The 270504-nt window shown below is 35.6% G+C and overlaps 3 protein-coding genes across 3 annotated transcripts; 2 read left to right on the forward strand and 1 right to left on the reverse strand.

The window, feature by feature from the left end:
• The first annotated feature begins 9648 nt into the window (after positions 1-9648).
• On the forward strand, positions 9649-29006 carry LOC149785831 (forkhead box protein F1-like). The gene is made up of 2 exons (XM_089931245.1): positions 9649-11152; positions 27422-29006. Exons 1-2 carry the CDS (start codon positions 10075-10077, stop codon positions 27550-27552), a joined length of 1209 nt encoding a protein of 402 aa, XP_089787371.1. The 5' UTR covers positions 9649-10074; the 3' UTR covers positions 27553-29006.
• Positions 29007-72629: 43623 nt separating this feature from the next.
• LOC149785832 (gamma-soluble NSF attachment protein-like) lies at positions 72630-122261 on the reverse strand. The gene is made up of 10 exons (XM_089979785.1): positions 122151-122261; positions 113530-113597; positions 107409-107493; positions 105721-105738; positions 104732-104872; positions 103293-103359; positions 97314-97384; positions 93332-93490; positions 88561-88690; positions 72630-83869 (listed from the first exon to the last, which is right to left on the reverse strand). Exons 1-10 carry the CDS (start codon positions 122207-122209, stop codon positions 83729-83731), a joined length of 939 nt encoding a protein of 312 aa, XP_089835911.1. The 5' UTR covers positions 122210-122261; the 3' UTR covers positions 72630-83728.
• A 303-nt stretch (positions 122262-122564) lies between these two features.
• On the forward strand, positions 122565-231490 carry LOC149785833 (importin-4-like). The gene is made up of 29 exons (XM_089979786.1): positions 122565-122643; positions 138306-138392; positions 141627-141712; positions 143793-143834; positions 145484-145616; positions 146409-146545; positions 151677-151719; positions 155951-156016; positions 158861-158962; positions 161151-161234; positions 162884-163021; positions 166182-166235; positions 169923-170032; positions 174204-174312; positions 175363-175501; positions 177692-177805; positions 178818-178934; positions 181813-181936; positions 183869-183980; positions 186670-186782; positions 187524-187601; positions 194474-194637; positions 199755-199948; positions 202055-202225; positions 208597-208805; positions 214614-214746; positions 216710-216814; positions 219514-219583; positions 222922-231490. Exons 1-29 carry the CDS (start codon positions 122578-122580, stop codon positions 223065-223067), a joined length of 3246 nt encoding a protein of 1081 aa, XP_089835912.1. The 5' UTR covers positions 122565-122577; the 3' UTR covers positions 223068-231490.
• Positions 231491-270504: the final 39014 nt, after the last annotated feature.

Below are 270504 nucleotides of genomic sequence, written 5' to 3' on the forward strand. Positions count from 1 at the left end.
ACGCATTAATCATTTTGCCACCGTCAGTATTCGTTACAATAATCTTGAATATTGGAGTCGTCTGACAGATTGAGCATCGACCATTTTATCTTCAGAGGATGAAAGAGAAATAAGTGGTACCCTATTGGTCAGTGAGAATCATTCCACCATATAGCTCAGTTTTAAAGCTAAACATATTCAAGTCCTAGTCGTGCATGTTTAAGGCATGTTTGTCTTAATCAAAACGGAAAACCTCAATGAGGTGTTAGAGGATCAAAGTCAATGTACATAATCAAGAGATCAGACCTCATTCGCCTTTGAAGTTGAGAAAGATCTTATATAGGCGTAGTCTTGTATCTTAAATCAAAATAATGTACCAGCTGTATGTACCTTGTTTCTTATCTACGATAAGAATATGTATCGTTTCTTAAATACTCTGACAAATTGCATCACGTCATTTATAACATCAACCTACAGCACATTTATGTCATGAAACACATAAACTCTTCGAATATCGCAAGAAATTAAGAAACATATTTTTTACCATTCTTTTAAATCATTAGTTCAAAGCATTTGCAATGGATCTTTTATCTATTGGGACTATCTTGTTTTGCATGATAATAATTCAGAGACGGAGGAGGAAAAGGCCCCTGGTAAATTATGCAGCTTTTTTCTTTCTCAGTAGTGTTCAGTGACATAGTATTTATAACTTCGTTTAAATCTAAAGATTTTCGAATTATAAACTCACACATGCATCTTCTGCCACATCATTCCTTCCCTCTTATTTTCTTTGTCGCCAGATTTTGTTATTTCTTCTGCTGCTTGCTTATGTGATCTAATTTTGATAATAAAGATAAGTCATACAATCATATGCTTCCTATATTATCAAATTTTAAAATCCACTTTCAACTTTTCAAAGAAAGATTCCCAAAGATTCTTTTCTCAACTTTTCATAAATAATGCATTGTAAGTGACACTTTTTAAAAAAAAATATTGTTTATTTTATTTAATGTTAACATACAAAGAATAGCTTGTTTCAGTATTATTCAAAATCATTTTGTACATTCTGTTAATTGTCTTTACAACATATCTCACCACGAGTGTGTTCAAGGGTATAAACATGTATTAAGATCAAATACATGATGTTATTCAAAATCAAATTTAAAAATTACGTTTTTGTTTTCGTCCTTTCTTTCTTCCACACATTCCACATATTATGGGCGTCTTTGTCATCTCTGTGATAATTGACAAACTTATTATGGGTATATATATATATATATATATATATATATATATATATATATATATATATATATATATATATATATATATATATATATATATATATATATATATATATATATATATATATATATATATATATATAGATAGATAGATAGATAGATAGATATAGATATAGATATATGTATATATACATATATGTATATATGTATATATATATCTATGTATATATATGTATGTATATATATGTGTATATATATATGTGTGTGTGTGTATATATATATATATATATATATATATATATATATATATATATATATATATATATATATATATATATATATATATATATATATATATATATATATATATATATATATATAAATGATTACACTGAACCCACTCAAGCTGTGGGAAGCAAAGATGTAATGAAATGCTTCAGAACCAGAGGAGGTTTTGAGAGAATTTGATGTATAGCGATTCTGGAATAATGTAACTTGGAATAAATCACTCCTTGTATGATACCAGATATCGCTTCTCCCTTCATAAACTTGATTCTATGGATACGTGATATCCAATTTCTCAAGTATCTCTGCCTGGAATTAAAATCTAGTAAATCGCCCAAAATGTCACCCGCTCCGATGGAACTAGCCAAATGCAAAGACTCAAAGAGAGCTGCAGAGACATGATGAAAGATGGCGTCTCGATTTTCAAACGAGACTTTGAAAGAACGGAAAGAGCTGAGAGACTCATTGCCCTGAGCATGTGCAAAATGTCACTTGGGAATCCAGAAGAAAATTGAAATCACGATTTCAAGAATTCTGCCAGCGAAATGTAAACATGGGAAAAGTGAAACCCTCCCTTTTCTTGAATGGACATTTCATCTCTCATAACCGGTTTAAAGAAGTCAAGTAATATAAGTCTTAAGCTATTGAAGTCTTTGGTTGGTGACCGACCGTTACATTGGGGGGGGGGGGGTGACCGGACATCGAGTTTTATTTGCGACAAATTTCCAGTCCTCAAGTAGCTTGAACAATATATTCATTCTCTGAGTTATAGAAAGAAAGGAACTAACTTATATCCATTATGCTGATTGAAAAAATACATTGTCTTAAGACTGGTTCGAAAGGAAATTTCAGCGCTTCCACCACCACCCCAACAGAAATGACATGGTTAAGATGGTAGATACTTTATTCAGAATAAAAAGGAATACTTCATAAGCGAAAGTGATGTCTCAATGCTCATTTTGGCACACAAAAAACGAGTGATTGCTCTCTTTGGCATAGACTTGTATTTCACGTTTAAGGAATACGACAAGTTGTTATACTAACAATGTACACGTTTATGCTGAATAATATTATCTATGTGACCAACTCTGCATGAAAAATGCTATGATCTCTAATGAATTGCAAAAGTAGATACAGCTTTTTGTTTTCTTTATGTACATTTGTTAATGTTCTTAAGCTTCATATATTTATTCAAAGGTGTGTATGTTTGATTACAATTTACACCAAAAAATTAAAAATAACAGACAAAAATGGAGGTAGTTTGTCCCGTCTTTTCTTTCATTTTACCGTTCAAATGTGTGTCTAATGAGTTGGTTTCAATATAACATGAAGACAATTCCTAGTTTTAAAAAAATGAAACGTGTAATACAGATTTTTAATATTTCCAGCAAAACAAAACAAATAAGAAGCTGCTGTTATTAAAGACTGAAACATGGCAAATTTTAAACATGGATAGCCGGAATTGTAGTTGAAAGCAATTTTCGATTAATGGGGCGGGGGGGGGGGGGCTGAAAAATTCATATTCAGTTATTTTCTAATACAAGCCCAAGGCATGTTAAGTTTTTTTTCTGCCAAAATTTTAAAATTCTATGCTTGTACAAAGTTGAGATCAATTTTTAGCTTACTGTACATGTAGCAACCGCCATTACTTTTAATGCAAAATGCAAGCTTAAGTTCTTGCAAACTTTAAATGGATCCTTCTCGCTGAATCAGCCACATCGCCCTCTCGTGGTGTTTTAATTCGCTCTGACAAGTTAGATGTAATTTCCACTGGGAAACAAATTGGATTAGAATTCCAGACTGACTAAACATCACACGTTGCGCAATCTCCTGGGGTTTATCGGACAAGTGCTCATGTATCGCGATAATCCGTGTTAATGAGCCTGCGTTATGTCCGATAAATCTTTAAGTGTATTCAGTACCTATTTTCCAGATTTAACTGTCCCTGTGAAGATAGATACTTTTGTGAAATCCGTTAAATGCATGTGGAAGGAGATATTTTTAAAGCAAAACCAACTTTCAGGGCATAATCGGCTTGAAAATCAACATCGCCATCATCACCATGAAATGACTGTCAGCTAGAGTAATCTCATTTCTGGAATGCAAACCCTTTATCTTGAAAGGATGAAAATTATAGAATAAGCGCAAACATAGTATGCTCTATAAATAAAATATACAAGACATAAATTCAAGTTGCTGTTCGTGTTATTATAAACTTAGTATTCTGACTGAATTATTAAGTTCAGTGCATTGTTGCTATTATTATTATTATTATTATTATTATTATTATTATCATTGCTGTTGTTATTGTTGTTGCTCATGTTGATGTTGCCGTCGTCGTCTTCGTCGTTGTGGTATGCACTGTTGTTGTTGTCATATGACTTTATTCTGAACAGGTACAATTTCTGTGTTGGGTGAGGCATTTCGCAATGCCTGGTTCTCAAACTTGTCATCTTACCGGTGGAAGCTGTTCATCGGAACACTAAGCATAACACAGGCCGATAACCCTTACCCTTGCTAAATTGTAATTTGATTGGCTGAAAAGTGTACTGTTTAACACATGCTTCGCGGAACCTCCAGCGCTAGTGTAATTGCTTCCTGCATCTTGCCAATATAAATGGGGAGATAGATGCTTGAAGATGAAAGGAATAAAAAGATAAGACTTCCACAACGGCTTAATCATTCAATGGCTCGCAATGATATCACGAATCTAATGAAACTGCAAATGGCAAATGAAAACTCAACAATACATCTCTCTCTCTCTCTCTCTCTCTCTCTCTCTCTCTCTCTCTCTCTCCTTTTTTCAGCTCAATAACCTTATCTGTTCTCATGTGATGCACGTACTTGTTCACAAAAAGGTGACAATATGTCTAACAATTGCATCTCAGTAAAAGCATTCATTTGGCTTTTTTTTGGAAAACTAGTTCAGTTTTTAATTTTGTAAAGAAGTATATATCCAGACATAAGTATCATTCCATAAGTACACAACATCAAGGGTAAATGTAAACAAAATGGCAAGACAAGACAAAAATTCTTTATTACACTCAGGTTACAATACGCAACATATGAGGAAAATATTAGTATCTCATTTTGATTGAGTGATAATCACCATGGACAAAATATGTTTTTCGTAAGTAAATGCAGTTTAACATAGATTGACAGCATTATTACATTTTAATAGTCATTCCGTCATTGAAATAAGAACATGTTGAAACTTAATCAGATAAATATTGGTATATTTATTTATTTATTTTTTTTTGGGGGGGGGGAGACAGGTTGTAAACTACTACATATGGAACACAAACTAATCTCGAACAAATATTGTCCAGTAATGAATCTACTGTAAACAATGCATATACATGAACTCATATCGAATTAACCTATAACAAAACATAAAATAGGGGGAAAAGAAAAACATGTAACGTTATTATTTTAAGTCTATAACTTTATTACCTCATTTACCTTGAATTCTTTTAGAAAATTAATAGAGACATGGCTCTGCATTGTGTACTTTTCAGTCCTCTAATATGAAATAAATCGGTAATGCGTCTAGTTGCTTGCAAGAAACGAGAAGCAATAAGTATTTTAAAGCGAATCCTACCGCTCCTTACAGTTCTTAGTGACACTCTGCTCTCCATGAGCAGTCCGTCAATAAACATCGCCATCCTGCTGTGATGCATGATGGGTGATTTGACAGTGACATGTTATTTTAGGCTTGAGTAATGCTAGGTTTGATTTCAGGCTATATATAATATATATAATTATCTTCCTGGAGTGCCAAAAGAAGTTTTACAAAATGTTTTATCAACACCACGTTAGCTTCTTTTGCGGCTGCCATCGCCTCGATGTTAGTACGATGGAAGAGTTAAAACCTAGCAGCGAGCGAAGGATGCTTGATATCATATGTGTGTACTGTCACGGACATGTAACCAATTGTGTCTTGTGTGCATTCTAAGTGTAAAGTAATATGTATGTATGTATGTATGTATGTATGTATGTATGTATGTATGCATGCATGCATGCATGCATGCATGCATGTATGTATGTATGTATGTATGTATGTATGTATGTATGTATGTATGTATGTATGTATGTATGTATGTATGTAATTATTTATTCCTTATTTCTTGCTTCCTCTTTACGACAAAACGGTCGACTTCAAGATTGCAGACAAAAGAAAACAAAAACATCGTCAATATCAAACAAAAATTATTTGGTGGAAAATTTGAAGGTTTCCTGTATATTGAGAATTATGTGATACGAACACACGAAGAAGATATCCGAAATATCATATTTTTGGGGTCTTCTAAGATCCCTTTATGTTCCGTTAAAAAAAAAAACATTCATGACAATCGGAATATTACGTAGTTGGAAACTACCTCAGCAATAATTGTAGGAAAATTCGTAAACATAAAAAGTGAGGGTGTTAGAAGTATCATTTTTCACATTCAGCTGCCAAATTGTACTAAGTGAGCCGAATTTGTTCTCAATGAAGTTCTCAATGGCGTCAAAAAGTACATGTAATTTTATTATTTATTTATTTTTAAATTAAAAAAAGACCGAAGATTTGCCGATTTACTTCTCAAGTGCACACGACTTTCTTATTGAATCTGACGATACTAATTTTTAAACTAATTGGGAACGAACTCGCTATTCGAGATGCGGGAGGTCTCGGGATCGAACCACGACCGAGTCATAACAAAGACTTATAAAGGTAGTACTAACAGCTGCCTCGCTAGGCGCTCAGCATTAAGATGTTAGTGTTCGGACTGGTCGGCCTAGTGTCAGGATAATGTAACTGGGTGGGACATCATGCTACATGTCTGCGGCATGATGCCCCAGTGCTAGACATCACTATAAACTGTAACATTGCAGATGTCGTTGCGATATGACTGAAAAATTGTTACAGCTACGTTAAAAATCCAAATCACACACACACACACACACACACACACACACATGGACCCTTTGAGACTGTTATTCAGCTGACATCTAGACTATTATAGACTGCTATTTAACTTAGTTTAGACTATTTCATATTGTGCTATTTAACTCAGAAAAGTAGCATAACCGTATTTCAGTTCTTATTTCTTTGTTTACGCGCAAACAAGTTTAAAATGGGAATCTGAGTTAGATGATAACCTAGAAAAAAATACAATTGTTTATAAAAAATATAGATTTCTGTACACACAGCCAATAATAAAAATAATAATAACAATAATAATAATAATAATAATAATAATAATCATGATGATGATGATGATAATTATTATTAATATTATTGTTACTATTATTATTATTATTATTATTTCGAGACTAATTTATTTAGCTCACCACCTCTCGACCACCTGATGACACTTTTCTGTAGTTATGTCGAAGAAAAGGCACAAAATTCCAACGTTGATGGGGTAGGGTAAAATTTGAGACCTGTACTATGAAAATTTCTTCACAAATAATAATAATAATAATAATAATAATAATAATAATAATAATAATAGTATTAGTATTATTATTATTATTATTATTATTATTATTATTATTATTATTATTATTGGCTGTGTGTACAGAAATCTATATTTTTTTAGTTGTTTGTGACCAGCACCTTAGAGCTATATCTTTATCCTATATATCATCATATATTTGATAAAACGAAATCACTTAAGAAAAAAGAAAAGAAAAAAAATGCTTCAAGGACCGAATCTTTATTTATCTCGCACATTTTGTATGTACATGTTTCATTTTATTTTGTAAATTCAGAACGAAGAGTAGTTCTGTCAAAATCTTCTTAAATTTGTCTTCCGCCACTCATATTCACACATACACTGATGTTCTAATATCTGTGTCACGTCTATCCACGCACTTAACATACTTACGCAGTCACTTTGAATTCTATGTTTTCCTGGGGTACGACTTTCATTCGTGGGGTGCAAGTTTGATTATTTTTATATCAATTTGGCTCGTCGAATCCGATTTTAATTTGTAGGGTTCCACTTTTATCTATTGACTTCGTACCTGCTCCTAACCATTAAAGATTCAAACGAAGAAAACTACATCCTCGAAATCCCTGGATCGCCCTCAGAATTAGCGGCATCTCCACGAAATTCTTTAGCTATTAAAAATGGCTATTTGGGGTAAGAATTAACGAAACTGGATACTCATGATAATAAATGAATGCGTAATACCTATAGAACTATAGAGGACACAGAAAATAAATTAATTTCCCAGTGCAGATAATAAGGTATATATGATACAAGAAATACAGTACCTACAATCAAATATTGACGCGTATAGTAGATTTATATATTTATCTCGTTTAGCATGCCATTAAATGGAAGGGCAACTTCATCACACCATATATGCTATGCAGCAAAGGTGAAATGTTTAAACTTAATGTATGAAAATGTATAATAGACGAATTAAACGTTTTACTATTTATTCATCCAATTTGAGGGTACAAATTGCTATTATTATTATTATTATTATTATTATTATCATTATTATTATTATTATTATTATTATTATTATTATTATTATCGTTGTTGTTGTTATTATTATTATTATTATCATTATTATTATTATTATTATTATTATTATTATTATTATTATTATTATTATTATCGTTGTTGTTGTTATTATTATTATTATTATTATTATTTATATTATTATTATTATTATTATTATTATTATTATTATTATTATTATTATTATTATTATTATTGTCACTCAACGAAGCACGACATGCTGCATAATACATACTGTTATCTATCTTGAAATGATACAAAAGAAAGGAAATAACAATAGTATTATATACTTTTTTGCTACATGTAGGAATTCTATCTTTCTCTAGATTAACATGTTCCCAGTGATTCAGGGCATGTGAGAATCTTATCTTAGTGTAAGTTTGTATGGAAGTATGTATGTATATTCATATATACGATACATACATTCAACAGTCCTAGTTTTCGGTACATTTGTACCAGAAACCACAACGACATGAATTATTTCACCATGTAAGTAAGACTGAGTAGTTGTTGTTCTTTTAAATATAAAAATGGCACAAAAATGGTGCATGCAGTGTTTGTTCCGTAATGTTCAAGCCATTTGAGTCAGTAATTTTCAATCCCTTTGAGTCAGTAATCCTCAAGCTTTTTGACTCATAAATCAAAACATCAAGGGACATAATGTTGATCGTAATGAAAATTCGTATCCCTGTTAATAGCTGTTAACGTCTTGGCTCTATCGAAATAACATGTTTTAAGAAAAGGTTTCTTCACGTATAGAACTTAACTGGTTATCATTGATGTGCATGAATACAGGTAAAATGTATGACATTAAAGATTAATACTTAATTGATGTCTCTCGCCAATAAGTAATTTTTTTAGAAAACGGTCTAATTACATCTTTTCTTAAAAGCAATTGTCATAAATAACGTTTCCATAATACAGCAAATTGTCTAATATATAATTGTATGTCTGGATACTTGAGATTTATAAAGAAAAACAAGAGACAAATCTTACGAAATAAATTGATCAAAAAGCTACTCCCCTGGATTTGTTCATACCCTTTATATTTTGCTAGAAATAGTTCCTTGACCAATGTCGTGATTTACAAGTAGGTTTGCTCATATAAAATGTATTTGAATTTTCGTTTCCTTTAAAGCAATAAAAAAAAACATTAATCTATAAATTTTGTACAAATGTATGAAGTTCCTTTACTTTGTACAGAAAACATAAATAATAATAATAATAATAATAATAATAATAATAATAATAATAATAATAATAATAATTATTATTATTATTATTATTATTATTATTATTATTATTATTATTATTATTAATATTTATGTGATTTTTATTATTGTTATTATTAGTAGTAGTAGTTGTATTATTATTATTATTATTATTATTATCATCATCATCACCATCATGTATTCTATCCTTATTCACTCGTATTGCAATATAAATCGAAGCAATCATACGCCACGGTTAGTATTGATAACGCGAACAAGTTCACCTCCCGCTGAGAACAGCCCTCTGATTGGATCAACACCAGCTTCCCACTGACATCTAAGCAACCAATCACTAAAGATCTGGTTTCAGCACAAGGAGTCAAGACCAAGTGATAAATTCTCATCAAATTATGCATGAAATGAGCTCTCAGCTGGATTGTATAACAGTGCCCCCGTCCCTCTCTCATTGAGAGCGCACAGTGTCCACTCTGGCTTAATTTCGTCTGCTTCTACATGTGCTCTGACACTACTGAGTTTACGTGCTAACAGTGAAGGAACGCTCTTGGAAGTGTGGCTGCTGGAGATTACTTTATGTTGAGATTTCATTCGTGGAAAACATTTTTGGATCAGAAATGTGGACGAACCTGCGGGAAATTGCACTTTAAACATAGCGAAGAGGGCATTTTCTATTTATTTTGTTGCAGAATCGTCAACTCATTTCAGCTTTATTTCCAACAGCTGAATAACATAACATAATATAAATTGTGGCATAATTTTATTTTCTAAACAATCTTTACTGTATGTGCTGATACGGAAGGACATTCACATCTTGTTATGGATCAAGCAAACATAGGCGATACGGACGTCAAGCCGTTGACAGAGATAGATAATTTGGATGAACTGCAAGATAATTCTTTGTCCAAGCTTGAAAACTGTCAGGATGACGATCAAGAAGAGGCGACATCCACAACGAACGTCATGCCCGATTCACCGTCTCAAAAATCACCCAAGAAAGCAACGGTTGGCGTTCGTCGGCAGGAAAAGCCGCCATATTCTTATATAGCTCTTATTGTCATGGCCATACAAGCGTCTCCAAATAAACGTTGCACGTTGAGCGAGATATATCAATTTCTTCAGCAACGTTTTCCCTTCTTCAGAGGAGCGTACCAAGGCTGGAAAAACTCTGTCCGACATAATCTGTCATTAAATGAATGTTTTATTAAACTCCCAAAAGGACTCGGTCGGCCCGGAAAGGGTCATTACTGGACCATCGATCCCTCAGCCGAATTTATGTTTGAGGAAGGGTCCTTCCGAAGACGTCCTAGGGGTTTCAGACGGAAGTGTCAAGGGCTAAAACCATTCGGAATGTTTAATGTCAATCCCACTATGGGCAACCCTTCCTCCATGTTAGGATCTCCTTACGATTTGTTTCACCAGAATGTCAACAATAGTATGGGAGCAATGGGCATGACTTATCCAATGAACTCTCCCCAAAGCTATGACACAAGCGGGATGATCCCTGTGTCAAATCCATCACTACCTCAGTCCAATTATCATACTATGCAACAGCATGGAAATAATTTTGGCAGCTGTAGTTTTAACGTCAACGTCAACGTAAATGGACGTTTTGGGCCAAGTTGTGCCATGAGCGCGATGAGCTCAATGCCACCAGACTATGCGCATCTCACTAACGTCGGAACTGGGCCAAACGGTAATTTACCAATGTATGACAGAGATGGAATGTCAAGCATGACATCAGCATGGTCAGCTCAACGTTATATCAAACAGCAGCCCATGAGTCCTACTGGAAGTACAGGATCGGTCCCAAGTTTGTCTCCCAACAGCAATGATAACTCCCCATATCACAACAATACCTCCACGTCAACAGAACCCATGGATTTAGCACTAGCCGGTAATTTGCTCATTCTATTTCGTTATTAGTATGTGATTCTTTTTCTTTTTTCTTTCTTTCGTTCTATTTTGTTACTACTATAAATACTACTGTTGTTGTTATTATTATTATTATTATTATTATTATTATTATTATTATTATTATTATTTTCGTTTTGTTATTATTATTATTATTATTATTGGTAGCAGCAGCAACAACAACAATATAATCTTTGGCAAACGATTGGTTAATTTGTCGTATTTGTATTTTAGGCAAAAATAAAGAATTCCTATTGTTTCATCAATTAAATATGAATAAATGATAATCGCTTTATTGACGAGCACTGTCCAGGAAAAGTTGAACATATATAAATAAAACAATCCCTAAACACAGCAGGAATTAATCGAGTCTTTTGTCGTTACGAGGAGGCTGAGACCTATGACTGTGAAAATTCATCTCTGTCACCACTTAGATATTCACAGTTGACTCGTCCCCCCATGTGGAGGTCTGAAGTCCGAACTTATAATTATTTTCTCACGTATATTTATTTGTAAATGCGAGTTAAAATTACACACAAAGAGAATTTTATTAAGTTGAAAATATAATATTACCCAACAATATACAGAGAGAAGAAAAAGTGGCATGTTCCCAATTACACAAGTTTTTTGAATGGGGCATAGGCAAACACAATAAGCATTTTTAAACGGTTTTAAAGATTTTAAAAAAAGAAATAGCTTTCCTCAGGACAGAAAGTTTTTTCATCCATTCTATATTCTTATGCAAAGAAAGATACAATAAATATTTGTTGAAAGATTTGGTGATAAAAATGTAATTTATACCACAGAAATGCGATGGTATATTCCACATTTATAATTTTTTAAATGTATCATTTACGTTTCATCAGATCTTTCTAGCGATACGAGTTAAAGTTCAAAAAAATAATGAATTATTTGTTTTACTCATGACACGGGGCTTTCATGAGTAAGTGTGTGGTTTTATTAAAAGTAAAAGAACATACAAAACAAATATTTTAACTTTGAACTAGCGGGTTATGTACGTGTATGTGTGTGTTTGTTTGTGTGTGTGTGTAGATGGAAAGTATCTCAGCGTGTGCATATTTAGGCTTGATTCCATAGTTCCATATTCACTGTATAATAAAAAAAACATTGTATGTCAGCGTTCAACACGCCTATTTACAACTTAAGAATATTATAGTAATTATAATGTTAACAAATCACAAGATTCTTTTTCCAATGTATGCAAGCTTTTATTTTATCTTTTTTTTTCTCACTAGTATGCGTGTTTTATTTACTTCATTTCAACTGATACAAAATTACATGGGCCACAAAAGAACATCGAATTAAAAATTGTAAGAAATATATTTTACCTTAAATAGAATTCCACCAGAACATAGAGAATATCTGCGGAGTTTTGTATAACAGTTTTCCTTGTTAAAGAATATTCGTTCATTTTTCAACAATGGTTTAAAGACGACGTTTGTTGCTCTTCATCCAAAGTATCTTATCTGCTCTCTCTCTCTCTCTCTCTCTCTCTCTCTCTCTCTCTCTCTCTCTCTCTAAATTCCCAATCACTGACATTCATGTTTTCAATCCAATATTTGCGTCATTACTTTTTATTTGTGGCAAAATTGACAACGCTAAATGCCTTCGCGCTGCTTACTGCAAAATATTCGCATTTCAGAAGAGCATAGTAATCACGAACGCAAAAACGCAAAAAACGCAAAAAAACAATTAGTGTAAAAAGAATTGAGAAGGCGTAGAGAAAACTTTTGGATTCATCCGCGAAAATAAATCGCTACTATAAGCGACAACGCTAGCGCAGAAGTTCCTGGTTTGACAATTTTGCTTTTTGCACTCAAAATTCTCCCAAGACATTCCTTTCGAACATTTTGAAGATAACTTTGCATTTAGGTGCGACTTTAATGACCTCACGTAAAAATGCCAATGCAGATATGAACCTTACTCGCGTAATGGGAATTAATGATTTTTACAGGGATGTCACAGTAAATGTTCTATGCCAATGAACACCATAAGAAAAAGAGCGAAGTGAAAAAGAAAAGGTTTATTGTACAATTTTAATTATCAGCCGTTACCAAGACGTAATTAGCATGAACTCGATAGCAATGGAATGTGACAACTTCACAAGGTCGGGAACATATTACATTAATAAGAATTTATGTATACGAATCACTGAAGTAAAGCATGTTTTTGGGGGTGGGTGGTGTTTTTTGTTGTTGTTTATTTATGGGCAATATACAGTCGTATTACAGAAGTAAAAGGATTTGACCTATACATTTATGGGTATGGTGCAGTTGTTATTGTATTGTCGCACCTTATAAAAAGGTACAAAACAGTCCAATCTATCAGACTTTTGCTTATGGATAAAGAGAATTTTTGTTGAAGAAAGTTTAGCAGTTAAATTCAAAGAGAATTTTTGTTGAAGAAAGTTTAGCAGTTAAATTCAAAGAGTTTATACGTTCTTTTTGTTCAACCTTTTCTGGGAACAACCCAATACTTTATTATCATATCAACAGCAAAGTGATTTCTACCATGGGATGAAAATTCTAAACTATAACAGCCATGTGTGTTTTACGATGAAAAAGTGGACGAATTATATGGAGATGCAAGTTATGAGATGTATCTATTTATATATGCATGCATGTATATGTATGTATGTATGTATGTATGCATGTATGCATGTATGTATGTATGTATGTATGTATGTATGCATGCATGGATATATGGATGTATGTATAGATGTAGGTATAGATGGATGGATGGTTGAATGGTTGGTTGGTAAGTATGTAGGTGTGTACGGTACTTTTCAGAAACATTTCCAGAACGATAAAGATAAAATACGTAGCCATCAAGTAAAGAAAAATCCAACAAGCTTTTTTTGAAGCCTAACAACAATTAAGAAACAACCAGAAAACGACTCAAAATATTTTGCCTTATGAATTTATGAATTATTGCAACAGTTGTCATAGATGCTTAATCGAAAAAATATATAGGAATAGATTTGAAGACAGCCGTAACAATAAAAAAGAATACATTTGGAGCTTTATTTTTATATCTAGCATGTGCCTAAGCATGTATATATATGCAAGAACGTATCATTTCACTCTTTACCTTGCTGTGATGAATTGATCTCATGAACACTCCCAAATTTCTTTTTTGTAATGTTTCAGATTAACGAAAAAAGGAAAAATAATTGTGAGAAGGTGGTGGGGAAAGTTTTGCTTGTTTCGGTACTACCATTTTGCACTTAAGCGCGCGCGCGCACACACACACACACACACACACACGCACACACACACAGACATACACACATATATATATGTGTGTGTATTAGAAATTATTGTTCTGCACAAAGCCGAGAGAGAAAAGAAAAAATAGTCCACCTTTTTCAGGGGGATAGTTTAATAAATTAAATGCAACCGATTTTCTTAAACTCCCTTACAGTACAAAATATTCTAATTGAATAGGGAAAAGGAGCACGTGATAGGGAGTATGGAGTACTCAGCTATAATAGTTATGTTTCTTGATGTTTTTTTTAATACGATGCCGGGTTTCATACACAACTTTCGGAGGAGGGGCTCAAAGAAGTGAAAAGTTACTTCAGCTCTATTTTAATTAGGTTCATTAATCAAATCGTGCAACGGAATTAAATTTTCATCAGTTAATTCCATATGTCAGCACTCCAGGTGACCAAAGGTCTACAAGTGCAGCCATTGTCATTGTTGAGCAACCGGTGTATAAGATACGATCTCAAATTTAACCTGCTGTCAATGGAAACGGCAGGGGTCACCAGTGTTTCAGACCCTATTCAATACAGTGATGAAAACAAGGCATTCGTTCTACGACACTGTCTGAATTGTTTCAGTGTTATACTGGCCCGTGTAATATGTTGCCTAATACTCTAATTATTTTCTATTGTATCGAAAACCATTAGAATTAATGTTTGACTACGTTATCGAATCATCATTTTCCCCCTTTCCAACATTGTCACAAAAAAGTCAGATTTGTGGGTAATACTCTTGTTTATATAAAATGGAGAATAAAACTTCTTGTAGAAGTACAGGAATGTTATATTTCATAAAACAAACAAGATAATGTACCCAAAAGTAGTTTAAGTGGACGGGTTTCTAAACAATATTTAATGCTACGTAATGTAATGGGACTAACACAAGACCCCGGCATACCTCATCTCTGATGCACGTGAATAGTGTTTCAGCTCCTCTGTTCAACAGAAAAGAAGAGTAAAGTTGAGACAATTGAAATCAAGTGTGGCGGATTAGGATATGATCGTGAAATTGCACACGTACATTTCTAAATACATTATGGCAAACCCAACTTTGGATATTTTTAAATTCCACGAAGACAGGAGCTGGGTACACATTTTACGTTATCTGTTCAAAGGTAAAATTTTACACTCACATGAAAAATTATTGTGTATTTTTTTATAACCTAAGAAATTTCAGTTTTTGGCATTCATATATTATGACACAAAATTCAACCTACAAATTGCAAAAACGTTCAGATTCATATACGCAGGGTTCGATGCAAATTCAAGACTGATAAAAGTCCAAGCAATAAATACGTGTTCAACATAACGATTTTTGGTTACGATTTAAAGCCGCATTCTGATTTCTTTTCCTTTTGTCTGGGCACAAACTATCACATCTACAAAACTATATACGTGTTTGTTTGATGCGTAGAGATACGTCAAGGCCATCGGGCCAAGACGTATTCATACGCCGTATCAAATGAGTTCTTTATGCCAAGTCGGACACACACACACACACACACACACACACACACACACACACACACACACTTTTACGCTTCTGAAATATGTGTAGCTTTACAGTCTGAATGCAATACAATTGGGATTTATCAAAGTTCCAGTCACTGCATCCAGAAATATGGATGCGCGGACATCAAAGAAGACACTTTGATAGTTGTCAAGTTAAATGGATAGGTAATAAAAGCTGTTTATTACATGCCCATATAATCTCTTATGTGGATGTGGTTATTTGATGCCGATGTTCAGTCCGTATTTCACACACCCAAACTGGAACTATTTATGTGTTTCCTCTAAAGTCTAAATTTTGTGGTCAGATGGCTAGAATATTATTTAAAAAAGCTTTTAAATGGAGGAAACTATCTAAGCAATTATGACCAGCCAGATGAATGCTTCCAAGTTAACAGCTACAGACATTTCTTATACAGTTATCACATTATGTAGTGTAATTGCCCAATTAAAGGAAGTGTAAAATCCGTGGTTTTACAAGCAATTTGAGACGGGATGCTATCGAGATTATGATCGCGATAAAATGACCCTTGACCAGATTGCACTGACCAGTGGAATCCAGCTTATAACTACATCAACATCTCGCGTTCACATCTCGTCTGCCTCGAGAAATCGTTAGTTATGTAATCCTAATTAGCACTCAAGGGACCATTATGGCGTCGGAATCTGTGGAGAAACAGGGCTGGAAGTGGCCTTAATTAATAGAAATGGTCTTGTGGCGAGAGTAGTACATGTACAAGCACATGCAATGCACAGATGTACCATTGTGAAACAGTAACCTGACTCCTGACACGTAGAAACTCGCGAGCAAGTGAAATTTGTAAATATTTGGTTTAGAATTTGTTCCGATCGGCGGGGATAGGTAGCGCAATAAGTCGCCCGTTGTCTTGTTAGCAATGTTGTTTCTGCTGTTAATACGTTCCATAGATGCTGCGCAAACTAAGTAAAACGATTGAGTGATATTTTGAAATCGAAACCGACTTCTGAGAACGTAATTACAAAACTCCGCAGGGATGCGTTCGAGAGGAAAGACGACCCTCGATCACTGTTTAAACAGAAATGCCGAATCTTTAGTTTCCTTTAAACTGTCCAAAATCGCTTAGGATTTAAGTACCTTGTAAAAATGGGCTGGTGTTTACTTGCGTTTTATCTGTTATGATTATGATTATAACATAAGATATTTTTTAAATTCCAAGTTCATTAATATGTTATGTTATTTAAAATGAGCTTAATAGCATTGTAGTTTGAATTACCTGAAACATGAGTTTAATAGCATTGTAGTTTGAATTGCGTAGATCTTGAAGAGTAAGCCAATGGCGTATTTGTTCTTTTTCCAAATAAATAGCAAAATATGTGAAGTAAAATTGACGATAATCAACACAGTTTGAGTTGACAGGGTACATTTTGAAATATAAAGAGAATAAATGAATTTCATTGTGATTCCATTACAGTTAAAATAGTTCGCTCTGTTGATTCTTCGTTCTTGCGCTATTTTAAGATCTTTAACTGTCTTTAATAACTGGATTCTTAGTATTACATTATTTAAAGTTCTTAATCTATTGGAGAGGGGGATTTCTCCAGACATCCATTTTTGCCTTTTTCTTGTAGTTATGTCCTAAAAATTACGTTTTCAATTCATGATTGCTTTTCGTGAACCTTAGAAAAGCAAAGCAAAGTTAAATATATTTACACTATACACTGTATGTCTGCAACACAAGAAAAATATATTCTACACAAGCCACCAAAAACGGGTAGGTTCACTTTAGGTTTGTTGTCCTTTCAAAAATAAAGTTTTCCAGTGTCTTATATAATTTTATTCCATTCTTTATTTTATCTTAGAAAAACATGTTTATCGAGCATCTTTTTCAACAAACATTTAATATAAAAGTTATGTTAACGCCACCATCGATATTACTCAGACTAAATTTAAAATAAAAAAGTAGAAGCAAATTTCAGTCAATATTATGGATATACGAGGTGTCATCTTCTCTAGTATCAGTAATAGGAAAATAGTTCACTTAAAGAAAGCCTCCGTCTGACTTCAAGTGCAATTTAAACAATTTAAACAATTTTCCCCTAAATTACAAACAGTGGATTCAAAGATTCAACAAGTGACGACATGAGATGGAAGGCATCTATGAAAGCGCTCCTCAACTGTTCTCGATGCAATACTGCACAGTAATTGCCCATCCCTAGTCGTTTGTTTTCGGAGGGTATTCCGCTGTCTTGGGGGCCCAGAGTGGCCGAGTGGTCTAAAACGCTCTCCGTTACGGATCACTGCCTTCTCACCTCGGTCTGCGTGGGTTCGAGTCTAGGATTCGGCCAATGTGGGTATGTGAGAAAGCTTGCCAGTAGCTTCTCGTGGGTCGGTGGTTCTTCCCGGGGTTTTCCCGGGTTCTTCCTCCACCATTAATACTGGCCGCCATACACAGCCTATCGTGTGCTGAAAAATGTTGTTAAACCCCACAACAACAACAACAACAATTCCGCTGTCTTGTAACTCAGTGATCATGACTCACCTTGACTTGTGCTGTACAAAATACTGAAAATATGCAGTTAGAAACTGTTTTGGAATTACTTAGAGTAAGGAGGACTCAAGATTCGTTCAGCTTGTCCATATAGTCAATAAACAACAGCTGAAGACCAGAGCGGATTTCTTTTAGGACTAACATCTCTAGTCTTCATATTACTCCCACACCTAATGAAGATTTCACTCTGACATCGTGCATGTCATGAGTAGCGGAACTTTGAAAAGTAAGATACTTGCATTTATTAACGCAATGTTGGAGTAAATTACATCTTGACAATAATTTAATGATTTCTGTGGTCATCCGTAAAACTTGCGATATAACAATACTCGATTTAATTTCTTATCACTTCTATTTCCATTGTTTCTAGCTTGTAAATTAATCTTTTAATTTCTGGGATCATATTTTGTAAGAACTAACTTATTCTGAGTAAGGTCACATGTTTCAGGACTAAAAAGACTGCCAATTTTATAAACTTTTATCATTCATAAAATATGAAAACACAGCATTGGGACTGGCACAAAAATATATCGATCATGCATTAGCGCTAGAATAAATAAATAAATAAATAAATAGATAAATAAATAAATAAATAAATAAATAAAATAAAACTTCTTCCTGAAGTCGCAAGTCCTTGATACGTCTTAGTAATGACCGTATGTGGATGATTTAATTCAATTTTCGGACCCCCAAATAGCCCGAAAATACATTATTGCTCTGATTTGCGAATAAAGGCCTAATTATGTCCATGATAGTAGTTGAAAAAGTACTCTTATATATATATATATATATATATATATATATATATATATATATATATATATATATATATATATATATATATATATATATATATATATATATATATATGAATACATTTTTTGGACAGAGTATTCACCTATCGCACCTCAGCTTCGTTAGGTTGAATTGACAGGTAGCAGCTTAGTATTACCTATCTAAAGATTCCATGGTAGCAGAGATGTTACATAAATTCATTTGCATCCTACTGATATATGATGTCAGATGATGTTCTCATATCAGCCACCGAACCACGTAATCATCAACACATCGCCACGGGAGATCACTAACAAGGTCTCACGCTACGTAATCATATCATTGAAATCATGCTTCCCATTGACATTGATCTACGAAAATATGAAGTGATGCTGTATGTAGACCAAATTTATTTATTTTACTTGCATCAAACATTAAATATGAAACGTAGTTGGTTTAAGATTATGTTCTTATTGCTACCATTTTCTTTATCTCAGCAGACTTTCAACCAAATCTGAATGTTGCATGACATTACTTCAGTATGAAAACTCCCGCACGCACAGTCTCATAGTTATCATTGTTTTTTTTATATTCTTCAACATTCAAGGGATGACAACTTACGTTTTATTAGTAGAACAAAGTGTTATAAAAATGAAAGGAGTTTTTAATCCAGCAAACAAATTATATTTAATGTCACTGTTCTATGTTCACTCTTTGTGTGGTTCACGTTTTTTGTTGGTTGTTTCGCTGTTTTACAGACGTTCGTTGTTTGGTTCGTAATTCTAAAGACCTTTATTGGATGTCTCACTGTTCTACAGATGTTCATTGTGTGGTTCGCAGTTCTAAAGACGTTCATAGTTCGCAGTTCCAGCGAGATTTGTAATGATGTTCATTGTGTGGTTTGCAGTTCTAAAGACGTTCATAGTTCGCAGTTCCAACGAGATTTGTAATGATGTTCTTTGTGTGGTTCGCAGTTCTAAAGACGTTCATAGTTTGCAGTTCCAGCGAGATTTGTGATGATGCTCATTGTGTGGTTCGCAGTTCTAAAGACGTTCATAATTCGCAGTTCCAACGAGATTTGTAATGATGTTCATTGTGTAGTTTTGAGTCCTAAAGACGTTTTTTTGAGTGTTTTACTGCTCTACAGATGTTCATTGTGTGGTTCGCAGTTTTAAAGACACCTATTAGATGTTTCACTGTTCTACAAACGTTCTTGGTGTATATCATAATTTAAAAGAAGCTGCTAAAAAATCACAAAAGTTGGCATGACGAATATTTATTTCGTCAAGAAGAATGCCTCATTCAAAGTCGAGATTTTAGATAAACAAGTATTAAATTATTAGTAATATTTTATCCTAATATTTAAAAGTAATTTACGTCTGGTATTGGTAGTGTTAATAGAAGCATCTTTTGACAACAAATCCATAATTTGGGTAATTTGCTTAAAATATAAAATCTCTCTGGTATATGTGTACGTGTGCGTGTGCGTATTTTGAATGCGTATTTATTTTACAAATATTTCGAAATGTGCAAGAATATAGTGATCGTGGTCATGAAGTCTACATCAGTGCCTAATATCACGCCAGTTTTATGTATCACCTTCTGTACTAGACAAGACAGCTAGTGATCGCATCTAGTGAACCCAAAACACAAGCACTTTTTAAAAAAAAAAACAATATTTACTTAAAATGTAGAAATACATAAAGCCTCGAATAGGCTAGTTTTCTTTATTATAAATACACTATTTGCATACATTTATTCTCTTTGCATCTTAATTTGTTTACAATATTTGTTTTACGGTGCATATAATGATGAAAATCTGTTTAGGCTAACGAAATTCACTCCTTTTAACATCCGAAAATTTCATCGAGTGGGGTCTATTTTATCATTACTTTTGACATAAACATGAAACTAATACGTACAAAATAATGAAAATATTTTAAAGGTCCCATAAACGTCTTTCATTGTGCACTAACAGAATAAACTCCCATGAAAAATTACTCTCTTTTCCTGAGACAGGGACACTCCATAGAAGAAGGGTCCAATCTCGTCTCGTATCACCCTTCCCACCATAAAGGATCTTTAAATGCCCTTTTTACAGATCTGTTTACATTAGCCTCCGTTTATCTGATAATTGGATCGTTTTGTTTTAAGAAAGACATTCCAGAAAAGAAAACGTGTAGCAATGGATAAAAGGAAAATCTATCCACTTTTCTTGGTCTGAATAATTTTATGACACCGGTATTTTAAATGGTCTGTCGACAGGCCCCGCTTTGTGACCTCCATTGGATTATGGTTGGTGTGAAAAGACGCCCACTAAGCTTTGTAATGAGGCGTACAATCTTTCCGTCCGCAGTCCCTCAGACAAGTAAAGGCAATTCCACCATTTTCTTTGAAAACTAACATTACTGTTTATGAATTTAGTAGAGGTCCGATCAAAAGAATGTTTCAGATAGTGAAATGACACTAAGTGCAATGTTTTGTTGTCCTATTGCAGTGTGTGTGTGCTCATATATATATATATATATATATATATATATATATATATATATATATATATATATATATATATATATATATATATATATATATATATATATATATATATATATATATATATATATATATATATATATATATATATATATATATATATATGTATGTATGTATGTGTGTGTGTGTGTGTGTGTTGTTGTTGTTGTTGTTGTGTGTGTGTGTAGGGAGCCGGGGATGTAGGTCCCAGAAGATCAAACACTTCAAACGCTTACAGAGCGTAATAGTAAGCATCTAATTGTAAAGAAAGTCCATAGATACTTCTGTTTTTTTAAGTGTTTCCAGGACTTAATTATGACCATCTAAGCTTAAAGAAAACTTGCTCTAGGAAACGTGCCTGTTGTTTCGCGCTCGTTTCGTTGGGAGGGCGGAGGGACGCTACTCCGTCTATCCCTCACTCCTCCTCAAAATAACTTAAAATCTCTGGATACAGTTGTGATATTTAAGAAAATATGTTGCTTTAAAACAAATTCCACTTTTCTTATTGAGGAAATACATGACATTTGATTTTAGCCCATTAACAAGCGGACTTATATGCATACTGAACTTCAAATAATAACTGTAACCCAAATTTGTCTACAATTATTATGTAAAATTTAAAATTTTAACAAAACTCTGCCCTTAAAAGAAGAATAAGGATATATTAAATGATCTTATCCGAGTATCATTTTAAATGAAATGTATGAAGTTCGTCGAATAATTTAACTCTTCCTAACCAAAAGATTTAAATTATTTTAGTTTTGTCAATTTCATCGGAAGTAAGCACAGCTGTAACATTTTGTATATCGCATAACAAAAGAAAATGTTTTATTTTGACCAAATCATAGATGTGTGTGGCGAAATGACTTTGAACTATGTTCGGTCGTCACGCTGTTAATTTGCATGACGTTATAATGTCATTTGTTTGTCATGACGTGTTATTACACGTTAAATTTTTTAAATATTATAAGGGTGTATTGGTGGCACTCTATAGTTTCGTATTTAGCAAAGAAATTAGATTTTTAAAAATAATAATTTTCCAGATTTTCCTCACTAATTATACTGGTTATTTAAAAAGATCTTGCATATCTTATGCATTGTTAAAAGACCGTTTGATTCCCTTTATTTTGGTGTATGATTGATGGGTGTAGTTTGGTTCATAGATTATACAGCTTGGCTTTACCTCGGATATGAATCTGAAAAAAAGACCGCTACCTCCGCTTGGTCATTTTTACTTACTGGACTTTGGATGTAAATTGTATAAAAAAGCAAACAGCCGATAACATTTTCAATTTTTTTTTAAATATATATTTTATAATTCATTCATTGCACTTTCAGAAGCTGATATTGTCTATTCTGGCAATATTCGTTTTCATAGTTTTAATAGCTGCTAAAGATAGTGTACTTTTGTCGAATTCACGCAGATTTTTCGCGCACATGAGAGCAGTCATTTTGGTTTGCTGTATGTTTAGATCATGTACGATTTTCACATACAATATCCAAAGACATTTCAGCCACAGGACATGAACGTAACTTAGAGATTTGCCAAAATTCTCTCCATTGTACATGTTGCAAATGGAAACAACTTCATCCTACACCTGTCATTCTCTCAAAAGTACGCTTTATCTGTAGAGAGACCCCACTAACGTAACAAACACAAAAACCATTTGATAACAATGAAATCATACAAATCAAAAACCACACAATCAACGAAAAGTATGCTCCTTCCTAAAACACCATGTCAGATAGATCTTAACGTTTCAGTGAACTAATATTAATTAAAACTAAATAACCAATTCAACAAAAGAGTTCCTTTTCAAATTAATTAGTTAATTAATTAATTAAATTACTTAATTTGTAAATGAATACCAAGAGACGGGTTTTAATGAACTGACCTCATGCTTCTCTTACCCTGAAAATAACCAAATTTCCACAGTACAGTTAGCAAACATGGACAGAATAGGTTTGTAGAGATAAAATTTGACAATGAAATGTTAGAATTCTATACCAAACATACAGGTATTGGTAGTTCATTTATCAGGTTTCCATTTATTTCTTCTGTCACTCATTTGTTTCTGACTCACATTCTTTTACTACAACATTTATTAATTAGGTTTTGTTCTAAAATTACGAAGATGTTTGGATTTAGTGTATCTGTGTAGATTATTCATTTATTGATTTATTAATATGTATGTATCTTCTTGTACATATCTATTTGTTTATTCATTCATACATTTATAGTGTGAGGAAATCATAGTCTTACGAATCACTGGCGCATATATATATATATATATATATATATATATATATATATATATATATATATATATATATATATATATATATATATATATATATATATATATATATATATATATATATATATATATATATATATATATATATTCTCTTTTATTTCTCTGTTAACTTTACATCGTCAGAATCATGCAGTAGTTTTCCTTACTGTTCGGCTTCATATCGCACGACAAGTGTGTCTACAAATAGTATCGTGTATTAGGAACTACTTTGTAATCAAACAAAACACACTCATGTAGCAGACATTAAGCTTTTGGTTTACTAGATTGGTTTGTGGATGAACTAAACAGGGTCTATAAAAATGGCATAGATAAGCAAAGTGAGGTTAAGGGCTACTGAATATCTATCAGATACGTACCATTTTACAAATCAATAAAAAAAACTAAGTTCCAGACAACAAGATGCAAACGAAGGTTTCGGTAGAAAACGAAGAGCCTCAGAGTCTTATTTCTGCTTAAAGTGTTTTGATATAATGTTTGGGATGTATGTTAGCGATAGAAACCATACAGGACATGTAAATGGGTTCCCTCCAGTAAAGACCATGCAAGTGGCAGGGCATAAAGACACGTGTCTTCTTTAGCTGTTAATAAGAATGCCAATAAATATACTTACATTTTTGCATCTCGAATTTCCTCAAAATGTACTTTCTTATTTCTGAAAATCAGAATTAATTGTCATGGATTCTAAAACTTGATACATTCCGTAATAGTGTACTGTAATTTTGATACATTTCCAACAGAAACCACATTCTCCTTACTGCACCCTAAACGAAATGAATGTAATATTCCATAGTGTCTTTTGACAATTTCAGTTTTAAAAAATAAAACGTTTCACAGGTATGATGAAAATAATCAATGACAGGAGTGCAGTTTATTCAAAGCTGTTCCACCACTGCTACATTGCATGGAATTAACTCCGCTACTAAATCCAGTCCATCACAAGTAGAAAATCAAAATTGAATTGGATCAACAGAGAAACAATATCCATCCATTTCAGACAAACTGGAAAAGTTTTGTCAATGCGCATTTATTCACAATATGATCTCTAAATTTCAATTTTATGTAGACCAAAACGAGAATTTTATCTCGAGAGCGCGACGAAATTGAAAGGTCGCAGGTCGATGCTATGTGTGCACTAATATTGTTACTGTGTATTTTTTATTACTAAGCCTTAGGTAGAAAACAAAATGAGTATATTATAAAAAGGTTACTGCATTTGCATGGGAAAATATGAATTCGTTCAAATTCTTCCATACAACTGTAGTTGCAGGAGATTTAAATGCATGAAGCTATGTATTCCTTGCAAAACAAAGGTAATAGAACTGTTGTTTGTTCTTATCATAACGGTTTTTTTTTTATTGTTACAAGACATAATGGCCAAACTTGTATAGCCTTCGATTTCTTTCCGTACCAAAGATCATTTTAATATTCACCTGATTTGCTGCCTTTTATCATGAAACTGATGATGATGATGATGATGATGATGATGATGATGATGATGATGGTAAAGATGACTACTAGTACATGTGTTAATGCGAATGATGACGACTGCGATAAAATTTACTTGTGCGTACCTTTCATCATGATGTTGATGGTGACGATATGATGTCGAGAACGCACTTTATACTATATCGTTAGATATATCGGCTTATATCACTGGAAACGAACTAATAATGCAGGAATAGTTTATTCTGTCACTTCTTGCTTGTATTGGACAAATATATTTAATAAGATTACAAATGTAACGTGTTGAAGGACAATCTATACAAGTCTATTTTAAGACAATGATATATTTTGTGTTTAAATAATAGTAAAATGAAAAGAAGAGATGTTTACTAATTAGCAAACTTACATCAAAATTTAAATAAATTGATATTCATGAAAGTATTTAAAATATGGTTTGTTGTGTAACTTGTTACAGTTATGGAAATTAAATTTGTGCTAAAGGAATAATGGAATTTCACTGTTATATTAAGGCATGATAATATTGCTCCCACAAATTCTTCTTGAAGCATCGAAATTTTAAGCTCAATAAAATTGTATTTTAAAGTAAATTTACTGGCTGAAATTTAATATAAGTGTCTATAAAATTCGCGTCTGCTGTAATTGTCCTCATTTGTTTGTATAACTTGGTGACAGATGATTTGGTAACATTTAGGGATATTTGCATCCTGAATATCGATTATATTTATATCACGTTAACGAAAACTTATTCTGAGAAAATAGCCTACAAATATCCATAAAGTACAAAACAAAACATTTTATTTGTTTTCCTTTCATCTCTTGAAACTAGACAGAATCAGTTGACATTAAACAAGAATTTGTAATCGATTCCATCCGCTATCCTCACATGCTTGCACCAATCATCATTAACATACGCTTTCGAACTAAAGGAGGAAAACAACCAATAAAGCATATCTTTGGTATACAATAGATTCTTCCATTTCGGACACAGTCATCGCAGTTCTATACATACATATTTTAATTAATATACGTTAGATTCTTACTTTCCTTGCACAAAATAGTTTTCATATTTTGTTTAACCCTTTTAAATGTAATTATGTGGGCACCGTTAGGATCCTTGTCGGTGGAAAAAAAATCCAAGTAAGCGCAGACAAACAATGATTATGTATAGAAGTATATATATATATATATATATATATATATATATATATATATATATATATATATATATATATATATATATATAGAGAGAGAGAGAGAGAGAGAGAGAGAGAGAGAGAGAGAGAGAGAGAGAGAACAAACAGAACGGAAAGTGCTATCCCTGGATTCTGTTGAAGAATGCTTGATAATAATAGGCAGAATTAATATTTTAATACAAACAATACTATCATACAGGTTAGAGAATTTTTAATTCGTCTCTACGTAAATTCGAACCCAGATCCGCGGGTAAACGGCACACATCGCCTTGCCTGCACACACGAGCCCATATTCCCTCACGACTAAGCACTCATCATCAAAATAATGATGTTACTCAATCGGCGTTATATGCACTCGTGTGTAGCAGACACACTCGCATGACGACCTAGTAATTAATTCTCATGTATCTACAAGCTCATTCCGGATTCCTATGAAAGAAATCAAGGTATATAGAATTAATTATAGAGAATTATAAATATACACCAGACAGAACGGAAAATGCTGTCCCTGTATTATTTAGAAGAATGTTTGATAATAGTAGGCAGAATTGTGTGTGTGTGTGGTTTACATATTTTCAAATAGTTTGATTTTACTTATTTATTTATTTATTTATTTATTTATTTATTTATTTATTTATTTATTTTCAGGGATGCGGTTACCACCCCAATCCTTCGCACAGAGTAGTCAATGTGACCGGAAACCCTATTTTGCATACGGAGGCAATGGGATGAACACCGCTCTGCACCACACACCGTATTACGAAAAGTGTGTCATGTAAGATAGACCGAAGATAATTTGTGGTGACGGATTTCTATTGAATGGGGTCCCTACACTTCATAACATGTCTTAGTGAAAGACATGATCGCATATTCAGATGAATGACGCTTGAACATAGGACCTGGATCGAACTGTTCATTGCAAGAAGTACATTCAAGCAGATCTGAGGTGAATTTAGTGCATCAGACGAGTCTCGGAGCATTATCGAGGGCAGCCCAGCGAGTTTTCATACTTAATGAAATCAGACGTAATTTTAAAAGTATTGCGGAGATACACAAAATAACTGAGCAAAATATGCAAAAGTCTATTTCAGTGTTAAATTTATAAAGTAAACTTGCCTATGAGACTAGAAATATACTTCTTCGAAACATTTTTTCGCAATGTAGCTGAAAGTGATTTAAAATTTTGACAGGTCAGTCTCAAATTGGATCAGAATGCAATATACTGTAGTCCTTTTCATTGAATATTAATGATGCAGATTGCTTGACTTTGTTGGACTTATAAAACCATGTTTTGATATTATATCGTTTGTTTTCAATTTAATACCTTCTGTGCAGTCAAGAACAGACATTAGGAGAAACACTACCTTTAGTGAAAACCGTGTCTTTTATAATGGCTTTTGTTTTTATTGAAAAGGACATAAAAATGAATGTATGGAAAACGGTTTTGTTTTCTCTGGTCTGTATAGCTTTATGCAACTGTATCAATGCAAATGAATACTAAATACAATTACCGTGCAATCATAATAAATACCATACCGTGCAATAACAAATACAATTACCGTGCAATAACCAATACCATTACCGTGCAATAATAACAAATACAATTAATGTGCAATAATAACAAATCCAGTAACCACATGCTGGCTTCTCTTGGCAGCATCAGACACGTGCTCGAATTTGTCTGATTTACGGTACTTCAGGAAACATGCTCAAATGGACTAGTCAGGTTAAAATTTTAATTTGCAGAATTATTTAATACTGTTGTTTGTCATTTTTTCCTTTGGGCTTAATGTCTGCTTTTACATGCAATCATGTATGTGTTTCTGTGGGTGAAAGAACTGTAGACAGAGAGTTAGATAAAGAAATAATGATAATTATAACTCACGTACAAATGACTTTTTCATACTTTGTTATATAATGTATACAAATTCTTAACCGAATTGAATGTTGTCTAGTAACAAAAATGTTTGGCCATGTAAGTCTCCGCTCTAAACATCTTCCGTCTAATGAATATAGTAGTTCCATGTCCTGCCAACTTAAACAAATGCTGGAAAATTGCCGTGTTCGATTTTATTTTTCTGAAGAAAAAATATTTCCTTGATAAAAGCCTCATCTTTGAGGTATCTGTCAGATATACATTTGAACATGAATTTCACAACTTTTCAAGTCCATGTAAAATATGTACGTAGAGAACATGTTTCTAATAAACTTATTAATTATTCCTGTCCTTTTATATCCCTGTTATTGCATTAATTGGTTATCACACATACACTGTTTTTCTCTAATATTTATAATGAAATGAGGTTTTTCTTGTAACTTCTTTCATTTTCACTAAGATCATGAACGATATTGATTTACTTTGGAATTATCGTTATATACATAATGGTTCATGTAATATTCAGGTTATGGAGACTTTGCAAATTTGTATCGCTTAAATTCAGCAGTGTCGATCACCCAATCATGCGATGTTGTTTCGGTTCACCTTTTCACTGGAAGAATTTAATTGATCGGTGACAAACTTCTCCACATCTGGCCCTCTCGTTTCTCTCGAAAAATCTCTGCTATCACATATTATTTTCTTCCCTAATCTTTCAGAAATGTCTTTTCGGTTGTTAACTGCGTTTCCCAAAGAATCTGACAAAGGTTCTAGAAAATATTTGGAATTGAAATCATGAGTTTGATATATATATAAAAATTAACTTCAGTTTGTTCACTTTTTTCCAATTAAAAGTGAATGCAGAGGTGACCGACGACAACCTATTAAAACCTAAGTTGAATACAGGATGAAGCATTATGTGAAGGCAATAGTGTTGTTTTCCAGCGTCATATGAAGATCAGTTTTACTCATTGAGGCATCAACCAGAATTGGAAACTAGCTTGGTTTTCTGTTAAATATTTTTCAGAGAAAACCAAGGATTTCACATTAACACCATCATGAAGAAGACAAAAAGTACACGTCAATCTAACGCAAAATGATAAATATGAACGTGAAGGTGCACGAAGAAACCTATTATAAAGTTCCTAAAAAAGTAAACACTAAAGAGCTTTAAAAAAATTGTTTTGTTCTAAAATATAAAATGGCTGAAACTGTTTGTATATCGAATATATTTATTTCTTTTTAGATTCTAGGATTTTGCACTAATTATACATCCATACCTTAGAAAGAAAGTAATAAAATAAACCAATTTGCCAACCTAGGCCAATTGTTGGGCACATTTTGCATTTTCTTTGGTCCAGAAAGTTCAGTTTTTCCATTACTAAACAGGTTATTCGCTAGTGTGACTGATTATTTTATTGGAGCGAACACAGGGATCCGCAATAACATTATAGAAGGTGGGATTGCTAATTCAAGGTTAACCGGTTCGATTCCAGGGCAGCCAACCCCGATATTTTCTTCGGTAGGGAACTTAGCTCCCATTTCCTTAGCATGATATTGCCAATAACGGAGGCACCCGCACAATTAATGGGGGGAGGGGTCAAGCATGTAGTGGTCAGCTTTTAATCTTTACTGTTGTAGGCCAAAACATGTTATGGGGTGACATGAGGGGAGGCAAGCGCCCGCAACCCACCACTACCTTGTCCTATGCGCGGGCGCCCATGGTCAATAATGTGTTTAAATGCTGTTAGAAATCAGCCAAACAACCCACCTAGACAAACAAGAACGACGTGATAGAGATTCCTTTACTGATATCAATAACTGTGTAAGTTAAGCTATTAATACAACAGCTGCATAATACATGGTTTTGACATATGGATTAGAGTCCTGCTTCCTGATTAAAAAAATATCCGCTTTACTCGATTCGTATCCTTAATCTTATGTTACAAAAAAAAATTTAATTAGCATCCAGGTTATTTAGCGAGAAAAAAAACTTACAATGTTGGAAATAAATGCTGGACTGCTTTTCTGGGAACATTTCACCTAACATAAAAACCAGCCCTGTTCAATGAGTATATCTGTCATTTATGTAAAAGAGCGATATAGTTAAATGCCGAATAAATGACTCGCTGAAATGAAAGTATAAATATTTCCCATTTTCGAAAACCACGTATGACGTTAAAAGAGTGAAGTATTTTTATTCCTCACTGCATTATCGAGGACAACGACAACTCTTGAGAGTCTGTAAAGAGAATGCGTCTACTTTGTACCGAAGTTAACGAGGACTTAATAACCCTACCACAAACAGGCGTAAATAATTTTTGAAGGGATCACCCATATGGCTAACAGCCAACATATGAGAGAGAGAGAGAGAGAGAGAGAGAGAGAGAGAGAGAGAGAGAGAGAGAGAGAGAGGGGGTGGGTGGGTGAGGGTGATAATTCCCTAATCTAATCGTAAATCCCTGTTGCTTTTATGTTGCTTAAACATTCACATTTCAATATCTTAGTTCCAGACATGTGATTAACGTTGAAACTGATCTCAAGAAACTTAGAAAAAAATTATGTTCTATACCAAAATAGAACCTGCATTCCCACAAATCTTTAGTCGATCCTAAAACTCCACAAGTGAGCAAATCAAGACACAAAGCAAATTCGAAAATTTAAAATTATAAATATAGAATCAGTGTCAAGATAAGCACGATGATCGAAATAATTATGAAGAGAGAAATCATTTAAAGATGAACACGATGATCGATATAAAAATTGATATAGATACATCGATCAACCCACACAAGAGTATCACCAAAATTAAAAGATAAGCATAGTTGTTTCACGCGGTCAACCTGTTATTAGGCATACATTATTTTTAAAAGTACAGTGTAAAGAGCTGTCTTTGTTGGGTAATTCAAACATCAGATGTAGCATGCTAAATTTACGTCAGCGTTTTTATATATTTTTTACTAATCCCTCCTGTCAAGAAGCGTCATACCGCATGCTGCTCTTTCCAATGTTTTCCGATCTACATTGTGATCACATCTGTTGTTCTTGTCTCAAGCAAAGCAAGAAAACCCAGTTTCATGACCAAAATAAACTGGTACTCTGAAATCGGAGCAAAAACCAAATGAACTCTTTGAAACCGCTGAATAAAAAAGATTTGACATGAGAATACAAAAAGCTTTGAGATAAGCGATACGGGAAAACGAGGAAATAGTTTTTTCTTCTGTGCGTGTGGGCCGTGACGTCATCGGCAATTACTGCAGAACTACTCTATGTTGAGATAGTTGTCTCGCAGAAGAGGCAACCAATAAAAGGGCTATTTGTATTACATGTGCACATTATCAGGTATATGTCAAAATCCGGCTTGTCGGAGGGTAATTCAATAGCTCAGCATCCATTAACTGCCAATTTACCGGCTAAGAGATTAGATATATCGCGTACATTGTTATCGTAAAGCAGAACTGATGAATGCGCTCGAGGCAAAGAGACATTTTGAGATACTTTCTGGTACTGATTTATATAATTCTTTTTCTTTCAAAGGTGTGATTGGCCCATAGGCTGCTATGTATTAGGCTCTATTCTGGACATAGACCAGAAGATGGTCTGTTGTCCATAGTCCGTCGTATATCGTACGTGGTCAGTGGTCAGTCTGTCCGTTAGCGTAAGTTTGTTACCTTTGCTCTTCATATACCACTTGCAAGATTGTCTTGAAACTTTACACACACACACACACACACACACACACACACATGGTATTGTAGTTGGTCCTAAATAAAAATGGTACTACCAAGACATTCAATATAATCGTCAAAAGAGGCAATCTTGAAAATCTTGTTCTTGCTACAGCTCGTGAATGGATGGTAATATCAATCAACATGGGGTTTTCACTAAAACACTTCATATGATGTCTAGTTGCTCCAAAATGAAAATGGTGCTGATTTAAGATCCAATATAGCTGCCAAAGTGTCCATCTTAAAAATCTTGTTATTCCTACTCCGTCTGAATGGATAATCATATCAACATTGGGTTTCACGAAAATAATTCTCATGATATCTAGTTTGTTCTAAATGAAGATGGTGCCATCATGATTTCCAATATGCCGCCGCGGCAGCCATCTTTACCATTTTTTATCTCAACTCCTTGTGAATGGATGGTGTTATGAGCATAGAGTTTTAACTAAAAGACTTCTTACGAAATGAAAATTATGTCAATTTAACACCATGTATGTCCTCCATGGCAGCCATCTTACAAATGTTGCTATCATAACTCTCCTTGGACAGAAAGTCATACTGACGTGGGATTTTCACCAGATGACTCATTATGATGCTAGTCGGTCTAAATTAAAATGGTGTAGATCTGACGTCCAGCATGGCCGTCACAGCAGCCATTTTGAAAATATTGTTATAGCAACTCCTGAATGGAAAGTCAGATCTTGAAAATATTGTTATTTCTACTAGCCTCCATATGGATGGTATATCAACGTGGAGTTTTCAGTAATAGATTTCTCATGATACCTACTTGGTCCTAAATGAAAATGAGACCAGTCCTACATACAATATGATTTCCGTGACAACTGTCTTAAAAATCTTTTTTTCACAACTCCCCTTGAATGGATGATCATTATGCCATGTAGTTTTGTCCCAAAAATAAGTATTCTAATTAGGACCAGTTTGTCCTAAATTAAAATGGTGCCAAGCGACATTCAGTATGTGTACGACAGCAGCTAATTTGAAAATCTTGATATTGCTGTAGAATATCAGATATGGTTTCAATACTCGACAGTTAATAGGAATTCTTGGAAATTCTTTTTGCACATTATGAGCGTCAGTCCCTTCTAGATACTTGTTGTTGTTTTTTTAATAATCTGCTCTTTCACTTGTTTTCAATCCATTAATCACTTTTGCAAAGAATTATCAGCCAAAACTCTTTTTCTTTTTCTAGTTCTTCAATAGAAGAATTATAAAAGTCTAGTTATCAAATTCACAACTTATGTGTTTGTCTTCCATCTATCGTTGCAAGCCATATGCCAAAAGAAGCTACGCTCCATTTTCACCCTTCGCTGGCAGCGACATATTATCCTGAATATGCAATAAGAAAAATACGTCATCAACAAGTCAGTAAAATAGCTCTTATGCATGAAACGAAGTTATCGATCGATAAGTGACTGCGTTTGAAAGAGAAAATTGGGTCAATTACCTGAGAAAATGTTACGGGTATCGCAGTAGATTGTTAAGCAGGTTTGTGTATATTCACGACTCACGAGAAACGTGGAAATCTTATCGCTGACAACAATGGGTGCAAAGAGCACGATGCAGATTTGCGTCACTTGCTTGTCACTACGCCTTCAGTCTACCTACTAGCCCAGCTAGCTAGCCATATCAAACCAAGTAACCTTCCAGCATACCTATTCACTCACCTGCCCACTGACTTACCGACCTACATACCAACCTGCCTCCTGTTTGCCAGCGAACCCACATATCTTACCTAACTACTATTTTACCTACATAAAACATACATACATGCATGCATATGGAATATGAGGAAAAAAAATGCAGTGAATAACGTAATTCAAGGTTTCAACAGCTGTTACACAATTAAATAATAATAATAATAATAATAATAATAATAATAATAATAATCATAATAATAATAATAATAAATTAAATAATAATAATAATACATTAATAATAATAATAATAATAATAATAATAATAAAACTACAATATAAACAATAATAATAAGTATAGTAATAATAATAATAATAATAATAATAATAATAATAAATTAAATAATAATAATACATTAATAATAATAATAATAATAATAATAATAATAATAATAATAATAATAAAAATAAAACTACAATAAAAACAATAATAATAAGTATAGTAATAATAATAATAATAATAATGTTTGCCTAACTTAAGTATAATTCACAAGTTGCCTTGAAGCTATTGAACATAATTACGAGTACTGTCTCCACTTATCAAACAAAAGTTGAGTGTGGTCTGACACTCTCACTTTATAATGAATTAATAAATGCGCATGCAGAGGACTAACGATGCTGCAGACTGTATCCCAGTCTAGCCTATATGGTTTATGGGATATAAAAATGTGAATAGACATAAACCATGATCCTAGATAAGAACAACCAAAGCCCAACTCCAAGGGGGTCCCATCTTGCTAATGTTTTATATCGCACTTAATTTGTCAACAAAAACTGTAAACTAGATTGAAATATGGATACTTCGGGAGTCAGGAGTTATAATTGTCATTGCTCTTCTCATGATAAGTACTGACTTTACATTTAATTGTATTCCACTGTTTTTACTACCATTGTTATTGTTGTTGTTGTTGTTGTTGTTATTATTATTATTATTTGTTCTGTTTGTTGTATTGCTGTTGCAGCTGTTTTATTGCTGATATTGTCGTTATAATCCATGATCACATCACCGTAGTTGTTGCTTGTGTTTTTAGGGGTTGCTCTGTTATTGTTCTGGCTGTCTGATTTCTGTAAAAGTCTAGGTCCTTTTTTCTGCCTTCTACTTCTTTTTCCTGACCACCTATAAAATCGCTGTGCTCATTTTGTCATCATCATCATTATAACCATCACCACCACCACAATCACCAGCACCACAATTCCACCATCGTCATCATTTTCCTCGTCCTGCTGCAATCTGTTACATATAGACATTATGCCAGTGACTGCACGCTTTCCTTCTCCAGAGGAAAGGTGCTACCTATTCTTTGTAATGGAAGCAGCGGCCTGGACCATAATCCAACGAGATTATCTTGTATTATCGTGCAAGGATTGTATTTCTCTTCCACTTCCTTGGTGGTAATGTGTAATAACTCTTGACACAATCTGCCAGCCTAGCTTATTTGAGGGTGTACTGGAAGGCTTTTAATATACAAATCGGATACTAGTTACGTCTAACTGGCTGCTCGAGAAAATGAAGCCCTTCGTTTTAATTCTCCATACTGCATTGATGTGAGCTAGAAACATACACACTCTTCACAGCATACAGGGCCTTGCCATATTTAAAAAAAAAAAATAGAAATACAAGGCTGACTGTATGTGCTACCTGAACTCACAATACTAGTATAAAATGTGCTCTCTGTACCGTGTCAACGTCTTTGTCTAGTGGTATAGAGCGTTGACAGTCTAATAAAAGTATTTCTGATTCCAGCATTACGGAGCATAAGCTCACATAGGGTTTTCTGCTACTTTTGTTGCTGTCAAAGCTCCAATGCAAAATAGAAATCCAAATTCACAGCAATAATATTTTGATCCGCTAAGATCTATTCATTCCAAAGATCAGTGCTCAAGTAAATAAAACATGGAGTGGTATAGAAGGAAGGATGGTCAGATTTTCTTCTTGTGTAAGTAATGCTCAAGTCTCGATGCCTATTCCCGTACAGACATGTAACCCATATAGCATATTCCCGTGCGGACTAGTACACCAATTTTACATTATGATTTCAGTCGCCTGTTGGTTGATAAACACATTCGCCCATATTTGAAAACAGTTCATTATAAGATCCGATCACATGACTTGCTGTTGTTAAGACTCTATGGTCATAAAATAAGTAACAGAAAGAAGCAAAGTCAACATGTTTTGTAAAATTTAAGAAACAATTTAATTATCAACATTATCAAATTAAAATTTAAAATGAACATACAGTATTATAAATTAAATCCAAAATAATCATAAAAAGTTCTACTCAAGTCCAAAAGAATATGTTTTATATCCTGGAATGTACTGGTCTGTCAACAGACCTGATACATCAAAATGGCATTGTCCGGGGCTCCTTAGAATAAAGTTAATATAGTTTCAGAATGATATTTAGTCCATTGAGCACTTTGTCATTCCAACGAACAATCTAAACAAATGTTTCCTATCAAATAATATCCAAACACAACACTAAATCGTCCGCAGACTGATGTTACAACAAGAATCCGAAAAAGAATGTATCAAAAATATGAATTAATTAATTACTCAGTTCTCCTTATAGACACCTCCAAGAGTCTAGTACGACCATATGTCGCAATACACCACATGTAGCAGACCCTAATACTCAATCTAATATTTCACTATACCTATTCACGTCACCTACGTCGCAGTACTTAACCACCTGACATTAACTAGCCAACCATAAATAACTCCAGGCTCGAAAACAAGTTTATTATTAGAAACACGACAACACCCTATTTAAAGATTTTATGCACACTACATGCACTCTTAATATCTAAATATATAATATATTCCCGTGTGCAAAAATTAGCTATGTAATATCTTCTTCATAGATAGTCATTACAATTTACAGTCATTAACAAATATTTAGAAAAACATGCATATAACTAACACTATATATGTAACCTTAACACATCCTAATTCACTGTCATTTGCGCTTGCATTTTTACATTTATTTCGGTTGGTTAGCAACGAGTTTCATCAATGGATTGTTATAAACACAGAGTGAAGAAGATATCCTTGCCAATAAACGTTCATGTTTGAAAATTTGGCCTCAGATCACAATTATTTTTTCTGTATAGTCACTACATTTGTTTGTAATTTCTGAATTTTTCAGTGTGCCCAAACTCCTAATACATTATGTATTAATTTAAAATATCTTCAATGGGAAAATCACAGTGAACACGTTCTAAAGAGGCAGTACTGTAAACAAAGCAACCTGCAGTGAGTCACAGATTTAACTTCCGAACGAATAAACAATACCTCATTACTCACTGTGCGCTGTCGCCAAAAACACAGATAACCAGTCCATTATGCTCCTATTATGAAGAACAAACAATTTCCCTTACATTAATACCAGGCATGAGAGAGGAAAAAATGCTCTAAAAATAGATTAGAACTACATTCGTGGGTACTGAACCTGAAGTCATAATTGTGATTCGTGCCCATTTCGAGAACACAGAGTTAACGACATTATCTGCCAATTTAGAGAAACAAAGGCTAAACAACCATCTCGGTGAATTTGGAGAAATACAGGGTAAACAACCATCTGAGTGAATTTAGAAAATACAGAGGGAACAACTCTGTCTGGATTTAGAGACTACAGAGTATGTATAAAACGCAGTTATTAAAGAAACATTCAGATATTAAAAATATATATAACACAACCGCTTCTCTAAAATATATCCCGTCTTATTCTTCGTCGTACATTTTCATGACACAAAATTAATTTCCAGTTATTTAAGACACACCATGCCTGTAGTAACTGACATCAAGTCTAGCATTCAATGTGCCGTGGTATATCAGTGTATGGACATTTACTTGCAGATTTCATCCACCACCCATGTTTCCACGGTTATCGAGCTGAAAACCAATCATTTGATAATTTTGTTGTTTTCAAGGTAAAGTTATTTTATAAAATATTCTCAAAAATTATCTAAACAAATGACGGCCTTCCTGGTGAAGAAAACGGATGAAATGAAAGAAAACAACCGACCATAAATAATCCGGCCATTAAATCTCGTACGTGCCATCACTGGGAATCGACCCGTGAGCGCAGAGATGCGAAGTGAACGCGTGATCATCAGAATATTCAGATCTCTGAAAAATGAATTTTCATAGCATTACAATTCTGTATTTAGCTCTTCTTTGGTGGCACTCTACAGTTTCGTATTTTTCACAGAATTAGATTTTAAAGATAAAGAATTTCCCAGGTTTCGTCACTGGCTATGCTAGCTGTTTATAAAAGACCATGTATATCTTATGTATTGTTAAGGAACATTTGGTTTGACCGCTTCGGTGGCCTAGTGGTTAGAGTGTCCGCCTCGGATGATGGAAGTCGCAGGTTCGAACCCCGACAGAGTCATACCAAAGACTTATACAAATGGTACTAACAGCTGCCTCGCTTGGCTTTCAACATAAGAGTCTGCGGCATGATGCCCCAGTGCTAGACTGTCACACTGCAGACGTCGTTGCAATATGACTGAAAAATTGTTAAACATACGTTAAAAATCCAAATCACTAGCTTTGATTGGTCTTTTTTTCGCTTACTGGACTTCAGAGGTAAATTATTTTAATTAAATTTTTTAAAATAAATCTTTTAATTCATTCATTGCACTTTAAAAAGCTGGGTTTTTTTAGTCAGGAAAGCTTCGTTTTCCCTTTTGTAATAGCTGCTAAAGATAGTGCACTTTAGACTGATTCGGTCTGCTTTTCGAGCATATAGGAGCAGTCATTTTGATTAACTGTGTTTAGATCATGTACAATGTCCACAAGACACCCAATATCCAAATAAATTTCAGCCACAGTACATGCACGTTACACAGAGGTATCTGTGTACATTCTCTGTATTGTGCGTGTTACAAATGCAGACAATTTTGCCTTACATCTGTCACTCTCTTAAAAGTACATAAAATCCGTATACCATCCCCTTTATGACAAATGTTCTGTCACGTATTAACAATTGTGTATCAGAGGGTCACCGAATTATCAACCGGAAAGTACGTGCTTTATTCAGGGAGAACCCTACATGGCATTTCCGGTTCTATTTTTAAGTCTATTTTAAAATAATGCATGGGATTCCCATTTGCAAGAAAACAGATCATAATGCACAACCAGGTTGACTTTTGGAGGTAAGATTCTTATGAATGGAAGTAAAAAAAAACTGCGTGCAGTACGACCAGTTTAATATTTATTATCAGATTGAATATAGCGTCAACCTACTTGTTGAGGTCTGAACTCGTTGTCAAAATAGTTCGTTCTCAAATTCATTGGCTCGCAAGTAAATACAGGAATTCCCGGTCACGCCAATTGGGTGGGTAACCTTTTCTTTCATACCGTAAAGATTATCCCATAAGAAATCTTTATGGCAGGTTGTAAGTTTTGTGTTGCATGAATGAACGTAATTTGACCGATTAATGGTGAGAAACTAGGCCATTTATTGCCTCAAATTTATTAGAGGACATAAACGTGCGAAATGATACCTCTGTTTTTGTTTATGGCAAGACAGATGAATCGATGGTTGAGACTCTAAAATGTTACTGAGAGATAATAACCTGCGTAGTAAAGGACTAATATGTATGTATGTATGTATGTATGTATGTATGTATGTATGTATGTATGTATGGATGGATGGATGGATGGATGTATGTATGTATGTATGTATGTAAGTATGTATGTATGTATGTATGTATGTATGTATGTATGAAAATAAGTTTGACATAATTAGGTAGACAGGTTTGTAAGCAAGAAGGTAGTACGTTTGCGATGGGATACGACTCGGCAGTATATCACTGCTAACATAAACGTATTGAAACAAAGCTGCTGATAGATGAATGAAATTCTCCCACCAAATTATTTTGGAATGGTTAGTTATCCCACGAATTCATTGGATTAGTGCATAATCTTTCTTTATAAAGCAAATATTGTCAATTGATTGCATGACAGAACTGGCATTGTTCACAATTAGACAACTGCAACGATTTTACCAATGACCTATATTGTTTAATTAGCGAAATAAGACAGAATATTATAAAATGGCGACGCTGGGGCTAGCAGGTTCGTCTGTTTATCCGTTTATCTGCCTGTCCACGCACGTACAAACTCAAATATTTGTATTTACATTCAAACAGTGTTGTGTTTGAATTTTTAATTATGTGCATTTTCCCAGAGGGATGTTGCCCACTCCCTCCAAAAGATTGAAAAGGCATTTTTTTTGTATACTACAAAGTAAAAAAAAAATATTAACATTCGCCTACCAAACTATAGTGATATATAATGAGGTCTGCGCATAATTCGCCTACCAAACTATGGTGATATATAATGAGGTCTGCGCATAATTTTCCTACCAAACTATAGTGATATATAATGAGGTCTGCGCATAATTTGCCTACCAAACTATAGTGATATATAATGAAGTATTAAACGTATATGAATGCTTAGTTTCAGATTTGTGATCGCAAAATACATAATGCGAGATTTCTGTTTCTTTCCCAAACCTGTCTTAAATTACAGAAACATCACTGTCTACAAATACAAAACAACAAAAGAATAGCTGTCAATAAAAGACATGATTTATTTCTTTCTTATTGTAAAAGGTTGTACTTATGACACGCAGAGAAGTCATGATTTTCCAAACATGGTTGTACTAACAACACCAATAAAACCTTCAGTTTTGTTCTTTCTTATTGCAAATGATTCTATTTATGATGCAACCAATTTAACATCATAACCAAACGAATTTGTTTTCTGCTCATCTAATTCTTTATCAAGGGATGAAACATATATTTGTTTGGTCCGTATTTTTTAAAAAATTTCTGTATCCATCCTGTTTATGGTGTAAATGACGAACTCCTGCATCAAAATGCAAGGACCAAACTCCTAAGCAAACACGGACATTAAATCAGACAAACACTGAGAGACACAAGTACAATTCGAATTTGATATAGGCCGTCTAGTAAAATTTGAATTTGATATAGGCCGTCTAGTAAAATTCGAATTTGATATAGGCCGTCTAGTAAAATTCGAATTTGAGACAGGCCGTCTAGTAAAATTCGAATTTGATATAGGCCGTCTAGTAAAATTCGAATTTGAGATAGGTCGTCTAATAAAATTCGAATTTGATATAGGCCGTCTAATAAAATTCGTATTTGATAATGGTCTTCTAATAAAATTCGAATTTGATATTGGCCGTCTAGATATCAGATCTGTGTTGAATTTGTTTTAAATCAAGTTAGTCCTTCAGAAGTTACTGGGCGGAAACCAAATTTGTGACATAACAAGTTGATGGACGTACAGACTGATGGACATGGCTGGTCCATATGCCATATGACGAGCGGGACAGGACTAAACCAAGCCATCATATATTGGCGCAAAAAAGAAACCAAAATAACGTTTTTTTAATCTCTCTCTCTCTCTCTCTCTTCTGTCAAATATTTTCCCACAAATAGGCAATTCTTTGCTAATTTTACGATATAAAATATCAACATATACTTACAGGAAATTTCCCACGAAAAGTGGATTTTTTAAATTCATGCAAATGCCCGCTATCACGTAAATAATGTTACCCTGTCCCCGGGGCGGGAGTTTGGAGCCTTCTCTTTCGACAGATTCTGTAGATAACGACACCAGACGCTGTTGACAAATTAGACTTTATAAAAAAAATACCGTTGAAGATAAGTCCTGTGAAAAGAGAGAAGATTATCTGATAGGGATCCAGCCAACTTTGAGTATCGCTATTTCTTAATACCTATAGTCCATTGCCTTTGCAAAGACTGATAGCCTGAAATAAATAAATAAGAAAGGAGAAATAAAAAAGGAATTAAGTAATATGGAAGAATTTGAGAATAAAGAGATGAAAAAGAAAATAGTATTCCCTCAAAAGTAAATTAAGAATCAGTTAAATAGACCCCTCTAATAGCAACGTATTATTACCACATACGATGTATGTAAATAATGATAAGGAACAGAAGACGAGGATGTTGTTTTCGAAAAAGTGAAACTTGTTTACTAAATATGAATTCCTTTGTGATGCTCGACTATTATCATTTGACAGAAAGAAAAACTCACCAATGCAACCAGCATCCAAATTACTCATGACTAATACTCCTATTGTTACTGCTGTTGCTCCTTCTGCGGCTGCTACTACAACTACTAGTAGCGATAATACTATTACTGCTACTACTGCTACTACTTCTACTAGTACTGCTACTGCTACTCCTACTTATACAACAACAACTACTACTACTATTACTGCTACTACTTTACTAGTACTGCTACTGCTACTACTAATTATACAAGAACAACTACTACTACTATTACCACTGCTACTACTACTATTACTACTGATACTACTTCTACTAGTATTGCTACTGCTACTACTACTGCAAATATTTAAACTACTACTACTACTAGTGCTCCTACTACTTCTACTAGCACTGCTACTACTACTACTACTTCCGGTGCTAATGCTGCTACTACTACCACTATTGCTACCAGCATCCAAAGTGGTAAGAGCAGCCGCGGCAGCACATCTTGTATTCTGTATAAACTAAACGTAACCATTTCTGTCAGTAGCGCACAATTCCGTAAGTATCGACGAATGAATATACAAACTTATAAGCCTCCTAAATCGTATAGTAATGATTTTCGTGAGGGTCAGGTAAACAGAAGATTTCCCAGTCGCTAGTGGGTGGGCGGTGTCTGGGGAGCCCATAAGGGTCTGTCGGGGCCTAGCACAAACGCGATTTTACTGGGGATGGGGTGGGGGTTGGACAGGCCGCAAGTCAAACCCTGACGTTCATGAAAATGATGTATTGGTGCGTTAGAGTAGAAATATTGCCTCAGGTGTAGAGTTAAAAACAGAAAGTCGAATTATCCTGATTCTGCACGTGACTCCATGGTAACTGGTAACTGTCTGCTATCATTTAACACAATGATAGGCTATCGCAGCTTCGCGCAAATGAAAATCAAATTATCTCGTTAAATAGGGAGCTATCGCCTTTCTGTACCAAAATGATGTATTTATTTTTCCAAACAGGAATCATAACAAAATCACTCGACCACCCTCTTGCACATAAGGAGATAATCATTTTATTAATTACTAAATTTTAACGCCTTAATCGTGTAAATACCTGCCCTCTGTTATTCCATTTGTATTTGTTTGTCCATTTCTCATCAGTTAGGAATTTAATATTTTTTTCTAAAAATGTGATAATAAACAGTTATACTTTAATCGATTTGACAATGCCATAAAATTTGCAAAATATTCAACAGACTAGGCATGGTCAGGTTCTTTTTCAAGTGTATTTGCTGACGAGAGAAACTCTAGACGGAGAAGGACGGTAACCATGACATAAAACATCATGGACCACCACGACGGTGCTCTTTAAATACGTTTTTATGCACATTTTTACAATAATATCTTTACTTTTGTTTAAACAAATTACATGCTGATGAGTTGTCGGAGAATTTCCAATATACTAATTTCAAGTCGTTAAGAAATGTAAATTGAAATTAACCTATGGTCTTTTTAAGGATTATGTCTGCCTCATAATATAAAAAAAAATCAGTGGACTATATATGAGAAAATATTGTATGTCAGATGCGTTGAGTTCGCCTGGGGAGTCTATCCGTGAAGTTAAATAGCTTCTAATTTCTTTTCTGGATAAACTTTACAAACCGTTATTAAGAATCAATGATCTTAAACTAAGTAACAGAAAAGAGCGAAAACCAACAAGTTTGGTACAATTCAACAAATAATTTATTTCCCTCGCATACAAAGTGAAAATTTAAAAGGAAATTACATCATTGTGAATTAAATCCCAAATTGTCCTAAAAGTTCTATCACAAGTCCAAATGTATGTTCCAACTGAATCGCAAGTGGTTTTCCAAATACGTTCCATTACTGAATGAATTGATGTGCCTGTACTCTCGAAAATGCTAATGTGTCAATGGCCTGGAGTGTGATGATGTGCTATCATTTTTTGATATATCAAAATAATATTGCCTAAAAATGTCATTGTCTGAAATCACTATAGTTCTAAATTAACATTTTTTTCCCAAAAATATTATTGAGCACTTTGTAATTGCAATGGATAATAATTTCAATAAATAAATCCACCCCAATTAAAAACTGAACAGAACAATAAAACTCATTCTGCTTCATGATGTTAACGGAAGAATTACCGGTAGTAATTTTTCAAGTAAATAACATCATATAAAAAACTAAGACACAGTAATAGAGCCCGGATGTAGGTCAGTGTCCTTCATAAAACATTCAAAGTTTTCAACAAGTTTAGAAATTTTCAAGTGAAAATCTATGTCCTGGAGTCTGATTATCAAAAAAACAAAAACATGTTTACGTCCAAATATAGTGATTGGAATATTTAACCTAGACTCGTAGGGAAATATTAGGAGTGTATTATGTTGTTTACAAAAGAAATGTCACTGGGCAGGAACACAATAAACATGATTTTGGACATGGTCATGTACAAACTACAGCTATACATAACATAAATCATTAAGAAAGGCCAGCAAATAATACAAATTAAATATACGTACCACCGTGAAGTAGTTTGCTGTTGAGAAACAGCGAAATTTAGAACCCACAAAAAAGTAGGTTTACACTGTTAACCTAATGTGACTTAGCAATAACTTAGTCCATAAATACATTGCTGACAGGTGCAGTCACTTCAGCACTCGTACCAGGCGACCCCGACAATCAATAAAGGGAACAGTAAGTGTCAGCTTCGTTTCGTAGAATCATGATAAACTATGGGCTGTATTTGATATTCGATTAGAGTAAGTGCAGGTGGAGTAATTTTTATGAGCATGCTCTAATCAAATTGTCTGAAACTTCAGCGTCCTATGTTTATGACAAAAGTATATTGTTTTCTTGGCATTAGCTATTGTGTGAGTACATTATACCATGTTGCGTTTTACAGGAAGGAACAAAATACTGAAAAATAAAATTTGTAGCAAATTCGTAGATGACAACATTTTATCGTGCATGTGCGTGCATGTGTGTGCGTGTGTGTGTGTGGGTGGGTGGGTGGGTGGGTGGGTGTGATAAAGGGGAAATGTATTTATTGTTTGTTTGTTTTTAAATTAATTATATAACGATTAAGATATGGCATAGGAAGACTGTCATTGTGCGATATGTTATCCTTGCTTACAAATTTTAATTTTTCGGATTTCAAATAAAACTTTGGAAAAAAATAAATGTAACCATTTCTTTTGTGAGTTGCTAAAAATATTTTGTTTCAAATAATGCAAATTGGACAACGTATTTTGGTTTTTGCTATCTAAGAATAACGGATGGATGGATGTAGATATGTATGAATTGATTCAAAATAAAATCAACCCCGAAAACGGCAATGGTATAATGGACAATCATTCAGCCTCGTACATGTCTGTGTACAGGTGACATGTTTCAGGACAAATTGACATGTGAAACATTCAGCCTCATACCTGTCTATGTACAGGTGACATGTTTGTAGACAAACTGACATGTGAATCATACAGCCTCATACCTGTCTATGTACAGGTGACATGTTTGTTGACAAACTGACATGTGAATCATTCAGCCTCATACCTGTCTATGTACAGGTGACATGTTTGTAGACAAACTGACATGTGAATCATACAGCCTCATACCTGTCTATGTGCAGGTGACATGTTTGTTGACAAACTGACATGTGAATCATACAGCCTCATACCTGTCTATGTACAGGTGACATGTTTGTTGACAAACTGACATGTGAATCATACAGCCTCATACCTGTCTATGTACAGGTGACATGTTTGTTGACAAACTGACATGTGAATCATACAGCCTCATACCTGTCTATGTACAGGTGACATGTTTGTTGACAAACTGACATGTGAATCATACAGCCTCATACCTGTCTATGTACAGGTGACATGTTTGTTGACAAACTGACATGTGAATCATACAGCCTCATACCTGTCTATGTGCAGGTTTATGACATTGTTTCAAACTGCTGTTGGTTTCTACTTAAAGTTGCCTTTTTTCTAAATTACAAGTTAATATATGTACCTATTCCATATTTGTCATTATCACTGTGATTTTGTTGTGCCATTTGAACTTTTGAAGGTAATGAAGCTGACGATTTAAATGGAGAGTCGATTATTATTATTATTATTATTATTATTATTATTATTATTATTATTATATTGCTGAGTACCCACTAATATTTTAATGTTTGTATGTATTCTTCTTTTGTAAACTATTTTCCATAATTTCTGAAACTAAAATGGCCCACTCCAAATTTGACATATACTGTATTATATGATGTTAAAAACTGCAGTCTGTTAATAATCACCTTCCCAGGATCTCATCTACTTTTTTACGGCAGTCAGTGCCGAGATATGAACAATCTTGCCAGAGCAGCCCTGGTTTCCTTACCAGTGGGCGGTGCATAGTCGATAGTTCAAATGAATCTAACCCAACACCACTCCCCACCCCCAATGTTTTGTTTTTATTGTCACTATTGCATACAATATTCACTACCTAATATTTTACAAGTATTAACATGGAAAAAATACTTACGTGGATTTGAGACCAAACTTTTACTTTTACTGAAAAGAAAGTGATCCAGTCGTTTTAAGCTTCCTTTCAGATAGAAATATCTATTTTCTTATTTTAATGTTTCTTTAGATTCTGTCTATTTCTTCTGTCTCACTTCTATGCATGTGATATTTCATCCCAAAGCACTATGCGAAAGTTGACAAGCATCGCGATTTTCACGAAGAAATTCAATGGCACAAAACAATTTAAATGTATAAGTTCTTACAGGAAATACAATCACACGACAAAAAATACAACGAGATGACAGGAGCTACAATGAATGACAACTAATACAACGAAATGAAAAGAAATATAACACAATTACAGGAAATACAACGAAATGAAAAAGAAATATAACAAAATTACAGAAAATACAACGAAATGTAGAAATACAATTAAATGAGAAGAAATACAATGAATTACAAGAAATAAAGTTAAATGACAGAAAATAAAAAATGAAATAACAAGAAATAAAGTTAAATGACAGAAAATAAAAAATGAAATGACAAGAAATAAAGTGAAATTACAGAAAATACAATGAAATGACAAGAAATAAAGTGAGATGACAAGAAATATAAAATGAAATTATAAGAAATACAATGAAATGACAGAAAATACAATGAGATGACAGGATATACAATGAAACGAAAATATATACAATGAAATGACAGGAAATACAATGAAATGACAAGAAATAAAAAACGAAATGACATGAAATAAAGTGAAATCACAGAAAATACAATGAAATTACAAAAAATACGATGAAATGACAAGAAATAAAAGTGAGATGACAAGAAATAAAAAATGAAATTATAAGAAATACAATGAAATGACAGGAAATATAATCAAATGACAAGAAACACAATGAAATGACAGAAAATACAAAGAGATGACAGGAAATACAATGAAATGAAAAAAAATACAATGAAATGACAAGAAATGCAATCAAATGACAAGAAATAAAGTGAAATGACAAGAAATAAAATATGAAATGACAAGAATTACAATGAAATGACAGGAAATACAATGAAATGACAAGAAATACAATGAAATGACAGGAAGTACAATGAAAGGACAGGAAATAAATTGTAATGACAAGAAATACAAAATGAAATGACAGAAAATACAATGAAATGACAGGAAATACAATGAAATGACAGGAAATAAAAATATGAAACGACTAAAACAAATAATTATTACCCGATCAATAGTGCAAGTTGAATTGTAACTGATACAGGAACATTTTCATTGTTCGTTACAATTTGGAGAATCCTTGTTAATTCATAGATAATTATTCGGGTGGGATGCCACTTAAAAGGATAACAGGGATTCCCCCCTCCCCTTGATCAAAATTAAATAATTAAAAGTTAGTGTCTTTGTTGACGTTAAATCAGCAATAGCCATAATCTCCTCACTTGAATAATTCAGTCCGATAACTTCACAGCTGTAGGACTCTTGAGTTATGTAAACTGTTAACAAGATAATCTTACACCAGTTTATTTGAGTTAGATTTTGTTTACAAAACTGATCAAATATTTGCTGCATTATACCAGTACACAACTGCAATAATCGTTGAAGAATATATTGAAAAGCGGAAAGTTAAACCATGTTAGCGTCTAGTATCAAGAATCTACCCACATTGTATAAACAAAAATCAATTGTAGGGCTTTAATTCTTTGGGTTTTTTGCATTAAATTTGGCATCATCGACTTGTGCAGTTCAGAAGATATAAGTGCTTGTCACCAGTTATCAGAAAATTCAAAGTGTTTCTTATCCCTTTAAAATCAACAGCATCTCTATTTCAATGACGGGGGGTGGGGACTAAATATTTAAAAAAAACTGGCCATAATTCATTTTATCAACTGCTCCCATGATTCAGTTACTCATTTGATCAGTCAGCAACCTAATCAATTATTCAATCAATCTGTAACAATTTTTAAAATAACAGAAATAAACTAAAATAAGTTGAATTAGTAATTAACCAGTCAATTGTTGTTTCCCACATATTCACTCCAGAAAAGAAGAGATAGATAGATAATAATAATAATAATAATAATAATAATAATAATCGAATATGATGCAGAAAGTGCACAGGATAAATATAAGCAGAAATACTCTCAAAACAGGTTATTGTTTTCTTTGACATATTAATTTGACATATTAATATTAAGACGATATAATGAAAAATCATAATTCATTGTAATGCCTCGCAATTACTTTCTCAACGGAAGTCAGATAATTAACATAAGAAGGTATGAAAGCCATTTCTATAACGTGCCTTTGTGCTGACATATTTCTAGCTTTATATAAAATTATGGATATTTATTATGAACTCCTAATTTCACAAATGGCTACACAAAAGTGTACGAAATATTACTATAAATGTATCGTGTTCCTAACTATCTTCATCCCCAAAGTAGGTTTGAATGAACAATAAGTAAATAGATAGATAGATAGGTAGATATATATGTAGATAGGTAGAAAGATCTATGGAAAGAGGAAATACAAATGTGAAGGAATAGAATTTAAATATGATTATATTTTTAGAATCACTCTAGGGTGTTTATTTAGAGGAAAATAAAGGAAACACTCTATTATCCTTCAAACACTGATGTGTTATTTTAATATTATTTCCTGAACGGTCTAGCATACCTCACACGATGAAATCACGCGTTGTGAGATATCACATATTCCCAGGTCCCTAATCCCGACTGGGATGGTCCTATAACCGTTCTCACCATCAACACAGCGACAATGAGATATATGGCTGGTAAGTAAGGATTATACCCCAAAACATCAAACAATATAACGCTGTAGAGATCCAGTCGAGTTAAAAGTAATTTCCAAACCACGAGAGTTAGCTAATAAAAATGCACTTGATAAATGTTGTATTTGAAATGCTCTATGTATGTATGTATGTATGTATGTATGTATGTATGTATGTAGGTAGGTAGGTAGGTAGGTAGGTAGGTAGGTAGGTAGTACGATAAGTAGGGAGGAATCGAAGAATGAATGGACGAATAAATGGATGAATAAATCGATTGATGTGTTTGTGTGCACATGAATGGATGGATGTAATTAAGGAAATTTTATTACCAGTTTTTTCAAGTCTAGATTAGTTGAATATTTACATCTAAACATTTAAAAGATTAAATTTCAATAATCTCCTTCCTTAATGATATATGTCGCTCATGACAATGGTTATTATATATGCAATACATTTGTTATCGTGCTAATACCGCCTTTTTGCGCCCGTGGATGCTGATTGTATCACTTTCGTTTAATTTCATACTATCACCCTCCGCTTCCCCTTCCTTCACATTCGCTAAGTTTTCATTTGTATTGCATTGCGAAGAAGACGGAAGCAAGTCGGATGAATAGCACTGATCCAGGAACGCGAGGTTTAACCTACGATTTCCCTGGAATGCTTGATCAATAAATATTTTTTTCCCCACATCATATCTGGATGAGTATTACCATTGGTGTGAAAGAATAATTTTGCCCAACATTTATTATGCATATTTTGGAGACATACAGTAAGGGTCAAGGTCATAATGCGTCCAACAGTGGTCAAACTGGTATATTATGCGTAACCTGAACTCTTTCTTGGACATGATTAACTAAGTCATTGCCGGGAAGAGGTGAGTAGAAGTCTCCCTGACCAAAAGATAAATATTGTGGAAATTTATGAAGGCTATCGTCTCAATAACATCACTTGTCATATGTTTTTATTTAATCCTAAGTTTGCTTTTTACGTCATCAATGTTATTTAACGAGTCAGAAGCCTATATTTGAATCACCCTATTCATTTGAAGAGGTGAATTTTTAAAATCATTTATAACCTTTGACTTCGAAACTGAATCAGATTTCTCTATACAAGAACAAAAATTGATAGTAAATAGTGTGCTAAGATTTATTTCTTCATATGTTCAAATATAAATATTTATAAATTCTACTATTATAACATTTTAGAATATAAGCAAGGATTAACGATAATACCAAAGTAAAAACCGAATGCTTTTACCAGCTGGAAACAGGATGCAAGCCTGTATGTGAATAACATGGGTGTAAAATAAAAGGTTCTATGCTCAGACATGGTTCAGACAAAAAAAACTTCACTGACCAACTGACAAAAATAAACCAAAGAGTATTTTTTATCTCTAAAAAATCTAAATAAGAACATGATCGTTCTAATGATAGCAGCTTTATTAATATAATTAAAATAACTGAATGTTGTTATTTCGAACATTTAGCCAGAAGTCGAGTTTCGTGCTCAGGATGTTTGGTGAATACTTTAATATGTGGCTTTGACGGTATCAAAACTAATTTCTAGCATTGCATTTTCTCGAAAGCTTGCATAAATGTCTGATTCCATATATTTCATCACAAATGGTCGGCGGAAACTGTGATTTTAAATGAGATATTACAGAGAAAAAATAGAACAAAATTGGCACAAATCATCCTAGTCAAACACAAGTAAATATAACACCGGAGCACTTGAGCGAAAAATTGGAGTAAGTGATTGCAGATTTTTTTCAAACAAAGACATGTGCTACCAAGACCTGGAAACAGACAACGATATTTGGGTATTTTCTAATATACGTATGCACCAATCCCGTCGATCAATCAACTCCTTGCTGACCATATGGACTACTTTATGATGACTTCGCGCGTGTTGGTATTTATTTTCAGTAAGACCGGAAGCTCGTACGTTCCTAATCCTTTGCCTGTCAAAGGTCCGTTGATTACCTCGAGGTGGCCTCAATTTGACATCTGACCTATGACGTCACGCGATGTCAAAAGCCTTCAAGAACTTTTTGATTACTTTCCTCTGTTCCTCATGCCGATGTTGGCCTATAGGTTTCTGGAGCTATACGTTCCTTTGTGATAAAAGATGCGTCCAAGACTCAAGTTACAATGATGATTGTGTACATGAAACAGAAAGACGGAAAGCAAAAGATTTTATTTTAAAATTCTGAACAAAAAAGACTTGAAAGATTAATATGAACAAAGTTTAAATACAACAGTGCTGCGAAATTATCCCACGATTCCTATATAAGAATGCTTGATTGCTGTAGGCAGAATTAATATTTGAATACAAATAATACTATCATACAGGTTAGAGAATTCTCTAACCTGTATGATAGTATTTTATATATATATATATATATATATATATATATATATATATATATATATATATATATATATATATATATATATATATATATATATATATGTGTGTGTGTGTGTGTGTGTGTTCGAAAAGGCAGTGAAACTAAAGTACATTCGTTTACTTTCCATTTATATTTAAGTTTATCAATTTACATTGAGAAAGAGGGAACATGCAAATAAGACAAAATAGAAACATAAAGATATAACGATGAAATCATGACTCAAAACAACAAATGAAAACACTAACAATTTCACCGTAATGATGAAAAAATAAAACTTTAGGGTACCTTTCGAATGGAATTAATAATTTTTCTTATTTTAGACAAGCTTTACATATTGCTCACGAATCTGTTAAAGTGAAGATATTTTTGTTTGGAAATTCTTTAGTTCATCCTTGAAATTAATTGATGGAATAATAAAATTGAAAATAAATTTTACTAAATCAGGACATCAAAAAACTATAATTTATACATCAAGTATTGATGGATCGTTTTTGTAATATAATTTATACGTCACGTAGTGATGAGTCGTTTTGATGATATAATTTATACATGAAGTACCAATGAATCATTTTGATAATAGAATTTATACATGAAGTACTAATCAATCATTTTGATATATGATGGCAATCTGATTAATTCTAGAAGCAAAGTTGAATCCAAAGTTTTTATATCTTTTCCTTGTTTATTACGTGACTTTTCAGACAAAGATATTTAGATTGATATAAAATGTTTTAAAATCGTCAATTTAATATGTGAAATTAGCCATTTCAAAATTTGAGAGAGACTTCTGTAATCGAGCTAAGAGTATTCGTGTGATTTAATGTTGCCGACACCTTCTGCTCTAAAAATAAGAAATTGTGTGAAAACATCTTATCAAAAGTCTTGCGAAAGGACGTGTCAACTGCCAAAATAACATTGGACAATCTGGGGCATCCTGGGGCAACTGCCAGCCATATCTCTTCAGATCTGAAATTACAAATGTAAACACGATATGTCCTCAACACATTCGGAACATTTTCCTCTCTTTTCGACGAGAGCCCTGAACATTGATGCATTGCCTATCTTTCAACGTTCACAAAACGAGGGTAAAGAAGAAAAATTGGAATACTTTATATACTCGCTTACACGTCGAGCCCAACTGCAAACAACATAGACCCTGAGCTGGGACTGCACAGCCTGCAGTTGGACATGAGGTTTAAGCAAGTATATGCGGTAGATAACCATAGTTTCTATCATATTTAGCCATATTTGTCTTTAAGTGTTCTCAATCTACAAATACAACATGATGCAGTTTTTAACAAAATTTTGATCAATATTTCAACTGAGACGTTCATGGTCCTTATCTGCATTATCTTCTCGTTTTTATTGACGTTCGTTACCGCCCCCCCCCCCCCTTACCAACTGATCTACTTCTTTGTTTTATCTAACCACATCATTTAGGAAACAAACTCTCTCTCTCTCTCTCTCTCTCTCTCTCTCTTATTTTTTAATGCTTCTTATCCTAATTTATACATTACACACAAGTAAAGAAACTATGTATGCACACACGTTTTCAATCTCCAGTTTCTATCTCTGAGCGCTAAGTGATTTTGAAACAATAAAAGTGCTGACTTTATTTTCAAAATATATTCAACACTGGATTGTATTTCATGAAATATATGATAGCTAGCTAGCTAGCTAACTAGATAGATAGATAGATAGATAGATAGATAGATAGATAGACAGACAGACAGATAGATAAATAGATAGATAGATAGATAGATAGGCCACTAAGTTTTCGCTTTACCCACAAGACTGCATATTATACTTAAGGTATTGAAGCTGTTTTCTTCTTTTTTCTCAGGATTTTTCAAAATATCAGTATATTTCATGGACAGTTGATGATATTCGCTCCAACATTCAGGACAAAGTTTAATATTTAAATCGATTGGAGCCAGGAGAATTCAACTTGCAGTGGATATTGATAAGGCGGTCAACTAACAATTCGTGGTGGCTGTTGATAAGACACACTGGAGGATGACAAGACAATAAACCCACAGTGGAGAAAAACAAGACAATAAGGTCAGTGGAGGATGACAAGACAATAAGATCACAGTGGAAGATGACAAAGGCAATGAAATCACATTGGAAGATGACAAAGGCAATGAACTCACAATGGAAGATGAAAAAGGCAATGAACTCACAGTGGAAGATAACAAAGCAAGTAAGAAGTTAACTTGATAATTTTGGTTTTATTCCTTCTCTGAATTTTACACAGAGGTTTACAATGAAGTTTTTTTAATCCCTAAAGCTCGGTTGAAATAAAATAATGTCATAAAATGAAATATCAATGCTCATAAAGAGTTCCTTGAATATCAATGTCCATAAAGAGTTCATTGAACATCAATGTCCATAAAGAGTTCATTGAATATCAATACCCATAAAGAGTTCATTGAATATCAATGCCCATAAAGAGTTCATTGAATATCAATGCCCATAAAAAGTTAATTGAATATCAATGCCCATAAAGAGTTAATTGAATATCAATGCCCATAAAGAGTTCATTGAATATCAATGCCCATAAAGAGTTCCTTGAATATCAATGTCCATAAAGAGTTCATTGAATATCAATGCCCATAAAAAGTTAATTGAATATCACTGCCAATTTGGGTTTCATTCAAATGGGAAAAATAGTCATGAACCTAAAGAATATACTGCATACAATTATTTATTACAAAGCAGAACCAAACAAATGAATATGCATATATGCAGAAAGTAAATTAATTAATTTATTTCTTAATTAAGCACGATTGAAGATGTCTATTTGCGTATATAAGGTCGGTAAAGCATATTTTATCTGTCCATTGATGACCACATTAGAGTAAATTCCGTCTTACTTGCAGTGCATAATTTCAAAATAAATTATCTTAAATCTATTCCCCATATAAAATGAAACAGAAAAGGGAATTTCTCAAGTTGGAAGATGTTGTCTGTAATGACATTAATGTGCTAGGAAACATAGTCTTGCATTTTTTATTAAATGGTTTAATTGATTGACGTAATACTTATAAATATCTATAATAAAAATTTATCTAGGTTTCAAAACCACATGGTACGAATATATCATATATTTTTTCTTCTTCTTCTTTTCCTGTTCTCTAATCCAGACACCAGTGACAATTTTGATAAACAATTCATCGGCAACGATAGAAACGATTCCAGACCTCACTTTCAGAATCAAACCCACCGACATTTTGGGAGAGTTCTGGCAGTTCTTCCCGGTGTAATAACTTCTAACGTACCGGGATGAATTCAAAAGTAATTAGCCGAGGATCGGGCCTCTTTTTTATACGATCAAACTTCAATAATTGTGATTCTACGCGAGAGAATCTGGATTTTCTCTCGAAGGGCAACGGAACACGCGTAGATCTCTGCCAGGCTAATCTTTGAGTACTTTATAATACTAATGGAAAATGCCAGCTAGCCATTTGTTCTACATTTGTCAGAATGATAATGATTCCTTTTGTGAATACGCATCTTTAGCACAACTTTGGTTCGGAAAGGAACAAATTGCTGGAGGAATAATGAGCAGTAAATTTTACAAATTGTGGAATTACCGGTTTGTCAAATTTTTCATGCGTGAAAGACGTATTTAAGTGTATTAGTAAATCCGACTCAATAGTATATTTTGGGGCGAGTTAAGTTACCTTTGTTTATTTAATATTTTTTGTTAATTTTGCAGGCTTAGAACATGGTGATTTTCGGATATTGCGGATCTTTCATGGCTTCATCGTTTAAACATAAGATTACTTCTTTTTTTAAAAAACATCGTTTGTCACCACATATACTCTGAATGTTGGATACTCTTTATAAAGTAATATTAAAATAATACCAGATCAAGAAGAAGGAATATTCAACATAAACGTTATATAAACGGAATTTAGAGCACAACAAATGTACATAAAAGTGAAGATGAAGAAACGATGCAGATTTTATATTTTATTCTTTTTCTTGTGTGTATATTTTTGTTCTTTTTCAAATTCCAAACTGAAGAAGCCGTTCAGATATTCTTGAGTGGAATGTTCAGTAATACTTATTTAGAATTTTCAGACAAATTTATGATTGTTTTTGCAAATGTCTATCGTGCCCCTTATATGCATACGAAACAGCAAGTTTTTATTTTTCAAAGTTATGTCAGTAATTTTTTTTTCTCATTTAAAGTCTGTATTCAATATTATAGGGAGACTTTGTTTATTAAGGTTTGCGATTAGACCTCTGTAGGCCATGTCGAATCTTAACTACTTCCGTTACTCCTAAACATAAGGCGATTTATTTCTGTTCTACAGGCTCTGAAAGAATCTTTGAACAGTGCACTGACATACATATTTCACGGTCTTGCTATACGTATTTCAGTCTTGCTATACGTATTTAAGTCTTGCTATACGTATTTCAGTCTTGTCATACGTATTTCACAGTCTTGCTATACGTATTTCACGGTCTTAATATACGTATTTCAATCTTGTATTACGTATTTCACAGTCTTGCTATATGTATTTCACAGTCTTGCATTGTGTATTTCATTCTTGCCATATGTATTTTACAGTCTTGCTATAAGCATTTCACAGTCTTGCTATACGTCTTGCTATACGTATTTCACAGTCTTGCTATACGTATTTCACAGTCTTGCAATACGTATTTCAGTCTTGCCATACGTATTTCATAGTCTTGTTCTTTCAGTTTTGAATGAATAGAAGCGTGTTATCATTACACACAAAAAAAGAGAATTCAGGAAGAATAGACGACCAAAAAACAAAAACGAAATAAAAAAATATACGAATGTTGTGCGAATAGAAGTTTTGGGGAATTTGTCGTCATGTAGGTACGACTAGATGGAAAATAGGGTTACATTTGTGCGGCTCAAAACGAATCTGCCAAATATTAGCTTAATGTGTTTGAATTATTTGAAAAGAATTTTAAACAATATTTCTTTCACTTCTTAATAATTTTTCATTTTATCGTTTAAGAATAGTTTGGACGCCAAATGTCAAAAATGTATTAAAACATGTATTATGTAAATAATTTTTCCTCACAATTTGTATAATTGTCAAGAATTTAAAGAGGCTATCAAAATGGCGAAAATACTGTTCATGTGAAAAGCACCGTAATTATACTAAATGTGAATCATCAGTAGAAAAAAATCTAAAAATCTGGTCACGAATCTGGTGAATTTACCTAATTCCTGGAAGGTTCCTAATTTATTTTTCTCATTTGTGTTTCTAAAAACATGAGAGAATTTTGGATGATTGGTACGCATACATTCGAGATTTGGAACGTTAGCAAGTAATATACAATCATTTTTCTTTTAATCTAAAAGTTTTAGTCCTTTTTATTTTGGAAGTTTAATAATGTCTCAGAAACTTGCTATATAATGGTCTTGATTCAGGGACAAGAAAAAAAATCCAATTTGTTTACCTATTTAGATACTTAATGTAGATGGAGATGATGCCCTTTCCCGAAATGCACCTAAAACAAGAAAAGAGAAAATATTGTTTTCTCGAATCTATCAGGTGTAAAAATGTACATGTATGTGAATGTATAATGCAGTCCGGTTAGATATATATGTAGGTAGATTGGTAGGTGTACATGTGGGCGTGAAGTTGTTAATGTTTTACCCATCCAAACGGATAAGGAGGCGTGCCGCTCCCATGAGAACGACGACATTGTAAGTCAGGGTGTGGTAATGTTACATCAATACTCATAAGTTATAGTAAACACACATTTCCATACGTCTGCACAACCGAGATTAGTTGCTGGAAATAGGTGAATTATTGAAAACAAGACTTTACATTTTTCTACAAAGAAGAACATTTACGATCACTGAATTGATTACGTAAATTATTTATTCTTAAATTTCAAGACCAGCATTAAAAATGCATTCACCAAGACGAATTTCTAATTTATGGAGGAGATGATATATTAAAGTATCTTGGGTTTAATATGTCCCCAAATATTGAGCAGTCTGACTTGTGGTGGGTAAATAATTTTAAAACTCGTGTAATTAGCGGGTAAATAAAATAGTGAATAAAAGTCAGCAAAGCAGGCTATGCTGTCAGCATGCTGAGAAAGACTTTCAAATGTGTTGATACTTGTGTATGTATGATTAAGAATATATATATATATATATATATATATATATATATATATATATATATATATATATATATATATATATAATTTCCACGGAAAGTTGTCTCGCCTGTTAGCACGAGATACACAGTTCGCATAAAAGAAGACACGAATTGGTTATTGTGACCTACTTTTATATCGGTGAACGTTATGCCTATCCTATTCACTGAAAGTTAATATGATTCACGCGTACAATCAGCTCATTTTAGTTCAGTTAATCAATGAACCAATCAGTCAACCAATTAGCCAATCAATCGGTCAAATTTTACATACATTTCCAGCATAAAGAAATATTTTATTACATAAATGAATATCGAACAGACTGATGCCTGATTCATAGTAAGAAGATTTCGTATAGTATTCGTGCAATGTACATTGGCTGTTATTCATTCAAGGATTTCGTATAGTTTTCGTGCAAGGTATAATAGCTGCTATCCATTCAAGGATTTCGTATATTATTCGTGCAATGTACACTAGCTCCATTCAAGGTAAAACACTTGAGAAATACCATCTATCATACTAATACTACACTTGCATTTTTGTAAATGTGAGATATTCGTGTGAACGTGTAAAACATTTGAGAAATACCATCTATCATACTAATATTATAGTTGCATTTGTGTAAATGTGAGATATTTGTGTGAACGTACAAGGGTGTGTATAAATGACGTTTAATTAACATAACCGGTTACAAAAATTGAGGACTACATGGCCGATGGGCAATTCATTATCAAACCTGTCATCCTTGTTAAATAAAGCTTATTATTATTATTATTATTATTATTATTATTATTATTATCAGTAGTAGTAGTAGTAGTAGTAGTAGTAGTAATATTTTTTACTGCTAAGAGCATGTCATGTCAGTCAGTTTTCGTCTTTCCTATTTGTACTGCATTTGAATGGATTTTTAAATTGCGTTATCAATGTCAAGCTTACCTCTGGTTTACAGGAAGTAGGTAATAAATAAGTTAAGACCATCTTGAACATGTCATACACACCATGCTGGTGTGGCTTATGAACGTGGGCTGCCTACAACTTCATAGATCTGGATGTGTGCCTTTTAACAGCGAAACAGTTTTAATCTAAGATAAACACTCTCTTCTTCAATTTTTAAAAGTGCAAGTGCTGGCAGTGCATAACCCAGATATATTTTAAAACTTTGTATATAAGACAAATACATATGTTTTCAAGTGAATTTACTACTACTACTACTACAACAACTACTACTACTACTACAACTACTACTACTACTACTACTACTACTACTACTACTACTACTACTATGATTACTATGCTAATAAATTCCTCATCAACGTAACCATCCGATTCAAAATTCCACCAGATGTGCAATAAACCTGTGTATCGAAATATAGTTAATTTTGAAACAGGAAACAAATTCACATGCAAATTAAAGACAAATTCTATAAGGAATGGGAAATTAATAATTTACTCTGACATTATCACAGGCATTCAACCAATCAAGAATCACTGTCTAACTCACGTGACTGATATTAAACAAAATCCTTCTATACTGTCATTTTTGTTTAAACACTAAACGTTGAAATTGCCGATAACATGCTGAAAATTATTCCCTACACTTTTCAAGACTAATTTTGAGAACTTCTATAATAACAGATTTTAAGAATTTTAAGCCAAGATGAAGGGTAAAATGTAAAATATAGCGTCAGACTAAATCAAGTGTTTTCACCTACCAGAACAGGGGTCTAGTCGGTTCTTAAACTTATGTATATGCCACTGTTACCATCTTGACATACTGTCCTTATTAAGTTGAACTGCAGTGAGAGGAGAAAAATCCATTAAATTGCATGTGAAAATTCCCTTTTGCCAGTACAGTTTTACTGCAGAAAAGATGTAAAACAAAAACCCCAAACAAAACAAAACGGCAAACAACAACAACAACAACACCAACACACACAAACAACAAATATGTTGATTTCAAGATTTTAGAGGTTGAGAAAACTTGTCTACATGAAGTCGTGATGTTTCGTTTCATGTAGTTTACCCACCTCATAAGTTAAAATACGTTACTGTAGCGTATTTTTCCTATGTTTTGTCAGAGATATGTGAATGGTCAAACGTTTGAAACAAAGGATGGTATAATGAAGATAGATCAGTGCAGGTAAATAAAATAAATTAAAAAAAAATAAATAAATAAATTCAGGACAAAGTTAAACAAGAGTCACTTCAATGGACTGACGTTCTACTTGTCGAAAAGAATTTCCAGAAATCCAGTTTTAGCAATTGAATATTGAAACCATCTCTGATATTCGTGAGCAATAACAAGTTTGTCAAGATGGCATCCATGGAGGACGTAAGATCTGCCAAATTTTCGATTAGGAACAAAAATACATCATAAGAAGTCTTTTGATAAAAACCCTATATCAATAACAAGGTTTTGAAGATGGCTGAAATGGTGGCCATAATTATGGTCATTTCGGCACTATTTCCTTAGAAACAACTGCTAACTTCATAAGAAGACCTCTGGTGAAAATCTAATGTCAAGATCACTTTCCTGTTTAGGAGAAATAGAGATATCAATATTTTCAAGATGACTCCTCTGGCGGCAATAGTGCTTATTAGACAAGCACCATATTCAATAGGAACAAAGAATACATTATGAAACGTCTCTTGCTGAAAACAGTGTCGATATCACCATCCATCCATGACGAGTAGCGATAACAAGATTTTCAAGATGCAAGGAAGTAAGATCGGAAACATTTTCATTTAGCTAGTTACCATCATAAGTCGTTCTGGCGAACACCCGATGTTTAAAAACTCTTCCTTATACAGAGAGTAGCGATAGCAAGATTTTAAAGCTGGATAATATTGAGTGTCAGATTAGCGCCATTGTGATTTAGGACCGAAGAGCCAAGGAAGGAATGGTGGGCAGATGTCAGACAATAGGCTGTCTCATAAGATCTTATACTCAAGATGTCTGGGCAGCACCTATTTAGGACCATCTTGACACTGGAATGAATGTCTGCGTAAAGTTTCATGGCAATACTCCAAGTAGTTTAGGAGGAATAGCGAAAATAAACTTGTGCAAACGGACCGACGAAGGACTACATACAACAGGACTTCTCGTAAGCTCTTCTGCCTTATGATCAATGAAGCTAAAAATGGCAACCACACGTCTAAAATACTTGTAACTGGCAATTAAATATTGTACGTTATGATCCTAATCTGCTGATTGTAAGAAGTGGCTTACAACGTGTACAAGATACTCTATGGGAAGGACGGAAAAATTATATCCTTTAAAATTATTTGAACTTTTAATTGTAAAGAATTCGCCATAACTCAGCCTACGTATTTCTGAACACAATAACCAGACTTGTAGAAAACAAAATCCACACATACGTCTCGTCTTTTCAAATCCAACTGATAAATGCTAGTTTCTTTCTGCCATCCACCTGTCACCCTATACATTACATTCAGAACAATCGGTATAACCAAACACTGGCGAAGAAATATCTGGAACACGATATGACGAGTTGTCTGAACAATGATGACCCGATAGCGCAGGCAACACAAAAGGCTAAGGACACAAAACAACAACAACAACAATACCGCATTAATATAGTAAAATATATCGAAAAGGAAAACGTTGATCGGATACTATTTACGCTGACTTATCATCCAGATAAGCCCAAAAAGTAAGTCAAATCATCGTGGAATCTAAAGTTTGACATTCCGAACAAACCAGTAATACTCCAAACCAAAATACTTCCCAGAAATCCTAGTCAGAGCTGGTTAACGAAAATCACAAGCCAATATCATGCGACTCATGGGCGTCCTAGTTAGTGATACGGTGGACTCTAAAGGCAGATAAATACACACCAACTGTTAGGCAATTATTGCATTTATAAATACCAAAAGATTACCGATGATCATCACCATGCTCATATACAGAATTAACCAGATATATCTGGTGTTTAAAGGTGAAAAATTTAAAAGCCTATGTGATATAAAACCTGGTCCATAATAAAGTTAGCTGTCTTAAATTCCATTATCATTCTACGATGCTCTCTTATTTCTTGTTCGGATGGTATAATTGTGTGTTTTGATCTGTTATCGCTTGCTCACATATATCTGAAGTTAGGCAAGTGAAAACATATTTTCTGTTGTTCAGAATTAGAAAGAGCAAAGGAAATACATGGGATGAAATTATCAATGTCTAAGCAATCACCATCAACAACGTAGGCCTTGTACACAACCATCTACGATGGTCTCCGCAGATGAAAAACCTAGCAATTTGGAACGTTGTGTCAGCCTGGGAATGCCATTTGATGCGCTGTCATTTGACTTCTTTTGTTTTGAAATGTTATTTAATTTTATTCATTGTGGCATTTAAAAATTTTGTATGGTGTATAATGTTAATTATCAAGTGTCCTCACGCTAATTTTGAGGTATTTATTATTCTTTTCACGCCAGTTTGCAAGATCATTTATATCGTTATCATCATTTTGTCTCCTCCAGTTATACCGACTTCTGCGAGGTTTACATTAGCTACTGGATACGTAAAATTATGTCACATTTTTCTGCGTTTAACAATTTGAGCATCTCATTGTATTTGCTATTATTTAAACTATTACATTTCAGTATGTTTGTGCTCCTGCTGTTAGCATCATCATGCATGATAACGTTCATTAATTTTCAACTAGACTTACAGCCACAGTTGTTTTTACTTGCAATTCTTACACAAATGTAACGCAACGTAGCCAAGACAAAATTCCAGTTAGTATCGAGTCTACTTGCAAGATGATGTTCATTAACTTTCACGAAGATTTCACATTACTTAAAATTCATCTGTAATTATTTTGCAACCAAATAGACGGCGAATAAGACAAAATCAAAGATGAAAGAAGGTAAACTCGCCAACGAAGAAAGATGTACGCAAATTTGAGCTTGGGAGACAACTCGAGCAACGTTCGGAAGAACACAAGAGAGATAAATCAGAGAAATTGGAGATAAAATAAGCTAATCCTAGAACATTTGAAGCGGAAGAGAGGCCTTCTAAATTAAACATTTATTACTAGCTAGATGTTGGAGCAAATGTAGTTGCAGTTGTAGCATATATTCAGTTTAGATATGTTAAGCAACCCACCCTCCTCCAAAACCTGGGGAAAATGAGGATATTCCATATACAGAGACGTTGCATAAGTCACCAGATAAACGAGACTATTAACGTAATTAATGCAGTCTATTATGCAAGTGTTAACTTAGGACATGTAGTGGGTCAGTGTATGCTCCACAAGAAGCTGCTAAAATTTAGTGTTGGTCGACAATCTGTAACGAGTTTTGAAGATGTTTTAAACTTAATTGTGACTGTATCTCTGTGTGAGCTTACATCTGTCTAAATTGTGAGATCTGGTATTGACCTGGCAAAATTGGTAAACCTTAAATGAGCCCTAGTGAACCAAAGGATTACGTTTTTGGTTTGAATAGCAAACCAAAACCAAAGATAATAGTTAGATTTCACATACAAAAAGTGCCAGATAAACCCTTAGCTAAACCATTTACAAAACCCAAGCCTAATCTAACTCTTTCTTATCAATAATATTAAAAGTAAAGATACCAATGATACATTCTGTTTGCCTTATATATCCTTATTTACCAACACAAGAAAATAATATGACATTCAGAGTATAAACAATCAATGAAATTAGAATGATTTCTTAAGGAAACTGTATTTTAGAGGTGTGAGGAAAAAGTAGATGGTTATACATAAAATTAACACTGGGTAGAATTCAGCATGCCGTCCATATTTGGTGGAATGGATATAACAGCTGGGTAGAGTTAAGTATACCATCCATATTTGGTGGAATGGGTATAACAGCTGGGTAGAGTTAAGTATACCATCCATATTTGGTGGAATAGGTATAAAAGCTGGCTAGAGTTAAGCATGTCATCCATATTTGGTGGAATGGATATAATAGCTGCAAGATTATGAGTACCATGCATCATTACAATAAGCAATCTCGTCCTCTTTTTTATTCATAAAAGGGTAGGATTTAGATCTCAATCAACCGAATGACTGGATTCGCATGCTAATTAATTCGACTTTTAATAATCCAAGCATTTTCTTGTTTACGAGTGGCCTACCGTATAAGTTGTATTTTAGGAAATCTCTGGTAACATAATAATATATGATATGTTCTAAATCTTTGTACAGATTATCAGTTTCAAAAGTTAGGCATAATCTATATAACTGAGTGTGACATTTGCTTCATATATACTTTTCAACTAAGTGTAGTAGAATTTATACATGAATGCTCTATTTTAAATAAATTTGAACACACCATAGATAGGTTTTCAGATTGTCTTAATTTTCATTCTGACCAACACTAAGTCCTCATGAAGCGTTGCCCTTCTCGCAAATGAAACGCCGTTCTGGTATTTAGAGAACTTTTTTCTCATATGCACATATCATGTCCTTGGTACGTTTGCGGAGATCTTTTCTATGTGTTTCCCAAAATGAGCATTATTCATCAATTTGACAAAAGTTCTTTTTCAAATTATTTGTAACCTTGTCCTTAATTTAGTATTAAGTTCCATACATGTCTTTAAGCTTGTTTCTTGTTCAATAGAATGGCTCTGTGTATCATGGTCTATCCCGTCCCTAGGTGGGCAGAGTTTAAGTTTATGATGATGAATGCCATAGCTCTCCTTGGTAATGTAGTTTGCATAATAGCTTCAGTACTGATGGTTTCACCTTTCGCGATAGTTTATCATCGTGAGGTATTATTTGTCAGGGGCTAAAGAGGAATCTTTGAAATAGTTATATAAATGTACGAGTACTTCCACATGAACTTCAAATATTCTACCTAAAGCACCTTTATCATCCAACGACGTCACATGGTCTTGCGTTATTATGACTTATTTTGTAGTTTCTGATTTAAAGGAGCGTCATTGAATTACCGTAATGGGTATTATAACATAGAGACTTTAAGACTAATTTTGACTTTCGTATGCGGCCATCAGCAAAAAAGTATAGATAGTGCATATATATGTGGTGCCATGATAATCCTTCCACGAATGAATGACTATCGCGGGAAATAGATCATAATAAACTAAAAATTACAACTCTGCTGAAATTTAACGATGCATTCAGAGCTCAACCTGGCGCACTATAAAAGTGTCCAGGGTCTTACTTACAGTTCTGCATGCATACATCTCTCAACTCGTCGAAAATATATCGCACAATAACAATGCATCCTTTTTGGTACTTTAACCATTCAAGTCCCTTAGGGTTTTACATTGACATGGCGCACATCTTTAACATATTCAGTCTTCTTGTGAAATGTTTGCGTGTCTGAGTGATGTGTAAAATGCACTTAAGTTTGGTAAGGTGATTTTATCAAATCTCTTTCTCAAATATTAGTAGGAATATATTTCCTTCCTCAGATACTTTGGTTCCATATTAAAATGTTCCATGCTTTCTCCGAATTTGTCGTCACTTACCTTTTTTGGCCAACATTTGCAATTATTATCCCATTATTCGTTACTACCCATCTCTTTTGATTTCAACTTCTTTACCTTCATTAACAAATTTGCCAACTTTGAAATGCTATTCATAGTTGGTATTCTTTAGGGTCATTATTTTCAATACATTTTTGACAAAAAAGCGATTACGTCCTGATTTATATATATATATATATATATATATATATATATATATATATATATATATATATATATATATATATATATATATATATATATATATATTCTTATGTTACGTGTTTAGGCTCGAATAACAAATCTATTTCTCTGGAAAAATACTTAAAAAATAAAAAAATAAGAACTTACGGTTTTAATAAACAAATCCAAAAATAATCTTAAGAATAATCCACGAATACAATTTTAGAAGTCCTAATAATGAAATGTTTTAATGATTTCAAGTTCGAGTCCCGATGAAGAATCCAAGATGGAAGGCGATGACGTATGATGTATCCTGTTCAATGTTGTTGTCTACAGTTCCTTGAAGAAACACGAGAAATAATCCTCCGGTTTTGGAAATCCAAATAAATGTTTTAAGAAATGTCTTTGTTCAAGAATTCTTTATGAGCAATCAAAATTATTTCCAGAGAAGAGAAACGAATTAATCCTTTTGAATCCAAATAATCAGAATAAACATTAAAATGTAATTCCCAAAATGACACAACGAATGAAACACCTTCATGTCTCAGTGTTTAGAAGCCCGACTGAGATTATTTCTCTAAAACGATAGTTTAAAACTTGAATTTTACGCAAAACAGATGCCCGGATAAAGGTCACGTGGTCATATTTACATATACAAAAATTACGTAAGCACTGTATGTCCTTGATAAGAGCCAATCATTTTACTCCGAGAACAAAAGTTGTTTACTTCACTAAAAACTATTTACAAGTCGAGGGTCACATATCCAACACAGCCTCGATCTCAACCTTATTATTCCTACAATAAAAAAAAAACAATTAAAAATAACTTGTTCATGTGGGTGTTACTAATTTTGAATTAAGGTCGGGAACCAGGTCAGCCTTATGTTTACAAAAATGAACAGACAAGTTCAAACTATTTTCTGGAAAAGTATGAGTTCCTAGTAAACAGAACTATATTATTTTAACATAGAATGAAATTAAAAAATAGAAAGATTTTAAAACTTACAAACAATTAAATCAGATATAAATTAAATCAAATATACATAACAGTATATATATATATATATATATATATATATATATATATATATATATATATATATATATATATATATATATATATATATATATGTATGTATGTATGTATAGTGGACTTGTTGCAGCTTGATGATCTCCATATAGACCTGTTAGGTGACAGTGATCTCTAACCTTTATTTCGTCTATTTGCTTTTCACAAACGATGTTTTGAAACTAAGTAGCACTATTACTATTCTATCGGCTGAAATTGAAGAAAAACACAAATCAAGTTATACTTTCACAAGCCCAAAATCCCCAATCTTTCCAGAAATGATCCTCACTATGTAGGGTTCAATCTCACCAAAGAATTCATGTAAATCCTTATCATTTCCACTATGAAATAGATCCAGTAGCAGCCTAATTAAATGCATCTTGTATTCTACGGATTATGACCTTAAAAGGTTTTCTATATTCATTCTTTTTTCCTTTGCAGACAGAAGACGGATTGGTCATGCTTTGCAGAATTGTCACTTTTTGGTATTGGTGAATCAATGATTATCATTTATTTTATAAAGATATATTTAACTACATATAATATTTTCAGCTGGTCTTCGTATTAAAAGAACTGATATAACCTGTCCACTTCACGGGTACATACATTTTACTATTATTTCGTTAGATTTTCAATTTTATACAATTCATCATGTTGGTCCTATAGTGATTGTTCTTTTTTGTAGAAAATCCTTGGAAGGTTCTAACTTCCAATCTTTTAATTTGTGCACTAGTGTGTCACCTAAAATTTCCTGTTATTTTGAACATTTCTTTGTGGAAATTTGGTCAAGAACCTTTATGAAATATAGAACTATATTGAGAAATTGTACCATTTTAAGGCAACTTAAATCCAGGTCTCTCAAAATGGCCAATTGTTAGATAGCTAGTTAGTATTTGCTTTTCTCTTTTTTTTCTTCTAGGGAATCCCATAGAATGCATACTAAGCGTTCTTGTAACCTTTTACTCATTTATGCAATAAACCATCCCATTTTCTACTTGAAATGTGTGAAATATTTTTACATTCAAGACATCAGTGTTTTCTAAAGTCTATGAACCACAGATGCCTTTGCCTGAGTGAGATGAGAAATACTCAGTATGTTTTTACAGAATAATTATTTTACCCACTTGTAAATTTCTTTACTTCTCAGATTTTTGCTCAGGAAAGGTGGATTTAATTGTCTCGGATATATCATACCCTGATTTACGGGTTTTAGTCAATTCATATTGAGAAACTACTCGGCAGTCCAAATATATTTGCATCTGTTCTTGTTCTTTTTGAAAGCCTGCATATCAACACAATCTGCTTGCATGCAAGGCATGTAAGTTGATTGTTGGGTTAACCTTATCTTTACCTTGTATGTTTCATATTTCTTTAAAACTTGCTTCCAAATAATGTTCAAGTTCATAAAGACTGCATCAGATTCATAATATTGTGTAACAGTATCAACCTTGCAGATGTCATTATAACAAATGACTGGGTGATATTTGGATATGTCATTGTAACACATAGCAATTTCAAATTCATGTATGTGATTTTGCACAGAATTAAGTCCATGGCATGATGAGGATGCCTGTAATTTAATACATCGGTTTGGGACTAGATTAATTCTCAATGAGGTTTCATCTGATAACTATGTCTGGCAAAAGTGGACAAGGGGGTAAAAAATGTATTCTGTTTATCGAAATGCCAAGGGTTAAAATGCTGCAGAAACAGTGTTTGTACTTGCTGAAATACTTGTCTTCCAAATGCTCACTTGATTTTGTGATGAAAATTTGCCACATCTATGTAAAATGGAACTGTTAGAACTCTTTTAATCTTTTTCTCAGGTAGATGTATATCCTACAATCGGTCTTGTACATTTTTATGTTCTGTTTATCAAATGAACTAAACCGTCATAGTAAGAAAACAGGGGGCTCATGTTCTACTCTGTATCTCTGATCAAAGCACGGTTTATTCCATCCATTAATTTCAAATTTCAAATTTTAATATTCGCTCGATCTGGGCTATGACACCATGGTCTCACATCCTCTAGACAATGATAACCACCAAAAGAAATAGCCCACAACATATTATTAAATATTCTTGTCTGTCATTGTAAAGGTTTATAGCAAAATGGCTGGTGTCCTGAGAATGTCATCTTGCTATATCAAGCAATAGTGTGACAGAGCTAACTAAAAAAAATTGTGCATGCACGTCCTAGGCTAAACATGTTAGTGGGTGGGGTGGGGTGATGTAAGCAAAGGCATCAAGCTAAAGCTTCAGTGGCATAGTTACCATCTTAAATCAATGCATATTAAATGAGAAATACTGAAAATACAATGAACCTCGACTAGAAAATGTATGATGCCACATATCGCTAATATGTCAGTCACAGAGTGGTAAACATATCATCTTTGTGTTCACTATACTTGCTGTATATCTTTGTTTGTGGTTAACTCAATTCACAATTATAAAATTTTTAACAAGTCCAAAGACTTCAGTCTATTTTTGTTTTGAAACGATATGAGTGATCAAGAAATGTATGTGAGATACAAGATGGCAATACAGGAAATAAGAGACCCTAAAAGGAACTGAGGCTCTGCTGTCTGAAATGAACTTCCAGGAAGTCAAGATAAGACAATTTCTTTTTTTGATTACTGAGTGTTGAAACCATTTCTGATATTGCTGTGTTATAAAATTTTCAAAATAGTCATGGTGGTGGCCATAATGGTTTTAGGATTGGCACCTTTCTCAATTAGTGACAATATTTTCAATTGTTCACTGTACCAGCCATATTGGTTGTCTGCAGGGCATCCTCTTCATTTAGGACAATGCAGATTCCATACAAAGTTTTTTGTGAAAACCCTATGCTGATATAACCATCAATTCTGGAGGAGTAGCGATATAATTTTCACTATGTTGGCTATGCCGGATGTCAGATTAACATTAATTTCATTCAGGTTCAATGGGATACCATAAAATGTTTTGTGGTGAAAGTCATACCTCACACTGATATGACTATTCATTCAGGTTCAATGGGACACCATAAAATGTTTTGTGGTGAAAGTCAAACCTCATGCTGATATGACCATTCATTCAGGCTGAATGAGACACCATAAAATGTTCTTTGTGGTGCAAGTCAAACCTCATACTGATATGACCATTCATTCAGGCTGAATGGGACACCATAAAATGTTTTGTGGTGGAAGTCAAACCTCATGCTGATATGACCATTCATTCAGCAGGAGCATCAATAACACGGTTTTTATGAGGATTACTGGATGTCTAACTGACACCATTAGAACCAACTAGACCAACATCAATAGAAGTCTTTTAGTGAAAATCCAATGTTGATATGACCATTCAATTAAGTGGAATAGCAGTAACAAAAGTTTCAAGATTTTCAGACTGGATGTCTAAGCACCACCATTTTCAATTAGGACCAACTAAATCATAGGTTGAATGTGTGTGTAAAGCTTCATGGCATGAGTAGTTTTAGGATTACTATCAATAACAAACTTGGGCAAAAAGACGAATGGACAACACATGATAGATGACAGACATCAGGCTATCCCATAGCTCTTCAGGTTTATTCCAGATTAATCCAGTTTCATTTGGTTGAGTGGTCCTGGGACTCGAGTATTTTAGTTTTATAAAAAGTGTCCATGTCCAAAAGGATTTTACAGGAATCTAAGATAAGACCTTTCCTGCCTTTTTACTGTTGAGTGTTAAAACCATCTTTGATATTCTTGAGTAATAACAAGGTTTTCAAACTGACTATTGTGGCGATCATATTGGATATCAGATACGCATTTTTATTTGGAACCAACTAAACATCACTAGAAATCTTTTGGTGTAAACCTGTGTCAAATATGACCATCTCTTCAGGAGCAGTGGTACCAAGATTTTCATTCAGGACCAGCTAGATATCTTAACAAGTTTTCGGGTGAAAGGGTCATGACAATATGCCTTTCCAATTAGAAGTAGCAATAAGAAGTTGTTGTTGTTGTGGGGTTTAACACCATTTTTCAGCACACGATAGGCTATACATGGTGGCTAGTATTAATGGTGGAGGAAGAACCCGGGAAAACCCCCGGAAAGAACCACCGACCCACAAAAAGCTACTGACAGGCTTTCTCAGATAACCACATTGGCCGAATCTGAGACTCGAACCCACGCAGACTGAGGTAAGATGGCAGCGATTCGTAACAGAGAGCGCTTTAGACCACTCGGCCACTCGGGGCCCCAGCAATAAGAAGACTTTCAAGATGGCTGCAATGGTAGTCATACTGGGTGTCAGGTCAACACTATTTTCATTTAGGTTCTGTTTTATAACACAAGCTGGCTACTGAGTATTAAGCCAACTGGAGTAAAATGCCTTGCCCAAAGACACACCGTGCTAGCAGACCTGGACTGATCTGATAGTAGGATTCAAACCCACCACCTTTGTCACTAGCCTGGCATGCTAACAACTAAGGCACTGCTACCTTTAGGATGTCAGATAGTGACGGTTTTAAGACCAACCAGACATCATAAAATGTCCATTGGTGAAAACTGATTGTTGATATGACCATCTATCATGCATAGTGATAGCAAAATTTGCAAGATGGATACCATGGTGGCCATATATATTTTGAAGTCAGATTGAAAACTGCATGTCAAAATAGCTTTTTGTTTACATGAAGCAATATAATTACTTTCAAAGTGGCCAATATGGCAGCCATATGGAATGTCAAATTGACAAGTTTCTATTAGGACCAAGAAGACAAGATAAGAAGCCATTCAGCAAAAGAACCTTGTTCATATGACTATCCATTCTGAAGAAGTAACAATAACAAGACTTTCAAGATGGTTGGTATAATGGCTAATTTTTATTTAGGACCTACTTGGGTGAAAAATTTCACAGTAATCCTCAAAGTAGTTTAGGATGATAGTAACTTATGCTAACGGACGGAGAGACAAAGGAAAGCAGACCAGCTATTGAACTCTTCTAGTCTTTGACTAGTAGAGCTAAAAATGGGTGGTACAGAATCCCGGTACAAAATTTGAAAAATAGAATTGAAGCGATCTGTAGTAGTCAAATGATTAAATACAGTACTGTTTAGAAATATCATTATGTTCAAGGACATTTGGGCCTTTTTTTGTTTGAAAAAACCCCAGGAGTGATCTAGAAATGTTTTCGTACAGTGATACAAGATTTTTATTGTACAAGATGATTGGTCAAGCACTGAACTATCACCATGGTCAAACTCCAAAATATCATTAAAGTCCTGGGAGCTCGGGGCATTTTACACAAATGTAGGAGTGGACCAGAAATGTTGTCATCTGTGGATAGCACGTGTACTTTGTTTGCAAAAGATAGAAGTGATCAAGAAATATTCCCATATAGGGATATGCGATTTAAACTTTGACTTTACTAATTTTTAAGATCGTTCAAGACTCTCAATATAACAACCACTAACAATCCAGAGTGGAAAAAAATAGTAATACTGCTCAATCTCCGACCGGTCTGGTGGCCTAGTGGTTAGAGCATCCACCTCAGAAGTGGGAGGTCGTGGGTTTATACCCCAGGTGAGTCACACCAAGGACTTACAAAAATGGTACTAACAGCTGCCTCGCTTGGAAGTCAGCATTAAGAGATTAGTATCAGGACTGGTTGTCCTGATGTCAGGATAATGTGACTGGGTGGGACATCATGCTACATGTCTGCGGCATGATGCCCCCCTGCCAGACATCTAGTATAAACTGCCACAATGCAGACATCGTAGCAAAATGACTGAATTTTTTTTGAAGCTACGTTAAAAATCCTAATCACACACAAACACATTGCTCAATCTAAATCAACAAATACCAATATCAACACAAAACTGAATAGCTAAATGTATATTTCAATTTTTTTTTACAAGGAAATAGGAATGTACAAATCATTAATAAATAATATTGCACAAAAACTACATTAATATACAGTGTAAAAAGCTTGAGATTTGTAAAGTTTACTTCCTGTTTGCTTATATTTTCTATCATCAACCTCAACACTCAAAATGTTTGCGGTAAGAAATCGTAAATGTTAGATAAGAATGTAAGCTTCCAAGTTATCCACTTCACAAAATTTATGTAATTTTTGGTAACAATCATGATACAATTAGATTGGAAAACAGTAACTGGGACAAGTGAAATTTATGAAAACTATTTCTAGGCAACATTAAAATGAAGGTCAGAGACAATGAAATTAAGTTTTACATGGAGAAAACTGGTAAATGATCATTAAGGTAAATACCTAGCATACATTGTTGCAATACTATCTGTCAATGTTGGCGTCATTTATCTTCTTTCCTGGACCTTTCATGATCACTTTCTCTTAACGGAACAGACATTATTTATACATCTAGCATTGTCTCTTGGGTCTGTCCTGGCCCTTGGGATTAGGACCTGATTCATAACTTAGATTGTGTTCATAGCCCCACCCTATCAGTGTATACACTTACATGTGCTTGGTACTACAAAGGAAGGAAATCTGTACAGTAATGATGGATTCATGGGTCAGTTTTACCTTCTGGGGACCTCCCACTTGAGTAAAACCTTAGATACCTGGGGTTCTCACCCAAAGAAGCTGCAGTGGCTCAGTGGTGAAGACACTGGACTTATGACCAGAAGGCTCTGGGCTCAATTCCCAACATCTGATCAACCATGACAGACTATAGAGTTTGTCAAGGTTATTTGAAAGGTCATTTATTTATTTGCTTTTAGTAATTAAATTTGGAAATATTTATGGAGGAAAGCATAGATTTTGTGTTAAAACAATGAGTCCGCTGAAGACTGATGTTCTACAGGCTGAAAAGTATTTCCAGGAATTCAAGATATGACCATTTTTTTACTTTTATCTGTGAGTGTTCAAATCATCTCTGATATTCTTCAACTATAACAAGATTTTAAAATTATATGCTGTGGTGGACATAGTCCATATCAATTTGGTGCCATTTTAATTTAGTACCAATACGATATCATAAAATGTCTCCTGGTTAATGCATAATGTTGATAAGACTTTCTGTTTTGGAAGAGCAATGATAAAAAGATTTTCAAGATAGATGCCATGGTAACCATAATGGATAACAGATTGGTACCATTTTATTTAGTACCAAACAGACATTACAATAAGTCTTTTGGTTAAAGCGTAATGTTGATATAATAAGACTTTTAGAAGAAATAGTGATAATAAGATTTTGGAGATGGCCATTGTTGCAGACATATCAGAAGTTGGATTGGCACATTTTTATTTAGGACCTGCTAGACATCATAAGAAGTCTTTCAGTGAAAACCTCATGTTGGTGTGACTTTCCATTCAGGAGAAACAGTGATAGCAAGATTTTCAAGATGGATGATGTAGCAGGTATACTGAATGCTTGAATAAAACCATTTTAATTTTGGACCAATTAGACACCATAATATTTGCTTAGTGAAAATCCAATGTTGACCTGACCATCTATTCAGGAGGAGAACTTGTAACAATATTTTCAGTAAGGCCCGTGTGGTGGTCATATAAGTCATTAGGCTTGTAAATTTTTCACCTGGGACCAACTTAACAGCATAAGAAGATTTATGGTGAAAATCCCATGGCAATATTACTTTTCACTAGGAGGAGTAGTGATAACAAGATTTTTTAAAGATATTTTTGGAATATTTGGATTTTTAAAAAATTTGGAGAACATAAAAGCACCAGTTTCATTGAGGACCATATATCACAAGAAGTCTTCAGCTCAAAATCCCACGACACTATTCCTTTGCATTCAGGAGTAGCAATAACACAAGTTTAAGATGGTCATTGTGGTGGCCATATTGGACATCAAATTGGCACCATTTTCATTTAGGACCAACAAGACATCATAAATGTCTTCTGGTGAAAACCAAATGGTAATATGACTTTTCATTCAGAAGGAGAAATGATAACAAGATTTTCAAGATGATCACTCTGGTGTCCATATTGGACAATGGATCTGCACCTTTTTCATTTAAGACCAACTAGAGAGTATAAGTGTTTCATTGAAAACTCCATTTTGATATGACAATCCATTCATCAGGAGTAGTGATAGATTTTCAAGATGGCCATTGTGGTGACTATATTAGATGTCCGAGTGACATAAAACACATTCATTTAGGATCAACTAGACCATGGGATGTACGTGTGTGTGTAAAGTTTCATGGCAATCCTCCAAGTAGTTGAGAAGGATTAGTAATAACAAACTTGTACTATTGGATGAATGTACCATGGACAACAGACAATAAACCATCCCACATGTTTCTGGTCTATGACCTGTAGAGCCAAAAACCTAAATATATAAAATATTGAAGATAATTGTGAATAATGGCAGTAAAAATATGAAATGTCTCAAAATAATGCACTTCATAACATATACACAACAAATGTTACAGGCACATTAATATGGCAATCGTTTGACTCTTTTTAACCAAACTTATACAAACTTACTTCAAATATTCCCGAATTTTAAATGCAGTCATATTTTAGGAATCATTTTTTGCAAATATATTTATAAACTTGGATATGATTTTTTGAAGGAAATTGTTCTTCATAAAGTAAAATCTTTTTTTGCACTTCATTAAATATATATAACAAAATTCATATACTAAGATTCTTTTATAGACGTGCATCAAGAACACCTTTAGCTGTTCCGCACTGATGCTATTTGTCTGCATCAAGGAGATTTTTTAGTTGTTCAGCACTGAGGCTACTGGTGTGCATCAAGGAGATTTTTTAGTTGTTCAGCACTGAGGCTACTGGTGTGCATCAAGGAGATGTTTTAGTTGTTCAGCACTGAGGCTACTGGTGTGCATCAAGGAGATTTTTTAGTTGTTCAGCACTGAGGCTACTGGTGTGCATCAAGGAGATTTTTAGTTGTTCAGCATTGAGGCTACTGGTGTGCATCAAGGACACCTTTAGCTGTTCAGCACTGATGCTATTTGTCTGAATCAAGGAGATTTTTTAGTTGTTCAGCACTGAGGCTACTGGTGTGCATCAAGGAGATTTTTTAGTTGTTCAGCACTGAGGCTACTGGTTGCATCAAGGACACCTTTAGCTGTTCAGCACTGATGCTATTTGTCTGCATTAAGGAGATTTTTTAGTTGTTCAGCACTGAGGCTACTGGTGTGCATCAAGGAGATTTTTTAGTTGTTCAGCACTGAGGCTACTGGTGTGCATCAAGGAGATTTTTTAGTTGTTCAGCATTGAGGCTACTGGTGTGCATCAAGGAGATTTTTTAGTTGTTCAGCACTGAGGCTACTGGTGTGCATCAAGGAGATTTTTAGTTGTTCAGCATTGAGGCTACTGGTGTGCATCAAGGACACCTTTAGCTGTTCAGCACTGATGCTATTTGTCTGAATCAAGGAGATTTTTTAGTTGTTCAGCACTGAGGCTACTGGTGTGCATCAAGGAGATTTTTTAGTTGTTCAGCACTGAGGCTACTGGTGTACATCAAGGACACCTTTAGCTGTTCAGCACTGATGCTATTTGTCTGCATCAAGGAGATTTTTTAGTTGTTCAGCACTGAGGCTACTGGTGTGCATCAAGGAGATTTTTTATTTGTTCAGCACTGAGGCTACTGGTGTGCATCAAGGAGATTTTTAGTTGTTCAGCACTGAGGCTACTGGTGTGCACCAAGAAGACTTTTTGCTGTAGAGGATTAAGGCAATTGGTCTGCCTAAAAAATGACCAAACAGTACTGGCTGAGATGTGCCTCCTTTACAGTATTGTGTCTCAAAGACAGCACAGCATATTCATTCACAACATTGTACAGGGGCTACACTACATTAATAGTAAACTGCCACACCAATTGTTTTCCTTGGATGTTTTTATTGTGAGTTTAACACAAGTTTTCTGTACAAGATAGGCTATACATGGTGGCCAGTAATCTGGTGGAGGCAGCTATTGGCAAGATTTCTCACATACCCATGTACTATATACTATTTTTGAATTTTTTTCAGTTAAATTATAAAATAATTATTATAATCCTAAATGTTTGTTATCTTGTAATTTTTAAAGACTTCTTTTTATGTATATTGTATTTTACAATTAAAATTATTTAGACATTTCAAAAAAATTTCCTTAGAGGAAGAACTCTATAACCACAAACCAAACTGTAATTAGTTATCATGGATTATTCTCTTACATGTAACACAAACTGGCAATTATATGCATGCAGTCTACAATGTGTCCACATGGTTTAAATATGAAATTACTAGAAATGAATCTTTTCACAATCAACAAGTGCTATGAACAATAATCTAAAAACCTTACCTGATAACTGAACTCATCTGAATCTTAAAAATATAAGCTTACAAGCCAGAACTGATGAAAATCTGATCAGAAATATGGCCCCTACAGATTCATAAGCTCAGGTAATCAGACACCAAATCACCACATTGATATGCATGGAAGTTGCTCACAACTGAACTCATCTGAGATCATATTGACATAAACATACGAATTCCAAACTGGATGAAAAATATGACCTCTTAAGTGTTTAACCAATCAGATGCTAGATCACCTCATAATCATGCAAAATCACCTCATAATCATGCCAGATCACCTCATAATCATGCTAGATCACATCATAATCATGCTAGCTCACCTCATAATCACACTCATTCAGGATTTTGATGATATAAATCCAGTGCCTACCACTGCAGCTATGCTACTTAGACAAAATTTAATACAGCCAATCATATAACTTAAATAGCCATTTCTCATGTTCATCCAGTGTCTTATTTTCTAAAATATCATTCTCTTTTTTAAATTATAGATCCCTTGAAGTTTAAATAACCTAATTTCCAAAAACACCTATCATCAGATGTCACTTAATGTTTGTTTATAAGATATTACAATGAACCAATAGTCAACCTTTATCCCTGACAATGTGTGAACAATTATTTGGTCAAAAGAATTTTCAATGTAAATGAGACTATAAAGCATTCAAACACATTTATAACCTGTTCAAGCAAATTTACAAATTCATGCAGCAAAGTTATATGCTCATTTAATAGACTTTTAAACTCATCCAAAACAAGTTCTTAATTCATTCAAATTACTTGACGGTACAGTTGGAAAGATCCAGATAAATATCAGAAATGCGTCATAAAAAGTTGCATGTGCTTTGTCAGGACTATTTGGCAAGTCCGATAAGTGATCAAGATGCTTGAGTTTGTCCGTCAGGCAATGGAGCAAGCTTAGAATCGATAAAGATTACCTCATGTTATGATACCTTTGAATGAGTGAATCATAAAGAATTAAAGAATATCTTACTCTTTCAAGTTGAAATTTTAAGTCAAAAAAGACGATTAGTCTGACAGAAATGGAACTCCTCTGTATTTAGAGACCACAAGAAATAACTACAGAAAATAACGATGACCGTGGGTGTCATTTTGTCTGTAGCATCTGACATCTGGGTCAGGAGTACTACAGATCATGCATAATGAATCCACAAGGGAGATAAGCAAAATGTTTACATTCCAATTAAAAAGGCAGGCCTCTGAATGACCGAAGTGGAAAATAGGATATCACCTTACAACTGTACAGCAATTAAAAAGAAAACACCATAAAAGAGCTATGTGTCAGCACTTTTATCTCAGTTCAAGTGAAATTTCTTTTAAAGTAAAGAACATTTATGATTGAGACTGAAAAGTAATTTAATATAAACAAGGAAAAGTCAAACAAAATAATGAAATAATAGGCAGGGCCCCCTGAAAGTGAGATGGGCCCTATTAAACCGACTAAGGGTGCCCTTGGTTCCCAATTCCTTGGAAAGCTGGGCAGGATATATATATATATATATATATATGATAACTAAAAGAATAGGAGTATTTAATAAAGTATTTAATAATATTTTAAATCTAATAGGTGCTTTTTCTTTTTACTGTACATGTTCTGTAAGAATTAACAAATGCTGATGGAATATATCAAAAACAGTCTATTTGTGTAGTTAATTCATATTGCATATACAACTATCTAGTGTAACCTGTGAAGTGTATACGTTTTGTGTAGTTAATGCATACTGTGACCACGTGTTTGTGTAGTTAATGCATAGTGTATACATTTGCACAGTTGATGCATACTGTATATATATCTATTTGTGTAGTTAGTGTATGCTGTTTATATATGTTGTTAATGCATAGTGTATGCATTTGTGTGGTTAATGCATAATGTGTACACTGAATAAAAAAATACAATAACTATGTTTTGAATCAGGTATGCATCATACTAATTAAACGTTCTCCAGCTTAATAATCCACAGTATACTGGTAAATGAATACTCATGTACATTTTAAATACAGTTGTTCCCTCAATTTGCTGCCCCATTCGGTAAAAGTATGAAAATGGATGGTGATCATGCTGGTGGACGATTATGGTAAGCAGACAGATATACATTCAACCAGTAAATTAGAAAATGATCAATAAAATAAATTTTAACTGAATTAGGTTTTTGCATATTTACAGAAAATGACGAGACAACCATTTTACTCAAGTTTACATCAGCTTGATTTTAGTTAATTAAAATTGCATTTGTGTGGGTCTCTGTTGTTTGTTAGCGTTAAGTTACACCTGCTATTATTATCAAAAACTGAATTCACTAAATGAATTGCTCAAAGTAAAGCTCATGGCAGTTGTTCAAGGTTTGTGACCATTATTTATATATTATTTCTACAATAATTAGGTTTGGTGAATGACTGATAGTGAGACTAAAAATGAAAAGAGCAATCAAAGAGCAAATCAAAAGGTACATGCAAACTTTCTGGTGGTAAGTGAGAGTGGCAAGAGACTGGAGACATGGTTCAAACAGGATTCTGAATGATAAATTCAAAGACTTTTCCCAAAGTTACAGAGACCACAAACACAGATTTCCAATACCTATTTTCTCTAGCATTTTGTAAAAAGTTATGCTACATGAGAAAACAATAAATGCAAAATACTACTATATTGTTTAATGATGAAATTAAACTGAATGGGTCATCAGTAGAAAGAAACCAGGAAAACTCTACTACATCCAAATCTAACAACCTTGGACAATTTTATTTGAGATCATGGAAAGAAATTAAAATGTTTGGGATTATTTCAATTTTCAAAGACTTTTAAAGACCTCAGAGTAATCTGCTCAATTTTCCCCCACTTTCAAGGCCTTGAGAATGCTACCTCATTTTTTCCCAAACTGTCTAAGACCTTCAAAGACCGTATGAACCCTGTGGAGGGCATGAAATCAGGTGAACACTGTACATATATATTATATTAAGTTACAGTACACTGATTTGCTAAACCTTTTACATCATTGTACTTTCTGAATTATGTAAAGTATTAAAAGTATAAGAACTTAAAAATGACTGTGGACAATATTTACAGACAATAAATACTGAATATATATTAAGTGAATTGTATTTATAGTTAATATGAATTGTGTCCGTCTCATGATTGTTTAAAGGAAGTAACTCTTTTGTAACATACTTGTATTATGGGTTTCCAAGTGTTCCGAGAGTTATTGTCATAAATCCAAATTTTATTTATGCTGACTTACAGAGGTCAGATATAATATTTTCTACAGACAATGACCCAAACTTTACCCCATGTCTTATCACTAATTTATCTGAAATTCATAAATGACCAGCGTAAAATCTTTGTTTTCTTTACATGCAAGTTTATTTTCTTCAGTTTTTATGTGCAAACATAATTGTTTGTGTAAATATAATTACTTTTTTCCCTAATGATGGGAAATCTTGTGCCAATTGGACACAGTGGGGTACAACATTAAGTGGTGAGTGGCTGGATCATGAGAGTATTTGATTTAGTGTATATAAAATATTCTACTTGTTTTCAAAGCAAATATTCTTAAATTATAAGCACATGGTTAAATGTGTGTGTGGATGAAAGTTTTCTCCATAAAATTTTTGTTTGTTCTGAGAATCTTTCAGAATAGACCGAGTTATATGTCTATGATAAATAATAGTTTTTCCATTATCTTTGAACTGTAGCGGCCTAAAATATTTATCAAAGAAAAAGATGTCTGTATATTCAATATACTGTTTGCAGGTCACATATACTAGAATCAGATAAAAACATAATCAGGTCTCAATGATGTATTTAGGAGTCCTGGCAAGAATGATAAAAGAGAGAGTTTACCTTCTTTTAAATAATAATTCTGATGCATGATTTATACAAAAAGCATAATTACAAAATATTTTAAGTATATTTGTATATTTCACCTTTTTAAAATACCTTTTATAGAAATGTAAACATCTTGACCTTTTATCTTTAATCTTGTAGTAACAAATAATTTGGAAGGTTTAATCTTTTAAAAGTAAATTCTGCAATTGTTCATCGTTACATCTTTGGAACTTACATATAAAACCAAACACAAAAAGCATGATCAAGAGGGAAATTTGATTGCTCCTGAAATCAATACTGACAAGAAAATTCTCATTATTACACATTTATGGTCCAACAAGGTATTAATTTCTATTTCACCCAAAGGGAACAAACCCTGGGAGTACTTGATAAATTGGAGACTCAATTCCTTCTTAAGTTAATAAATATTATCTGCATGTGTAACACACAGAGAGTAAAAAGTGTACTACAAAATTTAATTTGTTAAAACCAAAAAGGCTTTCTTTCTGGCAGATTAATGGGAGTGAATACCAAATTAAATGACTTGATAGTCCAATTTATGAAATAAATATTTCTGCTGTAATCGTGTTGATAGATTTTAAGAAAGCACTGGATTCTATCATCAAAATTTATAGATAAAACTGAAACTATGTGAATTCAGGAATAGATGTAAAAAATGGGTCAATGTACTAAAATACAGATGCACAATTACATAAGACTGGATGTGGTTGCAGAGAAGGCGACCCGTTATCCCATAACCTTTTTCTTTTCTGTACTGGAAATATAATCTTTTATTTAGAAAAGAAAAAAGAATTATTCATATCTTCCAATTGTATTGAAGCTAAAAATATACAATATATTCATTATGAAATCATGTTGGAAAAAAAGCTGACGAGTTTGAGATTGGCATTCCAAATAGAAAAGGACAGTGGATAGATGCATGTGCCTCCTGATCACAGAGAATTAATTATTTTATAGGCTAATGAATCTGCCAATGTGCGATAGTTTATTAAATACTGTAGTTAAAATGATGTCATAATACTTCCGAGAACCCTATATAGTAAAGTATTCAACTATACGCTTGAACCTAAAACCATTTTCATCTTATCGCAAAGCACAGTTACTACTATATGTAAACTGAAATATCACTTGGCCACAATTTTAGAGTGGACACATAAGAGGGAGTTCATTTCTATTTTTTTTTAAATTAAGGTGCATATATTATTCATCATTTTACAAATTTTCTCTTGAACGGATCACTCTGAGGGTGTTAGTGTAATTTGCTAGTCTTACCATAAAAGTACAGTAATTTGGCCAAACATTGTTATCTATGGGAACTGAATTGTCTGTGAGCCATTACTTGTAACTAGACCATAACTATCAAGCTCAGATGGTTCTAATTCCATCAATCACTTAATATAACTATCACCAACACATTTTTATACATCAAGTTAGAAAAAAGAGAGCCCCAACATTGTACTTTTAGTCTCAAACAGTCACATAATATAATAATTTTTGTCCCTTCGGACTGTAAAGTTGCTCACAACATCTTAAAAAGTACTGTCACTGATTGGATTAAAAGCAAAACCACCAACTGAACACAACTTTATAAATTAGAAATGAAGTGGATAAAACATATGAGATGGAATATAGATGTTATTAACTTTAAAGTATCCTAGAGAGTGATGCAGTAGCTTGGCCCCAGGGTAAAAGTGGTAAGCAGTAAAGGGTAAATGTGTTACATTCTCGATATAAAGTAAACTGGTTAAAAGAGTTCTTAACATACAGGAAAAAAAATTAATTTTATTTTTAAATTGAAAACTTTAACAAAGTGAGCTGGACATGTTCTTCTTGACCCTGCTCTGAGACAAAACCAAAGGACACATGTAGTAATAACCAAGATGTGTGTGTTGATGTTATAGTCCAACATGAAATGTCTTACTTACGGAAGTGAAGACAACACCTTCAATCAAAATGTGTCCCCAGTATCCAATTATTAAAGTTGGGATTTCATCTATTTTCATGCACATTTACCCAATTAATTTTTTTTTAATGTGATCTACCATATGGGCAGAACCCAGGGGCAAAAGTGGTGCTCAGGAAAGATGAGCAAATATGATGATATTTACATTTTTAAAATATGAAGATCTTATGTTAAGAAAAGTAAATGATGAAAAAATCTTAATCAAAAATGTGTTCTCTATGTAATTACTGACTCACTGCCCCAACCAGGGGCAGAACCTAAGAAAATAAGTATTAAAAGATGGGGATTATGTGATGATATTAGATCACAAAACATGAAGTGACCTGGTATTTGGGTTATGACAACATAAGTGATGGAAAAAAAAACTAAGAAAAAAATCTTTAACCAAAATGGGTCTCCATTATAATTATTGACACCAGAGGCAGAATCTAGGTGAAAGAGTGGTACTGAGATATATATATTTTTATACATTTGTACATCACAACTATTATAAAAACTCCTTTGTTTTTGTTGGAGGATGTCAGAGCATTCTCTTTTTGTCTTTTACATATTGATAGTTTGGAATTTATGAATTTCATGTGATGCTAACAGAAAAAAGGACTGGTTCGGTTAAAGATAACCATATAAATAAGACACTTTTAAATAATTAATTATTGGTTCATCATCATACAGTATAAAAGAACATACATAAAGATATCACATAAACATCATACAAACAATTAGCTTCATGTACTAAATAACACAGTACATAACAAATTAACAAAAAGAACAAAGATCATCTAAACAGATTAAGTTCGTTCATAATGTGTACATATATGGTAACATCTAACACAATCCTCCTTCAAGTTCCTCATCATCTAAAACTCCACCCAATGCTCCATTTCCTGCATCAGTGGTTCCCTCTTGTTGTGCCTTGCTCTTTTTTACTCCACCTGGAATCACTAGATCTCTTGCCAACTTTGCAAACTGTAAAAATGAAAACTTTGTTCAAGTCTGTAACGATTGTTCAAAAAGTGCTATTTTGTCCATCTCAACCAGTGCTCTAACAGTGAGAAAACTTGCACCAGTCTGTAAAAAGTAATGAATGGAAACAACTTCATTATGCTTCACGTGTTCCGACTATTTAAAAAAGTGTACCAGTCTGCAAATGGTTCTGAATGGTTGTGAGAAAATTTGTATTTTTCAGTAATAATGTAGTGGAAACAATCTTCATTAGTTAATGTTTTCATGTGTTCCAGCTTAAAACAACACTTTTCTATGAAATAAAGAATGTAATAGCTTGCTTGCATTTTCAACCTCAAAAAAAAAGAGTACTGTGAATGGATCATTTATACATCCACCTCATGTTTAACAGTCTTCAATATAGAAACCATTTTTTCTTCTTTTTGTAACAGTCATCTTGACCTTTGGAAACCAAAATCAGTTGACTTCTTCCTTGTCCCAAGTGCAAGCCATTCACAAAGTCTAGTGCAGTTATGTGATGTACAGCTGACAAAATTATGCAGAAACTATTTTTCTTCTTTCAATCACAGTGACTGTGACCTTTAACCTTTTGATCACAAAATCAACAGATTGTTTACCTACAAGTGCAAGCAATCAATAAGCTTGATAACTGTACATGGGAGACAACTCAAGTTATCGTGCAGAAACAAAATCGGTATTAGACAGATGGATGGACAAAGCCAGAACATAATACTCTAGGTTATAGTGGCATATAAAAATTGGGTTTCTCCTGTATTCTGAGTAGGATTTCTAAAACCATTTAATAGGATCTTTCTTTTTAAACAACATGTTTATCTTTAGGTACTTGTAAGGTTCAAAGGCACCAAATTCTTTATACTTCTCTCGTGAGTTTACAAGAAAATTTGTACAATATCTAAAAAATTTAAATTAATCACAAAGAAGAAGAGGTCCATATGTGTTTGATATCAATTACCTGGCTTACATAACTTAAAAAGTTTACCATGCAGTAACCAGATTTATGTAATACTGAAAGAACATGACACTATATAAACTATCTCTCAGCCTTCATATAATGCTGATCTGAATTATTTTATTAGTCTGAAAAAAACAATATTCTAAAAGATACAAGCATAATTTTTGTGCATAGAACTGATCTTGATCATAATAAAACTCATCCGAGAACTTGAAGATATCAATTATTTATTAAGTTATATCAAAACCTTATGAGAATCTGAAGTCTGCAGAGAGGTGACAAACTCAGCCAATTAGAAGCAAGATCACCTCATTAATATGCATATATCTCACCATGATATGAGCTTACTTACCAAGTCTAAGCAAAATCATGGTGTCTAGGATGTTAACAAGTCCAGCCAATCAGTTACAAGATTACCTGATACATATGCTCAAAATCAGAATCATCCAACATCTTGATGGTATAAGACTATTTAGCAAGTTTGATCAAAATCTGATCAGAGATAGTATCAATCAATCAGATGCAAGATCAACTACTTAATGTGCATGAAGCAACTATAACTGTACTCATTCAAGATGTCGATGATCTTAACCAACTTAATAAGTCTGAACAAGTTCTTTTCAAAATACAGTCTCTGAGCTGTAGGAAGCTCAATCAGATGCAGCTGTTCAGATACAAGATCACCTCAATGATATGCACTGATCTCGCTCAAGATAACAGTCCTTAGAAATCTTGATAATAAGCCTAAATTCCAATGCTGATCAAAAGTAGTTCAGAAACACAGCCCCAGAGTTGTAACAACCTCTGCCAATCAAATGCAAGCTCATCTGTTTAACATGCATTATCAAAAGGTTATGAAATTGTTCCCATTTTAAAACCAATATTCCAACTTTTATCAAATTCATATCAGAAATATGGCTTCCAAAATGCTGATAAGCAACAGTTGATATACAGATGATGCACAACAGATGCAGTGCTGAACTATATGCTCAGTGCTAAACTATATGCTCAGTGCTGAACTATATGCTCAGTGCTGAACTATATGCTCAGTGCTGAACTATATACTCAGTGCTCAACTATATACTCAGTGCTCAGTACTGAACTATATGCTCAGTGCTGAACTATATGCTCACATAGCCTTGTGACTATAAGAACTAAAAATAAATTTTCTTCTACGGAAACCTTGAGATTTAAGTTTTAAAGGATGAAAACATCCAAAAAAGTTCCCAAAACCCAAGGAAAGTAACGAGTTAGCTACAGTCTGAACTTATAAAATTGGAATTTGCTATGCAAATTATTAATAAAGTGTGTACCAAATTTTAAGACATTTATGGAAACAACAAAGCGAAGTATGATTTCACTTGTTAAGTACAGGTTTTTGCAAAAAGAAATACTCTTATTAACAAAAGCCTGCTGTGGACACAAAGAAATACTCTGGTGCAACAAAATCCTTGCTTTGGACCCAACAGAAATACCCAGATGTTACAAAAAAGCTTTGGAACTATGGAACTAAAAGATATATGCATAAAAACGCTTCTGATTACAGATTTCCCACCACATTTCCTGAATTGAACTAAACGCAATATGTGGCCAAACGGCAAAAGATGGAGTAAAATATTAAAATATGGACAAAAGCTACACTACATGAACATTATCACTGACATGGTGGGCTACGTAACTAGAAATAGACTCTGGGGGAATGAAAAACATGACCAAATACAACTTCTGATAACTACTGAATTATTGCAATGATTTAAATTTGTCATACACTCAAACTGAATTTGTAAAAATGACAATTCCTATAATAATCTGCAAATTCTTGGTACCTCAGAAAATAAAAAAAATGTTATTATCAACAATTATTTGTACACCTTTCAAAATAATTATTCAACATGTACAAAATAATTACAACCTAGTAGTCAGAGTTACATATAAATCTCATCTTGGTGTCATACATATACACCTTTCCCTTGACAACTCACGCACAATGGGGTCCAAAAAGATAGACCACACAATAAGCAAGGGTGTGAGTTACCAAGGGACATCAAAAAAATTCCTCAAGATATCCAGAAAATTGGGGGGGGGGTGCTGCAGGGAGGAAACTGGGCTATTCAATGACTTAATCCTCAATTTATAATTGTGTTGGGAATAATTTTCAATGAAGCACTTTTTCTGATGAAGTATTTTCAAAATGTCCAAAATCTGAAAGATCGTTAACATTATTCCAATGGGTTTCAATAACCAATGTGTACGCGAAAACATTAGTGTATTATATCAGTTTTTGTTTTGTCAATCAATCTGATTCTTGGATTGGTATATAACAGTATTGTGCGAAACAGGGAGTCTACATTGCAGGGAACCAGAGTAACTGTTAATACACCACCAAACAAGATTTCCTTTTTTGGAAACATGCGACATTTTTTACATGACACAACTGTCTATGTCAAAACTCGTATTGTTCAATTAGTAAAATTAAGTGCCATGATTTCATTCCACATAATAGTGTAACTTTTTATCATCCTTGAGGATATCTTAAAGTGCCAGTTGTGGAATTATCTGAAACTTGTTCTCCCCACAATGGTCTGTATCTGTGAAACAAAACTAAATTTTACAAAGTATTAATTTGGCTTGGTTGCTTTGCTATCTTTGATCACAATGACTGAGTAGGTTAATTTAAGGTAGTTCAATTAGATCATGTACACAATAACATTTATAACAGTATTTGATTGATCAGCTGAATGAATTCACCCGACATACAATCAGGGTCACCAGATCTTAAGCATTAAGGATTTGCATGACTTTATTTTTGTTCCACCTCCATTATTTTATTCAAAAGACTAATTATTGTGATAATACAAATCAGGCCAGCTTTTAATTCAGTGCAACAATACAACAAATTCTTAAGCTAGTCATTTATCACAAAACAGTCGGCACTTAATTAGGTTCTCAGAGAAATGATTGCAGACGTAGCTATTATGGTAGATTGACAAATTTTACGTTTAATTACAAGAGGATACATTGCATTTATGATGATTACACTTAAAAGGAATAAAAGATAGAGTTAGAACACAAACTTTACTTGATAAATTTTTTATTTAATTGGTATTTATTTAAGTACTGCCTTCACTAGGTGTAAGTGACATTTTCACTGATTGAAATTTCCTTGAATATTGTTAATTACGGTGTACTAAGAATGTAGTTTGGAAAGAAAATGTAACATTAAATGACTTCTTATTAAAAGATGATATTTTATAATGTTGATAAAAAATTCCAGGTCCTACAGTTTTTGACAATAAAACAAACGATATATAAAATCTCCTGTTACCAATGTTGATCTTGATTCTCTTCAAGTTCAACAAACAGGATCAGTTTTTTTTGGGGTGTATTTTCTGGTTACAAAAGTGGGATTCACACCTGACTCAGCATTATAAAAGGGTTTGAAAGTTGTCAGGGCACGACTTATCAAGGGAGTGGTTTAGTTCAGTGAAAAACCAGTGATCAGGATAAATAAAATCAAAATCTATATTTTTTATATGAAACAATTCTATAAAGATGATATGCTCATGGGGATATTAATTTCAGTTGCTTCTATTTTTGATCATTTTTAGCCTCTATATTAAGGACACCTGACTAAAAAAACTTATTCTAGCAACTGGAGTGTCCTTTATAGACAGTTTGCATAGTATATCTTTGATTATTTTTGCCCTTTATGTATACTCACAACATTGTCCATGTATTTAATCTGAGGCAATGCCAGGATACGCCGTGCCTCATCCTCATCTCCCTCATCATATGCTGAGAGCAGAGTCTCCATAGCTGCAGCTTCCTCACTCTCTGGAAAACTGGTGTATCTGATAATAGAATGGCTACAATTAATCAATTCTTTGCTTAGGTCTGGGATGAAAAAAATCAACCCAAATAGTCATAATAAATGGGCTGTAATGATGCTTTTGCAAGATAATACAAAGTTTTGTCATTGGGTACACTCTGCGAAGATTAACAGAATCCTTTATACACATTAGTGAAGCATAGGAAAATTCAACCTGCAAGTCTAATTTTGCATCACACAGTGGACTTCCCCAAATGAATGAAGCAAAACTCTGATCCTTAAGGTGAAATTTCCTGTCCAACACTGATGCATAACGGATATTTCTCACATTCTGAATGAAAAATTCAACTTAAAATTAGCAAAACTCCCACCCAAAAATTCCTCACCTTAAGATAAAGTGCAAACAGATTTATGATGAAAACTTAAATAATGCTTACCTGCCATAACACAACGTGTCAAACAAAAATCAAGATTTTTACTCCCAAATCCTCATAATTGTGTTTCAAAAACACAATTTTCAGTACTCTATGAAAAAAAATTTTTGACCACTGCTATATATGTCTGAAGCATCTAGTTTGTATAAAAGTAAACAGTCCTGCTTAGACCCCATGAAAATCTATCCTTGGGACTGTTTAACCAGCCGATTATAATGGAGTCAATTAAAGGTTATGGCAGTCATAGATGAGCATATACCCTTTCAAATATTACTTAACTGAGAATAGCTAGGATGATGCCATGTCAAGTCCTTGGAACACTAGTGTGGGAGAACCCAGTAGGCTAATTTGCATAGGTAAAGTACACTAAGTGAAATGACCCAATTCGTTTCAGTTAGGTACAACCATACAGATGTGTATTAAAAACAACAGCTATTGCACATTACTGCCTTGAATGATAATGTTTCAGTATCCTTATTACAGGCAAGTTTGTGATCAGTAGCAACATTTCACTTAAGTTTGATTTTACTCCATATATAACATGCAAAGTATGATAACTTTAGTAGTCAGAATAGTGTACAAGTGTGGTTAATTTTTTTAAATAAAATTTTGAAACGTGAAATTTATCTATGATTTAGGAAAAGATGAGCCATCTGCAAAATGAGAGAAACCCAGTAAAAACATAATTTCGGAACTCCTGGATGAAGTATGACTTTGTGAAGTGCAGCAGCATGGGGGAGCATTTAAATTTTTGCACATACTGCACAGACAATAACGACATTAATCACTCTGGAGTATATGACATCCATCAACATATCAAAACCAACAAGCAAGTGATAATGGAAATCTGGGAGTTTTTGCCAGATTGTGTGTGTACTGTCATTGCAGTGGAAGGTCATGGGATGAAATCTTGCAGTCACATGATGAAAGACTTTGACATTCCACATCCTTATTCTATACTGGAAAACAGTCATACACACAGAGAAATGCAATAAACATGTATCCAATAGGATTTCTGTTATTAGTAAACCCTAAAATATATGCAAAAGAGTTTTTATTACTTGTTATAGATTTTTCTAACACTTTAAAGGTTTTCATTTGAATCATGCTGATACCCTTTCTCATGCAAAAGTGCATCTGGATGCAGCTAATGCATCTCAATGCAAATGCCTTTATCTAAGCATACTGCATCTCAGTGCAAATGCCTTTATCTAAGCATACTGCATCTCAGTGCAGATGCCTTTCAATGCCTCTATCTCAATGAAGCATTTTACATCTCAATGCAAATGCCTTTCAATGCCTCTATCTCAATGTAAGTATTTTACATCACAAAACAAATGCCTTTCAATGCCTCTATCTCAATGAAGCATTTTACATCTCAATGCAAATGTCTTTCAATGCCTCTATCTCAATGTAAGTATTTTACATCACAAAACAAATGCCTTTCATTGCCTGTCTCAATGTAAGCATAGTACATCTCAATGCAAATGCCTTTCAATGCCTCTATCTCAATGTAAGTATTTTACATCACAAAACAAATGCCTTTCATTGCCTGTCTCAATGTAAGCATTGTGCATCTCAATGCAAAGGCCTTTTATTGCCTCTATCTCAATGTAAGTATTTTACATCACAAAGCAAATGCCTTTCATTGCCTCTGTCTCAATGTAAGCATACTGTGCATCTAAATGCAAATGCCTTTCCATGCCTCTATCTCAATGTAATCATTTTACATCTCAATGCAAATGCATTTATTGCATTGTAAACAGACTACATCTCGATGCACATGCCTTTCAATGCCTCTGTCTCAATTTAGGTATTTTACATCTCAATGCAAATGCCTTCATCTTGATTTAAGCATACTGCACCTCAATGCCATATTTCAACATAAGCATGCCGTATTTCAATGCAAATGTCTTTCTACACCATATCTCAATGTATGCATACTGCATCTAAATGCAAATGCCTTTCAATACCATATCTCAACCATATCTCAATATAAGCAAGCTGCATTTCAATGCAAATGCCTTTCAATACCATATCTCAACATAAGCATGCTGCATTTCAATGCAAATGCCTTTCAATGCTATTTCTCAATGGAAGCATGCTGCATTTCAATGCAAATGCCTTTCAATGCTATGTCTCAATGTAGGCATACTATTTCCAAAGTACTGAGAGGCTGCAACAATGACATTCAAAGTGGAAGTTATGAGCCTGAGTTGATTTATAAGTTTCATTTTGTGACTTAAGGAGCTATGACATAATGTAAGCTATTCAGCTATTTGCAACTCTTATGTCAACGTTCAAGACTGAGTGGTTAGGGCCCCAAAATGAGAAATGATAAAGGGATGCTGTTGGGTCCTCTGTCGGTGGTGGTTTAGGGGTCAATGCCCTACAACTTGGGGGGGGGGGGGGGGGGGCATTGATCTTCAGGCATTTTTAGCCCATAAAAACCACCTCTTGGTAGAATTATTTTGTCATAAATAGTAGGAATATTTTATGCAAAAATGAATGAGAACAATGAAAACTTCTTAGGAACTTAATACCTCTTTTATTATTTGTTTCAAATACTATCCTGTCAAAACCTGTATTCAAATATGCACAAGTACATCATGTCACTGAGTCTAATTCTATTTACTGTTTTTTCCAATCACAAACAGTTATCCATTTACAACTTCACAAGCAGAATCTCTAAGAATCATTATTTACAAGTGTAATTGTTTTTCTTCTTCTAAATCACTAACACTTTATCCATTTACATTTTTGGAACTTGGTTTGTAGTTCTTCTTTGTCATTTTCCCTGGATGACAAATCTAGTTTTACAGCAGAAACCATGCAAACTTTTAAGGCTTTTTTCTTGATAAATATTCATATAAAATCTTTCTTCATTTGGAGCATCTTTTCTCTTGTTTGTGTTCTTGTTATGCTTTACATAACAGTTTTGTCATATTCATTTTTCTTCATCTGGAGTATCTTTTCTCTTGCATTTTTCTTGATACACTTTAAAGAACACCTTTGCCATATTCATTTTTCTTCAACAGAGTATCTTTTAACTTGCTTGTTTTCTTTGTACACTTTATAAAACAGCTTTACTGTATTCATTTCTTTTCTCTAGCTTGTATCTTGAGATGCTCTATAGAACAGCTTCAACTTCCTTACCAAGGGGCTGAATCAAAAGGATCAAGGAGTGGTTCTTTCTTAAAGTAGTACCTAACAGCACTTTTATAAAATAAGAAATGCGGTAGCGCACTTTTGACTTTCTGGTTTTGACAACATCTTGATGTTTTGCACAAGGTCATGGCTTCATGGCTTTTCATGGTAGATGGCACAATAAACAGTATGTACATCCCTGTGCCTCCCATTACCAAAACCTCTGAAAAAACTAGCACTGAGTTCTGAACTGTTTATGTTATCCTGTTTGATGACGACACACCTCAAGGCCATCTCTGTTATTTACTCACATGAAGTGATACTGCAGGGAAATAGTTACTAAAACCAAAGAATAAATAAACAAGAAAAAAAAACACAAATATACTCAAAACAAAAATTGAATTTAAGCAGATTATCGATTTTGCATGAAAATGTGAGAATAAAACAAAACGTGGAAAATTGTGTTTCCATGGAAATTTCACAGCTTTTAATGATAAAAGCTTACTGATGATGAGATTAAAATTAACTTAGGCAGGTAACATTGCCATAGCTGATGGAATTAAAGATTTCCAACTAAGATTTTACCTTCTTTCTGACCAGTCTTGGAACTAAATGGAAAACACCAGGCATGCTTATGCAAAAAGTTTCCAAACTGATCACAAAACGATCTGTCCTGAACTATCAGATATGCTGTTATTTTCAATGCTGTGTAGGAGTTATGCCAAACTGCACATGGCCAAATAAACATTTCTATTGACAGAAAGCATTACAAGTTTCCTATGTCTTTTAAAGGTATGGGCATGGGAACAATATTTTCAATTGTATCTACAAAAAATCATTCATATATGGTACATAATCACTTCTAAGTCAAGTCTACCTTCAAACAGCAAAGACACAGATCTACCAGTGCATTTTGTGATGGCAGATGGGTCTGTGCAGTTTGTTAAGAGTAATCAGTAAAAAACAAACAACACAGATCCAGATCTGCCAGCACATTATGCAACAGCAGATCAGGGTCTATGTTGTTTGCAGTAGGACTCAACTTATGTGTGTGTATATATGGTAGTTACAGATTTACTCACGATATAGCACTGTTAAAGAACTGTTCTGCAGCCACATAGTCTCCATTATGAAGAAGCAGGAGAATCAAACCTATAACAACCTTTTTGATCTGGTCATAGTTTTCGGCCGCTTTCAGGAAGTCAATTTCTTTTTTCAATGTTGAAATGGCTTCATCATACCTGTTAAGTTGATATAGAGAAAATTTATCTGTAAATCTGTAATTCATTAGGTTAATCACAGCCCTTTTAATTCTGGTTTTCTAAATGAATAGAACTGTAAATCAGAGTCTACCATTCACCCTTGATTTATTGGCCATGTCGAAGGCTAACAATGAATCTACTATGAAGATATTAGTGTTAGCGACTGCTACAATCACCAAAGGCTAACAATGAGTCTACCATGTACAGCTTAGTGTTAGCAATTGCTATAATCATCAAAGGCTAACAATATGAATCTACCATGTAGATATTGGTGTTAGCGACTGCCATAATCATCAAAGGCTAACAATGAGTCTAGTATGTAGATATTGGTGTTCACAATTGCTATAATTATCAAAGGCTAACAATATGAGTCTACTATGTAGATATTCATGTTAGCAATTGCCATAATCCTCAAAGGCTAACCATGTAGATATTGGTGTTAGCAATTGCTATATCATCAAAAGCTAACAATATGTGTCTACCATGTAGATATTGGTGTTAGCAATTGCTATAATCATCAAGGCTAACAACGAGTCTGGTATGTAGATATTAGTGTTAGCGATACCATGTAGATATTGGCATCAATGATTGCCACAATCATCAAAAGTGATACATTTTTTTTAGAAGTGATTAAATTTGTTAAAACAGTATATCAGGCATTGGAAAATTTTGGGATTTGTCTGTAGATTTATGCTTTGAAAATGCTAATGTCTGATGTATTGCATTTCTGGGTTTAGAAATTATGCAATGATGCAAAATTTCTTAACAAAGCAACATGCATATATGCATTATTTACCGATAAATGAGACTTGTACTAGTTTAAGAATAGAAATTTCTGAAAAAAGAGAGAATAATGAAAATAATGCTGGTTAATAGTTGGTGCCAAATATGGAAGAGCTCAGATCCAAAATGGAAGATTCCATAGTGAAGCCCTTTATAACAGCCACACCCAAAATGGAAGATTCCATATTGCAGCCCTTTGTATGAGCTGGACCCAAATGGAAGATTCCATAGTGCATCCCTTTATAAGAGCAAGACCCAAAATGGAAGGTTCCATAGAGCAGATCTTATAAAGATTCAAACTTTGGAAGGACCAATGCCACAAGCAGCTAGAAATATATAATTATTATTGATTTTGATTAATATGTCATCTTCACAATATATATCAACTAAAAAAGCTTTTTTTAAAAACTCATTCTTATTTTTTTTTAAAGTTTATTGTTTATCTAACAGAAAAAAATGCTTAATTAGCAACAGGGCAATAACTACCCTTAAACCATGTACATAATACTGCCAATAAGGAATTTTTTTGTTTGTTTTAAGATTTCTTTAAATATACTAATCCATGCTGACTTTTCCAATTATTGTTTAATGAGATAAAATAGGGTATTATGGATGCTAATTGTGAAACAGATATTAACATTAGTTGTCTTAATGATACAAATATTATCATTAGTTGTCTTAATCAAAACCTAGACTGTCAAACCCGATCAACAGCAGTTTCATGAATTCTAGGACTGAAAACTACGTTTTTAAGTTGCGGAAGACAAAATTGTTCAATGTGATAACACCTGGAATAAATTTTCCTGACATCACTATGCATTCACAAATTTTATCCCCTCACTTTCAGACAGCAGCAGTGTCCCATGGCAGCCTGTACAAACTAGCAGTCATAAAAAAATGTGGTGAATCTAACATGATCAGCGACAAAAAGGATTAAATGGTATTTTAATTATGGACAAGTTCATGCAAAGTAAGCACAATTATTTTCTGAGATAATTAATTATTTATTCACAACCAGTGAACTTCTTTAATAAACATCAAATGAGCTCATAATGTTGCTGACCTATATATATTATTTATTTATATTGTTGAAAGTATATATTTATTGATAACAATGCAATTAATTGTGCCCATGTGATTACCTGCTGATACATTAAGACTTTTGTTTGAAAATGGACACCAGATTTCTCTAGATTGTGTCCAAAAACATGAACTCAGGGATAAAACAATGTAAAACATTGTCCAAAAATTTAACCTGCAGGATGGGTTAGAAAATTATTACATAATATCAGCCTCTGTCTCTCTCTTATCATATTGTTTACAGCTTAAAAAAAGAAATCTTGGCAAATCTTTTACTAGAAATGGTATACATCTTGCTCATAATAAGACTCGTTTGGGATCTTGATCAAAACCTGTTAAAAGATCAGCCTCCCCTAAACACAGTGGGTTGAATGCAGAATTGCAGTTCTCTATAATCAACATATTAATTTATCCATAATAGCATTTCTCTATAATCAACATTAATTTATCCATAATAGCAATTCTCGATAATCAACATATTAATTTATCCATAATAGCAATTCTCTATAATCAACATATTAATTTATCCATTCATGGATCTTGCTCCTTACTTGACCGAGACCTTGATGATCACAGTCCACATTCCAAGTTTGATGGTCTCCAGGTGGATGTGTGTTCTGAAGTGCTCATCTTTACCAGTCACTGATATCTTACCTCTGTATGTGTTCGAGTGTCAAGCTTGGCCAGTATGGTTAAGTGACAAAGCTTGCCAGTAGCTTCCCATGAGTAGGTGGTTCTTCCTGGGGTTTTACTGGGTTCTTCCTCCACCAGATATACTGGCTACCATGTATAAACTATTATGTGTTGAAAAATGGTGTTATGCCCACAAACTACCATCACCTCTAAGTTTGATCAAAGTCAGATCAGAAATATGGCCTGCTGAGATAAAAAGGAATTGCAAATGGGCAGATGACAGACACAAGGCTGTACCTTAAGCTCACTTGGCCTTATAGCAAAGTGAGCCAAAAATGATGGATTATATATGCCAAATAAATAAAGTGGTTCATACCAGTTTAAAAAAAACTTATCCTCTTCTGCTAAAGTAAAATATGTATCAGAGTGATATTCTAACTATGGTTAATTGAAGTAATTCATTTCAACAGAGTAATAACTCCCCAAAAATGCAACATGGAATATAAGTGACATCACAGGCATTAGCTCTCATAAAATATTGCAGGCTTCACTATGTTTAATTAACTGTTTGGATTGGAAATAAAAAAATTCAAGTAAAAAATAACATTTAAAAATAAAGTGGCAGAATTAATGGTTCTTTGAATTATACCTAAGATATACAAGGTCTTTTGTAAATAGCCAGTATAACCAGTGAGGAAAGCTGGGGAAATTCTTTTTCTTTAAAATCCTAACCCTATTCAAAATATGAAACTGCAGAGCGCCACCTATAACACCATGTGTTATAGTCATGGATCCCATTTCATTGTGTAGCAGTGAAATCATATGCATTGTGTAAGGTGGTCACACTTTAAGGTGTATACTCGATGGGTTCCATGGACAGCATTATAATTAGTACTAAATATGTTATTATGTACTTTATTATAAAGTGGTCTCATTATCTATGTCTCCCATGTAGAGCATTAAAATGAGTTCCATATATGTATCATGTATTTCATCATAAGGTGGTCTACTCTATGGCTCCCATGGAGAATGTTATAATGAGGGAATAGTGAATGTGTATCCTGTCCTTCATTATAAAGTTTCTCACTATAAGGGGGTATACTCTATGCCTCCCATGATAGCATCATAATAAACAAGTAATGTATCTTCTGAATGTGCCAACTTCAAAGATTGTATGTGACCACTACACCAAACATTTTTTGTTGCATTTAAAACCCATAACTTTTTTATAAAAGAAAGAAATAAACTTTCACAAAAACTGTGAAACAATTGGTTCCATACAATTAATTTTATCACTGAACCATACCTTTTCAACCTAATCAAAAGCCTTCCAGCTTTGCCTATAAATTCTGCACACTGCCTGGGTTTGTCTTCCAACTGAAACAGAAAGACAAATGTTCTGCAATGCACTTTATATCATTAAAAAGTGTCTTTATAGTCAATTTGACCTCTAATTCAATGTGTATGACTTTCATTAATTAAATCTTACATTGCCCTTTCTTACAGTATTACTTCAATAATAAGCCCAGGGAACTCCACCTTGTAAATATAGTGAGGCTTATTGTGGGACAAGCTTAATCTGATGCATGGTCCTCTCATCAGCGAAAACAATTTTTCTTGTACATTATGTTTTCTGACAGTACTTAGCTGATCATATGACATTATGATAAATTTCCTTGCTACCTCCAAATCCTGCCCTCTCAGTAAGACTGAAATACATCTTTCTGTCAAGAGAAAGAGGAGTTAACCCATAAGAGTTGCTTCCCTGTGTATGTGTGTGTGTGTCTATATAAAGGAAACGAGTTTTATAAGTTAACTCCCCTTTCTACTCACTAGGTTCTACCAGTATATCCAGTTTAAAAACGTTTTTCCACTTAAATGCAATTTTAACAGATGCTGCATTGTAGGGAAGAGTGGGAGGAATTATTTGCAATATTATAAGTATTATCAGAGAAATATAATTTAATTAAAAAAATTGCCGTCTCCATCATAAACATTATCTGATCACATTACATTAGAATATGTAAAAGGAGGAGCAAATGCTGAGCATCCTACCTCTACCTGTGTCACTCAAAAGGAGCACGACTGTACCATTAAAAGGGTGAACTCTCCTAATGCTAGTTTAGCACAGTGGGAGACCTTAGTTAATACACATGTGAGGAAGATCACTGTGGGATTCTGTACTCGATTATCGTCTCACCCTGAAATTTTCTGCAGGCAAATCCAGCAAAAGTGACCAATATCATCTGGTTCTGTGGTTGTGCTATCATAAATGTGGAGTGGTTTAGTTACCACTGACTCAATGAGGTCAAGTTCTCTCCTCTGAGAGACCATGTGTCACAGTTTGAAGCTGGTGAAAGTGGCTGGGCATGACATCCAACTAACTCCACTATGTTTCCAATAGACAGATTATGTTCTATGGCTCGAGGAAATTGCACTTATTTCGTGAACTGAGATTTTCATAAGGCTTACCTGTTTCTAACAGAGGTCATTGTATGCTGGTTCTATAACTCCCTTTATTGATGCAGTTAGCTCTTGTGGTGTTATGTATTGTTTTCTGGACCCGAGGCAGGAATAGCCTGGGCTGGTCGTTGCATATGTTCTAATAGGGGACAAATAGATATTTGTTGATTGCCTATTGATGGCAACCTATTTTCACAATAAAACCAGGTTGTGTCATTAGGACAACTGATTGGGACAGAACTGTATGCAGTTTTGGGGCTAATGAGAGGTCATGTAGCTCACTGACTCTGCATGCTGAGGATAGTGTCATCAGAAAGCAAGTCTTATATTATAGTTGACTGATGGATGTGGCTGACAGGGGCTTGAATAGTTGACTGATGGATGTGGTTGACAGGGGCTTGAATAGCTGACTGATGGATGTAGCTGACAGGGGCTTGAATAGTTGACTGATGGATGTGGCTGACAGGGGCTTGAATAGTTGACTGATGGATGTGGTTGACAGGGGCTTGAATAGCTGACTGATGGATGTAGCTGACAGGGGCTTGATTAGTTGACTGATGGATGTGGCTGACAGGGGCTTGAATAGCTGACTGATGGATGTGCCTGACAGGGGCTTGAATAGTTGACTGATGGATGTGCCTGACAGGGGCTTGAACAGTTGACTGATGGATGTGGCTGACAGGGGCCTGAGCTTGGATAAGTAAATCCATGTCAACACAGATGAGAGATTCCATTTTGAGAATAGGATGAATGAGCTTGGTTTGGATAAACTGAAAGGTCCTTTTTATGTCCAATATCATCTGGTCCATGATGTTGGAATATTCCAAGTTCATGAACTGGTATCCTTTTATGGTGATCGAAGCTAACTTCTCATTTTCAGAGAGAAAGAAAAGGAAGTTGGCCAGCTAAAGAACAGGGGCAGATAGTGGTGTGATATCATGGATGTGACACTAGAGCCTTGAAAACCTGTTATTTCCAGTCATATGCTTTCCAAGTGGAAGGCCTTTTAGCTGTTGTGATCGCCTCCACAAATGAAGTTCCAAACTCATTTTTGCAGAAGGCATCTCTGACAAGAGATACGCATGTAGTGGGAGTTTCTCTGGATAGGGATTGAACAGTGGTGAGCAGAGCCACTTGAGCAAGGTGGGTGTTGTTAAGACATTTCTTGGTATGTCTGTCACCAGGGCAATCAGAACCTTGATTCTGGATTTGTTACATTATCAAGAGGCAATCAAAACTATCTGGAAGTTCATGTGCCTCACTTTCTGAACTACTTTTGGTATTAGGACTGATGGAGGGAATGTGTAGACCCACATTCCATGCTGACTGACAATGAATCAATAGCTCATAATTCTAGATCTGAAAAAGGGACGATGAAGGTGGGCAATTTGTTATTCCACCTCATTATTAAAAAATTTATTATTGGGTAGCCCCATAGGGCACAAATGAATTTAGAAGGATGGAGACAGCACTCTATATGAAGAAGACATGTCAGGTGAAATGTTATGCTGTCCTGGAATATGAGGGACCTGAATATTTATCAGGTATTGGGTGTACCACCGAAGCTAATCCCATACCATTATGTAATGATCCAGTAATTTTGTCCCTTCCTGTTTGAGGATGTATGTGACCCACTACCAAATTGTTCGATAGCATCAGGACCGTATGTCCATGTATGCATTCTACCCAAGTGCTGGAGACATTAAGAAAAGTTTTCATTTCCAGGAAGCTGATATCATGAACAATATTTTAAATTGGCATCTCTACAAAATAGCTATTTCCTGCCACAGGCTTTAGAGGGGCATAACTGCTGTGATCCATTTCCTGTCTTGCAAATGGACAAAGAAGTTTCTGATGTGGGTCTAGATCATAATGGCCTGTGATTAGTTAACATTGGGCTAGTAGGGCCATCTGTAACAGGTGCATGTAAATGCAGCCAATGGGTAATAAATCTGCTGCAACACTGAATAGGAAGAGTTGAAGAAAACTCCCTCACCTAGATAAATGCACTGTTTGAAATCCTCTGTGGCACATTAATATTTTCAATGCAATCTGGAGAGAGACATCGATATTGAGGTGTGCGAAAACCTCCATACTGAGAGGGATAAAATGTTGAGAGGGGATAAGGTCAGACTTCTCCATGATTATTTTCCACCACAGACTTAGAATGAAGGCAAGAAAGTTGTTAATATCTTGAACCAAACTGAACTTACCAAAATATTTTGAAGGATGTTGTCCAGGTATGCCACTGACAGTGTCAAGGAAGTCGACTTGATCAATAGTGTAAAGGAAGTCGACTTGATCAACAGTGTCAAGGAAGTTGACTTGATCAATAGTGTCAAGGAAGTCGACCTGATCAATAGGGTAAAGTTTTTTGAAGGCCCAAAAGGCTTAGGTTGAGGCCAAATGGAAGAGCATTTTACTGATTCATTGTTCCCTGATACACGAAGCAAAGTTATTTACATGACATGACTGTCCACCTTGGATCCATGGGTATAGCATTCTATATGGCAATGTGATAGTGGTTTATTAAAATGCTGGTTTGGCTCAGACAGACACCTCTGAATAAAGCCAGTTCACTATGAAGAGGCATAGTTTATTCCAGCTGGTCAGTTTGCCATGCGGCATGTTCAGCAGAAGATAATAGTAGCTGTCAAAATGGCAGTGGTCATTATTTGCTTATCTTGGACTAGCAAGATGGCTGGCCATCAACAAATTCTGACAGCAACTGTATCTTCAGTGGCTCTTTCTGCGATTTCCCTGGTTTCTTCCTCCACCAATTATACTGGCTGCCACGTATAGCCTATCTTATGCTTTGAAAAATAATTAAACCCATAGCAACAACTTGTGGTGTAAACTCAGCACATGAAGCTGAGAGGAAATGGATGGTGTTCTTTTATTCTCATGTCTGTCTGCTTTTTAAAAAAAGTTCACAAGCATAAGAAATAAACATCCAACACAGAATTCAACCCAAGTTAGTGAAGTACAAAGTATGGACCATAATGATCAACAACTGAAATGAAGGAGATGCGAGTGCATCTCTCAAAAAGTTTGATAATTTTAATTATACTAATTTGTATAAAGCATGCAAAAAAGCCTACAATGTCATGAGCTGACCAAACAAAACATAACCTAAGCCACAAAATGTGAAATGTAGGTTACAGGGTCCTTTTCTCTTTGTGTGTGGTACTAAGAGAGATGTAAATAATCATCCAATTTAATGATTCAAGCATAAACAGTAAAAACACATTTTACCAAAATCAGTGAAGCATGCAACATAGGCCAGTGACCTATTTTTAAGATGGCAGTGCATCATCTCATCAACTTTCATGATGCCATGAACAACAGCATTACACAGGATTTTAAAAAAACCTATGTGGTTATCAGCTAATGCAAAAAAGTAATATAAGACACTGATGTGTAATGTAAGTCACACTTACTTTCTTTTGTTGTATGGGCATGGTACTTAAAGAGATTCCTACAATCATCTAATCTGATGATTCTTACATGAACTGTGCTTGAGATTGAAAAGAAATCAGTGAAGCATGAAATATTGGTTACACTGACCTAATTTGTGATGCAGAATGGGGTGGATGGGGGTTATAGAACTCGTTGTGTTGCAGCCTTGCAACAAATTTAATGATTTTAGCATCAACAGATTATGAGAAATAAACTTAAAATTTAACCAAACTCAGTGAAGCATGAAATACAGGTCAGAGTAACCTATTTAAGCAATAAGTGTATAGTGCTCATTAAGATGCATCTCCTCACCCAGTCTTACGAATCTAGAAATTAAAAGATCTATTCAGGTGCAAAAAACTCATCTGGTCATGAGCTATTGCAAAAATGTAAGCCAGACAAATGTTAAATGTATATCACCAAGACCTTCTTTTGTTGTAAATGTGTTTCACTAAAATCACATATGACCATCTAGTCTGATGATTCCAACACAAAATTTGAACTACTCAGTGAAGCATGAAATATGGGTCATAGTGACCTATTTTTGTGATTAGGGTGTAGTGGCTGAAATAAGAAAAATAGTTTCTGCACGAACATTTCCCATTCCTGACCATATCCCTTCAACAGTGTGTGAATGGCTTACAATTTGCCAAATAAAGAGGCCATAAAATTATTGCCAAAAGGTCCAAGGTCAAAGTCATTATGATAGAAAAAAAAAATGGTTTTGCATTATTACTTTACTTTCTGACTCAGCACCTTGACCAATGTTTGTTGAGAGCTTGTACTTAGGAAAAGGCCTTCTGATTTTATGTTAAAGGTCTAGATCATTGTTATTTGAACGAAAATTGAACAATAACTTTTGCTCTTAAGTATTTTCCTTTGCCAAACTTTGTGTATGGATTGTACTTAGGGTAAGAAAGAAATCATAAACTTTAGCATCTACAGGTGAAAGATCAAGATCAAGACTAATCTGAAAATAAGTTTCTTCACATTAGGTTTAATTCAAGACTGCATACCTTAATCAAAGGTCAAATACCATGATCACTAATCTCCCAAATTCACCTTGCCTACTACTGCCAACAGAGATGATTATGCATAGCGAGGCATATAATTAACATCATTCATGGCACTCTTGTTAAACCGCTTACTATATAATTTATCACAATGCTTTATTTACATAATTTTATATTAAAAGTTACAAGTGATTATTGTTCAAGGTCACTGCTTGAGGTAAAATAGCAACTTATACATTTAATTTCTAGACACATAATTGCACTCTATTTCCATTATTCATTACTATATACATGTACATGAGATGAATAAATGAACAAACAAACAAACCATAATAACTGCATTAACATACCTCTGCAATCTCACTAGCTCTTTTGTATAACTCTGCAGCCTTAGATGGGTGTGATATTTCTACCATCCTGGAAAAACAATACAACAAAGGTGATAAGGGCCCAGAATTTGAGAAGCAGTTTAAGTAGAAAGAAAATGAATGCTTGATTATAAATGATTATGGTAATATAACTTTTAGTTCATACTGTTAATTCCACACATTTCTTTAAAGTATCAGTAATATTAAGATACTCTTGATTGGTCCATCTATCAATCTGTTGTCCTACTGTCTCCGAATTGAATGGCATTTCGTTAAGATATTTACTCTACTTGCCCATATAGTATCCATGTGCAAAAGGATGTTTTATTCCCTACAATGGTCTCGTGGAGGTAGTGCTGGGGCAGTTATTCCACTAAATGTGACACAGATGTATGGAAATCAAACTCAATGTCTCATCAATAGCAACATATCAAGATTTGGTTAAAACCAATAATTCCCTTTAAGTGTTCAGTTCTACCAAATTCATTGAGCAGAGCCCTATTTAAATCTCTATAATGGGTTCTCTCTTACTATCAAACTGCAAACTGTAAGAGACTCATGGTGATGTCTGTGAGTTCAAAGTCTCCAGTCATTATTATGGAAAATCAAACGTAATGCATATTTACCACGCCAATTTTTTTGAACTTGTTACATGACAGAGGAGTAATGCCTGGCAGAATCAAATGCTATCATAATGAGGGCATTGTAAAAAATGGCCATTTTATCCAAAAGTTTAGACTGGTGGCTGGCAATTACCAAGTGTGTGTGTGTGCATGCATGATTCAGATTTTTAACGTAGCTTTAACAATTTTTCAGTCATATTGCTACAATGTCTGCAATGTGGCAGTTGATAGTTATGTTTAGCACTGGGGCATCATGCCACAGACATGCAGCATGATGTCCCACCCAGTCACATTATCCTGACACCAGGCCGACCAGCCCTAACACTAACCACTTAATGCTGAGCGCCAAGCGAGGCAGCTGTTAGTACCATTTTTTAAGTCTTTGGTATGACTTGACCAGGGATCGAACTCACAACCTCCTGCATCCAAGGCAGATGCTCTAACCACTAAGCCACCAGAGTGGTCAATTAGCAAGTGTAACAGTATGATGGGGGAATTAAGATAGTGAGGATATCCATCTAGTCTCTTGTTGGATATGTAATGTTCTACAATACAACAATAACATTACATTACATTATACTAGTTTTGAACTTGACCTAAGAATGGTCTTCAGTTGCAGTCAGAATATTTCTTGAGGCAACTGATTTGACATATTAACATCTTGTATTAATCGTTGGTACAATTAACTGTCATGCTATTTTAAAGACATACATTAGCAATCATCAATTCACTTTTGACATGTATTTGTGCTAAGTACAAAAAATGGTCCAAAAGGGCAGATTTTGAGTCTATACTTACTTGGCAGCTTTGTCCATACAAAGAGCTGCTGTGTCTGGTGTCCCATGTTCCTGGAACATCTGAGTGGCATGTTCCATGAAATTTACTGCTTTCTCAATCTCATTGTTTTCCTTGCTCAGAAAGCCAGCTTGCTCATAAGACCTGGGAAACAACATAATGCAATCAGAAATTTGGGAAAAGGAAGCACTTTTTACCAACTAATTACACCCGCTACCCACAAGTCTTATTTAAATGCACGATGTCCCCTTGAACTCCTGTGCTATTTTCTGCAAAAACCAGTCAGGGGCAAAATATCATTTGGATGCAGTTTTTACATATTTTCTGTGATTCAACAAAAATTAGCAAGTATTTTCTGAGCTTAATATCAACACTCTCATAGAACACTTCATACATTATCAACTAGCCAAGTTTCTCTGAACAGGGTGTTCCAAAAATGCAACGTTGCCATTAATAAATTAATGTTTTTTGACATCCTATTGGGGTCTCAGAGGACTAGGTTCACACTATCCTCTAAATGATCCTAAAACCAGGTAAAGAAATAAATTTCCATATATAAACTCTATCATAAAGTATTAAAATAACAATAAGAGTTCAAATTGGTATCCTATCACATTATAGTCTAGTCTGCATTTCCTCTGGCCCTTGTCACCCCATTTTTGATATTTGGACATTTATGTTGGGGTGTAGGGTCAGAGTCCATTCCCTATCGAAAAGTTGGAATTCGTCGACACCATTGTGTGTCAGCATGGGGTAGCCGCTTACTAGCTGTCCCAGCAAACTTGAATGACCCTTCATCGAGATATACCTGCATGAAATTAATAAGAATATGATTTATTTTCTCAAAAATTGTGAGCATAGCATTCATCACATCTTTAATCCACTGACAGACGAGACGAAAGTACGTTGTTGCTGAAATCTGAACTGGATCATTTTCTTGCACCTCATGCCACTAAAAAATAAAAAAAGTACAAGACATATTTCATACTTACTTAGCTGCATGGAAGGGACTGGATTTGTGTTAAGGAGAAATTCGCAGTGATAAACAAATGCAAATGTAATTTTCTTTTCTTCCTTTGACCTGAAATCTATATGTGCAATGCAAATAATGATAACTTAGACCATTTTGATGAATACAACATAGAAAATAATTTCCTAATAGTTTCTCTAATTCTGAAGTTAATAAATAAAGTACTCTGCTTAAAAAGTTCCTAATTTTAATGCATTAACCAACAACATTTTACATGTACAATTAGGACTTAAGGTTAACATTTGTAAGGATCATAACTGCATCCATTTCATACTGTGACAAAACATTTAGCAATGTATGCCAAAAGTACTGAGTGATGTAAGTGTGATAAATTTAACATTCATTAGACATGCAATTTGTCTGAAGAAAAAAAACCCAATACACTATGAGCAGTTTTGGCATATCCTTTTTTTTTGCATACTATGTAATACAACACAATTCATATACTTCACATTAAAGAATAGAACATATATACTTGAATTTTTTATTTTGTGGGGAAATTGTTCTTCTCAGATTCCATTTTAACAAGGTAGGTGTGTTTGTGTGTGTGTGTTGGTTAGAGCATATTTTTTAATATCAGGGAGATTTAATGCAGTAAATAAGGCAGGCCTGAAACATGATGCATGTGTTTGCACACAGAAATTGCTGTGAATCTTATGATGGTACAACCTAGAATAGACTCAAATACAATGTTTATAGAATGTAATTACTCCTGAAATTGCTGTGAATTATGTAATACTGCATCCTAGAACAGAGCCTAATACACTGTGTAAAGAAAGTTGGTTGTTATGGTTTAATGTCATTTTTCATCACATGATGGTCTATATATGGTGACCAGTATATCTGGTGGAGGAAGAACACAGGAAAACCCTGTGAAGCTTTCTCATGTAACCACGTTGGCTGCATCTGAGAATCAAACTGATGCAGATAGAGGTATGATGTCAGTGATCTGTACAGGCAAGTGCTTAGACCACTTGGCCACCCATGGCCCCTGTAAAGAATACTCCTAAAATCCCTGTGAATTCTGCAACAGTGCATCCTAGAACATAACCCCGATAAGCCGGGTAAAGAATGTAATTACTCATGTAATCTCTTGTGAATCCTGCAATACTGCATCCTAGAACAGACCCTTATATGCCATGTAAAGATTGTAATCACTCCTATAAATCAGTCTTAATAAGGCTGTCGTCTGCTTTTCAGTCATATCCCAATTTAGGTAAGATTGAATAAATCTGATATCAGCCAGAAGTAAAAGCTCTAACATGCACAGAATCCCATATACTGTCTATGCTCACTAATAAGTTGATTACAACTGCAAGCAACACAGATCCTTAGTTGCCATTGCATTATGTATAACAAGGTATAGGTTGTTGTTGTTCTAATGATTACTCTTAACAAACTGCATAGACCTATGATCTACCTACACATTATGAGATGGCACATCTGGGTCTCTGCAGTTCGCAGCTGGAGTTGACTTATAAGTATGTGGTTACGCTCTACACTTATAAGTATGTGGTTACACTCCACACTTATAAGTATGTGGTTACACTCCACACTTATAAGTATGTGGTTACATCTACACTTAAAATTATGTGGTTACACTCTACACTTATAAGTATGTGGCTACACTCTTTTTGCAAAAAAGGATACTCATTCATTCGCTGTTGCAGTTCTGCTGCTTTTACATAAGCATCTCGTGCTTCTGACAATGCTTTGCCATTTCTGAAGCTTGTTGCTGCAAAAAAAAAAATAATTGAACAAGTCAACAATTGCTTCCTGCATAATGTAGACTGAGCTTCCTATTGATGTTTGATAACATTCCTATTGCTGTTTGATAACATTCCTATTGCTGTTTGATAACATTACTTTTTTCTTTTTAGCAGTAAAAAAGGCCAACTTTATTCTGAATCTGAGTGAACTTCAATTAGATTTTACATTAACTCATAGTAGTGTATATGTAAAAAAGTCTTCATTAACAAGAAGTTCAAACATTTTCCCCAATTAAAGAGTTAAATTGTACACTGAATGATTACATAAAACATATCTAGTGATCCTGGGGTGGCATCTACTCTTTCTCTCTAAATATTAAGTTGACACTTTGCCTACCCATTCACCAAAAAAAAGAGACAAAGGCATGAAAGTCACATGACAAAACCTCATTAAATTTAGGAAATTCACCAGTTTTACAATTCTGAAGGTAGTTTACTAAATTTTATACATGATTCAAGATCTAATAACTCAGCTGTATCAAAATAGATTTGTTCAAAGGTGAATGATTCTTAGGCTCTGGTCTGAAATTCTGAGCTTGAAATAGATCAGTATCACAAAATCCAGGATTAAATTCATAAAATAAAGAATTTTGCATTACTGGGGTGAAATGATTAATCAGTATATCAGAATGTTTTCCATATTGATACCATACTGATACAAGCAGTGAAAAAAACAATTCTTACCCTATACAAGTTAATCTTCAACAGTCATGAAGTCATTAGTATTTATTATTTGTTTTGCCTTTCCATTCTTTAATTTGAAATACCAATTGTAGGAACATGTACTCATTTCTGTCACTAGAAAAGAAAAACTAAAAATAAATTCAAGGTGATTAACTTGCATGGTTTGAAATGTGTGCCCATGTCTCCAGCCCCATTGATTTCATGCTGATTATGTATTTTATCCCATCAGCATGTTCATCTACTGATAACACATATCAGCGAAAAGAAGATATCCTAGATTTGTTCCCCATATATAATTTAAATCATTTACTGATATTTAATAACCAAATTAAGTGAAGTTTCTCAGTTGATTCACATCTTGCCCACATGCATTTGCAGGCTGCACTTCTGGTGTGTCATGCAAAGGAATATATCATATTTAATTCTGATTGGTTGTTATTTGTTTGTTCAAGTCCAGAGCAAAACAATAACCACCAGTCAGGAACTATGGTATATTTAGTGTGACAAACCATAAGTTTTGGCAAACTAAGTCCATTAAAATACAAAGCAAAAGAGAAACTTAATGGAGAAGTGGCTATTTAATGATCTGTAAAGCGTTTAAATCATATGTGAGGAACAGGTTTGTAATGTCTCCTTTTATGCTGATATATGTAATAATCGAATGGGATTAAAAAGATGTAGCATAGAAACAGCAAGATGCCAGATTCCAAACTGCAAGAGTTTTAGTCAACTTGTTAATTTGTAGATGATAAGTGGGTGTGGTCAACAATTTTGTTTCTAGCTGGCAGAAACAAGTGTCTCTGGCCACAGCAGTTGTTTTGCATCTGTGATTAGTATAATGTGAACAATTTGGTTGTTAGTAATCTCCGCTCCCACACTCAGATTTATTCTAGATAAGATTTTCTTTGCAAGAGGGAATGGTACTAGTCCTAATTTTGAAGACAGCACCATATTATCTTCCTAATTTAAGTGAAGACATGAAATTCATATTAAGGCATTTGAAAAGCATTTATTCACTGCAACACAAAGGGCGAGGTGATCAATATCAGTCCTGCAAATGCAGCTGTCTGAAATGACCTGAAAGTTTGAATACAAATCGCTGACAATTAAAAGGTTGAATACAAATCACTGACAGCTAAAAGGTTGAATACAAATCACCAACAGCTAAAAGGCTGAATACAAATCAATGACAGCTAAAAGTTTTAATACAAATCACTGACAGCTAAAAAGGCTGAAAACAAATCACCAACAACTAAAAGGTAGTCTGTTTGGAAGTGCTTTTGATATCTTATGAAGGATGAGAATGGCATAAGAACAGAGGATAAGTCTGTCAGTACACCGCTCCCTCGATAACTCACGCCCGGATAACTCGCGATCCCGCTTATAACGTGGTGTCCGTCTTGGCTGCCAATTTTTTTCCAGAGAGAATGTATCTGTATGCTGAACATGAAAAAATTACGATAAGAATTGATAAATTAAACCTTGATACATTGCTCATTTTATCATCAAAAATGGTGATTAATGCCCTTAAAAATATAATCCATATTTTGAAATTTTCAAGTTCTAAATAAGAATTAATTTCTGAGATCTCAAAAACGCTTAATTACGCGTATTTGGATGCCAATTTTTTTATCTGGTATGCAGAAAATCACTGAGGCGGGAGTCCTCCGTATGCATGTAATAGGTGTGCGGGAAAATTCAAAGGTTTGCCGGTCCTGTTTCAGCCACCTGCTTTGTGGGAAAATGTGTTGATCAGTTAACTGTGCTGATATTTACAATGACAGAATTCAGTGACTGAAAGACTCTTTGATGTACATACATGTTGCCATTTTATAAGAGTACATAAAAAAGAACATAATGCAATAGCTAGGCAGCTAGTTCAAAGGATTTGACTGGCGGCCGGGTGAGAAAATGTACCGATATTTAGTGATTGAATTCAGAGGCAGAAAGACCCAGTTTTAAAATCCTAGTGAGACCTCTGTTTAAAGATATCATATATTATGTAAGTTTTTATGATAAATAGTTGTCATTATACTGTAAATAAACAGTCTGGTGAAATAGTGATCAATGAAAACTTCTGGTAAATGCTAACAGGTGGCAACAGAGAATGAAACAAACACCAGTTAAAAGTCTTCCTGTGTGAAAGTCACATTATAATCCTTTAATTCCGTTTCAGTGTAAACATTATAATCACAACATATTCTGTTCACTGAAGACACGAAAAGAGTCAATCGACCGTCACATCGAAACCAGTGAGTACTTCTAATTACATGCCGGCTTTGTTTTGATCAACAACTTGGGGAAGTGTTTGTTGCATTAAAAAATCGATTACAGGAGACCTGGGGTGCTGGATTAAGGGTCTTGGAGCTGCCTTTGACGTAAAGCAAAACAGTAACAGAGACAGCGACGATGATAGTGATTTCAAAGGTTTCAGTGAAACTGATGTCATTAATGCCAAGGCTGTTGGGGAGAAATTCGTACAGACTCATGGTCCTGAGACGGGCGTTTCTCCTGATGATATGGAGGAGTGGATTTGTGCTGACAATGATTGCCCCACAGCCGAATACATGTCAGATGAAACAATAATTAATTCTATAACGAACAAATTTTCAGCAGAAGACGATTCTAACTGGAGTACCACAAGTGTTGAAAGTGATGCAGACGCAGATGTTGCACCACCTCCCCCCTCTGCACAGGAAGCAATAAAATATTTTGATATTGCCATAAGGTGGCGGGAGACCCAAAATGTTGATTACGTAAAGCTCATGCAGTTGAGAAATCTGAGGGATTTTGCTTGGCAGGAGAGAAACCAAGGAGTAATGAACAAAAAAAAAAAAAAAAATTACTGATTTTTTCAAAAAGGTGAATTGATATTTGTCAAGTGTAGCACAAACGGCAAGTATTAACTTGTTCTAATTTACGTTGTTTTAAATTTGTAGACCAATTAAATATGTTAGTACTGATTAACCCTTGTTATTTTGTTTTCCATTTTACTTCTATTGCATTCAAATCTATCTATCTATCGTTCGATCGACACTGTTTCTCGAAAAGAGTCGATCTTTTGTACATAAAAAATGTCTAATTTGGATCAAACAATAAAACTAGAATGTATCCAACTCAACATAAAAATTTGTGACGTACTACACAATGTGTTAAGTGGTACACATGTTAAGCCAACGGAAACCACGTGGAATAATATTTTCGATGATCACCTCAATATACTGTAATTTATCCTGAAATTAATGTTGTTCTATGAGGAAATAATAAATATAGTACACTGTTATGAAGAGATATTTATTCACAGTTAATCTCAGCACGATTATAAAGTGAGTATTCAACACTATAATCTGCCTATCCCTACCTATTTTTCCTTTATGTCATCGATCACTTTATTGGTTTTGGGCTTATTTTATAGGTCCCTCAATAACTCGCGCCTCACTTATAGCGCGGTTGATGTTTCTGGACCCTGATGTGCGCAAGTTATCGAGGCAGTGGTGTAATATGCTTACTAGAAATATAACAGAAATATAAACAATAGGTCAACACATAAAATTTCATCATCCCACCAATGACATACCTTCTAAAGATCAAATCTGATGTATATCGATATTGTATCAGATTGTAGGCTGTGTATCGTGAATCATATCAATATTCTGCTAAGGTGTATCATTTCACCCCATTGCATTATTCTGAAATATTTTATTAAAGGACATTGGCTTGGGGCTACTTTAAAAAAATGCAGGGAAAAAAGTTGGGGAAAATATGGATACTTTATGAAGAAAACAAGTATAATATTTAGGTAAATTAATGAAAAAATAAAAAATGTACTTATATATTTAAACTTCCAAAAAAACTTATAAACCTGAGATATACTCTATCTTCTTAAACAGTCATGTTTCCTTTCGCCAAAAAATACTGACAGACAAAACAGAAGCCTCTCACCATATGGTTAAGAAAACGGGGTTTTGTATTATATGCTGATATCAAGTTTTAAAAAGGAGGGATAGTAGGGCCAAGATTGGAAAAATATTTGGAAAAAACATGGAGTCAAGCAAATAATAAAGATCTAATTTTGCATACCTAATGTATGACAAAGCAAGCAGAAACTAGTGGAATGCTGAGTAATTTACTCACATAAACGTATCCTTGCCTCACACTCCTACACAATGATGGAAATGAGTCTTATAAAATACAACTTGTCTTAATATAGTGCAAGTAAAATGACTGGTCACAATTCATATTGTCTCACGATTAGAATAATATGCACCAAGTTTCACAGCAATCTAATACACTACATTGGGCTCCAAACAAAAAGGGAACAATTCTCAACTAAAAACAATGCATGAGCAGTCATTTATTGCCACTGCTCTCTTCCACTATAATGCACATTGTTATACCACGGTTCTGGATGCAAGGAAGTACTACTATGGACCCTATGACCACAATCATATCAATGTATAATGATAATGGGTTGAAAGAAAACCAGGTGAAACTTAATCTTATATTTCATTTCCTTTTTAAAACAACATTATTCAACAAATTCTGAATAGCGTCTGCTGTACCATGTTTCCATTTATTAGGCTATTCTCAATATAGCATGGTTCTGTATATATAGCAGTACTCTGTATAATGATGTTCAATACATGACACGGTCAGGTGTAACCATGACTGCCACATGATGAGCTGCATGGTGATGATCATAAAAACATTTCCAAAGTTTATTGGAGATCCAAGGAAATCTGGAAAGCTGTCTGCATTACAGACAAATGCCAAACATTGCATTCTGCTGGAAGATAAATAAGGCAATTATGCTATTTACCAAGTTTCATGGCAATCCTCCAAATACTGCATGAATAACTGCACTAAACAGACTGTCATACACTCCATTAAGCTACAAAACAATAGAGGCAATAACTGAAACAAAAATTACAAATGTAATGTGATTTGTATCTATGCATTTGCTGGTGATGACCATGTTATTTACATATGTCATGGAAATCCATTAAAAACTGCAGGATTAGTTGCACTAGCAAGGTCATAAAATGCATTACAAGCCATAAAATGGCAATAACTAAATAAAACTGAAAGCAAAGTGGTTTGTTGATTTTCACATCTTCAGGTAATGCCCATAATGTATACTGTTACATGGCAATCCATCAAAAGCTGCAGGACCAGCTGTGCTAATTAGACTTTGCCAGATAAAATGGATGACCGTTTTGGAATGGTGATCTTTAAGAAAGGTATGTTTGTTGAGATCACATTTCTTAAGATTAAGCAAATAAACTATTTGCCATGTGCACTATAAACTGCATACTGACCAGCTTTTATATACTCTGAGATGGCTCCATCCAAGTCTGGATTCCATTTGAAGAAAGATGTCTTCATACTAATAAAAAAGAAATGGGAACAATAATCATGCTGCAATGGTATGGACTATGAATAAGACTATATACTGAAATGGTGACAGACTAAATAATATGGCCATACTGAAATGGTATGGACTATGAATAAGACTATACTGAAATGATGACAGACTGAATAATATTGCCATACTGAAATGGTATGGACTATGAATAAGACTATACTGAAATGGTGACAGACTGAATAATATTGCCATACTGAAATGGTATGGACTATGAATAAGACTATACTGAAATGGTGACAGACTAAATAATATGGCCATACTGAAATGGTATGGACTATGAATAAGACTATACTGAAATGATGACAGACTGAATAATATTGCCATACTGAAATGGTATGGACTATGAATAAGACTATACTGAAATGGTGACAGACTAAATAATATGGCCATACTGAAATGGTATGGACTATGAATAAGACTATACTGAAATGGTATGGACTATGAATAAGACTATACTGAAATGGTGACAGACTAAATAATATGGCCATACTGAAATGGTATGGACTATGAATAAGACTATACTGAAATGGTATGGACTGTGAATAAGACTATACTGAAATGGTATGGATTATGAATAATATGGCCATACTGAAATTTTGTACACTATCAATGACCATTCTGAAGTGGTACAGACTGTAAATAATATTGTGTACATCTTGCCAAGCATTAGCTCACAAACATTTTCAGTGTGAAATATATATTTATATATAATATGAATGCTTTGTTTATTAAATATACCAAAATATAATGTTAAAACAAGCTCCCAGAATCTATCATATATGCCAAATATGTTTGAGAGAACTGAGTCCCCCCCCCCAAACTATAAAGAGCCCAAATTGGATATTGCGATTTTCTGCACACAATCCCTACAATGTAAATGGTTTTGTTCCAAAGACATTTTCAAGGTACTCTAGATCTAGCCGATAATAACAGTAAAATGGTTTCTGGGCTTCTTTAAATCTGAGTGACCTGTAATCGACATCTCCACTCTGATCCATACTGTAACAAATAAATAAAGATTGTGTCCGAGTTCAAGTATATTCATAATTCCAAAGATGTAAAATGACTTAAAAACAAAAGACAACTTATAGAATATATATATATATATATATATATATATATATATATATATATATATATATATATATATATAGAGAGAGAGAGAGAGAGAGAGAGATATTCCGCTACAGCATGCTCTGTTATAACACAAATTCGGATATAACAAGGTCAAGGTGTGGCTTCCAAAATTTCATATTCATGTATTTTTCTTGTACATGAATACAAATTCTTTCTTAAAAGTATGAAAAAAAACCGTAAAAAGTTCATTATCATTTTGGGGAAGAGATCGTGTATGAATAATACAAGATGATCATGGTATGGCTCCTGAAATTTTATATGTATTTTTCTCGTACATGAAAAAGCAATTTTTTTCTTTGTAAAAGTATGAAAAATAATGTGTAAAAAGTTTATTCTGGGATCGCGTAAGGCCAATGTTGCAAACTTGAATTTTATTCTTAATTGCTGCAAAATATACCATCTGGCAATTTTTTTTATTGGCGACGTTGTTGGCTGTTTTTGGAGTGGAGAAATTCAGAGGCCCCATGAAAGGAAGCTGCAAACTTGATATAAAATGCACTGAAATTTATCTATTGTTACATAAACAAATTCTTTGTCCACATTGACAAACCATCTACACAGTGCATTGTTATATCACAATCTGCTTATGTTGACATCTAGCATGAGTACTGTACGTTGTAAAATATCCACTTTTTTTCTTGTTGACATTAATGGTAATGGAGATCAACCAGATAAGGCATTATCTCGTGATCTATCTTTCGTCAGATTTCTGGCTTCTCACTAGTAATTGACATGTTTACAAAGACTGACATCTGTATGTAGACTGTAAGCAAAATTCCTCTTCTTTTCACACAAAATTATATCGTTCAGACACACATTTTCTGTAATAATCCCTGTCATCAGACCAGAACACATGCATCTCTATTGTCCATTGACCCTTTGTTAAATTTCTGATGCATGAGTCGAAGGCATCATCACGCTGCTACCACAAATGTAAAAATAAAGAAATAAATATTTAAAAAACACATCTTACTTATTGGTTTATTCAATAGACAGGGAGGAACAGTAACTAGAATAGACCAAAAGACAGCCAAATCCTTTTTAAATAGCTTGCTGAAATTTCAAAGAAAAGATTACCTTTGAAGCACCTATGAAAACATACTCAGCTAAAGGAAAAAAAACAGTTTCAATCATGCAATACAATCATTTGATGTTGCTGCCACAATAAGAAATGGGCATTTGTTTGGTTCTCCAAAGCTGCCCTTTAGCGGTGACTTCAATAATGCATGCACCCTTCATCCAAGAAAGCCAACTACAGTCTTCAATAAAAGCAAAGAACTTTTCTTCAAAGGTTAGTACCAAACTTAAATAAAAGTAATGGAATATGATGGATTTTTTGCATCTTCCAATGTGATTGGAACACGTTAACTGTGCCGTGAAAGTTTCCTTTTGCAAGGAAAACGTTTATGCTTACGAATACTACCAATGGTGGCTTAAAATGCAAACTAACTTTTACCGACTTGGGACATACTGAAAAGTAAATGTGCTTCGTCATTTGTTACATGATTGTGCTATGTTTTTCCACTGAATTCAGACCAATATGACCTGTGACAAAATTACTGAATATTTTAAATCTGTGCATGCATATTTTCGATGGAATTACTTGTATTGTGGATTCAATGTATGTGATGAGATTCACATGGTGTTGATACCCTATTCGTGCTATACATTAGACATGTATATATAAACAGTTGTCACGTGGTTCTCTAAATAAAGTAAACTATTATATATGCCTTCCCTGTTTTCACTAGAGGTGTATTTCTCATTTAACATCCATCGATTTAAGATGGTAACTGTGCTGATGAAGCATGCATTTTACCACCCTCATTTATTACCTACCCCATTGCAAATTTTTGGGGGTACATTCATCATTTTCTTCAGTTAACTGACCTGGTTGCTTATAACACGTTTCGGTCTATAACTCGGTTGGGTTCTATGGCTTCCAACTACTGTGTTATAGTGGGGTCACTATCTATATATATATATATATATATATATATATATATATATATATATATATATATATATATATATATATATATATATATATAAAGAGAGAGTACCAAACAGAATGGAAAGTGCTAGCGCTAGATTATACGGGAGAATGCTTGATAATAGCAGGCAGAATTAATATTTAATATTCAAACACTTGTTAGCTGGTAAATGGCACCTATCACCTTGCCTGCATAGCAGATACTCTCACATGCCAACCTAGTAGATGAGAATTAATTACTAGGTTGTCATGCTAGTGTGTCTGCTTTGCACAAGTGCATATAACTCTGCCTCAGAAGCATCATTTTTTTGTGATGTGTGCATAGTCGTGATGGAATATGGGCTGGTGCATCCATGCAAGGCAATGGGTGCTGTTTACCAGCGGACCTGGGTTTGAATCTCAGTAGACTACAAATTTAATATTCTCTAACCTGTATGATAATATTATTTGTAAAGCTTTGTGGGATTTCCTACAAATGCCTATGAATTTCTCTCTCTCTCTCTCAATATATATATATATATATATATATATATATATATATAAAAGCTGTACCGATTAATCGGCCATATTCATAATCGGGCCGATTATTAGAACAATCGGTATAATTGGTAGCAGCAGAAATAATCAGTGCCGATGTAAATAAAATTCCAAAATATAAATTCAATCATAACATTCATCTTGACATAGCCTGAATTTTAAATCATAATTAAATAGTGGAAATTAAGGAATAAACATTTGTTTTGGGGGTTAATTAAAAGTAAATACCTTTTAACACACTTGCTGAAAACTACTGCTTTTTGTCTGCAGACAACAAATTATCAATACCATTCACACAGTCATCCCAATCACAGCAACCAACCAGCCAATGAGGCCTCAAGTGGCTGTTGAACTTCCAGCATACACATTAGCAGATAGCTAGGCAGATTAGATAGCTAGCGAAATTTCCAAATACAAAGAAACTATCACTCAGTACAGTTAATCGATTCTTTAGCCAGTACTGCAATGGTGTAATCAAAGAATAACAGTCGGATGCTGAAGTGGCAGAAAGCTGACATACAAATATGCAGCACTGATATTGTCATGCCAGCACCAGTGACGTTACCCCTGGATACCCCAGCTGCTAAGCTACTTCAGAGTGTGACTCGCAGCATGGTGCAAGCATCCATCCAGCCATGTGGATAACTTAGTAGTATCTTACTTGATTTAAAGCATTGTTTCAAGAGAGCAAATCGATTGGATTATTAATATTGACTAGTGATTGTACACTATTAAATATACTACCAAGATTATGCATAATTTTGAACTCGAAACACTAAAGTTTAGTCTGGAATTACTTCAGAGTAAATGCAGTTGATGAGTCCAAAGCAAATTGTACACTTTGCAAAGCATGCATTTCCAGAGGTGGAAAGGATTCTAAAAACAATATGACATCAAATCTTGTCCAGCACTTGCGTTATATGCACATCACCAAACATGGCCTGTTTCTGGCACATAAAAAAGAAAAGGATGCTGTACAGTTAACCTCAGTAGCTGCAGCAACTCCTCGTATTCTGACTACTGACGCCATGCTGCACCGGAAGCAGCCATTTGCATTTGATAACCAGAAAGCTATTAACTGGCACAACGCTATTGCAGAGATCATTCCAGTAGATGTGCAACCATGTTCCATTGTTTAAGACATTGGATTTTTACATCTGATGGCCACGGCAGAACCGCATTATAAAATTCCGTGATTTAGTTTCTGCCCAATCTTAATTTAGTTTGACCTCTGATGCATGGTCAGACCCGTCCATCGGCATAGCCTTGTTGACTCTCACTGGTTGATGAAAGACTTTCAGCAGAAACAGGAATTTTTAGCAGCAATGCCTCTCAATGAATCACACACAGGAGAATATTTGGCAAGCAAACTGGACAAATTATGTGAGGAATACAACATTCCCAAAATTCAGATATATTTTCTTCTGCATGACGGAGGTGCAAACATGGTTAAAGCAATGCATCTGGTTGAAATCGACAGCATTGGCTGTTTTGCACACACACACTGCAGCTTGTTGTCAGTGATGGCATTCTGTCGCAATGAGATGTCAAAGATGTTTTGGCGATTTTGCAATCCACAGTCAGCAAGTTCCGGCACTCCATCCTGGCACAACAGCAGCTCAAAGAGCAGCAGGAAAACATATGGGAAAGTAGTAATTAAAGAAGAAGCAGAATATGTGAAAATATGGTATATTTGACAGTATACAACCATGAGTACGAATTGACCATCACCTTAGGTACGAAACGAAATGATCATCACTTCAGGTAAGAAATGACCGTCGCCTTGCATATGAAACGACCAATTTCTACTGGGTACAAAATGACTTGGGTATGGACTGACCATAATCCATATGATGGCATCAGGAGTTAGAGATATATATAGGTGAAATGAGTGCACAGAATTTAAAGTGTTAACATTGTAATTTTCTATTTATGAATTGTGTACTACAAGCAATGGTTACTGGGAAACATTACTGCTATCAAAGCAGACATTTGCAGGGCCTGGATAATGCTGAGGTTTCAAGAAAACCACCTGACCAGGTAGAAGGGGCTGTACTGAAGAAGACTTTATTACTTACCCTGGGCCAAGCACATCTGGAATAAACCTGTGGATGTTCTACCATCAACAAACGTTTGACAGTGCTTAACATGAATCTTAATTCAATTATTGATAACATTTGCCTCTTTTGCACTTCCTTGTTATCAGCCCGGAACATCTAAAGCAAGCTAACTTTAGTACCTCCCAGGCTGATATTAATATTATATTGGAGTGAAGACATGAAAATTCAAAACTCTTCTTATACATGGCCCCTCATAGAAATGTGCAATAAAAAGGGTTTGAATAGTAAATAAAAAAATTCTTTTTCACATAAATCCCTTGAATCCTAACATCACCTAAATGTTGAGAAGTTTTCCTTTTCAATGAGCTATCAAATGTCTTTAGGAGTTAAGCTGTGTGGCAAGTTAAGTGCCAGAGAATGTCAAAATGTGATTTTTTTTTTGTCTAGTTACATTGATTCCACGTCACTGGCATTTTCAGAAGCGTGCAGCTTTATTGATTACTCCCACAATAATGCAAAGATACAGGCAGATATTCTATAGATGTGTAATTACTTTACACAATTAAAATGTTAACTTTTATTCAAAAGAAGTACTTTAGAGCCTCTCTACTGAGTCACATAAACTTTAACAAGATGAATGTGACTGTAGTCTATTTATGAAGCACATAATGTGGAGATAACAGCTGACTAGTTGCAATTTAACTGGGGTGTTTCTGTAATAACCTTCTAATTCTCTCGTCCAAACAAAAATCTTCACTTTGAAACATTCCAATAGATAGTTTGCTAGAAATGGGTGTTTTGCTAAAACAGATTAGTTCAAACAAAAATTGCAGAGATCCTAGTAATTAATTCTTTCAAATGTAAGTAAGCAATATGTTTTTTCATGTTAAAAGTAATTACATACTTAAATATCACTTAGTGACTTGGCATGAAAATGTATCAATAAAGCCACAAGATCTTGAATATACTGGTCACCTGGGTAGTCTGAGTTTCCAATGACCCTTGCCACCCCATTTGTGATATTTGGACATTTATGATGAAGTGGAGGGTCAGAGTCCACTGCCTATCAAAAAGTTGGAATTCGCCAACACCATTTGGTGTTAGCATAGGGTAGCTGCTTACTAGCCGGCATAGCAAACTTTAATGACCTTTCATAGAGTTATACCTGCATGAATGTGATTTATTTTCTTAGAATGTGCGAGTATAGCATTCATTACATTTTTAATCCACTGACAGGCTAGCCGAAACTATAGCGCCGATGAAATTTGACCTGGAACTTGCCAAATGCAGTCATAGTCACATGACTACATAAATCTTGTGACCTACAAGTCAATGACAACAGAGTTCAAGAAGTCACATGATATTAACAATAAAACTTCTACTGCTGATGTAAGAAAATATATCATACATATCAATGAAAGTCATGAAATATTTTTAGAAAATGAAAGAACATAAACTTCTAAAAATATTTATTCTGAAAACAGTGACCAGAAATCTGTAAATGTTGCAGAAACTTGGAAAAAACCAGATTCACCAAGTAGAGAGCACAGGTCAATGCGATACTAACAAAATACATGAATGACATGAGCTTAGTAGTAGTAATGGATGAATCAGGTTTTCTCCACCTTTTTACAATACCGACAAGTTTCTGGACGTTTTTCTCAGAATAAATATGTTGAAAATTACGTATGCATTTTATTTATGCACAAACATTACGTGACTTTACATAATATTTATGAATTCTATGTACAACAACTTTAGAAATGGGTAATTGTTGATATCACGCGACTATTGGACCTCTTATGTCACTGACATGTAGGTTGCGAGATTTGTGTAGTCATGTGACTATGACTGCATATGGCAAGTTCCAGTCCAAATTTCATCAAAGCTATAGTATCAGCTAGTCTGTCAGTGGATTATAGATATAACTTGGAATTTCTGAGAAAATAAATCATATTCCTATCAATTTCATGCAGGTGTTATCTCGATGATAAAGTCTGCTAGGCCGGCTAGTAAGCAGCAACCCTATGCCAATATCAAATGGTTCAGTGAATCCCAACTTCTCGATAGGCAGTAGACTCTGACCCTACACCCAACATAAATGTCCAAATATCAAAAATGGGGTGCCAAGGGTCAGAGGAAACTGACTAGTTACCTGGGGAGAACTTGACAATGTCTATGCAAAATTTTCTGACTTCTCCAAAAGATGTTTCATAGCTCTCTGAAGTAAAATTTCTCCACATTAAAATGGCTCATAAATCATCTTAAAAAATGTCACTGTGAAAACTGAAGAAATAGACGGCTTGGTGTGAAAATGCAAACCTTGACTTGTATTATACATTTATCCAAGGGTCTACATATTAGAACTGATGGGTTTCAAACTTCGTGTCTTCACTCCGAACATGATTATGATTTCGATCCACCATCCAACTCCAAGTATCATGCCTACGATACGTGTGGGTCTTCAAGAAGTGTATGGAGTAGTGGGAAATGTATATTGTGTTGAGCGAAGTAATTGTATGGACGAGTATTTATTGCAATCATCTCGTCACAAGACAAAAATGTCCCCCAGAGCTGCGGTTTATTCGTCCAAGTTAAGATTATAAATTTATATCTTCTATGTTTACTGTCAAGGGAAAAAGGTTGACTCAGAGACCTATTACGCAGTAAAGGTGTAAATATTGTAACACGTCATCTGTTTTATATTGATCCTATTTTTCCAATATGCGCCCTTGTTGCTAAACGTCTAATGTACAGATGGTATTCGTACATCAGTCGCCTTCGTACCATTTTTCTGCTTGGGCGATGTGTCCAAACGCTTCGCCTAGCCTCTTCTCACTTGTCATTTTGCTCGTCTGCTAAATCTCATACTAAATCCCGCGAGAAGTATGTGCTAAAGACGGTTTCAAAGTTTACATATAAAGATTAAATTACCATATTTTGGCTGAATTGTTGTGCCATTGATCTTCCTGAAGGATCGTGTTTAGATACAACTTATGTTCGAATATAATTGTTAAGAAAATGTTAATAAAGATAGATTATATCTTAAAACAATCAGGCAGCTGAATCTCAAAGATCAACTATAATTAGTAACTCTTCTTAATCAGAGGTACTAAAAGACCCGATTCATCTGGGTTAGTAAGACAATTTTCTTTATACCATAGAAAGTATTAGAAAGCCTTTAAGTGATTCATAAGGTGATCAAGTTGCTACAATGGCGACTACGATAGAGGAGATTTTGAGCCGACTTTTGGTTCCCGATAATTCAACAATACAACAGGTCTACACTTTCTTTATTCCTAAGTGCACAGACTCTCAATACAGTTACATTTATAAATAGTTTCATTTCCATTCTCGTATTATTGATGGTTCCTTTCAGTTTTCTTCTCCCACGTGGAAGCTAAGAGACCCCTCCCGCCATGATTAAAGCGCGGGAAATTAGGGTACATGGGGATAAGAACGGTAGAGTGTAAATGTTTAAAACGGGGGACTTTCTGACGTTCATTTGAACTAGATTATTAAATACATGGGTCTGAAATGGTGTGGTCGTAAAGGGGGACCACTGATGGAACTCTTATGGTATGCGGAGAATTCGCCCTGGTAGAACTCGCCCCAATGTATCTGGAGAAGTCGCCCCAGAGTGGTTTGAGAAGTTACCCCAAAACTGTTCACCCAGATAACCTTTTTATAACAGAATTAAATCATCTTTTACGTGATTCATGTTTAGATTTATATATATATACGCGATCACAAAAGAGATATTAACTGGTAATCATAAAATGCAATATCATAGTAATATGTTTAAGGATGAAATTAAGTCTTTATATAATCTAATGAATGACGACAGTATAGTGATTAAAAAGGATGATAAGTCAAACACTATTATTATTATGAATTAAGATCATTATGTTAAAGAAGCTGAACATCAATTAGAAATTAAATAAAAAATTACAACATGCATTAATGAGATTGCTAAAAATAATAATTCTGTATATGAGGAATTTGATACTTTCCCTCTTAACATACATCCACCTCAATTCTACATATTACCCAAAACTCATAAAAATTCTGACCATAATTTACCTTTAAATTTTCCAGAATGACCCATTATATCAGGTTATAATCCATATACTGAAAACCTGTCAAAATTTATTGATAGTGATTTACAACCTTTAATGAAATCACTTCCTTCATAATTACATACAAATATTGGGTACATCAATGGGTATTAATATGGCTCCTTAATACTCTTCCCTTTAATGGGTAAATTAGAAATGGATTTTCTTCAAAATGGAAAGTTTAAACCATCTCTTTGGTTCAGATTTTTAGATGACATATTTATGATCTGGAAGCATTCAACTGAAGAATTGAAAAAATTTATTGATCGCCTAAATCATTTTCTCTCGACGATTAAATTTACTTGATACTGCATCTAGTACGCATGTTTCATTTTTAGATATAAATGTAATAAACACTATCTCTACAAATAATCATATCAAGGAAACTAATGTCCACCAATATGTACGTGTGATCATGGTGTTTTTATATATAATAAAATAAAGTAATCATGTTTATTTTGCATCGGTAATTTAGTAGTGAAATATTTGTTAAACTTCTTGTTCAGTTTGAAATAGTTTGTTATTATTGAGAAATAATAAAATTACAAACACTGACAAAAAAGAAATAAACTAAATGATGGGCATAGTACAAGTGAGCTTTCAGAAACTGTCCGAAATCTGCATTAGCCATGATGTTGAACTCTGTAGCGACCGTATTTCCTGAGTAGGCGTCAGTGATGCTTTTTATAGAGTTCAAGTATCATTCGTCAGTGGTTAGCAAATCTCGGTGAACAATCAGATTAAATTGTTCAGTTGGAGAGATGATACTATAACCCTTTGGCTTATTGATGTTCATCGCCAGTTCAGTCAATTTTAGGTTATAGAGGTTCATGCCATAAAGTCATCTCAAGATGACTTCGGTTATTAGGTTGGAACCCTTTCATATATAAAACTGCAGACATCACATCATGCTTACACCCTTTCTATTTTTCCAAATAAAATGCATCTAATGATTTGAAGAGCAGAGCAAAAGGGACAGATAACACTTATTTTTCATTAAGTACAGAAGCAGAATTGATCAAATGGAGAAGTTGAAAAATTGCAAATGTTATAGATTTAAGAAGTTTTTAAGTTGAAGAAAAACAACAATAAATAAAGCCTTAACAACCATGTGGTAATATCTCAGAATTACTATATATGATCCTTGGGGCGACTTCTCCAACCACCATGGGGCGACATCCTCCTGACACCTGTGATGAGTTCTCCATGGGGCGAGTTCTCTGATATTCAACTCTAGTAATACCGGACAGATGAGCTGAAAACCAGACTGACCGGTATAAAATGGGACGAATGAACATCAAAGGGTTGAATCTATACAGGTGCAGGACCAAACCTGGCTATCATAACAATCAGACAGTTGGAATGTAAATGATAGATTATTAGTCCTAGTTTCCCCATACATAGTCCTACAGAGACGTCTATACCACAGATCTGTGGGAAACGCATCATTTTATTGGGACAAATGAAAATAATATAATGTATAGCACTAATAGTGTTATAAAAATAAGATAATCTTGTTTGTTTCAACAGTTATGCCACCATAACTTTGTGCTTTATGCTTTACTGTCATATTTTCTTGTGCTCAAGTCAATCCTGAAAACACCTGGTTAGCCTGAAATGAGCAGCACCATGTAATCTTCTATTCCAGATCCTGTTCTTTCATTGTACCAGCATTTATTATTATAAATACCTTTGTTTTCTGAGTTACTTATCTTTCTAAACTAACAAATCATTAATTAAATGACAATTTGTCTATTTGCATAAATTTAGTCACTTTTGTTGTCAACCTTAGTATTCTCGCTATAAGGATGACTTTAACATCGAAAGCCATTATGCTCACTGTCAACCATAGCATTGCAACTTTGCAGGCTGTCACAAACTCTAAATGTTTTAAAAAAGGTGTTCATCTTACAGTTTTACCACTGTTTACAACTTTGGACATTGCCAGCACCAACAGCTATGATGTCTATTCAGTTTTGAATGAAAATTGTTCTACTCACACTAAAAAATGGCTGTTGTGTTACCACTATTCCCGAATGGATGGTCATATTGGGATAGGGATTTCACCAAAAGTCTTCCTATGATGTATAGTTGGTCATAAATAAAAATTGTGCCCCACAGACATCCAGTATGGCTACCACAATGAACATGCTGATGCCAATATAACCATACCTGCTGGGAGAAAAAAAACTCCAGGTTTGTTGGGTCATTCCATGCCTACCTCCCGATTTCATAATATCTCCTCGATTTTCGTTCTCCTAAAACAAACCCCCAAAAATTGATGTATATTGTGCAATCCACAGAAGCCATGTTCTATTCTATTGGCCATGAAAATTGTTGACAAATAATTATCACACTTCAACAAAAAAAAATCTTCATTAAATAGAATGTTTAAATATTATTTACATCAATTTATGATCTTTTTAAAACCCTGCAACAAAAGTATAATCAGAAAATAAACCACTACAAAATGTAAACCACAGCAATACAATTTTCAGCAACTAGTTTCAGTCCCAAGAAAGATCAAAATCATCACTGTAAATGCTGTAGTGTCTCCATCTCCACCAAAGAAACTTACACGTATGAACATCTGGCATCACCGTACCGTATATAAAAACTGTTAAATACCATCATTAAATTAAAAGGAATGAAGAAACATACTACACAGCTTATGTACCCTCAAAAAGTGAATTCAGAATAAAAATGTCATTTAGTAAACAGTCTTAAATGCAGACATGATTTTTCTCCGTTTTAAACTGGAATTCGGCTTTTCTCCTGACTTAAATCAGATTTTTCTTGATATAGTCCATTTTTTCAATCATCTCCGATCTGGTTTTCTAAAAATGGTCTGTTTGGTTCCATTCCGCAATGACCCTTGTAACGTATTCATTCGATATATTGGTTAGCCCACGACTGTCATAAAGAGTATTCAAATTGGTTGAAAGTTTAAATTCATCAAATGAATCTTTGTGTAATGGAAACTGATGGCTATGGAAAGAAGAAGTGTGCTTGTAGCAAAAAATTGGCGTCCCGAGTTGTTAAAGAAACCATGACACGAGAAGTTTAGATAAAGGTTTACAAACTGTATCGAAATGGGAATGGCTGTAGCGAAAAGTAGATAGAAATTTATTGGTCAGTTTATAAGAAAACTGAATGCTAGAGGACTGGCATTTTGTGACCTCTGCTCTATGTCAGTTGCAGGTGGAAGAATTTGCAACGGTACCTACAAAAGAAGCTGCATACGAAAAAATTGAAGCTTAGAAGCATCTGGAAAAAGTGCAGTTAATTACAATAAGAAGAAAGATTACTTGCACGAGAAAACAGATGTAGCTCTTTGTCAGAATATGCGCACTGCATGTCGCCAATACAATCACCAGCATGAAAACAAAAAAGGCTGTCATTGAGAAGGAAAAAAAATGATTGCATATTGAGCCAAAAAAGTCAGTCAAAAAGAAAGGCTAAACAAATCTTTGTCAAAGTGGCAAAAAGAGCTCAACTGGAATATCAACAGGTTGTGTCCATTGGAGAAAAGGACAAGTGAATGTATGGGATTATTTGTATATAGTTGATGTACTTGGGTGTTTATTTTATAGATTTGTTATGAAAAGAGAGAAGTTTAATATATTTGCTGCAAAAATTTAGAAATTATTTTGATTTAATTACGATGTGAACACTGACATGCACATGAAATAACTTAAGTACCAATAGTATTGGAGAACAAATTCATGTGACAATAAATATTGTGAAATTATTCAAGTCAAGTTGAAATTTTTTGGTAAGTTTGTTAGTTTTTGAAATGATTATTTTGTTATATATTATGATCATAAGTTACACCAGGAGCAGTGTTTTATGATTGTACAATGCATTTTTGGTTGGGATCCTTCTGCCCCCTGAACCCATGGGAGGACCCCCAAACCCCACCTTTCAAATTTTCAGCTTTTTGGGTTGAATACCAAAATCATGTCTGTAAATGCCTTTCAAGTTAAGAATCAAGAAATAAGATGGGATATAAAACTTGGGGAAAAATATTGTGCTCTATTGTTTGTTCTTCAAAGATGACGACATCACTAACTGGTTTAGTGTCTGTATGTCAATGGCTGATCAAGCCAATTTGTGCTCTGAACTTTCTGTAGCACATTTGACAAGTGATGCCACTTGGGTTTACCTAAACACTAGAGGACATGCTGCACTTACAAGATTTCGACACTGCACTGCCTTTGCATAGCTGCCAACCCTCATGATTTTGGTGTGAATTTCACGACTTTTTAAGTGATTCACTCATTCACATCGCAAGCAAAAAATTCATGAATTCTCCAATTCTCAATTATTTTAAATCTTTAATAATATAAAAGATTTCCCGTTAAGCGCTAGTCGTGATATTGGCAGTTGCTGAAAAGGCCTTGTTCTGCTGGTCGCAATATTAGTAGAACTACAGATGATAGGTACAGTTGACCTGATAGCAAGCACTTTAGCCTATTTTAATATATATATATATATATATATATATATATATATATATATATATATATATATATATATATATATATATATAAGAGTAGTTTTACAAACACTTTTGAGAGAAACTGGGGCCTAACCAGAATTTTGCTCCACGCATGAGTCACCAACACTGACTTGAATTACCGTTTGGCATCGCATATAAGATCTTGAAAATGGCTTCACCACCAAGGAAAAAGAAATGTATTGCTCAAAAAGTGAGTTTAATTTGGAATATACCTAAAATTGTCCATGCATTTTGCCATTACACATTGATATACATCATGCTTTTGCACACAGTGTGCCACAAATTTTAGTATTGGGCGTAGTGGCAGAGACGAAGTGAGGAAGCACATAGGTTGCAAAAAACACGTAGCAGATGGGAAAATTAAGAATTTGCAGATTTCAGTTCTGGAATATTTTGAGCCATCGACGGAAGACCTGCAAGCTACCAATGCTGAAGCATTATTTGTGAGTTGTTGAATACAATCCACCTTGATCAGCTGGAGACCATGCTATACATTTGTTCCGACAATGTTCCCGGACTCAAAGATTGCTTCCAAATTTTCCTGTTGAAGAACCAAAAGTGCTGCAGCTCCTGTGCATTCCTCACAGCAACAGAGACAGGGAAAGAGTATTTTCTCTAGTGAGGAAAAATAAGACAGACTTTAAGGCCTCCTTAGGTGCAGAAAATTTGTCAGCAATTTTAGTCACCATGATCAACCAGCAGGCAAGAAGTCTGAACTGTTTTGGAAACAAATTTACGATCAAGCAGTTGAGGAAGTTCAAGTCTGCCACAGTATCATGTTTTGAAAAATACCCACAAGAATAAGTGAAGTTTTTGAATACCATAATAAATTGAAGTGCAGATATATTTCTGCATATATGTAGTGTTTTAGTTTTATATTGCGATCTTGATATAGTGTAGTATTGACGGTCAGAGTGGATGGAGTTATTGTCATGGTATTTTTCACTAATTCATGTCCAAATTCACTAGCTTTTATCCCAGTTTTCACTAATTGCGAGCCTGGAAGGTTGGCAGCTATGCCTTTGCGATTCTCCATTCAGAGTCTGTAGACAAGACTCCTCCAAGTGGAGCAGTCCTGTGTGAGATCTTCCCAGGACTCAGGGTCATGTTGAAGTATTTCGGGGATGACTTAAGGGAATCTTGAAAGTGTTTCTTATGACAATCCTGTATTTTTACAACAAAGAAGTGGAGTTAGCAACTCGAACCTGGTTGCATTCCCAGTTAATAAAATTTTACCCAGATTGGCTTAGCTAAGAAGGGAAAAATCTCAACTGTTCATCAAGAACTCGTCAATGTTGTAACAATTCTTGGGCGAAAACAAGAATGGTCATGAAAGACACAACACATGGGTACTGTTTTATCTATCCATGCGTCATGTGTCAAAAACGCAGACTTTTCTGATTTGACGCACAAAAATAGTTGCCGGTACATAAATTGATGCACTCCAATGTTACATTTTACACATTAGCAAAAAACAAAGGTTTGGTCTAAAAATCTTTGAAGGTAGGTAAATGATGCACCCCAATATTATGTTTTGCTGATTACAACAAAATTAAGGTTTGGTATAACTACTTTAATGACTAGATTACAACTCTCTCAAACGAAAATACATGAACATCAGTTACGCTAATGTTATCATAAACTGAGTGGAGCCTGGAGCTGACCTTACCTGACCTGTAACTGTCACATCATTTGTAGCAACAGGGTGTTAGAACCATATAATCACCATTCTTAAGAAGGAGGCGGAAAATAAACACATGATTTTAAGGTGATTCTCACGGAAAACTTATTTTATGCACACCTTTGGCACGCACTGAAGCAACAATTTCCATTCACTCAATTTTATGTTCCAATATACTGTCAGCATTAGATTGAAAATGGTGTCCAAGGCAAAAAAATTAAAATAGATCCAAAACAAACAAAATTATCTTTTGGACCATGTTTATGACTGACCGATGATAATAGTATTGTTATTGAACAGGTGGAGCCTTCATCATCACACGATGAGGTAACGATTACTTGTAAGATAAAACATAGTTTGTGCAGCAATTGTTGAAAACACAGATGGCTGTGTTTTCAAAAAGAAGTTAAGTCGAGTGAAGAATGTGACAGTTAAGACATCTTTATATTTTGCCATATATTTACAGAGGCTAAAAACCAACACCATGACCAAATGTGCAAAAACAATAACTTTCAGAACAGTACACTGGCAAGGCATGCAGGGTTGCCAGAACACAAACTGCTGTTTGAAGGTCCATAACACCAGGCAGATTTGAATGCAGGGTTACAGAAACACTCTTCCAAACAAGACATAGCAGTGAAAGTGCAACTTACGTGTGTGTACATTGGCTGCGTGTAGAGGACATCCCATGTTTTAAAACACAAATCTTTTCTTAATTTAATACACGACTTAGCAGCTGAAGAAATTCATGCCATTGGCATTTAGAAGAATTCTGCCAATCAGTTTGACACTGCTGCTACCTTTTCAGAGTTAGTGGAGCGCCTATCGAACGTTGTGGAGGATAGTCTTATACGTGACATGCAAAACTCGTCTTTTGTGACAGCAGTGGCAGATGAAAGCACTGACATAGCCAATAATAAACACCTTGTCATATATGCTCAGATTATTTCTGAGGACATAAAACCTTCAACACGATTTTTCACAAAAATAGATTGTTCAGATGCTTCTGGCAAGAGAATAGTCTTATTGGCTTTAGTCACGTTATATAACTTATATTTTTGTTGTGTATTTAAACAATATAATTATATTTTAAAAACTACTGAAAACTGATCAGTGGCTTGTATAAGACTCATAGGTTTGGAATTTGAGTAACTGTTGTTTGCCTTGATGAATCAAATTACTTACAGGAAGCCGTTTTTAGATAAAACACTGCATGGGTATATTTAATATGGATCTATATGTCTGTATGAATATGGCACTAGGCACGATTGCCGAAGAAAGCATGATTGCTGAAGACTTAAATATTTCCCAGGTATATATTTTTTATGATACTATGGCAGTTGTACCACTAAAAATAAAATGGTGGTTGGTTAGGAGTGCATGTGTCTGTTGGACCTGATTAAGGCCAGCCTGTTGAGCAGTTATACTTTGTGATCACATTATTAATGGAAGATTAATGATAGTCCATCAGTGTTACTGATGTGAAACAATAATTGAAGTGGAACAACAGCTTTGAGATGAAATCACCAAAAGAACCACATTATTCATGAAATATAAATGTGTATTTGGTGGAAATGCTATTTTTGGAATTGCCAGTGTGACTACTGTTGGTCTTGGTGTTGCTGGAATTGTGACCACAGCAACCATTATAGGTACACTAGTTGGAGTTGCTGTTGGGGCTATATCGATAGCTACCAGTGTGACTGGTATTGCTTCTAAAATACTTTAATTACAGCTGCATTTGCAAATGTTTATTCTGATTTTTTGGCACACAAAGCAGTCTCGGCATGATTAATAAACTCTACTCGATGGCTATTGGGGATTAAACAATCAGCTTGGGTGAGTTCGAAACAATGCAGTGGAAATGGAAAACCATTGATAAATTCGTTCAGAGATATGAAACCGAGGCAACAACAACCTAAAACATGTAACTGATTTATCGGAAGTGAAAATCTAATAACTATTTGCTAGTATATATGAATCAGTCTGTCGGCATGTTTGGCAGTACACTTATCTAGTTTAGTAACTTCACATGGGGAGACTCACTTCAGGTTCATGTAAATAAAGCTCTTGCATGTGATTTAAGGGAAAGTGATTGGATATAGAAGGCTTTGACCTATATCAGTAACCAAAATCCAAAATCCTCATAATGATACTACTACTTAATAGAAAAATCATTAAACGACTCTTTTCTAAAAAAAAATTAATAACTCCTCAGTAGAATATGACCTGATTGATGGAAATTGTTCTGACACAGATGGCCAATTTTAGAAACAGAAACCTAAAACTATAACTTTTCAAATACTGCTCAACAGAACTTGACCAATTGGATGGAATACATCCTGGGATAAAGAGCTTTCAGATTTCACCATCAAATATGACTGCCATTACTAAAAAAAATAGTTAAAACTGTTCGTGAATTTTTCTCACAAACTGCTAAGCAAAAATTTACCAAACCTAACAGCATTCTGGTAATAAGGGAATTAAAATGATAACAATTAGTCTGCAAATATTTTTAAAATGGAAAACTATGTGAAAGGATTTTTCAGAAACCAGACATATTGACTACCATTTGTACTTGATTATAAGTCTAGTGTAACTGCACAGACCAAGATCTGCCATTACATAATGCATCTGTAGATCTGAGTGTGCAGTTCATTAGAAGTAATCAGTAGAAGAAACAACTATGCTATCTGCAGGCACGTTATAATAAGACAGATTAGGATCGATGCTGTTTGCAGTTTGACTTGGCTTGCAAGCAAGTGTAGTTGGTACATTTTACAGAAAGCATTTTGGTAGTTTTAAGTTTATATGACTGATGTCAGTATGGCTTCTGTTACTAAGAATAGAGGAACTATATCAAGTTCTAAAAACACAAACAGCTTCTGAGTTACGCACTAGGGATGAGTCCAAAGGGACTGGGAGAAATTGAGGGGAAAATGCTGGTTGTAAACTCTGTTCTGATCACAATGGTTTGTGAGTTATAACTCCAGGGGAAGGACCTCGGGGAGGGAAAGGAGGAAGCGTAAGGGTAGACCCAAGAGTCCATGCTGACAATTCATTTTAACTGTCCCTGTACATAGTGCCAAAAACTGAATGGTTTAGAATGGAAATAACAGACATGGCCTGGAAAATTCTTATAAATAAAAACGTTATGAAGTGATTTCATGTGAATATTTTGTTTGAGCTATTTCTGTATTTTCTAATTTTGAAATGGTTTGAAAGAATATCACTATATTACCAGTAATATTTACTCTCGGAAATGTGCAGTCATTGACTTTTTTATAGTACCTGATAACTTGTAAACAGAATTGAAGAGAAAATGATGCATTTATCCATTTGGAATGTAAGTGGTGTATCAGCCCATTCATTTATACCCTATTGTTAATAAATACTTCAAAATTGTTTGCTAGTGAATTTTAGAAATTCATTTTCCTATGAGACTGATGGATTTTGTTTGAATTTTGCTTTTAACAGCATTATTCTTTTAGTGTAAGTATGCATTCTGCTATTTCCTGTTCTAATTTTCATTTTGCATGCAACAAATGTTACAATATTCAAATCCTGATGATTGCAATTTTAGAATTTTTTTGTCTTTCTACTGTTTATTCAAAAAATAAGGTCTAACTCTTGAATCAAATCTTGTCATAATAACTTTCTCATTTTGATATTGGGAGATATAGTAGTCACATTTTAAAAGTTTTGTACCTTTTGTGACAAACTTTTGAGCATGACTTAGCAAAGGGCATTTGAAATAGTTAAATACAATTTGATTGATATGTCTGTACTTGTATGTAATGTAAATGACAAAATTAGAATTTCAGGTCAAAGATATTTTTTATTATTTATTAGTTCTACAGGTGATATACCGGGTACTAGAAGAGTTCGTGAGATTATTAGCACAAGTTTGTTATCACTATTTATTCTGAACTACTATGAGTTCTGCCTTTAAGCTACGCAAACTTCCATCCCATTGTCTGCTTGGTCTCGAGGGATAATACTCCTGCTCAGGTATCCAATATGGCTGGCACTGCTCCTGAATAGATAGTCGTTTGAACATATGGTTTTCACTGAAAGACTTCTTATGAAGTCTGGTTGGTCCTGAGCTAATGTCCAGTTTGTTATCATTATTCCTTTTACAAGGATGGTTTCACGATAAAACTTTCTATGATGTTTTGTTGAACTTAAATGGCAACGGTGCCAGTGTGAGGTCAATATGGCTGTCATAGTGTCCATCATGGAAATCTTGTCACTACTCCTTAGTGAAAAGTCATTTTGACTTGTTTTCACCAGTAGACTTGTCATGTTTAGTTTGTCCCAAATGAAAATGGTGCTGATCTGATGTCTAATATATATGTGTGTGTGTGTGTGTGTGTGTCATTTTCACATTGGTCATCTTGAAATTCTTGTTGCTCCTTATCAGCATGGACATGTCAATAAAAGACTTCTTATATTGTTTAGTTTAATTTTAAAATGCTGCTGGTCTGATGTCCAAATGTAGCAATCTTGAAAATATTGTTTTCATTACTTTTAAACGAAAAGTCATTTTCACATGGTACTTTCATCAGAAGATGTCTTATGTTTTCTTGGTCAAGGTGGCTATCATTAATTATTTTTTCTCTACTCTGATGAAATGGATGGCGATATAAATGTGTGGGTTTTCACACCTAGTTGGTCCTGAAGTAAACTCATGACAATTGTGCATCCAGTGTGGCTGCTACAGCTGTGTTGAAAATCTCATCGTGACTTTAAAATGGATGGTTGTATCAACGTGTGATTTTCACTAAAAGACTTCTTATGATACATACTTTCTCCTGAGTGAAAATGGTGCCAAGCAGACATTCAGTATGTGTCCCAGAGTTGCTAATTTGAAAATCTTGGCACTGAAGAATATTAGAGATTGTTTCAACACGCCACAGTTAAATGGAAGAATTGGTCTTGAATTCCTGGAAATTCTTCATCAGGCCATTGAAGCAGCTCTTGGTTTTTTAAAATACATTTTTATTCACCATTTCTGTTCCCAGATTGTTGACATTTCTGTTCCCAAATTGACTTATGCACAATGCCGCAGATTCTTTACCATCCACAGTTACCTAACTTTGTGGATGATTTGCACTTTGGCCAATGAATAACCCTACTGATTTCGGAGTCAGACGTCGAGTTTACTGACATGCATTGGTTTCTGCAAAACAGCAGTCTTCAGCCATCTATAGTAGTTACTTTGTGGATGGCTTTCACATGGGATAAGAACCTAACCTTTCTGATCTTGTTAGGTATTTTAAGCTTTATTGACCTTTATATTAATCGCTTTTGTGTGTTTTGGGGACATTATCGACACCAGCATATAGACATTATGAGTGAGGCTTCATGAAGAAAAACTTACCCTTGAGCAGGGCTGTATTATCCAGTAGGCACTGTGCCTAGGCCTGTGAAACCATGATACTGGCAAGTGTATAAACAAAGAAGCAGTCATGTCAGTGTTAAATGTTTTATTAAAGAAGTGCCTACAAGGACCTTTATCCAACCCAGCCCGTAAGGATGTCTGCCTTCTCTGCTCTCATTAGTATCAGCAAGGAAAAATAATGCAATTCATGCCTTGTCAGTGGAAAAGTGATCTTTATAGTTTAAAGGATACTATTTGGCGGATTTTTTGTTTGTTTGCCAACATGGCTTACTGTCTGTGATTGGCTACTTTCATTAGCTCCAGTTTGTACTGAGATTCCCAGTCTTAGTTCTGCCTGTGATTAAGATAGGCCTCTTTGCCCCGTTAGGGCCTTAATTTTTCACTTACATATGGCTTCCTCCAAAGAGAAAAGGAAGGTTGGTATCTTTTCTTTCTCCTTCTCAAGGGTTTCTCCATCTGGGCATTGCAAAACTAATTTTTTGTTATGTAATACTTGCTACTATAATGGTTCCAGCCTGCTCTTGTGTCCTGTAGTGTTGGTCCAAGTCAAAAGACAGAGGTATTCTGTACATTAACTATGACTAATAAGTCTGTTGAGATCATGTTCTTTCCAGTTTTGTGCTTCCAGGTACTAGTTGTAGGTGTGGGTTGGACTGGAGATTTGATGTCCAAGGAAAGGAATGCATTGGTGGTGAAGTACTAAATGATTAAAAGTAGATTTACCCCACCACCACCCCTTTTTGCAGAAACCCACAACATTTTTGCACAGTAACTTGAGTACTTCACTATTTGTAGTTACCAAAGTTTGTTGATGGCTTGCACTTTGGGTAAGAAGGAAGCCTGTTGATTTTGGGTTCAAAACGTAGTGATCAGTGTCACTGACTGATCAAAGAAAAATGTTTTCTGTACAATATGATCAGTTCTACTAAACAGACTGAGAACAAACTTTGTGGCTGGTTTGCAGTTTCAGTAAGGAATGGCATATTGTTTTGTGGTCAAAAAGTTAAAGGTCAAGGTTTTTGTGGCTTAAAGAAAACGGTGTTATGGAATATTTCTTTTTGTTCTGGAGCGAGTTCATTGATGAAACTTGTTGTACTAAATAAACCTATTGATTCAGAGATTTAAAAGTTGGAGGTCAAGGTCTTGGTAACCCTGTTTAAGAAGATCATGTTTCCAGCACATTAATGATTTTTTTTACTTTAAGACTACATGCCATGACTTAAGATTGAGGTCACTGAGACCTATTGGTTGATGCTATCAGCCACACCCTTCTGTTGCTAGACCGCTCCAATGGCCTGGTGGTTAGAGCATCCACCTTGGATGCGGGAGGTCGAGGGTTTGAACCCCGACTGAGTTATACCAAAGACTTACATAAATGGTACTAACAGCTGCCTTGCTATGCACTCAGCATTAAGAGGTTAGTGTTAGGACTGGTCAGCCTGGTGTCAGGATAATGTGACTGGGTGGGAAATCATGCCACATGTCTAGCATGATGCCCAAGTGCTAGACATCACTATAAGCTGTCACACTGCAGACATCATCGTGATATGGCTGAATTTTTTTAAAGCTAGTTATAAATCCAAATGACACACATACACCTTTATGAGGCCTACACTTAAGACTGTTAAATATGAGATAGGCATGTAATGTGCTGTTCACTTTTTTGTAAAGCCTTGGGGACATTTTTATGTAAATCTTGTAAGCACAATTAAGCAAACACTACTTGAGGAAGATAGAAATTGTTAAATATGTTTGTGTGCATGTGTAGAAAATCTGACTCCATTTTCATGCACTTACAACAATTTGTTGGATAACATTCTGATTCTTTTAAAAGAATATTTTGGGTTTGCCATAGTGGCACATATTTTATAAACACAAATGCAATTCAGTATTTCATTTTATATTTTTATTACCAAATTTCCTGTTTATTATGTTCTCCGTTTGTTTCCATTTTATATGTTAACATTTTTATGGCTCTTATGTTTAGGTGCTTGGTCATGAGTAATCAAGTTAAACACCTAGAATGTTTCCATGCGATTTCATGTTGATGTGTCCAGTATTAAATAATTGAAACAAAAGTTGGGGCAAAGAGGGCTAAATCCTGTGTATAGTTTCTGAATTAATTGTTTTTCCAAGACTTTGTTTGCTTTAGTTTCCCATTTATTGAAGGTAAGTTTAAATCTTTCACTATCCATAGATTTGTTATGTATATTATTTAATTTCTGTTAGAGTCCAGATAAAGTGGCTGAATAGAAGGAAGTTGAATTTTGCAACCTAAATGTATTTAAATAATTGCTTTAATGTGCCTTCTAAAGGATTTATCTTTTCATGTCCAGTTTTTATGGAGATTTTGCCCTTTATTACCAAGTTTAAAACGTTCCCCTCGGCAGATTGATCTAACCATCTTAGCTCAGAAACTATTAAACCTTTTGATGCAGTATGGTGTGTACATTTGTCTTATTGAGTTAGATCTGCCTTTTTTTGGTTTTATCTTGCTAACGCCATTTTCAGTAGAGTTATGACTCATGACAATTACCTTTATTATCTTGGGGTGTTGCTACTTACTGACATAGCTCAAGATCCACTTAAAACATTCTGATGTGTTGACTTGAAGACTTTTATGGGTTTGCTCTTGTGTACTCCATTTTGGACAGAGTTACATCCCTTGTTAAGCAAATTCTTGTCTTCACCTGGAAACTCTCAATGTTATTAGCAATCAGTTTAGCTCAAGAACCATTTGACATATTTTTGATTGAATTTGCTAAGAATATTTTCTCGGCATTTGATGTTTTTTTTTTAAATTATTTAAACCATAATGGATAGTTATGCCCCTTATTACTCAATATTGTATCTTTACATGGGATATTGTTTGGAATCATCTTAGCTCAAGAATCAGTCAACATATTCTGTTACAGTTTGATGTTAACATTGTTTCAGAGACCTACGGTTTATACCATTTTGGACAGCAATTTGGCCTTTGCTAATCAACTTCACATTTTTACATGGGATATTTGTATTGATGAGTATATAGAGTTGGAATTCAAGCATCCCATGTCATCATTTACAGGAGTTATGGCCCCTAAGTGCCCATATTCTAACATTGGTTTCCCATAACAGGTTCCTCTGTTAAGGCCCTTTGGAACAAATTATAGTTAGTGGGGCCATTCGTGATGCACCTTTTGCTAATAGCTATATGTCTTCAATTTATTTATTTCAGGCAACACAAGAGATCAAGGCAGCATTCAAGGATGCCAGCATTGTCCCAGCATTATGTCAAACATTAGGAAGTTCCCAGAATCCATTGGTGAATAAACAAAACATTTTTCAACTTTTCCATCAGAGAAATGAATAAAGAGGAGCATGTTTATAAACTTTGCTCATTGATGGTGGTGGGGAGCCTGTTTTTTGCTCTGTAGGTCATAGACAAGAATTGCTTATGTATAGTTTCTTGTCTGTTGTCTGGCAATAATTTAGCACATATTTATACATCTCCTAAACTACTTGGAGGATTGTCATAAAATTTAACACGCACATTCATAACTGAGCCATCTTTGATATCATGTTTTCTCTACTTTTTCAGAATGGATGCTCATATAAATATGGGTTTTCTCTAAGGCTTCTTATGATGTACAGTTGGCCCAGATAAAAATGTTGATTTGATGCTCAATATGGCTACCATGGCAGCCATCTTGAAAATCTTGATATTGCTACTCCTGAACAGAAAGTCGTACTGACATGGGGGTTACAAGAAGACTTCTTATGTTGTCTAAATTATTGTAGATGAAATTGTTGCTGATCTGATGTTTAATATGGCTGCCACTGCCGCATTTTTAAAATTCATCTTGGAAGTCTTTGCTTCTTGTGAATGAAAACTCATATTAACATGGGATTTTCAACAAAAATCTTACGATGTCTAGTTGTTTGTAAGTGAAAATGGTGTTGCTCACATCCACAAGCCATCTCGAGAATCTTGTTATTGCTACTTCACCTCAGTGAGTGGTCATATCAACATTGGTTTTTACTGAAAGACTTATTATTTTTTTGTAAAGAGCTTAGAGCTTCTAAAGATTAGGTTACAAAGTCCTGATTATTATTATTATTATTATTATTATTATTATTATGTTTTGTTGGTCCTGAATGAAAATGGTGTCACTTGCACATCCTTTTTTGAAAATCTTGTTATCACTACTTCTCCTTAATGAATGCTTATATAAGCATTAGAGCCTTTCAGTGAAAGACTTCTTCCAATGTCTGTTTAGTTGTTAATGAAAATGATGCCAACATGACCTCCAATATGGCTAACACAGTGAACATCTGAAAAATCTTATTGGTGTTTCCCCTAGATCACTGGTCATATCAACATTGCACTTTGACCAGAAGGTTTATTATGATGTCTAGTAGGTCCTAAGTGGAAATGGTGTGAATCTGATATCCAATAGGGCCACCTTGGCAGCCATTTTGAAAGTCTTGTTATACTGCACTAAAACCGAATGTGTTATCATCATGGGGTTTTCACCAGATGAAAATGGTGCCAATTGTATGACCACAATGTCTTGAAAATCTTATTGTTACTACTTCCCCAGAATGGCTGGTCCTTCTGACCAGGGTTTTCTCAACAAAAATCATCTACTGTCTAGTTGTTTGTAAGTGAAAATGGTGTTGCTCACACATCCAGTATGACTGCCTCAAGCCATTTTGAGAATCTTGTTATTGCTTCTCCTGAATGGATGGTGATATTAACTTTGGGTTTTATTCTGAAAGACTTTTTGTAATGTATGGTTAGTCCTGAATGAAAACAGTGTCACTCCCTCATCCCTATTTTGAAAATCATGTTATCACTTCTTCTCCTGAATGAATAGTTATACGAGTATTTGGGTTGCCACAATGGCTGTCTTGAAATTCTTACTGTTACTACTTCCCCAGAATGCTTAGTAATTTTGACATTGAATTTTCAACAAAATGACATCTGACATGTGTAGTTTGTTAAAAATGCGCTAATCTGATTGCCAATATATCCAACACAGCAGCTAATTTTTTTAATCAAATTATCACTGTAGAATTTTATGGATGGTTTCAGCACTTGACACTCGAAGGGAAGACATGGTCTTATTTCTTAAAAATTATTTTTGGTGTTTGAGGTTTTTTGTTATAGTTGTGTGATAAGATAATACATTTCCTTGAAATTGTCCCTGAATTTGAGGATTTGCCCTTAATACATTTCCTTGAAATTGTCCCTGAATTTGAGGATTTGCCCTTAAAACTGCCTGAATCTATATATATATATATATATATATATATATATATATATATATATATATATATATATATATATATATATATATATATATATATCTGTGTGTAATGTTGAATAAAATGTTACATGATGCATTTAGTTACCAGATGGAGTATGATCCCTTTGTGGTATTAATTGATGAGTTCAAGGTTCACCATCCTTAAAGTGTTTTTTAATGTCCTCAATCTATCCCTGTAGACCAAAATATTACTTATGAAGATTGAAACTGTTGCCATAGTGTGCTTGTCATGTGGACATTTACTGAAATTTTCATGTTTGTGCTTGAAAAAAGTCTGAACACTGGTCCCTCTACCCAATTTGGCATGTGCTCCTTTTTGTAGAGAAAAGTTGGCATTTAACCCAGCGTTTATAAAACCTTGATGGAGCCCTGCATTTGAAGACCTGAATTGAAAGTGACCAGCATATATGATCAGCCGAAATTTAGAAATTGTAATTATTAGCAAAATGTTTTATTGTATTCTTTGTCATGTTTCATGCCATCTAATTTTCCCTGTAATCAATACAAATCATACTTCTTTTTTTAGCTAAGGGTTTTTTATTCTTATATATTTTAAGTACCTTAGAAAGTGATTATTCTTTTTAGACCTTCAGTTATTTGTTTAAAAGATAATTGGAAGTGTAAGGAAACTTACAAAACATTTTAGTAATACTGTATTATTACGGAGATGTTATTCTTTTGTTGTTAAAAAATGAGCATGTGCTTACAACAAAATCGCTGACTCTAACACATCCGGGATGTAAAACCAGAATACTTTTCTGATTGCCTGGAATTGAGATTTTAATCATAATGTAAAAATGTAAATATTTTACTTCAAGTGTTGAATAAGTTTATGGAAAAGTAACATTTTTCTTAACATGTTTAAGTTCTTGGCTGATGCACAAGAACTTTTCAAGCTCTTTATATTTTGTGTATCATATTGGCAGTAATTCTATACTTTTTACTCCAGGTTAGGCCGTATTTTGTTTTTCATATTGGCAGTAATTGTTTACTTTTTACTCCAGGTTAGACATTATTTTGTGTACGATATTGGCAGTAATTCTATACTTTTACTTCAGGTTAGGCAATGTTTTCTATATCTTATTGGGAGTAATAAACTTGTATCCTTTGTACTCCAGGTTAGGCAATATTTTGGGAGTAATTAACTTGTATGCTTTGTATTCCAGGTTAGGCAATATTGTGTGTATCATATTGGGAGTAATTAACTTATATCCTTTTTACTCCAGGTTAGACAGTATGCAGCTATATTGTTGAGGCGGAAGATTCTGAAAGGAAAACAGTGGCGTCAAGTGTCAGGTGATGTAACTCAAAGGTAAAAATTTTTATTTTGCAGTTATCAGTTTGAAGCTTAAGTTAACGGGATGTCAACTAAAATCCTAATCACTTTTATTAGGTGAGAGACAGGATCTTAATATGTATTAAATTTTAGCCCACCTGATCCTGGAGTCAGACGAGTTTACATATGGCCCGTCATCTGGCATGCATCAGCATCACATTTGGCAATTAGCAACTTTCAACCAGATTTGGCAAGTAGCATCCAGGCAAGTTTACATATGGCCCGTCATGTGGTATGCATCGGCTTCACATTTGAACATTAGCAACTTTCAACCAGATTTGGCAAGTAGTATCCAGGCAAGATGATCATTCATATTTGAGAAAGTGATGCCAATCCTTCTTCCAATATAGCTGTCATTTCTGAAAATATGCTTGTTTTTAAAAACAATATCTCAAAAACCCCTTGCTAGAAACATTCTGGCATGAAGGATTTTCAGGTTTGTACATATGATGCCAATCTGCCATTTAGTATGGCCACTGTCCAAAAAAGGAAAAACCTAGAATAGTTCCTTTTCAGAAACCAATAGCTTGTCCAAATTTGACAGAATGTGTCCTTAAATAATGTCCTGTAAAATTTGTCTAAATGTAAATGTAGTTGAGTATGGCCAGTGTTATTAAAATAAAATGTCTTGAAATGACTTCTACTGAAAGTCATTAAAGAATTGGGAGGAATTATTCTTACATGAAGGCCTTTAGGAATGATGTTGATCTGCTATCCAATACAGCTAATGTTATTAAAAATAGAGAAACTTTAAATGATTTCTCAAAAATTACTTACCAGAATTTGACTAAAAGCATTCTGGTTTGAAAGTCTTTGAAGTTTATACAAGCATTGCTGATCTGCAATAAAATATTATTGAAGATGCACACCAGACAGAATAAAATCCTGTCTTTTGTCGCAAAAAATCAGGAGTTGGATGCAGCAAGATGTCATGTTCTGTCAGAATTATTTTGCCATAATTTTATTCATCATAAGGGAGTCCCCCTTTCTTTATACTCTGAAATCTCACAGGAACTTGTACATCTGATGGGGATTTTGCCCCATGCAAAACCAGCTGTTTCAACAAGACTTGCATTTCATTGTAATTTCTCAATTGAAGATGTAATGGAATCAGTTGGCATGCTCTGTCCACTTTTTTCTCAGTTTGTATGTCACGGTGTCATAAAACGTTGAGTTGAATCTCATTGGGCCCATGGTTACTGCCCAGATAGTAACCAGACTATGCCCCTTTGCCCAGATAGTAACCTGACTATGCCCCTTTGCCCAGATAGTAACCAGACTATGCCCCTTTGCCCAGATAGTAACCTGACTATGCCACTTTGTCCAGATAGTAACCAGACTATGCCCCTTTGCCCAGATAGTAACCAGTCTATGCCCCTTTGCCCAGATAATAACCAGAATATGCCACGTTGCCCAGATAGTAACGACTATGCCACATTGCACACAACCACGTCATTGTGTATGACCTGTGAACTCTGTTGGATTCACATGAAAAAAAAATTAAAATCATTTATTAAATGCGGGAGCCCACAGGTAATCCTTGACATATGTGTATACACTTATATTCAGTTGTGTCAGATATCATTAGGTGAGTCTTAGAAGTAGAGGGATATTTTGACCCTATAGATTGCTTTTGGATAGAGGTTGGATGTTCAGCATTTTCTCCTCCTCCATACCAATTCTCCTGACGTTAATCTGATTAGGTAATATATTTTATGGATAATTTTTTTTATATTGTAAATTATGCTTCTCCAGAAAAACTTGTCCATTCACATTTCTATAAATTCATTCAAACCTGCCCCACATAGCAAACATCATGTCGCAGAGAATGCTCAAATTAAAACTTTAATATTGAGTGCCACTTAAGGGAGTTAGTCTGTAAGAGTTACTTTCCTCTGTCTATACAAGTCTATAGGAGGGCTTCATTCAGCAGGTAGCAGAAGCAATTCCTCGATGTTAATGGGATTGGGTTCGGTTTGTTTTGGAGAAATATAATTTACTGTAAAATTTCCTTTTCATGCATTTGTAATTTTGAAGTGGCTTTCTTTCATTTCAGCATAAGAGAGAATGTGCTTCACCTGATTCTGCAGGAATCACAGTAAGTATTATAGATGGAAATGTAACACCTCTCATGTGACAGGTCATTTGGCTGTTTGGTGTCCTTGGGTGGCAGAGTGGTCCGAGGCACATGCCTTTACAGATCACTCGCACATCTTAACCCCTTTTTGCATGAGTTCAAATCGCAGCTTAACCAGCATGGGTATGCGAGAATGCTTTCCAGTAGCTTCCTATTCGGCATTGGTTCTTTCCAGAGTCATTCCAAGTTCTTCCACCACCAAAATATACTGGCTGGGGTCAAAGGTCAAATACACAGATTGTAATTTTTAAAATAATTTGTGAAGTAAACTTGATAGCAGAGCTATAATGGTTATCTGGAACTGGTTAACTATTGCTGGTTTGAGTATTGGCAGCAACTGGTTACAAAATTTGTTAACCAGTTAACCAACTATCACCTCTTGCCCAGTGACACTAAGCATATTTACCATTTTGTAAGTTCAGCTAATGCCCCAGGGTCTGTACAATAGACATTACATCAGTCCCTTACATTTCATTCTTTTTAAGCTAGTTAGTGTGGTGTTCGTAAAATCACTTATCTGACTTTCAGAATAAAATATGTGTAACCTGGGCACTAATCAACAAGAAATAAATGATATTATTTAACTTGCCTAGACTTGTTCGAGGACCTTTTCAAATGGCCATCGTTTAAGTGTTATGCATTTTCAAGATAGCAAGTCTGCTTGTTGTCAGTTAAAAATTAATTTGTAAAAGCTGTAGAGTAGAATAAAATACTGCTGTTAGGTGAAATTTGGTTTATAGGTTGACTTAAAGAAAAATAATTTTGGTTGTCTTAAAGAAAAATGTTTGAGCCCATTCTAGTGGGAAGCAAGACCTATTCATTTTTCTAGAGGCAGCAGCGATGTCAACAGTTTATTAAGGTTTTCATTAAAGCTTTTTGTTTGCATATAATATTATGTAAACCCCTTATTGTCATACTTGCCTGTAATTATTTGGTTAAAACAAAATAGTTTACACCCATGATAGATTTTCTTATGCATGGGAGGAATCATTATGAAACCAAGACAATTCATTCTGTGACATGTCAACTCACCTCTTTTAACCAGTGGTTACAGTCATAAAACATTTGTTTATTGTTTTGGTTTGAAGTTTTATCATTTACCTGTATTTCCTTGATAGATGTTCATCATATGTGCTACTGCATGCTACCATGGCAACAAAGTCTCAGTGAAAAATATTGCACTAAAGTTTTGGTTGAAGTTGTTTCACTTGCCTATATTTTATAAACCCTTTGATAGATTCTTATCAATTCTTTATGAATTATTATGTGAATTTTAAATTACATTGAGGCAAAAGATATAAAATCTTGTGTTACAAAAACTGAATCTCCTTGTCCAAACTTTATGGATGGTTTGTACTTAAGGTAAAAAAGAAACCTACAGTATTTGTGGTCCAAAAGTCAAGAATGTGTTAAGTTCAAGAGGAAAATAATGGATTGTGCACATTGAATTTAGATAAAATGTAATGGTCATTGAGACCCATTAGTTAGTCTGTTATACCTTATTAGTGCCTACATTGGGGACTCTTGAACACTGGATGCGCGTATAATGCAGCATTCATGGTTTTCTTGTTCTTGTTTAGTAATCTGTATAAAATGTTTGGTTATTTTAGAAAAAATACCCAGAATGCCATAGCCCAGCTGGTTGCCACTGTTGCTAAGCATGACTTGCCAAACAACCATTGGCCTCAGTTGTTCCAGTTTATACAGATGCATGCTGGGAGTGAAAATGCCTCACATAAGGAGGTAAGATCTCACGTGGAGAATATAAATAGTTTGAGTCTCTGACAAGGTTAAACTTGAAAAGGAAAAAAGTTGACTCAGCATATAGAGACAAAAACAGCTACATAGTATATTAAAACATAGCTTCAGCAGCATTAGGCCCATTCACAAAATGAGTTATTTTAATATACATACATACATACATACACACACATACACATACATACATACATACATATATATATATATATATATATATATATATATATATATATATATATATATATATATATATATATACACACACATACACGTATACATACATACAGACTGGGCAAGGTAAAAAAATGTCAGGTTTTGGTTGTCTGTCTGCTGTCTGCCTGGGATGTGTGTGAATTAGATCGTATGACAGAAAACCCAGTCATGTAAAAATGAATGTGAATCATACATGGACAGCACTTAGTGTGTACATAACATTGGCCAGATGCATGCAGTTACGTAACATTGACCCGATACATAAAGTTGCATAACATTGACCCGATACATAAAGTTGCATAACACTGACCCGATACATAAAGTTGCATAACATTTACCAGATACATGCACTTTTTTAACATTTGCCCAATAAAGTTATGTAACATTGGCCAGGTACATACAGTTTCATAACTTTTGCCACGTTCATGTACAACTAGTCAACTGAAAATCTCAAAACTGATACATTTTGTCAGTCCCAAGGCTTTTTGGTTTTGAGGGGGTTCACTTGATACAGTACATATTGCAGTAAGGTCCCTAATTGTTCTCTCTCTGTCTTTTCAGATTGGAATGTTTGTACTTTATTCAGTATCTTCGGCTGCAGCTGAGCAACTTAAACCACACCTTCATGCTATTATCCAGCTGTGTATCCAGATTCTGCCTGACCAGCAAACATCGCTAGCGCCATACTATGCCATTAAGTATGCAAAGCCCTACTTTCATAAGCTTTTCTACGGCTAAGATGTTTACTAGAGGTGGAGGACATTACATTTTTTAAGAAAAGGGCAGTTAGGTGATTGTCTTTTAGTAAATAGTTCCTAGCCTTTTTGTAAAACTGCCAAAGAATGATGAATTTCACAACAAGAGGAAATGAACAAGATTTACACAGGATATTAATACAGAACAAGTTTTTCTGCTCCATCCCTCCCCACATGAGCAAAATGGACCACGTATATTGTTTTCCTTCTGTCTTTTCTGTATCAGTATGTCCCAATATCTGTAGATTTGTATGTCTACACATCCATTCCAAATTGACTTTTGAATTTTAGCAAAAAAATTATTCAGGTTATAGCCATTTCTTTTTTGTTAACACTTTATTATGGTCATAAATAGATGACTTGATTGGATTAAGGCTGTTCCATTAAAACATACATGGGACCCAGGCAAGGCATGCTTAAAGGGTACTCACCCACAGATGCAATTTAGAAAATTTCTTATCATTTTAATATGAACTATGTGATATCAGTGTACCCTGACATATATTTTTTTAAAAACTGCTTTCCCTGGCTACCATGTATGTTTAAATGGAACAGTACTTGGCAGGATGTTTGTGCAATTTTTCCATTTCTTTTCACAGTTTTGGACTTGTAAAACTAATTCTGTTATAAGTTTGCTTAAAATGGGTGTTGAAAAAAATTTTGTTTCAGAGATATTTTCATTTGGCATGATGCTTTTGATGTATAAAAGGCATTGTTTTCTATTTGGCTACTGCAGTGAGCCAGAGTTTTTTTAAATGTTTTATTGGGGTAGGGGGGCTATGACCATTTTTGTGTCCTGGCTTCTCTCTACTCCAAATCTCAGCCTTTTATTACTTGTTGATGAAGCAAAAACTTGAATTAGACCTGATGGTTTTTGTAAGGATGTCTACATGCCTATGAACATAACCTAATTAGATTTTCTTGCCATTATAGCTATTTTTCAAATGTTTTACCAACATGCATTCAGTATTATTGCTGGTTTTCATGTGGAACCATGGGGTTGATTTAAAGATCAAAGTGAATGCAATTTGGGGATGAAAGTGGAACTTCATTTTTAGTTTTGACTTGCTGATATGAAGTCTCATTTCCTAGGAATGTGCTCATCTCAGCTTTTAAATATGTGTAGTGGTCCATTGCAGTGACAGACATTTTAAAACAATCATTTAAATGTTAGCACCATAGAAATGATGGTGAAATGATTAAAGAAATTTCCCAACCATGAAAAGTCCTTGAATTTTGCAAATATTAATGAAAAGTCGGGGGAAAAAATCAGAAATTTACCTCCACAATATGACGCCCGAAACAATTCCATAATTGAGTCTCGTGGGTTAAATTTATTGAGTTATAACCAGAATATTACAAGGTTGCAGTATGGATCATTTGGGTGCTTGCCATAAATACATTTGTTGAGACAATCCAAATGCTCAGTGGATTAGATTCGTCTAGTAGACTTTTTGTTTCAGAGACAGCTCAATATCTGTATCTTTTTATGTGGAAGATATGAAAACCAGTCTATCATTACAAGAGGTCAACATGGTGGCATTAAAGCATAGTCGCTTAGCAGATGGGCTAGCAAACTTAATTGTTGTTAAATTGAGTTTTACCTGCATGAAATCAATTTATTTTCTCAGAAATTGCGAGTATTAAAATCGTTAAGTCTTTATTCTGCTGAAAGACGATAAAACTAATGCGTTGATGAAATTTGATCTGGTACTTGCGATTTCAATTGCTAGTTGCACGAGCACAGAATCTCACAACTGTCATTTTCAAATATTGTAGAAAAAATATTAAATGAAAGTCATATACTGGTTTTAATAAAATCTTAAATGAAAGTCATATACTGGTTTTAATAAAAATAAAAAAGTGAAAGAGCACAACATTCTCTATATTTATTCTGAGACCAACTTCTGGAGTTTTGTTGTATTATGTGACTATCAGCGAGCATACAAAGCAGAGAACCAAACTACTCTGCTTGATGAACCAGACTGGCCAAGTTTCTTGTAGTTTTTCTTGAAATAAATATGTTCAGAATTATATGTTCTTTATGGTTTTTGCAAAAGGTATCAGACTTTCATTTAATATAATTGAAATTTTGTACAACAACATTATAAAGGAGTTTGTTGTTGATATCACGTGACTATTGGACTTCCGGTGTCCTTGTTTGAGATTTGTGAAGTCACGTGACTATTAATGTAAATGGCAAGTACTGTGTCAGGTTTCATCTATGCAGAGTTTCATCTAGTCTTCAGTGGATTAAAGACATAAGGATTATTATACTTGCCATTTTTGAGAAAATAAATAATTTTTCCTGTCGATTTCATACAGGTGTAAGTCGATATAACATAGTTTAAATTTGCTAGGCCCACTGGTAGGCTATCTTACGGTGGCGGCAGATTCCAGATTTTTTTATATGTAATTGCACTGAACCCACACTCAGTCCTAAATTTCCAAATATGAAAAATGGGATTGGTATATTTGGAGGAAACCCGGATTAGAAAAATTTAGAATCTCTGAGATGAACTTTGGTGTGAAACTTATACAGTGACATGTAGCTTGAAGCATTGGTTTCAGATTTTAAATAGAATGCAGGAGAAATGGGAAATTGTCGCCCTTAATATATAAATACAGGTTTGGGGACTGGTTCATTGAACTACAAGAAGACAAGTTGATTTTACAGAAAACTAAGTCCTTGTTTGTACAACAGTAAATTATTTTGAAGGTCTTTTGTCAAAATTTAAATCAACCCTTTTGTAAATGTCTTTAAATGATGGAATTTTTTAACAAAATCATCTTAGGGAGTTTATGTTGCTTTAAAAATCTTGTTTGAGATTTTATTGGCACACATAAATTTAGGGTTAAACTTTTTCATTACAAGATAAGATTCGAATACTTTGCATTTATTGGGGTGGGTTTATTTTCATACTGTGATAGGAAAAGTTTACTTTGTATTACGTGCACATATATTGCTCTAGAATTCTTTAGAATTAGAGGTTTGAAAAGAAACAAAATAATTTATGCTCATTATGTTGTTTCCACATAGCAACATAATGCAGGTCAGCAAAGTCAAGTTAGAATTTGTGTTCTGTACATTGAAATGGTTTTAAATGCCAATTTATGGGAATATTGTCAGATTTGTTTTATGTGACTCATTTGTGGTTTTGTACATGATCATCTTTTCTAACATGCATGTTTTGGAGAGTCTTGAAAGAGAAACCTCTTCAGATTTGGAAAATGCATGTTTTATAATCCAAAATGTTCTTTAATTCCATTCAGTCATTGTGAACGTTGAAAAAATTAATTTCATCCTGGACAAAACCTGGAAAAGACCTGGAAATTTATATTTAGAAAAGTGTTGGAACCATGCAAACACTGACCTGTGTACTTAAATGAGATTTTCTTTGTAACTTGTTTCAGTAACCAGTGTGCTTTTAAGCTTTCTTTATATTTGTAACATTTATTGACCGTATTTTTCATTTTTGGTGCAATAAAGTTGCCTGTGTGGCAGTCATGGAAAATAAATGTTAAAGATTGTTAAAGTTGAATTTAGAATGAATCAAACACACCCCGAACTTGCATACTGAATTTGCATCAGTTGATTTATTTCATTGTCTGGCAAAACTTAGATGATTTTGATTTGATTAGGCACCAATCAAGAGCACACCTCCAATGTTCATGGATAGAAAAACTATAAACAAGAGATTATGAAATCTTTAACAAAAACACTGCAGCATTTATCTTCAAAGCAGAATACTACATGAAAGAAAAAATGTTAACTCAGTTGTTGAGATTAAAATTTTATTCACGCATGAAGAATTCTCAACATGGAATGCCCTGTGAGACTGCTAATGAAATTTGCTTGAATTATTGTCGATAAGCAAAACACAATAAGGATAATTGCATTTCATATTTTTTCTAAATGCCCCCACTTTTTTTAGCCTATGGGGGCCTTTGAGCCCATTTTTGATCCTATAGGGGACTTTGAGCACTTTTTTTTTCTAAAGTGGCCTTTGAGTCCCTTTTTGATCGTATAGATGCCTTTGAGCCCCACCATTTTATTCTGTTGGGGCCTTTTGGTATCTTTTTCATCCTAAAGGGGCCTTTGGGTCCTTTTTTTATCCTAGAGGAGCCTTTGAGCCCCACTTTTTCCATGCCAAAACGACCCCCCTTGTCAGCAGCAACATTGTTACAAGTAGTGTAATGGTAGATGCTTTAGGTAAAATCAGTGTTAGTTTCAAGTTAGATACGTGATTCTGTCTTGAGATAACATCAATGTTGTTACAAGTCAGATATGTGATGGGGCTTGAGATAACATCAATGTTGTTACAAGTCATTTATGTGATGGGGGCTTGAGATAACTCAATGTTGTTACAAGTCATTTTTGTGATGGGGGCTTGAGATAACATCAGTGTTGTTACAAGTCAGATATGTGATGGGAGCTTGAGATAACATCAGTGTTGTTACAAGTCAGATATGTGATGGGGCTTGAGATAACATCAATGTTGTTACAAGTCAGATATGTGATGGGGGCTTGAGCATCAATGTTGTTACAAGTCAGATATGTGATGGGGGCTTGAGATAACATCAATGTTGTTACAAGTCAGATATGTGATGGGGGCTTGAGATAACATCAGTGTTGTTACAAGTCAGATATGTGATGGGGCTTGAGATAACATCAATGTTTTTTCAAGTCATTTATGTGATGGGGGCTTGAGATAACATCAGTGTTGTTACAAGTCAGATATGTGATGGGGCTTGAGATAACATCAATGTTGTTACAAGTCATTTATGTGATGGGGGCTTGAGATAACATCAGTGTTGTTACAAGTCAGATATGTGATGGGGGCTTGAGATAACATCAATGTTGTTACAAGTCAGATATGTGATGGGGCTTGAGATAACATCAACGTTGTTACAAGTCAGATATGTGATGGGGCTTGAGATAACATCATTGCACAGACATAGGTCATACACCAGGTTCTGTGGAACAGTTGTCACATGGATATTTGCAAGAAACACAATTTATATATAATAATCTTATATCAGAAGGAATTTTCCATTTTCATCTTTTTTTCAGAACCTTGACTGAGATGATTTTCTTTGTTGGTGATGAGGAGTTAGTAAGTAGAATTAATGATTATGCACTCATAAAAATAGAAACTGTTAAGGACTGGCTTAACCATATATCATACAATTTAACTGGCTTAACCATATATCATACAATTAAACTGGCTTAACCATATATCATACAATTTAACTGGCTTAACCATATATCATACAATTTAACTGGCTTAACCATATATCATACAATTAAACTGGCTTAACCATATATCATACAATTTAACTGGCTTAACCATATATCATACAATTTAACTGGCTTAACCATATATCATACAATTTAAATGGCTTAACCATATATCAAACAATTTACCTGGCTTAACCATGTATCATACAATTTAACTGGCTTAACCATGTATCATACAATTTAACTGGCTTAACCATGTATCATACAATTTAACTGGCTTAACCATGTATCAAACAATTTAACTGGCTTAACCATATATCATACAATTTAACTGGCTTAACCATATATCATACAATTAAACTGGCTTAACCATATATCATACAATTTAACTGGCTTAACCATATATCATACAATTTAACTGGCTTAACCATATATCATACAATTTAACTGGCTTAACCATATATCAAACAATTTAACTGGCTTAACCATGTATCATACAATTTAACTGGCTTAACCATGTATCATACAATTTAACTGGCTTAACCATGTATCAAACAATTTAACTGGCTTAACCATATATCATACAATTTAACTGGCTTAACCATATATCATACAATTAAACTGGCTTAACCATATATCATACAATTTAACTGGCTTAACCATATATCATACAATTTAACTGGCTTAACCATATATCATACAATTTAACTGGCTTAACCATATATCAAACAATTTAACTGGCTTAACCATGTATCATACAATTTAACTGGCTTAACCATGTATCATACAATTTAACTGGCTTAACCATATATCAAACAATTTAACTGGCTTAACCATATACATAGCTGCCAACCCTCACGAGTTTGGTGTGAATTTCATGACTTTTTCAGCGATTCACGGATTCACGCCGTAAGACAAAAATTCACGAATTTTCCGATCCTCAATTATTTTAAATCTTTAATAAAATAACCGATTTCCCGTTAAGCGTTAGTCGTGATATTCGCAGTTGCCGAAACGGTCCGGTACCGCTGGTCATGATATTAGTAGATCTACAGCCGTTTAGTACAGTGGGCCCGGTCGCAAGCATTTTAGTCTATTTTAATCTATATGTATAAGAGTAGTTTTACAAGTGCTTTTGAGAGAAACTAGGGCCTAACCGGAAATTTGCTCCGTGCATGCGTCAAAACACTGATTCGAGTTACCGTTCAGCATCGCATGTAAGATTTTGAAAATGTCTTCACCACCAAGGAAAAAGAAATGTATTACTCAAAAAGTGAAGTTTAATTTGGAATATATCAAAAATTGGCCGTGCATTCTAACATTAAACATTGATATTCATTCATGCTTTTTGCACTCAGTGTGCCATCGCGGAGACGATGTGAGGAAGAATGTCGGTTGCAAAAAACACGTAGAAGTTGGGAAAATTAAGAATTCGCAGATTTCAGCTCTGGAATATTTTAAACCATTGGTGGAAGACCCACAGGCTACCAACGCTTAAGCATTATTTGTGAGTTTTGTTGTGTCGAACACAATCTACCTTTATCATTTGGAGACCATGCTAAACATTTGTTCTGACCTATGTTCCCGGACTCAAAAATCGCTTCCAAATTTTCCTGTGGAAGAACCAAAAATGCTGCAGCTCTTGTGCATTCCTCACAGCAACAGTGACAGCGAAAGAGTATTTTCTTTAGTGAGGAAAAAAAAAGACAGACTTTAGGGCCTCCTTAGCTGCAGAAAATATGTCAACAATTTTAGTCCCCAAGATCTACCAGCAGGCAAGAAGTCAGAACTGTTTAGAAAACAAATTTACGATCAAGCAATTGAGGAAGTTCAAGTCTGCCACAGTATCATGTCTTGAGAAATAAATATTTCTACATATATGTAGTGTTTTATTTTTATTTTGCGAACTTGATATAGTGTAGTATTGACGGTCTGAGTGGATGGAGTTATTGTCGTGGTATTTTTCACGAATTTGTGTCCAAATTCACGACTTTTTATCCCTATTTTCACTAATTGTGAGCCTGGAAGGTTGGCAGCTATGCATATATCATACAATTTAACTGGCTTAACCATATATCATACAATTTAACTGGCGTAACCATATATCATACAATTTAACTGGCTTAACCATATATCATACAATTTAACTGGCTTAACCATATATCATACAATTTAACTGGCTTAACCATATATCATACAGTTTAACTGGCTTAACCATATATCATACGATTTAACTGGCTTAACCATATGTCATTACAATTTAACTGGCTTAACCATATGTCATACAATTTAACTGGCTTAACCATATGTCATACAATTTAACTGGCTTAACCATATATCATACAATTTAACTGGCTTAACTATATATCATACAATTTAACTGGCTTAACCATATATCATACAATTTATAGTTTCTTTATTCAGAAAAAGATATTTTTAAGTTTGTCCACTTAACAGTTGAGGGGCCCCGAGTGGCCGAGTGGTCTAAAGCGCTCTCCATTACGGATCACTGCCATCTCACCTCTGTCTGCGTAGGTTCGAGTCTTGGATTCAGCCAGTGTGGGTATGTGAGAAAGCTTGCCAGTAGCTTCTCGAGAGTCGGTGGTTCTTTCCGGGAATTTCCTGGGTTCTTCCTCCACCATTAATACTGGCCTCCATGTATAGCCTATCTTGTGCTGAAAAATGGCGTTAAACCCTACAACAACAACAACAACAACCACTTAACAGTTGATGTACAATGTGAAAGAATGTTTTTATTAAATGGCATCAGGTTTCATACCCGGCCCTGAAGACCATTAAAGTAGTGGATTTTGGCTTTTAAATTCAAGAACTTGAAATCCTTGACAATTTAAATTTTGTTTGAAAGGATTTGAATTTTATTTTCTACCTTTAAAATTATTTTGGATAAATACTGCTGTGACTTTGTTTCAAATAAAACTAATAAAACTAAGAGCAATTGGAGAATAAAAACCAGTCAAGCAAACTTATTCAAGCTTTTCTAATTGGTTCTTCATTGTGTGTGTGTCTCCATGTGTGTGTGTTTGATTTGGATTTTTAATGTAATTTTAACAATTTTTCAGTCATTTTTCTTTAATGTCTCCAGTATGACAGTTTATAGTGATGTCTAGCTCTAGGGCATCATGCCACAGACATGTAGTATCATGTCCCACCCTGTCACATTATACTGACACCAGGCCAACCAGTGCTGACACAAACGTCTTATTGCAGAGTGCCAAGTGAGGCAGCTGTAAGTACCATTTTTATAAGTCTTTGGTATGACTCGGCTGGGGGTTCAAACCCGCATCCGAGGTGGACACTCTAACCACTAGGCCACCGGAGCTGTGCTTTTACTAAACTACTTATTACAATGTTTTGTGGGGCCCCGAGTGGTCTAAAGCGCTCTCTGTTATGGATTACTGCCATCTCACCTCAATCTGCGTGGGTTCGAGTCTCGGATTCGGCCAGTGTGGGTATGTGAGAAAGCTTGCCAGTAGCTTCTCGTGGGTCGGTGGTTCTTTCCGGGTTTTCCCGGGTTCTTCCTCCACCATTAATACTGGCCGCCATACACAGCCTATCGTATGCTGAAAAATGGCGTGAAACCCTACAACAACAACAACAACAACAACAACGTTTTGTTTATTCTATCTTAAAATGATAATGATCTGACATCCAATATATAGCCATTGTAAAAATTATGACTTGGATTTTTCACTAAAAGGCTTCTGATGCCTTCTTTTTTCTAAATAAAAATTGTCAAGTATGACGTCTAGTATGCCCATTAATGAAACTAATTTTAAAAAATTCTTATCACTGTAGAGTTCTAAAGGTGATTTCAATTGGCAGTTAAAAGTGAAGATATTGTCTTATATTTAATATCTGGAAATTGTTTTCACTGCAATGTCTTGTATATTGGGGGTGTACTGTTTGAGATTTCGCTGTGCTGCCTTGTATGTTTAGGTATCCTGTTTGAGTGGTTTTCACCATGCGGTTTTCTCTATTTCGATGTTCTGTCAGAGCAGGTTTTATGTATGCTAGAGGTGTCTTGTACTGCATCTTTATGTCATACTGCTAGATTTTGTATCACAAATAATTTTATGTAATTACAGAGTTCTGTACAGCAGCTTGTGCCACAAGTTCTGCAGGTTGTGAAGCAGCTTATCACCCAGGATGAGGTTGGTGACTTTTACATTACCTATACGTTTGCTAGGAATTGCTTTAGTTCATCATTTCTTGCACATGTTGAAATTCTCTCTTGCAACCTTTCAGGAATCAGTTTACTGACTTTTACATATTTTGCTTTAATTAGCCAATTAAACCAAGTTTCTCAAATTAAAACTTAAATAGATTTTTTTCTATGTCGTGTGTATATTTGAGGTCTCTAGTAAAGAAAATTTTTTCTCTATGACTGTGTCCTGTTATTTGAGGCAGAGTTATGCATAATAGGAAACTTAACCCTTCACCTCATTGGGGTTGTGATTGATAAATCTCAAGTCAAGGTCACTTGACAAAATTGCATTCTTGGTTTCTGCTTAATTGCTCGACATTCATTGACCCAATTTGTGCTTAATTTCTTTACATACATTGACCCAATTTTCATGACCTTGATTGGTATAGTACACTTGGAAAGTATCAACACCTACTTTGATAGGTCAAGGTTGCTGGCACTGATACTGTAAGTTTTTTTCTTCTTCCTCTCCCTCCAGCTATATAGCAGCTTTCCATTTGATGGAAATTCAAAAATTTGAAACCTCAAGGTGACTGGGGTTCAGATTTGGACTGGGTCTTTGCTTAATGACATCAGGTCGATTCATTATAGGTCAAGGCATACTTTACAACCATTTGGTATAATTATTAAAATTATATACATTGAACTACAGCAAATACTGGCCAGTGTATGTATTATGCTTTTGAGTACACTAATCACTATAAAATCAAAGAGACAAACAAAAATCTCATATCATTTTTTTTCAAACCCTTATAATCCCCAAACATTTACGTGTTAGAAAATTTTAGAAAGGAAAGTACCGGCCAGTCATGTCAGAAGATTTGGACAAAAATCTTGGGGAAGGAGGCTGTATACATGCATGCATGCCTCCATCCATCCATCCATCCATCCATCAAGAAATACATACATACATTTATACATACATACATACATTGCTCAACAGGGTAAGATAGATGGATAAATATTGATAAACTCGTAGAGAACAAATTAAGAATTAGGATAGATGGAGTGATAGATGGATGACACACACACTTAATCAGCACCTTAATGTTTTTAAATTCAAGAAATGGTAATAGAACCACACTTCAGTTGCTATTTCATCTAAGATATTCTTTTGTTTCAAATGTTTCAAGAAATGCTAAAAGCTATAAAACTATCAAATAGTAAAAACTATAAAACTGTCAGATAGTAAAAACTATAAGCTATGTCAAATAGTAAAAGCTATAAAACTGTGTCAGATAGTAAAAACTATAAAACTATGTCAAATAGTAAAAACGATAAAACTATGTCAAATAGTAAAAACTATAAAACTGTCAAATAGTAAAAACTATAAAACTGTCAGATAGTAAAAACTATAAACTATGTCAAATAGTAAAAGCTATAAAACTGTGTCAGATAGTAAAAACTATAAAACTATGTCAAATAGTAAAAGCTATAAACTATGTCAGATAGTAAAAACTATAAAACTGTCAAATAGTAAAAACTATAAAACTGTGTCAGATAGTAAAAGCTATAAACTATGTCAAATATTAAAAACTATAAAACTGTCAGATAGTAAAAACTATAAAACTATGTCAAATAGTAAAAACTATAAAACTATGTCAGATAGTAAAAAATAAAACTGTCAGATAGTAAAAACTATAAAACTGTCAGATAGTAAAAACTATAAAACTGTGTCAGATAGTAAAAACTATAAAACTTTGTCAAATAGTAAAAACTGTAAAACTACTGTCAGATAGTAAAAACTATAAAACTGTGTCAGATAGTAAAAACTATAAAACTTTGTCAAATAGTAAAAACTGTAAAACTATGTCAGATAGTAAAAACTATAAAACTGTGTCAGATAGTAAAAACTATAAAACTTTGTCAAATAGTAAAAACTATAAAACTATGTCAGATAGTAAAAACTATAAAACTTTGTCAAATAGTAAAAACTATAAAACTGTGTCAGATAGTAAAAACTTTAAAACTATGTCAGATAGTAAAAACTTTAAAACTATGTCAGATAGTAAAAACTATAAAACTATGTCAGATAGTAAAAACTATAAAACTGTGTCAGATAGTAAAATCTATAAAACTGTGTCAAAAATGGTAAAAACTATAAAACTATGTCACTATAAAACTGTCAGATAGTAAAATCTATAAAACTATGTCAGATAGTAAAAACTATGTCAGATAGTAAAAACTATAAAACTATGTCAAATAGTAAAAACTATAAAACTATGTCAAATAGTAAAAACTATAAAACTGTCAAATAGTAAAAACTATAAAACTATGTCAGATAGTAAAAACTATAAAACTATGTCAGATAGTAAAAACTATAAAACTGTCAGATAGTAAAAACTATAAAACTGTGTCAAATAGTAAAAACTACAAAACTATGTCAGATGTAAAAACTATAAAACTGTCAAATAGTAAAAACTATAAAACTATGTCAGATAGTAAAAACTATAAAACTATGTCAAATATTAAAAACTATAAAACTATGTCAGATAGTAAAACTATAAAACTATGTCAAGAATGGCATTATCAATAGTATTTCGTGCTCAATATTCACCCAGGTATGATAGTGGAACCTCAATGCAGAAGCCACCCATGTTAAGAGACCAACTTGACCTTTTCCCATAGGTGGCTGCGTAAAATGGGTGTGACTACTATTTACCACATGCTAGGCATATAATGTACCTTTTATGGTTTGCTTTTTATTTAGCAACTAACCTGTTTATATAATTTGCATGCATATGATTGAATATATTTATCTGTATTTGACCCTGATTTTTTTTATTTACAGGAAAAAGCCTGTGAGGCTTTTGAGTTGTTTCATGAGATGCTGGAATGTGAAGTTGGAATAATGATCCCCCATGTCAAGTCTACTGTAGAGTTCTGTTTGGAGGTATAACAAAAAATATTTTAGTTGAGCCCTCATTTTTAAATGAGAAATATTAGCAGATACCGTGATCCAATTTCAGTATGTGATGGCAGTACTAGTGTTAATACTGTTGAATTCGATGGTAAAAATGCTGTTAATATCCTCAGATTATTATGTCATTACACTTACCAGGAATTAGTGTACAGCCATTGATTAAAAGAACATGTCATGTTATTGCACAGAGCAGTATACAGTGGAATCAAGATTTTAATGTGGAAAAATCGAAAAACTAGTGCTTTTCCAAAATGAGGTTTTCGAAACATTTACATAGAAATTCAGATTTTCCATTGTAGTTTACAACTTGCCCATACTGTTGTTTTACATAGAGAGGCTTTTTGGCCATCAAATGTAATCATGGGTTTTTAGCCCACCTGGCTTTTAGCCTTGGTGTGTTTATAGTAAGGCCCCTTGTCCTTCATGTATCCATCACAATTGGTTTTTCAAATGTTTTCTCCAAAAATAAATGCCTTAAAAGAGCCGATTTTATAGGTGAGTGTACTGGCGTCAAGACCTTTTAGCCCTTAACCTCTTGGTACTTGTCACTATGCCAAGACCGCTGTGTGCAGTGTACTATAAATAGAACACATCTTACCTAAATGATTCATTGTGAATAGGCCTGCCTGTAAAATTTAGAGAAGTGTAGCATATGTTCTGTTCAACATAAATGTTACCTCTTTGTACATGTTTTATCGCTGTAGATAATTATTTTGCACTAACCATGTAATGTGATATTATTGTCATTCTGCCTATGGGTTCTAATAGGTAATATTCCCTGAAAGGTAGTACTGTGAAAACCAACTAAAACTGACTAATGTGTACTGTAGGCTTCAAAATGCACTTCCTATCAGATGGTGGACTCGGAGCCCCAAGTGGCCGAGTGGTCTAAAGCGCTCACTGTTATGGATAACTGCCATCTTCCCTCCATCTGCGTGGGTTCGCATCTCGGGTTCGGCCTATGTGGGTATGTGAGAAAGCTTGCCAGTAGCTTCTCATGGGTTGTGGTTCTTTCCGGGGGGTTTCCCGGGTTCTTCCTCCACCATTAATACTGGCTGCTATGTATAGCCTATCTTGTGCTGAAAAGTGGCATTAAACCCCATGACAGCAACAACAGATGGTGCGCAGACATCGAAATTCTGTTTTCATGCAAATCCAATAGAGGCATAGAAGTGTGTAATAGCAGCAACCAAAAAACACTTATGCAATTTAAAGGATTAAGTTTTTTCAGATGATACTAGTCTGCCTTCAAATGTGGTCAACATAGCAAGAAAAGGGAACCTTTAAATATAGATCTTTCGAAAAAGCTCAAGAAATGTTACTAAATTTGATTGACTCACTACTGAAATGTTGCAGGTTTAAATCCTACCATTCAATCATCCAGGCAGCTGCTGTTGTGTGCCCTTGGGCAACTCATTTTATTCCAGTTGCCATACACTATATAACCCACTTGTGTAGCTGTGTTGTAAAACAATCAGCCAATCTAAATTTAATTGAAAACTTCCTGAAACTGAGGCATTTAAGATTTGTTAAAATAATGCTGATATGTCACCAGACATAGCCATAGTTTGCTAAATTTTGAGATACAACTTAAAAATTTTAAAGAAGGAATTTTGTCTATTTTTGGTCCCAACAATGCTGAACCATCATCAAATATCACCACTATTGCAAAAAATTAAAAACATTTGAAATAAATTTCTCTTAAAAGCCATGAAACGGCTAGTGCTCTTGCTTTTGCCTTTATGTAGATGCAAGGCAGGCTTCAATAAGATTGAAAATCCACTTGGGCCACATGTGTAGGAAGTGGTTTTCTGTTGTACAATTAGATTGATCATTGTTGGTTTATAGGCATTTAAATATGTGTGCCTGTACCCATCAAAGCTAATTTTGAAGTTAAAAACCTGAATTTAATAATATATGTCGATAAACTTGATAGGTCATTTGTCATTTTGTAATAGTTGTTTTGAATCCCCATGTGGTCAATCCAGATAGTCAGATTAATAGTGCCAGTAGCTTCTCGTGGGTCGGTGGTTCTTCCCGGGTTCTTCCTCCACTATTAATACTGGCCGCCATGCATAGCCTATCGTGTGCTGAAATATGGCGTTAAACCCAACAACAACAACATCAGATTAATAGTCTTTTTGTGTTTTTCTTCCAGGTGGCTGCTAACAGAGACTTGGATGATGGTATTAGAATTAAAACTATGTCCTTCATCAGTTCCTTGACTAAACTGAAGAAAAAGGTATATAATAACCAAATTTCTATATGAGATGTCATTTTCTTAAAGTGTATTACGTACTAAAATAAATTCAGGATATTCAAAGCTTGCTTTAATAAAATGCATCTGTTTTCAGTGAACCTCTGTATTCAGTTAAATTTATCTCTACCCACCCTCACCTGCCCCCCACCCCTAATCTTTTAATAGATTGGTCATTTGCGAGCGCTATCATGGTCTCAGTAACAGCCACAAAAGGAGAGAATATTTAAATTTGGAAGTTTAATTTAATGAGAAAATTGCCAGCCCTTAATTCATCAGTTACAGTTTTAGATCATATGGCTGTTACCTTTACTGTCCATCAGTGCCTATTTAAATCAAGTTGACATCAGTGCCTATGCAAATCAAGTTGACATCAGTGCCTATTCAAATCAAGTTGACATCAGTGCCTATGCAAATCAAGTTGACATCAGTGCCTATTCAAATCAAGTTGACATCAGTGCCTATGCAAATCAAGTTGACATCAGTGCCTATTCAAATCAAGTTGACACCAGTGCCTATGCATATCAGCTGGCCACCAGAGACTATGCAAGTCAGCTTGACACCAATGCCAATGTAGATCAACTTGAAGCAAGTTTATATGGTTAAATACCCAAAAAAGAACTTAAAGAAAGTAGCATGAATGTATAATACTAAAAGCTTGGCAAAGTTCAACCATCATGCAGACCCTGAAGTGAGTAATTTCCCAGTGAAATAAAAGGGGAAGGTTGAATGCAATATTAAGGAAATGCAAAACACATTATGATGAATGATAAATAAAAATAAAATGAAACAAAACCATTCCATGAATGAATTTGAAAATCTATTTACCCATATTTCATATTGCTTCTAAATTTCCACAGTTGCCTAATGATCCTTAATCCAATTTTTCATTTTGTACAGTGAGTTCATTTTTCTGCTGCTTACAATCCACATAATTGACCCAACAACGGCCATTGATTTGATGACGTCTTCACCAGTAGTTGTGTCATACATTTTTGAGGGGAAAGAAAAAGAAATAAAATTTGCTTACAAATAATTTATAGATTATTATATTTATTGCAGTTGTGGTTGTGTTTTTTTTTTTGTAATATATTTAATGTTGTCATTTTAAATTGTATGCATTTTGTATTTTATTAAAGCACACCTATAATAAGACGAGACATACTAGTAAATAGTTCTTTCCTATTACTACCATCAAATAGTTCTTTCCTATTACTGCCATCAAATAGTTCTTTCCTATTACTACCATCAAAAAGCGAAATCCCAGATTTTGGTAAATGCATTGCAATGAATGAAAATAAAATGATGAATGGAAATGCAAAATCAAAGGCATTTCAAAGGTTGTCAACAATAAAATGACAAGTTGATAGCTGTTATGAAGACACGAATGAAATGCAGATTAGGTCAAATTATCTGTTTTGAGGTGTGTACAAGTTTGATTTCTAGCTAAATTATACTTTTAATTTGCATCCTAACTGCATTAAAAGGTTTGCTTTGTGATAAATTGTAGTCACAAGTGAATTTTGAAGTAGTAATTTGTTCCCAATTTAAGTGCAAACAACATTTTTAAGGTAATATATATGCTAATGCAGGTCCTTTGCCATAAAGGTCAAAACATGTTTTTGCATTTTAAGCAAATACTAAAGCACAAGCTGGTAGATCGGTTGTTGAGTGTGCTGTTCCCAGTGATGTGTTCAGGGTCAGATGAAGAAGAGGAGGAGGAGGAAGTAGAAGAGGCAGAGAGTCAGAAACCAGCGCAGTATGCAGCCCAGGTTAGTAAGAAATGGGCAGATTATTTAAATCAACTGGCCATATGGCCAAATTGGCTCATGTTACGGCTATCTTTAAATTTTTTAAAATAAAAAACCCCTTGAACACTTTTAGATAAACAATGTCGGAGAACATTCTGGCATCAAGATCTTTCACCTTTGTATATGTGTTTATGATCTGCAATCAAATACTGCTATTCTGTTACAGATGTTTCTGAGCTGCCTTCACGTACTGCTATTCTCTTACTAAAGAAAGAAAGGCCTTTAAACAGCCTCATTAAAACCGTAAAACATAATGTCTTAAAAAAATTAATTTTTTTTACAAATAGCAGTCGTGCATTCGGGTCTTGAACTGTCATCAGATGTTGTTACTAGCAATGGAAAACCATTTTGTGACTTTGTCTCAAAGACCTCTGAACACATTTGGGCAGAAAGCATCCATAGGATGTTGCCAGGCTTGCTACCTTGGTATTATCAGACTGGGTGCCCTTGCATTATCAGACAAACTACCTCTGCGTTAACAAGTCAGCTGCATTTGTATTACTGGACAAACTACCTTTGCATTACAAGGCCAACTGCATTTTGAATTACCTGGCCAGCTGTATTTGTATTAACAAAGTACAATTGCATTACTGGACAAACTACCTTTGCGTTACAAGGCCAACTGCATTTGCATTACCAGACAAACTACCTTTGCATTACAAGGCCAACTGCATTTTGAATTACCGGGCCAGCTGTATTTGTATTAACAGACAAAGTACAATTGCATTACCAGACAAACTACCTTTGCATTGCCAAATTGACTGCATTTGCATTACCAAACTACCTTTAACATTACCAGGCTAGCTGCCTTTGCAGTTGGCCATCAGGCCAGTGTGATCCATTCCGGTCTTTCATTCACTAAATTGCTGCCACTGGAAATGAAGTGGGCAATTACAGCAATTTTTACAATTTGTTCACAGTTGTTGACTGTTTGAATTTTTTTTAAAGAATCCTGTGAATACTATGAAGCCAAAGCCACTTGAGGTATAAAAGTTGAATTAGGTTGAGGTATAAAAGTTGAATTAGGTTGAGGTATAAAAGTTAAATTAGGTTGAGGTATAAAAGTTGAATTAGGTTGAGGTGTAAAAGTTAAATTAGGTTGAGGTATAAAAGTTAAATTAGGTTGAGGTATAAAAGTTAAATTAGGTTGAGGTATAAAAGTTAAATTAGGTTGAGGTATAAAAGTTTAAATTAGGTTGAGGTATAAAAGTTAAATTAGATTGAGGTATAAAAGTTGAATTAGGTTGAGGTATAAAAGTTAAATTAGGTTGAGGTATAAAAGTTAAATTAGGTTGAGGTATAAAAGTTGAATTAGGTTGAGGTATAAAAGTTAAATTAGGTTGAGGTATAAAAGTTAAATTAGGTTGAGGTATAAAAGTTAAATTAGGTTGGAGTATTTGTGTTGATAGATAACCTGATTAAATTTCTATTCGTTTCTTTTTTTTTCTTCACATTTTTTTACATTTTGACAACCTACTTAAGGAAACTCCACTTGAGGTGGAAAAATAAAAATAACTAGGCATATTTATATTAATGTGTAGATGATTGCTTAGCAATGTTCTCGCCCTTAAGTTTCATCATTGATGCTTGAAGGTTACCTTTGTTGAACTCATAAAAGACTCGATGGTTATGGTTGACTGAATCTTTCACACCCAAATTGTCTTGCTAAATAAAGAGCAGTTATTGCCAAAGAAACTGCAGGCAATTTGTTTCATTGACTGACATGTGTTTTGCTGATTTTGTTTAGTCCCACAAAATTGATCCCTGGTTAAGGAAAGAATATGTAAGGAAGGATAGATGAAATCTTTTACAAAAATGCTTGCATGTATTTATTAAAAAACCAACGTTTAGGGTGGAAAAATTGGATTTTCATGGTGACTATCATGATAATTGTTAAGTAAATGGATAAAGTAAGTGTTCACGAACCCTTCAGTTGTGGGTAGAAATACATCATTTACAAACAGTCCTGCTTTTATTATTGGTGATGTGATGAGATATTGATGAAGTTTCAGGCTAGACATTGACTAAAAGACGAAAATGAAATAGGACAAATGAAAGAAACTGGCCAGTTATGTAACAGAAGAATGTGGTACATGAACTTATAAATACTAAATAAAGGTGCTGCTATGTGTACTGTACAGGGTATAAACTTGCAGAATATAAAGCATTACGAACAAAATACAACCCTTTTCTCCCTCTCATTGTTTTGACTTTCCTGCACCTTCAAATCTTGGGCTTGCCCAAGCCGAATTTCAGGTTGTCCCATGAGTCAGGAAGTGGATTTGTAAATCCCTGTTTATGCTGACAAAAAGTGTGGTATTTATAGTGATTGTTCTGTTCTGTATTGTATGGGGTACCATGTTGGAGCCTGCTCAGTTGGAGTGCTCAGCCAGACACTCTCTGACCTTGGTCATGCACTCAAGGTATGTAGAAATTTTTGTATTTATGATCCACCATCTATCCCTGCACCAAGTCGGAGAGAGATGGGAGGCTGCCTTTGTCAGGTGGAGGAAACCAGAGCACCTGGAGGAAACAATCTGCAATCTGCTGGAAGGCAAACTCTGTAGATATAGCACCTATTAATCAAATATTACTTACCTTGTCTAATTAACCTGGGCCAGAGGAGACTTAATTTAATGCTAGGTTTGTAGGATTATGTTGCTGCTGCAAATTCAGGTATGCCCGAGTTTTAAATTAAACATATATTGTTTTCTTCCAAGTTTAGTAAAAAGGTTTTTATTGTGGTAAGCATCTACAAGAGGGTTTTAATTTATGGGCTTCTTCTTTGGGGTCCTTCAGAAGGGTATAAATTTATGTGCCATTTCTTTGGGGCCCTTGAAACGGATTTAAATTTATGGGTCTATTCCTTGATTCCCTTGGAAAGGATTTAAATTTTGTTTCCACCAAACATTTTATTCCTGCATTCATAGCTAGAAGACATGTTTGTAGACATATTTCGAGTTTAGACTCTTGGCTTCAGGCCTGAGAAAGGGGGTGACATAAAATATAAATGGGGAATTTGCTGTAGTGAGCCATAAAATTTGATCTGGTTTTTATTTTGATTGACTTGAGCCTATCCTGCATCTGTTTCTCAAGCAAGTACCTGTTTCCCAATTTTCAGGTTATTGATACGATGGCCATGTATTTGCCTCCAGAAAAGTTTATACCCAACCTGGTAAGTGATCTTTTGTATTTTGTTTTGGTGAGCTTGTAGAGATTCATTTACTTCTTACACTTCTGCCCCTTGAGCACAAAAATTAACTCTATTCCAGTTCAAAATTTTTAAATCAGATTGACATGATGCTTAGAATATATCTGTGCATGACAATATGTAAAATTTGGAGCACTACAGTTCTTCCTGCCACTACAGTTTGCTTGTAATTCTCAAATTACATAACTATAGGCATAAACAACTGGGATCTGCAAGGTTTGAACTACGCTTTATGGCTTCTGTATCATCAGTCTATTTTTTGGTTTGTTTAGCGCCCCGCATAACTGCAAGAGTCATATATAGTATGATGCTCAGTTTGTAGCAAATTAATCCATTCAGTTATAGCGACTGGGGGAAAAAGACCACAGCTATACAAAAGAGATGACAAGCCATCCTACAATAAAATCAGCTCTCATAAAAGCTACAAGTCATTCAAAGATCACATGACTAATTATAGAGTTGTGTCATATGCAAAAAATGTTGCAGATTGTGCGCCTATCATACTAGTGAAACAGTTTTAAAAACCCGACTGAAATGCACGCTTTGGAGGCATTCAGATTAGTGAAGCACAATTGGGGGAATAGTGAGGTTTGGCACTAGTGCTTAAAAGTTTACACACCAAAAAAACCAGGGTTTGGTTTTGGATTAGTGCGATGTGCAAACTTTTACAATTCACTGTTTCATACCTTTGCTCAGAGCTTTCTTTATCAGCCATGATTTACCTGGCTACTTTTAAAAAAAAGGACAACTTGCATCCCCTTTGAGGAAAGTCCCCCAAATCTCCCACCTACTTTGGCAAGTCACTCTCCAACTTTAATGGAAGGCCCTGTTGCTTAATTGTGTGCAGTGGTCCGTTTGAACTGCCATAGTTTGTGTTAACTTTTCATCTTGGTGTGGTGGTCCTCCTGTACCCACCCACCTGCCTAAAAGGCCTAATTTTCAAACAGATTCAAGTAATAATAGCATACTAACTAAAATAAGGCATAACTAATTTTAAATATTTTTATTTTCTTTTTAAAACACCAGCGTACACTGGAATCAGTATGATGAAAGGTTTATTAATTTTATAAAAATAATAATATGACTTATCATCATTTGCATTACCAAACCATTAGAAATACCAGGATACAAATATATGGCTGTAGCTATCACTTGATGCCATTTTCCCACTGCTGCAGAATGTATCACTGAATGTTTTTAAATATATATATATATATATATATATATATATATATATATATATATATATATATATATATTTCAGGAGTGATTAAAAGACTCCCATCTTTTGTTGTGAGGCTGTTGTCAATTTTCCATCTAAACTTCAAATGTTTGATGACATTTCCACTTTTTGCAGCAACTTATACCTTCATATGCAAATATACCACTCTTAGACTATTTTAAAGTAGAAGCCATACAGTCCTACCGGTATTCATGACCTATTGTTCTGGCAGTGGATGTGATTTTTGAGAATTAAGGTATACATACCTTTCAGTGGCGATTACTTTTTTCCCTCGTCAGGAAATTGTCCATGCAAGATCACAATACAAAAGTGACAAGATATACATACAACAAAATAATGTTGCAGTAGTTGGACATTTTGGATGATGTCAGCCATAAAGTATGTTCCTGTATAATTGTGCTGTGATTTTAAAATGACATTGCTGCATGTTTTCAAAAATAAGTACCACACTTTCTTGACCCAGTTTAGTACCAGGCCACCATTGTAAAAGTCCATAGTGATCAATAGTGTTCATCTGGAAGTTTTCCAAGATGCAGCCAGGGTTTTCCTGTATGCAATCATGCAAACATTTTATGAATTTGTACGCTTGGAAAGCATTGATGCATGAGAACATCTATAAGTTAAATCAAAAGTAATGCATCTAAAAATGCACTGTGAGCAATATAAACTTTGTTTTCAACTTTTGAGATAAATTTAATAAATAAAAATCTAGAACAGATGCTTAAAAGTAAGGACACTTATTTCATCAAAATATCTCTTTCCATTCCAAAGTATTAGGATGTAAAATAGTACAAAATGGAAAGCCTGCTTATTATTTATAACACAAAATATGTGTACTTGAGCATTCATGCCCTTTCCTGGCATTTGCACATAATGCCAACTTTGGTCCATTTCTTGAAGGTGAGATTGTTGCCAAGCATGACTGACCAGAAGTTTAATTATTCTGTTCAACATCAAGTCAATACTGCCATGAACATGCAAAGGGAAGGACAGAATGAAGAAAGTGAAAGATGAAGTGGAGTTTCTCTCTTTCCAAACAGAATAATAATTCTAACATGATGTTGGAAGCTGGGTTATAGTACTAGTCACATGGGTCACGTAGGCATTCAGCACTGATTATTTCAGTAATGGGTGTAATTTTTTAGAATTTGATTCTGCTTACCTTTAAGTGGCATGTATTCACTTCATCTGGAATCATATACAACCATTTTTCTTTGGAAAGTCATTATATAGAATTCCCCATAATTGCGTACAGTAAAATCAATATTAAATTAAATAGACATTTTTGGACAAAATGTGTAGTCCAGTACACTAACCTCGATTGTGATGATTCCACTCGACACGCTCCTAATTTTACCTAAGTTTAGTTTGGGCCAAATTTGTAAAAGTCCATAGCAATAGATAATTTTCATCTGGAAGTTTCTTCGTGACAGTTAAGGTGCAGAGCATTCAATAATCAGGAATGAGTAGGCTTTGGTTGAAGAAAACTGGTGTTAAAAGAACAATTTATATGTAATTTAAAATGAGTAAATGTGCATACATGACCCATGTGACTTGTTCTTTAGCTGAACCACCATAATAAAAGAAACCAAAATTTGATGCAAAGTTCCAGAAAACATGATTGTTACAACATACATTACAAAAAATGGTCCCAACACAAGACCAAGATGGAAGATATATTGTGTAATATTTGCAGACAGGGTTGGAAAAAGAACCCTTCTACATTGAAAATCATCATTTAAATAGAGTGGGAATGCTATGTAGAAACTTGACATTGCAATCACTTTGGTATCCATGTTCAGCTGTATATAGGTCCATGCTAAGGTAATATTTAATTTTTTTAAACTTTGTAGCTAAATAAAAAAGCAGACTTGAAGAAAATGGAGACTTGTATTTGCTAAACAAGCCAATAATGTTATTGGTTGTGGGGGGTAGTGGATGTTCTCATGATAATGCATTATGATTGGGTATGTATTATGAAGGAAACACTTTACTCTAGATTTTGTTTTATAAGAAGAAAGATAATACAGGTTTTGACAAGTTTCCTGATTACTGTAGCACTTGGATAAATGTTTGAATTCTTGGGTCTCACTTTTGGATCAAACTCCTTTGTTATTTGGCAGACATTTGAACTTTGCAAACTGTTCATGATCTATTTTTATTTTGTCATTATGTGGCAAGTATTTATCTATTTTTTATTTGGAAAAGTGAGCAGAAATAATGAAATTGATTTTAAAAATTTTGGTTTACGAAGAGTGAAATGCCAGTGAAAGCCTGTAATTGAATTTTAAATTATTTGATCAATTTTGGTTTGAACAACATAATTTTGTGCAACCTAAGATTTATAATATAAGTATTTTTATGGCAGCATTATTATATATTAAGGGACAGTTATTATTATGGTACAGATGAGGCTAGTAGAACCCGCATTGACCAGTGAGAGACCGGGACATAGGAGGGCAGCCCACATAGCTATGGCAGTGGTTGTGGAGGGCTGTGCTGATTATGTTACAGCCAAGTAAGTCTTTATTATTTTGTAAGCGGTTATGGATGTACACTTTTGTAAAATCAAATTACTGTACAGCTTGATCTGACATGGTCATTACATTATGACATCATTGATTTAACCGATGTTCCATTTTACTGTAGTAGTCAAAATATGCTATCATTTCAACCCATGGTGCTTACTGAAGCAGTCCCAATACACTATCATTTCAGCCCATGATACTTAACTGTAGCAGTCCCAATATGCTATCATTTCAGCCCATGATACTTACTATAGCAGTCCCAATACACAATCATTTCAGCCCATAATACTTGCTATAGCAGTCTCAATATGCTATCATTTCAGCCCATGGTACTTACTATAGCAGTCCCAATACACAATCATTTCAGCCCATGATACTTACTATAGCAGTCCCAATACACAATCATTTCAGCCCATGATACTTACTATAGCAGTCCCAATACACTATCATTTCAGCCCATGATACTTACTATAGCAGTCCCAATACACAATCATTTCAGCCCATGATACTTACTATAGCAGTCCCAATACACAATCATTTCAGCCCATGATACTTACTATAGCAGTCCCAATACACTATCATTTCAGCCCATGATACTTACTATAGCAGTCCCAAGACACAATCATTTCAGCCCATGATATTACTATAGCAGTCCCAATATGCTATCATTTCAGCCCATGATGCTTTAGATCATGCTGATGCACAATGAACAATTGTCATTGCCAGTGGGATTTAACGTTTTCCAATTTCCTTTAAAAATTAATCTGTTAAGTAAAGGTCCTGTAACCTAAATGATTGTGTTGTACTGTCACACAAAAGACGCATGATCTTACACCTCATATTGGGTATGTAATTTAGACAATCGTGGCAGTTACTTTTTGTGCTGTCTTGGTCCATTTACTGGTGTGCAACCTTAGATGCTGGTTTTGTCTTGGCACTGACATTGACACGTGATTGGCCAGTGATTTTAAGTGTGTTGTACATACTTCAGTCATTTCCACTACTAGCTTTTAAAGTCTGACATATTAAATAAGGAAATTCTTGATGATTCTGAGAAACGGACATATGTCCTTTGGAGAAACACAAACTTATTACATGTCACCTGGCCACCTCCTGGATGATAACAATTCATATAGGATTTCCCCCAAAGAAATCATTAGAAACAAAAGACAGGTTTCAGTGGCGGAAGGAAGATTTCATTTATGTTAGTGAATAATATGCGGCTCAGATTGTAAATCTTTCATATTGCTAAATTTTGGTTTAGATTTACTTGGTTACCAATGAGTGAGATATGTGGATGGGGGAAATAGAACTATTACAATATTTTATTTCATTGTCATGGTAGTAGTTATAGTTGTATATGTGGTTGTTGTCATTCTTGGTATTTTTGGAACATGTTTGTGTTATATGTACATAGTATATATTTTCATAGTAAACTCTCCGCAAGAACAGTAGGATTTGATCAGTAAGTGGGTGTTGTCCTAGTCATTTTTCTTTCCTGTCTATCCATGTAAGAAACAGCAATTTTTTTTTTATATTGAAAATATATAAATGAAAAGTTAAATACATGTCCAACATCAATCAGTATTTTGGAATTGGAATGTATTGTATTACATGTTAAATAGGGATATTTTTAGTCTGTATAAAGCTGCATTAATTTGTGCCATCTTTATTTTTATTAGAATTTTAGATAAAAGCATACAAATCTCAGTAAGCGAGTTGTTTCTACAATCATCATAATTGCCAGAGATGAACATAAAACCACAAATCTGTCTTTGACATTTCTAATAAATAATTTAGATATATTAATTACTTTTTATATTTTAGGGAAATAAATAACATTATGGAAAAAGTAATACTTTTCTATTTCATTGATATTAAGAAAATGTTTCAGGATGCGATCATGCTTACCCTGATCCTGTCAATTCATGTATTACATCACTTGTTACCTGTATTTATCGTGGTATTATGAACTGTGGGATAAATGTGGATGTAAAATGACATCGTCGTGATGTTTGTATCTTAATAATACCTATTACAGGTTTAATATTTACGGTTACCTTTCTATGATAAGGCAACGGGAAGAATACAAGACTTGGAATTCATTTGTGATTTATGAACTGCTGTAAAATCGGCCATCCTGGCTTTCAGTTTGGAAAGAAACTGCTGTAAAATTGGTAGTGCTGGCTTTCATTTAGGAAAAAACCTGTTTTAGAATCAGCCATGCTGGCTTTGTCAGGTAAAAACTGCTGTAAAAACGCAGACCTGCCAACCCTTACGATTTTGCCATAAGTCTAATGAAAATTACCCTTAAAATATGGACTTGTGACATACTAGCAGAAACTATGGAAAAACTATCATTGCCAAAAAAGCGGATAATTGGTTCATCCATGTTTGATTTAGATCTGGGTTTCATATTAGAATTAGTGAAATTAGTCAAGGAACCAGACTAACTTTACAGCAGAACCTCAAATGCTTTAATTATTTGTTCATGTGAAGTGTTTGCTTGATCAAACTGTTGATTATAGAATATTTATTTTAATGGTGCCCAGCAAGTGGTGCATGTTTAAGACAAAAGGGAAATTAAACCTTTTGAACAGTGCTAATAATCAACACAGAAGAATAAAAAGGAATATTCAGATTCTTGTGAATAAAAGCTGGAAAGATGTTTATTGGACATAACATGGCAATTTGAGTATGTCTTGTGGTGGGAAAGAGGACTGCTGTCATGTGAAATGGAAAAGAATTTCCAAGAATTATATCAAGTTGAGGGATAGCAACAAGCCATTGAGCTGCATAGGGTTTGGAACTAAAGTTTGTGCATCTTTACTAGTGGTAAATAAAGTCTACACGTAGCGTATTGTTTATTGGTTGAACATAATGTTTATTGTCGCTGCATGTTTCGAATACTGAACTTTTAATTGCATTTTCCAGCTTTACAATAGCAGTATATGACATTTTGTTACGCCTTACTAAAAGCTGGTCAAACTTAAGGAAAAAAATCAACTGCCTTACTGAGACAGACTCGGCAGGGTTGGCAGGTCTGTAATCAGCCTTGCTGGCTTTCAGCAGGGAAAAAAACTGCTTTACAATCAGCCATGCTGGTTTTCAGCTAAGAAAAAAACTGCTATAAAATCAGTCGTGCCTGCTTTCAGTTAGGAAAAAACAGCTGTACAATCTGCCATGCAGGCTTTCATTTAGGATAAAGTTGCTGTAACATCGGCCATGCGGGCTTTCAGTTAGGAAAAAACTGCTGTAAAATCAGCCATGCTGGCTTTCAGTTAGGAAAAAATGGCTATAAAATCAGCCATACTGGCTTTCAACTAGGAAAAAAACTGCTGTAAAATTGGCCATTCTGGTTTTCAGTTAGGATAAACTGACATGATCTCATCAATTTATCACACTGGAGACAAGTTAATCTCACAAATTCATTTTTCTTTGTTTTTATTTTCCATCATTAGGTAGAGCATATCAGGCGTCCTCACAATAAATGTGGTTCTATCATATGCCGCTACAAATCATCATTATAAATAGCTTACATATTTGGGTAATGCAGAAGCTTACACTTGTTTTGGAGTTGAAAAGTCTAAGGTCGTGATCATGGTGACTGAAGGAAGAAAAATGGCGTTAACCCAATAACAGTAGTTCTGCATCACTGACCTGTATCAAAGTTTTGTGAAAATTTGTCTGAAAGTACCATATATTTTACTTTCATGTATTATCATATTTGTCACATTAAAAAAAAATGGAGTGGTTGAAAGGTCAGTGGTCAATGTATTGGGTGTTTTCTAATCATATTACCAGGGCTGCGCCAGTGTTTTTACATGCAAGATGATAAATCTACTTATATTTATTACATCTTGGGTTTTGGTTTCGTATTTTATGGCTGAGAGACACAAATACCTTCTTGGAGTAAAGTACCTTCCTCAGATGCTCACAAAGTAGTTGACCCAGGTTGATCCAATGGTTGGATTCAAACCTGCATCCCTTCAGTTTGGCATGCTAATGACAGTGCCAACTGCGCAATGAGTTTGATTTTTAATTGCTGTATATTCTACATATTTGATGAGTTTCATTCCGATTATGACAAACTGTGCAAAATAGTTTTATACTCATGTAGACATTTTAAATTTTGTGTCTATACTTGTCACAATCTTCCAGGTACTTTGAGCCAATGTTGGAATGTGTTTGTAAGGGCCTGAATGATCCAGATTCCTCAGTCAGAAATGGGGCTCTATTTGCTCTGGGGCAGTTTTCTGAGCATCTGCAGGTAAAATAACTGGTATCCTGGTTTTAAATTTTTTTTTGTTACAAATGCTTGCAAAGACTCTAGTAGAAGGTTCCTACACATCAGTCTGATTAAAGCCAAGATCTCCAACACTTAACAGAGTACACCTTTCACAATTATGAAGGTGAAAAACTTAATTTGGAACATATTGTTCCAGTCCTTATCTCTCATGTACAAGAAATGCAATGCTTTATCTGAAAGGTTACTAAAAATATGTGGACCAGGAACTACTAGGGTTGGCTAAACAAAAATCTTAATTGTTGCATGTCAGATCCCAATTCTAAATCAACTGCACAACACACAAACACATAATTGTTTCCAATATCCATTAATAGCACATTGTTATGTCATGCACTTTCTCTACACCTACTGTTGTTGAATTTTATCTCTATTTATTGTTAGTCTGAAATTTTGAGATATTTGAGCCACAAAATTTTTATTTCACAATGTCAGATTTTAAGAAAGAAAATATCTTGTCTCAGATTGTAAGAGTCGGACAGTTATTGAAGAACAAGAAGAAAAGTAATGGAAAACATGTACCATGACAGCTGTTATAATATAAATAAATGTTGTAAATGTATATTTTTGTATTCCAGTCATGAATATGGCCAGAGGTACAGCATTAGGCTTGTCCACCTGTTCCACGTTTGTGCAGGCAATTTTTTTTGTATGCAACTGCTCTGAAACTTGGAAAAGACTATTGATGTCGAGTGAAAATGAGTATGTCATTCTGTCCTCGTGCTATAATCCAGTTGGTATTTTTTGTGATAATTCGTATATGTGCTGCTTTTGATGAAATGTCCTGAAATTTGGCTGATATTATTGATGTCAGGTGAAAATGTGCATCATTCACTTGTCATGCTCCAATGATATTTTTGCTTGGTTTTACCGCTTGTTTTTTTTGTTGTTGCAGCATGATTGTTTTTTTAAAACTTGTATATTCTGCCTGTATTATAACTCTTTTCTGCTTGCATCACTTGTTCAGGGTATCCATGTCCTATGGACACATTTCTGTATTGTTTTTTTTTCCAGCCCAAAATCAGCAAATACGCCTCACAAGTTCTTCCTCTTCTCTTCCAATACTTGGGCCGAGCCAGTCAAGAGGCAGATAAAAACCCACGAGGCCTTACCAGGAGCTACTATGCACTTGAGACATTTTGTCAAAACCTCGGTAATAATTAATTTGTTGTCCATAAATGTAGGAAAGGACAAGAATGTCAGCAAAATGGTGATATCAAAAAATGGTACAGAAAGCAGATTATGTAATTGTGTTTTATTTTATTTTTTATTACTCATTACTATGAAGGCTTTTATTAGTAGCTTTTTGGGGCATATCATGTTATGGTATCTGTTCATACATCCTTCCATTCCCTGTTTTATTTCACAAATTGTCTTGAGTTCTCCACCATTTATAATTACCAAACTTTGTAAAGAAGATTGTGTTTGGGGGCAAGGAAGAAACCCGTTGATTTTGGGCTTTAGTGCTGTAACTTGACAGTAAGAAAAATAGGTCATCTTGACCCAAAATTAACATTAGTGACTTTTTTAACAGTTCAGTTATTACTCCTACAGTATATTTCCTCCTAGTACAAATGCTCAGGAAAAATTGATATGTTAGTGTTTCTTAAGATAACCATACCAGACTAAAAGTAGGTCACATTGACTATCATGGCTTACAGACAGCTATCAACCAGGTGCTAATGTGATCCAATTCTGGGCTTACAGACAACTCTCAACCAGGTGCTAATGTGTTACAATTCTGATCATACCAGCCTGGATTGACTATCATGGCTTACAGACAACTCTCATCCAGGTGCTAATGTATTACAATTCTGGGCTTACAGACAATTTTCAACCAGGTGCTAATGTATTACAATTCTGACCACACCAGCCTGGATTGACTATCATGGCTTACAGACAGCTCTCAACCAGATGCTAATGTGTTACAATTCTGATTATACCAGCCTGGATTGACTGTCATGGCTTACTGACAACTCTCAACCAGGTGCTAATGTGATCCAATTCTGGACTTACAGACAACTCTCAACCAGGTGCTAATGTATTACAATTCTGACCACACCAGCCTGGATTGACTATCATGGCTTACAGACAGCTCTCAACCAGGTGCTAATGTATTACAATTCTGGGCTTACAGACAACTCTCAACCAGGTGCTAATGTATTACAATTCTGGGCTTACAGACAACTCTCAACCAGGTGCTAATGTGATCCAATTCTGGGCTTACAGACAACTCTCAGCCAGGTGCTAATGTGTTACAATTCTGATCATACCAGCCTGGATTGACTATCATGGCTTACAGACAACTCTCATCCAGGTGCTAATGTATTACAATTCTGGGCTTACAGACAATTCTCAACCAGGTGCTAATGTATTACAATTCTGACCACACCAGCCTGGATTGACTATCATGGCTTACAGACAGCTCTCAACCAGGTGCTAATATTTTACAATTCTGGGCTTACAGACAACTCTCAACCAGGTGCTAATGTGATCCAATTCTGGGCTTACAGACAGCTCTCAACCAGGTGCTAATTTATTACAATTCTGGGCTTACAGACAGCTCTCAACCAGGTGTTAATGTGTTACAGTTCTGACCATACCAGCCTGGATTGACTATCATGGCTTACAGACAACTCTCAACCAGGTGTTAATGTGTTACAGTTCTGATCATACCAGCCTGGATTGACTGTCATGGCTTACTGACAACTCTCAACCAGGTGCTAATGTGTTGTCAGCTATTCCTTTTGTGATTCTATTGGTGAGAGTACTCGTGTTTACAAGCAAACACCTGGCATATTAAAGTTATGTTAAATGTTTTTGCAAGTCTGTTACAGTGCAGGAATAATTAATACCATGTGTCACAAGTTAGACACTGCTCTGTGGAACCCTTGTTTATAGATAGTAGTGTGTCGGTTGCTTGTTTGTTATGGGTGTAACACCATTTTTGATAGGCTATACATGGTGACTAGTATATTTGGTAGATGAAGAACCCAAGAACCAATGACCCAGGGGAAGCTTTCTCATTACCCATGTTAGTCACGTCCGAGACTTTAACCCACACGGGCAGAGGTGAGATGTAAGTAATCTGTAAAGGCAAACGCCATATGACCTGTCTGCCACCTTGAGACCCAGATAGTAATGGGACGTATTGTACATTCTTTATTGCAAATTGGCGTGATCCCTTGTGACTTGACATGCAAGTATGCTTTCATATGCCCAGTGCGATTTGGAGGTCAAAATTGAAAAATATTTATCTTTTAATTAAGGAAAAGTCAAAGTAATCATAATTCTAATATCATAAAAGACTACAAATATTGCATATTTGTATTGTTACTTGTAGAGAAAGACATCCTCCCCTACCTCCCGAGCCTAATGGAACATATCATGACTGTATTGAAAACAGCAACCGATTTAAATTTGAAGGAACTGGTCATCAGTGCCATAGGGGCCACAGGTTAGTAACAGAGAATGTCACTGTAGAATTAAAAACTGATTTATGCTTGGTTCTGTGTACATGTATTTGTTTATAACGCAAGGCCAATTTAATATTGTGTGTTCTTATCAGACCCCAGAAAATTTCTTCAAATTTTTCAAAGGCTGTGTCAAGTATTAGAATGAAATAAAGTCAAACTCTCTGTTGCCATAATCCTGGATGAATATATTACAAGTTTGGATTAAATTTATCAACAGCCTTGTTGCGTCTTTGGGCAATGCACTTTACTCCAATTGCCTTGGTGTGTCTTTGGGCAATGCACTTTACTCCAATTGCCTTGGTGTGTCTTTGGGCAATGCACTTTACTCCATTTGCCTTGGTGTGTTTCAGATTCTTGTGAATATAAGCTGGAAGGGACACAATTATGTTTATTGGACATCATATGCCAATTAGAGCATGACTCAGGGCAGGAAATATGATCGCCGTCATCATTTGGAATGGAAAAAAGAATTTCCAAGAATTACATCAAGTTGAGAGATAGCAACAAGCCTTTGAGCTCCATAGGGTTTGGAACTAAAAATTTGTGCAGCTGTACTAGTGGGAAATAAAGTCTACGCATACTTTACAAACTTTTAAGTTGAACATAATGTTTATCATCACTGCATGTTCCAAATACCGAACTTTTAATTACGTTTTCCAGCTTTACAATAACAGTTTATGGTATTTTGTTACACCTTACTGAAAACTGGTCAGACTTAAGGAAAAAATCAACTGCCTTACTGAGACAGACTCGTCAGGGTTGGCAGGTCTGATATCCTTCTGTCCAAAGTTTTAACAAAATTGTCTTTATAAATGAATATGTAGATATATACATACACTCATTTGTATATTTAGACATACATACAAAAAAAACCATCAACATAATGTACACCTACCAACATCTTACCTACTCACCCACAATAACAATCAGTCAATCTATTTATTGGTCAATTGATTGCTGGAGAAATGAAGTCAAAGTGAACTTATGTTTCAGCCAGTGCTGCTGAAGAGCACATGCAGCCATATTTCCATGAAATCATTGAGCAGTTTCGTGTCTACCTGGGAGCTGGGGACAATGAGGAAATGATCAAACTTCAAGTACAGGCCATTGGTAAGTTAACTCAGCCAGAACCTGTCAGTGCAGTCACTTTGCAGATAGAAGGATAGCATGGAGAAAGCTTTAGTAAATCTTTCTAAATTATCTTCTTTTTTTCAACAAGTCTTTTCCGTCATACTTGAAACAGAAAATAGTGTTCTCTGCCATCACTGATTATGCTAATATCATTTGTAATTCAATCTGGCCATCTTAAAAATCATATCAACATGGGGTTTTCACCAAAATACTTTGTGTTGTCCGCAAGGGTCTAAATGAAAATGGTGGCAATTGGACTTCCAGTATGTCCACATAAGCTATTTGAAAATGTTGTTATTGCTTAACATGATCAGACATGGTTTCAACACTTGGCAGCTAAATAGAATAAATTGTCTTGTCTTGAATTCTTGGAAATTCGGTAGAGCATCATACCATTTGTTCAAGTTTTTCTCACATTTTGAACTTTCTGGACAAGCCTTTTAGACTAAACCTTTTTGCAGAATGAAGCAAACACAACTTGAGGTAGACATATGTTGGAATATTTATATTCAAACACAGATTGCCTGATTCAGTTTTCATTTTGTTAAGCAATGTTTCAGTACAGTGGTCCCCATCATGAACGGCCCCACAGACCAGTAGCCATTGTGGCCAGAATCCCTTGGCACCGACAGGTTCGTGTTCAAAAGTGCCCCTCAAGGAAGGCCACCCCTCTAACGCAACTAGCTGCCAACATTTTAGTGCACAAATGTGAAATTTTCCCCTCACAAGCGGCCACATTTTATAATTAATATGTGTCCAGAACCAATATTTAATTACAGTAAAGTAAGAATTCTGATTATTTTTCCCAATGTCGGTTTCCATTATGTCAGGTTTTCGTTACTAAAAGATGTGTTGGCTAAAGTACATGTACTACTAAGGTTATTATTATATCATTAAAGCCGATGTTTGCAGGAAATGGGGTCAGCAGTGTTTTGATAGAGCTTTGGCCCTCACACAGCGTTTTTTGTGTTGTTTTTGTTGGGGGGTTTTAATTGCCAATTATGACCAGATGTAATTGTCAAGATCATAACATGGTTAGATAGGCTAAAAATAGATTTTGTGAATTAATGCACACAGAAATAATTAACCTTGAACAACACAGGGTACCAGACAAGGCTGAAAAATCACATGACAGTATATGTATCACTTCCTTTATAACAAAGTTTTTCATTTACGAAAGTTTTGTCCGCAAAATTAAATTGCAGTACTGTACATTTAGCAGTATAGGAATAAATTACAAAAATTTAACATGTCTTCAGGTAAACGAAGAAATAATACTTTAGAAGGAAAAGTAAAAGTTATTAGACTTGACGACAATGGGGGGAGTTTACTTGCCGAAAGATTGTGTGTTGGCAAGATGCATATTCTGTAGTAGTGGCAAAATGGAGTAAATGGAAAGAGAATTTTGTTAAATACGAAACAACATATGTACAAGATTTAAATAACATTTTGTAATGTGCATGCCAACATTATCCCACTCATATTTCATGCCTAAGAATAAGAACTATTAATTTATGTTGCCTTGAAATAAGATAAGAAGAACGTTTTTAATAATTAATGATACTCTTAAATGAAGATATTAACTGCTTTAAGTTATATGTAGCTTTCCTACTATATACACATATACATACACATCTCACAAATAGTCCCCCTCTGGCCACCTGTCTTGTAAGGCCATTTTCCTGGTGCAGAAGGGATGGCTGTGTAGGAGGGGGACCACTGTGGTTGTAAAAACTTTGCAACTTTTTGTATGACAAAATGCATGTTAGCCTAATTAAAAAAGGAACACTTGAGGTAGAGATAAAATATGGTAGGCGTATTTATTTTCAGATGTACATGGCTTGATTAGACTTTGAAGCATTGCGGTGGTTTATATTTTTTTTAACCACATTTATTTTACTATTTTGGATTGGCCTGGATAGAAAAACTTTCAGCAAAATTTAGGGGAATAAAATCAGGTGCAGTGGATGAAATGAAATTTGGTATACATTTTTTATACACAAATAAAAACCTGATTAGATTCTCAAGCCATAAAAAATGTGTTGCACATTTTTCTACACTTTCAAAGTTTTTTTAACTTAGTCTCCAGTGTTTGTTTTATGGGCATATGTGTAGTTTTATATAGACAAATTTAGTTATTGGTAATGCTGATTATTCCTTATATGTAATATTGACTTCTCCTTATATGTAATATTGTTTCTTCCTTATATGTAATATTGTCACTTCCTTGTATGTAATATTGCCTCTTCCTTATATGTAATATTGTCTCTTCCTTATATGTAATATTGTCTCTTCTTTATAGGTAATCTTGTCTCTTCCTTATATGTAATATTGTCTCTTCCTTACATGTAATATTGACTACTTATATTTAATATTGTCTCTTCCTTATAGGTAATATTGTCTCTTCCTTATAGGTAGTATTGACTTTTCCTTAAAGGTAATATTAACTCTTCTTTGTAACCTAGCTTGATTTATACCCATTGAGAGAGGTTGATCATATTTTATTACATTAAAGGAGGTTCAGTAGATGACAATGAAGGTTTCAAATCCAGAGCACTGTCCAAAAAGTGGAAGGGAGATGAGCAAAAATCAACAGTTGAATATCTGTGATGGCTTCCATCTCAAGTTTTATAAATTTGACATGGATTGTAATAAAGGATAAACCTTCATCAGGTTTGTGGCCTTGCCTCAAACAGATAAAAGGATGTGCTACTGTCCTCACAGAGAACATTGTCTGGGTTTTAAATATGTGAAATGTAATAATAAAATATCCACAAGATTTGGTACCTCATGATTTTATAAGAATTCAGATTATTTGCTTGCATGTTTTAAAGTGTACACTTTATTTGAACTCTAGATACCTTGGGAGTTTTGGCTAGAACTGTGGGTGCCCAGACTTTTCAGCCACTGGCCAAAGAGTGCATCCAGTTTGGACTAAATCTTCTCAATGTGGCCAATGATCCAGACCAGAGAAGATGCATGTGAGTGATTGATATCTAACAGTATGGTGATATGTTAACAGTAGTGTGATGTGTATCTGGAATATCGGTGTTCGTATGGTGATACAATTGCCAGGATCAAGATGCTTGTGGTATAGCATTAGAAATGAATGTCTTTGTTTAATTTTGTTTAATTATTAACACTTGCAAGAAGATGAAGTTAATGGCTATGTAGGTTACTTTAATTTTCATAATGTATCTTTTTACACATCTGCCAGGAGTTATTCCCCCTAAATTTCCCATCCTCCTCACTTTGCTTTCTGCAGCACAACTTTACCAAACTTTGTTGAATTTCAAATTTGGGATGGGGCTTTATATTTATGAGGCCTTAATTGAGCTCAATTTCCAGCATTCTGTTACAGCATGTGGAGGAGTTATGGCCCCTGAATGCACATTGTCCTAAATTGGGTTTCCCACTACAAGTTCCTTTGTTTAAGCCCCCGATGAGAAAATTGTAATGAGAACGGCCCTTTGCAATTCACCTCTCACCAAAACCTCTAGTTAATTTTTACTTAATGCGGAGTTTTCTGTTACTGTTACATTTTTTTTTTTTGCATTTGTGATGTGATTTAGAAATATCTTACCTTTATAGCATCTGTATTTGTCAGTGTAACACGTGCATCCAGCTGCAAAATGTATAAGTTTGCTTGAGATCATAAAAACATACAGCTGCAGATCTGCCATTAAATAAAATGCTGACATATCCAGGTTTATATATTTGTTTGAAATCATAATTAGAATCAACAACATAAGCCCTAAAATCCCTTAGCAATGTGTAAAATATGATTTGCTTGAGTATCATGTGACAGATTTTGTGCCCTGATCTGCTTGAGCATTATGTGACAGATGATGTGCCCTGATCTGCTTGAGTATTATTTGACAGAAGATGTGCCCTGAATTGTGTGAGTATTATGTGACAGATGATGCATTTTGATCTGCTAGAGTATTATGTGACAGATGATGTGCTCTGATCTACTATAGCATTGTGGCATTATGTGACATAATCTTCCCTGGTCTACTTGAGTATTAAATGACAGAAGATGTCCCCTGAACTGCTGGAGTATTATTTGACAAATGATGCACCTTGATCTGCTAGAGTATTATATGACAGATAATGTGCCCTGATATCCTAGAGCATTATGTGACAGATATGCCTTGATCTGATAAAGCATTGTGTGAGAGATGAGCTGAGTATATGCATTTGCTGATGTGACACAAAATATTTGATCTCTCCTTAAACCAGACTCAGATGGCTGCACGAGACCTCCACTTTGCAAAGGTATTGTAGACTGCTTTATTGTTTGCTGTTATCAATAAAAAGCACTACAGCCAAATTTTGTACAAGCAAAAGTAGTGAAACATTTTTGCTATCTTGGCTCATCCAGACATACTTTGTATGATCATTCAAGCCACGTTATATTGCACGCTTAAAGATCATAGAATATCTTTTTTTTCTATGATATCAATGCAGAAGGTGTGTCTCAGTGAGCCAGAGAAATTGTAACTGCTTATGCAAAGCATGACATCTCGTCATCTCATCAGTCAGTGAAATCACTTTTCCAAATTTTGGGATAACCTGTATAGCATTACAATGAAAACTTGTATTTTACCAAACTGTCATTTGGTGTGGATCTCACTGAGCTGTGAGATGCCTGGTTGATGGAGATGACACATAATATACAAGCAAATGCAGTTCGCTTGCCGGTAGCTTCTCGTGGTTCTTTCCGGGGTTTTCCCGGGTTCTTCCTCCACCATTAATACTGGCCACCATGTATAGCCGATCTTGTGCTGAAAATGGCGTTAAACCCTACAACAACAACAACAACAAATGCAGTTCTTTATTCAGCCTCATTATATATGGGCATATACAATAAATTTGTATAATCACTGTAAAGTAATATTCTTTTTATACAGATATGGTTTATTTGCTGCCATCTCTGGTCTGCTTAAGTCGGATATGAGTGAATACCTGTCCACCATAATGCATTACATGATGCTGTCTCTCAGGACATCTGAAGGAGTCAAGGTAATAGAAATTATAGCCACCTTTAAATTGGACTGATATTGAAACTTGCACTTTAATGCAGCATCAGCTAATTTTTAAACATCCATGTTCTCATTCCATCACTTAATAATTAAGCAAATATTGGCTAATTTTAAACATCACTTAATAGACCAAATAGAAACATTCTCCCTTAGGGATAGAAAAATCCCTTGTCTCTCTCTTAGGGATAGAATAATCCCTGCTCTCTCTCTCTCTCTCTCTCTCTCTCTCTCAGGGATAGAAAAATCATGTCTCGCTCTCTTAGGGATAGAAAAATCGTGTTTCTCTCTCTCTCTCTTAGGGATAGAAAAATCCGATGTCTGGCCGACCATGAAAATTCTGGGCAAGTAAAGTCATTATTTTTGGCACATCTATATGGGGCAGGGATGTAGATTTAAGACAAGGGGCAGGGGTCTCTTCCTTATATGTAATATTGTCTCTTCTTTATATGTAATATTGACTGCTTATATGTAACATTGTCTCTTCCTTGTATGTAATATTGTCTCTTCCTTATAGGTAATATTGTCTCTTCCTTATAGCTAATATTGTCTCTTCCTTATATGTAATATTGTCTCAGGACATTAGAAGGATTCAACACAAGTAAGGAGCAGGGGTGTAGATTCAACACAAATAAGGGGCAGGGGTGTAGGTTCAACACAAATAAGGGGCAGGGGTGTAGATTCAACACAAATAAGGGGCAGGGGTGTAGATTCAAAACAAATAAGGGGCAGGGGTGTAGATTCAACACAAGTAAGGGGCAGGGGTGTAGATTCAACACAAGTAAGGGGCAGGGGTGTAGATTCAACACAAATAAGGGGCAGGGGTGTAGGTTCAACAGAAATAAGGGGCAGGGGTGTCGATTCAACACAAATAAGGGGCAGGGGTGTAGATTCAACACAAGGAAGGGGCAGGTGTGTAGATTCAACACAAGTAGGCTACTGTTGGATTGTGCAATCCCTCTCTGATGCTTAATTATGAATTGTTCTTGAAATCTGTCAATAGCACAACATTATTTCATGTGATCCAATGAAAATTTCCACTTTCTTGGTCAGGGCTGTTCATTTAAACATACATGGTACCCAGGGAAGGCAGTTTTTTAAAAATATATGCCAGGATACTTTGATTTCATAAAGTTCATATTAAAATGACAAGAAAATTTTAAATTGCATCTATGGTTGAGTACCCCCCCCCCCATGCCAAAAGTGCCTTTCCTGGGTCCATGGTATGATTTACTTGAACAGCCCTCACTAATATGGCAGAATTCTTCGTTTACTTGGTCAAAAGACTGGTTTTTCACTGTTAGAAGAAACACTAAACTGTGCAGTTAACTCATGACTTTGAAATTTGTTATATTACTTGATCCAGTTTTTTTATAATCTTCCAAATGCAGGGCCTCCCTTGGAAATATTTTTCTTTGTGCCATGAAATTTGCCAAATTAAATAATTTGGGGCCACTTTTCAGCCATGGGAGCCATTTTATGCCATGATGCAGGGAATTAAATATGTGTAATATTATATTGGCCCTATTCTTAATTGATATAAACATGACACAAAAAAAAGTTTTACATGTTTTTGTTACACATCAAAGCACAAGAATATTAATAAATATAACAATACCATTATATACACATGAAGCTCAATGTATAGATATGAAAAGCAAGAATGAATAAGAATGTTCCCTTATAAATGATAATACAAAATACTGCATAGTCTTTATGAATAATTTCATAGACACATCATTATATCTGCCTCATTTTTTCCCCAGACCATTTCGTCTCACACTCATTTTGCAATAGACATAAATTAACAACACATACCAATGACACCTAGTTTTTTGCTGACCTGTTCAGTGATAGAGTATATCCCTCGGTCATTCCTTATTTCCTACTAATCAGCTTCTCAAAACCAAATAACTGCTTGCAGTTAGCTTCAATCATGTTTGAATACTGTTTTATTCATCATCTACTGACATGATATGCCGCAGATAGTGAAAACAAGTATTATCACAAGCAACGTTTGGCAGTCAGTAAAAGATAGCACCACTTTAAAAATTCTTTCGCTTTGGCGACAAATGCGAAGCCAAGCAGAGGCCCTGCTAGTGGGTCTTGTAGAGATATTAGAATCTTCATGATATATCCAGAATTCTGGATTCATGGTTCTGGTTCACATATTACATGATCTGAAGGAAATGCTTAAAAGCGTTGTTCTAGCATTGGAGGAAAAACATTTTGTCTCAGAAAAATATTCTTTTGCACGTACATGAAAACTGGCAGGTCATTGTTTGCTTTGCAGTAGAGAACACCGGATGTGTTTAAATGAGTTTTGGATTTAGCATACATTCAATTTTTTTATATCCTGGCTGAAGATATCACATGTAATTTACAAAGGTCTGTTTGCTTTTGAAAAAACATGCAAGAACTGTTTAATATTCTTTTCTGTTCACCTATATATGCAGGATATTTGCATAATATGGTGAAATTCAGACCATTGAACAAAAGTAAAATCAGAGCTTTTACTGTAATTGGAGTGGTTTTTAAATGCTTACAGTATCGGACAGACTATTTCTTTCCGAGTCAGCCTCATGTTAAGTAAGAAATATTCTATATGTTTGTTTTGTTATTTTTACACCATTTTATGTTTTATCCTTGACTGTAATTTTTCAACATTCAAGGCACATTTGAAGGAAGATAAAGACCAGGTGACAATATTTGACGACGAGGACTTTGAAGATGAAGAAGAATTAGATGGAGAAGAGGATGAAAATGATGAGCAGCAGATAGAAGGGTACAGTTTTATTATTCCTTTGTAACATAATATAATTTTGGGGATTAGTGGGAAATATTTTATTAAAATAAAGACAGAAATGTACAGTTAGTTCTGTTCCTTAGTAACAAGACCATTCACTTCTTTAATTCAGTGAGGCCTTATTAAAAAGACTTAAAAGGAGGCCTAATTAATGACATTGTATTGACATCTCAAATTTAAGGAGACATCTTAAAATTAGATGCTGTTAATAGTCTCATCTACAAGGCCTTCTGAAGTTAAGGATGCATTATTAATGAGACTATGTTAACATCTCTAAGGAGGTCTAATTAATGAGACTGTATTGACATTTATGGCTTAAAGAGGGCCTTATTAATGAGACTTGTTAACATCTTTAATACATTTTGCTGCTTGCCAAGTTAACTGAAGCACTTTACATGCTGAAGAGAACTTACTAGAGTTAGGCTGTTTAATTTACAGTGTAACCTATCTTTATTAGAACCTTAGGGATTGGCCCAAAGGGAGGCAAAATATAATTTTTAAAACTGAAAGTAAAATTAGACATTGGCTCAGTATGAGTGGTGGTTGTTTAAGGAAGGTGACCATTAATGCAGTTTGAAATCTGTATTTCCAGTTTCACAGTGTTCCAACTTGTAAATGCTGTTGGACAAATGTGATCACAAATAACAGTTGAACAAATTTGTGTGATGTGTGAAAAGTGCGTAACGTTCTTAATTCTCTTAATTTCAAATTTGTTTTCAGAATCAGTGTGGAAAATGCCTATATTGATGAGAAAGAGGATACAAGTGTGGCACTTGGTGAAATAGCTGTCAATGTAGGGTAAGTGTAACCCTCGGATTATGAGTCCAACACTCCACAGACTTAGTTACCATAGCTTCCACATAAAAATAAAGACTTAAGAGTTGTTATCCTAGCAAAGGCATTGTAAATAAAGGAAATAGTTGTGCATCATTAGCTAAATCGAGGACTGTCAACAGTTTCCACCATTATTTTTTAATAACTAAAGCTGCTAATCATGGACCAGTTGTTAGCATTGGGACAACAAATTGTACAGGTGTCTCCGCAGGTGGTTTTTTCTAACAAATACATTATCTGAATGTATTGCATTAGGATAACTTGCTTTGCTACCTCTGAATTCACCCCTCCTGGAAAGATGGAAAAACAGTTTTCTATTTAACAGGTTAACTCACCTTTCTACCTGCCAGGTGGCTTCTGTTATGTATACATAGTTACCAAGTGTCCTTTCTTCCCACATTTCGGACCTGAGTACAGGTGTACCTTTTCTTGTTAAAAAATCTGTTTTTTAATAAAAACAAATTAATTGAAGATTTCTTTGCAGTTTTCTGTTTAGGATGGGTACTTGGTTCCTTTCTGATAGGAATGTACTGCATTTATATAGAGCTCTAAAATATGAAATCGAGGCTACCATGCCTGTCTTTAACCACCATATTGGATTGTGCAAACAGTTGAAGCTATCACTGTATCTCATCTTCGTGACTTTCAACTTATAATCATGTCAAAAAGGAAAGCAGAAGATTCAGAATTTTCTCCAGGAAAGAGAAGAAAACAGAACTGGAAGGACAATTGTACCATCTTGTTTAGATTTGTGAAACCATCTTGTAAAGGAAAAAAAATTATGTTTTGAAAATTGTGTAATGTCATTTCACTACAGGGCATGAAGGTGCTCATGACATAAAACAGCATGGAAAGCTAATAAACATCAGCTTGCTGCTTCATCTTCAACAACTCAGCCTGAACTTACGACGTATATAAATACCAGATAGAACCTTATGTAATTTGATCAAAGTTTGGTTTACTAAATTTATTTTAGAAATAAACCTTCCTCATTCAGTTACTAGTGTTGCTGGCGATTTATTTTGCACACGTTTTCCAGACAGTGACATCGCAAAGAAATATTCGTGTGTTAGAACAGAAAATCGCACAGAATTCAGATCATCAGTGAAAGGTGGTACATTGGAATCAAAAATGATTGGAAGAAAAAAAAACGTGTGGAAAAGGCTCCTATAAACAGCCTTTGTCTGAGTGTGTGTTGCACTCTTGCACCTTCTAAATGGGCACCTGAATGGAACAGGGTTCCCCATTCATAGATGCAAGAGTGCAACACATACAACTTTGACATTAAATAAGTAAGGTAGTGTCCTACTTTACTGATGGTTGCAGGTGTTTTAAATAGTTACATATGCATTAAAGTTTTAAAAATCAGTATCTGTAAAATCATTATTTTTGTCATAAGCAATCAGTATTTTTGTACTCAGGAGTTGGCAGCTATGTGTACGTTGTATTTACTTGTTGGTTTATTCTCATCCTTACAGAAATGACAACACAGTGCAACAATTGCAAGAGGACATTCATGAAATACGGCTGCACTGTACCAATTGCTCTTCATCACACTCATAATGTGTGCCCAGTGTGAACAGAGAACACATGATTTAAACTCATTAAAAAAACAAAAAAACAGATCAAGGGTCATTAAAAAGGCATCTCCGTTTATGTTGGAAATCTAAAGCATTGAAGGCAGATGTAATACAGGAGAGAAATCTTTTACTAATGACGCAGATGATGGAGATTGTACAAAAAGCGTACACACAAGGCGTCTACTTCAGACTGTTTCTTGTAATGAACTCCACTGGCGGCAAATTGATACCAGTGATCAACCTCAGCAGGCTCGAGCAATTCATATAGGCTCCAAATTTCAAAGTGGAGGATGTAAAGTCTGGACGTCTTTCAATAAGTCACCTTGGACCTGTCCAACATGTGTTATCACATTCCATTGGACGTCCAACATGTGTTATCACATTCCATTGGACGTCCAACATGTGTTATCACATTCCATTGGACGTCCAACATGTGTTATCACATTCCATTGGACGTCCAACATGTGTTATCACATTCCATTGGACATCAAGGAAATATCTTCACTTCACCTTTGAATGCAAAGTATATAAATTCTGTACATTTCCCTTCAGCCTTAACCTAAGCCCTTGGACTTTCACAACATCATGAGACTGTGTAATCTTAAGTTTCAGAATGACATCCACAGTTATGGCAGTATACTTGAATGATATCTTTCCTCGCCCTATGATAGATCTTGTTGCGATGAGGTGAAACAACCAATGTCTACCTTGGTCTCCTAATTTCTGGACAAAAAACCATGGGCCATTGATGCTCTATCAGTCACCTGGTAATGTGTGCCTATTCCCTCCCACCATCAGTCCTGATACCAATAATAGCTCAGAAAGTGAGGGACATGACCTGCCAGAATTACGATTTCCCCTTTACAATGGGACAAATCCTTAATCAATGATCTGATCACCCTAGTGACAGACATTCCCAGGAAAATCATGGCAATCTCTACCAACCTGCCCATTTTGGCAACTGTTCCATCTGTGTCCAGAGAAACTCCTTCATGTCTGGCTCTTGTCGTGGATGCCTTGCACAAAACAAGTTTGGAACTTGTGGAGAGAATCGCAACAGCGGGAAGGCCCTCAACTCTCAATTGAAGGGAAGTGGTGGATTTTTAATAATAGGTATCACATCAGTGTTGTCACACCACTTTCTGTCTCCTTTCTTCAGCTGGCCAACTTCTTTCTCTTTGAAGACAAGAAATTAATTCCCAACACTATAAAGTTGCACTGTTCTATGATCATGGATGAGAAAATATTGGACACAACAAGGATCGTTCCAACACGCTGTCCAGTTTTGATATAATCAGACCACACTCAAGTTATTCCCAAAATGGAGTCTCCCCTGGGTGTTGGCAGGACTTAATGTGCATAAATTTGAACCCCTTCAATATACATTCGTCAGTCCGCACTTGTATAAGACATGCTTTCTGACAGCATTTGCCTCAGCATACTGAGTCAATGAGCTACATGTCCTGTCCATGGAACTTGAACTACATGCAGTTCTGTCCAGACCAATCAGTTGTCCTAAAGACATAATCTGGTTTCATTGCAAAAAGAACAGGTTGCCGTCACTAAACAATCAACAAATACCTGTTTGACTCCTTCTCGATTGATATGCTAAGAGAGTTGAAGCTCTGAGATCCAGCTCTCATTATGGAATAAATCAGCGGTGTATAGAGAAAGCTTGCATTGGCCAGACAATGCCTTTCCTGCCTCTTTAATCTGGCAAGCAAGATAACACCACAAGTGCTACCTACATGGTTAAAGAAGATATAAAATTAGTGCACACTGACCTCTCGCAGGAACAGGTACACCTCATGAATATCTTTGTTCACAAAATATATACAATTTCCATGAGTCTGACCATAAAACATAATGTCTCCCTTTGAGACAATTTGATGGCATACCCCAACCACTTTCTCCAGCTTTTATTTGCATCATTTGGCTTCACAGAGGAGAGAACAGAACCTCATTCGGCCAGTGGTAGCTGCACAGACAGAAAGCACCAGCATCTCCCCCTCCCTTTTATGGCATCATAACCTCGTGAGCAGGCAGTATTGGTATTGGCCACTTTGACTGGATTCTCCTGGAAAAACTTGAAAGCTGAGACCACAACCAAGTTCAGAATCCCATAGGGATCTCCTAGCATGTGTATAACTAGGGTCTTCTCTTGTGTTAAACTAACATTAGGAGAATTTCATCCACTAGTCGAGCAGTCATGCTCCTCCTGGGTGACACAGATAGAGGTTGAATGCACATCTTTTTGTTAGCTATTCTCATGGTGTAATGTGATCAGGTAATGTATTTGCCAGATAAAGCAATATTTTTAGTAAATTATGTTTCTCCCATAATTCTTACATGATCACATCACAATTAATCCTTCCTGCCTTTCCTCTGCTGTGCAAGCATCCCTTTTTAGTTTTGTTCAGTAAAACTGATCTAAATCAGGTATAATGGTAGACAACTTAGAGAGGGGAGTCAGCTTGTTGATTACCTTGATGTGTGTGTGTGTGTGTGTGTGTGTGTGTGTGTGTGTGTGTGCGCATGCATGCATGTGCTGAAAGACATTTTTTGTCTTTCTGGGAGGGCAGGATTTGGAGGTTGCAAAGAAAGTTGTCCTTATATAATATGATCAGGTATTATAGAAGAATCATTATTAACTAAAAAAATGCTTTCTTCAAGTTCGAAAGTTAACCTCCACCTCAAACTCCACATTATGCCATGAAGAGTATTTTTTATACAAGTCAATTGAACTTACACAATCCACATTAAATAAATAAATTAAAAGAGGTGACTTAGAAATATTGGCAGAATATTATTGAACTACTATATACCTCATCTTGAAAGCAGTCAAACTATTGATATACCTCATCTTGAAAGCTGTCAAACTATTGATATACCTCATCTTGAAAGCTGTCAAACTATTGATATATCTCATCTTGAAAGCAGTCAAACTGTTGATATACCTCATCTTGAAAGCAATCAAACTATTGATATACCTCATCTTGATAGCAGTCAGCTATTGATATACCTCATCTTCATAGTTAATTATTGATGTACCTGATTTTGATAGCAGTCAGCTGTTGATATACCTCATCTTGATAGCAGTCAATTATTGATATACCTCATCTTGATAGCAGTCAATTATTGATATACCTCATCTTGATAGCAGTCAATTATTGATATACCTCATCTTGATAGCAGTCAATTATTGATATACCTCATCTTGATAGCAGTCAATTATTGATATACCTCATCTTGATAGCAGTCAATTATTGATATACCTCATCTTGATAGCAGTCAATTATTGATATACCTCATCTTGATAGCAGTCAATTATTGATATACCTCATCTTGATAGCAGTCAATTATTGATATACCTCATCTTGATAGCAGTCAATTATTGATATACTTCATCTTGATAGAAGTCAAATTATTGATATACTTCATCTTGATAGCAGTCAGCTATTTATATACCTCATCTTGATAGCAGTCAACTATTGATTTACCTGCCAAAAATTAACTTGTGATACCAGACTAAATCTTACTGATCATGACACAAATGATGACTTTACAGTACATCAGACAGCTTTTTGACCACGACTTTACAGTATATGAGACAGCTTATTCACCATGACTTTACAGTACATCAGACAGCTTATTGACCACGACTTTACAGTACATCAGACAGCTTATTCACCATGACTTTACAGTACATCAGACAGCTTATTCACCATGACTTTACAGTACACCAGACAGCTTATTCACCATGACTTTACAGTACATCAGACAGCTTATTCACCATGACTTTACAGTACATCAGACAGCTTATTCACCACGACTTTACAGTACATCAAACAGCTTTTTGACCATGACTTTACAGTACATCAGACAGCTTATTGGCCACGACTTTACAGTACATCGGACAGCTTATTCACCATGACTTTACAGTACATCTGACAGCTTATTCACCATGACTTTACAGTACATCAGACAGCTTATTCACCATGACTTTACAGTTCATCAGACAGCTTATTGACCATGACTTTACAGTACATCAGACAGCTTATTGACCATGACTTTACAGTACATCAGACAGCTTTTTGACCATGACTTTACAGTACATCAGACAGCTTATTCACCATGACTTTACAGTACATCAGACAGCTTATTGACCATGACTTTACAGTACATCAGACAGCTTTTTGACCATGACTTTACAGTACATCAGACAGCTTATTGACCACAACTTTACAGTACATCAGACAGCTTATTCACCATGACTTTACAGTACATCAGACAGCTTATTGACCACAACTTTACAGTACATCCGACAGCTTATTCACCATGACTTTACAGTACATCCGACAGCTTATTGACCATGACTTTACAGTACATCCGACAGCTTATTGACCACAACTTTACAGTACATCCGACAGCTTATTGACCACAACTTTACAGTACATCCGACAGCTTATTGACCACAACTTTACAGTACATCAGACAGCTTATTGACCATGACTTTACAGTACATCCGACAGCTTATTCACCATGACTTTACAGTACATCCGACAGCTTATTGACCATGACTTTACAGTACATCAGACAGCTTATTGACCATGACTTTACAGTACATCAGACAGCTTATTGACCATGACTTTACAGTACATCAGACAGCTTATTGACCATGACTTTACAGTACATCAGACAGCTTATTGACCATGACTTTACAGTACATCAGACAGCTTATTGACCATGACTTTACAGTACATCAGACAGCTTATTCACCATGACTTTACAGTACATCTGACAGCTTATTCACCATGACTTTACAGTACATCAGACAGCTTATTGACCATGACTAGCTCATTGTGCATTTGATTATATGACTCTGTAAGAGTGGCTTTTTTGGCTTTAGGCAAGTACTTTAATTTCCTACATGCACTGGCATCCAGAATGTTTGCTGATAGCATGTTTTGCACTGTTTGGACTGTGCTTATGGCAGGACCATTTTGCTGAAAATTCTGACTAAAAACAGTTGATTTGTTGCATAATATCCTGAATTGAGCTGATCATCACAAATTAATGAGTAGGTCTTTATTTGGCTTAGATGAGATAATGGATTGTATTTACCCCGTCACACATGGGTAAATGTATTACACTTGTCCATCAATCCCTGAGGTTGAAATTTGTATTTAGGTCACTCCAATGAGAGATTTTTATTCCATGAAACATTTTTTAATTTTGTTTACTTGTAAATTTTAGGGCTTCATTCATGCCATTCTTGGAGGAGAGTTATGAAGAAGTGCTAAAACTGGTAGATTACCCTGCAGACAGGGTCAAGAAGGGTGCTACAATGGCAATCGGCCAACTTTGCTGCTGTGTGCACAACACCTTTGAGTCTACTCAGTCACAGGAGGCTCAGACAGGTCAGAATTCGGCGTAATTTTTCTGTTTGATTAGTCACTAATGAACAGATCTGAGATAAGAATTTGGCAGCCCTGAAGAACTCTTGAATAGAAAGAATTGCTTGGAAATCTAATCAATTTTAACCATGCCCTCCAAAAGCTCAAAGATTTTTTAAAAATCAGCCAAAAAAAACCCCAAAACAAATCTGTAGAACACATCCGTAATTAATTTAGTTTTTGGTCATGTCTTGATATAATCATAATGCCTGTGTGATGATATAATTTAGAAGACAGTCAATTATCTGTACTCAACCAGTCATGTATTATATGTTTCCTTTTATTTAGAAGGTCAGTGAAAAGTAAGTCATAGTGGTCACCATCTGTCCATCTACTAAGCATTATTTTGTTTTTTTATATATATATAAAAAGGGTAATAACTCTGATTTTCATGTGTGGATCATCAGACTTGTGTGATGGAGGAAAAGGATTATCCTCACAGACTTTAGGTCAGGGAGGTCATAGTTCAGATTTACAATGTTTAATTGTTTTAACTGAGTGGTGAGTGGTTATAGTTTTTTAATATGGCTGTTAAGTATGCTTTTGCCAATCATCATAAACGAAAGTAATGTTTACAACAACAGGATAAAAAATATTGCTACTGCAAATTCTGAAGCGCTGAATAAACATCAGAACTATAGGTTGAGTTTACTTCAGAGTGAAGTGAACGAGCTTCACAAAGAAAAATGGTGATTACTATTAGTATTAGGTAATGAAGACCAGAAATTAAAACAAAGTAGTCTCCTGGAAAATAAAACTTATCTTTGTCACGTCCATGTTAATGGGAAGCAAGACATGGCATTCGCTGTTTTAATAACATTTGCAAACATGCACACCATTATGTAAGTTGTGGATGGTATATGACGAAAAATGCTTGAGAAGATGATCTTTTCAACTTCAAAAGAAGTTGGAGTTGGATAAGAAAAAAGGACAAATAAATGCAGCTTTATAAAAATTAAAGGAATATGAGAGTAATGTAATAGAGCACTCTGAGCACCTGACTCTGATTATTGTAGAATTCCAGTTCACATTCGTTCAGCAAAAGTTAAACATGTAGACTAGTTGAATTGAGTGCTGAATATAAATAATTTTTGAGTATAATTTGTGTTTGTATTCTAGTTCTAATCCATATGAATTTTGCCCTTCATGACAAGAACTTTGACCAGCTGCAGAGCCATTTTAGTATTAAAAATTTACCTATTTTCATACGTACTGTAATTCTGGCATGTAATATATAGGTTACACTTTGTATGCCCAAATTAGGCTTTATTCCCACGTACAACAGCAGTATTTCTGCTTATACCTTTGGGGCGGTTGGCATGTATCCTTGCACCTATGAGCTTGTGGGCAAGGTCACAGAACTAGAGAATTTATATTAAGGTTCTGGTTCAAGTTTTTCAGTTTTGCTTAAATTTGATACATGAAACTAAGATGATTTAATCATCCACAAATAGACTTTCCATTGGCTGTTGTTTTTCTGCCTTTTTTTTGTCAGACTTCCAGTTTAACCTACTTTTTTGTCAGACTTTCTTTTTTTTTCCTTTTTGTTTCTCAGGCTTTCTACCTCTTTCCAACTGTTTATGAAGATAAATGCAACCATGACTAAAGAGAGAGAGTTATGCTGGTCCTTTGTTTTAGTACCCCAAGATAACTTGTGAACCTGCTTGAAACATTGGGGCTAGTGTGGATTCCATTTTTTCTCATCAAAAATACCAAAATAGACCCCCATCTCCTGAATGGAAATAAACTTGCAATCAGATTTGATTTATCATTACTTTTTATCACTAAAAATGGTGGTTACTGCCCAGAAATTTAGAATCAGTTTGATAACTTGTATAGTTCATTACATTTCTTCTTTTTTTTTAAATTCTCAGTATGCTCAAAATAATAGTATATGATGAAATACTGATCAGTGAGAATGTTGGTAATGTCTACTGCCAGTAACAGTTTAAGAGATAAATAACAATTGTAGTGGGAGCTCTGAGTGGTATGAAGCACTCACCATTAAGGATCGCTGCCATCTCAACCATGTCTGCATGGGTTCGAGTCTCTGGCTTGGCCAGTGTGGGTATGTGAGAAAGCTTGCAAGTAGCTTCCAGTGGGTTGGTGGGTTTCCCTGCATTCTTTCTCCACCAGTAATGCTGACTGCCATGGATATCCTGTATTGTGCTGAAAAATGACATTAAACCCCATAACAACAACAACCAATTGAAGTGAAATTTTCCAGTGAGGTTTTGTGTTTTAGTTTCAACTTTTAATATAGTTTCATTATAATTATCGTAAATGTTATATGCCCTCTTGTATTCAAACATGAAAGTGTCATTTGACCATAAATGTTATATGCCTTCTTGTATTCAGACATGATGTGTGTCAGTTGACCATGAATGTTATATGCCCTTTTGTATTCAGACATAAGTGTCAGTGGACCGTAAATGTTATATGCCCTATTGTATTCAGACATGAAAAGTGTCACTTGACAATAAATGTTATATGCCCTCTTGTAATCAGACATGAAAAGTGTCAGGTGACCATAAATGTTATATGCCCTCTAGTAATCAGACATAAGTGTCAGTTAACCATAAATGTTATATGCCCTCTTGTAATCAGACATGATAAGTGTCAGGTGACCATAAATGTTATATGCCCTCTTGTAATCAGACATAAGTGTCAGTTAACCATAAATGTTATATTGCCGTCTTGTATTTATACATGATGTGTCACTTGACCAAATGTGTTTTATGCCCTCTTCTATTCAGACATAAGTGTCACTTGACTATAAATGTTATATTGCCCACTTGTATTCAGACATGATAAGTGTCACTTGACCATCATAAATGTTGTATGCCCTCTTTTATTCAAACATGATAAGTGTCAGTGGACCATCAGTGTGATGTCTGAGCAATTCCATGAGAATCTAATCAAGTGTTGACTGTTTTAATCTTTGCATTGTAGAAGTGATTTGTTGCATTATTACAGTGTATTAAAAGTAGACTTTTTTATTATCACTTTGCACATGTATTTCATATAAAATCAAATAAAGGGTGCAGGATAAAAATGTTAAAAAGCATGGAAATCATAAACTATATGAGCTAAGTCACGTCCGTTTGTCAGGTCAACTCATTTTCAGTTGACTAATCAAACACTATTTTAAATATTATTGTGTAAGTAACATAATTAAACTACCTTAAATTATCCTAGTCAATCTCAGATGTGATCAGTGATAGCAAGACAACCAAATAGAAAGAGTACTTGGTGAATGCAAAGCATTGTTTGTTATATACTGGTTTGTTTATATATAGTCTATTATAGAGAAGCAAGTTCCAGAGTTTGTAGTGAACTTAACATTTCTGAATTGGCACACAGATTTGCTCTCTGATGAGCAGAGGTTTTGCTATTACTTGAATTATTATCAATAGAAGTAAATATGTTGATTTGGGTCTAGATTTTGAATTTCTTTAGTGTATTTGAAATAGTCCAGGTTCAGACTATGAGCCATGATCTCAAGGGTCTATAAAAAAATAACATAGAAAGGCATATTACGGCCAAAGGGTATCCCGTCTCCCTCAGAGATGTTCCATTTTACAAGCCAGTCCAAAAACTAAATTTTAAAAAACAACAACAATGCAACTGAAGAAAGTGGGTTTTGGTAGTAAACCAAGAAGTCCCATCTCTGCTGGCGAAATGTGCTGCAATCATGGCATCAATATTTTACTCATCAAATAATTTAAAAAGTCGAGTTTAAACTTTTTTCTGCATGTAGCATGCCAACACTGGGTTGCTCAGATGAATGTTGGACCCAAATTCTTCAGGAATATTATTATTAGTTCTACTGGTGGTCACAGACTAGAAGAATTTTTCATATCTGTTATCTGTCTATCCATTAGCACAAGTTTGTTATTGCTACTTCTCCTTATCTGGTTTTTAGTTCACTAACTAAATTACATAGTTTGCATGAGAGAAGCTTGTTGTAGAAGAAAATGTAGACAGCTTGTGCACTAATTCAAGTAGCTCACTCGGGCAGCTAGGAGGAGGCTGCTAAGCAGGCTTAGTAGCCAGGGCACTCAGTAATTGAAGAAGGTAAAGAATTAAATGAAAAAATAGTTGCCATGTATGTAGAAAAGACTGAAGGATGAATTAACTCTTTTTTTTATGATGTCCGACACTGTAGTTATCCCAGTCAAAAATTTGTCAGTATTGATGCCAAGGTATTAACAGATTTTTGATATGACCATTCCACATACCCTTGAGTGAAGTTGCTTTGTCTTGTTGAAATTTTGGTACAAAATTATTGCATCCTTTTTACAGCTATTCTGGTCATGGATGAGGAGTACTCTTGGGATGGTCTTTTGTCCATTGTCTGTCCGTTAGCACAAGGTTGTTATTGAATTTCCACCAGAACTCTGTGATTTGGATTTCTAACGTAGCTATAACAATTTTTCAGTCATATACCAAACCCCGTACTATCAGCTACCTGAACTGACAGTGAAGTAAAAAAAAATCTTGATTAATCAGTGTGACAATGTAGCAATTAGGACATCTAATGATACACAAGAGAAACCACCAAAATCTTAGCCATGGAAATATCTGCAAACCACTGGCCCCAGTGGACATAAAATCACTGTACCACATAAAATTCCCAACTCACTTCATGAGAAACTAATACACGTCCAATATGGTTTGATGATGGATGCAAAGGTGCCATAAGGGAATGGATGGAGAAAGGTACTTCAGCATTACGAGTTCAACAACTGGAAATCTGCCTGAATATGGTTTATGCCAAGTTAAAGCTTGTACCATTCAAGACAGCAGGTGGAAAACCTGGAGACCCTATGTCACTAAGTTCTACTCTTACTGTTCTATTAAATCAGCTTTCAGTATAGTACAAAATATCGTTAGCAAAAATAAAAGCAGCAGTATCAAACATTTCAGGAAATCTGATGAAATAGTCACAACTGTACCAGAAACCTCGAATACATTGGCCGAAACACTCAAATACCTCATATGGGGTTGACTTCGTTTTGCATTGATTATGTGAACTGTTTGAGTCAATGAGGTTGTACGTATATCATTTATCTTTTTAGCCTTAATCAACATGCTGAAGACAGTGATACCTAAGTTTCTGACTGTGATCAAAGAGGACCTGGATCGTGTTGTGGTCATGACTACTGTGGATGTCATTCACGATATTCTTGAAAAGATTGGAGAAATGGTTCTACAGGTGACAGGTGCTTCCGAGCAGATTCTTATCTGTATGAAGGAAATTTTCACACATCAGGTAGGAGATTTTAAGTGTATGATGAAATATGTAATAAAGACATCAAGTTTAGTTAGTGTAAATGAACAGCTTTCATCGCGTACTATAATTTCTTTAGCTGTAGTGACGGTGTTTAGTCGATGCAACCAGAGATCCTTGAGGAAATAAAATATCTTGCATATGCTGGCTTTGGATCAAACCCAGGACCATGACAGAGTCAAGTGAGGGTTACACTTTGCAATCTACACTCCAACTGATGCAGAAGAGAATCATTTCTTGTTAAGAGTAATCTTGAAATTGCCCAAAAGAACAATAGCATTTTGCTTGGTATCAGATAAAGTCCAGAATTTTTTTTCCTAGTGTTAACAGGGGTTGAAAATTTACTCACCAGTTTGATATAATGAACTTTCCACCGATCGAGCAATTTTCAGAGTTTTTGCTCAATGCTGTTTCAAGGCTGACCACTGTTTCTCTTTAATGAAAAGTCTGGTTTTTTGGTAATATTATCAACTTTGTTCATTGAATGTCCATACCTTTTTTCTTTCTATATTGAAGTTTGCTTTCCATTTGTTTTGTCAGACTAATGCAACTACATTGTTCTCACTCTATAGTACTAATAAGTGTTTACCAGAGGGAGAGCTGATTGGTTTAAGATTATAATTATAACTGATGTTTGAAGGGTCACAAAATAAATTCCAGAAAAAAAACTTTCAATATCGTTGAATTTAGGTCATGAACATGGATATGTCTGTAATAACTGGTTGAGTTAGAGCTTGTTCTAGGCAAGTGCATACTTCTAGTACTTTCCAGACTGGGCAAGTAAATATTTAGAGATCTTGCAAACCTTGGTCAAGCCTGAAATAATAAACAATAGTTACAAATATTAATTTTAATTTCCTTTAGTAGTGGTTTATAAAAAAGGTTCACTTTTCCCAATCTTATAGTTTTAGCCTAATCAACCTTAAATTTAAAATGCATGACATTAACTGAAGTATTGATTTATTCCTTAGGAATTCTGCTAAAACTAAGCAATATTTATTTACTTAAGATTTCTATAAAAAAATCCAATGGATCTATAAAAAAAAATATACATTTTTCCTGCACTTCTCCCATGTCCCCTTCCAGGAAAAATTACCTCTATATTTCTGATAATATGCAGAATATAAGTAATTAAGTGTATAGTTCTAACAATGTTAGATAGGAAATTTGAAACATTATGTTCTTAGCACTGTTAGCTAGCAACAGTGGTAAGTTCTTAGCACTGTTAGTTAGCTACAGTGGTATGTTCTTAGCACTGTTAGTTAGCTATAGTGGTATGTTCTTAGCACTGTTAGTTACCTACATTGGTATGTTCTTAGCACTGTTAGCTACAATGGTATGTTCTTAGCACTATTAGTTAGCTACAGTGGTGTGTTCTTAGCACTATTAGGTAGCTACAGTGGTATGTTCTTAGCACTGTCAGTTAGCTACAGTGATATGTTCTTAGAACTATTAGCTAGCTACAGTGCTATGTTCTAAGAACTATTAGTTAGCTACAGTGGTATGTTCTTGGGCATGACACTTTATTCCAATTACCTTGTGTTGCTGTGCTTTAAAACACCAAACCAAAATTCATTAAATGGGGTGAAAGTTATCCATGAGTTGAACAGTTAGTAGGTAACTAATGACATCAACAATTGGTAGCTAACTAACTGATCATACTGACTACTGAGTTGCTAGCAAATCAACACTTTGGATGGTTATGATTTCACCTGAGATTTTGCTTGTGTCTAATGTTCTGGACACTTTGGATGACTGTGATTTCACTTGAGATTTCACTTGTGTCTAATGTTCTGGACACTTTGGATGACTGTGATTTCACTTGAGATTTTGCTTGCGTCTAATGTTATGGGAATCATTCAGACATGAAAATGCATGTCATAATCACTAAACAAACATATTCTAAACTTAAGACTCTTATTTCCAGAATGTACAGTTTTTAACATCTTGTAGCTTTATATAAAGAATTAGTAATTAATGTCTGTGTAATCTAGCTTATTGTTCAATGTATTCAGCTTTCCTATCATTCTAAGATTTGAAAAGGTGATTCCTGTTCGAGTCAATCATGTATGTCGTATCTTTCCCTAGGTGGCATGTCAGGATAAGGAGGAGGAAGAGGAAGATGGACAGGATGCAGAGTATGATGGGATGTTGATTGAGTCTGCAGGGGATGTCATTCCCATTATGGCCAAACTCATGGGCGGGCCAGCTTTTACACCCTTCTTTAGCAGTTTTCTCACAGATCTGCTGAAGAGATTGGTATGTCTTTTATCTCTTGAAGGGTTCTGCATGTGAATACAGTGCTACTTTACATTACAATTCCCTTACCCATGGGGACTATCCTTTTAGGCATAACTGGAAAACTGATAAAAGCCTAAACCTGGGGATGTTCCCTGCCATCAAAACTTGGTAGATATCCACATTATTGCATTACATTTTTGGGGAGCATGATGATGTAAGTCCATAATAACAATAATAAAAAATAGCAAAATGATAATAGTGACTTTATTTAACTCTTTAACTTCTAGTGATACTGTAGTGGCTCACTGCTATGCCTAGCTGCTGGGGTCACTACTGCAGCTGATTTGTGGGCTGACTACCAGAGCCTAATGCTGCTGCAGCCAAATCTCAACTTTTTAGCTGATGATGTGGGGATATGGGCTAATTGTGTTAGTTATTTTCTGATTTATAGACTAAAACCATGCATATATAAAAGCTATAACTACCTTATATCTGTTTGATTATTTTATCCTGCTGACATCCACATGAATGATATAAAATCCAGGAATATAACACAAAACACTGTTTGTAAAAACACTAAAATTTATCTGTGAGTCTTTTATACAAAGTTATTTATCAAATATATACATGTAATTACTAAAAATGCCTAGTCACTGTGTTCTACTATTTCTTAAGTAGTTCCTCGTGGTATCTAGAGAAACAGTTATGTTTTATACATAGACGGATATCACACTGTTTGCACATGATGGACACCTCATGCCGCCTTTTTTCTCTGGTACACATTTTGCATCGCCCTGGTTTCTCTGCTTGTATGGGCCAATGTGCATTTCCACAGTTATCAATTGCAGATACAACCTTCCTCTTTCTCGATCCTCGGAATGTCCCTATCATCTGCTGTGCAAGTGCAATTCTAAAATCAAGTTGTCTCCGTCTGATTTCTTTATTTTTTTTGGTGACAAGCTTGTGGTTGGGCGACTCCTGCATAGTTATTAATGCATTAACTAATGCAACATCAAAGCAGAACCAAAACAGATATTTCCACCATTTGGTAGCTTTGCGACAGGTAGAGTACTGCATTCTTTTCTGGTCTGCCAGGTCAACCCCAAACATGTATTTATTATAAAGTTCTGAGACAATCGGAGCTGGCACTTCCTGGTAGGTTCCATTTTTTTGTCTCCTACGCACCATCTTGCTCTCGCTTGGATTGCAACTTGTTGAAAGATAATGGACAATTTTTTTGTCCTTCCAAGCTATAGCACACAGGCTTCCTTTTGTCATCAGGACACTGTCACCTCTGTTCTTTAATTTGGCAGATTTTATTTCCTCTGGCATTCCCTTTCTATTTGCTCGCACTGTACCGAGACAATAAATTTTTTCTTTCCTGAGTGCTTCAAAGAGTGCTGGACTGGAGAAAAAATTGTCCATGTAAACTACATGTGATTTCCCACGTATTTTTGATGTAAGATCAGTTATCACACGTGCACCAAGGCCCTCTTCTTTTGTGCGTCCAGCCTGGCTTTCTTCTCTTCCAGTGTACACTTGAAACTCGTGCACATAACCATTGTGTGGGTCTGCCCGCTCCCAAACTTTTATTCCAAACTTTGTTGGCTTTGCAGGCAAATATTGCTTGAAGGATAATCTACCTTTATATGCTATCATCCCTTCATCCACACTCTGCTCTTTATGACCATTGTAATTTTCGAGACACGTTTTGGAAATTTCGTCTAAAACTGGTCTTACATGACACAATTTGTCATGCCCGGGCTGGCGTCTTGGAGGATTCTGCCTGGTGTCATTTACATGGAAATACTTCGACAACTTTTCAAAACGTACTCTGGTCATAATTGTGGGAATACTTATTATCTGGAAGGGCCATGTTGATCGCCAAGCTAGACTGTATTCTGGAAGTGCCAGGATTGACATAATCAAATGTATTCCTAGAAAGGCCAGCATTTCGTCCATTGTCGTGGGTTGCCAGAGTGAATCAGGCTTTTCTTCGATACATCTTGCCGCATATCCATTCGTTTGTGCAACAATGCTTTCGATCATTGCGAGGGAAAAAAATTTATAGAAAAAATCAATTTCTTTTTTCCCCTCATCCAAAACGAAAGTTGAACCGACACTTTCTGTAAACTCTGTGACTCTCGGAGCACGTAGATCTCTTGTCCACACTTCGTCGTCTTCATCATCGGATTCTGTCTCAATTTCTGACAGACTTGACAAAGAAGATAGATCAATGTCACTACCAATGCTTCTTACTTCAATGTGGCCAAATTCGTCCTCAGAAAAACCAGAAAATTCGGAATCTGAATCACTATCATAAGCTAACGCCATTGTTTTCACTGTCAACTACAAATGCATGTATTAACAAACACGCGGTACAAATTTGAAAAAGAAACCCGGATTTAGTCAGAACAATCATTTGTTAACTCTATTTTGATTGGTTGAATATCCTTTTACTTCCATATATTGACCAATAAGACCAATTGTAACATGAACATACAGAGCGGATCTATCCGTCACTAGGGTATAGGAAGCATAAAAGGCAAGCGGATATATCAGTCACCGGGAGTAATAGTGCTCTGTTTACAAGCGGATTTATCAGTCACTGGTGAGGCTAGGCACATTTATACAGCGGATATACACGTCAGTCGAAGTGAAAGAGTTAAAGAGGGTAACACAATTAGCTGATGAACTAATCAACCTTGAGGCCCTCGTGCTTAGGAATTTATTTATTTTAGCTGCATCTCTGAAGCCACTGGATATGTTGGTTAAAGGAAGGAAGTAGAGTGGGCATTTCTAATGTCAACTGGAATACTATTCCAGAGCAAAGTTCCAGAGTACTGGAAACTTTTTTTGAATAATTCCTTATTTGGTATGGCGGATCTAGGTGGCGGGGGCGGGGGGGGTATTACCAGGTAGCCTATACTGGAATAATGATTGTAAATATTCAGGAGCACTATTATTGGATATCCTGTACATTAATTTGGCTTTTCTCAAATGGATTCAGTCTTAAGTAGGTAATATTTGTAACTTGCCAGCTAAATTTTCCTTGCTTTCTTTCTGGACTGATATTAACCCAAATGCTCTTTTTTGAAGATGTGCCAGCTTTGCTGTTTTTATCATTTCAGTTAGCCCCATACTGTATTACAGTAATCTAAATAGGGTTGTATGTAACTGTTATAAAATAGTTTTCTGTGCCTTTCAAGGAGAAAATGTCTTATCATCCTGAGAAGCAGTGGGAATTGAATGAGAAGTGTCTGGTCTGCATAGGATTTTCGTGCGAGTCAGTGTTTAAATTTTTGTGAGAGTCATTGTTGAAATTTATGCGCCAGCCATAGCTGAGAAAAGAGAGCCAAGCAGAACACTTCTGATATATGAGCAGTTTATCAACAAATTTTGATGTACATTCAATTTTCGCAAAAGTTAATGCTGTTCTAACGTCATAAAAATCTTGCTTTTGCTATATCCTCCTGAATGGATGGTCAGATCAGTGTGGATTTTTTGCTTTGTCCTCCTGAATAGATGGTCAGTTTGGTGTGGGTTTTTTCGATGTATACTCCAGATTGGATGGTCAGTTTGTTATGGGTTTTTTGCTATATCATCCTGAATGGATGGATAGAACTATGTTTTTTTTTTTCTTGCTATACCCTTCAGAATCGATGGTCAGAGTGATGTGGGTTTTTTTTTTTTGCTATATCGGTTCAGTGGTAATTCAGTTTCTTTTCTTTGCCTGGGTTCTGGCCAAAAATCTGCATCATTTGGTACCGTCTTATCCCAATCCCAGTTGTATCTGGGCTGGGGAAGATCATGATCGACTTCATATCCCAATCTCAGTTGTATCTGTGCTGGGGATGATCAAGGTTGACTTCTTTTCCCAACCTCAGTTGTATCTGAGCTGGGGATGATCAAGGTCGACTCCTTTTCCCAATCTCAGTTGTATCTGTGCTGGGGATCAAGGTCGACTCCTTTTCTGGTTAGAGCTTTGTGTTTCTCTGAGTCAAAATTGAAAGAGAAAATAAAATTTTATAAACTTCATTTTGTCCCACTGATTTGGCATTTCAGCAGCCACTATTTTGATATGGGTTGTTTAGACTATTAAAAAGCTGATCAATTTCTTAATGAAGAGATATTTCTTGCATGAAAATCAAAGCACATGAGCTCAGAACTACTGCTGCATCTTAGGCCTTTTTGAATCATTCTTTGGGTGTTCCGCATGAAACCCAGTGGTCCTGCTTCACTTGCTTATTTTTACCATTGTGCCATGTTACACCAGAATTCTAGCATTCATGCTTTGGATACAATTCTATCAGAACAACACATCAGACGAGCCTGATTCAAGCCACCAGTAGTGGTATTGTAAGGCTTGTCACAACCTGATTCAAGCCACCAATAGTGGTATTGTAAGGCTTGTCGCAAACTGATTCAAGCCACCAATAGTGGTATTGTAAGGCTTGTCGCAACCTGATTCAAGCCACCAATAGTGGTATTGTAAGGCTTGTCGCAACCTGATTCAAGCCACCAATAGTGGTATTGTAAGGCTTGTCGCAACCTGATTCAAGCCACCAATAGTGGTATTGTAAGGCTTGTCACAACCTGATTCAAGCCACCAATAGTGGTATTGTAAGGCTTGTCGCAACCTGATTCAAGCCACCAGTAGTGGTATCGTAAGGCTTGTCGCAACCTGATTCAAGCCACCAATAGTGGTATCGTAAGGCTTGTCGCAACCTGATTCAAGCCACCAATAGTGGTATTGTAAGGCTTGTTGCAACGTGTCTCTTTTCTAATAGGCAGCTGTTTACATATCTGGGTCCTTCAGCTTAACATAAATGTTTATTATTTGATTGGAAAATTGGACCCTGTAACTAGCATTCTGCAGTAGCTTGAACCTTGCATCAACGAGTTTTACAAATGTGTGTTTAAAATATGGGGTACCAAAAAATCCAAAATGGCCGATTCCCAACTTGGTTCATCTTCAGATGACAATTTCACACAGCAAATACATGCTGATGATAGGGATGATGACAGTGATTTTAAAAGTCATGATCTATATCAGATTATTCAAGCCGAGAAAGTTTTAATGAAGTGAGTTGTTTTTAACCCAAAAATGATGTTGAAAATGAGTCTGATGTACATGCTGAATTGACCAAAATAGTGTGCAGGTCAGCCCCACTTTCAGTAGCATTTTGAAATATAGAAAAGGCAGAATACTAAATCTAGACAAAATACAATGTTTTCATTTCTTTTTTCAAACAATTTAGCCAAGCGGGATCTTGTGCTACAAAATTATATAAGCCAGGTTTAAGGTAAATCAAATACAAATCAGAAATGAAATTAAAAAAGTAAAGATATTTATTTGATCGAAGTATCTGTCTTGTAAAGGACTCTGGAATTGATGGATTTAAAACCGTAATGAAGCATTAGGGAACAGATGATAAATCTGTCATTGTAGTCGGCGAAGCACTGATTTACGAAAGTGAAACTCGTATTAGTCAAAAAACTTACATTGGAGCAGAAGTATCTTAAGGTCAATGCCTGTGAGCTGTGGAATATTGTACATAACAACCATAATGAACACTTTAACAGTGTGTTCTTGCTGGCTAAGATATGTATATGCCCCTTCAGACGGCAGATTGAAAGTTGGTTTCTCGGCACAAAACACTATTTATACACAGATACGGTCAGATTAAGCTCAGAAACAATCAAAAAATGAATGCTTATACAACATGAGGACATATCTTTAAAAGATTATAGTTTCGGTAGAGTGGAGCAGGAAAAGAGATATTAAAGAGTTGGGTAAAACTGAATTATGGCTGTTTCCTTTTTGCCCTCCTTTGTTTGTTTGTTTACCCCCCTCCCCTTTATTTATGATCAGGGTCAAGCTCCCCCATTTAGATACAATTTTGGCAGCATCTCTGACGTAATGTATTAATGATATTACAATGTAGTGAGTGGTGAGGGAAACTAATTGAATTATGTAAATACTTACCTGCTGTTCTTGCCCATTTCCCTCTTTGATGTTGTTGCAGTCTCAGTCCAAATAAAAAATGGATGGATATTTCAGTTGTCAAAGTGACCAAGGTATCAGAATGGGATCATGTTTTTGTTTTTAAAGATTCTAAACCTCCATGCTAATTGGGAATAATCTGCTTGGACTGGGGCCTATCACCAAGAAATAATCTAGCAATACAATAATCGTAGGCAAATGGTATTATTTCATCATATAGACAGAATTCATCTCATTTCGTCATACATACATAATTTTAAATTATTCTCATTTCATGATACATACATGATTTTAGCATTCTTATCAGAATACTGCTTGCTATCTGTACATTTCAGTTTTTAGTCCCTTCTGAAATAAGGTCACCCATACTTTCCTTTTGCAGAAGCAGACCAGTTCAGTTGCTGAAAAGTCTTTTGCTGTGGGCACACTGGCAGAAACAATTCAGGCTTGTGGTCCGACAATGGGGGCATATGTTGAGATACTATACCCACTCTTTATGAAGATGATTCATGAAGAAGATGATGAAGTACGCAGCAACACTGTCTTCGCTCTAGGAGTTCTGGTGGGGAATGGAGGAGAAAAACTCTATCCGTATCCTTTAAACTTAATGTTTGCAAAAGGTAGCCTATGCATTTTATTTTGTATGACCTGCATTAAGTTTTGTGAGTTTTAACAGCTGAATCAACACATTATCAATATTGTGCCAAGGAAATGGGAACTAAGTACCATTCCACTAAGGCAGCCAACCCAGGCTGGTCTGGCAAGCTGGTAGTTAAGCACCATTCCAATCAGGTGGCTAACCTGGGTTGGCCTGGCAAGCTATTTAATCAGTGGTTTCATTCTGATGTTTTACTCACCCATATTGTGTATATATTATCTTTTATTCCATTATAATCTAATGATGGGGAAAAATCTCAGTTGTTCATCACATGACAACAGTGTTTAATCACATGGTGCTTTCTTGCATCACATGACTGCTTTCTTTCATCACTTGATCATTTATTTTAATCATTGTATACACAAATGACAAAAAGGCTGATTTCCATCATCACATCTTTTGCAGTAATCAAGATAAACATTGTGACACATTCATATTCTAAAACAAGCAGCAAATGAAATTAGTGTTCCACACACAAAACATTTTACACTGATCTTGTTACAAGTACAGATTCTGTCGTCTTGATTTCAAGGCATTATTACTTTTAGCTTGACTATCTTAGAACATGGAGAACTTATGTAGTTGTCTCATTGTTTGCATCTATGTCCCATCTTTGCTAAAGTTTCGGGCATGGTATTGTTTATGTCTATATCTCCTTCGTTTGTCATTTATGATGGTTGGTTTTTGGTAATAATTAGTATTTCAGTTTTATCCAACAATATTGTGCATTTCAACTCTTGCCACTTTATCAAGGTCTTACAGACTGGGACATGAGTTTAATTTTTAGGACAAGTATTTTAATACCTATATTATTTTGACTTTCATGAAATAGACCACTCCAGTGGGCTAGTGGTTAGAGCGTCCACCTCAGATGTGGAAGGTCATGGGTTCAATCTCTGGCCGAGTCATACTAAAGACTTACAAAAATGGTACTAACAGCTGCCTCACTTGGTGGTCAGCATTAAGAGGTTAGTGTTAGGACTGATCGGCCTGGTGTCAGCATAATGTGACTGGGTGGGACATCATGCTTCATGTCTGCGACATGATGCCCCAGTGCTAGGCATCACTATATACTGCCACACTGCAGACATTGTAGCGATATGACTGAAAAATGTGTTAAAGCTACATTAAAAATCCAAATCTCACAAACACACACTTTCATAAAATCATCAACTTATGAGATGTATTCTTTCCAGGGCTGTTGATAACAATTACAGGGAATAGGTCGTAACTTGACTGAGATTAATTCAAAACTATGACATATGTTCAAATTTGGGGTAAGTTTCAACTTGGCTATGTCTTTAAGATTTTTCATCCCACAGTCATGGAATTTTATTGCTGAAAGTATTTGGAAAAATGTTACACTTCAACAAAACAATTTTTCCTAGATCTACATTTCCTACTTGAATGATATTTTTTTGCAACATCTTGGCAACAGTTTGGCATATGGTCAGCAAATTTACACTTACAGTATTTATTCTTTGTACCTGTTCTTATGAATTGTAGTAATGTTTACATGGAATCATTGGATAGTTTGCCACGTGAGTAGTGTCGATGTCAGGATCAAAAACTAGTACATGATTAATATTTTGAGGCAAACTTATGTTTAATCAGTGTGATGCAATATCTTATAGTAATTGATCTTTTGCACAGAAGCAGCTGGAACTAATTATGTATCAGATATGAAAAATTCAAGCTAATTAGGTCATTTCAACTTTTTTTGGTTTAGGAAAAGCTTATACAAATTTACGTGATTTAAAAAAAAACATTGATTTAAGAGTTTTCAGAATTTTGAATTACCCGATTCCCAGTCAGTTATGCATCTTGGCCAGTATTAGCCTTAGAGTTGCTACAGTTATGGCATTCAAGAATCTCTTGACTTTAAATTCATCTTACTGTTGTTTATGAAAGTAAAATCTATTCTAGTAGTTGAACCGGAGACCTCATCATTATTTTATCTTTCTCATTTCATCTTAGAAATAAAGGTGGCCTTTTTTATATAACAAAATTCACATTGATATTTTTTTTGTTTTAATAATTCTGCTTTCCCTCTGACCTGAATCCAATTTTCCTCAATATGGTCCCCTTTTTTTATATCATCTCCAATCCAGTTTTTAAATAATGGCCTGCTTGCAAAACATATGCATTTTGAATTGTTGAAACGGACGTGAACACAAAGTTTGGATAAGGATTTGAAAAATATGTGGAAATGGGAATGGCCTAAATGCAAAGTTTATGAGAACAGAGTTTGTCAGTTTGTAAGAAAACTGAATGCCAGAGGACTAGCATTTTGCGATCTTTGCCAGAAAGTACTCCAGTTTGTGGCTGGAAGAGTTTGGAGCAGCATCTCTTAAAGAAGCTGCTTGCTGACAGATTGAAACTTGGAAGCACAAGTTACACAGTGTTGTGTATTCATTTTTTCCTTATTTTTCACAGAGAAAACAGGGTTTTTAATGATAAAGACATGCACACACAGACACTGCATTAACATATTTCAATATTCACCCAAACCCAAACTTAAAGGCCTGGTGTTTTAAATGAAAATGGGCTTGCTTGGGTGTTTGCGGAAAGGGAAGCAAAAAACAAGTCTTTGCCAAAGCTGCAAACAAGCATGACTAGCAAATCAGTATGAACATGATATGACCATTGGGGGAATGACAAGTGAATAAATGAATGTTTTTAGATAGTTGATGTATCTAATTAAAAACATTTACCATTAAAGAAAAAAATTACATTTGCTATAAAAAAATATATAAAAAAGTGTGACATAATATGTGCTGCAAAATTAACAAATTATTGTGACTGAATTAAACACTGACATGTACCTGTAATGACATCAGATTTTTTATTTTTTTGACTGAATAGTTATGTAAACACTGACATGTACCAGTAATAACTTGAACTCTTTTATTATTGTGACTGAATTAAACACTGACATGTACCTGTAATAACTTGAACTCTTTTATTATTGTGACTAAATTAAACACTGACATGTACCTGTAATAACTTGAACTCTTTTATTATTGTGACTGAATTAAACACTGACATGTACCAGTAATAACTTGAACTCTTTTATTGTTGTGACTGAATTAAACACTGACATGTACCAGTAATAACTTGAACTCTTTTATTGTTGTGACTGAATTAAACACTGACATGTACCTGTAATAACTTGAACTCTTTTATTATTGTGACTGAATTAAACACTGACATGTACCAGTAATAACTTGAACTCTTTTATTATTGTGACTAAATTAAACACTGACATGTACCAGTAATAACTTGAACTCTTTTATTATTGTGACTGAATTAAACACTGACATGTACCAGTAATAACTTGAACTCTTTTATTGTTGTGACTGAATTAAACACTGACATGTACCAGTAATAACTTGAACTCTTTTATTGTTGTGACTGAATTAAACACTGACATGTACCTGTAATAACTTGAACTCTTTTATTATTGTGACTGAATTAAACACTGACATGTACCAGTAATAACTTGAACTCTTTTATTGTTGTGACTGAATTAAACACTGACATGTACCTGTAATAACTTGAACTCTTTTATTATTGTGACTGAATTAAACACTGACATGTACCAGTAATAACTTGAACTCTTTTATTATTGTGACTAAATTAAACACTGACATGTACCAGTAATAACTTGAACTCTTTTATTATTGTGACTGAATTAAACACTGACATGTACCAGTAATAACTTGAACTCTTTTATTATCGTGACTAAATTAAACACTGACATGTACCAGTAATAACTTGAACTCTTTTATTATCGTGACTAAATTAAACACTGACATGTACCAGTAATAACTTGAACTCTTTTATTATCGTGACTAAATTAAACACTGACATGTACCTGTAATAACTTGAACTCTTTTATTATTGTGACTAAATTAAACACTGACATGTACCTGTAATAACTTGAACTCTTTTATTATTGTGACTAAATTAAACACTGACATGTACCTATAATAACTTGAACTCTTTTATTATTGTGACTGAATTAAACACTGACATGTACCTGTAATAACATCAGATTTTTTATTATTGTGACTGAATTATTGTGTAAACACTGACATGTACCCATAATAACTTCAACTCTTTTATTTTTGTGACTGAATAGTTATGTAAACACTGATGTGCCTGTAATAACTTCAGCTTGTTTATTATTGTGACTAAATTAAACACTGACGTGTACCTGTAATAACTTCAGCTCTTTTATTATTGTGACTGAATTATTGTGTGAACACTGATGTGCCTGTAATAACTTCAGCTCTTTCATTATTGTGACTAAATTAAACACTGACATGTACCAGTAATAACTTCAGCTCTTTTATTATTGGAGAACAATTCGATGTGAAAATGAATATTGTGAAATTCTTATTTCAAGTTGGGTAAGTTTGGTATTTTTTTCAAATGATTTTTTTAGCTGTTGGAATGAAGCAACAACTTTATAAAACATTATGATAATAAGTGTCACGAGCAGTTTTGTATGCTCTCATTCTAAAATGCATTTTCAGACAGAGGCCATTGGCACCCTGAAACCCCTGATCAGGGGCACTGCTCTGTGATAAACCTGGCTAATGGAGAACCCCCCAAACCCCTCTTCACATTTTAAGTGTTTATTTAAGTAAAGAACCAAAGTCTTGTTTGATTTCAGCATTTAGATCTAAACAGATTTTTGCCTGTACACAAAACATCAGGATCTGTATGCCACAGGATTTTTCTTGGATGCTAACTTTTTATTGATTTTGCGGGGATGGAACTTTCTGGTTTTAATCGAAATTATGGGTGGGGGGTAATGCAGACAGGTTTGTCTTTTTGGTTATAATTTGCAACATACTTTTTTCCCTTATTTTAAAAAAATCTGAATATTTTTTCCAGGATATAATTTGAACTGGAAAGAAAGTAACAAAGCACCAAGACACTGTATACTAGAACTTAACCAAACATGCAGGAGTTTTTAACGGTTTCATTATTTCTTTGTGTGTTTTATTGCAGTTTCAAGTTATAACATTCATGCTGCAGATCATTTGAAATAATTTCATGGCTTTAGAATTATAATTCATTGAAGGAGGAAATTACAGGGTCATCATTTATTTTAACAACCCTCAATCTTGCATCCTTAAGGGATACACTGGATTTGCATGTTTATGGTACTTCATAAGCAGTTAGTAATGTACTTTGGCCTGGTTTACATTCAGCAGCATCCCAGTAGATTTAGGGAAAATAGTAACCACTCTTTTTGCTATCTGCATGCTTGCCCTGCTCAGCAATCATCATAGCAAAGGATTAAATTAAAGTCTGGTGTTTATATCTGGTTTTGTGGTATGGTCATTCATAATAGTTATGAAATGTATTTTGTCTAAAAATCGCAGCCACTGGTCAGGTGTTTGTTCACAATAGCGCACTGCATATATGTAGTTAAATTGTGGGGGGGGAGGCTGCAGCATTCATCATAGTGACAGGTTGTCTGAGTGACAGTACTCGGATCAAGTTTTACTGTACAGTCAGCATTTTCATATTAGATTTATAAAGGGGTTGAGTTCAGATTTAATCTCATGTAATTCTGGTTACCCATTTACCACATAAGAAGGTTGGGTCAGGAGATTCAAATGATGATACAACAGAATTACAATTGTAACTTGCATTAATACAAGTATCAGATAGAAACTGATGTACAGTCAGGGATTTAGTATTTTCCCATTAACCAAATACAGTCAGTATCCTGAAATCTTGAAAGCCCTGTTCGATGTGCTTAGCAAAGAGACAAATGGACGAGTCCAGGACAACATCTGTGCTGCCACCTGTAGACTGGTCTGGGCTCATCAGAGTGCTGTGCCCCTTGAACATGTGAGAAATATAGTTTTGACTTTCTTTTCTTTTTTTTACATGTACACCATAAGGCAGAGCATATTATGGTGTTGTCTTCCATCATTGTGTTTCTAATTAAATTGATTTTAGGGTCAGAATTAAGGTCAGGGTCAGTAACTTGAAAAATAAAAACTGTTCTACACAGGTACTGAAGTTCTTTGACATCCACAGTTATAAAACTTTCTGAATGACATGCACTTGCGGTAAAGAATAGCTATATTGATTTGGGAATCAAAAGTTAAGGTTACCGTGACTGAAACAATATCTGTGGTTCATGCACACAGTAACTTCAGCTCTTCATCATCTGTGGTTCCAAAATTTTGAGGATGGCTTGCACATGGGGTATGAAAGAAGCATATCAAATTTGGGTTCAAAAGGTCAAGGTTTCTGTGAGAAAGAATAAAAATGGCTAGGGTGAGAAAGAAGCCAACCAATTTTGGGTCAAAAGATTGAAGGCCAAAGTCATTATGATGGACAAAAAAAATGGTTTCTGTACAAAAGCATTAGTTTTACATCGAGATCTCGACCAAACTGTGTAGATGGCTTACACTTTGGGTTTGGAAATAAGGTCCACATTTTTGTGATTCACAGTATCCTTTAAATGTCACTATCTAATGACATCAGGTACAAAGTCCAAGAATTCATCCTCATTGATAATGATCTGAAATCTTCTAGTAATTGGAAATTGTTGTCTAGTCACTGGAAATATCATCTATTTCCTCGGCTTCACTGTCTTATGCAGGTGTTTATGTAAAGACTGAGCTTGGACTCTGTGACTAATACTTCAATGTTGTATGATGAGATCACAGGGAGTTCAGATAACTGAGCTCTCAAAGTTGGCATTGTGAAAGTATCATACTTGCAGCTTGATCAAAGGGTTGTCATGTGGAGAAAACAAAGAGGGTGCTGCCTATACAAGCCAAGATATTAAGGTCAAACATTCACTGGAAGATGTAAAATTCTACTTGGCACTGAACAAGTACATGTGTTAAATTTGCAGCTTGATGAAAAGGATAATCAGCTTAAAAACGAAGTGCTGCCATTAGAAGCCAAGGTCTTACTGAACCATGTGCATGACAGAAAACTTGAAAATATAACTTGGGAATCAAATCTAAATTAAGGAAAAGGAAAATACAAATTAATTCAAAGCTAATAAACATACTGGTAGTAATTTTGCTTAGTCTTGGTATTGGTAAACTTGCAATTTATTTACTTTTCTTCCAAAAATAATTGTTTCTTTGTTTTCTTTCTCATTTTAAACCACAGTATTTGATATTTCTTTATTACTAAACATTGGGCAATGTTTAATTGTCTCAGTGTGGTGTTTTTTAAGGTATAAATTAACAATGGCTAAATCTTTGATGTGTCCAACATCATTACAATATATTGTCTTAGTAATTTCTAGCTAGGACACGGAGTACATGTTAGAAATGTCAGATAATCCAAAAAAGTATAAATAATGTATTATATCACGTGTGCGTTATATGGCACAACTTTTTGAGTCGAAAATCGGTATGTGGATTATATCTCTTTGCCCATTATACACACTAGTAGTTTTTCACAATTAAATGCTAGACAGCCTTCATGTTATCAACTTGCCTCTGGTTAAATTACCAGGTGTCTAATTTTTTTCTGATTTTTAAAAAAAATGATTTTGTGGTCATAACGTGTTTCACTTCATCTGTTTTTTTTCACTTTTGGCCAAGATAAGTCTGACTCCATCCCCCATAAAAAGTGCTTAAATCTAAATTACACATGTGCTTGATCCTTGTTAGGAATCAGTGAAATTACTTTTCTGGGTAAAATAACAATAAATTTTTCATAGCACCATTACATCTATTTCTAATAATATCATCTAAGTATGGTGGAAAATAATTAACTAATTTTATAGGAATTCTTGTGATTGTTTTTTATTTTCTCAGACTTTTATTTATTTTTATAGGTGATCCCTGTGGTTGTGAAACTCCTGCCACTAAAAGAAGACTTTGAGGAAAACCCAACAGTATTTAAATGCCTTTTCCAGCTTTTTGAGGCAGGATCACAAGAGGTACAGTGTACAGGAGGTCCGAGATCAAAAGAGCACAAGTTTATTGCTACACCTCCTAAACTACTTGGAGGATTGCCATAAAACATGACATGAATTCATCCATTGGTCTGTGTTGATCTGATGTCCAATATGGCCACACACTGGTGTCTTGAAAATCGTACTTCTACTCCTAAACGGAATGTCATGTCAGCATGAAGTTATCACAAGAATTCTTATTATGATATCTATTTGGTCCTAATTAAAATGTTGCCAATCTCTTGTCCAATATGGCTGTCAAGGCAGCCATTCAAAAATCATGTTATTGCTATTCCTGAATGGAAAGTCATATTGACACGAGGTTTATACTGTTTGACTTCTTATGGTGTCTGGTTTATCCTTAATGGTGCTGATTAGATTTACAATATGGCCACCATGGCAGCCATCTTGAAAATCTTGTCACTACTCCTTCTAAATGGACATTCATATGAACATCAGGTTTTCACCTAAGACTTCTTGTGACATCTAGTTGGATCTTTATGAAAATGGTGCTACTTGGATATCCAGTGGCCATCTTGAAAATCTTGATACTGCTGCTCCACCTGAATGGATGATTACATCAGCATGAGGTTTTATCTAAAGGACTTTATATTATATTATATTAATTTGGACATGAATGAAATTAAGCTGATCTGAATTCCAGTATCACCTCCATAGTGGCTGTCTTGAAAATCTTGTTATTGCTACTCCTGAATTGAAAGTCTTAATAGAATGTGGTTTTCATCAGAAGACTTCATATGATAAATTTTTGGTCTTTAATGAAAATGTGGCTGATCTAACATCCAGTGTGGCTATCATGGCGTATAGATATGATTTATACCAGAATACTCTTTATGATATCTAGTTGGTTCTCAACGGTGTTTATCTGACCTCCAGTAAGGCCAACATGGTAATATTCTTGATAATGTTGCTCCTTATAGATGCATGAGTCTATCAACATTGGGTTTTCATCAAATGATTTCTTAAAATGTTTATTTGGTCATAAAATGGTGTCAATCCAATATGGCTGCTACAGCAGCTAATTTGAAAATCTTGTTCTGTCACAAAAAATATCAGACATGGGTTCAACACTTGGCAGTTAAAAAGACGAAATGGTTATGTCTTGAATTCTTGCAAATTCTTTTCAGCCAGTGTAATGTTAGACCTTCAAGGGACTTTTTCGTCGCATGCCCTTGTTGGAGTTTACTCATGGACCTTAAATGTGAAACTGCATTTTCCATGTATACAACAAAAAAAAATAAGATGGCTTTAAATTTTAAATTCTAAATTATTACATATTTAAGCATATGAAAAATAACTTGTACCTGAAAATACATTTAAAAAAAGTTAAACAGATCATCTGTTGTGTTGTTTTCTCATGACAAACTATGGGTCATGCATTTTGTTGACCTTACATTATTGAAAAGCAAGACACGGCAGCCACTTTTCAACTGGCAAGGTCAACATTTGTTAGATATTATTAAAGGTTTCATTTCCATATATGTCATAAAAACCAATTGATAAATTCTTATACTTTGCTTAAATCATCGTCAACCAGTGACAATTCATCCTGCAAAATGCTTGCTTTGCCCTTTTGACAAGGGGATCAAAGTAACAGTCTCAGAAATTGCATTATGGTTTTAAGAAGTTTTTATATACCTGCCAAAAGGTGGCGTGAATTATGTTGTGTCTGTCTGACCATGCGACTCTTGATAATTTTATTTCCTTTTCCATACAGTAACGAGAGTTATCCAGCATCTACACTTGTCAAACTTCCTGGACGGCTTGTACTTAGGGTTAGAAATAACCCTATCAAGTCTAGGATCAAAAGTTCAAAAGTCAGGGCTGTAGTGACTGAAAGAGGAAAATTGGTTTCTGCACAATAGCTTCAGTTCTTCACCATCTACAGTTACGAAACTTTTGTCAGTGGTAGTTACTTCGGGTAAGGATAAACCCTATTAATTATTAAGGTCAAACATGGTCAGTAACAGAAGAAAAATGGTTTTTATACATTAACTCAACTTCTCCACCATCAGCAGTTTGCGCATGGGGTAAGAAGGAAATGTATCAGTTTCAAGTTTCAGTGCCAAAGTGACAGAAACAGAAATAAGAAAATACTTTCTGCACTATATCTTGAGTTATCCAGCATCTACATTTACCAAAACTTTGTGGAAGTTTGCACTTTGGGTGAGCATGAACCCTGATGGTTTGGGGTCCATAGGTCTAAGTCATTGACTCAATGAATACAAATGGTTATCACTTGACAACCTGGACTAAACTTCGTGGATGGCTTGCATTGGTTAAGGATGAATCCTATTGATTTTGGGGTCAAAAGTTGAAGGCCAAGGTGACAGTTTGAAGAAAGGATGGTTTTTGCACAGCAACATTAATTTTTTTATCACAGCCTTGGACTCAAATTTGTTGATGGCTTGCACTTGGGTTGAGTAAGAAGCCTAATATGGTGTCAAAGGTGAAGGTCATTATGAAGTTATGACAGTTTATTCCTGATTGCCTCTATAGCTTTAGGGCATGGTTACATTTTTAGCAATGCTTTCATCTTGTACTCAATGCGCAGAATTTTTTATTGCTTCTGTATACACGTGGCTGTAGTAGCCACTTTCGGTACACTTGATTGATTGCAATGGACAGGCAAAACTACATTTTAATAAATTTTATTTTCACAGGTAGCTAAACAGTTACCCACACTGTTGACAGTTTGCTGTAAGGTGCTTGGTACAAAAGAAATAAAGACAGGTAAAATCATGTTTTAATAGAATCATGTAAAACTGCATAGATTTACTACACTAACTTTTTTGAAAGTATGCATACATCATGTCGTTCAACTGGTTCAGACCCACCCCACCCCCAGTATCACAGTATTGCAGATCATTCCCATGTTGCTTGCATTTGGAGAAGGGGACTGGGGGATGTTTTGGCCAGGTTTGTTTTTATATCTGTCCAGCTGTCTTGAGAAGTTAGTGCTAAAATGTTGCAAAATTCCAGTAATTAAATGAGTTAAATTTAACAAGCATATTGCAAAATTCCTTTCGATTAGAGGAAATAAATTTATCAAGCATATTGAAAAATCCTTTTGATTTGATGAATTAAATTTATCAAGCATGTTACAAAATCCCTTCAGTTAAAGTAATTAAATTTATCGAGCATATTGCAAAATCCCTTCAATTAGATTAATTAAATTTATCAAGTGTATTGCAAAATCCTTTTGATTTGATGAATTAAATTTATCAAGCATGTTACAAAATCCCTTCAGTTAAAGTAATTAAATTTATTGAGCATATTGCAAAATCCCTTCAATTAGATTAATTAAATTTATCAAGTGTATTGCAAAGTCCTTTTGACTTGATGAATTAAATTTATCAAGCATGTTACAAAATCACTTAAGTTAAAGGAATTAAATTTTATCAAACCTATTGCAAAATCCCTTCGATTAGATGAATTAAATTTAACAAGAATGTTGCAAAATCACTTCAATTAGAGGAAGTAAATTTAACAAGCATAGTTGCATGTATATGAAGAGCTGATGTTATTTTCAGCTGTTTTCATTTCAGAGCATTACAGCAGTTTTTCATTGTTTTACACAATTTTTATCTTTTGGGACTTGCATTATTTATTGACAATATTTGTGAACACAGTTATGAAAAATAATCAAGCTGAGAAATGAAATTTGGGAAGTTTGATTATAGTCATGTATAGATAACCTAATTGGATTTGTATACCATTGTAGCAAATGTTCTTTATTTTCTTCTTTTTTTTCTTTTTCTGGGACTCTTGGATTCTTGACTTGTGGTCTTTAGTAAGGGTATTTGTGTTTTATAAACACTAATCCAGTTCCCAATTGCATTAATAATGATCTTTGCCAAGGTACTATCCTAACTGACTACAGGGTAGAGTGGCAGCTTTATGTTAATAATAGTTTGCAAGAGTACCATCCTCATTGACTACAGGATAGAGTGGCAGCTTTACATTAATAACAGTTTACCAGAGAACTGTCCTTATTGACAATAGTATAGAGTGGCAGTTTTATGTTGATAAGAGTTTACCAGAGTACTGTCCTAATTGACGACAGTATAGAGTGGCAGCTTTACGTTAATAACAGTTTACCAGAGTACTGTCCTAATTGACAACAGTATAGAGTGGCAGCTTTACGTTAATAACAATTTAGCATAGTACTGTCCTAATTGACAAGTATAGAGTGGCAGCTTTACGTTAATAATAGTTTATCAGAGTACTGTCCTAAAAAATTGACAACAGGATAGAGTGGCAGCTTTACATTAATAATAGTTTACCAGAGTACTGTCCTAATTGACAACAGGATAGAGTGGCAGCTTTACATTAATAATAGTTTGCCAGAGTACTGTCCTAATTGACATCAGGATAGAGTGGCAGCTTTACATTAATAATAGTTTGCCAGAGTACTGTCCTAATTGACAACAGGATAGAGTGGCAGCTTTACATTAATAATAGTTTACCAGAGTGCCATACTCATTGACTGCAGGGTAGAGTGGCAGCTTTACATTAGTAACAGTTTACCAGAGTTGTTGTTGTAGGGCTTAACACCATTTTTCAGCACACAATAGGCTATACATGGCGGCCAGTATTAATTGTGGAGGAAGTACCTGGGAAAACCCTGGAAAGAACCACCGACCCACGAGAGGCTACTGGCAAGCTTTCTGACATACCCATGTTGGCTGAATCCGAGACTCGAATCCATGCAGACAGAGGTGAGATGGCAGTGATCCGTAACAGAGAGTGCTTTAGACCAATCGGCCACTTGGGGCCCATATTTACCAGAGTACTGTCCTAATTGACAGGGTAGAGTGACACCTTTACTGCTGTGATCATCTCAGATTGTCATGTTCTATGATTATCTCTGTATAGTGCCCAGAATTGGCTAAATCTAAAAAGATGCAAAATGTTTACACAGTATATTCATAACCAAAAGACCAAATAATGAAAATGTATTGCACATATGCTGAATTTAGTTAACTTGCAATCATTGAATGATGCTATATGGTTGAGATTTGTTTTTATATCTCAGACGGGTGGCCAGGATTGTGTTGCTGATATGAAATTTCTTGGTGTTAGCCAAATTGTATTCTTCTAGAAGAACTGATCTGTCAATTGACTTTTAAATGGTGGGGGGTGCACAAAGTTAATTTTTACTTAGGAATTGGTTTAGTATTTATATTTGTCCATAAAAATTCCTGAATTTAAAAAATCTAAACTGTTGGGAATTCCATAAATTTTTCTTCTGCAAGGACCTTGGTTTAAACATGTCATTACTAATTATTTTGTGTTGTTTCATAATTCGAAGACAAACAATAGGAAAGATAGCAGCAGTTTTTTTAATTGCAGAAGGAGGTCCACAAAATTATGAGTAAAAGTTAAGCTGTAGAGATTTAGGTATGCAATAGACAGCAAATATCATTTTATTGTTTTGTGTCAATTTATGATAAAGTCAAAGTATTTTAGACCAATTATATTAAAATTTGATAAATTTGCTTACATTTGAGAAATTGAGATACCTATTGTTATGACTTTGTTGCTGTTATGATTTTAGTTTTGTGTTATTATGATTATAGATATGTGTTGTTATTATGATTTCAGCTGTGTGTAAGTATTAAGATTTTAGTAGTGTTGTTGTTATGAAGTTTCGTGTTATGATTTTAATTATGTGTTGTACCGCTCCAGTGGCCTAGTGGTTAGAGCATCTGCCTTGGATGCAGGAGGTCGTGGGTTCAATCCCCAGCTGAGTCATACCAAAGACTTACAAAAATGGTACTAACAGCTGCCTCGCTTGGCGCTCACCATTAAGAGGTTAGTGTTGGGACTGGTCGGCCTGGTGTCAGGATAATGTGACTTGAGTGGGACGTCATGCTGCGTGTCTGCAGCATGATGCCCCAGTGCTAGACGTCAGTATAAACTGTCACACTGCAGACATCGTAGCGATATGACTGAAAAATTGTTAAAGCTACATTAAAAATCCAAATCACACACAATTATGTGTTGTTATTATTAGATCAGAGCTCATATTAGGATATCTACATCGTCTCTACTTTGTTTCATTTCAGACACAGAATCTATGATCATCCAGTTTGTCCGAAGTGTCCATCACAAGTTTCCCCAGGACTTTGACAGTCTCAAGTCCACGCTGCCACCTGCACAGGCTGCCAAGCTTGATACTTGCCTTGTTGTAGTCAATGGGCTTGGCTGTTAAGCTGGGCTGGTCTTAATCTTCTGTTAAAATGTAAGATTTCCACTCTGCCTTCCTTTTAATTACCATCAAGTGGAAAACCATGGGTATATTTCAGCATTGTCTACATTTGTGATAGTAACTAGATGATGTAAACCACACATTTCTATATGCCCTTTATAAGGTATTCTTTATTACACTATTATGTCCACCTGTCAACCGGTTTCTTATCTAGTTTCTGCACAATAACTCGCTTTCTCCACCATTTACCATTAACAAACTAAGTGGCATGCATTTTGGGACAAGGAAGAAACCTATCAATTTTAAAGTAAAAAATCAAGATTAGTAATTTGACTTGTATACCAGATACCTTGGCCAAACATTATAAATGGCTTTCATTTAAGACAAGAAAGCAACATTGATTTTGAGGTCAGGGTCACTGACTCCATGAAGAAAAATGTTTTCTGCATATTTTGAGTTCTTTATAATTGACTTGGACCAGATTTTGTAGCTGGCTTGCATTTAGACATTGAGGATACCTGTTCATTTTTGGGTCAAAGTTGAAGTCACAGGGACTGAGAATAATATTGCAGATGTTTTTATATTCTGTACCACACACTGTGATTAAATTTGTAATTGCTTGCATTTAAGGCGAAGAAAATCTCTATTAATTTTGGAGTTAAAAGGTCAGGTTCAGTAGGACTCCATGAAGGAGTATGGTTTCCACAAAATAACTCTTGTCTTATGGCACAAACCATGACCAGATTTTGTGGCTGTCTTGTAGAGAGAGAGAAGGAGAGAAACTGCACCTGTTAATTTGGGGGTCAGCAGATCAAAGGTCAATGTTGCCAAGACTAAAAGAAGAAAAATGGTTTCCACAAACTAACTTGACATGGTGGGCATATAATATTCTGCTTATATTACTCTATAAACATTCATGTAGGATAATGCACACTATGACAACCAGACGTGATTCACTTGATATCACTGTGACAAACTTGATTCACTTAATATCACTGTGACAAACAAATTTAATTCACTTGATATCACTGTGACAAACTTGATTCACTTGATATCATTGTGACAAACAAATTTGATTCACTTAATATCACTGTGACAGACATGATTCACTTAACATCACTGTGACAACCAGACATGATTCACTTGATATTATTAGAGTTAAGCTCTGTAAATCCTGTCACAGTTGGAACTGTTGAAAACTTGTTTTATTTTCATATTATAAATAGTTGTATAAAGAAACTGTGATATAGTCTTGCTAAGTAACATTAAATTGCATGAGCAGTAAATTTATGAAAGGATTAAATTATGTTAGTTATCTATATTGGTCAAAGGCTGGAAGAGCTTGTGAAGTGGTGATGTGTCAGTCGTACATTGTTAGCAGTCATCCCTACTCATTGGCATGCAGTTTCATTCTGAGGTCTGGTCAGTCCTAAATGAAAATAGTGCCTCTCAGACATCAAATATGATAGTCATCTTGAAAATATTGATTTTGCTTCTGAACAGTAGTAATATCTACATGTGGTTTTAACTTAAGGATTTTTTGTATTTAGATAATCCTAAATGATGCTGCTCTGACATCCGGCATGGCTGCCATTGTAGACATCTTGATAATTTTGTTATTGCACCTGTTTCTGAATGGATGGTCAATTTACATGGGTTTTCACTAAAAGAATTCTTACGACTTGTTGATGGTCTTAAAAGTAGATGGTGCTAAGGAGATTCAGCATACAAGCCATCCAAAAAAATCTTATCACTGCTTCTTTAGAACACATTGACATGAAGTTTTCAGTAAAAGATGCCGTAGGACACACAAATGGTGCGGAGTTAAAATGGTGTCTCTGTCATCCAGCATGGCCATCTTCAAAATCTTGTAATTGTTACTTGATCAACACAGATCAGTGTGGTGGTCTCACTGAAGGACTTCTTGTGGTACTCGGAAATGAAAACAATACAGATTTGGCATCTGATGTGGTTTTGAAACTCTGATATTTACATGAGGTTTTCATGAAAAGTATTTCTAATATGTAGTTTTGGCCCCGAATGAAAATAGTTCAAACCTGACCTACCACTAGAGCTGCCATAGCAATTATTATAATCTTGTTACATCTGCTCCTTCTGGATGAATGGTCATAATATCATGGGGTCTTCTTTTAAACCACTTCATGCAATAGTTAGTTTGCAGTCATAATGGCCATCGCAAACGGCAATCATAATGGCCATCTCAAACATTGTGTCAGGGGAAAAAAAGCAGAAAATTATGCAGATCTAACCAACATGTCTGCACTTATTGCTAACGAGGTTGAAAACCAGACCTGCTTAACCACTGGGGTCAAGTCAAAGGTCACTCCTTGAATTTGTATACATCATTTAGCTTATTTGTTTGATGGTTGGGTCTTATATCGATGAATTTTGACCAGATTTTGTATTCCATTGTTTTCCAACAAGCTGGTTGATAGACCATGCACTGACATTGTTTTCAAAGGGCTTATGGGTTTCTTATCCATGATGGCTTGTGAGCTTAAAAACACAGACAAGTATAAATGGATTTTTATCAAACCCAGCTGAAGAAAATCTTGACGCCAGTTCAGAACTTTTTATTTATATTTTAAGTATTAATTATTTATTTAACAAAAACTTTGTTTATGGGTATATGTTGACATTATCAGAGACTAATTTAGTCATATTCAGTTGATATTATGTTTAATGTTGATAACCAAAATATTTGCACTTATCTTGTTTACATGTTAACTCGTATAGAAAATATATCTTTGTTACATTTGAAATAATTAATCTGCTATTGCCAAGATAAAAGGGGGGAAGAAACAGACTTAATATAAATTACTGCAAATTCTTTTCAGCCAGTCGAGTATCAGTACCTTTAAGGGACTTGTCATTTTTATGATAATATTTATAATAAAAATACTTTTTTGTAGGTAAAGAGTTATTTCATTTTGACAGAATAGGAGCTTTAATTCACATAAACAGATCAAGAAAATATCCTTTGATTACAGATTTTAGAAATAGAATCTCATTGGTCATTTCCACTTAATACACACCTGCCAACCCTTATGATTTTGTTGCATGTCTTATGGAAAATGACCATTAAAATACAGACAAATGAAATAAAAGCACACATTCTGGAAATATGGTTGTTTAGTGGTAAAATCTAGATTCTATCTTGTTCATGTTTTTTCAGATTTGGATTTCATATCAGATTCAGTAGAATTGCTCAGGGTACCAGACTAACTTTATCAGAGTACCTTGGGTGCCTTAGACTGCATATTTTGTTATGCAAAACGTCTGTATGATCAAGCTGTTGCTTCTCTTTTTTTTTTAATGGCATCCAACAAGCGACATGTCAGGATGAAGGGGACATCAAACCGCTTAAAAAGTAAATAGTGCAGAAGAATAAAGACTATTCTGAGGCAACAGTTAAGTTAAGTGGTCATGATTTAAATATGTCACCTGGCGGGAAAGATGATTGCTATCAGCATGGCCCACATGAAATTTAATTTTTCTTTATATATTATATCAAGTTGAGAGATATCAAGAAGCCGTTGAGCTCCTTAGGGTTTGGAACTGCATTTTGTGAAACTATACTGGAGGTAATTCAGGTTTAAGTAAACTTTACAAACTTTTGAGTTGAACACAATGTTTACCTTTGCTGTATCTGTCTTGAATAACACTTCTGGACGTTTTAAATGCATGTTGTCCAGCTCGACAGTATCAGTACATGATAATTTGTTACATCTGGCTGAAAACTGGTCCAACCCTTGGAAAAAAATTGACTACCTTACTGAGAGATCTTGTAAGGGTTGGCAGGTCTTTTAATAATTTAGAGCTTCAAATAATTTACCTTTATTCACATACTTGTGAAAAATAACTTGCTTAGACCAAAATGTTAAGCTTAGGATAGCTTTATGACAGTCATGGTTCATGTAAATTTCTGTTTCCATTTTATGGAATAGTGTGTTGTTTGTATTTTTGTTTGGTTTTGTCTGCATATATCCATTTTTAATAAAAGCTAATGAACCATTAAAGATCAAATTTGAAGCATTTGGGTATGATGGGAAATGTGTGCATATATTTATTTGTTGATCCACCCCATGGGGAGTTAGACCAGCAAGTAAATTCACATTTTATTATTGGATATTATTGCCCACAGCTTTTGGACAGGGTAGGATGACATAAATGTGAAAGTTAAAAATTTTCTTAATAGGATCTACCCATGTGTTTAGACAAGAAAGAGTTCTCGAGCCCAGGGGCACAAGACTTGTCAAAAACAAGACTTGCCAAGTCAATGGTACAAATATTATTACACAAGCAGGACTTTAGAATCTTCAAATTGAAAAGCAAGAGACCATAAAGTGATCAGGATTTTCTACGGCTTATTTCAGAAAAGTCCCTTTTCCTTACCCACTTGTAGACTCACTAACCCTTGTATATTTACTATAAAGCTTACTGGAATGACCCATACAGTTAGAATTCCGGAACAATAGCACAAAAAGATAAATGTAGTATAAATCCAGATGTTGATTTGTCCAAATTTGATCTGGAGCTGGGTTTTAGACACTGGAGTTGGTCAGGGAAACAAACTAATGTTACAGGGAGTGTTTTGGATGCTTTGATCTACGAATTTTACTCATGCAAAATGCCCCCAGTCATGTTTATTTTTTTTTCTTTCTGAAAATGTCCATCAAATCATGTTAAAGTCAAATGGTACAGTCAGCCTCTTAAAAATCCCAAGCATTAGCACAGAAGTATTAAAACAATATTTACATACATGGCCCAAATAATAGCACAGAAGTATTTAAACAATATTCATATACATGGCCCAAATAATAGCACAGAAGTATAAAAACAATATTTATATACATGGCCCAAGTAATAGCACAGAAGTATTTAAATAATATTCATATACATGGCCCAAATAATAGCACAGAAGTATATAAACAATATTTATATACATGGCCCAAGTAATAGCACAGAAGTATTTAAACAATATTCATATACACACATGTATAAAAACAATATTTATATACATGGCCCAAATAAAACTGTTTTTTATATGAGGCTGTAGTTTAAAAGGACATCAGCAAAGGCTACAGTTGTATATATTGGACATCATGTGTCAATTTGAATAGTTTACGCTGGTAGAGATTATTGCCACTACATCAAGAAGTTTTTTTTTAATAAATGAAGATTACATTGAGTTTCCTGATAAAGCAAGAAGTCATTGACCTCCATGGAGTTTGGAACTGAACAGGTCATTAAGGTCAGAGTGTTCTTGAAGTGTTTAGTTGAATGTAATATTGCCTTCATTGTATTGCAATACTTCAAAATTTTCAAATGCATGGGTTCCAGGTTGGCATTGGTGGCAGTTTCAATAGCGACAGTGGCAATACACCTTGTTGAAAATTGGTCTAAATTAAGGAAATATTTTGACTGTCTTACCGAGAATATATTTTTATGGTTGGCAGGTCTGCACTTGCCATTAATGAGTGGATCAGATTTTTTTTTAACCCCTGCAAAAAGGATTTGTTTTTTCTAACATGGCCACATACATAGGGATGATTCTCTTTCTTGCTTATAGATTAATTGTTTTTCAACACCGGAAGTTGCAAAAAAAATCAAGACGCTGTCTGCAAGTTGTGCATTAGAAGATGTTAATACTAGACAGTGACGTCTTAGGTGACTTGTTATATTCAGTTATCCACCCTTCGGGTCACATGAATTCATCTAGTCCAAGAAACTGCCAAAATAACTCGGTCAGACGGGCAAGAAAATAGAGCTTATGGTTATGTTATTAGTGTTGTAGTTAACGAGTTGTTTCGAGAGTTAGTTGCTGTATATACTCACTTTTAAGTTAAATCTAATTGCAAACAACATTAATCCTGATCTGTCCTTGCAGGATGTACCGGCAGTTCAGGATCTTTCTTTCTTGTACTTATTATTCCTAATGAAATGCTCAGACCCAAATCTATTGGATTAATATATGTTGGCATATCTGGGTCTGTTTATCTTGAAGTTGGACTTGTAAGCAGGTGTATTTGGCATTACTTGAAATTGCTGTTTTCAGTCAGTGTGGGTATTAATGGTCACAAAATAAAAAAATATATTTTGTTTTATTAATCCATCAGTGTTTCCTAGTCACTTTCGTATACCCAGAAATATATTTTAATGAATGTGGAATATGTTGTAAGCAGTACTTTGTAATCATGTTGGATGCATATTTGCCCATTCTATAAATAAATGTACTAATAGTGAAACCTGCCTTAAAGGACACCACCCTACAAGGAACACAAATTCAAAAAAGATGTCTCATTACCTTAGTATAATACTATCCAAGGAAATTATCAAGTATGCCACCTTACATTGAATCACCCATAATGAAGTACAGGATACATATACAGTATCTCCTCCTCATAATGCTGTCTTTGAGAGCCAGAGTATACTGCCATACAGTGAGACTTCCTTATAGTGAAATATATGTATACAGTACCCCCTCATTATAATGCTGGGGCCCCGAGTGGTCTAAAGCGCTCTCCGTTACAGATCACTGCCATCTCACCTCTGTCTGCATGGGTTCGAGTCTCGTATTCAGCCAATGTGGGTATGTGAGAAAGCTTGCCAGTAGCTTCTCGTGGGTCGGTGGTTCTTTCCGGGGTTTTCCCGGGTTCTTCCTCCACCATTAATACTGGCCGCCATGTATAGCCTATCGTGTGCTGAAAAATGGCATTAAACCCTACAACAACAACAACAACATTATAATGCTGATTTTGAGAGCCATAGAGTATACTGCCTTAGTGAGACTTCCTTATAGTGAAGTAAATGTATACAGTACCCCCTCATTATAATGCTGTCTTTGAGAGCCATAGAGTATACTGCCTTAGTGAGACTGCCTTATAGTGAAATATATGTATACAGTACCCCCTCATTATAATGCTGTCTTTGAGAGCCATAGAGTATACTGCCATACAGTGAGACTTCCTTATAGTGAAATATATGTATACAGTACCCCCTCATTATAATGCTGTCTTTGAGAGCCATAGAGTATACTGCCTTATAGTGAGACTGCCTTATAATGAATAACTTGATATGACCTGACTCATTATTACACTGTCCAAGGGAGCCATAAAGTATACTGCCTTGTAGTGAAATGACCTTATAACGAGTCATTTAATGAAGTATAGTATACGAAGAATTTTACTATACCTAATGAAATCAGGTCCATGATTATACACTTATTACAAAAAGATATGTATTATAATGAAGGATCTTATGGCGACAATACTTTATCAGGAAAAATCTTGTATGATTGACACACCTAAAAAATTACTAGCATCAACAGAGGGCACTATTTTGTTTCTCCTAATCCCATTTTTATATTGTATCTGAAAGACATTGTGCCATGTTTGAAAGTGGTAGCGATCATTTTCAGTGGTAATTTTTGTCTGTTCACATTTTCCTTTCTGCTTTAACATGCTTTGTGGCTGTTAGTGATTTCAAGATGGATTAATTAACTACTTGGTACACCTAAAGCTGTTGTATGTCCTTAGTTCACTATCACAAACAATAGCCAACCAGGACATGTTTCCTATTCCACGACAAAAAGAAGCGATGGCTCATCAAGCCTGAGAGAAAGCGATGGGTGGGGAGTGATTTTTTGTATACATATATTAAGCTGAATAAAACTTGCCTAAGAAATGTATGTTCTCTGAGATGTGCATGCGATTCTATTTTACATGAAAAGACATTTGTTTTTATTTTTGTGCAATACATATATATGAATTATGTAGTATTTAACATTTCTTTCTTAGGTTTTTGTTAAAGGCTTTGATTACTGATTTATATTTCCTCTCATACTAATTTTTTGTGCTTCATGTTTTGCCTTCTATGTATTCAGGTTTCCATGGAAACAGCTGATTTTGAAACTTTACTACTTTTTTTAAATGCTTGTGAATAGTACAAAGCCACTGGTTGAGATTCAGTATCTAAGTACTAGAAAGGATCGTTTTAATGCCAATTATACAGGTTTCTATAATGAAGTAAGAAGGTCAAAAGAATAAAGAAAACAAATTAGTAATGCCTGTAGAATTTTTTTGTGAATATCCATGGATAACTTTCAGTTTTGTTTTGAAATGTTGTTTTTGCCAGGATAAATTTTTAGGCATAGTCACTTTTTGGATACAAGATTCCTCACCATTATGCATTCATGTCAGTTGATGTTTCCTGACAATAAATTGTTGTATGTGAACTTTGTGCGAATTAAATATGCTGGTTTGAAGAAGAAAAAAAATAATTTCAGTGGTTTTATAATTGAAGTGTTACCTGCGGCCAAGTCCATGTTTTTATGTTAAGACACTAGTAAAATAGATATTATAAAAGTATGCACCTTGTACAGAAATAAAATCCACATTTAAGTTGATGATAGTTTGTTTCTTTATAATATAAACAGGCTGTATATACTCGCTTATGTCGAGTCCAACTCGCTTATGTCGAGTCCAACTTTAGACAGATCTGCCATTGCATAATGTGGCGACAAATCTGGATCTATGCACTTTGTAAGAAGTAATCAGCAAAGCAGAAAACATAGAACCTGATTTATGGATGCATTATGCGACATTAGATTAGGGTCTATGCAGTTGGACCCAGCTTACAAGCAAGTATTGTAGGTATGTGAGAAAGCTTGCCAGTAGCTTCTCGTGGGTCGGTGGTTCTTTCCGGGGCTTTCCCCGTGTTCTTCCTCCACCATTTATACTGGCCGCCATGTAGAGCCTATCTTGTGCTGAAAAATGGTTTTAAACCCTACAGCAAGCGAGTATAGATGGTAATATCTTTTTGGGCACAATTTAATATGGCATGATAAACTCTGAAATGACGTGTCCTTTCTATCCCCGCCATACATATGGCGGTCCCATATACTGTTACCCATGTCTGTCCGTATTTTGACTTTTAAAGGACCTGGAGTGAAATCACGTTTGTTTCAAGGTCCTATTTCAACAGATTTATTTGAAGTTCTATTTTCACCTTTCAATCAGATTTTAGCTGAGTTATAGGCTTAAATTTTTTGTGGAAATATTAGAATTAGACGCTACATACATTGGATGCAGATGACACAGTGTTAAATTTCAATGTATGTGTAAGCCTTGCATCCCTTCTTCACTGAAAAAGCACTCTTTCAGCAAGAAAGGGGAAGAAGATGACTGTTAGGGAGGTATAAGCTCACTGGATCGGGTGTGCTGTGCGGAAAATCCAGTTGTGCACTGTTCGTTATCAGTTTGTTAGATTTATTTTAATAAATCCTAGACACGCACACAAATTCTTCCTGGATCCAGTACATTTGAAATGACTGCTATTCGGCTTATGATAATGAAAATAAAAGAAGAAAATTGGGGCATAACACCATTTGGCCAATCATGTAACCTATTTGGAAAACAAAGAAGAGATCATGCGAGAGCCAGCTTATAATCACACTCCAGGATCTAGCAGCAGGTCTAAACAACAGATAGATGTGATCCTGCTCGACTTCAGCAAAGCATTTGACAAAGTCCTTCTTAAGCACCTTGCAGCCAGGCTTCATCACTATGGTGTCAGGGGCAAGACCCATGAGTGGATAAACAGCTATTTAGTTGGGTGAAACCAACAGGTTGTGCTAGAAGGCCAGTCATCTTCATCAGCCCCGACACTTCAGGCGTACCCCAAGGAATGGTCATGGATCCTCTGCTGTTCCTGATCAACATCAATGATTTGGCATTGTTAGTTGATTCCCAAGTTAGCCTTTATGCCAACGACAGCTTGCTGTACAGATTAATTGACTCGGACCAGGATGCAGTACGGTTACAAACAGATCTAGACTAGAGCGCCTACAAAGATGGGGACATGTACAATAGGGACCTGGAACAAATTACCATCAATAATTGCAGAAGCTCCTGACTTGGTATCTCACAAGCAGGAGCTTTCCATAATCACATTCTGATGAACTAGTCAGCTACAAGTAAGACCTAGTAATTTTCAGGGCTATGCAGGTTGTGGTTCCTTATCTCATCACCGCTACAGTAGCTGGATTGGTTTGAGTATGAAGGGACGAAAAAGTACACTGACACTATTTTACTTATTTCTGCCTTTCCTATCATTACTCTTCTGACTGTCCTATCACTTCCATCTTTACTTTATCTTTGACCACTCATCATCCGTTGCTTAATAGTCAAGTGTGACTGCGTCAGCGTATTTATATAGATAGTTGACTGGCAAATGGAGTTCAATCCTGACAAATGTGAGGTCATCGTCATCAAGAGACTGATCAGTCCAACCATATATACCATCCATGGTCAAAAACGGATGATGACATCCAAGGCCAAATATTTGGGAGTCACCATTGATAGCACATAATCATGGAACAGCCACATTGACTCGCAAAGAAGTGCAAACAATACCATAGCATTCCTTCGTAGAAATATTTCTACATGCCCTGAATAAGGAAAGGCTACATGCTATAAAACCTTAGTATGCCCACAGATGGAGTATGCATCGACCATTTGGGAACCATCGACCAAAGCAAATATGGCCAAACTTGAAGCAGTACAACGAAGGGCAGCACGGCTCACTACTGGTGATTATCGACTAACCAGCAGCGTCCCACCATGCTCCAACGTTTGGGATGGGAAGAGCTTCAAGCTTGACGCCAACAAGCTAAAGCTGTTATGATGTACCGGATTTTACACCAGCCAGTTGATACCCCAGCAGCACCATACCTCCAACAGACAGGATCTAACAGTAGAGGACATTAATGCAGATTTCTCATCCCCTTCACCAAAGTCAATGCATACAAAGACCCTTTTTCCCATCAGGAATCCACCTGTGGAACTCCTTACCAGCCTCCCTAGTAAACGCCAATTCCATTGATGCTTTTAGAACAAGGGTTGATATGGGGATCGCTTAGCTCCAGACCAGTGATGTTTTTAACCTGACCTATTAGGTTTGAACCCTAATGATTGGCCCCAGTATGTATGGGAAGCTCCCGCATAAATAGATGGAACTCAATTCTTTATTTCATTTCTCTGAAGCTTCTGGAAATCCTGGAAGCTAAGTGTCTATAACAAGCCACAGAATTGGAGGCGATATATTCAATTTAATATTGAACTTCTCTGGAGACATTGCGATCACACCACATTTTTGACTATATTGGAAAACTGAACACATTTCTAACTAGCCTACCAATGCAACTATCAAACAGCACAGCAAATTTTCTAGAGATCACGTTATACGGAGAAATCCTAAAAATTGGCTTCGTCACGAAAGAAACGAACAAGATAAAAAGAAAAAGGAAAGTTTCGCAATATAAACACCGTTTTAATCCTGTCATCGATTAGGTTGTCTGAGTCAGCTGCAGGTCTGCTTGCAAATGGTGTCAACTTTTGTCTCCGGCCGAAAACGTACAGTGTTCTGCAGCTGAATGAAGACTTAACGAATTTTGCACGTAGAATAAGATTCAACGAAAAGCTAGTGATTCCAGTGGCGTTACCGATGAGTCTCAGATTCTGCCCGTAAAGCGATAAAGTTCCAGTTTTAGAGGCACTCTTGTCCGTGATGGAAAATAATAAAATCTCGTGACCGGAGCCGAACCAAAAAGGACAGTTTATCTTAACAAGAAAGACAGTCGTTGAAAAACCTGCGCCAGATGGAAGATATTGTCGTCAAGCTAGCAGACAAGGGATCATTTGTTATTGCATGAATATGTCTGACTATCGCTGAGGCGAACATGCAACTTTCGGACCAAAGATTTTAAAAGGAACTCAGTCATGACCCAACAGTTGAACACGCTGAAACAGTGTCAGACATTAAAAACCTGCACAACGCATGACACACTGATGACAAAATACTAACTTATCTCCTACCATTTGCCCGAACCAGGGAAAGTTTAGCTTCATACAGAATCGAACCTGGGAAGGCCAATCATTTCAACAAACAACCGTCCCACTGAAAAAAAAGGTCTAAATTGGTGATCATCACCGACGGCCGTTTGTGGAAAAAAATATCTTAGTATATCCATGATAAAACGGACATATCAGTTAAACACCAAAAACTAACCTTCCAAATAACACTCGCCCCGTGACCATAAACTTATGTTCATTATCAACCAACATCACACGACGAAGTTGATCACAGTCTGCAAGGCAGCATGGGATAGTCGACCTGATGCTTCCCCTGCAACGTTCTATTTTCACATCTTGTGTTCTGTCTGTGTGATTTGGATTTTTAACGTAGCTTTAACAGTTTTTCAGTCATATTGCTACGATGTCTGCAGGGTGACAGTTTATAGTGATGTCTAGCACTGGGGCATCATGCCGCAGACATGTAGCATGATGTCCCGCCCAGTCACATTATCCTGACACCAGGCCGACCAGTCCTGACACTAACCTCTTAATGCTGAGCGCCAAGCGAGGCAGCTGTTAGTACCATTTTTGTAAGTCCTTGGTATGACTCGGCCGGGGATCGAACCCACGACCGAGGCGGACGCTCTAACCACTAGGCTACCGGAGCGGTCATCTTGTGTTCTGATGTTAAGTAATTTTGTATTCAACAACCAAGACTTCCTGCAAAGAAATTGCCCTACGACGGCACCTTCACATTCCAATAGTTTCATGGAAGGATTCCAGCAAAAGCTTCTTAAACTTGTGACAATTTCACAATACTGTTTAAATTCGCCAATAACTTCCATCGTACCATTAAATTTAAGTCGTATTCATCAGCCAGGTCCAGTATCGTTTTGGATTCTCAGTCTACTCTCAAAGAGGGCAACATAACAACTAACCAGTATTCCAAACCTTCAGAATCTCACCAGTATCTACTCCAGACCAGCTGCCACCCCCAGCACGAAATGAAACGTCTTCCTTACTGTATGTGCGTTCGTACCAATTGCATATGCTAATCCTGCTACCTTTGAAAGAGACCCAGATGCTCAATGTGCGTAATAGAAGGAGAGGATACGAAAGAGCTACCTTGAGGTGGCTATAAAAAAAAATTTAAAAAATACACTCACCGATAGAAGCCCCCCCCCCAAAAAAAAATAAAAAAAATTAAAAAATATTTATATAAAATTAAGAAAACCATCCTGATGCCCCAAGCATACAACAGATCATTAGAAAACCTTCTCACGATAATGAATCGTCCGGACGTTTGAATGGTATATTTCAAGAAGCTCAAATCGTTGTGTAATATAGACCTACAAATCTCGAGACAAATCTAGTACTACGGTAGCTTCAAACAAGACCACAGATTCAGGCACATCCCGCTAAAGAAATGCGTTGCATTCATTTGCAAACATATGCCCAAGACTGAATCATTTAGATGTAAGACGACAGAAGTTTACACGATCAAGCTAGGACGTCCAGCCAAAATGCAGTTTGTCTTCTGGCATGCAAGATCTGTGCCACTCAATAAACCGTTGATTTCACAAAGCGAATGAATAATCACAAAAGCCACATTCGCAACAAAATCAGCGAGAAAGTCGACAACCACTACAACTCGACTGGACACAAAATCAACGCGAAAGTCGACAACCACTACAACTCGACTGGACACAAAATCAACGCGAAAGTCGACAACCACTACAACTCGACTGGACACAAAATCAACGCGAAAGTCGACAACCACTACAACTCGACTGGACACAAAATCAACGCGAAAGTCGACAACCATTACAACTCGACTGGACATTCAGTCGAGTCTCTCAGATGCTGTCGACTAAATCAAACCTGGGGTGGACCAACATAGTACGCACACGTAAGGAACGAATCTGAATACTACAAATTGAAACTCAATGGGAGTTCGGTCCAAATTAACAAATCTAAGCTTCCCATTGCAGTCTTCTCAAAACTACAACCAGTCATAAGTTTTCACCCGTTCGCAGTTTTTGCGATAATTATTATTAGTTTTGTCTATTATCACGTGACATCTTTCCCGTGACATCTTTCCTTTATAACCTCAGTGCACACCTCAATCGTGCTATAATTTCTTTAATAAACTTTTCAGATGACATTGATTTTTCGTCACGTTGTTTCAATCCCATGTCCACAACCTGGAATTGGGTCAAGATATGTTGGTTATCTATGTGATAGACACGGCAACCCGTTCGTTTATTATTGTTACAAAACTTTTTTATTTTCAGATCTCTTTTAAATTTCCCCTGGTGATTCTAAAATGTAATGAGTCCGTAATTTTTCTTAGATTTTGTGTTAAATATTTGCTTTGACAAAGAGCTTGTTTTTCTCGAAAACTTGGAAATCGTTTTGAATTAACGCCGTTATCAGTGTGTGTATGTATGTGTGTGTGTGTGTGTGTGTTCTCCAAAATGACAGCCAAATTAGATGAAACTTTGCAGGAATTTTCCTTGAAATATGCTTCAACAAAAGTATGTCATTTGTGACTTACCAGTCAATAGTGTAGCTTCCCGACCAATGGTGTGACTTTTGTAGAAACAACGTTCTAAACATTCATCGACTTCTCCAGAACGACTGAGCCAATTTTGATCAAAATCGGTTTAGAATACTTGAGGGACATATTCCTGCGAATTTGTTTCACTGGATTTGTTTCCTAGCAACGATACATTTTGCATGGTATTTCTGGGCTAAATGCAGTCAGTAGTTTAAGTAGCACGTTTGAATATTGTTATGATATGTACACCTGTTTAAATATATATCAGCTTTAAACTGTATGAACATATCAATGTTATTTTAAATGTATCGCATCATATCATTCGTATGGTATCTCGCATAGCGTTATGGGATGCGATCGTATGGTATGGTTCAGCATCCGTCTTTCGTTGTTTGGCATTACGTAGCATTTCCCATTTTCGACCTCTACGCCAAAGCGGCACGGCCAATTTCGTTAAATTTCGGGAATTATTCTGAAATAACAACCTTGCGAATTTTTATTTTGATGTCTGAAATGCCGGCTTTACATTTCTTTCTTTTTTTCAGAATTTTCTTTTAAATTTGCCAAATGTTCTTTTGAAGAGTTTGAAGTTTGGATCAGTATAAGTTTTAAAGGTCAGCAATTCTTAAATAATTTGTGTTATACATGACACAAGAAAAACAAATTCATCCCAAAGACATTATTATCACTTTTTGCAAATGCATGGAATTTCTTAAGGCGACGGGCATGAGAAATATACCATGTAGATAGGTAGAGAGCAACAATAATAATCGATATAAAATCGAACTTGGTGAGTTTGTCAGCCCTCTAACAAGAATACTGTATTTTTCATGCAAAAAAGAGTATGTATATTTTTAAGTGTATCCTGTTGCGTATGTTTGACGGGAAATGTGAGTTTGGCTACACTACAAATGAAATTCCTTATTGTATATTGCTTGATAAATATATTGACATAGGATCATATGTAAATGGTGTATCGTTAAGATGGTGGATATCTAAGACAGAACGAGAGAGAGAATACGTACACATTGACTTGTAGAAGACAGAAATGTAGGCCGCCCTTTTTTTTTTTTTTTTTTTTTTGCGGCATTATGGATGTCAGTGGAAAATTAGCATCATGTTACCCTTTTTACGAGTTTCTGAGGACAACGGTAACCCATCACTAATGACAACTGGACTATTGACTGTCAAAACATACCGGCACTTACGTGTTTGGTGAGTATATCTTGCCATAAATTGCATTGAAATATCCAGAATACATCAAAAAACAAATTTTAAAAAATCGCATCCATAAGAAATCCTGTCTTTTTCAAAACTCTCACATGATTGATATGCTAAGCGTAGATGTTAAGTTTTCACAAAAGTACCGATATTTTACTTCCATTCCGTTACGTTCTGCATAAAGCTGGCAGATTTTTCGTTCATCCAAATCTAGGATATGTCAGAAGATAGAATTTTGGGAACATGACTGACTCTACAGTACATTATTGACAGTGATGAAATCAAGGTTTCTGATGACTTTTTCGCAAGTGTGATGAGCCGCACAAAAGTTATAAATGTTAATTCCAGTCTCTTGAGAGCATTTAAACCCTTCAAAAAGCCCACACAGTGGTCTTGTTTGAATTTTTCTTCTTCTGGTTGTGATCCAGTACTTCATCATAGTCATTGTCATATCTTGAAACATAAAATTGATTATCCAACTGGACCAGACGGCCACGGAGATGACGCCATTTCTTTCCTACACCAGCCTGAAGCTTTTGTCATTAGTACTAACATGTTTTACACACGTTATAGTGCAGGTATATACTATTATATATATATATATATATATATATATATATATATATATATATATATATATATATATATATATTATTTTATCTCTTACTAATAATATTATATTTTGACACGTGTGAACTTTCGGCAGCACCAAGTTTATACAACCTAGAATAAGCATACGATTTCTGGCAAAACTTTAAATGGACGCCACTGTCAATAACTTGCGTTGCAAAGCAATCAATATGTTCAGGCTATTGTCGTGTTTTTACCTTTTATTTCCAAAGCTAAACGAATTTCAACGGTTATTTCTTGTTCTGGTAAATCGAGCAAACTTTGTAACACTTGTTTTGTCTTGTACTTTTATCTTTAATGAGGCCAGATTTTTTGCTGCCGCGGTAGTTGCTAAAGACAATGACGTCGTCGTTGTCGCATGAGAATTAGAAGTTCCTTTTAGAATGGGTTTCCGTTTTCTCCTCAGTCAGGTTTGGCATTCATCTTTGCAAACGGCGAAGAAGTTGCAGTGGTAGGAAAGGCCGTTTTCTGGAGTACATTAGTGTCCTTGCAACAGTAGCTCTCTTTGTGGCAGAAATTTTTAAAGACTTTTCTTATTGGGGCTTTTCTTTTTATTATATGAACTTGCTGAACACTCCTCATCTTTTTGTTATGTATCTTTTGGTTTTGGGCTTTTTTAATTTGTTTTAGGATCCCAGTTTAAAAGGGACAAATAATGACACCTGCTAAAGAACCACTTCCACCAGGTTTCAAAACGATTTTTTTTATGTTGGTTTCAGTATCGATTCTTGGATCTGCCTGTTGTGACAACACTATTTTACGTTTTTCTTAAAAGGCGTATGGTTTGAAGGGGTATATGAATGAAACCTTGCGGTAAAGTGCACCATGGTAATGCTTCGGGGAGACTGGCTTCTAACAAATGTGCAGAGACACGTGTATTTATTTCGCGACTGATGTCATTCATGGCACGAAACAATTTGGCAGGAGGTTGAGATTGATAGGATATCATGTTGAATGCTGTTTTAAAGATGAGAAGTGAACGATGTTTCTATATTATTTTTGTTTGACAGGTGCCAAAAGGGACATGTAAATGACAGGATCACAAGATGTCTAAAGTGTTTTACGACTCTGTGGTCTTAAACTTAGTAGTCGTAGTTTATTTTCCAAGGATGCGGAGTGAAAATTAAAATAAGGAGCTTACAGTAATACGAATTAAATCCCAAAATTGTCCAAAAAGTTATATCACCAGTTCTGGTGAATAAAGTTCTCATTAAATTCCAGCGGTGTTCAAAATATGATCCAATAATAATAATAATAATGATAATGAGGACTTTGTATAGCGCTTAATCTATAGAAGCTCTAAGCGCTTTACAACATTGGACAACACCTATACGATAAAAAACATATATAATGATATGATTACAAAAACAAACACCATGAAATTAGAAAACATAAAAAGCATGCTGAGAATATTTAAGGTAGGAAACATTATTAGGTCTTTAAGTTTGTTCTTGTAGTCGAAATAAGTGAGCTTGGTGAGCACTCTTGAATGGGATCACTGTGTCTTTGTGTCTAAGTTCAACAATGAATGTGTAGAGTTCTGATGAATCACAATTATATTAATCCAAGATATTCTTGTCTGAATTAACTGTAATTCTAAATTAATATTCTAGTCCAAGAATATTATTGGTGAGAATTTTGTATTTCCAGTGAATAATAATTTGAATAAATAATTCCATCAAAATTATATGCTAAACACAACAATACGACCGATTCTGTTGCAAGATGCTAAAGCAAGAATGAATAATTTCTCAAGTTAACAAGATTATAAACCCCTTTATCTGACCTAGGTCAACGTAAGTCTTTTCTGAAAATACTATGTCCATTTAGTGAAACTTTCCTTTATATAACATAATGGTTTGTTTACAAGATACAATCTGTTACTAAAATTATAATAAAAAAACATCATATAAAACTATTCTATGACGGGAATTACAATGCCCCAGACTCGGACTAAGATTTTTGATCCTAATATTTAACCCACACTGACACATAAAATATTTACTATGTATTATTTGTTAACCAAAATAAAAATACTGGTCAGGTAGACAATGAACTTGATATTGGACAAGGCCAAGTACAAATTAGAATTTTACATAACATATAATCGTGGAGAAAAAAAAAACCTAACAAAAATAAAAATTAAATATAATAACAAGTGAGACACGATCCCATCATCGTGAGGAATATCTTCTACAAACGAAATGGGTTATCCTTACCTTTCTTGGAGTAATGCATAAGTGGATTGACACTCTTGGTAACATTACACAATAAGAACACACTATATGTTATGACGGATGATCAAGTGTGATTTGTGCTCTATCAAAAGTTTGACAAATTCGGTTTTGCCTGAACCACTGGGTCCGCAAGCACCTTGTTAAAGGGATGTTAAAGATACAAGGCCTCCCCGTTTTGACGATCTAACTTTTCATCAACCACGTTGAGAACAGAGGAGGGTGCTGCTATAACCATGGTACTGAGATATCTGAGATAAGTATCAACGACACAAGCCGTTTAACATTTGATACACTATTAATGGTTCTGAAAAAGTTTGACCACAAAATACATATTTTAACTTAAAGAATTGAAATATGAAAACATATACTGCATAGGTGACTGTACATTAACGAGGCACACACTCAAAACTCTAAAGATGCATATGAACAAGTAGGTGTACAATATTCTCGATCTAGGTGTGTCCCATGAAATATATGTGCGCCCTCTGGTCTCTGTGAAATTCATGGTCTCTAAATTTTCCGGCAATGTCATTTCTTCCTCATTCTTTTCTATCTGAACAATGGTACTACTTTAGTGGACATGTAATATTTTTTAATTTTGTCCAGGTTCTTCTTCCAATGTTTCTAAATTTGTTTCCGATTTAATGTTCACTCTTTGCACTGGTTCTCAATTAACTTCTTTCTTGGTATGTTCCAGGAAAGCTGAGTCTTTATACTCCTTTAGTAGATTTTCAAACCACGACTGAAACGCCGAACTTGGTCCCCTAGTCCCGAGTAGACAAATCCAGCTGTGACGAACGTTTTGTTACTGGGTATTCCATCCACATTTTTAGGCCAGGTTTTGAACGATTTGACTTTCAGTGTCATCTGGATGAGCTTGTGGTATCAAAAGGGGTTTCTGAGTGCATAGATGAGATCTGTAGATTAGTAACATCATCGCAATCGAGTACATTATTAAATTTGCAGTCTGTATTGTGCCTCTCACTCGGTTTTAGTGTTGAATTATTCATCATCTTTCTTGATCAGCGTTTGTATTGTTGATCTTGAAACTTTCCCCTTTTTCATATTGGAACTCAGCGTGTCTGTACGCAGAAGTGTTCTGGTCTGGAAGTCCTCGTTCCTAACAGATAATTTGAAAGACTTTTTCTAAAGGTCGATTGACGATTTGGTGATTGTGTGGACCCAATGTTTTCAGGCGAAAAGTCGTGACCTTGTCCTGACTGTAAAACATCTTGCAAGGCATCAAATCTGACTATACGACTCGATCGATACTTGAGTGTTAGCTGTTTTACTTCCCACTTGGTCCATGTCTGTATTGGTAATAATAATTCTTGGGGACACGTCTAGCAAAACTTACAATAGTGTCCTCTGGGTGCTCATTCGTCCTTTCGCCAAAACGAACCTCCCCATTCGATGTCTGGGTGACGGCTCTGAAGGTGATAGAGGTACATGCAACTGTTGGTGTCAAAGTAATGGAATCAGTCTCCTGAAAGTTCTAAGACGGAATTTGCTGTCACGAAAACTTCAATGATGACATTTCCAAACGCGTCGGGAGGTTCAAATTCTATTGCTTATTCGTAATTTAACAAGATCACATATTCACGATCGATCTCCACGTATTTCTTGAATTTTCCTTTGTCTTCCACCAGTTGAAAGTAGAGACTTGGATCTGCCAAGTAGCTAGCCTTAGATAATATAGTACATTGCGCCAATTTAACAATTTAAAATGGCTTTATCAAACGGTCGTCTTTCTTTGTCCTTTTCCATGTATTCCATGTGATGCTTTCTACGAAATCGGAACCGTTATTTGAATGCATCTTTGCGAACACGGATAGCCACTAGCTTCTTATTTCTGTGTTAGAAATTTGTTGACATAGCCTTTATTTGAGACATCGTTCTTTTTGGCATTGTTCTATGGTAAGAAAATGACATATTTCGTATATTTTAAATAGTATCCACGATCCTGAGCATAAAATAATTCGCCACTCATCTACGTTGTTGTCATGGTGAGTTCTTCATCTTTTTTGCTAAAGGGATGGTCTTGTTGTTGTTGTTGAGTTTAATTATAGTGGCATGCGCACAATTGTGCATGTGCCACCTTTTTTCTGACTGCACCGCAGCCTGCTAGTTGTTCCTGGGGAAAGAAATGGTGCCACCTCCCCCAGGCTTTTATGGATTGAAGGAATCCTAATAGTTTGGCCTCAATCTGTGGGTCCATGAAGGTCTCTACAGTTGAATGGTTGGCTGTCATTAGTGGGATGGTCTTGACTACATGTTTCAGCACACGTACTGCATACAGGAAACATCAGTTTCCATGGCAATGATGTGGTAACACATGATGGTACAAATGGGTTGGAAGAAAGACTTTCCATTTAATCTGCTTTGATATTGGCGAATGTGTTCCACGTAGATGAGTTCTGTCAAAAGTTTAGGGTGACCTATAGGAAATCAAACATATTGGCACAACCAAGGACACAAGTAACAAAGTATCTGATTTATCTGTATGATTCGTCTACGTTGTACAGCAAGCGTGTCGCATTGGTTCGTCCTTCAAATTATCGCCTGGATTCGTCGGTTTGATATCTCACATTTCGTAACATTCAGGGCCGACAAAGGGGGGCAGCCGGGGATATACTCCCGGCGCCCGGGTCAGTAAGGGATCCTGGGCCGAAAAACACTTTTTAATTTTTTTTTTTATAAATTGTTTGAAGAAGAACTAGGAGAGACCCGAGTGTTTCTTACCCCAGGGCCCGTGATTGTTCTCTACGGCCATGGTATTATTCGGTAATGAGCTTTGATTCTGGATCCGTTTTGAAACATCGATCTGAATCGTGCTTCCACATTTTTATCACTTGGTATCCTTGTCTTTTTAATCTCAGGCGTCGTTGGTATGTTTGCACGTACAGCTCTTCCATGGTAAACTCTGAGAAAGGACTTTTCATTTTTAGTTGAGAAAACAAGCACAGAATCCGTGAAATACACATTACTGGAGTTCGTATATTGTCTGTTTTTTTATAAAAAAAAAAACTTCCAGACATCCACATAAAGAATTCCAATTTTCGTTTCTCCACCTTTTATAACATGCTGTATCTACTTGTTTTCAGTTTCACACGAGCTATGCACCGTCGCGAAGCTTTGGCGAATATGGTCGGCTAACTGAGAGGTGAGATTGACAGGCAAGATGCCTGTTTTTATTCATCTCATATATGAATTTCTATCGATAGACTAATCCACACGATTCTGCGATGGTGTAAGCTTTCCTCAACGGATCGATACATGCGTGTTGTAAAAATAACTGTCAACATCATCCAGAACACCGTTGTAAGATGTTCGTATCTTAAGGTAGCAGTTCAACATTTCTTTGGTACCAAGCGTGGAATGCTTCTCGTTGTTCTGTTTGCATACCATCGTCAGGCAAATGCGGGAACAGAACGTATTTTAATATTCGGTATTTGAAAAAGTGTGGAAAATACCATTTGGTTATCTCTGTCATTCCAAACAAGTTAGGCATCTTACTGTGAGGCATGACTGTAGCATTTCGATGGCAATCGAAGGCAGTCCTCGTAATGTTGGATGTCCTCTCGTCTCGTATGTTGTTGGTACGGTCTAAAAATCCAATCAAAAAAATCAGCTATGGTACGATATTATTTTCTCTTCCTCTTTCAATCTTAATGCAATTGGAACAGTAAAAAATATAGGTCATTGTATGCACTTCTGACAAACACAATGAGCTACGCAAAAATCGGGAATGTGAATGACAGCTTTTGTTTACATTCAAAGTCAAAAAATATAAAAATCCATTTGTTGCTATTTATTCTTCTGCTTGTCATCTTCGTTCATTCTCATAGTTTTGGATGTAGCATTGATACTCGAAGTCCACGGTTTGGCCACAAAACAAAACATAATGTTTTTTTCCAGGACAACGATGTGTCTTTGTGCTGTTGAGCTTATTTCATGCGATGTTGTTCCGAACAAGATAAATTGACAAATGTTCTTCTGCGACAAGAGCAATAAATTTGTTCTTTCTTTCTGGAATGTAACGTCTGGATGTTAAACACCCACAATATCTTTCACTGCAATGAATGTGTTGTCCCGACCAGTAAATCCTTGATCCCTTTTCTCGCAATTATATGTGCATCCCAGAAACCCTGCGATATCGGTAATGACATCAAAATGCTCATAATGAAGATACACATTACTGTGTTCGGGAAATTCGGTCCTCGAAACACGAAACCTCCGCGAACGACTTGAGGGTACACTTTCAACATTTAACAAGGAGCCAACAAGTCTTGAACTTTTTACATTTCATAGGACACCTTCTCCTTGAAGAAGCCTTATTGCTGAAAATGGAGTTCAGATTTTGTTCGTTGATGGGATCCGTCTGATTGTATAAATCTCTCTCATGCTCTTTTACACTCCACTTTATCATTTTTATTTTCACCCTTAGTCGAAGGTCCCGTGCACATATGCTCTTGTGAGTTGCTAATTTGGGCGATACTGCGCTTGGTACTGCGACTTTCATCCACCAATAACAATTTACAACTCGACGCGTCTAATATTGTTCAAATATTGTGGCTTAACTCTCAAGAGTTTTCGATTCGCTTAATGCTGCTTTGATAAAATAAGAAAAAGTCAACCTCAACGCGGACAAAATCGATTTTTGGGAATGCGATCAAAACAGTTGCCTCTCACCTCTATCTGGAAAGAAACCCTATTAAGGAGCTCAGTAATCTCGTAAGAATTAATCAGATCACTCAAATATATACCGATTTAGATTTAAGTGTCGGAGGAACGGTAACCTCAAAGATGCTTGAGATTTAGCGTATAAAAGTACATGAACTTCTTACACGAGATCCTGACTGACCTCAAGTTAACCTTTGAAACTGATGTAAGAGAAAGATCATCGACTTTAACCGCATCGACGAAAGCTTATCGGTAGAGCAGTATCACGAGCTAGAATCGTTTTATCGCTATTACCACTGAAGAGTTTAAGTCTACAAGCACGCGTACCGACGTTACAAGCGTATCCTCAGAGTCATGTCGATGTTACCTCTTGCCGTGACGGCCACCGGAGTGATTTCCACGGGGGCGATCACTAATCCGATGATGCTGATTTGTCCGAAGCCGGACTAGCCATGCAGACTCTGATGAAACGTCTCAATCCACGATTGGAGGCCAGCAACAAAAAATAATATAGCACCAAACAGGCCATGCTGTCCTACCAGAACATGTTCAATAAAAATCCGATCATACCTGCGTGGAGCTACCTTTGAAATGTCACTGTTAATCAGGGAAATGAGAACCATGGACGACCTAATCGAGGACATCGAAAAGAGGTATAACCAAAGATATGAAACCTAATTCTATAAAAGATGTCTGACGACGAGATCTTCGTCACCGACGTGACTTTGCATCATCTTGAGACTATCCTCAAGGCCATCGCGACGGTCTTAAGAAATCACGTTCCTGTGAACATCGAACTGACAAGGACAAGGAGCACCACTTGAGAAAAACGGGCGGAGTTATCTCAAAACAGCATCCTGAAGATCTTCTAGAATGAGAACCTGATTCGGCAGCACTGTATGCGATGACTGAGTGCAAAAACGCTGAAGAAGATTTTAAAATTATCTTTGTATAGACGACCAAGGAGGACGTGTAGATGGCTGAATATCACGTGGATGATACGCGAGATCTGACGTATGTCATCGTGGAAAATCGGAAAGATCTCGATGATGTCGTCGTGAACGGGTTCAATCTCAAAGTCGCACGGATATGACACGATCTCAATTGCTCACGGCGGTGTAGCAGAAAATGTTTTATGACCATGGCACACTTAACATCGTCTACGACAAAAGAACTCCTCTTCCAGCACTGCCTCTTCTGCATTCATCGAGAAAGCTCATCAAGTTGCAAGTACAGATTCAGCGAGGCATAACAAAAAAGTATGAAAACAGTTTTTGAAATATTTTATTTTGCATTGCGTCAGGTCTTGTCACTAAATTACACAGCCGATAATCGGATTTATCTCTGTTGAGATGAAAGACGGAATATCCAATGGGAATCTATCCCTGATGAGATTAAAACAAAAAAAGATGACGGTACATCGTAGCCCTCACTCTATGGACTTCGAAACGACTAAACACGGGATGCACTTTCCATGTCATGCTTAATCTTATCCAAAAACTCGTTGAACAACGCTGAAAATTTTTGGGGTTTCTGGGTAGTTTTCGCTTTTTCGTAATCCCAAGCAAGGTATCATTCCTGACTTCCACGCTTGATCAGAGCATAATGATGTGCGCAGTACTCTCTCGTACAGGACTTACTGCACTTTTCCGTACTACCCTGAGGTTACCACACACATTTATGTGTTCCACGCAGAGGCATTGTGCTATATAATAGATTAGTTGTTTTGCTATACAATTAAAGAAATGACAAAATGAATTAGCAATTAAAGAAATTAAATACGGAAATATATTATATAACATCTCTGTCATCGCAAGGATAGACTAAAATCTTGCCTACGTAATCTGATCCAGGAAGAGAATTTGTCCTTCGTCATAATATTGCTCGTCGACTCAGGAGCATCGCTTAGTCGATATATGGTACTCCAGTACCCTATCCCAGATCAAATGCCGCTCTGAATGAGCTCATCGAACGAGTTAGAAGAGACCTCAAGGTGATGTCAGAAAGTCAATTCGCCCATCGAAAGCTCGTCAACGAGTACCAAGCGCTCGCGGAACTAGAGATCCTCACAACTCAGCAGTACATGAAGCAGCTGCGAGAAAAATACAAAACACTCACGGGAAAAACCGCTCAGACTTCCAAACTTCTTCAACTGCGGCATAACATCCTCAGTCGATCATGTCGAGCTGATATCGAGGAAAAAACTACCCAAAATCGATCCACAAGCCCTTTAACGACAACGCGATAAGATTACATGTCTTCCACCTCCACGACGAGTCGAAAAAACATACGGATGTACTGACAAAGGATTTATTTAAGATCATTCCCAAATTCTTTAGCGAAGAGTTGACCCATCATTCATGCAATGCATTGTACACCCTACCATCCAAACAGAACTGCGTACATACACAGCGATCAGACTTGGAGTCGCTTTCAACATTCATCTGGTCAAGGAACACAAGAGCATAGACGTGTGCATCAGGGCCAACTCCTTCATCGTATATCGTAGTGATGATTTCAGTCACATCGTTGACATCGCCTGGTCCTTTATCCAACTCCGAATGGAGAATTATCAAGGGTCTGGATCTGCATGGATGTTAGTAGTAAGGTGGGCCACCTTACGTACAATGGAAATTAGCATTACAGAGACCCCTGGGCCACTTTACGTACAATGGAAATTTAACATGGCGAAAAATCGTGGGCCACTTTACGTACAATGGGAATTAACATGGGAATAAATCGTGGGTCACTTTTACGTGCAAGGGGAATTTAACATGGGGGAATAGAGTTTGGGCTTGTCTAGGGACAAGGGGAATTGAACAGGGGATTTTTTTTTTGAAAAAAAAATTAAAAAAAGGGGTAGGCAATTGAAAAGTCATTCTCTTTTCGAGAAATATGGCTGGCCCTGAAAAGGGCCTTTGGGTTTATGTTAATGTATCCATTAACATAAAGGGCACCGCATTGGTCTTTTTCTTGTCCTTAGGCTGCGTTTCACTGTTGGCCCGTAAATCAGCACTCTTATGAGGCAACCTTGTCTTTCTACGTAGATCCTACGTATCCACAGACTGGTGTCTGACTTGTCGACGACGGTCCACTTGGACCGGACATACATGAGGATGTCCGTCCTAAACATCATGGAAGACACAAGGGTGGATGATTCGACTGTGGTCCACATCTTGAAGCGACGAGAACAGGTGAATCAATGCAGTGAACTGCGCTTATTTATAGGTAGAGGAAGGATTGAAACGGATTGAGTTCATTCACCAATCCGAACATACGTTACAAAATTCAGTCAGTCCGCATCCAATCCGAAGAGAGCAGTCTGTGACGTCACGTAGTCTATATAGATTCGCTAGCGCTTATGTGCAGTCAATCTATGCGACAGTGATTCAACATCACGGAAACTCAGAAAACGATCCATTGGGGTGCACCAGTAGGGGAGACTGCCCAAGGGAACCCGGACTTACTTTCAGAAGAGGTGAATTGGGATTTTGTGGATTTTCTCTCCTCGCAAGAATTTGTTCCGGAACCTTCGTTACCTTCTTCATTACCGCAAGTGGAGAATTTTAGACAGAGACAGAAAGAAGAATTGGAGAAATTTATACAACGACAAAAGGAAGCGGAACAAGCTTTTCTCCTACAACAACAGCAGCAAGAAGAAGAGGTAAGAAAAAAACAACAGCAAGAAGAAGTAGCAGCAAAGAAACAAGAGGGTGAAAATCAAACGGTCACGGTACTGTTGGACATTTTAGCGGAGTTAAGAAGTCTGAAACAAATGTATCAGACTTCTTTATTACGACCGAAGAGAATACGACCTTCCCGAGCTAAACACGTCAACCCTGTGACTAAGCCTACCGTACCACCCTTAGTGATTTCAACCCAATCATCATCATCATCAACATTACGCAGTCCAGAAGTAGGCCTTGGCCGTGGCAAAGGCTTAAGGCAGTTAAAGTTGATTGCTTAAACTCACCCCTACACCATAAAGAAAAAAAGGCCCTTTTCAGAGCCACCCACATTTCTCGAAAAGAAATACAATTTCAATTTGCCAATAACTCAAAAAATTGTAAACAGCCCATTTTACCCTTATAGTACGTGTCTTTGTAAGAGTGTGTGAGTGTACGTTCTTATTTTAAAATCAGAACTCAAAGACACTTACCTTATATCATTAATTTATTCTTTTATCCATTGTTACAATCCAATTCACAATTCACAACACATAACTTTAATAAAAAGTTCATTGACTTCTTCTGTCTCCTTGTTTAGTCTCTCTGTTTTTCTTCACCGTCACACTCTTTTCCTCTTCTTCCTTCTCACTTTCTTCCCTTCTTCTTTTCTTCTCCTGTTTCTTTTTCTTCACCTGTCTGCTTTCTTCCTCTGAAAAATCCCTCTCTTCTTCCGAAGAATCCCTCTCTTCTTCTGAAGAATTCCTCTTTTCTTCTGACTCCTCTTGTTTCTTTTTTGGGCAATCTGGAGACCAATGTCCTTTTTCTTTACAATAATAACAGGTATCTTGACTTTTGTCTTTTTTAGCCCCTGTTTTTGTTCTTTTTTTGACGGTCTTGACACTCTGAAGACCAATGCCCTTTCTTCTGACAGATATAGCAAGTATCTTGACTTTTATCTCGAAAGGAAGGAGAGTAGTCCGTGGGCTGGTCTGAAGAGAATTTTCTAATGACCCCTCGCAAAGCTCTGATGAAACGTTCGATTTGGTTAGTCTCTTCCATCGTTGTGCTCAGGTTGAGAGTGAAATGAATAGTGAAAGGACAAGACACACACCCTTTTATATACGCTGGTCTGCCATGACTATAAATTAGTCTATGGTGTTTGAACTTGAGTCATTTGACGTTTTTCACTCAAGATGAAACGATCCTATTCATTTGAGAAGAAAGAAGAAGAAAGTAAGAGGCAGAAACGTGATCTATCGCCTCGTACCAGGGCTGAAATCTTGGCACAAATTCATGCCAGTGATTTTGAAGAGGACATGAGTGAACCAGAATTTGAAACCTCTAAACCAAGTTCACCAGCCTTAGTCAACCCTGAAAAATACTATTCCATTCGAGAGACGGAAAAGCGTTCCTCTAGAAAATTTAGAACCACGGCCTACAAATACACGGTGAAGTTTAAAGATTTCAAGGCTGAAGGCACGTTAGAAAAAGCAGAAGTGTTCATCACTGGAGTGTGGGATTCTTTGCTCACTGCACTCAAGCGACAATGTCAACCCAAAGAAGACGATCGCTTGAGACTTTCCATACAACACGACGGTTTGAAATCCCCTGTTTGGATCGAGTTTAGCACCCCTGCAGAATAGACCGCTTCCAAAGTCATGGACAAGATTCAACACGTACAACAATCTAATGACCAGTTTGACATCACCGATGGAAAAGCCACACTGGACATGACCCACGTCTCCCCTCCTCAAGGGACTGGACGCAAAAAGATGTTATTGGTGGACGACCTTGGCAACACCAAAAAGAGTCTCGTCCGAATTAACAACCCTCATGACCAGATGTGTTTAGCCCGTGCCATCGTGGTGGGACGAACCTATGCCAACAAGAACGACACGGTAGAATGGAAAAGAACCTGGGATACTATTCAACGTTCCTATCGAGCCAAACAACGAAACGAAGCAGAACTCCTGTTGCAACAAGCTGGCCTGTCCAAAGACACACCCTGTGGCATTCCTGAGATGCAAAAATTGCAAGATGTCCTAGCTCCACGATACACCTTGAAAGTGCACCCTCAAGAAATGAGCTGGCCTCTGTTGTTTCGAGGCCAAGATTTTAAGGACGGAAAATACATTCATGTTTATTATCACGATGACCATTTCGATACCATTACCACCATCACCGGATTCTGGGATACAGATATTACTGTGAGAAATGTGATTATGGTTATAACAATCGAGAGCAACACAAGCATTGTGGAATGAAATGCTCAGGATGTTTGGCCTCTCCACCCTGTCTGAGCGAAGGACCAGTGCCTTGTTCAACTTGTCTGCGCACGTTTGTCAGCCCTACCTGTTACCAACAACATCTGAAAACACAAGGTTCACAGAAGAAATGTGCTTGTCAACTGCTGAGATTGTGCCCTACCTGTGGACAAGGCATACTTACCAATAATGCCAAGGCCCACGTATGTCGAGGAAAGAAAAAATGTCACATTTGTCACCACATCGTGGACTTGGAACACCAATGCTACGTGCAAAAATACCAACCCCCACAAGAAGAAAGGCAATTTCATCTTTTTCGATTTCGAATGCATGCAAGAGACTGGCATTCACATTCTTAATTTCTGCGTGGCTCATCGAGCGTGCGAGAAGTGCATTCAAGAACCTATCTTCAGTCATTGCTCTCACTGCAGTAAAATTCCTGGAGGGCGTGAAAAAATCTTTCGAGGACCAAAGACGCTGGACGATTTTGCCCAATGGGTCTTAGACCCCATCGACAAGACGTGGAGCAAAGAGGACATCGAACGTTACGGAGATTGTCATCGTCATGCCACGGTGATGGCTCACAATTTCTCCGGATACGATGGACAGTTTCTTCTCAGATACTATACGGATCAAGGCACCGAGCGTCCTAAAGTGACTTTGAACGGAGCCAAAATCATTTTCATGCAAGTGGGACAAGTACAGTTTAAAGATTCGATGAGCTATTTGGCCATGCCTTTGAGCCGAATGCCTAAAACGTTTGGAATGACAGAAATGGCTAAAGGGTACTTTCCACACTTTTTCAATACGGAAGCCAATCAACACGACGTTCTACCCCATTTGCCCGAGGCTCACTATTACGACCCCGACAACATGCGTACCGAACAACGAGAAGCTTTCTACGCTTGGTACCAGGCTCACGCCTCGGACCCTTTCGACTTTCAGGAAGAAATGCTAAAGTATTGTCGTTCCGACGTGGACATTTTACGGCGTTGCTGTGGAAAATTTCGAGAACTGTTCATGGAACACGGAGGGGTCGATCCTTTGAAAGAAGCTTGCACCATTGCTAAAACGTGTCCCTTAGTGTATCGACAACGATTCATGCCTGAAAACACCGTGGCTGTCATCAGCCCTCAAACGACCCACTTTGTCAAACGTCAATACTCGGTCAAAGCCCTACGTTGGTTACATTACTTGTGCGACAAGGAAGACAAATGGATTCAGCATGCCCGCAACGGAGGGGGTGAAAAGACCATCGGAACGTATTCGGTCGATGGCTGGGACTTAGAAAACCCCAAGATCGTGTACGAGTTTAACGGTTGCTTATTTCACGGATGTCCCGTCTGTTACCCTGACCGTAGCACTAAAAATCAGTTTTTACAACGAACCATGGAAGACTTGTACCAGGACACTTGTCAGCGGCGCCTAAAGTTGGAACAGGAAGGATACCAAGTGGTGGAAATGTGGGAACACGAGTACGATCACCGTATGAAAACCGATCCCGAGTTTAAACGCCTCGTGGAAAGTTACCAGTTCATGGACCCGCTGAACCCGAGGGATAGTTTGTACGGAGGAAGGACCAATGCCACCTGTTTGTTGTACCAAGCCGACGAAGAGAAAGGAGAAGAAATCAAATACTTGGACGTGTGTTCGCTGTATCCCTACGTGTGCAAATATTGTCGCTTTCCTGTAGGGCACCCGCAATTGCTGACGGAACACATCGACCTGAAAAACATTCGACAATACGAAGGCTTGATCAAGTGTAAAGTTTTGCCTCCCACGAACCTATACCATCCCGTCTTACCTCACCATTGTCAAGGCAAACTGATGTTTCCCTTGTGTCGTACTTGTGCCGAAACGTGCAACCAAGACCAACCTTGCCATCACAGCCAGGAAGAACGGGCCTTGACGGGAACCTGGGTCAGCGTAGAATTGTTCAAAGCTCTGGACATGGGATACCGACTGTTAGAAGTGTACGAAATTTGCCACTTTCCAAGACACAACAATACCACAAGAGTGACCCCAGTCAGAAAGGCATTTTCGCAGACTACGTGGATGCCTTTTTGAAACTGAAGCAAGAAGTCAGCGGCTATCCGTCCTGGTGTCACACTCCCGAAGACCAAATACAATTCAAAGAGAAATACTATGAACAAGAAGGCATCTCTTTAGACCACATCGAGAAAAACGAAGGCAGGCGATCGTTTGCCAAAGTGATGTTAAATTGCTTGTGGGGCAAAATAGCACAACGACCGTGTTTACCCAAGACGGAATATTTGACAGAACCTTCCCGCTACTTCCAGATGATTCACGACAAAACCAAATACATGAAACACGTGGACGTCGTTCGCGAGGATTTAATCTTGGTCAATTACGAAGAAGATCTGGACTTTGTACAAAACGACCCTTTTGGAAATGTCATCATTGCGGCTTACGTGACAGCCCATGCTCGCTTAAAATTGTACGAAGCTTTAGAACTGTTAGGGGAACGCGTCCTGTACTTTGACACGGACAGTTGCATTTACATCCATCACCCGAGTCAACAGCATCCTAACATCGAAGGAGACCGTTTAGGAGCCTGGACAGACGAGCATCCCGACGACAAGATTCTAAGTTTCGTCAGTGGCGGTCCCAAAAATTACGGCTACGAATACCGGGACAAACAAGGAGAAGTGCACACGACGTGCAAAGTGAAAGGACTGACTCTGCGCGACTTCCCAATCATTTCACCTTACCGTATGGGCACGTTGGTATAAAACATTGGTTGTAAGAGGATAGTCACCTGCTAGAAGGATGACTTCGCCACAGTAAGAATCGAGTGAGAAACCCGATGAGAACTCCAAGTCCAAACCCTACCATTTTCCAGTCTTCTTACCTGACTTTTGTGATTGTGCCCGTCGATTGGACACGTTTCAGAAATGGCCTACGGATAGGGAAGGATTACCTTCTTCGCATGTTTTAGCTAGAACAGGATTTGTCTACTTGGGACCTGAGTCAGGATTGGGATACGAAGTACAGTGTTTCGCTTGCGGACTGAAGTTACGAATGGATATATGTATCTATAAAGATTCAGCTATTCTGGAACATACTCGATGGTCTCCGCACTGCCCTTACCTTTCTATGGCCTTTCCGCCCATCACACTACGGTACAATGTTGACGGTACCTTAGAGACGGTACCTTCCAGAACAAGACATAAAAAACGTAAAAAAGGAAAGATGTACAAGCTGGAGACTGCATTGCGACTAGTATAAAAAGGGGGCTATGGTCAAGATCGATAGTTCATTGTGACTACCAAGACCGAGCGAACAAGATGAATATTTTCAGAGAAACATAGAACAAGTTGTTTAGAAAGGCACAATTCAAGTGTGAGGCTTCGGAAGAGGAATGCGATTGTGAGCCTTGCGATGGGTACAATGCTGTACGTTGTGACCTGAGCGATGCCGTAAAGCATCAAGGGAACTTTGTTCTCACGACCCCTATCATGGAAAGTGATGCTGTGCGTGTCAAACCTGAGGGATGCGAAAGTGATGCCGCTCGTCCTCTTGGACATTTTACTGGGTTTCGTTTTAAAGGGGAATGTTCACCTTCACGTCTACCTCCCTACGGATGTCATCCAGCCCTGAGCAAACTCCTACCCATGTCACTCAACCCTCATCGAAACGAACCTGTGAAAGACGAATATTCGTTCCCTGTGCGTTTGTCGGAATACTGTGACTTTGAAAATCGTCTTCAATCGTTCAAAGGAAAATGGCCTAAGTATCTGGGAGGACCGACCCCCGAAGAATTAGCCAGAGCCGGATTTTTCTACTTGGGCGAAGGAGGTAAAGTCAAGTGCTTCAGTTGCGGTGTGTCACTTCACCACTGGGAACCGCAAGATTCGGCCTACGTAGAACATGCTCGATGGTCACCGAATTGTCATTACTTACCCTTAGTGGGACCGAGACGTTGAAGTAACTTACCATAATCTGTTCATGGATACTTTACAAGAGAACATTCGTGCTTTGCCTGTGGAGTTGAGAGAACGCATTTACCGAGAGCTGGTCAAAATACAAGTGAAACGTAAAGAACAATTGCATCCGTTACGTCACCGGTGTTTGAACCACTGGTACCTGAAGGCTATACAAGGACTGATTGAGTTGAAAGTGTTCCATTGGACAGACATTGATCAACGACCCCCTGGTTTTAAAAAGGAATGGTTTGGTATTGATGATTCTATCTACTACATTGTAAACGTACTGCATCGAATTCCAGAGGAAGAGTTAACGAATTACCAACATCTTGTACGCAATGTTAACTTGGTGAAAGAGGAAACTTCTGAACGAATTGTAACGTGTAAATTAGTGACTAAACGATTTAGATTCGACAATGAATTAAAACTATGTCTGTGCAAACAGTACATGTCTTGTGTCAGACCAAAGAGGATTTAGTATGACCTATTCATGGATACGTTGCTAGAGAACATTCGTGCTTTGCCTGTGGAGTTGAGAGAACGCATTTACCAAGAACTGATCAAAATACAAGTGAAACGCAAACGCAAAGTTATTCAACCGTTTTTAAATTATGCTTTGTTCCAAAGTACAAGAAGACTGATTATGAGTGGATATTACATCAGGTACAAAGTTAAACGAGGCTATTGGCCACCACCCAACGATTCCAAAAACAGTGTATATACTTATGGATACTTTACAAGAGAAAATTTTGGGCTTGTCTGAGGAGTTGAGAGAAAGGATTTACCGAGAGCTGGTGAAAATACAAGTCAAACGTAAAGAACAATTGTATCCGTTACGTCACCAGATCTTTAACCACTGGTACCTGAACGGTATAAGAAAACTGATTCGTCAGAAATTGTTTCAGTGGTCAGACATTGTTCAAAACTTTGAGGTCGCCAATGATGTACATGTTCATAATTTTGGTTACTTCGACATTCACTTACTGCAACGTATTGAGGAAGACGAGTTAAAGGATTACCAACATTTGTTACGTGGAATCTGCTTAGCGGAAGACGAAACTTCTAAACGAACTCTGACGTTTTGGTTACAGTATGTAACATTTAAATTCCCTACTGGAGAACGAAGATTTTTGGCTAGAAAGTACGTGTATTGCATCCGAAATAAAGAGAATATAAAAACAGGCTGCCATGCCACGACTTATGTCACATGTCATTGAACAGATTCCGTGGAAGGAACTCAATGACCATATTCAAACCGTGGATCATTACCATCGATTATTACAAGAACTGTATCCATTCAATTTGGGTCGACAAGTGGTGTGTGTCTTAGTGACTTGTTTTCTGGGATTTCGTTTACCAGCCGATTCCTTGTGGACTCTTTACGATCAGTACTTACCACCTCAATGGCCTTAAATGGTCACGAAAAACTCCTTTTGCTCAAAGCCTTGCGGTTTCATCTGGATACTTCTCGACCTCTACGGGAAAAAACGATTCGTCAACTTTTAGCTACCCAAGACGTGTATGACGATGTGTGTGTAGCTTGTGACTTACATCCCCATTGGACAGATGTTCGTGCCTGGAAAGAATGGGATTTTGAGGCTTGGACCCAAGAAGTGGCCCAGTATGCACGAGAGTTGTTCAAGGAAAAAAGTTACTTTTCAACCCGTGTTAGTGACGGTGCCAGAAGAACCCGTCACCCAGGACGGGACTGTCGTGGACAGGCCTGAAAGACCCTTTCGGGAGGACACTTGTGTGACCTTACCCCCTACTATAGAACTGGTTAGAACATTACCCAAAACATGTTGTTGTACAGACACTTGTTTTTATTCCACGTTAATGGTTATCATGTGCCTTTTAATCTTGTACTTAAGCCTTAGGCTTTTATGTATTTTTGTCTTTCGTATTCATGTTTGAAAAAAAACATTCAATAAACATGTTCTGAAAAAAGTATATAAACTTGTCTTGTTTGTTTTCGTGTCACAAGTGACATTTCTCACACTATGGCTACCTCTGCTGTCTCTGCTCCCTCTTCCTCTACTGTCAAAGTCATTGACGGACACTTAGATCGTGCCAGTTGGGAGGCTTTGTATCTTCGCCATCCCTTTAACATGCTCATTGCTGGACCTAGCGGTTCTGGCAAAACCGAATTCGTCAAACGTTTGATCGAACATAAACATCATTTGATCGATCGGCCCCCTCAGCGGATCGTGTGGTGTTACAAAAAGTGCCAGTCGGCGTACAGCCTCTTGCGAGAAAGTCAAGGCGATTCCATCGTGTTTGTGGAAGGCATTTCTAAAGAAGACGACGGCATCGTCTCTGACTCCCGTCAAACCCATTTGGTCATTTTCGACGACATGTTAGGAGAAGACGAAGAAGAAATTAAACTGTGGTTCACGCGCAAAGGGCATCACCGTAATGCCAGTGTCGTTTACATCACCCAAAATTTGTTTCAACAAAGTAAAGCCCATCGCACCATCAGTCTCAATGCGCATTACGTCGTCTTGTTTAAAAGCCCTCGAGATAAATCGCAAGTGCAAGTCTTAGCCAAACAGTTAGGAACGCCTTGGCTGACTCAGGCGTACGACGATGCCACTCAAACGCCACACGCCTATTTACTCGTCGATTTGAAACCTACGACTCCCGAGGATTTGCGATTTCGTACCCACTTGTTTCACCACTGGTGCCAAGACGGAGGGCCTGTCCTGTACACGTCTCCGTCCTCGACTTAATTTCACTCCACATAAAACAATCTATAAAAACCTCAGACCCTTTTTCGTCTGTCTCACACAACGTCAACATGACGTCCCTTCAGTCGCATCTTCCCGTCAAATTGATTCGTGCCTTGTATGGCATCTGTCGAGAAAGAAATCCACAAACACGAGCTCGTGTCTTAGAAGCTAGACTCAAAGAAGTCTTACGATGGTTCACGGTGACGGCACGTCAATTACTCCAAGGGATCATTCAGATTCCTCATCAAACCAAACGCTTTTTTGATCGAAACAAAGTCGCTTTGGTCCAACTGGCCGATCCCCGCATCGATGCTCAAACCAAAAAACAAATCATTTTGAAACCTGGAGGGAGCGGTACTCTAGGAGGGGTCATCATTCGCTCACTCTTAAGATGGGATCCTAATGCCCCCAAAGTTATCCCCAAGATAAAAGTCCAACGAAGCTCCAAGAAGAAAAAGAAAAAGACCAGGTCCCCAAGGATAACTTCTCCAGTGTCGGGACCCTCCTCTGATCAGACACCACCACCCCGGAAAAAGAAAAGAAGCCCCCAGAAAAAGAAACAGAGAAAAAGTCCCCAGAAAAAGAAAAGCCCACAGAAGAAAACTAGTCGCAAGAGAGGCACTTCGGCCAGGACGCAACCTTACACTCGCAAACCACGATCTGCCACGGCAGTGACTGCGTCTCCGTCATCCTCACGTTCATCCACTTCTCCGTTGATGACACCAAGAACTGAAGAGTACTTGGAGACGTTGATCCCACCAAGAACTTCTCCGGTGATGACCCCAAAAAGAACTTCCCCAGTGGCAGGACCCTCCAATTTAGTGGCAGTGGCTGCTGCTCACAAAGTACCTTATCCCAAAATCAAAGTCCAAGAAAGATCGGGCATGTTACAAAGTTTACTGGATTTGTCCAAGCAAGAACTGGCTCGATTTAGTCCGTTGCGTACCCCTGCACGACGTGTCATGCCTGTCCTCAAACTGATACGACGTAAAGACAATCAGTGGCGACGCGTTCCAGTATAAAAAAGGCCTGTGACCAAGTAGGGGGTATCAGTGTTTTTTTGGTACTCCTGAAGACTCAAAGATGTCACCCTCCAGAAAACCCCAAGGAAAGAAAAGGAAAGGACTACCACCACGTTTAGTCAAACATGGGGACATGTTATCTATCCTGTCCAAAGCTTCTCCACCTCTACGAAAAAAACTCATTCAATCGGCCTCCAAAGAGGTCATCAATACCGTGTGTGAATGTTGTTTGAACGTCTTGAAAGGCACGATCCCTTTGTCCAAACACCAGAAACAATGCTTAAGCAAACATCGTCACGTTCTTCGCCAAATGGTTCAAAAGAAAATTCCCATTCGTCAAAAGAAGAAGATGTTGGTCCAACGTGGAGGCATTTTGCCTCGCTTGTTAGGCCCCATACTGAAAGGAGTCTTGGGAACCATGTTGGGAGGACTGGTGGGAGCAAGATAAAAAGGCCTCGGAAGTCCCAAGATCTCAGAATCGACCCCTGACAACCCCATGGAAGGACGAAAACTAGCTTTAGTGCCTTACAAACGATGGATGGAATACCATCGGTGGCAAGAACAACGCACCCCGCATTTACCTCCCAATCCCAATTTGAGTGAGATGTCCCAGTTACAACACGAATTGCAGTCCTTGATGGATCGCCAAGATTTGTCCGAAACAGAAAAATCGCAAAAGTACAGTCAACTCTTGCAACGACTGCAACTCTTTGACCAGAAAGCTTTAGACGAAACAGCTCTACCTACTCTGAAAGATTTTAAGACCTTAATGAAAAGTCCAGCACCATCATCACTACCACCACCACCACCACTACTACCATCCCCAGGGGTCACCAGAGATGCTACCCCACGAAGACCTGAGGAAGAAGAGATGCGAGAAGTGTTTCAAACACCGTCAGCAGCTCCCATTTCGAGTAAGATTGCAGCATCCTTGTTGACCCCGTCTCCCACACCCCAACGAGAAGAAATGAAAGCTTGGGTTAAAAAGATGATGTCCACTCCTCCTTCGACAGAAGTGAAAAAGAAAGAAGGGAAACCAGAAGTGAAAAAAGAAAAGAAGACCAAAGCCATTCCATTGCCACCTCCACCTCCACCACTACCTTCGACTTCTACTCCCGTAGCCCATCGGACACGTAAATCCGTTTCCAAACCACCCTTTCGTCCCACCCAAAGTAGCATCACCGAAGAGTGGGTGACTTATTAACACACAAAAAATGGAAAAAGTCTTAGCCAGCATTTACTACGATCCCACCCATCCTGCAGGTTACGCAGGAGTTCAAAAATTGTATCGTGCTGCCAAAACTCGACTGAAAAGTCTCCGTTTACCTCAAGTGCAACGATGGTTACAAGAACAAGCTACCTACACGTTACACAAACCCATTCGACGTAAGTTTGCCAGAAGTCGCACCCGAGTGGAAGGCATCGATCATCAATGGCAAGCCGATTTAGCCGATGTCTCTCATTTGGCCAGCTACAATCGTGGCTACAAATATTTGTTTTGTGTCATCGACGTCCTTTCCAAATTTGCCTGGGTCGTGCCCTTGACTTCCAAATCGATCAGCGAGTTAGTGCCAGCCCTGCAACGAGTGTTGAAAGAAAGCGGTCGTCGCCCTCTTCGATGGCAAACGGACAAAGGTACCGAATTTCTGAACCAAGCTTTCCAAAAAGAATTAAAGAAACGTGACATTCATTTTTTTACCACCGAGAATCCCGAAACCAAAGCCAGCATCGTGGAACGTTTTCAACGCACTTTGAAAGAACGCATGTGGAAATATTTTACGCATCACCACACTCTGAAGTACATCGACATCTTACCGCACCTGGTGCAAGCTTACAACCAGTCTTACCATAGAAGCATCGGACGTGCCCCGCAAGAAGTGACTCCCGACAACGAAGTGTTCGTGTTTGAGCGCCTGTTCGGTACCTCCCCGACGAGGGCTGTCCCCAAGAAAAGTGGAGAGTTCACCGTAGGAGATTGGATGCGCATTGGCAAAACCAAACGCACTTTCGACAAAGGTTACTTACCTAACTGGACGACCGAATTGTTTCGCGTCACTGGACGAGTGCATGGCCATCATCCTACCGTCTATAAATTGGAAGACATGAACGGAGAAGTGCTCAAAGGAACGTTTTATTTACCCGCGTTACAACGTGTCACCAAAAAAGAAGACGACGTGTACGACATCGACTATAAAAAGACGTGACCATCATGCCTTTTCACACAGACGCAGCTACGTCGACCACTCATCCTTCACCCAGTTCTTCTGTGCAAGGTTTACAAAAACAGCCCTTGTGGGTGTGGTGTGGAGAACGTGTGCCTAAAACGCAAATCGTCTTTTTCTGCCAAATCTTCGTGGTGTATTGTGTCATCGGGGCAGCCATTGCCAATTTGAGTTTGCAACAAGGAGACAAACAATTGTGGACCATTTTATTGAGCAGTTGCATCGGTTACCTGCTTCCCAATCCCTCCCTGAAATTCTCCTCGAACGGGAACCACGGGAACCTTGTGTCCAGTGCCAGTGCCAGTCACCACTCCAACAACAACCAGAACCCCATTTTGGGCGGAGACACGCCTCTGACGTCCAGTAATAACCCCTCGGACAGCCACAGAACTCTGGAATTATGAGTCACGAAAACCAATTTTACTTAACCTTACCCAGTGACAGTTCCATGGAGGTGTTTCCCCACAACACGTTGTGCTGTTACACGGCCAAATTACCTCAGGCCATCCCCTTAGATCACGAAGCCCATTGGGAAGTGGCTTTAGTAGAAATGATTCATCCGACCCAAGTCCTCAATGTCCTTCCCAATCAAAATAAATTTGATGTGGAAATTCATGACGAACAATTGCAACAAGAGTTGGATAAGATTGGCAGATATGACTAGAAAACCTATAATGACAAAACTCGAACGTGGACCTATCACTTGTTGATTCCCCCAGGCTATTATTTTAGCGGTCAACATTTGGTCAACACCATAATCACCAGGTTTAATGGCGTGTTTCTGAGAGCTTTTGAGCTTGCCAAAAAAAGTGTCACCATGGAATACCACAAAATAGCTCGTCGCTTCCTGATGAAATTTCCTGAGGGGGGCAAATTCATGTCTTTCTTATCTTGTCCTGAATTGTTTGACATGTTGGGCGGAGACATGGAGCTGAGGAAGAGAGTAGAACAAAAACCCGAATTACCAATCATTTTCGACAACGAGTCTTTTGTCAAGTATTTTCGTACCCCAGTAGAACTGAATCAAGGACTTAATTTGATTTTCGTGTATTCCGATGTGGTGGAATACAATGTGGTTATACACACCTCCGTACCGTTACTGCGTGTCATTCCTTTCAAAGTGGATTCTGCCACGAACGCTGACGAGGAAGGTGGAAACACTTACCACGTCCACCGCGAATTTGTCCATCCTCACTATTTGCATGTCAGCAAGTCGTATTTGGACACGGTCAACATTACTATAAAAGGAGATTTGGGACAAAATATTCCATTCAGCAAAGGAAAAGTCACGGTGAAACTCCATTTTCGAAAACGGTTCTCTCACGACTCGTAAGTCATGTATCCAGTGTACCGAGGGGTTGCTCGACAGCGAGGACACGGTTTAGGAGACATGTTAAAATCGGCCTTTCGTTCGGTGGCTCCGGTGTTGAAACCGATGGTGACACGCGGATTGCACGCCTTGAAAGATGCGGCACTGACACAAGGCAAAGAATTTCTCCAAAATGTCATCATCGACAAGCAAAACCCTAAAGAAGCCTTCATGAGGGCAGACAAAAATGTCTTGTTACAAACGGGCAAAGACATTTTGGGCCGACGAGACACACCTATAAATGCCCTGCACGCTACCGAGTCAGGCATTCAGCAAGGACAAGGCAGAAAGAGACGACGAAGAAAACACCCTTTCACCAGACTTCAAGCTAGAAAGGCCAAGAAAAGAAGAACCGTTCGAGACTTAGACGTTTTCGATTATTGAGAAAGAGACAAAAAAATGATGCACCGAGAGTCTTGCGCTTGTTCCAAGACGGAACTGGATCTGTTTGCCATGCCCCCCCCCACCATGATGACGATGCAAGAATCCCAGTGGGTGGAATTTCATCCCGTCACGTCATTGACCGATTCCGCTCCCATCGAGTTTGAAATCAAAGGACAGCCCCAAGATTACATCGATCTAAATAGCAGTTACCTATACTTGAAAGTGAAAGTGATCGAACCACCCAACGATAACATAGCCGCTGGTGAAGCAGTAGCTCCCGTCAATAATTTCATGCATTCCTTGTTCAGCGAAGTGGACTTGTACTTGAATAACAAACTGGTCAGCAGCAGCATGGATACTTACCCTTATCGAGCCTACCTGGAAAATCTCTTGACGTACGGAAAAGAAGCCAAGAATACTCATCTGGATGCTTGCGTGGTATGGAAACCTGACCAAGCGACTAGGTTCAACGGCATTACACTTGCTGGGGATGCTCAAAATTTATCGGGATTTGTAGAACGACAAAAGAAAATTGCTGGAAGTCGTAGTTTAGAACTAACGGATCGCTTGCATTTGGACATGTGGTTGCAAGAAAAGTATTTGCTGAACTGGGTGGATATCCGCCTGAGACTGAATCGCAGCAGTGCCGCTTTCCATTTGATGGCTGCTAATGATGCCACTTACAAAACCAAAATCGAAGAACCTAGACTCTACGTGCGACGTGTGAAAGTGCTGCCTAAAGTAGGTAACGACATCAGTCAGACGTTGAGCAGAACGACCGCCAAGTATCCGATACGTCGCGTGGAAGTGAAAACCTTCACCATTCCTGCTTGACAGCGATCCATGATTGAAGATCATCTGTTCCAAGGACAGTTACCCAAACGTTTGATTGTTGGTATCGTCAAGAATTCAGCTTTCAATGGAGCCTACAATGAAAATCCTTTCTACTTTAATCATTACAATGTGTCCAAGATTGAAGTCAGTCGCGATGGCAAGACCTTGTGTACCCGACCTTTTAAGCCTAACTTTGGTGCCGCGAAGAATTATTTGAGATCGTACTTGTCCCTGTACGAAGCTTCCGGACAGTTAGGAACCAACACCAGTCACGGCATTACGTACGACGATTATGCAGGAGGCTACGCTTTGTGGGCTTTCGATTTCACTCCAGACCAAGGCAGCGACGAGGGACATTTCCACCCTATAAAATCCGGCCAAATTCGTGTGGAAATTCAGTTTGCGAGTCCACTGGATGCAGGGAACACAGTGAACGTCATCCTGTATGCAGAATTCGATAATACCATAGAAATCAACAGTTTGAGAGAAGTCATTCTAGATTATTAGAAGCCATGGAAGACTGTTATCCCTCTTTACCTAGCGGAGAAACTTTGGACATGAAATGTGAGGAGACTGTGAAAGAAGAAGTGATCATGATGAAGTCGAGATGGCCAGATCAAGAAGCCCATTTAGTCTCCTGTTTTGCCAAACACTTGGTCGAAAAAATGACGGAATTGATCAAGAAAAATTGCTATGGATGTCAAAACGATCATCCCAGCCAAATTCAACACGACAAATGCCTGATGTTGAGCCAAGAAGAAAAATTGGACGAGTATCTGGACGAAGCTTGGAGTCTCATCTCGGACGAAAACGTGTTGCACCAGTGGTATAAAGACTTGCGTGAACATTCTTGTCCACCATTAACCACTCAAGAGATTCATCGTATCGAAGCTCTGCTGAATCAAAGTGAGGAGACGAAACGAAGAAACGGTTATTTGTCAGACATTTTCAAGCAAAAAGTCAGGATCGAATTGACGACTTATTATTACCTGTGAAGAAGAAAAAAACACACAAATTAATGGATACCTGGGAACTTTATTACCTTTTGAACCACAGTTCGTATACGGCTTCTTGGAATCCTGTCGTCTGTGCTAAAGATGAACTCCCTCATCGCAAACCTAAAGACCATCAAGCTTACGTGATCAACACGGACGACAGTCATCTCCCAGGAACCCACTGGGTAGCCGTTTACTTTCCTCAAGAAGGATGTGTGGAAAATTTCGATTCGTACGGATTGCCCCCTTTGGAAGACGATATCATTGACTTTATGAGAAGAAATGCTCAGACCACCCGATTCAATAATGTGAAATTACAAGGCACAGATTCCTTGGTGTGTGGACAGTACTGTGTGTATTTTCTGCATCATCGCAGCCTGGGCTATTCCTTAGAACATTTAGTGACTCATTTTGATCCTCGTTCTTCTTCTAGAAACGATGTGAAAGTAGATCGATGGTTTTGTGACCATTATGCTTATCTTTTGTCTCAAGCTAGGAAACGTAGTGTCCATCAATGGCCTAATGACTTCCAACAGTGGAAATCACAATTTCATTCACAATGTTGTCAGCCCTGTTTAAAGTAGATTGAGAATTGAAAAAAAATGTTTCTGATTTGAAAAAAAATGTTTGATGTTATAGTGTTGGATTATTGTTAAAAAATGTTAGAGTTCTTGTTTAGTGTTAAGTGATTATTGAATAAAAAATGTTGTGTTTTGAAAAAAATGCCTTACATTCTCAGTTTAGATAGAGAATGTGAGAATGTTAAAAGTCACTGAAGACCTGATAGAAGAGCTCTTCAGAGAAGAAGTGAACAGGGAGAAAGAAGAATGGACAGAGAAGTACAGACTTCAGAGACAGCAGCAGCAACAACAACAACAACAACAACAGCAGCAGCAGCAGCAACCTGAAGCTGACAGAGGCTTTGTCGATTGTCGTATCGACACCAAAGAGTTCTTTCTCTTTCCGAAGAAGCAGACCTATCGCCAGAAAGTCTATCCTCAGAGGACATCGCATTCTTAGAAACTAAAAAAGATTGCCATAGCAAACAAAAAAAACAGCCCTTTTCAGGGCTACCCCAATACTCTAGAAAAGAAATAACCATCAATTTGCCAATGTGTGTAGATAGAGTAGTGTGAATATAAACACTAACTCTTTTTTATAGTGTGAGGGTATGTGTTTGTGTATAGGATTGTGTGTTAGTAAGTGCTCAAGTACGTTGGTATGGATAGTAGATTAAGATCATGTCTTTTTTAGGTGTTTGAGGTGTGGGGAGAGTAGATTTGGGGTTTGATTACTTTGCTTATGTGGATAGTATATTGAAGTGATTAATGAAAAAAATTTTAGAATAGTGATGCGTAGTATAAAAAAGTGAGTGAGTGTTTCTTTTAGGTCCGCGCGTTGTTTTTTTTTTTTTGGTCATGATCTAGGTAAAATCAATTTTATGTTTTTTAAGAGGATGTTTTCCTTCACGTCCGCGCTTTCACTATAAATTGAAACTCGTTCGACAGTCTAGCTACCCTTGTTGATTGATCAACACCAAAAATGAACACGAGACTGGCGAAACTGTTGGAACTTCATGTGCATCTGGAATATGCCAGGCGCATACTAAATGAACTGGCCGCGGAAGCCATTGTGGAAGAGGAGGAAAGAAGAAACAAAGAAGAGGAGGAGAGAAGATACAAAGAAGAGGCGGAGAGAAGATACAAAGAAGAGGAAGAGGAGAGAAGAAACAAAGAAGAGGAGGAGGAAAAGGAAAGAAGAAGAAGAAATTTCAGAATCCCAGAAACCGAAAATTGGGATTCTGAAGCCACATATCCTGCCTCTGCTCTCTCCCCCAAAAAAGTAAAAAGTAACTGGGGAACAAGATGTGTATGTGGCGCCAGGTCTGGAAGGTGCCACCATTAACCAGGTGTCCATGAAGTTCCAAAAAAAACAGCCCTTTTCAGGGCTACACAATACTCAAGAAAAGAAATAACTATCAATTTGCCAATGTATGTAGGTAGAGTAGTGTGAATATAAACACTAACTCTTTATTAATAGTGCGAGTGTTTGTGTTTGTGTTTGTAACTGATTAAGTAAAGTTTGTGTGAATAGTAGTTTCTTTATTGTTTCTTAGCGTATGTGGAGAGTATAGTTTGGGTTTTATTATATAAAATGAGAAAAGTGGGGGATGTTTTCCTTCACGTCCGCGCGTTGTTTGGTCATGATCAAGGTAAGATCAATTTTATGTTTTAGGGGGATGTTTTCCTTCACGTACGCGCTTTAAGTATAAGAACCCACAGTATTCGTCGTTCAAACCATTCTACAAAGAAGATGGCTTCGAACCAACTTGACAAGATGCAAAAATTACAAGACGTTTTAGACAATTTAGGAATGATGGAGCAGATGTTAGTAAGACTCAATGAAGACCACTATTCCTATAGTCCCCATCGTGTAAAGATGGAAATTAATAACTTGAGAAAAGTAAAGGACATAATAAGTGGTATAATGAAAGAGATAAAGGAGGAGAAGGAGGATGAAGAGGAAAGGATAAGAATAAGAAAATGGAATGAAAAAATTGAAAAAGAAGAAGAAAATGAGAAGAGGAAGAAAGAAGAGGAGGAAGAGAAGAAAGAAGAGGAGGAGAAAAAAAGAAGAGAAAGAGTGTAGGAGAGAAAATAAGAAGTTGGTTGAGAAAAAGAAGAAATTAGAAGCAGAAGAAGAAGAAGAAAAGCCAAAGGCCCTTTTCAGGGCCACTCATATTTCTCGAAAAGAGAATGACTTTTCAATTGCCTACCCTTTTTATAAATTTTTTTTTTAAAAAAAAAATCCCATATTCAATTCCCCTTGTCCCTAGACAAGCCCAAACTCTATTCCCCCATGTTAAATTCCCCTTGTACGTAAAAGTGACCCACGATTTATTCCCATGTTAATTCCCATTGTACGTAAAGTGGCCCACGATTGTTCGCCATGTTAAATTTCCATTGCACATAAAGTGGCCCAGGGGTCTCTGTAATGCTAATTTCCATTGTACGTAAGGTGGCCCACCTTACTACTGATGTTTGCCTTAGTTAATTCTATCTCGTTTCAAACTTCTAAATTTGCACCGCTACGCGGACGTAAGCATGTAGCACTCCCAAAGCAAATTCCAGCCACCAAAGCCAGTATTAATGTCAAAAACAACGATGACTACTGCCTCATGTGGGTTATCTTTTCCGCATTACATACAGCACAAGATCTCATCGATCGCATCTCGCACTACAAGCTGCATTCTTATTCCCTTAAAACCACCGATATCACATGTAGCAGCAGGGGGGGCGAATCCGACATTTTGTCCAATCGTCATTTGGCTTAATTAATACTTTCTGCACTCTGCGGATCCGGTGTCGTCAGCGCCTGGTAAAAAAAAAAACGACGTCGTCGTCGGGGGATCGTCCAATCGTCATTTGGTTTAATTAATGCCTTCTGCGCGTCGATCCCCAGCGTCGTAAACACATCGACGACCGCGTCGATGTCATCGCCCCCCCCCCCCCCCCGCTGCTAAGTGGTTATTTACAACTAACCGAATATTTGGTCGAGTCCGATACGATATCGTGTCCGAGGGTCATGTAAATTTATCGTTACAAATCCATGTGGGGTCGACTGAGCATGACTAAAAAAGTTTCGAAAAACATTAAAGTCCATGTCACCGCCGCACCATGTCTGCCAAATATTTCGTAGCGTGTGTGTGTCAACGCCGTTAAATACAGCAAGAATATTACAGTTATCTCTGATTACTTTTGGAATCTGAGTGTATCGTTGAGTGACATATATCACGTCGGTGTTTTTATGCCTGCCTCTGGAAAATATCCTAGCTGGGTTTTTTTGATTGTCTAACATAACATCATCATACACGACTAGATTGTTAACGTCGCCATCAATATCATCAATACCCGGTGCATCATTGATATCCGTAATAAACTCAATAACATTTTTTTTAGCGATCGCTGATGCATTCTCGTTGAAATCTTTCAACACCTCGTAGCATCGTTGATCATCTACGCTAGGAGCAACTAAATACAACTTATCCCACTTCATCCATCTCATTATTAAATTGAGTAACAATTGCGTCTTGCCGGATCCAGATGGTCCGATGATAATCATCCGGATCGAGTTTGGTAACGCTGCAACATGCTTAACTGGTTCTCTTGTTTTAGTCGCCGAAAAATCAATTATATTCATATCTCTATACATAAATTATAGATCTATATTGTGTGAAGTGCAGAGTGCGTACTGGCACAAATGATATGACAACCGTTACGACAAGAAATAACAGATCGGCGCTTACTGGTAAGTGTGTACAATGCGGTACAAAGAAGTTTAGATTTATTTCTATTAAGCCCGGGGATGTTTTAAAAAAAAGCGAGGAGGTGACATCGCAGCCAAATTGGCAAAACTCCCCGGAACCCCGTGGGCAAAGTATCCAGGAGAAAAGCACCTCCCAGGATATAGCTACTGTGGCCCCGGAACACGATTAGTTATCAGACTCGATGATCAAAATCAACCCAAACCCGGTGAGTACCCAATAAACGCTATCGATAAGGCGTGTCATGCTCATGATGTTGCTTACAAAAGTAGCGATCTGCAACAGTGTCATATCGCGGATGTAAAATTAATTCACGCATTAAATGCTATTCCTGATAAATCCGTCAAAGAAAAATTGGCCTCATGGTTGGTAAAATCGGCTATGAAAGGTAAATTAATGATGGGCGCTGGTAATTAATAACAACATGGAATCCATCTATTATTCTCCGAGAGGATACTGGAAGGGGAAGGCCGCA

The sequence above is a fragment of the Sinohyriopsis cumingii genome, chromosome 13 (genome assembly GCF_028554795.1).
Source record: "Sinohyriopsis cumingii isolate HCF-2022 chromosome 13, ASM2855479v2, whole genome shotgun sequence".
NCBI lineage: Eukaryota > Metazoa > Mollusca > Bivalvia > Unionida > Unionidae > Sinohyriopsis > Sinohyriopsis cumingii.

Coding starts and splice junctions, on each gene's coding strand:
- LOC149785831 (XM_089931245.1), top strand. CDS start 10,075: ATGGATCAAGCAAACATAGGCGATACGGACGTCAAGCCGTTGACAGAG. Junction 11,153..27,421: donor CATGGATTTAGCACTAGCCG/GTAATTTGCTCA, acceptor ATTTATTTTCAG/GGATGCGGTTACCACCCCAA.
- LOC149785832 (XM_089979785.1), bottom strand. CDS start 122,209: ATGACAAGTGAGAAGAGGCTAGGCGAAGCGTTTGGACACATCGCCCAA. Junction 97,385..103,292: donor GAGCTAGTGAGATTGCAGAG/GTATGTTAATGC, acceptor TTTCTGTTTCAG/TTGGAAGACAAACCCAGGCA. Junction 83,870..88,560: donor TTAAATACATGGACAATGTT/GTGAGTATACAT, acceptor TCATTTTTACAG/TTTGCAAAGTTGGCAAGAGA.
- LOC149785833 (XM_089979786.1), top strand. CDS start 122,578: ATGGCGACTACGATAGAGGAGATTTTGAGCCGACTTTTGGTTCCCGAT. Junction 141,713..143,792: donor TCAGGTGATGTAACTCAAAG/GTAAAAATTTTT, acceptor CTTTCATTTCAG/CATAAGAGAGAATGTGCTTC. Junction 219,584..222,921: donor TACAAAAGAAATAAAGACAG/GTAAAATCATGT, acceptor GTTTCATTTCAG/ACACAGAATCTATGATCATC.